The 243,793-nt window shown below is 41.9% G+C and overlaps 2 protein-coding genes and 1 pseudogene across 3 annotated transcripts; 1 reads left to right on the forward strand and 2 right to left on the reverse strand.

Moving 5' to 3' along the window:
* Positions 1 to 16,422: 16,422 nt before the first annotated feature.
* On the forward strand, positions 16,423 to 239,578 carry CTNNA1 (catenin alpha 1). Of its 2 annotated transcripts, none has more exons than XM_066342973.1 (18): positions 16,423 to 16,531; positions 55,697 to 55,803; positions 59,160 to 59,355; positions 88,610 to 88,776; positions 89,286 to 89,405; positions 98,621 to 98,890; positions 103,050 to 103,253; positions 184,445 to 184,525; positions 185,601 to 185,753; positions 205,025 to 205,117; positions 220,155 to 220,311; positions 230,582 to 230,782; positions 231,336 to 231,487; positions 234,816 to 234,926; positions 235,596 to 235,777; positions 235,901 to 236,006; positions 237,274 to 237,408; positions 238,353 to 239,578. In XM_066342973.1, exons 2-18 carry the CDS (start codon positions 55,699 to 55,701, stop codon positions 238,638 to 238,640), a joined length of 2,721 nt encoding a protein of 906 aa, XP_066199070.1. In that variant the 5' UTR covers positions 16,423 to 16,531; positions 55,697 to 55,698; the 3' UTR covers positions 238,641 to 239,578. The 2 variants fall into 2 exon arrangements, with proteins under 2 accessions (XP_066199070.1, XP_066199071.1); XM_066342974.1 differs by lacking the exon at positions 16,423 to 16,531 and adding an exon at positions 17,075 to 17,219.
* Positions 16,837 to 33,512, reverse strand: LOC136377210 (large ribosomal subunit protein uL4-like; annotated as a pseudogene).
* LRRTM2 (leucine rich repeat transmembrane neuronal 2) lies at positions 154,756 to 161,025 on the reverse strand. Its single transcript, XM_066343458.1, has 2 exons — positions 160,619 to 161,025; positions 154,756 to 160,274 (listed from the first exon to the last, which is right to left on the reverse strand). The coding sequence occupies exons 1-2, from the start codon at positions 160,620 to 160,622 to the stop codon at positions 158,728 to 158,730; spliced, it is 1,551 nt and encodes a 516-aa protein (XP_066199555.1). The 5' UTR covers positions 160,623 to 161,025; the 3' UTR covers positions 154,756 to 158,727.
* Positions 239,579 to 243,793: the final 4,215 nt, after the last annotated feature.

Here is a 243,793-nt window from a genome sequence, read left to right on the forward strand (position 1 = left end):
ACGCCAGGCCGACGCTCTACCGCTGAGCCAACCGGCCAGGGCCAACAATTCTTTTTATTTTTTTTTATTATTTTTTATTTATTTATTTATTTTTTTACAGAGGCAGAGATAGACAGGAACAGACAGACAGGAACGGAGAGAGATGAGAAGCATCAATCATCAGTTTCTCCTTGCGCGTTGCAACTTCTTAGTTGTTCATTGATTGCTTTCTCACATGCGCCCTGACCGTGGGCCTTCAGCAGACCCAGTAACTCCTTGCTGGAGCCAGCGACCTTGGGTCCAAGCTGGAGAGCTCTTTGCTCAAGCCAGATGAGCCCGCGCTCAAGCTGGCAACCTCGGGGTCTCGAACCTGGGTCCTTCCGCATCCCAGTCCGACGCTCTATCCACTGTGCCACCACCTGGTCAGGCCAACAATTCTTATTTGATAGTGCTTTTCATACATCTACAAAAATCTAAAAATGCCAGACAAAAGAAGGATTTTTAGAATGGTGACTACAAAGAATCAGGTTTCCATAATAAAGCCCACTGATACTTTCAAGAGAAGAATAAAGTACAACCCCCCTTCCTCCATCCAGCCCATGCCCCATTTAAGATTTCTTTGTAGATATAATTTTGCTTTGTTGTCACAGTCTAACTTTTTTCTTTTCAGGTTCTCTTTCCCCATTGTTATCAACAAAAATATGACCATAAAAGGGGCAGGAAGTGTTTGTTTTTGTGTACATGTCTTGATTATATCAGAGAGGAAAGAATTATGAACAGCTACTGCTGATTGGTTTTAAGAATTAAATGTTGATTTCATTTTCTGCAGGGAATAAATAACATGAATAAAGAGAACCTTACACATTTTTCCTAATTGTCCAAGGCCTACGTTTGATTTTTTTATTTAGAATTTAGCTCACTGGTTAAAGCCAACAGCACTCTATTAGAAGAGGCCTAGAAGGAAAATAAGTGAGTCCCCCCCCAACCCCATTTGACTTCCTATCCCCAAAGCCCTCAACCAGTCCTACTTGACAAACTGCTTAAAGATGTACAAAAAAGATAAAACGTATACAGTATAAACCAGCTCTTATTTATTTATTAATCCCCCCCCCCATTTATTTGAGAGAGAGAGAGATGTATTAACTCATTTTTCCACTTAGTTGTACACTCATTGGTTGCTTCTTGTATGTGCCCTGCCTGGGGATCAAACTGGCAACCAACCTTGGCACGCCTGGAAGACGGTCTAGCTGCTGAGCCACCTGGCCAGGGCTAAACCAGGCATTTTTTAAAATTGATTTGAGGGAGGGAGAGAAGAATTAATTTGTTCCTATTTATGCCTTGACTGGGGACTGAACTGCCAACCTCTGTGCTTCAGGATGATGCTCTAGCTAATCAAGCTATCTGGCCAGGGTTAAACTAGGCATTTAAAGTACCTCAACCATGGTATAGTCTTGACATGGAAGCTAATTTGAATGTGGCTTTTCAACAAAGATTTTTTTAAAAGCCATTGACATTTCAGAGACTAAGTAGGGGTGGTTAAGAGCCTGGTTCTGGATTCTGGCAGATCTAGGTTCTGGAACTGCCACAAACTCCCTGTGTGACCCAAGTTTTCTCATTTATAAGATGAGGAATGCAATAGTGATTACCTTAGAATTATTAAGAGGGTTGGAGAAAATATACAGCTCTTAGCACAGCATCTGACATGTGCAACAGATGCAAGTATGAGCTATTATTACTTTTGGTTATTGAGAGTTAAAATAATTAGTATTGCCCTGCCTGGTGGTACAGTGGCTAGAGTGTTGGCCTAGAGTGCTGAAGTCACCAGTTCGATCCTGGAGCTGCTGGCTCCATCCTGAGGGCACTGTTTCAACTCCTGAAATTGTCGGTTCAAGTCCTGGTCAAGGGCACATATGAAAACCAATCAATGGCCAATTAAATAGAACAACAGGTTGATGCCTCTCTTTCTCTCCTGCTCTCTCCTTTTCTCGCTCTCTCAAAAAAATTACTATTATTGTATGAACAAATAATTAATAAATGAGTTTTAAGTATACTTTACTTTGTTTTCAGCTCAAGCTTAGACTAGGTATCAGCCCTGGCCTGGTAGCTCAGTTGGTTAGAGCATTATCCCAAAATGCCAAGGTTGTGCATTTGATCCCAGGTCAGGGTACATATAGATATAAGCATCAACCAATGAATGCATCATTAAGTGGAACAACAGGTCAATGTTTCTCTCTTTCTCTCTCTCAAATCAATTTTAAAAATAACTAAAACAGACTAGGTACCAATGATTCTCATCTCTGGCTGCACATTAGAATCACCCAGGGAGATTTTTTAAATGCTTAGTCCTGCATCATCTGATAAGTAAAGGTTGCAGGACCCTGGTCAGGGAATATACAGGAACAAATCAAAGTTTCTGTCTGTGTCTCTCTCCTTTACTCTCTCTAAAATCAATCAATAAATTGAAAAAACAAAAAAAATGCTTAGTCCCTATCTAAGAACAATAGAATTTGAACTTCTGGGGGTAGTCTCTGGGCATCATATTTTTTAAAAGCTCTCAAGGTGATTCTAATGTACAGCCAGAGTTGTGCATTACTGAGCTATACAGAAACAAGGAAAATACCTGATGTTAGTTAAGCTAATAAGTAAAACTGCCAGGGTGGGCAGGGCTTCAGTGCTTCACCCCTGCCCATCTGAAAAGGAAGTGAAAGGCAACCAGGGCCACCAGGCATTCTATTGCCTCTGACCATGAAGTGGTCCCATACGTTGATTCTACCTTTAGTTTTTATTGACTTGTCCAAATCTGACCTCCTTTGTTGGCTTTCCCAAGGCTAAGCCAAGAGACTCTTTGATTTCTTCTTTGGGACTTAAGGGGGAAGGGTGCTTATCATTTCATGGCCATAAGAAGAGGTAAAGATTTTTCAATCTTTCATTCTAAAGCTGCAAACTCACTTCTCATCTTCATCATTTTTGGATCTTCATTCATTTTGGTACTACCTTCTTGAGGATTGTTCCTCAAATGAGGTCATATTTAGGAAAGTGCTTTGTAAACTGTAAAGCTATTTAACAGCACAATATATATGAATAATAATGAAGCCCTTGTAATGTAGAGACTATCTAAAGTGATCTATTATAGTTCATCTTTATTGATATTTGGACATTAGAATAGTCCATAAAGTCTTGCTGATTTTTTTTTATTTTTTAGTGAGAGACAGAAACAGACACAAAGACACACAAGAAGGGAGAGAGATGAGAAGCATCAACTCATAGTTGTGACACTTTAGTTGTTTATTGATTGCTTCTCATATGTGCCTTGACTGGAGGGCCCCAGCTGAGCCAGTGACCTCTTGCTCAAGCCAGTGACCTTGGGCTAAAACCAGTGACCTTTGGCTCAAGCCAGCGATCATGGGATCGTGTCTATGATCTCACTCTCAAGCCGGTGACCTTGAGCTCAAGCTGGTGAGACTGCGCTCAAGGGGCTGATTGATTTTTTTTTTATTACAGAAACAGAGAGAAAGTCAGAGAGAGGGATAGACAGGGACAGACAGACAAGAATGGAGAGAGATGAGAAGCATCAATCATCAGTTTTTCGTTGCGACACCTTAGTTTTTCATTGATTGATTTCTCATATGTGCCTTGACCATGGGCCTTCAGCAGACCGAATAACCCCTTGCTCGAGCCAGCGACCTTGGGTCCAAGCTGGTGAGCTTTGCTCAAACCAGATGAGCCCTCGCTCAAGCTGGCGACCTCGGGGTCTCAAACCTGGGTCCTCCACCTCCCAGTCCGACGTTCCATCCACTGTGCCACCGCCTGGTCAGGCTGATTGACTTTTTTTGATTGTTTTTTTCTTCTTAACATTCTTGGTGCAGCTTAACTCCTGATTATGTGTACTATGTTCAGCAACCTTAAATAAGTTGAAACCTGAAGTTTAAACCCAGATGTCATCAACTGATAATAGTAACCAAGACTTTGGTTTCAATGACACTTAATTTTTTCCTCCTATATTTATGGCCATTTATTTTTTTTAATTTATTTTTAAAGAGAGGAAGAAGAGAGAGAGAAACATTGATTTGTTGTTCTACTTATTTATATTCATTGGTTGATTCTTGTATGTACCCTGACTAGGGATCAAACCCACAACCTTGGTGTCTCAGGATGATGCTCTAACCAACTGAGCTACTCAACTGGGGCTCTGCAAATATTTTTAAAGTACATTTTATATTCCAGGCACTATACTAAATTATAGAAGTAGAGAAGTGAAAAATTAAGACAAGATTCTTGTCTTCATGGAACTTCTATGCTAATGTAGGAGACAATCAATAGATAAATAAGACAATTCTAGAAGGGGATGAATGCTATAAAGAATGCAGTAATGGCCTGACCAGGTGGTGGCGCAGTGGATAGAGCGTTGGACTGGGATGCAGAGGACCCAGGTTCGAGACCCCGAGGTCATCAGCTTAAGAGCAGGCTCATCCGGCTTGAGCAAAAAAAAAGCTCACCACCTTGGACCCAAGGTCGTTGGCTCGAGCAAGGGGTTACTGGGTCTGCTGAAGGCCCGCAGTCAAGGCACATATGAGAAAGCAATCAATGAACAACTAAGGCAGGGGTCTCAAACTCGCGGCCCGCCCACCAATTTTGTGCAGCCCGCAGACTGGCCCGCAGACTAATCTACGAAGTTTGATTAGTCTGCGGGCCGCACAAAATTGGTGGGAGGGCCGCGAGTTTGAGACCCCTGAACTAAGGTGTCGAAATGAAAAACTGATGATTGATGCTTCTCATCTCTCTCTGTCCCTGTAAAAAAAAAAAAAAAAGCCCTCAAGAATGAGAAGTGGGCCTGACCAAGCGGTGGCGCAGTGGATAGAGCATCGGACTGGGATGTCGAGGACCCAGGTTCAAGACCCCGAGGTTGCCAGCTTGAGCGCGGGCTCATCTGGTTTGAACAAAAGCTCACCAGCTTGACCCAAGGTCACTGGCTCGAGCAAGGGGTTACTCGGTCTGCTGAAGGCCCGCGGTCAGGGCACATATGAGAAAGCAATCAAATGAACAACTAGGGTATCGCAATGCGCAACGAAAAACTAATGATTGATGCTTCTCATCTCTCCATTCCTGTCTGTCTGTCCCTGTCTATCCCTCTGTCTCTGTAAAAAAAAAAAAAAAAAAAATGAGAAGTGGGGCCCTGGCTGGTAGCTCAGTAGATAGAGCCTTGGCCTGGCATATAGACATCCTGGGTTTGATTTACTGGTTAGGGCTCACAGGAGAAACAACCATCTGTTTCTTCCCCTTTCCTTCTTTTCTCTCTCTTCCCCTCCCACAGCCAGTGGCTCGATTGATTTGAGCATGGCCCCAGGTGCTGAGGATATTCTTGTTCGTGTGAGCGCACCAGCCTCAGTACTTGAACATAGGCCCCAGATGGGTTTGCTGGGGGGATCCTGGTTGGGCCAGATGCAGGAATCAGCCTCATTATCTCCCCTCCTTTCACCTTAAAAAAAAAAGAAGAAGAAAAGAGAGAGAGACAAGTGGTGGGGAAGAATAAATAGGCAGAGCACAGAGGATTTTCAGGGCAGTGAAAATACTTTGTATACTATAATGGTGAGTATATGTTATTACACATTTGTCCAAATCCATAGAATACACTGAATCTTTTTCTTTCTTTTCTTTTCTTTTCTTTTTTTCTTTTTTTACAGAGAGAGAGTCAGAGAAAGGGATAGATAGGGACAGACAGACAAGAATGGAGAGATGAGAAGCATCAATCATTAGTTTTTCGTTGCGCATCGCGACACCTTAGTTGTTCATTGATTGCTTTCTCATATGTGCCTTGACCACGGGCCTTCAGCAGACTGAGCAACCCCTTACTCGAGCCAGTGACCTTGGGTCCAAGCTGGTGAGCTTTTTTTTTTTTGCTCAAACCAGACGGGCCCGCGCTCAAGCTGGTGACCTCGGGATCTCGAACCTGGGTCCTCGGCATCCCGGTCAGATGCTCAATCCACTGCGCCACTGCCTGGTCAGGCTCTTTTTACTTTTTTTGACAGAGAAGAGTCAGAGAGAGGGACAGATAGGGACAGACAGACAGAAAGGGAGATGAGAAGCATCAATTCTTGGTTGTGGCACCTTAGTTGTTCATTGATTGCTTTCTCATATGTGCCTTGACTGAGGGGCTACAGCAGAGTGAGTGACCCCTTGCTCAAGCCATCGACCTTTGGGCTCAAGCCAGTGACCATGGGGTCATATCTATGATCCCATGCTCAAGCCAGTGACCCCGCACTCAAGCTGGTGAGCCTGCACTAAAGCTGGATGAACCCATGATCAAGCCAGCGACCTCAAGGTTTTGAATCTGGGTCCTCTGTATCCCAATCCAACACTCTATCCACTGCGTCACTGCCTGGTCAGGCACAACAGTGAATCTTTTTTTTTTTTTTTTTACAGAGACAGAGAGAGAGAGTCAGAGAGAGGAATAGACAGACAGACAGACAGGAACGAAGAGATGAGAAGCATCAATCATTAGTTTTTTGTTGCGTGTTGTGACACCTTAGTTGTTCATTAATTGCTTTCTCATATGTGCCTTGACTGTGGGCCTTCAGCAGACTGAGTAACCCCTTGCTCGAACCAGTGACCTTGGGTCCAAGCTGGTGAGCTTTGCTCAAACCAGATGAACCTGTGCTCAAGCTGTTGACCTCGGGGTCTTGAATCTGGGTCCTAGGCATCCCAGTCTGATGCTCTATCCACTGCCTGGTCAGGCACAACAGTGAATCTTAATGTAAACTATGGACTTTGGATGATTATGATGTGTTAATGTACATTTATCAGCTTTAACAAATGTACTACTCTGTTGGTGGATACTGATAGTTGGGGAGGCTATGCATGTGTGGGGGACAAGAAGCATATGGGAAATCTCTGTATCTTCCTCTCAATTTTGCTGCATACTGCCTGACCAGGCAGTGGCGCAGTGGATAGAGCATCGGACTGGGATGCAGAGGACCCAGGTTTGAAACCCTGAGGTTGCCAGCTTGAGCACGGGCTCATCTGGTTTGAGCAAGGCTCACCAGCTGGAGCCTAAGGTTGCTGGCTTGAGCAAGGGGTCACTCAGTCTGTTGTAGCCCCTTGGTCAAGGCACAAATGAGAAAAGCAATCAATGAACAACAAAGGTGCTGCCATGAAGAACTGATGCTTTTCATCTCTCTCCCTTCCTGTCTGTCTATCCCTCTCTCTGACTCTCTGTCAAAAAAAAAAAAAAAATTGCTGCATACCTAAAACTGCTCTAAAAAATAAAAGTCTTTAAAAATGGCTTATAGGTTGGAAAAAAACAATATAAATGATCTCAGATCCAATACAGCGGTCCTCAGGTTACGAGATAGTTCTATTCCTACAACACTGACGTAACCCAAATTTTTTTTTTCAAATATTTTATTTATTGATATTTTAGAGAGAGAGTAGTGAGAGAGAGAGAGACAGAGAGAGAAAGAAGGGGGAGGAGCAGGAAGCTTCGACTCCCATATGTGCCTTGACCGGGCAAGCCCAAGGTTTTGAACCGGCGACCTCAGTGTTCCAGGTCGATGCTTTATCCCACTGCGCCACCACAGATCAGGCACCCAAATTTTGGTATAAGTCAAAACACACACCTTAGTCTGAGTCACTTACCTATCCTAACACAGTTATAAAATCATAATCTAGAACAGGGGTAGTCAACCTTTTTATACCTACTGCCCACTTTTGTATTTCTGTTAGTAGTAAAATTTTCTAACCGCCCACCGGTTCCACAGTAATGGTGATTTATAAAGTAGGGAAGTAACTTTACTTTATAAAATTTATAAAGCAGAGTTACAGTAAGTTAAAGCATATAATAGTAATTACTTACCAAGTACTTTATGTCGGATTTTCGCTAAGTTTGGCAGAATAAATCTTTTTTTTTTTTTCTGAAGCTGGAAATGGGGAGAGACAGTCAGACAGACTTCCGCATGCACCCGACCGGGATCCACCCGGCACGCCCACCAGGGGCGACACTCTGCCCACCAGGGGGCGATGCTCTGCCCCTCCGGGGCGTCGCTCTGCTGCGACCAGAGCCACTCTAGTGCCTGGGGCAGAGGCCAAGGAGCCATCCCCAGCGCCCGGGCCATCTTTGCTCCAATGGAGCCTCGCTGCGGGAGGGGAAGACAAAGACAGAGAGGAAGGAGGGGGGGGGGTGAGAAGCAAATGGGTGCTTCTCCTATGTGCCCTGGCCGGGAATTGAACCCAGGTCCCCCGCACGCCAGGCTGACGCTCTACCGCTGAGCCAACCAGCCAGGGCCCAGAATAAATCTTTATAAAACAACTTACTATAGTTAAATCTATCTTTTTATTTATATTTTGGTTGCTCCACTACCGCCCAGCATGAAAGCTGGAACACCCACTAGTGGGCGGTAGGGACCAGGTTGACTACCACTAATCTAGAACATAAAAACACATCTAAGCCACAGAAAAAGGAAAAGGACATAAATACACTGTATTGTATACTACTGTACTGTGTATTTTTCTGCCACGCACAGCCAAACTACTATAGTTAGCCCATGCAGTCTGTAAGTGTGACAGCAAGGGCATAAGCCGAAACACTCATGTCTTAATTTTTTAAAGTTTTTATTGAAGTGAGTGTCGTAAACTCAAGATGTCATATGTCAAGACTGTTGTAACCTGATGACACCCTGTATATAAGTAGACAGTAAATAAAATATTTAGTTTAAAAAAAAGAGAGAGAGAATAAGAAGCCAACCTAAAGAGTTAGAGCGAAGAGATTTCCCAGTCGCGGGCACAGTAAGTGTCAAGACCCTGGTGTAGGAAAGATATGTTTTAGGAAAGGTGCGTTTTAGGAAAGGAAAGGAGGGCTCTAGGTTGCAGAGGGAAACTCAGTCTCCTGTCCTGGCTGCTCCTCGTCTTTAATGTTGGTCCTGGGCTTCCACTTCTTTTCATCGTATACTCCCCAGGTACAGATGACTACCACAATTCCAGCTCTGCTTGGGGCCTTTCCTGAGTTCAGGTTTGGTTACACTCGTTTGCAGGATAGCTCCTCTCAGATGTTTGGAAGGCACTAAAACTAAACATGACCAAAAATAGTCCTTGGTCTGCATTGTTTTCCCCCCCTACCCCTCCGTGCTTTACTTCCAAGGCTTCTTCTGGGTAAATGGCATCACTGTTTCCTCAGCTGATCAAGTCTGAAACCTTTCTGTCCAATCCACTGGCAAGACCTTTGCATAATCCCCAAATCTCCCCACTTATTTCCATCCCACTGCACTTAATATATTATATACTATCCTATATACAGTAAACTGAAAAGTCCCTCCGTCCTCCTCCCTGCGTTTAACCACTGGAATGCTTTGCTGGGTGTCCTTACAGACCTGTAACTGTTTATTCATTCAATTGAGTACCTGTTAGTGGCAGGCATATCCGCTTTAATGACACCACATTCCACTGGGGAAAACAGGCAGTAAATAAATAAATAAGCATATAATGTGTTAGGTGGTGACAAATGCTATGAAATACAGTAGGGTAAAGAAATAAAATGGAGCCTGACCAGGTGGTGGCTCAGTGGATAGAGTGTCGGCCTGGGATGTGGAAAGACCCAGGTTCGAGACCCCGAGGTCACCAGCTTGAGCACGGGCTCATCTGGTTCGAGCAGGGCTCACCAGCGGACCCAAGGTCGCTGGCTCAAGCAAGGGGTTACTCGGTCTGCTGAAGGCCCATGGTTGGGGCACATGTGAGAAAGCAATCAATGAACAGCTAAGGTGTCTCAACGAAAAACTGATGATTGATGCTTCTCATCTCTCTCTGTTCCTGTCTTTCTCTGACTCTCTCTGTCCCTGTTAAAAAAAAAAAAAAAAAAAAAGAAATAAAATGGAGAAGGGAGGGAAGGGAAGTGGGTGCTAGTGTTATTTTACAAAAGGTGGTTAGGGAAAGGTGACAAAAGGTGGTTAAGGGTGAGGTGACATTTGAGCAGAGGTCTGAGAGAAGCTGTGGAATGAGCTAAGGGTGTTCTGGGGAAAGAGCATTCCAAGCAAAGGGAGCTAGAAATATAAAGGCCTGAGACAGGAAAGTGCTTGATGTGTCACGGGAATATCTAGGACCGTAGTGTGGGCTGGAGTGGAGTGATGAAGGGAAAAGCCAAGGAAGGTGTGAGGTTGCTGGGAAAGATCATGCCAATTTTATTCAGAGTGAGATGGGAAGAACTGGAGGGTTTTGAACAGATGATCTTTTTTAAATGGCTCAGCTGCTATGAGAAGAAAGCATTAAAACAAATATGTATTCATTGTTTAAACATAAAAGGGATATTATGTGTGTTGCTTTACAATCTGCTTTTTTCCAAAATGAATTTTTAAAAAACAAATATGGTCATGTTATCTCTTTGTTTAAAATTCTTTGTGGTTCCCTATTCCCTCACAATAAAGTCTAAAGCCTTACAAAGCCCTGTCTAGTCTGGCCTCTGCCTACCTCACCAGCTCCCAAATCACAGAACTTGCTTTCCCAGAATGGGACTCAGGGCCTTCAAATGTACTACAATCCAACGCTTTCCTTCCCTCCCTATCCACCTTGGCAATGTCTTTTCTAGATCTTGCTTAGTCATTCTTTCATTTATTTAACTGATATTTATCGAGAGACCTGCTATGTGCCAGGCACTATTTAGGCACCAGGGACATAGCATTGAAGAAAACAGACAAAAATTCTAGCTCTTATGGGGCTTAAATTCTAGTGGGAGGAAGACAAGAGAAAACAATTAGTTAAAAATATGAATATATACATATTCATATAATGACTATAAATATATATATGACTTTATATGTCAGATGGTATTACGCCCTAAAGAGAAAAATAAAGCAAGTAAGGAGGGATGGGATGTGGGGGAATAGGTTACAATTTTAGATAGGGTGGCCAAGAGGAAGCCTCACTGAGAAAGTGACAGATGAGCAAAGATTTGGGGGAGGTGAGAGAGTGAGTCAGGCAGCTATTTGGAGGAGAGCATTCCAAGCCAAAAGCAAAGGCCCTCAGGTAAGAGCCTGCCTGATGTGTTCCAAGAGTGGTAAAGAGGCCACTGTGTCAGAGAACTCTGTGTGTGTGTGTGTGTGTGTGTGTGTGTGTGCGCGTGTGTGTGTGTGTGTGTGTGTGTGTGTGTGGTGGTGGTGGGGTAGTTGAATTCTGGAGGCCCTTAGAAAGACCTCGCCTTTTACTGACTGAAACAGGAGAGATTGGAGAGTTTTGGGCAGAGTGACAGTGACAGGATCTAATTTACATTTTAATAGAATCACTCCAACCACTGAATTGAGATTAGATTGAGGGAAGCAAGGGCTGAAGTAGAGAGACCAGTTAGGAGGCTCCGTAAAGTTCAAGTAAAGTGACCAATGATGGCTGACTCAGGATGGTAACAGCAGAGATGGTAAAAAGTTGGTGGATACTGAATATATATATATAAATATTATTTTAAAATTAAAAAAATTTTTAAATTTATTTATTTTTTACAGAGACAGAGAGTGAGTCATAGAGAGGGATAGACAGACAGGAACGGAGAGAGATGAGAAGCATCAATCATTAGTTTTTCATTGCGCATTGCAACACCTTAGTTGTTCATTGATTGCTTTCTCACATGTGCCTTGACCGCGGGCCTTCAGCAGACCGAGCAACCCCTTGCTGGAGCCAGCGACCTTGGGTTCAAGCTGGTGGGCTTTTTGCTCAAACCAGATGAGCCCGCGCTCAAGCTGGTGACCTTAGGGTCTCGAACCCCGGGCCCTCTGCATCCCAGTCTGACGCTCTATCCACGGCACCACCGCCTGGTCAGGCCTGAATATATTTTGAAGGTAGAAGCACAGCATGTTCTGAGAAATTAGTCATTAAATGCGTGAGAGAAAGGAAATAGCCAAGGATGACTCTAAAGTTTCTGGCATCAACAAGTAGAAGAATGGAGTTGCCATTGAATAAATGAAGGAAACTGTGGGATTAGCATGTTTGCACAAATTCTTTGTGGTTCCCTATTCCCTCACAATAAAGTCTAAAGCCTTACAAAGCCCTGTCTAGTCTGGCCTCTGCCTACCTCACCAGCTCCCAAATCACAGAACTTGCTTTCCCAGAATGGGACTCAGGGCCTTCAAATGTACTACAATCCAACGCTTTCCTTCCCTCCCTATCCACCTTGGCAATGTCTTTTCTAGATCTTGCTTAGTCATTCTTTCATTTATTTAACTGATATTTATCGAGAGACCTGCTATGTGCCAGGCACTATTTAGGCACCAGGGACATAGCATTGAAGAAAACAGACAAAAATTCTAGCTCTTATGGGGCTTAAATTCTAGTGGGAGGAAGACAAGAGAAAACAATTAGTTAAAAATATGAATATATACATATTCATATAATGACTATAAATATATATATGACTTTATATGTCAGATGGTATTACGCCCTAAAGAGAAAAATAAAGCAAGTAAGGAGGGATGGGATGTGGGGGAATAGGTTACAATTTTAGATAGGGTGGCCAAGAGGAAGCCTCACTGAGAAAGTGACAGATGAGCAAAGATTGGGAAAGCTGATTTCAGGAAATCAGCTTTGGACATATAGACATATAAAGTGTGAGATGTCTAGATGCCTACTGAATATCTAAGTGGAGGCATCAAGTCAGAAGCTGGATGTAGAAGTTCAGAATTCAGGGAAAAAGGTCATGTTGAGTTATATAAACCTGGAGTTGTCAGCATATTCAAAACCAAAACACTGGATTGATCACCAATGTGTTGATGACAGACAGAAAAAGAAGTTCAAGGATGGGCACTCTAACAGTAGTTTTTAGATTTTTGATCTCAAGATCCTTTTATACTATTAAAAATTTTGGAGGATCTCAAAGAGCTTTTGTTATATAGGTTTATCTATCAATGTTTATGACAATATTATTACATGTTATCATGAATAGTACAAAAGAAAAATGTTTTTAAAATAAAAGAAAATTAAGGGGTGTCACTGTTTTGCATTTTTGTGAATCTCTAATGTCTCGCTTAATAAAAGGTAGTTGGATTCTCATATTTGCTTTTGCATTCTGTGATAACAGATCATATATACATCATATAGCCTGTGGAACACTCTACTGTACACCAGGAGAGATTTGGAATGAAAAAGGCAACTTATATTTTATTATTATTAAGAAAATAGTTTTTACCTTACTAACAGACTGTATTTTGAGAACTGATGCTCTAACAGTGACAGGTTGGGAGGATTAAGAAAGAATCATCAAAGGAGACTAGATGTTGCCAGGTAGGTTGGAGGATGATCAGAAAAGCCTCATGTCTTGGAGGCCCACTGAAGACAGTGTTTCAAGGAAGAGAATGATCAGCCTGACCAGGCGGTGGCACAGTGGATAGAGCGTCAACCTGGGACACTGAGGACCCAGGTTCAAAACCCTGATGTCATCGGCTTGAGCGCGGGGTCATCTGGCTTCAGTATGGGATCATAGATATGACCCCATGGCCAATGGCTTGAGCCCAGAGGTTGCTGGCTTGAGCAAGGGGTCACTGGCTTGGCTAGAGCCCGCAGTCAAGGCACATATGAGAAGCAATCAATGAACAACTAAAGTGCTGCAACAAAGAATTGATGCTTCTTATCATCTCTCTCCCTTCCTGTCTGTCCATCCCTGTCTGTCCCTCTCTCTAAATAAAAATAAAAAAAATTAAAAAAAAAGGAAGAGAGTGATTAAATGAAGTCAACTGTGGACAGAGACTGACCACTAGATTTGGCATCATGGAGGTCATCAGGGACGTTTATAAAAGCAGGTTTTTTTTTGTTTTTTTTTACAGAGACAGAGAATGAGTCAGAGAGAGGGATAGACAGGGATAGAGAGAGATGAGAAGTATCAATCATTAGTTTTTCATTGCGCGTTGCAACACCTTAGTTGTTCATTGATTGCTCTCTCATATGTGCCTTGACCGTGGGCCTTCAGCAGACCGAGCAGCCCCTTGTTGGAGCCAGCGACCTTGGGTTCAAGCTGGTGGGCTCTTGCTCAAACTAGATGAGCCCGCGCTCAAGCTGGCGACCTCGGGGTCTCGAACCTGGGTCTTCTGCATCCCAGTCCGATGCTCTATCCACTGTGCCACCACCTGGTTAGGCTATAAAAGCAGTTTTGGTAGAGAGATGAGTGCTAACATCTGACTAGAGTGGGTCAGAGCATAAAGGTCCCTTCCTCAGGCCAATGAACCCCAGAGTAGGTTAATTTCCCCCTAAATCTATTTGTGTCTCTCCCTTATCTTCACCTTGACCTTCTTTTTCAATATTTGTTCAATACCTATCTCCTATCTCTTCCATGTTGTGAGAATAGGGATCAAGTCAGTTTTACTTACTCTCTAGTACAGTGACATATGAATACTTAAGACTTTTTTTTTTTTTAAGAGACAGAGAGACAGGAAGGGAGAGAGATGAGAAGCATCAACTTGTTGCGTCAACTCAGTTGTTCATTGATTGCTTTCTCATATGTGCCTTGACTGAAGGCAGGGACACTCCAGCCTAACCAGTGACCTCTTGTTCAAGCCAGTGACCTTGGACTCAAGTCAGTGACATTGGGGTCATGTCTATGATCCCACGTTCAAGCTGGTGACCTCGGGGTTTGGAACCTAGGTGTTCAGCATCCCAGGCCAACACTCTATCCACTGCGTCGCCACCTGGCCAGGCACTCAAGTCTTTCTTAGCTGATGGGGTATATTGCAAGTCTCTCATCATATTCTTTCTGTCACCTAATCCTCTTTTCCCCAAATAAACCTTGCACTTTAATTTTTAGAGCCTTAGTTCATTTGGGTTGCTATAACAAAAATACCACAGACTGGGTAGTTTATAAACAGGAATTTATTTCTAACAGTTCTGAAGGCTGGAAATTTCAAGTCCAGTATGGTTGTATTTTGGTGAGAACTTTCTTGTTCATAGAGCCTTCTTGCTGTGTCCTCACATGGCAGAAAGGGCAGGGGATCTCTCTGGGGCTTTTTTTTTTTTTTTTTTTTTTTTTTTTAGTGAGAGAACTGAACCTTCATTACCTAATCACCCCCAATCTTCTAATATCTTCACCTTTGCCAGTAGATTTTCAACATAAAAATTTTGGAGGGAACCAAACATTCAATCTATATAGCAGGGCCCCATGCTTGGTTTAATGCTCTGCTGTTGGTGTCTTGAAATTGTTAATTATTTTTGAACAAGGGGCCTCACAGATTAAGTAGCTGGTCCTGAGAGAAATGATGGATATACAAAGTTATGAAGCATAATCCTTTAATTCAGTCTTTTGTTAGTTTAAGCAAATATTTACTGATTGACTACTATATTTTTAGGTAGCCAGGTATAGTGGGGAGAAGCCATGGCCATTCCAGGGGAGGCCCAAGAAGCAAAGATTCTGAAGCCAGAAACAGAATAGGTTAGAGCTGGATAAGAATGGCCTTGTTAAGGTTTTGAGCACATTCACCCACAGATGTTAACTGGCCCTGCTTAGGGGATGAGCATTGTGCTGAGTGTTGTAGAGGATACAGCTCCTGTCTTGCTGAGTTTGCATTTCCTGGGGGAGAGTGAAGTGTGAATTGTAACGGATGAACATGTTGAAGGCAGGTCTTCCTAGCACCCTGCTCAGTACTCAGCACTAAGTCTGCAATGGATATTGTCATGCATTATTTTGGATTTATAGTCTAATACTGAAATCAACCTTGTTCATCATTCTGTGATGGAGGAAAAATATCATTGGGGCTGATTGAAATAGATTTTGTATTTTATTTTATTTTATTTTATTTTATTTTTTAGCACTTACCAGGAAGGTAAGAGTGGAGATAAAAGTCCCTAAATGGCCGGAAACTAGGGACAGAAACCAAGTCCTTTTAGCTTCCTCATCTGTCAAGTGAGGAGGTGATTTCTAGAAGGGTTTCCACCTTATATTACAGTCTGATTCTAGTGCTACTCTGTTTCAAGCTGTGAGGACTCAGTTTCTCTTGTAAAACTGAAGTGAGCCTAGAATACTTTTCTGGAGACCTGTAACTCGGTAACACCTGTGGCACTCCTCAGAGTAGTGTGCCCAGGTCCTTGGGGCACCAGCAAGGGATGAGACCGGCACCTGAGGGCCGCGCCCTGAGACTCACCTGTGCGCTTTGCTGTGACTCACCTGCCCTTCCTCCCACTCCGGCTGTTCCAGGAATAACCTCTCCTCCTTCCTCTCGGGAGTCATTTCTGGCTCGAGAGCCCAGTGGGGGCCTGGGATGAGGTAACTATGGGGTGAAGGGTGGCAAGGATGGGGTGCAAGAGGTCCTTCTGGTGGTTCCGGCCCGTTGTCGCCAAGCTTTCTTGGGTAGGGGCTCGCCCCCAAAGCGAGGGCCGGGAAAGCAGGGCAGCGGCGGGAGGCTCCAGGAAGAGCATGCCGGAGGGAGGTGCCGGGAAGAGCGGGCGGCGCCCAGGCCGCAGGGCGGGGGCCACGGCTAGGGGCGGGCCGGGGGCGGGGGCGGGGGGCGTCCCATTTCCTCCTAGGAGCTAGACCGGAGGAAGACAAAGCGGTGTCCGTCGGCTTCGGGCCTCGGGAATCTTCCTGCGCTCGCCCCTTTCGCCGCAGGTAACTCTCTTTGCGCGGTCGTGGGCTCCCCGGTCGGGCTGAGGGGCTCCTCGGGTGGGCAGGCGGGCGGGGCGCCGTCTTTCCGCCACCCCGCGAGCATCGGGCTCCAGGAGGGCGCGGTTGTAGCGGCCGGTCCGCTTCCCTGCGGGGCTCGGGGCCTGGGTCCTGGCCGGCCTGGTGGGGCCGGCCTTTTCTGTAGCTCGCAAAGTTCAGGGGCCATGGCGGCGGGGGCCCAGCGAACCTCAGGCCCCGCTCGGCCGCCGCGTTTCCTCTCGGGAAAGTTTCTCCCGGTTTCTAAACTTTGTTCAAGTGGCCGCCGTGCGCGCGCCGGCCCGCGCTGGGCCCCCGGCAGCCTCTCGGTGGAGAGGAGTCTGCGCGTTGTTCTCGGTGCGGAAACGTTCGGGAACTGAGTTTTCCAGGGAAGTGATCGCGGTTTGTGGTTTCGGTGGCATCACTCCCTCGTCCCCGCCATCGAAACTTCTCAGTCTGCGGGGCAGGACGTCGCCTGGCCCGCACACCGGCACTCCCGGCGCCAGCGAATGCGAAAGTTTGTGCGCTCGCTTTCTCTTGACTTTCGGCGCCGGGAGGTGCGCCACACCCGTGTGGACTTTTGGCGTGTACCAACTTAACCTTTGTTGTGAAATTACTCAGACTTCTTGTGCTGGTTACCTGGAGGCTCCTAACTCTGGTGAGTCCTAGTTCTTGCGAGTTGCGTTAGACTCTTTTTTTGTTGGCTTTTAAAGGAACGTGCGTGTGTGTGAAGCACTTGTTGGAAAACATGTTGACTGAATGCCTAACCTTGACCTGGCAGGAATGGCTTCCCAGTAATGCAGGCAGCAGTTGGCTCAAATCCAGGATTGACACCCTCTTTTGTTCGCTTGCGTCTTTGTAACGTTTTTGTTTGTTTTTTTTTGTACATAATTTACAATAATTTAGAAAAGAATATGTTGTTTCCAACTAAATTAAGGATATTTCATATTTATGTTGAAGGAAATGATTACGTCATTGTGTTGCAACAGGATAGGCATTTCGACGAGTGGGGTCTTTTGTTGAGCAGTGATATTTAAAAGATTATACAGGTGTTTGTTACTTTAAGAAATTGAAAAAACAAATTTGTAAATCAAATTAATTAGGATGTGTTATTTTATTTTACCAGAGGAGGGAGCGGAGAAATTATCTATGACCTCTGCCCACTTATTTACCCTTCTTGACTTTTATTAAGTTAAAAAATAATTTTTGGAGCCCTTTCATAAGGCCCCACAGATGGTTAAGATATGGTTTCTGCCACTAAGAGCTCATAGTGTTACAGGCAAGGCACCCACCCAGGTGTAGTATAAGGCAGGTAGATTGCGTTAAGTGCCATAAACAGTGCTGATGAGAAACTTGTGTGTGGGTTAAATCTTATAATAGTAGTGATAAGAGAAACTTCTAGAGGCATGGTGTGAAGGCTAGTTTTATTTGGATAAGGCCAGAAAGGCCACCATAAGGGGATGGCATTTGAACTGTATGAAAAAGAGTAGGGTTTTGTCGAGAGGAAGCATAAAACTGCATGGGAGTTTCTGAAATTGTGATGTAACCGTCTCCTGTGACTCTTGCTCCTCATCTGCCTTATCCTCAACCACTCTTAGCCAAGATTCTATCCAGTATATCTCAGTCCTTCACACCACTGATGTGGAATTACCCTCCCTCCCATCAGTAACATCTCATTCCATACATTGACGTAGAGATCAGGGTATCTTCTTTGTCCAAGTTGAGGATCACTTCTCTGCGCAGTCTTCCTGTCATCGAACTTACGTGCTCAAGTCCAAGCTTTTATTTTAAGTGCAAGTCTTCTCAGACCCCATGGTCACCTGTGTGCCAGAGAGCTAATTGTGTGTTCCAGGGGCTTTTCATACTCAACATGCCCCAAATGAGATTGGAAACCTAAATCAGAGGTGGTGATCAGCAGTAACTGCCAGGGCCCTGGAATTTGTTTGAGAAAGTAACGAGTACAAGAGTATGAGACTGACAGATCTGGTTGTTAGGGGTGGTAGTATGTGTGTGACTAGACAGACGGAACAGGTCCTCTGCTTTGTAAAAGTCCTTAGACAGGAGAGAACTCCATGTGCTTAGAGAGCTAAGACCTGTGTAGCTTGAATACTTTTGGAGTGGGGAGAGGCTTCACATGAGATTGTCAGGAAATGCTGGGTCACATGTTTTGGATTTTGTTCTAAGAGCTCTAAGAAGCCATTGTAGGAGTTTCAGGATCTGATTTCCTTTTTAAGATGATCACTTTGTTAGTACTTGAGGGCCTGTGTTTGTGTACAAGTAGAAGTAGGGAGTTGAGTTAGGAAGATGAGTATGTTGCAGATGAAAGAGCTGTAATTTGGAGAAATGAGACAGGGCTTAAATATGGATTGGATAGGTTTATCTGTAACCTCAGTGATGCTCCCAGCAGGAATACAGCCCCTCTCCCATTTATATTCTATCGCCTCAAGTGAGAGATGGGATGGTGTGGTAGACTTTGGCATGCACCCCAACAATCCCCAACTGGAGCAGATGCTTGAATCAATTGAGCTATCCTCAGTGCCCAGGGCTGAGGCTTGAACCAGTCGAGCCATTGGCTGCGGAAGGGGAAGAGGGAGAAAAAGGGAAAAAAGAGAGGAGAGGAGCAGATGATCGCTTCTCATGTGTGTCCTGATTGGGAATTGAACCCAGGACCTCCATACACTGGGCTCATGTGCTATCCACTGAGTCACCTGGCCAGGGCTTCATTGCTGTCACGGTCAGCTCTTAGTCACATCTCAGGACTCAGATTAGCACCTGACTTTCCAGTAGCAAACCTCTTCTTACTGGATGGTGTATTCCATTGTACTATACTATTATTATTATTATTTTTATTTTTTCTGAAGTTGGAAACGGGGAGGCAGTCAGACAGACTTCCGCATGCGCCCGACCGGGATCCACCCGGCACGCCCACCAGGGGGCGATGCTCTGCCCTTCCGGGGATTCGCTCTGTTGCGACCAGAGCCATTCTAGCGCCTGAGGCAGAGGCCATGGAGCCATCCCCAGCACCCGGGCCATCTTTTGCTCCAATGGAGCCCTGGCTGCTGGAGGGGAAGAGAGAGACAGAGAGGAAGGAGAGGGGGAGGGGTGGAGAAACAAATGGGTGCCTCTCCTGTGTGCCCTGGCCGGGAATCGAACCCGGGACTTCCGCACGCCAGGCCGATGCTCTACCACTGAGCCAACTGGCCAGGGCTGTACTATACTATTATTGATGTTCCTGTTTGCTTTTTCTGGTACAAAGTGAAACTGCGAACTTCTTAAAGACAGGGATGGATAGTCTTAGCATTTGACATGGTACCTGGTGTGGAGGGCAAATTACAGTAGATGCTTTGTTGAGTAGAAGAGGAAAGGGTCTTTTCTGTTTGGAGTCTAGCTTGTTGGTGGAACTGTTACATATGAGGAAACAAATTATGTAGGACCTTGGATACCAAATCTATTTTATTCTTTCATCTTTTTTATATTAAAAAATATCTTTAAAATTAATTATTACTATATTTTGTGACAGAGAGAGACAGAGGGAGAGACAGGAAGGGAGAGAGATGTGAAGCATCAAGTCTTCGTTGCATCACCTTAGTTGTTCATTGATTGCTTCTCAAATTAATTATTACTATATTTTGTGACAGAGAGACAGAGGGACAGACAGGAAGGGAGAGAGATGTGAAGCATCAAGTCTTCATCACCTTAGTTGTTCATTGATTGCTTCACTTCTTGACGTGGGTGGGATGGGGGGCTACAGCAGAGGGGCTACAGAGAGTGACCCCTTGCTTAAGCCACTGACCTTGGGCTCAAGCCAGCGACCTGGGGCTTCAAGCCAGAGACCTTTAGGCTCAAGCTAGCAACCATGGGGTCATGTCTATGATCCCACACTCAAGCCAGAGACTTTGCACTCAAGTTGGCGACCTTGGGATTTTGAACCTGAGTCCTCTGTATCCCAGTCTGATGCTCTATCCACTACGCCACTGCCTGGTCAGGCCAAATTTTTAATTGATTTTGGAGAGAGAGTAAGGAGAGAGAAAGCGAAGAGAGAAACTGAGTTATTGTTGTTTCACTTATTTATGCATTCATTTGTTGTTTCTTGTATGTGCTCTGACCAGGGATTACATTCACAGTGGGATGACTCTCTAACTAGGTGATTATGCAAATGTATGCAATGCCAGCTTTTTATTTCATTGATGAAAATACACTATACAAAAAGGCTTAAAGTACTGGAGTAGCTGCATGTTCCTTGATCTTGAAAGTGTGCATCCTGCAATTTCCCAGCCCTTGCAATGCCCCTGCAACAGGATTTGCCCGAATGTGAAGCCTGGAGAGCCATAGGACGCCTTGACGCTAGTCAAACACAGACAACAGTGGCAACAGCACTTGGAACATCCCACAGTGTGATTAGCAGACTGTGGAATCACTTTCAGGAGACTGGCACAGTACGAAGAAGATGAGGGCAGTGTCGCCCATGGGCCATAACAGAAAGATGACTGCTTCCTGACCTTATTGGCAAAGAGGAACAGGCACAGCAATGCAACAGAGCTGCAGGGACTGTTTCTTGATGCCACTAGACAACCAGTATGCACCCAAACCGTACGAAATCAGCTCCATTGTGTTGGACTGCATGCCCAGCGACCAGTGGTGTGCATTCCATTGTAGGCTGAACACTGTAGAACAGGGGTCCCCAAACTACGGCCTGCAGGCCGCATGCGGGCCCCAGCCGCACTTCCGGAAGGGGCACCTCTTTTATTGGTGATCAGTGAGAGGAGCATAGTTCCCATTGAAATACTGGTCAGTTTGTTGATTTAAATTTACTTGTTCTTTATTTTAAATGTTGTATTTGTTCCCGTTTTGTTTTTTTACTTTAAAATAAGATATATGCAGTGTGCATAGGGATTTGTTCATAGTTTTTTTTATAGTCCGGCCCTCCAACGGTCTGAGGGACAGTGAACTGGCCCCCTGTTTAAAAAGTTTGAGGACCCCTGCCATAGAAGGTGGGCTGATGAACATCATCATTGGACCCGTGATGAGTGGTCAACTGTCCTCTTCTCTGATGAGTCACGGTTCAGTCTGTAGCCTGACAATCATCATGTCCTGATTTGACCTGAACGAGTTACACTGGAGAATACATGTTTAATGCAAGAAAAGGACTCCTTCAGTGGTGGTACAATCATGGTGTGGGCTGGCGTCAGCATTGGTGGTTGTACTGACCACCATATCAGAAACAGATCGCTGACTGCTGTCAGATATTGAGGTCAGGCTCCCTATAGTGATAACCCTATGCTGGAGCAGTTGGAAACAATTTTCTTTTCATGGATGATAAATAATACAAGGCCCCACTGTGCGTATCTCATCAACAACATGCTTCAGGAGGCAGGAATCGAATGCAAGAACTGGCCTCCACGTTCTCCAGACCTGAATCCCACTGAACATGCTTGGGATGCACTGGGAAGACATCTGGCAAACTGTTCGATGCCTCCCACAACACTTCTTGAGCTGGAAGTTGCCCTGGAGCAAGAGTGGCAGAGGATCCCACAAGAACTGCTGGACCATCTGATCCTGTCTATGCCCCCCTGCTGTCAGTGTGTTTTGGCAGTCTTGGGTGACCATATACCCTACTGAACAGTCAACGTGTGGCACTCTCGTCCAGTTCAACATGCTTCTGTTAACCCCCACCAATATGTCACTTACTACTCAATCACGATAATTGAGTTTGCATCTCATTTGCATAAGTGAACAACTTTCTTTGACTTGTCATTTGCTTTTCTGATGTTTAATAAAAAAAGTCGAATGCTTTTTTTATTGCTTCATATTCATTTTGAAATATCCCCTAATTTTTGTGGGCAGTGCACAAGGCCAGAGTTCATTCTTACTTTCTACTCAGATCTCATCAGAGGTGAAATCTTCTCTCTCTGGTCTGTATCTTATGTATACATTAATTCTTTTATTCTATTCTCTATACTTTTACTATAGATTAGTCTCTTATCTTTGAACCCTGAAACTATTATCTGGATATATTGTTCTGATTGTATAGTTGCCTTTTCCATATTGTTTTCTTTGGAGCACTCTTCTCTCATTTGACAACCTTATTCTTTAAAATTTACCTTAGACATCACTGCCTCTGGGTTTTTCCTTGGATTTCAGTGCTTCTTGGGTACCTTGTACAAATTCTGTGGTTACGTCTTTTTTTTAAACGAGAGAAAGAGGAACAAATAGGGACATACAGGCAGGAAGGAAGAGAGATGAGAAGCATCAGTTCTTCATTGCGGCACCTTAGTTCTTCATTGATTGCTTTCTCATATGTGCCTTGATGGGGGTGGGGACTACAGCAGAGCGAGTGACCCCTTGCTCAAGCCAGTGACCTTTAGGCTCAAGCCAGCGACCATGGGGTCATATCTATGATCCCACGCTCAAGCCCGCGACCCTCTGCTTAAGCCTGTGCTCAAGCCAGTGACCTCGGTTTCAAACCTGGGTCCTCTGTGTCCCCGTCCGACTCTCTATCCACTGTGCCACCCCCTGGTCAAGCCAACACTTACTTTTTGAAATAAAAATCTTAATGGATGTGAGGTGGTAGTTCATTGTGTTTTTTTATTTTTATTATTATTTTTTTTTGTATTTTTCTGAAGCTGGAAACGGGGAGAGACAGTCAGACAGACTCCTGCATGCGCCCGACCGGGATCCACTCGGCACGTCCACCAGGGGCGACGCTCTGCCCACCAGGGGGCGATGCTCTGCCCTGCCCCTCCGGGGGGTCGCTCTGCCACGACCAGAGCCACTCTAGTGCCTGGGGCAGAGGCCAAGGAGCCATCCCCAGCGCCTGGGCCATCTTTTGCTCCAATGGAGCCTTGGTTGCGGGAGGGGAAGAGAGAGACAGAGAGGAAGGGGGGTGGGGTGGAGAAGCAAATGGGTGCTTCTCCTGTGTGCCCTGGCCGGGATCGAACCCGGGTCCCCCGCACGCCAGGCCGACGCTCTACCGCTGAGCCAACCGGCTAGGGCCTCATTGTGGTTTTGATTTACCTTTCTCTAATGATTAGTGATGTTGAGCATCATTATTTCTTTTTAACAAAAAAGTTTTTTTTCAAAAAAATTTTATTTTTTAGCGAGAGACAGGGAGGCAGAGACAGACTCCCGCTTGTGTCCCCACCAGGATCCACCTGGCGAGCCCACTAGAGGGCGATGATGTGCCCATCTGTGCCAAGTTTTCTTTTTCTTTTTTTTTTTTTTTATAAATAAATTTTTATTTTAATGGGGTGACATCAATAAATCAGTGTACATATATTCAAAGAAAACATGTCCAGGTTATCTTGTCATTCAGTTCTGTTGCATACCCATCACCCAAAGCCAGCTTGTCCCCTGTCACCTTCTATCTAGTTTTCTTTGTGCCCCTCCCTCACCCCCTCCCTTCTTCCCTCCCCCCGCCCCCTGTAACCACCACACTTGTCCATGTCTCTTAGTCTCGTTTTTATGTCCCACCAATGTATGGAATCCAGCAGTTCTTTTTTTTTCTGATTTACTTATTTCACTCTGAATAATGTTATCAAGATCTCACCATTTTGTTGTAAGTCAGCGGTTCTCAACCTGTGGCTCCCGACCCCGGCGGGGGTCGAATGACCAAAACGGACCCCTGTGTTTTGGTCGTTCGACCCCCGCCGGGGTCGCGAGCCACAGGTTGAGAACCGCTGTTGTAAGTGATCCGATGTCAACATTTCTTATGGCTGAATAGTATACCATGGTGTATATGTGCCACATATTCTTTATCTAGTCTTCTATTTTTTTAAAATTTTATTTATTTATTTATTTATTTATTTTTTACAGTGATTAAAGCCTTTAAGCAAACTCTTGGCCAGTACAGCAAGAATCCATAAAAAAGTAGTGTCCTTCACATGCTCACCAAGTCCAAGTTGGCCCCAACACCATGCCAAATCCCTGAAAAATGCAACCCAACCCCAGTTCAGTCTGTTAGGAGTTGTCACAAGGAGCAGGAGGAGTCCAGGAAAAGTCCACATCCAGGAAAAGTCCGCACGGCGCTGGAATTGTTGTCACAATTCTATACTTTGCAGCTCACGTCCAAGTCCCAATGACCACTGCTGGTAATGATTCAGGTAGACTGGAAAAGCCATCTGCAGCATGTGTGGAGATGGATCTTCTGTTCTCCTCTGCCTGGAGAGATGAGACCAGGTTGCTTTTCCCTGGAGCTCTGCGACTGTGGCATGGTAAAGAGAACCTTAGGATACACTAAGCTGGTTGGCAAAGGTAGATTAATAATAGAAGTTGGCAAAAAGGGAGAAAGAGAGCTCTTAAATTAGGAGTAGGTCCCAGCCTGATATATGAGTGGGGCATTGAGGTAGGAGGAATAAAGGAAACACTATATATTAAACAAAGCAGCAGAAAATAGGACTATCAACACCCACAACAGAGATCTTCGAAGGAAGAATAAAAAACCTGACTATTCAGGCAAGACATAGTTAAGTGGCCCTTGTGCAAATGAGATCAGTTTACCTGCTTCTTGGAAGAAATACCCTAGGCTCGTCCACAGTGTCGTAGATGGGGCCGATGGCCCTGGGCACCTTCAGCCTTCCGTGGCAAACCCCAGCATTCTGGACAAGGTTAGGTCATAGGTGGCTGGAGCAGGGCTGGAAGAGACTGAACCCTCCCTTAGAGGAGCAAGGGGGAAGCCTACCTTCCAGTGTCCCTGTTTCCTCACAGCAGAGGCAATGTAAGTCTGGCAGGCTTTAGCTCAATGACTTTCCTTTTCATTATTGAAGCAGGACCCAGATGGCATCCTATGAGACCCCTTTGGGGCATTGGAGCCTTTAAGGGCGTATCCTAAAAGCTAGTAGTTCCCCTGATCTCTGTTGGGCTTTTTCTGCCTCTTGGTATCTTAAAAGCCATGCTCAGAAGATCTTGCTGAGGGGTTTGAGGATCCCCATCCGCCTATATAAATCTTTTCCATATATCTGGAGCTATTTGGAAAAAGACAAAACAGTATTATTAGCTGGATCAAATAAAGAAGGTAGTAGTTTACAGGAGAAAAAGATTTGGCATCTCCTGTTCATCAGCATTCAAGAGAAATTTAAAATTTTTTAAAGTAAAAAGCCTGATATGATAGACCCGTAGGAGTTCCAGGATATGACTACCCCCTTTTAAATTTTTTTAAATTGACCTTAAAATATTTGCTGGGTACACTTTAATAATACCTTAACTTTAAGGATTGTAAGAATGATAAAATACAGTAAATGCTTTTGCTCCATATGTAGGAGCATTTTCAGTTTAACCAGTTTAGGAAATCTGATAATAGAACAATGCATTCAGACAATGAGCTATAACATGCTTACAGCCTTTCCTGTTCTGACAGAGGTTACTGTAAATCCAGAATATGTTATCCACTGTAACATGGACATAGGACCGTTTGCCAAATGAAGGTATATGAGTAACATCCATTTGCCAAAGTTGTCCTGGTAGGGGTCCTTGAGGGCTAACTCCAAATGAAGGGGCAGATTGTAGTATAGGACCCCTTGGACAGGATTTCCCAATCTGCCGTGCTGCTTCCCGAGAAAGTTGAAACTGTTTACACAGGGCTGCAGCGTTCTGGTGATGAATAGTATGAGACTGAATTGCTCGATCTGTCATGGTTGCTCCAAATAATTTTATTTTGGGTAGCTTGATCAACAAGGGCATTCCTAGGCCCTGGCCGGTTGGCTCAGTGGTAGAGCGTCGGCCTGGCGTGCAGGAGTCCTGGGTTCGATTCCCGGCCAGAGCACACAGAAGAAGCGCCCATCTGCCTCTCCACCCCTCCCCCTCCCCTTCCTCTCTCTCTCTCTCCCCTCCCCTCCCGCAGCCGAGGCTCCCCCAGAGCAGAGTCAGCCCGGTGCTAAGGATGGCCCTGTGGCCTCTGCCTCAGGTGCTAGAATGGCTCTGGTTGCAACAGAGCAACACCCCAGATGGGCAGAGCATTCCCCCCTGGGAGGGGTGCTGGGTGGATCCCGGTTGGGAGCATGTGGGAGTCTGTCTGACTGCCTCCCCGTTTCCAACTTCAGAAAAACACACACACACACACACACACACACACACACACACACACACACAAAGAAACAAAAAAAAGGGCATTCCCTTTGCTAAAGCTCCAGGGAGCATGGAGTGAGCTCATGTATGTCCTATAAAACATGGAGCTCTATGTTGACATACAAGTCTTTGAAGAAGGTCAGGAACTGCTGAAATAGTTCATCAGCATTTGTCCCTAAGACAGCAGTCTTTATTGTGGAAACACCATAAGTAAATATTTGCTGTCTGTATATAGATTAAAGGGGGAATATGGCAAATGCTGAAAAGCCATGACAATGGCATATAACTCTAGACTTTGAGCTGATTTTAAGTTGACAGTTTCAGTATAAAGTCCATTGATTTGCAAGAGCGATTTGCCATTTAATGGGAGTTTCCCAGAGCCATTGTTGTTGATCCTTTGAAAAAAGGAACAACAATAATTTTGAGGCTCAAAACCTATAAACTGTAAGGGTCGCCTATGCCCCTTGATAATCCAGGAGGCAACAAGATCAAAATATGGAAGTGTTTTCCATGGGCAATTAGATGGTTCAATGTGCTCAAGCTGTAGCTGCTCTTGTACCAATTCAATTGAACAGCTGCCCTAAGTTTCTCCTGAGAAAGGGGCCATTGGCCTACCCATACAGGATTATCTGATTTACAAGTAATTGGGTCTGCACAATGCATTATTGAGGTAGCAGGAGCTACCAAGGCCCCTATGCTAAATTTTGATATCCTAATCCACACCTTCTGGTATTGGGTGCCACTTCTATGGGGGTGAGAATTCTTCGCTGTTCTTTCCCTCATCCCTTGGTGGGCAAAAATCCCTGATCAAGTATCTGAGTACTGACTAAACCATTAGGACTGACAAGCAATGCTCCCATATTTTTCAAAACATCTCTACCCCACAAATTAACTGGCCATCCAGGGAGCACATAAGGCTTAAAAAATCCAGAATGACCTTCTTAATCTTCCCAATGTAGAAAACTAGAACTTTGTTGAGGGGTTTACTCTGCCCTATACCTTGTAATTCTGTGGTTGCTGCATGAGTGGGCCAGGAAGGAGGCCAATGTAGCTTAGCAATAACAGATACATCAGCTCCACTATCTAAAAGTCCTTTAAATTTATGCTCATGTGTTGTTAGTTCCATTTCAGGGCGTTCCTGACCTATTTTTTTTTTTTAAATCCAATTGGCAAAATCAGAGGAGCCAAGTCACCAATTTGCTTGGGGCCCCTTTTGCAGGATGTGGCCTGAGAAGCAGAATTAGCATCCTTATACTATTCTTCTAACTGCCTGAATTAGCCTTGAGACACACAAATTTTCTTTTTAATTGATTAATTTTACAGAGACAGGGGGAGAGAGAAGCATTTATTTATCTATCTATCTATCTATCTATCTATTTATTTATTTATTTTAGGCAGCAAAGGAGAGATAGGAGAAGCATTAACTCATAGTTGTGCCACCTTAGTTGCTCACTGATTTCTTTCTTATATGTACCTTGATTGGGCGGCTCCAGCCAAGCCAGTGACCCGTTGCTCGAGCCAGCTACTTTGAGCCTCAAGCCAGCGACCATGGGTCATGTCTGTGAGCCCTTGTTCAATCTCGGGGATTCAAACTTGGGTCCTCAGCGGCCCAGGCCAACAATCTCTCCATTGTGCCACTGCCTGGTCAGGCAGTATTTATTTGTTGTTCCACTTAGATAGGTGTTCATTGATCACATCTCATTTGTGCCTTGACCAGAGATCAAACCTACAACCTCTATGTTTTGGGATAATGTTTTAACTGCCTTAGCCAATCGGCCAGGGCAAACATCTTTTAATTTGATTATTGGTCATTTGTATATTTTCTTTAAGAAATCTCTGTTTTAAAGTCTTTTCCCTAATTTATTTTGTTTTATTTTTTAGAGAGAGCAAGGGAGAAGCAGGAAGGGAGAGAGAGAGGGAGGTGAGAGAGTGAGAAGCATCAACTCATAGTTGCTTCATTTTAGTTTTTCATTGATTGCTTCTCATACATGCCTTGACTGGGGTGGGCTCTAGCCGAACCAGTGATCCCTGCTCAAGCCAGTGACCTTGGGATCATGTAAGTGATTCTGCTCTCAAGCAGGTGACTTTGGGGTTTCGTACCTGGGTGGGACCTCATTTTTCCAGATCAATGTTCTATCTATTGTGCCACCGCAGGTCAGGCTCCTTTGCCTATTTTAATCAGGTGGTTTTTTGTGTGTGTGTTTTATTTTATTTTATTTTATTATTTTTTTACAGAGAGAGAGAGAGGGATAGATAGGGACAGACAGACAGGAATGGAGAGAGAGAGAGAGAGAGAGAGAGATGAGAAGCATCAATTATCAGTGTTTCATTGCAACACCTTAGTTGTTCATTGATTGCTTTCTCATATGTGCCTTGACTGTGGGTCTTCAGCAGACCGAGGAACCCCTTACTCAAGCCAGCGACCTTGGGTCCAAGCTGGTGAGCTTTGCTCAAACCAGATGAGCCCGCGCTCAAGCTGGCGACCTCGGGGTCTCGAACCTGGGTCCTCCGCATCCCAGTCGACACTCTATCCACTGCGCGCCACCACCTGGTCAGGCTGTGTGTGTGTGTGTGTGTGTGTTAGAAAGGAAGAGAGATAGTAGGGGGGAGAGATGAAAAGCATCAACTTGTAGTTGTGGCACTTTAGTTGTTTACTGGTTGCTTCTCAGATGTGCCTTGATGAGGGGTTGGGGAGGTGGTGAGGCCTCTAGCTAAGTCAGTGACACCTTGCTCAAGCCAGCAACCATAGCGGTCATGTTGACCCAAGCCGGTGGCCTTGGGGTTTTGAACTTGCTACCTCAGTGAGGCTCTATCCACTGTGCTACTACTCTTGGCCAGGCTTTTTTTGTGTTTTCTCAGAGTTCTTTAAATAGCCTGGATATCAATCCCTTATCATATATGATTTGCAAATACTTTCCCCCATTTATATAGGTTGTTTTTTTTACCCTGTCGATAATGTTCTTTGATGCATAAAAGTTTTACATTTTGATAAGTCCAGTTTATCTATTTTTTCCTTTCTTGCTTGTGTTTTTGGTGTTATAGCTAAGAAAACATTGCCATATTCAATATTGTAGAGCTTTTCTCCTGTATTTTTCCCTTCTCAGCTGAACCGTGGATACCTTGTGAGAGGGAATTAGGTTCCTTTTTGGCCACATTACCCTCCAGCACAGTGAACATATGGGTGAGCAAGGAAGACTTGGGGAGAGAACTTTTAAAAAATGAAATTCTTAAAAAAAAAAAATCTTAACAGGTCATAATAAACAATAAAGAGTTGTGTGGTAGGATGACTTCTGCTATTGCTAATTTGTCATTGATTATATGTCTATTATATATGGAATGGTGATAATGGGCTTTATAGAGTTTTAAAAATTTTAAGTCCCAGCCCAAGAGTTTGAATCTGTGTAATGAATTAGATGATAAAGGAGGTTTTTTTTTTTAGCCTCTAATGTGATAAAATGCTAGGTTATTTTTAGTTATGGAGTATTGGACAGGACAAGTTTTTATCAATATTAAGTGGGTTGGCCCTGGCCAGATAGCTTGATTGGTTAGAGTATTCTCCTGATATGCAGAGGTTACTACTGGTTTGTTTCTGGGTTAGGGCTTGAGTACTGAGCTATGTTAGCTGTTTGAGGCCGATGTGCTCCGACCAGCTGAGCTATCCTCAGCACTCGGGACAAGTCTTTTTGTTTTAAAGTTCATTTACATTACCTAGAGATTAAATACTGTTAACATTTTGGTGTATCTCCTCTAATCTTTTTTTTTCTGGGCGTGTATACTGATTATACATAACTTTTGTAAAAACTAGATTTTACCTTATATGCTCTTTTGTAATCTACTGTTCACTGATCATAACTTTAACATTTTCCCCATTAGTAGTATAAGATTAACCTTTATGTACCACCGAGAAAAAAGAAACACTGCCAATAAACTAAGAAATGCCACCAATTATAAGACATATCCAGGAATGCCTATGCTTTAGAATTGATGAAATATGATTAATTGCACAATGCTAACATAGCTTTCTTTTTTTTCTTTTGATCAGGTTTTTTTTTTTTTTTTTTTTCCTTCCAGAATTAGCAGTCCAAAGTGATTTGACCGTTATGGACAAAACAAATTTAAGTTTATGTCACAGGCATCTTCTGTGGTGGATTTCTTTTCTGTGGGCTTCTTCTCAGCTGTTGGTTTCTTGATAGCTGCAGCCTTTATATTTATTTTCTTTTAAGCGAAACAGACAGAGATGGAAAGGGAGAGAGATAGTTGTTTATTGATTGCTTTCTCACACATTCCTTGACTGAGTTGAGTGGGGACTCCAGCTGAGCCAGTGACCTTGGGTTTAAGTCAGCGACCTTGGGTTTCAGACCTTTTTACCAGGTTGATCCACTGCACCACCACCTGGTCAGGCTGCTGCAGCCTTTTATCCCACCAAAGGCTGCTTCGTAATGCCAACAGCTTTCTTTTCTTTCTTCTTTACCACAGGCTCTTTGCCTGGAACCCCCTTGTCATCTGGGTTGGTTTCTAGCACTGCTGCTGCTTTATCCTCCCAGAGCTTGTGGTTCTTCGTCTGGCCAAGAACAGTGTTCTGTCACATGGTCTTTGCATATACATGTAGTTCAACAAAAATCTCAGGTTTTCCAGTGGATTCTTCTTCAGGACTGATGAATTCTTCTTGCGTGGTTCTTGTGGTGCTCTTTGAATCTCTGGGCTTTTCAAGATTCTGCTGAGGTCTGTACTGAGCATCTTGTGCATGGGAAGGTTGTGGTTGCTCTTGAGGGAAGCAACTTTATACCAGGTGCCATTATAGATCATCTAACTTGCAGAAAGCACTTTCAGTCTAAATGCAGAAGTGACCCACATGCCCACTAGGAGCTAGTTTCAAAATGTTGTTTGCTTACATTAAGCAGAGTAATTCCAAGGATGTTTCTAAAGGCTTTGATACTGTTGTCCTCATTATAGATGATGCAAGGTCCCTTACAACTACGATGGTTTGCCCTCGGTAGCTTTCATTCACTGAGAGGCATAAACCTTTTTGCTATCATTTCAGGCCTTGGGTTTTTTTACTTTCTTTTTTTTAAATTTGATTTTGAGAGTACTTTAATTAAAGCTGGGGACATTGAAACAGGGAAGGGCTTAGGATAAAAGAAGCAACAGGAGAGAGCCTAGGCAGTGCCCTACTTTTTGCTCTGTAGAAATGTTAGAGGAAAGTAGCCTCAGTGGGGCTACTGTAAGCTCACTGGAGAGAAAGGGTTTTTGGAGAGAGGTTCATGGTTTAAGCCTGCGACGAGCTGCTGCTGCCTGTTGCTCCACTGTTGTCAAGTCTCCTGGAGACCCTTTGAGTTTGGGAAAGAAAAGTAAAGAGGCATGCCTGAGAATGAAGGAAGGTGTGCACGTGCTCCAGAGAGTGCCTGCCTCCAGGCCTTAAGTTTCCTTCTCTTTTTATTTTTCAATTTTACTGATTTTAGAGAGGGGATTGGAGAGACAGAGAACAGAAGAACATCGATCTGTTTCTGTCTGTGCCCTGACTGGGGATTGAACCGGCAACCTCTGCACATCGGGGCAATACTCTAACCAACTCAATTGTTTGTCAGGGGTCAGGCCTTACATTTCTTTTCTTTTTTTTTTTTTTTAAGAGATGGGGCACAGACAGAAGGGAAGGGAATGAGATGAGAAGCATCAGTTCTTAGTTGTGGCACCTTAGTTGTTCATTGAATGCATTCTCATATTTGCCTTGATGGTGGGTGGTGGTCTCTAGCTGAGCCAGTGACCCCTTGCTCAAGCCAGTGACTATTGGCTGATGTCTGTGATCCCATGCTCAAACCAGCGACCCAGCGTTCAAGCTGGTGAGCCCGCTCTCAAGCCCGTGACCTCTGGGTTTCAAACATGGGTCTTCTATGTCCCAGGCTGACTCTCTACCCACTATGCCACCGCTTGGTGAGGTGGCCTTATGTTTCTTAAGGAGTAAAGGAGCCCCCTTGGTTTTATTGTAGCCTTCAACTTTATCTTTAACCACCAAAGGAACTTCCTCAATATGATGACCTTTATTTTATTTTATTTTTCCTAGAGAAACCTTTTTTTAAAAAAAGAATATTTATTGATTCTGCAGAGAGAGGAAAGAGAGAGGTGGGGGAACGAGAGGTATCAATTAGTTGCTTCACTTTAGTTGTTCACTGATTGCTTGTCATATATGACTTAACTGGGCAAGTCCAGGGTTTCAAACTGACAACCTCAGCCTTCCTGGTCAGTACTTCAGCCACTGCGCCACCAAAGGCCAGGCAAGAGAAACTTAAAAAAATTATTTAAAAAAATTTAAATTGATTTGAGAGAGAGAGAGAGAAACACTGACTTATTATACTTATATATGCATTCATTGGTTGATTCTTGTGGGTGCCCTGACTGAGGGCTGAACCTGCAATCTTGACTAGTTGGGACAATGCTCTAACCAAGTGAGCTACCTGGCCAAGGCTAATATGATGACCTTTAGACGTGACCAGTACTGGTAAGGCCAAGACAGCCAGAGTAGAGCAGATGGCATATTGCTTCTGTGTTGTGTTCACTCTGCTATGCCAATGGTGCCAGGTTTTGGTTGGTGCAAACATGTGGCCTCTATGACACATATTTCCAAAAGCATCCTGGCCAGACGATGAGTTTCACCAGTTTGAAATCTGGGAATTCAAGCTATAGCTCAGCCAGTACCCCGAGACTCAACATTGGTTTGATGACCTGCCAATTCACTGATAGCATAGGGCTGTTTGTTGTTTCTGTGCAAATTGGTGTGAAAAAAATTCACAACATCTGGTCGAACGGAAGACTTGAATGCAACAGGCAAAGTGACAATTTTGCCAGATGATTTTCCTTTTTTGGAGTAGATGGATATTAGTGGATGAGCACATGCCATGGTGTGGAGAGGAGAAGATCACACTCCTCTCAACCTGGTGGCGCCCACAGAAAAGGTAACAGTATATCAGTGACTCCCCTCCTATTCCATTATGTAGATTCTTTAATCAGTTGGACATTTATTTTGCTTCCAGAGCTGCTTTAGTTTATTACTAAATCTTTTGTCTATCCTTGATTATTTCTTTCTTTATTTTTTTTTTTAACAGAGAGAGAGAGGAAGAGAGGGACAGATAGGGACACACAGACAGATAGGAAGGGAGAGAGATGAGAAACATCAATTCTTCGTTGTGGCACCTTAGTTGTTCATTGATTGCTTTCTCATGTGCCTTCACCTAGGGGCTTCAGCAGAACGAGTGACCCCTTGCTCAAGCAAGCGACCTTTGGGCTCAAGCCAGTGACCATAGGGTCATGTCTATGATCTCACGCTCCAGCCAGAGACCCTGTGCTCAATGCTCAAGTTGTGAGCCTGCGCTTGGGTTGATGAGCCCGCGTTTAAGCTGGCAACCTGGGTCCTCTGTGTCCCAGATTGACGCTTTATCTACTGTGCCACCACTTGGCCAGGCTTTTGGTTTTTTGATTGTTCAATTTTAGGAGTTCTCTATTCTGGATATTAATCTCTTACCACATATATGATTTTCCCATAACCCATACTGTGGTTGCCTTTTCACTTTGTTGATGTCCTTTGATACTCAAATGTTTCTATTTTGATCAAGTCAAAAAACAGATATTTTGATATCTGTTTTTCTTTGGTTACCTATTTGAGCCTATGGTATTATAGTCAAGAAGTCATTGCCAAGACTGACCTGTGGTGGCACAGTGGATAAAGTGTTGGCCTGGAATGCTGAAGTCGCTGGTTCCAAAACTCCTACTTGCCCAGTTGAGGTTCCTGGTTCGAAACCCTGGGCTTGCCCGGTCAAGGCACATACAAGAACTATGAGTTGATGCTTCCCACCCCACTGCTCCAACCCCTTCTGCTCTAAAATCAATAAATTAAAAAAAAAAAATCATTGCCAAATCCAATGTCATGAACCTTTTGCCCTGTGTTTTTTCCCAAGTGTTTCATTGTTTCATCTTTTAGTGATCTTTGATCCATTTTGAGTTGCCTTTTGTATATACTAGGTAATGGTTCAACTTCATCCTTTTACATGTGCATTTAGTTTTCTCAGCACCATTTGTTGAAAAGTCTACCCTTTCCTCATTGAATAATCTTAACACCCTTATCAAAAGTCATTTGACTGTGTATATACCTACAAGTTGGTTTCTGGGTTCTCTTCTATTGTGTTGGTCTCTTTTTCTCTGTGGCATTACCCCACTGCAATTTTTATGTATTGATTCTTAGAGAGAGAGAAATACCAGCTTGTTGCTCCACTATTCATGCCATCATTGGTTAATTCTTGTATGTGCCCTGACCAAGGATTGAATCCGCAACCTCAGCATGTCGAGATGATGCTCCAACCAACTGAGTTACTCAGCCAGGGCCCACACTGATTTGATTATTGTAGTTTATAGTAAGTTGATTAGTAGGCCAAATTAGTATTTGAAGCTGGTATATATTTTGTGTACACCTGTATTTAAATTCATTTGTTTAGTTGTATGTACATGCTATTGTGAAAATAAAACCCTTTACATTTTCTATAACGTGGAGGTGCTTGATTGTGGAGGTGCTTACGCACAACTGTTTGATTTTGTTAAAACTGAGAGTAGTACATCAGATTGAATTTAGCTGCATGTCAAAAGTGAAAAAAATAGTTAAAAATTAAATTCATTCAAAATGTATATTCTTTGTTAGTGTCTGTAAATAAACAAATAGTGAAAAAAGTGGATTCAATTATCCTTTCTGCTTTCCCTGCCCAAATAATTTTTTCCTCATGAGTGACTATGAAGCTACACCCTTAAAAAGACTTAGAGGAATTTTGATTGTACTGTATATATTGGAGGCTTTAAGTCTTAGTACCTTCTGTTTTCTCTTAAGTTAAACATATCAGGCATGAGTTTCAGCAGTTCTGAAAATTTGCCAAGGTGCCGGTGTGCTTGCTTCCAGACTTGGAAAGAGTTGCTTGTGCAGCTTGGTGGCCTGCTCAGCCCCCCGATGTGGACGTGGGTTGAGTGGGCCCAACACTGGTGAAATGGACAGTCTGGCTTGACTTGCCCAGTGTCATGCTGTTTGCTCACTTGCAAGAGCACTATACTAAATTTATCCATTATTGAAAGTTCAAAGTGTGCAGAAATAACCATGCTTCAAAATAAAACTTCAATATTGCCCTTTCTCTTTTGGAGCCTCTAAGTGTTCATTATTATTATTATTTTTTTAGTTTTTTTTTATAACTATCAAACTTTTCTTCTCCATGTACAAGCATGCCCCAACCCTATTTCTAATGGAGCTTGAAATTAGCATGCATTTCTATTTATTTGTTAATGGACTGTCATCTATCAACCCCACTTTTTGATTGGGATTTAATTTGTACTTTTTCACTAGCTGCAAATTTAGAGTAATACATATAATGTAAATACATTGAGAAAGGCAACTTCAAGTGTTATTCTAAATGTCTGTAGCAAAGATTTGATCATTTGGAACAAGTATTATATCGGTAAGTGTGATTTGATTTTTAAAATATTTTGTTGTATGTTCCCATTATAGTAAAAAAGGAGGGAATTATGGAAGTTATAGTTTTCATCTGTAAGATTTTTAAGACTTCGAAGGCTTTACAGAAAAAAACCTCATTTGCATTAAAGTTCTGTAATGATTAATCCAGTTTAATCTCAGTGTTAAATAGCTATCTTATTCATTAGTTGATAATTTATTTTAATTTTTTTTGTTGTTGTATTTTTGTGAAGTGAGTAGCGGGGCGGGGGGGGGGGAGGCAGACAGACTCCTGCATACGTCTGACCAGGATCCACCAGCATGCCCACCATGGGGCGATGTTCTATCCATCTGGGGCGATGCTCTGTTGCAACTGGAGCAATTCTAGCACCTGAGGTGGAGACCATGGAGCCATCCTCAGCACCTGGGCCAACTTTGCTCCAATGGAGCCTTGGCTGCAGGAGGGGAAGAGATAGAGAGAAAGGAGAGGGGGAAGGGGGCAGAAGCAGATGGGCCCCTCTCCTGTGTGCCCTGGCCGGGAATCTAACCTGGGACTTCCACATGCCAGGCTGATGCTCTACCCCACTTGAGCCAACCAGCTAGGGCTTAGTTGATAATTTAAAGGCTAATTCTTTCCTGGATTGTTTTGGCTATTCTATTTCATTATATTGAGCTGTGGATTTCCCTCATTTTCTTGTTCTGAGATTTTATTGTTAACTACTGTTACAAATAAGTAGATCATCAGTTGTAGTTTGAAAATGTTTTATTGCTATGGTTTATTTTATTTTGTTAGTATTTGACATTATGAGTTGAAAGTGTGGGTTTGAAGCCTGGTTAATGATCAAGTTACATAATTCTGTACTGGTTTATTAACCAGGTTAGACTGCAGACTGTTCTTGAAACAAAGTGTTGTCATAACTCAGAAAAATGCATTTGTTGTGGCCCATTTTTAGTGACATGAAGGATAGGAGTCTTTGTTAATTGTCCATTTGGCCTGTGCAGCTCCGATACCTGCTTTCTTTCCTAGCAAAGATGCATTGTTACTGTTCTCTCATGGTATATTGAGTATTTCATAATATTAAATATTTCAGTATTAATCAAGACTCTTAATCATGGTTTGTGATTAAACAATAGTGCAATGAATAAGGCAGAAACTGAAAGGGTAAGTTACTCTTACTGATAGTCAGTGTTCATGGAGATTTTCTATTCTGGGAATCTCTAAATCGGAAAAGGTTTCTTACAGTCATCCCTTATCATTTTCTTGCTTCCTTGGACCTGGGGTCATCATGTTCTCAGAAAAGCTCTGGACTGACTTTGAAGTGGATCTTTATAAACCTGTCATTTTACAGAGAAGTCACTAAGTGAAATGTGAGCTTGATAGCTTGGAAGAAGGGGGAGATCCAGGGAAATGAAAGATGGCAGTCCTTGAGAGAAATTTAAGCTTCTTTAGGGTTAAGACAAGTGGAAGATGTAATGCTTTTTGGGTATCTTTATTGAGTCAGGGTCTAAGGGAGTCCTTATTTGTTTATTTATTTATTTATTTGAGAGGTAGGGAGAGAGAGAGACAGGAACATTAATCTATCTGTTCCTGTATGTGCCCTGCCTGGGGATCGAACCAGCAACCTCTGTGCTTCAGGATGATGCTCCAGTCAACTGAGCTATCTGACAGGGCTTCATTTTTTAATTTGATTGATTTTTAGAGAGACAGAGAGGAAGGGAGAGAAACGGAAGGAGGAAGGGAAACATTCATTTGTTGTTCTACTCAGTCATGCATTCATTAGTTGCTTCCTGTGTGTGCCCTGTCTGGGGATCGAACCCGCAACTTTGTCATTTCGGGATGATGTTCTTAACCGACTGAGCTAACTGTCCAGGGCTAGGGTCTAAGGGAGTATTTAGTTTGCTGTATCTCAATTACAGTGGGAAGGGTTCAGTTGAATTCTATACATTTATTATAAGTCTCCATTTCAAAGCAGATGCAGGGTGGGGTGGGGGGCAATGTTAAGTATATACAAGTCGGCCCTGGCTGGTCAGATCAGTGGTAGAGCATTGGCCTGGTGTGTGGAAGTCCCAGGTTCAATTCCGATTAGGGCACACAGGAGAAGCAACCATCTGCTTCCCTACCCATTCCCCCCTCCTTTTCCCCTTCCCCCTCCCCTTCCCCCTTCTCTCTCTCTTTCTCTCTTCTCTTCCAGTAGCCTTAGCTGGATTGATTTGAGCGCGTTGTCCCTGGATGCTGAGAAAGGCTCCGTGGAGCATCCACCTCAGGAGATAAAAGTAGCTCGGTTGCCAGCATTGGGGATGGGCAAGGCATTGGTCTTGGGGGGGATTCTGGTCAGGGCACATGCAGGAGTCTGTCTCTGTATCTCCCCTACTCTCACTTAAAAAAACAGACAAAAAAAGTAAAAAAAGACTATGCAGGTCATCATCACTGACCTTGAGGGATTTACAAACTAATGAGATTATTAGCCTTAGTAATATCACTGATAGGTAAGAATTAGCGATCTATATCTATTCTTGCTAATCTATAGTAAGTGAGAGACATTTCTTATTGCTTTCTATATGCTAGATGAAACCTAAAAGAGTCTAGTCAATTCAGTTAGTAGTTTATAGAATGTTATTAGATGAAAGTTACCATGCTCAAAAAAGCCGTGGTCCCTGTGCTCAAAGAGCTCTCAGTTTCATGGGAGATAGACACACTGATAGTGTTCTGTGGCAAGTGCTGTAAGAGAGATGAGATGCTTATAAAGTGCTTTTTTGACTGGGGAACCCAGAAAAGAGGGAACAGCTTTATCTGTGGGAGAAGAGGACACTTGTGACTCTTGAAGGAAGACAAAAAGTTGGGGAGGTTGCTTTGAGCAGGGGAAAGGGAGCTCTGGAGACAGGCACGTGCACTGGAGAAGAGTTTTATGGAGTGAAGGCAGGTGATGAGGCTGACAGGCTAGTGCGGATCAGGTTTGTTTGGAGGAGTTTGGCTTCATTCTATCCGTGGAAACAATCCCAAGTTATTTTTCAGAGGGTAGTTGACTCTACGGTGATGGTAACTAGGACTGTTAAGAGAACTGGTAGGAGAAGACTCCTAGGTAATCTAAACCAGGACCAAGGCCAGAGCCTTGATCGCGGGAAGGGTTTGTAGAGTTACTTACTGAGGCACAGAGGAAGGGGAGGGAAGAGGAGGAAAGGGGGTTCAAGACTTTTTTTTTTTATTAGAGACACAGGAAGGGAGAGAGAGAGGGTGAGAAGTATCAACTCGTAGTTGCTTTCACTTTACTGTTGTGCATTGATTGCTTCTCATACATACTTTGACCAGGGCTAAGCCAGTGTCCTCTTGGGTCACGCCAGTAACCCTGGGCATTTCAAGCCCTTTGGGCTCAAGCTGGTGAGCATTGGTATTGTGTGGATGGTTCTCCTGCTCAAGCCAGTGACCCTGCGCTGATGAGCCCACTCTCAGAGCTGTCGACTTAAAGGCTTTGAATCTGTAACCCCAGAGTTCTGCGTTGACGCGTCATCCACTGTACCGCCACCACTGGTCAGGCTAGGGTTTCTTTCTGTGGGACCTGCTTTGTTGGTGTTTTGGTCAGTGTAAGTGGGGAAGGCCACAGGGGAATAGATTGGAAGGGAGATGCTTGGTTTGGGGCCTGTGGAGTTTTGAGGAACTTAGCTCTGCAGTTGTGTGTGTGAAGTCCTTCAAGATTGGGGAAATGCCATTCTGGCTAGGAAGGCGGTTGTTTTTTTTTTAGCCTTCACTATGGTAAGTGTAAGAGGTGGGTTTTATTTCTTTTTTGAGCTATGTGTGGCGGTGGTGATTCAGGATTTTTTAAGTAACTAGTATAAATTGTAAGAATAGAATGGGTCAAAAGTATTATTTTCTTTTTTTAAGAACAAGCATTGTTTGATTTTTTTTTTTTTTTTTTTTTTTTTTTGAGAGGAAGGGGTGATAGACTTCTATATGTACCCTGACCAGGATCCACCTCGCAAGCCCGGTCTGGGGCTGGTGATCAAATCAGCTGAGCCGCTGGCTGTGAGAGGGGAAGAGAGCGAGAAAGGGGTGAGGGAGGGAAAGAGAAGCAGATGGTCACTACTCATGTGTGTCCTGACTGGGGATTGAACCCAGGACATCTGCATGCCAGACCAACGCTGTATCCACTGAGCCAACCAGCCAGGGCCTGTTTGATTAAAAAAATTTTTTTTAATTGCTCTTTAGAGAGAGAGAGAGAGAGAGAGAGAGAGAGAGAGAGAAACTGATTTGTTGTTCCACCTATTCATGCACTCATCGGTTGACTCTTGTCTATGCCCTGATTGGGGGTTGAACCCACAACCTTGACATGTCTGGATGATACTTGAACCAACTGAGCTAACCAGACAGGGAGGGTCCAAAGTTAGGAAGGATAAAAGTCTAAACCTATAATGCTTTCTTCTTTGCTTATCTTTCAGTCTTTTTCATTTCACTCATCTTTTTTCATTCATATTTGTGGTTCTTGGAATGTGCCAAAGTTCTCTGGTGCCATTGTCCTTTTGCAGAACCTGAAGCCACTGCTTCCCACTCCCTTCTAGTACTTTGACTCCTCGGTGAGGACTCCCTGGCAAGTTGGGGACTCTTACCTGGGTGCTCTTCTTTTGCACTGATGGAGCAATTTACAACTTTGTAATTTTTGTTGTAACTATTTTTTTTTATCTAGACTGTGAGCATTTCCCCCCAAGTTTGAAAAAATCTTTAACTACAGTATATAGAAAAGTTAGAAGGGTAATAATACAGTGAACACTTAATTCATCAATTTGTTACCAGAAAGGGGACCTGGCCCTTTGGGTCCGCTTAGGGCTAGCCGGTAGTGTGTGGGTTCTTGAGTTTGTGCAGGAAAAATGTCACAGTGAGTCCAAGTGATTTTGAGAGTATGTTTATTAAAGTTGGAGACAGTGAATAGGAAGGGCCTAGAATAGAAGAAGCAACAGTAGAGCCTAGGCCGGCTGCTGTGGCTCTCTGGAAATGATACAGGAAAGAAATAAGCCTAGTAGGGCTGCTTTGGCTCACTGAGAAGTCAGAGAAAAGGGGGCTTCAGAGATAGTTTCAGGGGATTAGCCTGGGGTGGACTGCCGCTGCTCATTGCTTCCCTCGTTGCAAATCTGTTGGGGACCCTTAAAGTTTAGGAGATAAACACCTATAGGGGAAGAAAAAGAGGAGGAGGAGGAAGGGAAAGGGAGGTGTGCTTCCTGGAGGGAGAGAGTGCTGGGATCTTTGTTTTGAGGGCTTTTAAAGACTGGGAGTTTAGGAAAGGATTTCAATAGAATATTCATCAGCTTTTCCAGATGTGCCCGTTCAGGGTTGTGCTCTCTATTAATTGGTCAGCCCCATGATAGGGGGTCATTAGTCATTGCTGCTTGTCCTGGTTTTGCTGCTTTTCTGGGCCTAAAGCTAAAATACAACTGAGGCCTAGATGTTATATTTAGAGATGTGACCTTCAATATCTGGCCAGTTTGTTCAGCTGTTTATCTCAGTTTCCCCATTCTACTTGGCAAGGAATTTTCCTAGCTTCACACTATCCTGTCTCAAATTCTCCTAGATTCACCAATTACTAACATTTTTAAATTTGTTCAATTTTTCTATATAAACATTTTTCTGAGGCATTTGAAAGTAAACTCTAGATATTGGGTAAACCTTTAGGTTCTTCAGCTTGTAACTCCTAAGGAAAATGACATTGACCATATATAACTACAATATCACACAGGAAACTTTACATTGATAAACATTAGTCAGTTCCTTTTAAAAAGTGGTTGTCTCTGCCTGGGCACTTGTGGTAAATACAGATTTTTACATCCTACCCTATACTTGCTGAATCAGAATATGCCTTTTAACAGATTTCAGAGGTATTATTCTCATGCAGCCCATATTCATATTAAATTACACCAGTTGTCCTAGCGATGTACTTTATAGTTTTGTTTTTTTTTTAAATACAGGAATCAGTAAAGATTACATACTGCATTTAGTTGTGAGGTCTCTTTGGTTTTTATTTCCAGTCCCCCCCACCCCCTGATTACATTGATACTTTGGAGAGTTTAGGCCAGTTTTGTATATGTCCTATAGTTTGGATTTGTCTAATTGTTTCTACTCTTGGCAAGAATACTACCTAGGCCCTGGCCAGTTGGCTCAGTGGTAGAGCATCGGCCCAATGTGTGGATGTCCCGGGTTCGATTCCCGGTAAGGCCACACAGGAGAAGCGCCCATCTGCTTCTCCATCTCTCCCCCTCTCGCTTCTCTCTCTTCTCCTCCCCTCCTGCAGCCGTGGCTCAGTTGGAACGAGTTGGCCCCGGACGCTGAGGATGGCTCCATGGCTTCTGCCTCAGCTGCTAAAAAATGGCTCCAGTTGCAAGGAGCAAGGGCTCTAGATGGGCAGATCATTGCCCCTCTACTGGGCTTGCTGGGTGGATCCTGGTCAGAGCACGTGCAATAGTCTGTCTCTGCCTCCCCTCCTCTCATTAAAAAAAAAAAAAAAAAGAATACTACCTATGTGAAGATGATTTTTTTCCAAGGCATTGTAGTTGTCAGGTAGTTTCACTGGTGGTGACTTGAGCAGTATAAACACTTGATTAAGGGGCATCTACCAGATTTCTCCATTGTAAAGGCACCTGTTTCCTTTTGTCATTAATTGCTGGGATGATCTGGTAGGGGTTTCTAATTAGTCTTTGTGTCCCTAGCAGGATCCTGGGACATGGTAATTGGTCAGTCATTGATGAATTAATGAATAACAAAATAGGTCATCAAAAGTACATATTCTACACAAGTTTTAGAGACAATTCTTTCTTGTTTTCTCAGTCTGGTTAACTTCCTAGACTCTAGTCAAGTGCAGGCATCCTTTCTCCTGGCTATTCAAGAAAACTACAGTCCTTTTTCTGTGGGCTTCTCCTCAGCTGTGTTCAAGATTCTCTGCCTAGTAGTCCCATTGTTCTAAAACAAATGCCTCTTTTTTGCCTCCAGTCCAGATGCTGGTTTCATCTTCTTTGCTTCTCTTTTCAGAATAGAATTATCCAATTTCTTTTGGAAACAGGGACCTCCTGTGCATCTATAATCAGTTGTGGCTTAGTGCAGCTTTCTATTGAACACTTATATTATTAATTATCTCAATTATATGATATGGAAGCTAAAGTTAATAAACATGGATATCCTATTCTTACTACAAATGGTCACTTAAGCAGCTCTGGAACTTTTATTTTATCTCATTTTATCTCTCACATGTTCTTGCTCTGTGCTCCAGCCACATTGTTTTGGGGGGAAAACATGGAAAATATATATATATATATAAATAATTTTTTTTTGTATTTTTCTGAAGTTGGAAACGGGGAGGCAGTCAGACAGACTCCCGCATGCACCCGACTGGGATCCACCCGGCATGCCCACCAGGGGGCGATGCTCTGCTCATCTGGGGCGTTGCTCTGTTGCAACCAGAGCCATTCTAGTGCCTGAGGCAGAGGCCACAGAGCCATCCTTGGTGCTCGGGCCAACTTTGCTCCAATGGAGCCTCGGCTGCGGGAGGGGAAGAGAGAGACACAGAGAGGAAGGAGAGGGGGAAGGGTGGAGAAGCAGATGGGCACTTCTCCTGTGTGCCCTGGCCGGGAATCGAACCCGGGACTCCCGCACGCCAGGCCGACGCTCTACCACTGAGCCAACCGGCCAGGGCGGAACATATATTTTTATACCTCTTATTTTGTTACCCCTCTTTCTCCCTTCCTCCCTCAATCCCCAAACAGTTTCCATTTTAGACAGTGATGGGCTTGGGGGAGGATTTAGTAAAAGGCAAGTGTCAGGGTGAGTCTTAATTATAAGTGTTACCTTTTTATTTTTGTTTTAATTTTTTCATTGATATAAGAGAGAGAGAGAGAGAGATGGAGGATGGGGGAAGGAAATAGAGAACAAAAGAGAGAAGCATCGACTCATTCCGCTTAATTGTTCCATTTAGTAGTTAATGATTGGTTCTTTTTTTTTTTGTATTTTTCTGAAGCTGGAAACAGGGAGAGATAGTCAGACAGACTCCCGCATGCGCCTGACCGGGATCCACCCGGCACGCCCACCAGGGGCGAAGCTCTGCCCAACAGGGGGCGATGCTCTGCCCCTCCGGGGCGTCGCTCTTTTGCGACCAGAGCCACTCCAGCGCCTGGGGCAGAGGCCAAGGAGCCATCCCCAGCACCCGGGCCATCCCTGCTCCAATGGAGCCTGGCTGCGGGAGGGGAAGAGAGAGACAGAGAGGAAGGAGAGGGGGAGGGGTGGAGAAGCAGATGGGTGCTTCTCCTGTGTTCCCCTGGACGGGAATTGAACCCGGGACCTCTGCACGCCAGGCCGACGCTCTACCACTGAGCCAACGGCCAGGGCATTGATTGGTTCTTGTATGTGCCCTGACCAGGGATTGAACCCATGACCAAGGTGTACTGGGGCTTTTTTTTTTTTTTGACAATTACTGGGAGATTTGAGAGTTGAAATTCCAATACCTGTGTTAACTCTGTTTAATGCAGAAGCAGCCTGGCATACTTGTGACTACACTAGTAATCCACAATCCTATATCTTGTACAGTGTGACAGTTAATGTTACTGTGGGTACTTTTAATTTATAAATTTTCTGATTTGCATGTAAATGAACCGACCTAACATTGCATTACCTTAACCTTGCTGTTAGAAAAAAATTGGCATTGAGTAGTATGCTTAGGATATTTTAAAGGTTTGAAGCAGACATGTTTTAAGAATAATATGGCCATTCTGTTGGGAATAAACATTTATTGTCTTTGAAAAAGGTATGTAGCTCTTTGCTTGAAAGAGGCAGTGTGCCGAAATCAGCCTCCTTAGTTCTGATGTAGCTATGCTTTTATTTTCTGCTTGCTTCTTCTTTTCTCTTTCCATCATAACTGTTGCTGATCAAATGCCTACATCTCTGCCCCTTTCTGAATTTATAGCTAACTTTTGTTTTATAGCCAGGATTGCTGATTATAAGGTAATGAAGACTGAATAACTACAGTTTAACTTTTTATTTAGTTCCACTAAGTAAGCTTGATCCCTCCTGGAAAAACCTAAGGTTGCTGTAATTCATTAAGGTTGGCTAGCTCTAGTAGGTTTTGTAATAGATCTTTTGAAGGAGTGCTCTGTAAGTTAATTGGAAAACTTAGAAACTGCCAAGAGTTTAAAACTTATTTGTTTAGCTACTCTAAACAGTATCATTAATTGTAGAGAAGTAGTAGAAGATATGAGTAAGATTAAGGCAGAAGCTTTGTCTTGATAGGCTTGTAAATATTTTAAAATCAGGTTGCATAAATTCAGTTCAGCTAATGTTGTGTCTGCTCTGCTTCAAGCACTTTCCTTGCCCAGCAACTTAAGAAATATAAAGAAGCATAAACATAGTTATCAGCCTTAAACTTAAAATATAGCTAGGAAGACCACAGGCTGAGCCTGACAGTTAATTACATTTAATAAAACAATACGGAGGCTTTAAAGAGAAAGTATAAATGAAAGGAATACTAGAATTTCAGAGCTGGAAGGACTTGGGAGTTTAGAATTCAACCTCTTTCATTGTGTAGATGAGTACAAGGATCCAGTGAGGTGAAGTGATTGCCCAAGATGAGATTATAAGTCAGTGAGAAAGCTGGTACCAGAAGCTATGTTCTTTTCAGAGAATATATTCTTATTAGATTTTAAAAATTCTACTTCTGCTTTTTGAAATTCTTTTAAGTAAGGGGTAACCAAAAGCATAATTTGGCTGTGTAGTATAGGTTAATACTGTTCAGTGTCACTCTTGGTAGGGCTTTTTTGTTTGTTTTTTGTTTTTTGTATTTTTCCGAAGCTAGAAACGGGGAGAGACAGACAGACTCCCGCATGCGCCCAACCGGGATCCACCCGGCACTCCCACCAGGGGGCGATGCTCTGCCCACCAGGGGGCGATGCTCTGCCCCTCCGGGGCTTTGCTCTGCCGTGACCAGAGCCACTCCTAGCGCCTGGGGCAGAGGCCAAGGAGCCATTCCCAGCGCCCGGGCCATCTTTGCTCCAATGGAGCCTCGGCTGCTGGAGGGGAAGAGAGAGACAGAGAGGAAGGAGAGGTGGGGGGAGGGGTGGAGAAGCAGATGGGCGCCTCTCCTGTGTGCCCTGGCCGGGAATCGAACCCGGGACTTATGCACGCCAGGCTGACGCTCTACCACTGAGCCGGCCAGGGCCTTGGCAGGGCTTTTGATTCAAGATGCCCTACAAGGCAGTCTGCTTTCCATCATGGTTATTGAAAAACAAATACACACTGCATGGGTTCCCAGTTTTTAAGTGTCAGTATACGTATTTTAAGTTTCTCAGTGTTAGTGCATGATTGAGTCCTTTCCCTTAACACCTTCAGTGGGAGCCTGCATCTGGTGAATTTTTTATGGGGAATGCTAGAGACCTCCTCAGAGACATTAATTACTTCAGAGGTTGTAGAGTTCTGGAATGTAGAATTGGAAGGGATTTTAGGGGAGAATCTTGTTCAGTTTGTACAAAGTGTTGACAAACAGGGCAAACCTAGTACTCAAACACCTTTACTTGTCCCACACAATAATAAAATTTTTTGGAACTGGTTGCTAGCATTAAAGTTGGGAGATTTTACATAAAAATCTGCATCTCTGGATCTCTTGTAAAATCAGATGACTTGCTAACTATATATAGGTCTGCATGATCTAGATTGCTAGAGCTGATGATTAACCAGTTCTGGCTCCTCCTAGCAGTCTCCCATGGAGTCAGGTGTGATTGACAATTCATCATTGTGCTTATACTCTGCGTTTGAGTTAAGAAAGTGAAATTATTTTGTACCCCAAAGTATCAAAATTAGGAAAATGGAAGATCAAGGAGGCGATTTTTTTCTGAGAAGTTTCTTAAAAAAATTATGAACATTTGTACAAACCTGCAGGTGATTCTTGTTCTTTCTCTAAGACAAACCTACTTTTATTCCAAGTGTCAGAAGCCGTTTTCCCCCTTGACTGGGCTGGCCTAGTCTTTGCACGCTCACCTTAAGCAGCTTCCTCCCTCTTTCTACCTTCTTTCAGAAATTTTCAAGCAGCCCTCCTTCTCCTCACAGCTTCCCTTGCCCTGAAACGCTGTTAGACCAGTATTCTCATCTTTGTTCCCATTTTCCTTATGTGGGAAAAGTGAACCTGAGATGTGGGTGATAAAGCAATAGAAATGCATGTGTGTGCTCCTTGAACCTTGATTTGCTGATTTTCAAAAAAAAAAAAGTCCTCAGGCCTAGTGCTAACCCCAGTCAGGTTGGGCTAACTGCCCTTCCCTGGGCTCCTGCTTTTTTTTTTTTTTTTTTTTTTTTTAATTTTTTAAAGATTTTGTTCATTTTAGAGAGGAGAGAGATAGAGAGAGAGAGAGAGAGAAGGAGGGAGGAGCAGGAAGCATCAACTCCCATATGTGTCTTGGCTGGGCAAGCCCAGGGTTTTTGGACCTGAGACCTCAGCATTCCAGGTTGACGCTTTATCCACTGCGCCACCACAGGTCAGGCAGCTCCTTCTGCTTTTTAAGGAGGCTTTTTATTTCAAGAAAAAAAGAATGGAAAAGTGTATTTCTTTGGAAAAATGAATTGTTGTATGTTGTACTTGTTTAATAATTAAAACAAATGTGACCACATGACTACTTCAGCCGGTTTCATTTATCTCTTGACTCCCTCGCTGTACAACCCTTGAAAGGTTTCCTGTTACATTTGTGTTGATGCAGTGACTGGAATGCTAGGATACAGGAATGCAGAATCCGTGGGGCAAATCGTTCTTTCTGAAATGTTTTATCTATGGCATTAGATGACATTTACTTGAACTGCTGTTAGCCCTTTAGCAATAGAGCACACCATTTTCTCAAGTTGACTGATTTGGGCTGGTCAGTTGAATGGACAAATACAGGTCTGAGAGAATGAGTATAGATAGCTTGTTTGCCCACTTGGAATGAAGTGAATTCCCAGAAACTGGCATTCTCTATTGCCAGATTAAGCAAGTCGAAATTATTTCTGGTACACCATCTCCAGTGATTCTAGAATTTTTTGATGTTTAGCTAAGTCTTGGTGAAATGTTAGATTTATACCAGTGCTGATATTTTCAGCACTATCTAAAGGGGTTCACCTGTTCGGTGTCACTCAAGTATGCACTTATGGGAGTTGATACAAACACATATTTATTATTAAAGTTGTTAGGAGTGGTCTAGTCACAGACATATGCTTTTCCATCTTGCCATTGTTTTATAACCCTTTTTTCCCTGGGTTAACAATTAAAATGAAATAAAATTAAAGAACAGTCCCTCAGCTCCCTCAGCTACATTAGCCACATTTCAAGACATCTCTCTCCTCTCCCTTCCTTCTCTTTGTTCTCCTCCTTTTACCTTTGATTTCTTCTCTATCCTTTCTCTCTTCTTATCCCTCTTACTCTCTACATCTCTTCTCCCTTTATCTTTTTTCCCCATTTTCCCATTTTTCTCTTTTCCTTGTCATTTTCTTCCCTCCCTCCCTTCTCTCTCTTCAACTCTCCTCCCCACTTTCCATTCCTCTCTGTGTCTATATGTATTTAATACATTATTTTTCTGAACTATATGAAAATTGCAGAAATCATGCCCATTTTGTGAAACAGGTACATAACTGCAATATAATGATGATAATCCTTTTTCAAATTTTATCAATTGTCTCAGTTTTTTTCTTGTACAATTACTGCATTTAGTTGTCATGTCAGCCTCCTTTAATCTGAAAGAATATTTCAATCTTTTTTTTTTAACCTGGACATTCTTGAAGACAGTTATTTTGTGGTATATTCCTCACTTTGAGTTTGATATTTCCTCATAATGAGATTGAGATTATATAATTTTGGTGGGCAGAACCACTGAAAGTGATGTTGTATCCTTTCTCAGAGTGCATCAGATTAGGAGGGACATGATGTCAGTTTGTCCCATTATTGGAGATACTAATTTGTGTGTGTGTGTGTGACGGAGACAGAGAGAGAGAGAGAGGGACAGATAGGGACAGACAGTCAGGAAGAGAGAGATGAGAAGTATCAATTCTTCGTTGCTGCTCCTTAGTCTCCTTAGTTGTTCATTGATTGCTTTCTCATACGTGCCTTGACCGAGGGGCTACAGCAGACTGAGTGACCCCTTGCTCAAGCCAGCGACCTTGGGTTCAAGCTGGTGAGCCTTGCTCCAACCTGATGAGCCCATGCTCAAGCTGGCGAACTCGAGTCTCGAACCTGGGTCTTGAACCTGGGTCCTCCGCGTTTCAGTCCAGCGCTTTATCCACCGCACCACCACCTGGTCAGGCTGGAGATGCTAATTTTGATCACTTGATTACTGTGGTATATGCTAGGTTTCTCTATGAAGTTTTTATATTTTTTGCCCTTTGCAATCAATAAATGGTCTCTTGGGAGTTACCATGAGACTATGCAGTTTCTTTCTCTTTCTCTCTCTCTTTTTTTTTTTTTTTGGTGAGAAAGAGAAAGGGATAGGACAGACAGTGAGGGAGAGAGATGAGAAGCATCAGTTCTTCATTGTGGCACCTTAGTTGTTCATTGACTGCTTTCTCATATGTGCCTTGACGAGGAGGGGTTGGCTACAGCAGAGTGAGTGACCCCTTGCTCAAGCCAGTGACCTTGGGCTTCAAGCAGTGACTTTTGGGCTCAACCCAGTGACTATGGGGTCATGTCTATGATCCCACACTTGAGCCAGTGATTCCACTCTCAAGCTAGTGAGCCCACGCTCAAGCCGGTGACCTCGGGGTTTGAAATCTAGGTCCTTTGCATCCCAGTCCGATGCTCTATTCATTTTACCACCACCTGGTCAGGCGAAATACTCAGTTTCTTAGTAAACTTTTACCCACTTGAATTAGCCTTCTTTTATGATTCTTGCTTAAATCAATTATTATTATGATGGTTCCTAAGTGAAGACTTTTTCTAAACACATTATTTCTTCTTCTATTAGTTGATATGTTTATTATATGAAAGAACTTTTCTTTATTCACATTACTATGGATTCATGGATTCTCATTTTTTCAGTGGATTATAACCTATTTTAATTTAATCTTCACAAAAGCCCTCTGAAGATAATGTCTTATAAATGAGGAAACAAGTTTAGAGTGGTTAAGTGATGATCAAGCATACCTTTTGATTGTATTAGCCTTCTTACATCTTATAAAAAAAAGACTCTACTGTTTTACTTTTTAAATTGATTTTTAGAGAGGGAGAAGAAGGGAGGGAGAGAGAGCGAGAGAGAGAGAGAGAAATTGGGTATGCTGTTCCATTTATTTATACATTCATTGGTTGTACGTTCCCTAGCCCAGGATTGAACCTGCAACCTTGGCATATTGAGATTATGCTTTAACCAACTGAGCTACCGGGCCAAGGCAAGATTCTACTTTTTTATTGCAAAAATAACTTTCTTAATACCTGTATAATTTTATTTTATTTTATTTAAAATGTTGATTGTATTGATTTTAGAGAGATAGGAAAGGAGAGAGGAAGAGAGAGGAACATCAATCCGCTCCTTTATGTGACCTGACTGGGGATCAAACCAGCAACCTTTGCACTTCAGGACAACGCTCCTACCAACTGAACTGTTTGGCCAGGGCAATATCTGTATAATTATATAATACCAGAAAATACAGTTAAGCAAAACACCATGTTAATATCACCCATAATCCCCAATTCTTAGGGATAACATCATTGTTAATATTTTTTTTCATATACACAGATATCTTCCCCTCCCTGCAGTTATACTTTATATTTTATATTGTATATGAAATATATACATTTTCAGTAGTATGTGTTTTGAACATTTACTCAAAGTTAACAATTCTGAGTTTTTTTCGTAATTTCCCCCATATCTGTTTTTTTATTTATATACAGTAAAGTTTACTCTTTGTGTGGTACAGTTCTACAAGTTTTGATAAATTCAGAGTTGTGTAACCACCATTTTTCTTTTTTCTTTTTTTGTAAGAAAGAGGGACAGAGAGAGACAGACAGACAGTAAAGGAGAGGAGATGAGAAGCATCAATTCTTTGTTGCAACATGTTAGTTGTTCAGTGATTGCTTTCTCATATGTGCAGTGATGGGGGGGGGCTACAGCTGAGCCAGCAGCCTTTGGCCTCAAGCCAGCAACCATGGGGTCATATCCATGATCCCATGCTCAAGCTGGTGACCTCAGGCTTTCGAATCTGGATCCTCTGCATCCCAGGCCAGCACTCTGTCACTCATACATAGTTCAACATAATCTCCTAAAAACAGTCATTTTTCTACACAGCTACAATTTCATTATCACACCTACGAAATTGAGCAGTGATTCCATAATATCACCTGCTATTTAATAAATATTAAAAATTTACCAATATTCTTATAAATGTGTTTATAGCTGTTTGTTTCAAACTCATCTCCAAAGTAGGTGTATGTATTGCATTAGATTCTTATGTCTCCTGGTTTTTTTTTTAGTCTAGATAGAATATCCTCCCATTTCCTCGTCTCAAATATTGACTGAAGAGTTAAGAAATCTCTTTGCCTTTATAGAATGCCACACATTCTGTATTTATGTTTCCTTATGATGTTCTTTTATTCCCCCACCATACATCTGTATTCACTACAAACAGCCCCTATAAACTTAAAATTCAGTCTAGGTTAGGGTTTCTTGCAGTTGAGTTTGCATTAGAAAAATTTTGTCTTTGTTTTTACCAGTAAGGAGTTAGCATTTTCTTCTATATTAATGTAGACAATAAATGAGTTTTCATTTGAATTGGTAACTTTGTCATCAGTGGGAATCTCGGTGCTTTTCATATCTGCAATGATTATGTCTTTAAAAATGTGCATGTTTATTACTTTGAAGTAGTTATCAGAGTTCTTGCCAGATTTTATTTACTGTTAATAATGAAGCACATATATTGCTGTATTGTCCATTGGTTTTTAAAGTTTTTTCTTTTTTCAGTGAGAGACAGGAAGGGAGAGAGATGAGAAACATCAACTCAGTAGTGTGGCACTTTAATTGTTCATTGATTGCTTCTTATACGTGCCTTGACCAGGTGGATTCAGCTGAGCCAGTGACCCTCTTGTTCAAGTTAATGAGTGACCTTTGGGCTCAAGCCAGTAACCATGGTGACCCTTTGCTCAAGCCGGTGACCCTTCACTTAAGCTAGTGGGCCTTTGCTCAAGCTGGTGACCTTGGAGTTTTGAACCTGGGACCTCAGCATCCCAGGTCGATGCTCTATCCACTGTGCCACCACTGGTCAGGCTATAAAGTATTTTTTTTTTTTTTCCCATTTTTCTGAAGCTGGAAACAGGGAGAGACAGTCAGACAGACTCCTGCATGCGCCCGACCGGGATCCACCCGGCACGCCCACCATGGGGCGACGCTCTGCCCACCAGGGGGCGATGCTCTGCCCATCCTGGGCGTCGCCATGTTGCGACCAGAGCCACTCTAGCGCCTGAGGCAGCGGCCACAGAGCCATCCCCAGCGCCCGGGCCATCTTTGCTCCAATGGAGCCTTGGCTGCGGGAGGGGAAGAGAGAGACAGAGAGGAAAGCGCGGCAGAGGGGTGGAGAAGCAAATGGGCGCTTCTCCTGTGTGCCCTGGCCGGGAGTCGAACCCGGGTCCTCCGCACGCTAGGCCGACGCTCTACCGCTGAGCCAACCGGCCAGGGCTATAAAGTATTTTGATAACTAAATTTTAATATATATGTTCCCTTTATAATTCCTTGAATTGTATTGTATGCATTTTAAAAATATTCCAAGGAAGGGTCTATAGCTACGCTGTCCATTACAGAAGTTACTAGCCACATGTGGCTATTGAGCACTTGATGTGGCCTGTTTGAATTTAAATGTGCCCTAAGTGTAAACGATATTCTGGATTTTGAACACTTAGCACTTACATAAAGTATCTCTAATAATTTTTTTAAAGTATTCATTATTGAAATGATAATATTTTAGATATATTGTATTAATTAAAATATGTTGAAATTAAATTTGTCCATTTCTTTTTACTTTTGTTTTTTACTTTATTTTTTTGAGCAAGCTGGTCTATAGGCTGTAGTCAACTTCAAAGGGATTCATGGTATTGGAAAAGGTATAGAATCCCTACAGAGAAGCGTCATTAGACTCAGATTAAACATTTAATTTTGCTGTTGCACAACTGTCTTGTTCAGTTTATAGTAACTCTGAGGCTCTTGAAAATCATTTAAACTTTTTCCATCAAGAATTGTTTAAAAATATTTTTAAAATTTATTATTTTTTTAGTGCGTGTGGGTATGAGAGAGACAGGAAAGGAACGAGATGAGAAGTATCAGCTCATAATTGTGGCACATGTAGTTGTTCATTGATTGCTTCTTATATGTGCTGTGACCAGGGGGGCTCCATCCAGCCAAACCAATGACCCATTGCTCAAACCAGTGACCTTGGGTTTCAAGCCAGCAACCTTGGGATCATGTTGATCCACCACTGGTCAGGCTCATCAAGAACTCTATATAAGTAATATAGGATGCTTTATATTTTATCATTTTAGGGAGCATATAATATCAGGTCTTTCATTATTAGCAAGGCTAAATTTACTTAATTTGTTTAAGGGCATGACTGTTAGATTTCAGCATTATAAAGGTATGTTTTACCCCCTTTGCAATTAGTAGGTAACCTGTCAGGTGATACTTTGGTGCCTTACAAATATCCTGTTCCCCAATATCCTTTCACCTAATTGTGTTAACATATCAATACATCAATAATCCTTACTTGAGTCACTTATTGCACTAGTGTTTGCAAAATGGTCATTTTCTAACCCTGGTGTACATTTTTGATAAAGAAATTTCCTCCCTACTTTATTTCTTTTTGAGGATCCCTGTGGTCATAGGCTCTGTCGGTCAGTCAATCAGTAGTTACAAACATTGTTCTTGACATTCAACTTGTCCTGAATTTGGGCAATAGAGCATTTGGTTCCTGTCTATTATTGATACAATCCTGTTAGTCTTTGTGCCGTTTCTTGTTCTCTACACAATAGAGTATGTCAGACCTGGAATACACCTATTAATTAATTATTATTTTGAGGAGTATTGATTCCCTTTAATTAGAAATGGTATTTAATAGACATATAGACTTGGGCAGTGCTACCATTGTTTTTTCCTAAATTTTTACAACATTGTTTTTTTTTGTTTGTTTGTTTTTTGTATTTTTCTGAAGCTGGAAACGGGGAGGCAGTCAGACAGACTCCCGCATGCGCCTGACCGGGATCCACCAGGCACGCCCACCAGGGGGCGATGCTCTGCCCATCCGGGGCGTCGCTCTGCCGCTACCAGAGCCATTCTAGCGCCTGAGGCAGAAGCCACAGAGCCATTCTCAGCGCCCGGGCAACCTTTGCTCCAATGGGAGCCTTGGCTGCGGGAGGGAAAGAGAGAGACAGAGAGGAAGGAGAGGGGGAGGGGTGGAGAAGCAGATGGGTGCTTCTCCTGTGTTCCCCTGGCCGGGAATCGAACCTGGGACTTCTGCACGCCAGGCCGACGCTCTACTACTGAGCCAGCTGGCCAGGGCCAACATTGTTTTTTAAGAGCAGCAGTTTCCTATTGTTTGGTTGGTTGAGATTTAGTGACCTGTTTGAAATTTAGGTAGTTTCCAATATTTAATTATTATATACTATATGGTTGTGAACATCATTGTATCTAGGTTTTTAACATATACCTGAATATTTTATTTAGAATAAAATAATAGAAGTTGAATTTTTGAGTCATAGGAATGCACACTTTAATGGTTTATATTAGTGTTTACCTCACCTGTATACCTCTCCTCTCTTTTTTTCTTTAATCTTTAAGTCACTAATTTTAGAAACAAACACTTAACTGTGATATTTTCCTTGAAGTCTTTTCTCTCTAGTCTTAAAGCCTCTGTCTAATGAAATAGATACTGGTACACTGATTTTTAAAAATTTTTTCATTTATTGATTTTAGAGAGTGAGGAAGAGGGAGAGAGATGGAAACATTGATCTCTTTCTGTTTGTGCACTGACCAGGATTGACTGACAGCCTTTGTGGATCGGGACGATGCGCAAACAACTGAGCTATTTGGGCCAGGGCAATACATTGATTTTTCACTAAATGTGACTTTCAGTTTCTTCTGGCTATGAGTGATAATAGCTATACGTATAGAGGGCAGCAGACATAAGCATTATTCTTTGAATCTATTAAAAAATGAAGTAAGTTGTACTGTTTAGATAATACTGTACTAGACTGCTCACAAAAATTAGGGAATATTTTATCACTTCATATTCATTTTGAAATATCCCCTAATTTTTGTGAGCAGTATATAAATGTTTGAGTAAGAAAAATAAGAATTTTTTGTACTAGCCTTCATTTACTTTAGCTTTTTATCCTGGAAGTAGAAATGTCTTGGTGCCAGAGAAGCTCAAAAGGAAAAGTTCTGTGTTTGGGAATGCCCTCTTGTAGTATCCCTCATGTTCATAAACTTGAAATTTTGAGATTCTAAAAGTTACTGGGCCCTCAATGCCCAGGCTAGTAAGAGTTTCTTTCATCTTGTGAATGTAGCTATCCTGATATACAAGCCCTTTAATAGGAGATTTGTTACATATTTTTATATTTGTGTTTGAGTTTGCCTGACTTTGGCTTTTGTTTCTCTTTCAGAAATGTCTGCTGTCCATGCAGGCAACATAAACTTCAAATGGGACCCCAAAAGTCTAGAGATCAGGACTCTGGCAGTTGAAAGACTGTTGGAACCTCTTGTTACACAGGTAAGAATCTGAAAACAAATACATACATTGTTGTTATAACATGGTTCCATAGTAGTAAGTCTAGATAACAAACATAGGGCATGGTTATTTAGTTCAAAGCTTAATGTAAGTGCTCGAGTTTAAGTTGATATACTTAGATAATTTGTCTCTACTAATAATTAAATATTGATGTATGGGTTCATTTAACTCTATTTACAAACAACTTTTTAGTTGCTGCCATTTTTTTCAGTCTTATTGGCAATAGTATGGGCTAGTAGTATGTAGGGCAACTTGCCAGTTGTTTGCATTTTGCAGACATTTTCTTGATATCACTCTTTTCTTGGAACAAATATCCAAGGAAGCTGGGATATGGAACCTTTACTGTTAAGTCTTCTTTACCCGATTTAACACCTTTCATTGTCTATTAGTAGGTAATTTACTTTGAGTATGTAGGTTTGGTATGTTCTGTTACAAATGCAAATATCACAATGTGCTTACATTTCATTAACTGTTAGCAAGTAGCTATGCACTTCTGGTGTTCTGGCACAGTTTACTAGTGTGCATGTGTGTGAGAGAGTGAGAGAGAGGCAAATGTAGTGAGTGGCATGTGCTATCTTTAAAAACAAACTCCATTACAACTGGTAAATATAAACTAGTATTATAAATAATATAGCTACACATACATATATGTGTGTACATATATAATTTTAAAACTATGAAGGAGCGTGTGGCAACACTCAGGTATATGTACTTTCTTGAAGCCCACCTACTATAGCTCTCAGTAGGTTTGTTGTGTGACAAATTATGCTAATAACAAATCTTTAGTCTTTTTCATCCTATAGATTGTTATACATATGTGTATATATATGTATGTATATTTATGATGGTTAATGTTCTGGGACTTAAAAACACCATCATGGTAGGCTACTTTGCACAGTTTTTTTTTCTTTCTTAAGGGCCTTCACTAGTTAGTTGCAGAGATCTGTGTGACTAAATTGTGAAAAGATTTCAGAAATAAGTTACCTTAAAACATTTTACACAGGTTGGAAATAGAAAACTGTGACCTCTAGATAAAGCCAAGGTTCATTGTTGACCTATTTCTGGATCCTTTTTTGTTTTTAAATTGAATTTGTTGGGTGGCATTGTTTAATAAAATTATAGAAGTTTCAGGTGCACAGTTTTACAATACATCATCTGTATATTGCATTGTGTATTCACCACCCCAAGTCGTCTCCTTCCATCACCATTTATCCCCCATGCCCTCATCTACCTTTCCCCACCCTTGAAACTTCTTGATGACATATACTAGAGATGTTTATAACTTGTTTCTAATTAGTTTTTATCTTATAAAGTAAAACAAAAAACCTAATGCTCATATTTGAGGAATTAAAATATTATACACTGCTCACAAAAATTAGGGGATCTGGGAATGGGCAGATACTCTAGTACAGTGGTCCCCAACCCCTGGGCTGCGGACCGGTAATGGTCCATGGGCCATTTGGTACCAGTCCACAGAGAAAGAATAAATAACTTACATTATTTTTGTTTTATTTATATTTAAGTCTGAATGATGTTTTATTTTTAAAAAATGACCAGATTCCCTCTGTTACATCCGTCTAAGACTCACTCTTGATGCTTGTCTCGTTAGTTCGACAATTATATTTAAAAAGACCAGTTTTTACGCCGGTCGCATAATTTTATTTTGTGCATTTATCCATCCTACCCTAAAGGCTAGTCCGTGAAAATATTTTCTGACATGAAACCAGTCTGTGACCCAAAAAAGGTTGGGGACCACTGCTCTAGTACTTTCAGCCTTTTTTTTTTTTTTTTTTTTTTTTTTTGTGGCAGAGACAGAGAGTCAGAGAGAGTAAGAGACAGACAGGAAGGGAGAGAGAGATGAGAAACATCAATTCTTCATTGCGGCTCCTTAGTTGTTCATTGATTGATTTCTCATATGTGCCTTGGCCGGAGGGCTACAGCAGACTGAGTGACCCCTTGCTCAAGCCAGCGACCTTGGGCTCAAGCTGGTGAGCCTTGCTCAAACCCGATGAGCCTGCGCTCAAGCTGGTGACCTTGGGGTCTTGAACCTGGGTCCTCCACATCCCAGTCCGACGCTCTATCCACTGCGCCACTGCCTGGTCAGACCTTTTAGCCTTTTAGTGCATTTTCACCAATGAAATAAAAGTTGGTTTTGCATCTTATTTGCATAATCGAACAACTTTCTTTGACTTGGTTGCTTTTCTGATGTTCTTGTTTAATTAAAAAAACAAAAGCGGCCCTGGCCGGTTGGCTCAGTGGTAGAGCGTCGGCCTGGCGTGCAGAAGTCCCGGGTTCGATTCCCGGCCAGGGCACACAGGAGAGGCGCCCATCTGCTTCTCCACCCCTCCCCCTCTCCTTCCTCTCTGTCTCTCTCTTCCCCTCCCGCAGCCTAGGCTCCATTGGAGGGAAGATGGCCCGGGTGCTGGGGATGGCTCCTTGGCCTCTGCCCCAGGCGCTAGAGTGGCTCTGGTCGCAACAGAGCGACGCCCCGGAGGGGCAGAGCATCGCCCCCTGGTGGGCAGAGCATCGCCCCTGGTGGGTGTGCCGGGTGGATCCCGGTCGGGCGCATGCGGGAGTCTGTCTGACTGTCTCTCCCCATTTCCAGCTTCAGAAAAATACAAAAAAAAACAACAAAAAAAAACAAAAACTTTTTTTTATTGCTTCATATTTATTTTGAAATATTTCCTAATTTTTGTGAGATGTATAGGTTTTACACATTTAGAACTAAATTATTTTGGAAACTAGAGTATCATTGCTGTGTATTTCTTTTTAAAATTATTCATTTATTTATTAATTGCTTATATATAGAAAGAGGAACACTGAATTGTTGTTCCACTTATTTGTGCATTCATTGGTTGACTCTTGTATGTGCCCTAACCAGGGATAGAACTCAGCATTGATGATTGGGATAATGTTCTAACCCAGTGGTCGGCAAACTCATTAGTCAGCAGAGCCAAATATCAACAGTACAACAACTGAAATTTCTTTAGAGAGCCAAATTTTTTAAACTTAAACTAGGTAGGTCATTCCTTATTGAGGTAGCGCCGGCACGTGGTGTTTGGTGAAGAGCCACACTCAAGGGGCCAAAGAGCCACATGTGGCTCGTGAGCTGCAGTTTGCCGACCACTGCTCTAACCAACTGAGCTACCTGGCCAGGGCTTGCTGTGTATTTTAAATATGGAGAGAGTTGTACATTATTTGTTAATCCTTGATGCAATCTCATAAAGTTGATGTTTCTTTTTTGTTTTGAACAATCTTGGTACCTTTAAGAATGTTAGTCTTTCTGTTATTTTCATTTTAATCAACTGCAGTTTAATTTTTAAAAATGAAACTTTTAGGTTACGACTCTGGTCAACACCAATAGTAAGGGGCCCTCTAATAAGAAGAGAGGTCGTTCTAAGAAGGCCCATGTTTTGGCTGCATCTGTTGAACAAGCAACTGAGAATTTCTTGGAGAAGGGGGATAAGATTGCAAAGGAGAGTCAGTTTCTCAAGGAAGAGCTTGTGGCTGCAGTAGAAGATGTTCGAAAACAAGGTAGGTTAATACTGCTTTTTATATAGAGATAAGCAGGTGTTTATAGAGAATCCTTGAAGGTGACTTTTTGTGGTCAGTATTCTTATTTTTATGCTTGCCAATTGCTCAGTAACTAATAAAATCAGTTATTGGAGATATATTGAGTTATACTGGCTTAAATTTTAATCAGGAAATATAATAAAGGAACTTTTTTTTTGTTTTTGAGAATCTGAATCCACTTCCCTTGTGTCAAAGTTGTAACACAACTTGATAGAAAATAAAGTGGGGGCCCTGGCCGGTTGGCTCAGTGGTAGAGCGTCGGCCTGGCGTGCAGAAGTCCCGGGTTCGATTCCCGGCCAGGGCACACAGGCGAAGCGCCCCTCCCCCTCTCCTTCCTCTCTGTCTCTCTCTTCCCCTCCCGCAGCCGAGGCTCCATTGGAGCAAAGATGGCCCGGGCACTGGGGATGGCTCCTTGCCTCTGCCCCAGGCGCTAGAGTGGCTCTGGTCACGGCAGAGCAACGCCCCGGAGGGGCAGAGCATCGCCCCCTGGTGGGCAGAGCATCGCCCCTGCTGGGCGTGCCGGGTGGATCCCGGTCGGGCGCATGCGGGAGTCTGTCTGACTGTCTCTCCCCGTTTCTAGCTTCACAAAAATATAAAAAAACAAACAAACAAACAAACAAATAAATAAATAAAGTGGGGCAGAAGTTTATCTTTTATCCTATGTGATACCTCTTTTTAATTTAGGTTGAAAATATAGAGTTGATAAAATGGAAAAATGTCCAGCATTTCTGAAAATATTATATAAATTGCCCTGTTCTGTCAGAGTGGTATAACAATCATCATATCTTTTAAACTGGTTTGAGTTTGAAACAAGTTGAATCTGGGCTTGAAAGAATTATGTTTTGGGAAACTCAGGATTAATAGAAGGTCAAATTGTAACCCACAGTTATATAATACAGTAGTTACTATTAGAAAAAACTGTCATCACTGTGGTGCTACAAGTATGATAAGAGGTTTTTAAATGTGAAAGATTAACTTATTGTAACCTGTAGTTTTGTGATAAACTTGTGGTCCAACAGGATCCGGACTTCCACAAAGACCTAGCTTTCTGTGGGGTCGTTAGGTATCAATTAAGGTGAACTGAGCCCCTACTCTGTGCAGGTGCTTTACTGGCCTTTGGGAGAACCTCAGTGGATCTCTGAGGGCTGACAGCAGTGTGTACGTGTAGTCCATGGAGTCTTATGTCAAACGCATCCCTGTGACAGTACCCTGAAAGGAGCAGTGCATTAAATGGGAGATCCTATCTTTAATTCTAAATTTGTGAACTAAAAACCTTGCATGGTAAATATTTTTCTTAGTTTTCAGGCTAAAGATAAATATTTTTCATACTGTAAATGATGAGATTATTTAAATTCCATAATACTGCCTAAGTGTATGTATGAGTTTCCTAGGGCTGCCCTAACATTAGTTACTACAGTTGGTGGCTTAGAACAACAAAAATTTATTCTCACATATCTGGTGGCCAGATATCTCAAATCATGGTGTCAGGTTTGATTCTTTCTTGGGGGCTCAGAGGAACAATCTCTTACATGCTTTTTCCTAGTTTCTGTTGGTTGCCAGCGTCCTTGGTGTTCCTTAGCTTGTAGACATCACTTCAGTCTCTGCCTTTGTTGTAACATGGCATTCTCCCTGTGAGTCTCTTTTCAGAGTTCCCTTTGATAAGACATCATTATTGAATTAGGGTCTCCCCTGATCCAGTATGACCTAATCTTAACTTGAGTATATCTGCAAAGACCCTATTTCCAAATAAGGCCATTTTTACAGCTGCTGGGTGGACATGAATTTTGGAAGATACTATTCATTCCAGTAGAGGAGTTTTTGATTAATTTGTTTTAAAGCTGTTTAGTCCAGTGTATGGCCACTGGCCGCTGCCATCGTGGTCATGCAGGTGCAGGTTCCCATTAGATTCAGGCAGACAGACGGTAAAGAAACATTGGAGCCAAAAAATGGTGGACCATTCCTTTATTCTAGCCTTGCAACTGGCTGTGTAAACACACAGCGGGAAAACACTTTCCTTTCCATTCATGGCTCCTAAAGCCACTGACTTAATCGGTTTTTCCTAGAATCAAAGGCCTCCACCAGTCTCAGTCACTTCTGGTTCCCCATCTCTGCACCTCTCTCTCTGTACAACTTGCTTCTTCCTTAGCACCCTGCCATCTTGGCTTCTTTCTAAAAAAAAAAAAAGGCTTCCTCCTTCTCTCCTGCTCCTTCCTTTTAAAAACTTCTGTGGCGCCAAAAACCTCTCCTCCAGCCAACATTAGCATAACAATGGCCCTTTCCAAGCCAGAAGGTAATTAGCAGTTTCACTGGCAGCACCATTCATATGGGCAGCACCATTTTTAACAATAAAAGTGAGCAGACTCAAAAATCATATTTTACAAACTCATTTGCCCAATGTAAAGCCAGCAGCCGTGGCCAGGGCCACCATCAGAGCAGCCCGGCCCATGTAGGTTCGCATTGGATTCGGACAGTCGGTAAAGAAACAGCGGAGCCAAAAACTGATGGGCCATAGCCTTTAATCCTACCTTGCACCCGGCGGGCAAGTAAAAATACACACTGGGCTCCAAAACCCAGTCACACTCAGTGCTCACAAAGCCACTGACTTATCCGAGTTTCCTAGAATCAAAGGTTTCTAGCTCACCAGCCTTCTTCTCCTCAGTTCCCCATCTCCTTCCTTCTCCCAGATACAAACTCTACACAAACTGGCATCTCACTCAGCACTCCGCCATCTTGGCTGCTTCTCCTGGCCTCCTCCACGTGGCCTCCTTTAGCTGCTGGCTCTACTTTCTCCGCTCTCTCATGCTAACCTCAGGAGCCAAGAGCGCAAACTCTCGTTCCGTCCCCATTTTATAGTGTAGCTTCACAACCTTTAATCCAATATACAAAACAGGGAAGTCTCTAATACAAAGTCACTTCTCTGAGGCATGATAGGATTGTACCACCTTACACCAAATAGGGTAGGAAAGGCTTAATCCCAAAACCAAGCCCCGGGCTACAAGGATTCTGCCTGCCTTTAGCCCACCCCAACACACATTAATACCACCTGGGCAACGGCCTCTTTAACAAAGTGAGCATAATACATTTTATCTGCCCAACACCCAACATCCAGTTTGAGCCCATTTTTGAGCTTCTTATTGAGAAAATCAGGTTAGCTATTGCTTTGCTGTCCCCTGTGTGAAGGTCTTACTCCCCAGGTATTCTTCTCTCCTGTAATGAAACTTACATTTATATTAACAGAGGAATTTGGGTCTAGTGACTAAGACATTTATTTTTAAAATGCATTTAATTGTTGCAGTTAACTTTTTCAGTCTATTAAGTGTTCCTTGTTTCAGAAGTTTCTGTGCTGCAAATCTGTAGCAATCAGAGTAACAATACATGCACCCTCCTGCCCCCCCAGTTTTGAATACATATCTAAATTTGTTTTCTTGTTATTTTTGTTTTATGTCTGAGAAAATCTTGTATGTGATTCTGAATCATAAGTACTTGTCTGTCCAGTCCAACTTTGCAATTAGTCCTGATCATGATGTAGTCATCATAGATTGCCTTCTCCTTTAAAAAAAAATTGAGAATATAACTGCTTCCCATCATCATTACAGCATCAGATAAGAAAAGGTGAAGTGCCTTGCTTTTTTCTGTTGGTTTTTTCCTTTGGAGACTCCTAACAAATGGTGTTGAAACCTCTTTCCTATCATAAATAGAAGAATACATGTTATGATAATGCTTAAGTTCAGGTTCTTTAATCAAACAAGCCTTGCTGGTTATGTTTGAAAGATGGAAGACTCCTATATGTCGCCAATGTGCGAATGAGCAAAAGACCAATCAGCCGAAATAAACAGAATCAGGCTTTATTGGGAGCTCCGGGCGAGTTCACTGACCCTAGGACGCAGGTCTGTGAAGGCGCGCCCGGGTTAGGACTTTTGGGTTTTTTATATTTGCAGGAGGGGGTTGGTAACGGCAAGCGGGATGGGGGTTTGGTGAAGCGTGCAGTTCCGGAACAACCTCAGGGATGATTCCGAGGACTTGGGCGTGTGCAGTTTCGGTGAGATTAGCACTTGCCGGAAAATTCAGGGCAAAGGAGGGTTTCACAACCCAACCCCAAGGCAACTACCGGACAATGTTGTTGAAGGTGTTTTACCCATCATTTGGAACCCTGTAGTGGTGTTACTATGTCTGCAGACTTTTTTGGCATCCATCCCTTAAAAAGGGTATCTAAAACTTTGATTTCTTTTAGATGTGTGTTGGACTTCGAGACTCTCACTTTTATAAAGGATAAAAATGTGGTGGAAGTGGAACATGCAAAGTCATAAAATAAAAAGAGTATAGTATTCGCCTGGCTCTTTCTTATGGATTATTCACTCTGAGGGAAGCTGGCTGCTCTGTTATGAGGACACTCAGGAGGCCCCATGGCGCCAGCACCAGTTTGCTAAGCATGTGAATAAGCCACTTTAAAAGCAGATCCTCCAGCTCCAGTCAAGTTTCAGATGATGGCAGCTCCAATCAACCCCAAATTCCTGACCAAAGAATTTGGGGAAACAATAAATGTTTTAAGCTTTTAAACAAATTTGGGGGTAATTTGTTAGGCTCCAAAAGATAATTACTACAAACACCTTTCCCAGGCCTGGTTTCAGTGGCCCTGAGCAAAGGCAGAACTGACTTAACTGCTCTGAATAACAGTGGTGTATAAAACACAGAGCTTCATAGCAGATTGACTAATGAAGTAGTTAGAATTATTTGCATTTCAAGTCTGTTGCTTTTCCACTGGAACACTTAATTGCTAAAGGATATATAAGAAAAGTTCTTTGTTCTGAATCAAGGCGGACTACTTTTGTCTATAGCACAAGCTGGCAAATTTTTTTCTGTGAAGGGCTAGGTGGGAAATATTTTAGATCGTCCTAGCTATAAGGTCTCTGTTGATGCTATTCAGTTCTGCAGTTGTGTTGGGAAAGCATCTGTGAAAATACATAAACAAATGGGCTAGTTGTATTCCAGTAAAACTTATTTACCAAATGTTGTGGGTCAGATTTAACCCACAGGCTATAGTTAGCTGACCTCTGATCTAGGGTTTTCCCTGATGTTAAAGATATGAGCTTACTGTTTTCAAAAAAGTATATATTGCCTGCCTATGGTGGCGCAGTGGATAAAGCATCAACATGGAACGCCAAGGTCGCTAGTTGGAACCCCCGGGCTTGCCCGGTCAAGGCACATACAAGAAGCAGCTACTATGAGTTGATGCTTCCTGTTTCTCCCCTTCTTACCCCTCTTTCTATCTTTCTCTCTCTCCTCCCTCTTTCTCTTTCCTTTCCCTCTCCTTCCTTTCTCTCTTCCCTCTCCATTTCCTCCTCTCCCCATCTTCCTCTCTTCCTCTCCCCTCTCCCCTCTTGCTTCTTAAAAATCAATAAAAAAATTTATGATTCTTTTGAGCAGAAAATTAGACCTTCCTTATTTTTGAGTTTGTCTAGTCCTGTGCTTTATGTGCAATCATGATTAATAACCAGAGTTGAATGTACTATATCTAGTTTTCAGCGTAACTTAATTTTCTTTTTGTATGTTTCTGATTATATGAATAATAAACAAACATTGATGAGCACACTAAAACCTTATCATTATCAATTGTCCGTGGGTGAAAGATTCACATACATAAGTGCATGGTCACTTTACCTCAAGACCAGTGAAATGGCCAAGTGAGTTTCTGTGTGGATTGGAGCCAGGTATTGATTGCATGGGATCCGCATCCCTGTGATCTAGGAATTTCATTGTATTGTCAGTCAGTCCAAACTAATTGTTGTAACTACCTAACATGGGCTGAGGCATACATATGCCTCTTAGATGTGCTTGTTTCTCTTTTGGTGACCCTTCCCCCAACCCCCTGATTAAATCATTTGTACGTTATACTTTTTATTTTTAGCTCTTCTCACAATGAGAATTAAATAATTTGTTGTTTTCCCCTCTTTGGGCTCCAGCAAGACAGGTTCTTGCTGGTCTGGTGACCGTTCTTTGTGGCACCTATTATGGTGCCCAGTTCATGATATGCATTTAAATGCTTTAGGAAGATAATTGACTGTTCTCAAAGAAGTGTGTGAGTAAAGGCACTTGTCTCAAAAATTAAATGTTTCCCTCCCCAGTGCCAAATGTAAGTACAGGGTGTAAGGGTGGCAAATTTTACCTGTTAAAAAAGATAATTTATGTAACGTAAAATTCACTCTTTTAAAGTGTATAACTTAGTTGTTTTTACTATATTCACAGTTTTGCAGCTATTACCATTGCCTAATTCTAGAACATTTTCATTACCCCAAAAAAGAAATCTCGTACTCATTAGTAGTCTCTCTGCATATGTATTTTAATAATATGTAGAAAATTTATTAATTCTTAAATAGGGCTTTGATGAGAAAATGAGGTCCTTAGCGGTATAGGAGGCATCCAAGGGAAAAAGATGGGAAGGCCTAAATGAAATTTGTTTGAAAAAGTAGAGACATTAAAAGAACAGGGCCAGGGATGGTATTGGAGGGGAAGTAATGAAGAGTAGCTTCTGCTAGAACAGGGTTTTAGTAATCCATTAGTTACATTTCACAGTTGCATCTCGAAGGCCAAGATCAGAGGTTGGCTCCTTGTCTATAGTAGCTCACAGGCATTTTGGGTGAATGAAGGTGAAGAAGGGCCAAAGAAGCTGTGGTACACCTTTGTGTATTCCTGCACTTGCTTGAATGACATTCTGCTCAGTAAAGGAGCCAAATAGATGATTGACGCACTGGGTAACAATGGATTTCCTGGGAGAGAGTTAGGTCAGAGAAACCAGGATGGGGAAAAGGCTAGGTGACAGTGTGATCTCTGATGAAGAGAGACTCTCTTCATGCAGACAGAAGGTAGTTTTTTCTGTTTTGTCCCAGTGCTTATAATCGGCATGTACGGATATGAAAAGTAAATTAATAGCCTGAGTGGCATGCAAGGAATGGAATGGGATGGGAAATAAGCATGGGATTGGAAAAGTTTCCTGCAGATTCACTGGACCTTGAAAGGTGGAAGAAGGTATGGGAATAGTCATCTAGGCCAGAAGGACAGCAGATGTAAGATGTGCATGAGACAGTGAGGGCCCTGACTTGACAGTGGTCCTGGGAAGAGAGTTTAGAGCTAGATTTAGAGGATGGTGTGGAATGCCGGGTGAAGAAAGGAGGATTACAGGGAAATGATACAGAGTCATAGAATTCTGTGGTCTCACAGGTTCAGATTCCGATAAACTTGAACTCTAATGATACAGAACTTGATACCTCTGGAAGTAGCTTTTTCTAGCATTACTTTGTGTTTATTTTTAAAGGTTTTTTTCCTTCTTAAACTAAACTGAAATATGTCTTAACTTTCTTCCTTTTTAAAGAAGTTCTGCTATCTGGGCAACACAGAATATGAGGAAAGTAGCGTTTTGGGGAGATTAGTCTCTCAGCTATGTTCAGGAAGAGTTGCAGGGTTTGGGAGCGAACCTGGAAGCAGAACCAATAGTCAGGAGAGATGGGTAAGATAGGGTGAGGTGGAGCTGTTAAGGAAAGGAAGAATTGGTTAGTTGGCAAGCAGGTTGACTGACAGCTTGGCCTGTACAAATGTCTGATTTTTTTTTTTTTTTTTACAGACAGATAGAAACCTCAATCTGTTCTTCTGTGTGCCCTGACTAGGGATCAAACCCATAACAACCAACCAAATCATTTGGCTCAGAGGTTTTCAACCTCTGGTCCACCAGAAATTTTGTGCCAGTCATGAATGAAGATTAGAGACCCAGTGATTACAGATTCTATAATTTTTTCTTTTTTTTATTCAGTGAGAGGAGGGGAGGCAGAGACAAACTCCCTCATGCACCCTGACCAGGATACACTTGGCAAGCCCACTAGGGGGCGATGCTCTACCCATCTGGGGTGTTGTTCCGTTGCTCAGCAATGGAGCTCTTCTTAGGGCCTGAGGTGAAGGCCATAGAGCCATCTTCAGTGCCTGGGGCCAATTTGCTCCAATTGAGCAGATGGGTGCTTCTCCTGTGTGCCCTGACCAGGAATTGAACTGGGAATATCCACATACTGGGCTGACACTCTACCACTGAGCCAACCAACCAGGGCGAGACTCTATAATCTTTATTCAGCATCAGAGTGGTTAACTTTTTCGTGGACTGGCCGTTGAAAACTACTGATTTAGGGAATGTATGGAGGCAGTGCATGCTATTAAAATAACTTTAGGTGAATTACTTCTAATTAGCATATTCTCAGTTTATAGCCATTAAGATTTTGCTGTGTCAGTTTTTAGTTAACTCTATTATAGTATTTGCTTCAGTGTTTATTTACATTAATAAGTCAACAGGTTATTTCATTTTTTCTTGACTTATGATTTTGATTCCTAGGAAGTTGTAACAATAATACAGAGAGGTACAGAGTGGTTCAGTGTACCCTTTGCCTAGTTTCCCGCAGTGGTTACATGTTATAGAACAGTGTCAACACCAGAAAATTGACATGGGCACAATATGTGTGTATAATTCTGGTTTTATCACATATATAGGTTTATGTACCACTACTGAAATCAAGATACCTATTGAATCGCCACAAATCTCTTCCTCTTGCTACCCAAACTTTATAGTCACATCCATTCTGCTCACACTCCCTACCATCCCTAGACCTTAGTAACTAATGTCTCCATTTCTAATTATGTCATTTCAAGAATACTGTATAAATGGAATTATACAGCATATGACCTTTTCAGTAGGCTTTTTATTTCTCTCTGTTTATACGAAGTCCTTGAGCCTTGCAAAGTGATGTGTGGTGTGTATAGCAGTAGTGTATAACTTTTTTTGTTTTGTTTTGTTTTTTGTATTTTTCCGAAGCTGGAAACGGGGAGAGACAGTCAGACTCCTGCATGCGCCCGACCGGGATCCACCTGGCACGCCCACCAGGGGGCGACGCTCTGCCCCTCCAGGGCAGACCAGAGCCACTCTAGCGCCTGGGGCAGAGGCCAAGGAGCCATCCCCAGCGCCCGGGCCATCTTTGCTCCAATGGAGCCTCGCTGTGGTAGGGGAAGAGAGAGACAGAGAGGAAGGAGAGGGGGAGGGGTGGAGAAGCAGATGGGCGCTTCTCCTGTGTGCCCTGGCCGCGAATTGAACCCGGGACCCCTTGCACGCCAGGCTGACGCTCTACCACTGAGCCAACCGGCCAGGGCCAGTAGTGTATAACTTTTTATTGCTAGGTAATAAATATTCCATGGGACTCAGTGGATGTGGCTTGTCTTTTGATCCTCTTAACAGGTCTCTTAAATATTGATGAACTTCAATTTTATTGATGACCCCCCCATATATGGATTATGCTTTTGGTATCATGACTTAAAATTCTTCACCAAGCTATAGCTTTTTAAGATTGTCTTCAGTTTCCTTTAAGTTTTTTTTTTAATTTTTATTATTATTATTTTTTTAGAGACAGAGCGAGAGTCAGAGAGAGGGATAGATAGGGACAGACAGACAGGAACAGAGAGAGATGAGAAGCATCAATTTTTCATTGCGACACCTTAGTTGTTCATTGATTGCTTTCTCATATGTGCCTTAACTGTGGGGCTATAGCAGACTGAGTGACCCCTTGCTCGAGCCAGCGACCTGGGTCCTCGCATTCCAGTCCAACACTCTATCCACTGCGCCACTGCCCGGTCAGGCTCCTTTAAGTTTTATAGTTTCATGTTTTACATTTAATTCTGTGACTAATTTTGAGTTTTTTTTGTATAACTTGAGGTTTAGGTCAAGTTCTTTTTTTTTTCCCCCTCAGTGGACATTCAGTTATTACAGTACCATTTGTTGGGAAAACTGTCCTTTTTCCGTTGAATTGCTTAACACCCTGTTAAAAATCAATTAGCTATACCTGTGTGGGATTTTTTTTCTGGGTTCTTTATTTTGTTTCATTGATGTATTTGTTTTTCCCTCTGCAATACCACACAGTCTTTATTGTTGCATTATGAGCATTAGAATTGGATAGAGTGATTTTACCTAATTTATTTTTTTAGCTATTCTAAATTCTTTTATTTTTCCATTTGAATTTAGATAATTTTGCATGTATCTATAAAAACTGGGATTTTGATAGGAATTACGTTAAACTTGTAATTAATTTGATGAAGAAAATATGTTTCCATCTGTTTAGATCTTTGATTTCTTTCATCAGTGTTTAACATACAGGATGGGGCAAAAGTAGATTTATCGTTTTGAGTACATGAACCACAGTTAATTCTTATATTATTATTTTTAAATTGTATTATTTTTCATATGAACAACGTAAACCTACTTTTGCCCAACCCTGTATAAGTCCTCTGTGTGGTTTCTTAGATTTACACTATTTCATTTTTGAACCATTATAAATAGTTTTTGTTGTTTTTTTTTAAATGTTTTATTTATTTATTTATTTATTTATTTTACAGAGACAGAGAGTGAGTCAGAGAGAGGGATAGACAGGGACAGACAGACAGGAACAGAGAGATGAGAAGCATCAATCATTAGTTTTTCATTGCGCGTTGCAACACCTTAGTTGTTCGTTGATTGCTTTCTCATATGTGCCTTGACTGCGGGCCTTCAGCAGACCGAGTAACCCCTTGTTGGACCCAGTGACCTTGGGTTCAAGCTGGTAGGCTTTTTGCTCAAACCAGATGAGCCTGCGCTCAAGCTGGCAACCTTGGGGTCTTGAACCTGGGTCCTCTGCATCCCAGTCCAACACTCTATCCACTGCGCCACCGCCTGGTCAGGCGTAAATAGTTTTTTATATATATTTAGTTCTGTATTACTTCTTAAGTCCTTGGCTACATACATATGCATTTTGCCCTTGTTTTAATTCTAGCTTTGATATAATTTTATTTATTTATTTATATTTTATTGTATTGTATTATTATTACTTTTTTTGAGAGGCAGGGAGAGAGAGAGACAGGAACATCATGCTGCTCCTATTCAATGTATGTGACCGGGGAATCGAACTGGCAACTTTTGTGCTCTGGGATGATCCTCCAACCAACTGAGCTATCCAGCCAGGGTTTAATTTTTATTAACTTTTAGAGAGACAGAGTTGGGAAGAGTGAGAGAGGGGAGGGAAGGGAAGCATTCATTTGTTGTTCCACTAGTTGTACATTCTTTGGTTGCTTCCTGTGTTTGCCCTGATTGGGGATCAAACATGCAACCTTGTCATTTCAGGATGATGCTCTTAATCAACTGAGCTAACTGGCCAGGGCCATTTTGCTATCATTTTATTATTTTCTTTTAAAAAATTTAATACTAGGGGAGGGGCGTAAAAAGTTTAACCCTAATTTCAGACTTTTTTTTTTTGACAGAGATAGAGAGTTAGAGAGAGGGATAGATAGGGTTAGAGAGAAGGAGAGAGATGAGAAGAATCAATTCTTCATTGCGGCACTTCAGTTGTTCATTGATTGCTTTCTCAGATGTGCCTTGACGAGGAGGGGTTGGCTATAGCAGAGTGAGTGACCCCTTGCTGAAGCCAGTGACCTTGGACTAAAGCTGGTGAGCCTTGCTCAAACCAGATGAGCCTGCATTCAAGCCGGTGACCTTGGGGTTTTGAACCTGGGTCCTCCATATCCCAGTCCGACACTCTGTTCATTGTGTTACCGCCTGGTCAGGCTAATTTCAGGCATTTTAAAGCAATTTAGTATAACCTGGGAATTTATAATCTTTAAAATTATACACTTTCTATTGCATCATCTCTTTGTTATTGGACTTAAAAGTTATTTTTATGTTTTTGATATAAATTACTAATGCTATAGTGAGTGAATACTGTATAATATGCCTTCCTTTCTTTAAAAATATATTACAGGCCCTGGCTGATTGGCTCTGTGGATAGAGTGTCAGCCTGGTATATGGGCATCCCAGGTTCGATTCCTGGTCAGGGCTCACAGGAGAAGCTACCATCTACTTCTACCCCCCCCCCCTTTCCCTCCTGCAGCCATTGGCTCCATTGGTTTGAGCGTTGGCCCTGGGTGCTGATGATAGCTTGGTTGGTCTAAGCCTTGGCCTTGGGCACTAAAAATGACTCAGTTGATTCATCTGGGCATTCGCCCCAGATGTGTGTTGCCAGGTGAATCCTGGTAAGGGTGTATGCAGGAGTCTGTCTCACTGTCTTCCTTCCTCTTTCTTTAAAAAAAAAAAAAAAAGAAATATATATATATATATATATATATATTTATATATGATATATTTTCAGGAATAAGAATATAGGGGCACAAATCTTTTTTCAAATTAAATGCACTTATAACTGTACAAATCAGTGTACAGTTTGAAGTTTTACATTCATGTCTATCTGTATAATTATTTAGAAAATTTCAAGGACAAAAGTTTTAAGGCTTTTAAAATGTATTAATAAATGTACTCTAGTAGGGTTATATTTTCAGTTTGCTAATGTTCACTTATTAGCAATTATAAGTTACAGGAATTCAACTTGTTTATGAGGCTTCGTAATTGGGAATTCTTGGTACAGTAAGTTCTCACTTAACATCATTGATAGGTTCTTGGAAACTGATACTAAATGAAACAACATGTAATAAAATCAGTTTTACTACAGGCTAATTAATATAAACGAGTTAAGTTCATATGGCATATTTCTGGTCACAAAAGCTCCATCAAACATCTAAGTAAAGACACAAAACACTTCTAATATTAAACATTGAAATAACTGAGCTGAAAATTAGGTACATTTAAGAAAGATTAATAAAATTATTTTCCAGATTGCTTATTTCAGTTCAGGTGTGTGGATGACTGGAGCCTCTCCTGGCAGCTCAGGATACAAGGTGGGACCCCCTGCACAGGATGCCCTTCTGTTGCAGGGCCACTCACATCCACACTCGCACTCACTCAGACTGCGACAGTGCAGATGCACTAATTCATCTCATGTGCACATTGCTGAGATGTGGGAGAAAGCCGGAATACTCAGAGAAAACCCATGGAGACATGGGGAGACGTGCAAACGCCACACAGAAGTGGGCCTGGGCTGGGGATAAAAAAAAAAAAAATCAATGTTATAATGAAATAACATTGAACAAAATGACATTTTTGAGGCCCTGTAGATCTTGAGTTCAGGCGTCACTGTATTCAGAGGAATTGAGGCTTTCTTCATCACTTGCCTCCGTGTGTTTCAGCTCACTTCTATTCTCATATGTACATATGGACAAGATGCTGACCTCTAGTTTTAGGTGGTCATCATAGTTTTTTTTACAGAGACAGAGAGAGAGTCAGAGAGAGGGACAGATAAGAACAGACAGACAGGAACGGAGAGAGATGAGAAGCATCAATCATTAGTTTTTTGTTCTGACACTTTAGTTGTTCATTGATTGCTTTCTCATATGTGCCTTTACCGTGGGCCTTCAGCAGACCGAGTAACCCCTTGCTCAAGCCAACTACCTTGGGTCCAAGCTGGTGAGCTTTGCTCAAAACAGATGAGCCTGCGCTCAAGCTGGCGACCTCGAGGTCTCGGACCTGGATCCTCCGCATCCCAGTCCAACACTCTATCCACTGTGCCACTGCCTGGTCAGGCTGGTCATCATAGTTTTGTCATCCCGGCAGAAAAAGAACTTTTCTCCTTCATTTTCTATATCTTAGTCATAGAGGGGGCTGGTTAGCTTTGCTTGGGTTTTGCTCAGCACCAAACTAGTTTATATTGCTAGAGGAGGCTGATTAACCAGAAGTGGGGCTGAGGAGATGGTTCTCTAAAGAAGAAACAGGTGATCAAGTAAAAATGAGAGCACTTAGTCTAAAGCAGTGATAGGTACCTATAAATAGTAGTGCTCCTATCTTGATTTGTTGAAGCCTTGTTATTTTTCTTATTGGTAAGAATTCTACCATTTTTTCTTTTTTTTTATATACTTTAAAAAATTTTATTCATTTTTAGGGAGGGAGGGGGAGAGAGAGAGAGAGAGAGAGAAGGAGGGAGGAGCAGGAAGCATCAACTCCTATATATGCCTTGACCAGGCAAGCCTGGGGTTTCCAGCCGGGGACATCAGTGTTCCCGGTTGATGCTTTATCCACTGCCTCAACACAGGTCAGGCCCAGTTTTTCAAAAATTGAGACAAGGCCTATTGGGCCAGAGGTGCTAGTTTTTTAAGATTTCCCATCACCAATCTATTGGTATCGCAAAGGTAGAATTAACTTGATGTTGAAAATCAAGGCATGATTGTATGTGTCTGTAATTTTTTAAGTTTTAATTTTTTAAGTTTATTGATTTTAGAGAGTGAGCGCAAAACATAGATTATTGGTTCATTCATTTATGCTTTCATTGATTGATTCTTGTGTGTTCCCTGACTGGGAATTAAATCTGCAGCATTGGGGTATCGGGACGATGCTCAAACCATCTGAGCTAACTGGCCAGGACTGTAATGGTTTTAATGGTGGGACCAGATTTATAGTAGTCCTGGAAAAGGTGGTAGAGTTCTGTTGAACAGAGCAAGGATTCTAGCTAATGCCAGTAACTTTACTGCCTTTCAGCTTGATTTTTCTTCCATGATTGCCATACCACAAACCATAGCGAGTCACCTTTCATATCTGTGCTGTTATTCACATGGTAGACAACATGAAAACATCTGGATAATTCACCGCAGCCTCTTCTCTAAAGTGGAATAAACATTTTTAGGTGACAGCTACATATACCTTCTCTCCAAATGGCTAGAGCGTGAAAATAGACTAAATTCTTTGTCCAGTAAATATCCTTGTCTCTAATAAATAGAAAGCAAACACTTTAATATTTGGATTGTAGTTTACCCCCTTTTGTGTTTGTTTATGTTTAGGCACTATTTGTCTTAAGATATTTGTTAGAGGCCTTTTTTTCAAGTCCTCGTTTTCAGATCGTTATTTCATTTCAGGAAAACTTAGGTTATTGTCAAAGTGCATTGTTTTTTAGTAGTGGAAGAAGGACTTCAACATCTTGAGAACAATCAGTGTTGTTCACTACTAAGCCTCAATTGTTACAAGACCGTATTTTTTCTGAGAAAAGTATTTTGTAATTTTAGAGCAAGAAAGCAGTATTAATTGGCTTACTTAAACAACAGAGTTAAAATTATTGAGTTTGCATCTTAGCAGCTGTAGTTGATTGTTGAGCATAATCTTTAATGGTGTTGTTACACAGATAACTTCTTAGCTTTTTAAATCTTGGAAGCCCAGACTGACCAAGTCAGCCTGACCAGGTGGTGGCACAGTGGATAGAGGAGCTTCAACCTGGGATGTTGAGGACCCAGGTTTGAAACCCTGAGGTCACTGGTTTGAGCCCAGGCTCACCAGCTTGAGTGCAGGATCACTGGCTTGAACGTGGGATCATCAAACTGAACCCATGGTCAATGGCTTGAGCCCAAAAATCACTGTCTTGAGTGAGGGGTCACTGGCTTGTCCGGACCCCCCCCCCCCCATCAAAGCATGTGTGAGGGACAATGAACAACTAAAAGTGCGGCAACTATGAGTTGATGCTTTTCATCTCTCTCCTTTCCTGTCTCTGTCTCTGTCTCTCTCTGGGGGGGGTGGAGGGGAGATCCATTCAGATGAAACTGATGATCTCTTAGAACATTATGGTAAAGAATGGACAGGCAATGAGAGTTTTTAATTGCTATTAAGAGATATTTGTTTATATATCTCAGTAATTGTGTACTGAAATTGAAGACAGATGCCATTTTCCTTGGAAGAACTTGAATGATTTCTGTATGGGGGGGAAGCCCACACTCAAGGAGAAGGGTGTATGTGTGTACTCACATATATAAGTATGTGTGTATGTATATGTTTGTGTGTATATGTATATTTTCATTATGAATCTTGGCAAGGCGGTGTTTTTTTTTTTAATTTTTATTTTTTACAGAGACAGAGAGAGTCAGAGAGAGGGATAGACAGGGACAGACAGACAGGAATGGCGAGAGATGAGAAGCATCAATCATCAGTTTTTCATTGCGACACCTTAGTTCATTGATTGCTTTCTCATACATGCCTTGACTGTGGGGCTACAGCAGACCTAGTAACTCCTTGCTCAAGCCAGTGACCTTGGGTGCAAGCTGGTGAGCCTCACTCGAACCAGTTGAGTCCACACTCCAGCTGGTAACCTCAGGGTCTCGAACCTGGGTCCTCCGCATCCCAGTCTGATGCTCTATCCACTGCGCCACCACTCGGTCAGGCTCAAGGCAGTTTTAGTGAAAATGATATATTTTATCCCCGACTAAAGGATGGATATTGAGCACAAGCTGTCAGGCTCTGGAGTCATAATTTTCACCCTGGCAGCTGACGAGAGTCAGATTGAAAGAGGTGAAAATTGGTATCCTGTCCATTGCAGATGTTGACAGCTTCAGACTGACATATCCACATCAAATAATAGGCAGCCTGGAACATAGATGTTAAAACAGCTGTCAGTGACTGTTTTAAAAGTAGATAGGAGACAGAGTAGACCCTGGGTTTGCTAAGTTTATGATATAAAGACTTGAAATATAGCTTTGAGGAACTTTGTGTGGGTCTGTGAGAGAGAGATAGCATTTTAATTTGTCTGGTTTTGTTAGTGTGGTTTTAATCAGGTTGGAGTCATGAGCTTGATCTTCTATATGGGCTCTTGAATATTTCACAGGAGAAAAATGACAACATTCCTACCCTAGAATGTTGAGTATGGACTTTAAAAAGTGTTAATAATGATGCTCTGGAAGAGCAGTAGCAGAAGAACATTTAACATTTTGAAAAAGATTAAAGTTAATTAGGATTTCAAATTAGTGTAATCACTTTCTTCACAAGAAATTAAACCTCACAAGAAATCTGCTGGTGTTTCTCATGCTCTTGCCTTGAGTTCTGGTTTCTCATTTGTTATCCGGCCTTTTCCCCTTGTCATCTTGGTAGATTTTTCATCCTGTTTTCTCCTCTTACTTTTGTGGATATCTCTTTTCGTGTGATACCCTGATGGCTGGGTCTGTTGTTAGAAGTGCTCCCACTCCAAGTCCTCCCCTTCATGTTGAAGTCTGTGATTAATTTAAAACTTGTTCATTATTGACCCCATCCTTCCACACTCACAATTTAATCCACTTTCTTTTGCTCTTCATTTCTCTTGAGCAGGAAAAGCAAAATATAAATTCCAAAAAATCATTAACTGGTTGCCTTTCGGGTGTGTTATGTCTTAAACTTGTGTGTCTGACTTAAACTGTAAGTCTCTAGGGTGGAGGCTCTATTTTCTTTGACTTGGGATGAGTCAAGGATGCTATCTGTTTCTGGATCACTACCCTTGTGTGAGCATATGCTGCTCTGCAGACACTTGGGTTCTGGTGTAGTTGGCTTGAGAGTGAGAGAAGGAAAATGAACTTATTAAATTTTAATGTTTTCTGTGATTTTGAAATTGCCCCCCTCCTGTTTTTCTGTCTTGTTAAACTCACAAAAATAAATAACACTAACCAGGATAATAATACTTTTAAGTTACAGTGGGTAATATTATTGCCTTAATGTATTTGTCCAATGTAGCCGAGGAAGTCAGGTATTACAGTTTTGACTTTGGCATGACTTCAACCATGATGTTGCAGTAACGTGGTTTCTACTAGTTAATTTCTTAAGAAAGTGACTCCAAGTTGAAATGCATGTTATGCATTTATTTGAATGTGTAATCAGGAAGTAAGTGCCTCTCTTTGGAGTGTTTCTGAATAGCAGCAGGGCACACTTGAATTAGTAAGGAAAATGAGAACATGAATAAGTGTGGTACTCTAGTTTAACTTTAAAAAAAATAATAAAATCCATTCTGTTGACTGTTAAAAGTAGCAATTTCAAAGCTCTGTTCCTTACCCACATGGGATGGGGAAGGATGTAGGTTAAGAGTTTTTCTGGGTATACTCTGAACTGATTCTGATGGGCTTTTACTATTTAAATAACATATTAAATGTTTATTTCCTGGATTAATTTTCAAAAGATAAGCATTTTTATGGATTAAAAATGGCAGCCCAGCAAAGTTCTCTTAAAACATCTATCAGGAATTCTTTGAATCAGTTTTTCCATAATTGTGGAGGTATCATTGAGGGGTCTGTGGTTTGGCCATCTGCCCTTCATTGATGAATAGAAAAGTGAAGGTGGGAAGGATTGTATTTTATGCAGATTCATCCCCCTGTCACAGGGCATGTGGGTTATGACAGATACATACCACCATTTGGTTCCCTCCCATAGGACTATGTTAGGAAATCTGTTATTTTTTGCAACTATATTGCAGTTTATCTTTATTGACAAGTATGGAAAATGTTTTATTTTATTTAGGGGTGGTGGAGTGGGGAATGGAGTGGGATTGCTTGAGAATTAGATATTCTTTTATTTTTATTATTTTTATTTTAATCAAGTGAGAGGCAGAGACCACATGCACTGCAACTGGGATTCACTCATCAAGCCCCTACCAAGCGATATTCCGCCTATTTGGGCCGCAGCTCCGTTGCTCGGCAGCTGAGCTGTTTTAGCACCTGAGGCTGAGGCCCTGGGGCTAGCTTTGCTTGAACCATTTGAAACTTGGCTACAAAAGAGTGAGAGAGAAAGGAAGAGAGAGAGGTGGGGGGGCGGGGGGGGGGGGAGAAGCAGATGGTCACTTCTCCTGTGTGCCCTGACTGGAATTGAACCTGGCACTTCCACATGCCAGGCTGATGCTCTACTGTTGAGCCAACTGGCTTGGGCCATTAATTCTTGATTACATTGAAGTTAGCAAGTAAATTTGTGAATTCTTGCTCTTGTCAGTTTATTACTTTGTAAAATTAAAGTTGGTGGAATGATAAAGAAATGATAACAGTTATGTAACTTTCTGCTGAGATCCCTTAATTAGATGTATTGAAGAGAATTTGGTATAAAGTAGTTTTTATCAGTGGAGATAAATCACTAAAAAAGTAATTTTCAAGAATTAGCAGTCCTGCCTGACCTGTGGTGTTGCAGTGGATAAAGCGTTGACCTGGAATGCTAAGGTCGCTGGTTTGAAACCTGCACTTGTCTGGTCATGGCACAAATGGGAGTTGATGCTTCCTGCTCCTCCCTTCTTTCTCTCTCTCTCTCTCTTCTCTCTCTCTCTCTCCTCTCTAAAGTGAATCAATCAAAAAAAAAAAAAAAAAAAAAAAAGAATTAGCAGTCCTGCCCTGGCCGGATAGCTCGATTGGTTAGAGCAGTGGTAGTCAACCTAGTTCCTACCACCCACTAGTGGGTGTTCCAGCTTTCATGGTGGGTGGTAGCGGAGCAACCAAAGTATAAATAAAAAGATAGATTTAACTATAGTAAGTTGTTTTATAAATATTTATTCTGCCAAACTTAGCGAAAATCCGACATAAAGTACTTGGTAAGTAATTATTATTATGTTTTAACTTGCTGTAACTCTGCTTTATAAATTTTATAAAGTTACTTCCCTACTTTATAAATCACTATTACTGTGGAACCGGTGGGCAGTTAGAAAATTTTACTACTAACAGAGATACAAAAGCGGGCGGTAGGTATAAAAACGTTGACTACCCCTGGGTTAGAGCCTTGTCCTGAGGTACTGAGATTGCTGGTTTGATCCCCGGTAGGGACACCTGCAGGAACAGATTGATGTACCTGTGTCTCTCTCTCCCTTCCTATCTTGCTAAAATCAATCAATAAATTAAAAAAAAAAAAAAAAAGGAATCCCATGATAGGGAAATTTTAGGTATTCAAAATGCAAGGTGGATTTTTTTTATTTTCTGCTATGTAAAAAGATGCCAACCTGTTAAATACAAGGGATATTATAACAGACTCACCTGTGGTGTTGCTTGTTTACTTGCTCTTTTTTTTTTTTTTCTTTCCTCTGGTTAATTCCCTGGGTAGAACTGGAAACTTTTAAAAGAAAAAGTAGCTTTCTGCAGTATACATGCTTTTGATAGTAAGAGCAAAAAGAATAAAATACAAATCAGCTATAATTCTGTTACCTAGAGGTGAAACCAATGTTTAACATTTTGGTCTCTGTAGACCCTTCCAGTTTGTTTTTTAATAACATATTCATGTGGCTAGAAATATGTTTTGCTCAATTTTATCATTTTTTCTACTTGATGGATCCAGAATATTTTTTAGTATCTTTAAGTACTTTCCTACAACATAATTTTTAATGGCTGAAAAATATCTTCTACAAAGTAATATGACTTAAGGAGACTATTTTGAACCAGAAAATTAGAGACTTAATGTCATGGCCAGAGTTTTACTCATTTTTCAAATATTTTAAAGGAATATGTTAAATAAGGCAGTTTGTATTTTGAAGACTGAAGGCTGTCATTGATAACAAGTGTAATATGAAATATTTGAGAAGAAAAAATTTTTAGACATTTTAAAAACATTTTGAGGTAAAGAGATCAAAGTGACTTGAACAAGGGCATCTGGGGAGTTAGAGGGGGAAAGAGGGAAGTCAGAATTCCATTTATGGCCCTGAATATTTAAATATGTTTAAGAGGGTAAAATGTCTTTTTAACTCTTCTCCTGGAAGCTTCTGTCATTTTCACAGAGGACTGTTTTTGCTGGTCCTCAAAAGCAAATTCAGGTGGATATCTAAAAATATCTTTTTCTCTGTTGGATTTGGCAGTTGATAACAAATAATGTGCTCTCATAAAATGTCTTATATAAGAACTGTCTGCTTAAGGTCTGTATAGTAGTTGAACTTACGCAGCAAGGAAACAAAAAACGACAGTGTGATTGGGGCTGCATATGGCCCCCCATATTGTACCACTTATCCGTCAATTTGGATAAGTTTCTCAAGATAGCTGATTCACAAATGTTTCATATTTCATAATGTATACTAATTCCACTTTTTCTTTTTGCAATGACACTAATAGCCATGAGTTGTTTATACTTTAGAGAAAAGAAATTTTGTATATAGACTTTTGAGTGCTATAGATTATTCCTTTCTAGGAAACGTTGAGTTTTGTGTATCATAGATGGGAATTTAAAATATTTTATATATTTTTTATCATAAAACCTTTTTTTTTAAAAGTATATACCTTATAGAAATTTAAAACACACACACACAAACAGCAGAGAAATATTTACACACTAGGCTATATCATCTTGTGATATCCCCTCTGTTAGTATTTTTGTGTATATGGTATGGTGTTCCTCATACCACCCTTCATAAATACATTGTGTTCTCCATTCTCTTTGTACAGTATAAATTGTTCTGTATCTGCTGTTTAAGGTGGAAATTAACCCCCCCCCCCATTAATAAAGATATCTGGAGTGGGTGGATTATGTAATTTACAGAAGATAAGCATATTCCTTTGCTGGGCTGGCAAAATTTTTATCCTTCTCTGGATTTCAAGGTAGAAAGGAACATATTAGAAGTATCCTTAGTATTATTGTGCTTTATATATTGGGTCTCCTTTGAGTACTTTTGAAGGCTGTAGAGATGTTCTGAGGACCTGGCACTCTCTGCTTTGGTATTGTGGGTGGGAGCTGTTCTTATAGTATGACATGAGCTTTTTTGTACGTGAAGTTATAAATGGGATAGGTGAGGGACATGACAAGTTCCTAAAAACAGGAAGGAACCTCAGGTTGACTTAATTCCTTAAAAAAAATACTGATAGAAAAACTAATGCTGAGCAAGTAGAACTAAGTCAGGCTTTGTTTGTAGCTGTTACTACAAAAGGACCAGTTTTGACTACTCTCTGCACTATGGAGAATGGAATGGAAGAGGCTCCCTCTTTCTTGCTTCAACATTACAAGTTAAAAGCCAGTTTTTCCTCCACCCTTTAGGAAAATTGCTAGCATGACTTTATTTCTAAAAATGTATAAACAGCTGGTGTATGAGCAATGACCGCATTTTGAATAGATTTAAGAATTGAAGAAAGTAGATGGTAATGCGGAAGCAGCGTGGAAGTTTTTGTTGAGTTTTTATTACCTCATTTAATTTTCAAAACAACCCAGTGAGGTGAGAGATGATATTCTCATTTTATGGAAGAGAAAAAAGGTAGAGATAAAGCAACCCAAAGTCACACAGCTGCTGAATAACCAAGTTGGAATTCAGACCCAGCTCCAATAACTTATTTTATCTATATGAGACAGTGTTCTGGGAGAATAATGTACCGTTGACTGTTCAGTAACATGGGAAACAGGGACACTGACACCCACTCATTCAGATCTGAGTCAAACATTTGACTCCCCCAAAACTTAGTTGTCTCTTGTTATCTGTGGGGTATTGTTTCCAAGACCCCCGTACAGATAGCAAAATGCAAGGATGCTCAAATACCCTATATAAAATGGTATAGATCAGTGCATACAGTTTCCCCTCCTCATCAGTAGACTCCCAACTGCAGATTGGAACAGTATAAGTATTTATTGAAAAAAATTCTCCATTTATGTGGACCTGTGTAAACTGGTGTTCAAGGGTCAACTGTATATTCATTAACATTAGTTTGTAATATTTTTTGTTTTGAAGGAGCAGCATAACAGAATATCTCATGTTTCCTAGGCTCATGTTATAAAAGAAAAACCAAGCTTTTAAAATTTTATTTATTTTTATTTTTACTCATACACACTCCCACATGGTTTTCAGGCTTGTCCTTTCCTTATAATTTTATAAAAAGTTGGAATGCTTTGGCCTGACTAGGTGGTGGTGGATAGAGCGTCAGACATGGGATACAGAGAAGTTTGAAACCCCAAGGATGCTGGCTTGAACATGGGCTCACCAGCTTGAGCGCAGGGTCACTGGCTTGAAATGGGGTACCTGGCTTGAGCATGGGATCACAGACATGACCCCATGGTCGCTGGCTTAAGCAAGGGGTTACTCGCTCCACTGTACACCCCCCCACCCCATCAAGGCACTTATGAGAAAGCTATCAATGAATAACTAAGGAGCCGCAACAAAGATAGTTCCCTTCCTGTTTCCTTTTCTGTCTGCCTGTCCCTGTCTCTCTCTCTGTCACCAAAAAAAAAAAAAAAAAAAAAAAAAAAAATTGCTTTGAAGAGAATTTACTCAAGATATTTGATGCTTCTAAAGGTCTTGCTCTGGCCCTGGCCGGTTGGCTCAGCGGTAGAGCGTCGGCCTGGCGTGCGGGGGACCCGGGTTCGATTCCCGGCCAGGGCACATAGGAGAAGCGCCCATTTGCTTCTCCATGCCCCGCCCCCCCCCCTTCCTCTCTGTCTCTCTCTCCTCCTCCCGCAGCCAAGGCTCCATTGGAGCAAAGATGGCCCGGGCCCTGGGGATGGCTCCTTGGCCTCTGCCTCAGGCGCTAGAGTGGCTCTGGTCGCTGCAGAGCGACGCCCCGGAGGGGCAGAGCATCGCCCCCTGGTGGGCAGAGCATCGCCCCTGGTGGGCGTGCCGGGTGGATCCCGGTCGGGCGCATGCGGGAGTCTGTCTGACTGTCTCTCCCTGTTTCCAGCTTCAGAAAAATACAAAAAAAAAAAAGTTGCTCTTGTCCTGTTCTAATGTAGAACTCTGCGTTTTTTGGTTTCTCCCTTTGTCCTTGTTTTAAGAAGAGCTTAACTTTTATCCCCAGCTTAATTAGGGGAGAATGCCAGCAGATGGGCATGTTGACGAATTTGATTTCTGACAGAACAGTTGTAGTGGGGTCTCTTAAGTTTCATCTTCTTTATATCTTTTATACATTAATACAAAATGTAGTATAGTTGATTGGAGACAATTGAGACAAGGCCAGAAGACCCAGTTATATTCTCAGCCTTTATTGATGATCATGTGATCTTGGACAGCTCAATTACCTGTCTGCCTGAGTTTTGCCAGTTTGCCTTTTTGTATGAGGAAAGACTACTTCGGATTATTCTTACAATTATGCTTTGAACTAATTGATAGTTATATTTTATTTTTAAAGAATTCTTGATTTTTAAAAGTGATTTCTTGATTTTTTTGGTATATATATTTTTAATTTATTAAATATCTCAAGTCAATCTTGTTCTCTTTGTTTTTCTTTTTTTTTTTCGTTTTTCCGAAACTGGAAACGGGGAGGCAGTCATACAGACTCCCGCATGCGCCCGACCGGGATCCACCCGGCATGCCCACCAGGGGGTGATGTTCTGCCCCTCTGGGGTGTCACTCTGTTGCATCCTGAGCCATTCTAGCGCCTGAGGCAGAGGCCACAGAGCCATCCCCAGTGCCCTGGCCATCTTTGCTCCAATGGAGCCTCGGCTGCGGGAGGGGAAGAGAGAGACAGAGAGGAAGGAGAGGGGGAGGGGTGGAGAAGCAGATGGGTGCTTCTCCTGTGTGCCCTGGCCGGGAATCAAACCCGGGACTCCTGTACGCCAGGCCGACGCTCTACCGCTGAGCCAACCGGCCAGGGCCTGTTTTTCTTTTCAGAGTACTCCTCCTCTTACTCCTAAATCCAGTTTCAAGGGCTCTAGCTTTCTAAAAAAAATTCTCCAATTTATGTGCACTCACCCAGTGTCTGGCCTTCGTTTCTGTCTCAGGACAACCCTAGGTTGAAATTTTTAATCTTTGATGCTTTCTTTTCTCTCACTCTTCATAATCAAAGGCTATCATATTATTTGACCTGTGCCTTTCTAATTTACTATTTTTCTTTCTTGGGCTCTCTTTGTGGCTGTCTGACCTGTATTTCTGGTCAGGTTTATTGTATGTATTTTTGTTAGGTGAATCCTGTGTATCTATAACTTTGAATTTGCTCTTTGGTTCAGGGATTCTTTTTATTTTGTATTTTTCTGAAGCTGGAAACGGGGAGAGACAGTCAGACAGACTCCTGCATGCGCGCGACCGGGATCCACCCGGCACGCCCACCAGGGGCAAAGCTCTGCCCACCAGGGGGCGATGCTCTGCCCCTCCAGGGCGTCGCTCTGCCGCGACCAGAGCCACTCCAGCGCCTGGGGCAGAGGCCAAGGAGCCATCCCCAGGGCCCGGGCCATCTTTGCTCCAATGGAGCCTCGGCTGCGGGAGGGGAAGAGAGAGACAGAGAGGAAGGGGGGGGGGTGGAGAAGCAAATGGGCGCTTCTCCTATGTGTCCTGGCCGGGAATCGAACCCGGGTCCCCCGCACGCCAGGCCGACGCTCTACCACTGTGCCAACCGGCCAGGGCCGGTTCAGGGATTCTTATTTGTACTGTCTGTGGTCTTTCTATACCTGTCTTCCATACTTTGAGAACTCAGCCCCCAGACACGCCTTCTTTTTGTATACCTCATCTTTATTAGTGGTTATAAGAACATAAGCACTGGCATTACAAAAAAGCTAAAGCTGCCTACTTTTTGGTGGTTGATAGGATTAAATAAAATATGTTAGTGCCATATTGTGGACAATTAACGAGTGTTCAGTATTACTGTGTTGCTTTTTTTGTTCAGGTGCCCAAAGTCTTTCCTATCTTAGGAAGGTAGAATTTCAGAATACTGTGTCTTCCATAAAACTTACTGGTCCTTAATACATCCTCCTTTGAAACGGTATGGTACTTGGTGTCTTTCTTATAGCTTGTATGTTAAAATGCCACATGATTTCTGTAAGATCACATTCTTCTTTTCTGGATTATAAACCCACTTAAAAGCAAAGATAGTCTTGTTCAGCTTTGTATCTCTGGTAGTGGATAGTATACAATAGGATTTTAATAAATAGGTGAAATTTTGTTTATTTTATCTCTTATTTAATATTATTGTTGCCTAAGGCAGAGAACTCTTTCTTCAAGTCTTTGAGACAACTTCTCTCATGAGTAAATAGCTTTTCCTACTCTTTTCTCATAACACCTTGTCCACAGGGCTATTGTAATTCTTTATTATATTTTATTTTTTTAAGCGAGAGAGATACACAGAGAGGGACATAGGGACAGACAGACAGGAAGGGAGAGATGTAAACCATCAATTCCTTTTTGAGGCACCTTAGTTGTTCATTGACTACTTTCTCACATGTGCCTTGACCAAGGGGCTCCAAATGAGCCAATGACCCCTTTATCAAGCCAGCGACCTTTGGGTTCAAGCCAGCAACCATGGGGTTATGTCTAGGATCCTACACTCAAGCCAGCGGCCTCACGCTCAAGCTGGATAAGCCTGTGCTCAAGTTGGATGAGGCTGTGCTCAAGCTGACCTTGGGGCTTCAAACCTGGGTCCTCAGCATCCCAGGCTGATGCTCTATCCACTGTTTCACTGCCTGGTCAGGCGTGATTGCATTGTATAGGTCCTAATTTGTGAGCCCTTTGAGTACAAGTTCTTTGTCTTTTTCTTTTTTTAAGTTGGGTTTGGGGGAGACAGGGAGGAAGAGGGGGAGAAAGAAATGGGAAGAGGCAGGAAGGAAGGGAGAGAGATGAGAAGCATCAACGTGTAGTTGCGGCACTTTAGTCGTTCGTTGATTTCCTCTCATATGTGCCTTGATGGGGGCAAGAGGGGTGCCTCAAGTTGAGCCAGTGATCTCTTGCTCCAGCCAGCAACCTTTGGGATCAAGCCAGTAATGGGATCATGTCCATAATCCCACACGCAAGCTGATGAGCCTTCACTCAAGCCAGTGACTTTGAAGCTTTGAACCTGGAACCTTAGCGTCACAGGTCAACACTCTATTCATTGGTCAGGCAGCCTTGTCTTAATTAGCTTTTGTTTAGTTATCTGTCCTCTCCCCTCCATCGAGCTCCATGAGGACATGGGCTGTTTCTTGTGCCCTGTATTCCTGGCACATCATACAGTCTTTGATGTATCATGGTGCTCAAATATTTGTTGAATAAATACATTAACAAATGAAATGGACTATCTTTTTAATACCACAAGATAACATTTTTAATGTCATGTATCCACATAATAATTGTGCCTTATGTCTGTATCTTCCTATGTCTGTATCTTATATACAGAAAAAGTGTTTTAACTGAAAAAAAAATTTTTTTTTTTCTGAAGCTGGAAACGGGGAGAGACAGTCAGACAGACTCCCGCATGCACCCGACCGGGATCCACCCGGCACGCCCACCAAGGGCTACGCTCTGCCCACCAGGGGGCGATGCTCTGCCCCTCCGGGGCGTCACTCTGCCGCGACCAGAGCCACTCTAGCGCCTGGGGCAGAGGCCAAGGAGCCATCCCCAGCACCTGGGCCATCCATGCTCCAATGGAGCCCCGGCTGCGGGAGGGGAAGAGAGAGACAGAGAGGAAGGATGGGTGGGGGGTGGAGAAGCAAATGGGCGCCTCCCCTATGTGCCCTGGCCGGGAATCGAACCTGGGTCCCCCGCACGCCAGGCCGACGCTCTACTGCTGAGCCAACTGGCCAGGGCTTGAAATTTTTTATTGTCTAAGTTATTTCTGACCTGACAAATATGCAGAGTCGGAGCTTGGCTTGATTCTTAGCATATATGATGCTTCTAAACCTAATTAATATGTGAATCTAAGGGTGAATTTAACCTCCCCCCAACTCAGATTATGCAAGTAAGTTTGATGGCCAGAAGAAATTTGGTAGTTGTTTTTGGAAGTAGCTAGAGTTTTTTAGAATGTAGTTTTTTTTACATTTGTGGAAGAGATGAAAGATTGAGTGTTCTTTAAGCTTTAATCTGGACACATTCAGCCAAGGGAGGGAAGATACATTTTTTCAGGTATCTAAAGGTAGTCACCATACGGTACTTGTAAGTATAACTGGTGGAACAGACATGGCCCTGGTCCTCTTTATGCTTCCAATAAAAGAGGGACATTATAGGCACCTTATAGGATTCTTATTTTTTATTTATTTATTTATTTATTTATTTAGTATTTTTCCAAAGTGAGAAGCAGGGGGGGGGAAAGGCAGACAGACTCCCGCATGCGCCCAACCAGGATCCACTCGACATGCCCACCAGGGGGCGATGCTCGGTACATCTGGGCCATTGCTCTGCTGGAGTTGGAGCCATTCTAGTGCCTGAGGTGGAGGCCATGGAGCCATCCTCAGCGCCCAGGCCAGCCTTGCTCCAGTGGAGCCTTGGCTGCGAGAGGGGAAGAGTGATAGAGAGAAAGGAGAGGGGGAAGGGTGGAGAAGCAGATGGGCGCTTCTCCTGTGTGCTCTGGCCGGCAATCAAACCCAGGACTTCTACATGCGGGGCTGATGCTTTACTGCTGAGTCAACTGGCCAGGGCCATATATATGTTGAGCTATTTTTAGCGCCTGAGGCAGAGGCTCAATGGAGCTCTCCTCAGTGCCCCAAGGCTGACACGCTAGACCGAATCAATTGAACCGTGGCTGTGGGAGAGGAAGAAAGATAAGGAGGGGACCAAGAAGCAGATGGTCGCCTCTCTTGTGTGTCTTAACTGGGAATTGACCTGGGACTCCCACATTCTGGTTGACACCCCTACTGCTGAGCCAGCCAGCTAGGGCCCTTATATGATTATTAATAGAAATGAATGACAAAAACTTTGTTATTGACAAGTTTCTAGGAAATGTAATAAATATTTATAAATTCTTAGCATTGTTGAACTCAGGATTGTATAAACTGGATATTCCTAATAAGTATAGTAAAATGTATGTTTTTAGCTTAATTTTCTTTATTATAGATATAATACCTGTTATAGAAAAAAAATTTTTAAGTATAGAATAATGTAAAGGATCATATTGCAACCTAGAAAAACTATTCTTTGCCCCTAGACTTCAGTCTTTTCTTTTTGTACAACAGATTATATGCGTTTATCATTTTTTCATTTTTTCTTTTTAAGGTTCCATCATATGTCTTAACATATTTTCATATAATGTTAATATTTGCAGAGTAGTCATAGGTTAGACCACAGTGTATTTAACTAAATGCTTATTGTTGAGCATTTGAGCTGTTGACAGTGTTTTACTATGAGTGAGTCAGTGACTGAACTCTGTCTTCCACATATCATGGAGTCTCTTACTGTTTGAGCTGTACACATTAGACAGTTGGGATGGTTAATGAAGTGTGGTGGTTCTACATGATGGTCCTGTATTTCTGTATAATTCTGTGACTGTGAGGATAGATAACATTAGATCCATTTTCTCATTCAAATCTTGGATTTAGGTTTATTAGGATAATAAATGTTCCTTTTTTAAAAGTAATATTGTTAGGTCATTGGAAAGAAGTATTTTATTTTTAAGACTCTTGATATTTAGTACCAAATTATTTTCTAGATATTGTGCTTTTACCAAGAACATAATGAGGGTGCTTTTCTTAGTAACAAGTTCTAAAACAAAAGATAAAGACAAACCCCCCCCACAAAACCTTAAACTAAATTTCACGCATAAAATATACAAAGTTTAAACTATTTTTATTTTTTTAAATGTAGACCAGCTATTGGGCTCGTTTCTGCTGTTTTGTTTTCTCTGTGCTTGACCTTAGTCACAGGGCTGAGAGTGATCTGCTATTTGTTTTCTTCATTCTGTAAAACAGGTGATTTGATGAAGAGTGCTGCGGGAGAGTTTGCAGATGATCCCTGCTCTTCTGTGAAGCGTGGCAACATGGTTCGGGCAGCTCGAGCTTTGCTCTCTGCTGTTACCCGGCTGCTTATTTTGGCTGACATGGCAGATGTCTACAAATTGCTTGTTCAGCTGAAAGTTGTAAGTACAGGCCCATGTCTGTATAATTTGTTTTCTCAATCACAGTGAGACTGCTGCTGGCCATACTTAGTTCAGCATTCCTTGGAATTTGGATTGGTTTTGAACTTGGGTTACCTAAGTGGACCAGGAATGTGGTTAATTTCCACTTCTTTATTCGAAGTGTACATCATACTGGTTCTACTGTGTTGTCTTGGTTCTAATGAAGAGCTTGTAGCAAATGTATTGTTTTGACTCCTTCCTTTTTTGTGGTAGTGATTAAACATTTCTATCAGTAGTTCCAGAGTTGAGAAACCAAGACATGTTAAATTTGTATTCTTTAACTAGAAGTCAGTAATACTGTCCTTTCCACCTCCCATGAAGCTCCCATGGAGGAGCCGCTCAAATGTTTCAGTACCATGTACACTAAAGAGAAAGTTTGGCTTGCTGAGTTGCTGTTAAAAGGCATAAAAAATTCTTTATACACACTTACATTGTTTAAAGTTTTTCTTCTTTGTGGGTATGTTTAATAGGTGGAAGATGGTATTTTGAAACTGAGGAATGCTGGCACTGAACAAGATTTAGGAATACAGTATAAAGCCCTGAAACCTGAAGTGGATAAACTGAACATTATGGCAGCTAAAAGGCAGCAGGTACAGTCATGATTTGGGGATATATTAAAGTTGTTTATATTATTACCTAGTGGGAAAATTTTATTTTACCAAGGTTTTCTGAAGGTACCAATACCTCCCTCTGTCAGAATAGTTTCATTAAAACATTTAATTTACAAGGTATTTTTTTCAGTATTTTAAAAAATTTAGCTGTATTTATGTTGCGTTCCTACTCTAATCATGTAAAAGTTTCGCTTTATGTAACTGGGCGATTTGCGATAGTGTAGGAGAGGCAATAGTTAAGTATATTCAAGGATTACCTTGAGGTGATAATAGAGTTTAAGTTGGTTTTTAAAAAACCTTACACCAGTTAAAACATACTGAAATTACTTCTGTATCAGAAAATAGCTCTCCTCTCTCCTCACATTTTTTCACTTTTTAAGTATATTTTAGATCCATGGGTTTGTGGAAGTGGAGGGCCAGCTAGTTAGACGCAGAATTTTGGACGGGGATAGAGGGGTGGTCCACACTTTTAAGTCCCTGCGTTGTTCAAGGCTCACTGTGTTTTTTATTAATCATTATTAGTAGTTTCCACAGTGTTAGGAATTTGTGTTGTGTGGCATGTGGATCATGTTATTATTTCCAAGCTCTTTGGCGTTTTTTTGCTGTTGGGTGCTTTGCAGTCTTCTGTGAGCCCTTCTTGTTGGATGCTGAGTGTTAGATGTGTGTTCTGCTGGGGAGATGCATATGTCACTGTTCAGCTTCTTAAATTTACATAGTCGTGATCAAGCTTTCAATTCTTATTTTTAAAGAAGCCCTGAAAATATGAATTATTATTGTTAAGTCAATACCTATATCAGGATAATTTATGCTGCAGTTCACAGAAAAGCTAGCTCCAAAACGACTTAACAATGGGGATTTATTTTCTCAGTAATTATTAAGTCCCAAGTTATGTTTTTGACTTTAGGGTTGTTAAATTTAAAGATTTTGCATTATCATCAAAGATCCAGGTTCTTGACATTTTCCAGCACTGCCATCTCCAGGGTGTCTGGCACCGGATGGCTGCTGAAGCTGTAGCACGCAGTCACACACATCAGTATGGCTGGGGGAGAGGGGCTGTTCCGAATGTCTTTATAAGCAAATGATGCAGAAGCCCCTAACACATTTGCTCTAAATCTGAATTGGGTCACATCTCTATTCCTCACTAATTATTGTTAAAGAGTAAAGCAGTTACTATGTCTGACTCAGAGTAATGAAGATCTGCCTGATGGTCTGAGATGGGGGTGGCCTTCTTGAGGACACTCTTAAGAGCTCAGACAAGCATGAGGAAAATGAGGTTGGTACTCTAAATGTCCAGTAAATAAGTCTCAGCTTTGAAGACTTCTTGGTAACTTTCACTTGGTTATTACATTAGTGTAAAAACTGTACCCTACATGGTTGAGAGGATTTTTAAAATTTGGCAGTTTTAAAAAAATTTTACTGATTTTTTTTGTTTGTTTGTTTAAGAGAGAGAGAGAGAGAGAGAAAAACAGAGATAGAAAGAAATATCGATCTATTTGATCTATTTCTGTATGTGCCCTGACAAGGAATCGAACCTGCAATCTTTGTGTATTGGGACGACGCTCTAACCAACAGAGCTATCCAACCAGGGCTAGGGTTGAGGATGCCATTAAACAATATATGTCAAGTATTTAATACAGTGCCAGGCACTAATGGGCACTCAGCAATGGGTAGTTGGTGAAGAATATTTAGTTATTACTCATTTTAAGCTATAAGATTTGATCATACTTAATCCACACATATAAGATCCTTTTACATTTCCAGTACTTAATTTTACAGACAATATAACTAGATTTGGTGTACTGTCTGAGTAATATAGTAGTTAGTTGTACTCAATGTACTTTTAGCATTTGTCCTACTATTAGCTTTTGTCTCTATCACATAAATCTCAAATAATTTTTTCCTTTAGCTGAGGCTGATTGGTCCTTAGAACTTATTGTATCTAATAGCGTGCTAAGTCTATAAATATGGCAAGCTAGCCAATTTATGTCTATAGTTTATTTTACTTAATGTTTTTGATACAGATTCTTATTTGAATACCTGAAATAAATGTTAGTTGTATTTATTGACAAATAGTTGCATTCTTAAAACCTAGTCAGATCTTGGTTATGAAGACTTAATATTATATGAGGAAAGTGAGAACGTTTAGACTGACATTATTGCATATTTTTGTAAAATGGTGAAATAAGTAAATTGATGATGATCTTGAGATAAAACATAATAATAGTCCAGAATTTTGTATGCTACTTACTGGAAATGCTGCCCAGGTGTTTTTGTTGTTTTCTTTAAAATTTTCCATTGATTTGAGAGAGGGGAGAGGGAGGGTGAGGGGGGGAGGGGGAAAGAGAGAGAGAGAGAGAGAGAGAGATCAACTCATTGTTGTACTTAGTTTTTTCACTTTAGTTGTGCACTCATTGATTGGTTCTTGTATGTGCCCTGACTGGGGATTGAACCTGCAACCTCAGTGTGCTGGGATGACACTCTTCCACTGAGATACCCAGCCAGGGCCACTGCTTGAGTTTTAATTATGTGTGCCATGCCCTGGCCGGTTGGCTCAGCGGTAGAGCATCGGCCTGGCGTGCGGGGGATCCGGGTTTGATTCCCAGCCAGGGCACATAGGAGAAGCGCCCATTTGCTTCTCCACGCCCCCCCTCCTTCCTCTCTGTCTCTCTCTTCCCCTCCCGCAGCGAGGCTCCATTGGAGCGAAGATGGCCCAGGCGCTGGGGATGGCTCCTTGGCCTCTGCCTCAGGCGCTAGAGTGGCTCTGGGTGCGGCAGAGCGATGCCCTGGAGGGGCAGAGCATCGCCCCCTGGTGGGCAGAGCTTCACCCGTGGTGGGCGTGCCGGATGGATCCCGGTCTGGCGCATGCGGGAGTCTGTCTGACTGTCTCTCCCCGTTTCCAGCTTCAGGGAAAAAAAAAAAAATTATGTGTGCCATGCATACATGAAGAGTTTTTAAAACATAATCTCTGATGTATTAAAGGAAAAAAAGTAGTAAATTTCAAACACTTCCAAAATAAGATGTCATAAAAATCTTGAAGTTATTAGTTAACATGCCAGATGATCTTCTGTTTGCCCCTCCCGATCTCTTTTCTGCCTGGTTCACCCTGCTTTCTGCCTCAGAAGCCTTATCTATCTGGACTGCATCCTGGGGCTCCTTTGCCCTCTGGCTCTTGGTTGCTTTGGCCAGTAGGATATCAGAGGACATAGGAGAGTGAGGCTGGGATTTTATTCCCCTCCCTGCCAGTTGCTGTGGGTGGCTTAAAATTATATCCTGTGTCTGGTGGTATTCTCTACACCTTGCTCCCTGGATTTAGGTAACTGCTTCCTCCTCTTGTTTCTTCAAGCCTAAGTGCTGTAACAACCTTGCGGTTTCCCTGTATTTGCCTATACTTTTGTAGCATAGTCCTTAAACCATCTTTGAATTACTTTGCTTTTACTCTCTGTTTACTGCTGGTATCTTAGTGATTTTATCTGGTCTCTTAGTTCTGATTTTAAAGCTTATCTTGAGTTTGTAATATGTCGTGCTCATTTATAGTTTTCCGTGGGCCTAATACTTTAATCTTTAGTCTTAGTCTCCCACAGTAAAATCCATTGAATTGGCTGGCGATAGGCTCCCATGTGCCTCCTGTTCATAAAATTGCCTTTTATAGGATCTGGGCCTTGGGGTAAAGTAGTGCTTCTCTTGGGAATTAGGCTGCTATTCATTTTATCCTAAGGTCCCAGCCTGAAGGAAATGTCATTCTGTCTTTTGAATATTACCCACTGGCCTCCTTCAGTAACTTGTCCATTTTTCTACACTGTGTTTTCTGGCAGAATTCCTCTATTGCTATATGCTTAAGCCTCCTGGTGTGTTGTCACCTTTGACTTTTTCTTCTGTGCCCAGGCATGGTATATAATAATTTACTTCCACATTGAGCTCCTTATCTTTGCAGGCAGCCCTAGTCCAGAAAAGGATTATTTCCTCATGAGCAGTATTTGGGTTCACTGTATGTACAGGCTCCCTTAGCCTCCCTTGTGTCATTTGAACAGCAGCTATCTATTGAGGAAATAATAAACCTCATAAAGTCTACAAGCTTTCTGGAATTTACTTATTTGTTCTTAAGGTTTTTCTGAGCACAGATATATAAAAGAGTTTCTCCAGGGGCAGGGGATATGATTCCTTCTATTTATCCATCCATTGGTTTGTCTGGCCAGCTGGCCACCCACCTAACCATTTATTCATCCACTCATTCTGCCCTCCCTCCCATCCTCCCTCCTCTCATCCTCCTTCCCATCCTCTCATCCTCCCATCCTCCCTTCCATCCTTTCATCCTCCCTCCCATCCTCTCATCCTCCCTCCCTCCCATGTCCTCTCCCTCCCATCTTCCCTCCCTCCTGTCCCTCCTCCCTCTACCCTCCCTCTCTTCCTCCTTCTCATCCTCCCATCCTCCCTCCCATCGTCCCTCCCATCCTTTCATCCTCCCTCCCATCCTCTCATCCTCCCTCCCATCCTCTCATCCTCCCTCCCATCTTCTCATCCTCCCTCCCTCCCATGTCCCCTCCCTCCCATCTTCCCTTCCTCCCATCTTCCCTCCCTCCTGTCCCTCCTCCCTCTACCCTCCCTCTATCCTCCCTCTCTCCTATCCTCCCTCCCTCATATCTTCCCATCCTCCCTCCCTTATATCCTCCCATCCTCCCTTCCTCCCTTCCTCCCTTCTTCCCTTCTTCCCTTCGATCCTCCCTTCTGTCCTCCCATCCTCCTAGCCTCCTAGCCTCCTGTAAACCATCTTTAGTCATATAAAGCCTGGGTCCAAGGCAAGCTGTCTTTTAAAAATAGGCAGGTAACCTGCTACAGCTTTTGTCAGTCTTCCACTTGTAACATACATTGTTACACATCCTCTCTCTTCAGCATTTTTGGGATTCCATGGGGGTTCACTCATAGGACCTGGCTGAACTACCATCTGGGTGAGGAATGTTTAGAGACCAGAGTCCACAAAACCCAGAGCTCCCTCCTAGTGAGGAATGTTGCTAAAAATTATGAATAACTCTAAAATGTTGTTTACTGTGTACTAAACACTATTACAAGCCCTTTTAAAACATACACTCATTTAATCTTCATCAAGCCCTTTTAAAACATACACTCATTTAATCTTCATAAAATAGTGTAAGGTAGATACTCCAATTGGTCAGGTAGCAATTTCTATAGATGAAGGAACTGTATGTAGCACAGAGAGGTTAAATAATTAGGCAAGGTCATTAATAAGTGGTTGAACCAGGTTTTGAATTGGGGCTCTCTGGCTTCAGAAGACAGAGATTTTGTCTGTTTAAACTGCTACTATAATCCCTAGTGCTTAGAACATTGCCTGGATATAGTAGTGCTCAATAATATTTATTTAACGAACACGCTAATAAGCCACTTCACTAACACATCCATTTTGGAGTGGAATTCTGAGTGTGGCTAGAATTACTTTCTTGGGCTAGAATATTATTGGCTCACTGGAAGTGTTGACTTCCCATTTGGCTGCAGGCTCTTCTTTGATGATAAGGGTAAAATATATAGGACAGAGGTTAAGATGGGCCAGCATCAGTTGTGGTTCCTGTAAAGAGGACTGCCTCTGCCTCACGCTGTCAATGCTATACAGCTCATTAAGGTATTTGTAAAATTGTAATTTTTACCTAGACTACGAACTATGATTTCCATGATTATTTTTCTGAAAACCTTAACAGCATCTGTTGGTATTGGATAGTACTGCTAGTGTTGTATGTGTAAATTACCTGGACTAGCTGGGTTTGACCATGGGCCATTTCATTAAGTCATTTGAGTCCAAGAGAAGACATCTGATCAAGTATATTTATGGAAATGAGAGAAAATTTCTACTTGAATTTCCAGTTCTGGGTAAGGGTGAGTGTTATAGATTGTTTCAAAGTTAGTTTCTATTTCTTGGTCACTACATGTGATAGTTCAGATTACACTGAAAGCAGTAATTTCTTTCTTAAGTTTTCTGTTTGTTCTTGAATCTGCCTGAAACCTAACCGAATTGGTGAGTCATAAAGGTTAAAGTAGACCAAGGGACTTTAATTTCATAAGTAATGTATTATATTGCTTAATAGCTCACTTTTCTTCACTAATCTGGATTACTTATAAGCACTATATATTTTGAATATTTGTGATTGATCATTATTATAGTAAATAGTGCTGCCTTGTGATGGTGTCCATTTTTTTATCTGTACTTAACAAAATCTAGTTTCTTTGTTAGCACTAAGGAGAAAGTAGAACATTTAGCAGTTAGGACAAATGATATTTAGCTGTCTTTTTTTTTTTTTTTTTTTTTTTACAGAGACAGATTCAGAGAGAGGGATAGACAGGGACAGACAGACAGGAACGGAGAGATGAGAAGCATCTATCATCAGTTTTTCGTTGCATGTTGCAACACCTTAGTTGCTCATCGATTGCTTTCTCACATGTGCCTTGACCGCGGGCCTTCAGTAGACCGAGTGACCCCTTGCTGGAGCCAGCAACCCTGGGCTCAAGCTGGCGAGCTTTTGCTCAAACCAGATGAGCCCGCGCTCGAGCCGGCGACCTCAGGGTCTCGAACCTGGGTCTTCCGCATCCCAGTCAGACGCTCCATCCACTGCGCCACCGCCTGGTCACGCTAGCTGTCATTTTTATCATAGCTTAAAATATATTTCCCAATACTTAATAAATGGAAATCTATCCAGAGATACATTGTGGTGAGAGCAAGACGTTTAGAAAAAGCCATATAGAACACATGCACCAGCTACTTAAGCATAACGGTTAGCCCAAGCTGCATGTCATAGCTTCAGTCTTGAGATGATCATCAATTCTTGAAATCCACAGGATTCTATTTCTGAATATTTAACCTAATGTAGTCTTTGGAAAGGTAGAAGTTTATTAGACTAGGCCAGGCAGTGAGTGGCTTTAGGTAGGCCAAGCATTCAATAGTAATTCCGACACTATTAACTTGAGGTAACCACAAGTTTGTCTGGTGATCTTTATAAGAGGCTGCACTGATCTAGATTATAAGTACTTGGAGAGAATGCCAAAACCAATTGCAAAACTTTTACAAAACAGAGGGGAATACAAGTGGTTAAAGGCAAATGCCTCCCTAGCAGACTTCACATCCTTGAGGTTGTGGTAAGGGCAGGACATTTTGAAAATGCTACACAGAATTTATACACTAGCTGTTTAAGCATAATGGTAAGTTTCAGCTCCCTTCATAGCTTGAGACTTGAAATGATCACTGATTCTCAAAATCCACAGCATTCTGTTTCTGAATTTTTAGCCTAAAGTGTTGTGCTATAGGGCATTTGGAGTGCTGTGAGCAAATTTGTGAATCGCAAATTCAGATTCCAAATGAGAAAAGAACTATAGGAGTAAAAGAAAGCTGTCACATTACACAACTTTTGAATAAAGATGCAAACAAAATATATAGTGAGTTGAAATTTCAGATAAGGAAACCACTTTGATGTCTCTAATGCTTAATTAGGAGCTCATCTTGAAAGATGAGCTATTGAGAATTGACTTTGACCTTTGTAGGTTAGTCAATTTTCTCTTACATGTTTACACATGTAATACTCACTTTTAACACATTTAAATTTGTACTCTAGGATTCATTTGGTGACATTAACATTGAAATTTTATAATTACATAATAAAATAAGAGTTGGAACAGCTCTGGTGGTCACATATTTCTCTTCTGTGGTGGTGCTCCACATTTACTAAAGACTTAAATTTTTTTTCCTTTGAGTAATTTCAGTATCAGTGGGATATCAGAAGTACCCCTTTTCATCTTGCTTATTGTTGGTATTATTTACTTGTCACCTAGCACATCCACCCTGTCTACCAAGTCGATGCTAGTAGTGGAAATCAGGAAATCCAGGAACCACAAATCCTTTTAACTGTGGGTTATAATTATGGGGTAGAAATTAAAAAAGGACAGTTTCACTTAAAACCATGTATGTACATAGAGTATTACAATGAAATACAAACCTTTTGATTTATAGTCAGGGAGCACATGAGCCTCAGTTTTGTGCCTAATGACGTGTGTCCTAAGGTAGTCTTTGGGGTTGGGGAAGGGAGGGGAGGCAGGACTTGTGTACTTGGAAGAACACCTGGCTGTTTTGCATAGTTTTGATACACCTGTGGTATACTATCCTAAATTTCACAAAATTCTTGTAATGAATTTTTAAAACTTAACTTAAAAATCCTCATAATAAATCTTACTTTGTTTAAGTATGTCTCTGAATGATTTTTCTATTTTGGTTGGAATAGGTACATCTTTATATAGTTGTAATCAAGGTGCTAATCAGTTTCATGTGTTGCTTTTTATTTAGCACTATGGTAGGTAACTTACATGCATTACCCCATTTAATTTTCAATACAAGAAGGTACTATTATTGTTCCTATTTTACAGAAAGTGAAACTGACCATGGAGAGTTAAAATAAGATCACAATAGCCAGGAAAAAGTAGAGCTAGAGATTGAAATTCAGGTGTATGTGGTTTGGAAAAGTTTGAACTCTACCTACTAGCCATACTGCCTCCTTTTTTTTTTTTTTTTTTTTTTTTTGTCCCGGAGGACAGCTGTGATTGGCTCCAGCCACCCGCAACCATGTACATGAGTGGGAGGAAATGAGTGGATTGTAATACATGAGAATGTTTTCTTTTTTTTTTTTTTTTCTTTTTGTATTTTTCTGAAGCTGGAAACAGGGAGAGACAGTCAGACAGACTCCCGCATGCGCCCGAACAGGATCCACCTGGCACGCCCACTAGGGGGCGACGCTCTGCCCCTCCGGGGCGTAGCCCCGCCTCGACCAGAGCCACTCCAGCGCCTGGGGCAGAGGCCAAGGAGCCATCCCCAGTGCACGGGCCATCCCTGCTCCAATGGAGCCCTGGCTGCGGGAGGGGAAGAGAGAGACAGAGAGGAAGGGGGGGGGGGTGGAGAAGCAAATGGGCGCTTCTCCTATGTGCCCTGGCCGGGAATCGAACCCTGGTCCCCCGCATGCCAGGCCGACGCTCTACCGCTGAGCCAACCGGCCAGGGCCACTGCCTCCTTTTTGATGAACTTTCAAGCTAGACTTAATGAAAATATTGTGTCTAATTAGTAGAATTTCTAACTTTTTAGTATTTACTGACAAAGTTATATATGAATAGAACCCATATAGAGACTGCTCCAATTTCTTGTTTTACTCTTGTAGGAACTAAAAGATGTGGGCCATCGTGATCAGATGGCTGCAGCCAGAGGAATCCTGCAGAAGAATGTTCCGATTCTCTATACTGCATCCCAGGCTTGTCTACAGCATCCTGATGTTGCAGCCTATAAGGCCAACAGAGACCTGATCTATAAGCAGCTGCAGCAGGCAGTCACAGGCATTTCCAATGCAGCCCAGGCCACCGCATCAGATGATGCCTCCCAGCACCAGGGTGGAGGAGGAGGAGAACTGGCATATGCTCTCAATAACTTTGATGTAAGTTATGCTTGCGAGGAAACTTCAGGCTCTTGACCATCTTGCAAAGTTAACAGATTTCTGGGAAAATGTGATCAAGGTTTCTAATGAAAGCTCAATTTTTACTTAGATTTGCAATCTAAGTTGAAAGAAATTTTATGACTCATCAGTCTACTTATCTTGACTTGGCTGAAAGCATTTATCTTTCACTTTCTTCTTTCTTTCTTTCTTTTTTTTTTTTTTTGTGGCAGAGACAGAGAGCGTCAGAGAGAGGGACAGACAGGAAGGGAGAGAGACGAGAAACATCAATTCTTCGTTGTGGCTCCTTAGTTGCTCATTGATTGATTTCTCATATGTGCCTTGACCAGGGGGCTACAGCAGACCGAGTGACCCCTTGCTAGAGCCAGTGACCTTGGGCTCAAACTGGTGAGCTTTTTGCTCAAACCAGATGAGCCCGTGCTCAAGTTGGCGACCTCGGGGTCTCGAACCTGAGTCCTCTCTGCATCCTAGTCCGATGCTCTATCCACTACACCACCACCTGGTCAGGCTCTTTCTTCCTTTTTTGTTTGAGTTAAACTTCTGAATTCTTCTACGCATCTTGTATTTTCTATGAGGTTATTCTTTATTGAGAATATGAGTTCAGTTAATTTCAACCAAGATTTTAACCTTTTGTCAGATGTGAAGCTCTGGGGATACAAAGACAAAATGTACAGTCTGGTGGGCTCAGTCTGTTGGGAAATACACATCATAAATGACTAAAACAGAAATGCCATAATAAGCTTACTTTTCTGCCTAGATATACTTTTCTTCTCAATGACTAAATTGTAATAATAAATAAAATTTAATTAAGTGGAAGCAAATTTGGGGTTAAAATACTTTTGTAGCATAATCCTATGCAATTACCTTTTATAGATGATGTCTGTATATTCTTTGTACACACTGTCCGATGTAGCTAATCCTAATTTTTTGGGGTAGGTTTTGTATTTTTAAAATTTTTACCCACAATGCCTCTTGCCTTCCAGTAGATGGCAGCAGTTTAAGATTTTTTTTTTTAATTATTTTTATTTATTCATTCATTTTAGAGGGGAGAGAGAGAGAGAGAGAGAGAGGAGGGGGGAGGAGCAGGAAGCTTCAACTCCCATGTGTGCCTTGACCGGGCAAGGCCAGGGTTTTTTGAACTGGCAACCTCAGCATTCCAGGTCGACGCTTTATCCACTGCGCCACCACAGGTCAGGCCTTAAGATTTTTTTTAAAAGTGGTTTTTAATTTTTTTAAACCAACTGTTGGGTTAATTTTTAAAATTTTATTAACATAAGGGAAAACTGCTTTCCAGGTGGGCAGCATCTTTTCATATGTTAGAATGCTTTATAGAATCAATACAGTAGAGTGCATTTTATTTTATTTTTTTTTTACATTCTTTCTTTTTTTTTTAAAATAATTTTATTTTTTTAATGGGGTGACATCAATAAATCAGGATACATATATTCCAAGATAACAAGTCCAGGTTATCTTGTCGTTCAATTATGTTGCATACCCATCACCCAAAGTCAGATTGTCTTCTGTCACCTTCTATCTAGTTTTCTTTGTGCCCCTCCCCCTCCCCCTTTCCCTCTGCCTTTTTCCCCCCCTCCCCCCCCCCCCCCCCCCCCCCGTAACCACCACACTCTTATCAATGTCTCTTAGTTTTACTTTTATGTCCCACCTATGTATGGAATAAGTGCATTTTATTTTTAACATTTTTTCCCTTTACCATTTCTTTCCTTTGTCTCAGCACTTTACTTTGGCTTGGGTAACGATCCTTGCTGATATGAATGGCTGATTTTATGCTTTTCATAAGTTATAAAAACATGATGTTAGAACTGAAATTTTACTCTGGAACCTTAAGCATTAAATGGCCTTATAGCAAACTCTTATGATGCATCTTATAATTTACTGGCACTATTGTTTTTCCCACTCAAATTTGGCAGTATTGGGTATTGGTCTCTTTTAAAGCAGTGAGGGTTACATTTTGCCCCAAGTAGAATAATATCAGAGGCTACTTAATTCATAAGTGAAGGATTTGGACTGAATGATCACAGGCTGTAGCTCTATGACTCTGTTTAAGTTCTGTGACCATTCATTTCTTATTTCTGATGGTCAGAATGAATTTTGTGTTCAGTTTTGACCAGAGAAATCCTGCAGTAACTTAATCTGGTAAGAAAAATGACGAGTTAACATGTAGGTTAATAATGAACTCAAGGCCCTGGCCGGTTGGCTCAGTGGTAGAGCGTCGGCCTGGCGTGCATGAATCCCAGGTTCGATTCCCGGCCAGGGCACACAGGAAAAGCGCCCATCTGCTTCTCTACCCCTCCCCCTCTCCTTCCTCTCTGTCTCTCTTTTCCTCTCCCGCAGCCAAGGCTCCATTGGAGCAAAGTTGGCCTGGGCACTGAGGATGGCTCTGTGGCCTCTGCCTCAGGCGCTAGAATGGCTCTGGTTGCAATAGAGCGACACCCCAGATGAGCAGAGCATCGCCCCCTGGTGGGCATGCCGGGTGAATCCCGGTTGGGCGCATGCGGGAGGAGTCTGTCGGACTGCCTTCCCGTTTCCAGCTTCGGAAAAATACAAACAAAAAAAATAATAATAATGAACTCAAGGTATTACATGTTAAATTTCAAAACTGAGGGTTCTTTGGAAGGAAAAGAAGAAATGTACACTTACTGGAAAAGAGTGAACTTTTTTTTTTAAAGGAAATCTTTGGTATTTAAGTTAAAATCAGTAAGAACATAGTCCCCATAAAGGAAAATTAAAGGCAAATACTTGCATAAGGATAAATTAAAGGCAAATACCAGTGTAAGGATAAATTGTACCAAGTAGAAAAGCTGGAGGGAGACCAGCCAGTAGCTGTTGTCCTGGGGGTGTTGATATTTGACTTTGTACCTACAGCTTGTGACCTGTTCTCACTCATCATTGGTAACACTGGATTTAAATGGAGTCAGGGAGTGAAGGGAAGACAGAGGAAGGATTTATTCTTCTCAGGGCAGTTAAGTCACAGAGTGGCTTTGTTCAAACAGATTGCTACCATCTTTTACAGAATTCCTGGAGGTCTTTGAGGAAAAGTTTTGAATTTAGACATAATAGGATAAATTTGAGACTCAAATGTTCCTAACATTCGATGAGATGTGTAAGGTGAGGAAAATAATCGATATTGATTAAAAATGCATTATTGCCTGACCTGTGGTGGCGCAGTGGATAAACCGTCGACCTGGAAATGCTGAGGTCGCCAGTTCGAAACCCTGGGCTTGCCTGGTCAAGGCACATATGGGAGTTGATGCTTCCTGCTCCTCTCCCCCTTCTCTCTCTCTGTCTCTCCTCTCTAAAATGAATAATAAAAAAAAAATGCATTATTGTCTGAAACTTTGAGGACAGATATCAGTATTATCTTTTTATGGTGAAACAGTGTCAGGTAGCAGTTTTATACTCTGTACATAGAAAAGAGAAAGAGAGCTAACTTTTATTTTCCCTGTAATTCCCATCTGGTAACTTCCTAATACTATATAGGCTGGCCTTTAGATGTTCAGATTAAGTAGTTTGAAATGATTCTTTTTTTTTTTTTTTTTTTTTTTTTTGGTGAGAGACCGACAGAGGAAGGGAGAGAGATGAGAAGCACCAATTCTTTGTTGCAACTCCTTAGTTTATTGATTGCTTTCTCATATATGCCTTGGCCAAGGGGCTACAGCAGAGCTAGTGACCCCTTGCTCAAGCCAGCGACCATGAGGTCATGTCTGTGATCCCACACTCAAACCAGCAACCCTGCGCTCAAGCCAGATAAGCCCATACTCGGGAAGGTGACTTTAGAGATTTGAACCTGGGTCCTCAGCATGCCAGGCCAACACTCTATCCATTGTGCTACTGCCTGGTCAGGCTGAAATGATTTTTATGCTGACATACTTTTGTTTACCATTTGTGGTATGCCTTATCCAGGCACCATTCAGCTGGATAGTACTGCTTCTAGTGCCTTTTTTGAGAAGTGATCCATACGCCAATTTCTGTGGAATAGCCCCTCATCTGCCAAGGAGTATAACTTTTAGGCATTATAATTTTTGTGTTATATCTTGATGTTTCTAATTAGCACTTCCTCACCTTCTTGAATAATGGAAGGAACAGAGAGTAGCAGTAACATTCAATAATGGTTCCTTTGCAGAAACAAATCATTGTGGACCCCTTGAGCTTCAGCGAGGAGCGCTTTAGGCCTTCTCTGGAAGAGCGCCTGGAAAGCATTATTAGTGGGGCTGCCCTGATGGCCGACTCGTCCTGCACTCGTGATGACCGACGGGAGAGAATCGTGGCCGAGTGTAATGCTGTCCGCCAGGCCCTGCAGGACCTGCTCTCGGAGTACATGGGCAATGTGAGTATCAGAACTTTTCTTTAAAATAAGAGGAGTTTCCATAACAGATTTTGAATCTGAGATAAATGTCAAATATGTACTTGGTTCCTGGAGTCTTTGGTTGAGGCAGAATTTTCAAGGAATAGATGGCTTTCTATGTGTTCCTTTCTTCCCAACCTTTATTTTGAAAATTTTTAAACTTATAAAAATAATACGAGGGCCCATCAGTCCTTATCTAGATTTACTGCATAACACTTAAAAATGTGTGCCTGGCCCTGGCCGGTTGCTCAGCGGTAGAGCGTCGGCCTAGCGTGCGGAGGACCCGGGTTCGATTCCCGGCCAGGGCACACAGGAGAAGCGCCCATTTGCTTCTCCACCCCTCCGCCGCACTTTCCTCTCTGTCTCTCTCTTCCCCTCCCACAGCCAAGGCTCCATTGGAGCAAAGATGGCCCGGGCGCTGGGGATGGCTCTGAGGCCTCTGCCTCAGGCGCTAGAGTGGCTCTGGTCGCAACATGGCGACGCCCAGGATGGGCAGAGCATCGCCCCCTGGTGGGCAGAGCTTCGCCCCTGGTGGCGTGCCGGGTGGATCCCTGTCGGGCGCATGCGGGAGTCTGTCTGACTGTCTCTCCCTGTTTCCAGCTTCAGAAAAATGAAAAAAAAAAAAAAAAAAAAAAAGTGTGCCTGTTTGTGTGAGTAAACGTATGTGTTTATATATACAACCTATTTTTTTATTTTTATTTTTTTTAGCAAGAGAGACAGAGAGAGGGACTGATAGGGACAGACAGGAAGGGAGAGAGATGAGAAACATCAATTCTTCATTGCATCACCTTAGTTATTTATTGATTACTTTCTCATATGTGCCTTGATGGGGGGCTCCAGCTGAGCCAATGACACTTGCTCAAGCCAGTGACCTTGGGCTCAAGCCAACGACCGTAGAGTCATGTCTATGATCCCACTGTCAAGCCCGTGACCCCTCACTCAAGCTGGTGAACCTGAGCTCAAGCTGGTGACCTCAGTGTTTTGAACTTGGGTCCTCTGAGTCCCAGGTCAACACTACCCACTGTGCCACCGCCTGGTCAGGTTTACACAACCTTTTATTAATGAAACATTTGAAAGCGAGTTGCAGACATTGTGTTGCTTTACCTCTAAATATTTCAACATGCATCTCCTAAGGATAATGATCTTTAATACCCTTAAAATTCTATTATCACTTCTAGGTGGCCATTTAATATTCAGCAAAATATAATGCTGAAAATATAGTTGGTGAACTTCTTTTCATGAACCATATGGTAATTGCCAAGTAGATCTGTATTAAGCAGGCTGAGTAGTGTCTCTGAAGTTATGAAGTTTGGGTTTATAAACCAGTGCTGTGAAAGTTGACAGATGATTTTTTTGCATAGAAAATACCATATTTATTGATTTTTTTCCATTGTTAATGCCTTTTATTTTCATTCTCTAATCCTTCTTCCATTCCAGTTATGTAATGCTAATTTAGGGTTACTGTAGTTTAGACCTTGTACCCAATATTTTATTGTAGCAAAGAAGGAATAAATGAAATAAAATAGTACAGTGGTACCTTGAAATACGAATTTAACTTGTTCTGTAACCAAGCCTGTAAGTCAGTCAACTTGTATATGAAACTGCTGATACTGGACCCGTGTGCCAACGTGCCAATTAGTGGCAGCTTCCCGAATCACAACTCGTATATCAAAATTTTGCTCGGATCTTGAACAAAAGTACAGACTGAGTCGGAGCTCATATCTTAAAAATTCGTCTGTTTGTATCTCAAGGTACCACTGTACATAAAATTATTTTACAGGAAAGAAGGACAATAGAAATTATTTCTCACTAGTGATTTTTGCCTATTTCTTTCAAGAAAAGATCTTTGTATTTTCTCATTTATTTGCCATATATCTTCTTTGTTTACTTATATGCCTATATAAGTGAACAGATAATAGTGATGCATGATGCAATTCTTAGGGTGAAGATGAATACCTTCCTGTGTTTATCTTATTTCTACCATATTGTGAAATTAGTGAAGCATATTGAATTTTTTAAGCCATTGCCATGTCTTGATTGTATGCAGTCTACCTCAGAAAAATGAGATTAGAGGCTTAGTTAAACCAAATGGAAAAAATGGTTGATAAGTCACAGTGAAAATGTAGTACATTTATAAATCCATACCTAAGCTTGAAAATCAGAAAATACAGCCTGACCAGGCAGTGGCACAGTGGATAGAGTGTCGGACTGGGATGCAGAGGACCCAGGTTCGAGACCCTGAGGTCACCAGCTTGAGCACGGGCTCATCTGGTTTGAGCAAGGCTCACCAGCTTGAGCTCAAGGTCACTGGCTCGAGCAAGGGGTTACTCCATCTGCTGAAGGCCCACGGTCAAGTCACATATGAGAAAGAAATCAATGAACAACTAAGGTGTCGCAGCGAAAAACTAATGATTGATGCTTCTCATCTCTCTCCGTTTCTGTCTGTCCCTATCTATCCCTCTCTCTGACACTCTCTCTGTAAAAAAAGAAAAAAAAATCAGAAAATAAAAAATAGGTAATTTGATGATGACTGACTCACAATGTTAGAGATTTATACATGAAAACAAGGTACTTGTTTGTGGTCTGTATGTGGATCAGTTATTTGCTCTCACATGTAGGGATGAAGTGATGCTAAAGTGTCCAGTGTAGTAATAATTAGGAAATCACTTTAAAAAACAGCCTTTTGAGAGGGAGATTATTTGGTAAATCTGTTCTCATTGCTCCATACTAGAGCTTCCTATCCTAACCAGTCTACAAGATATCCCTTGAGCCTTGTGGTTGGTGAGATTTCAGGCTAGTCATCCCGGTCATGAAGACCAGAAACCTCTGGTTGCTCCAGAGTGTCAGACAAATAGTACTTACTATTTGTGCTATGGATGTAAATAAAGGTAGGAATCACTCATTTATACTGAAGACATGGAGACCATAACAGTACACTTATTTTAACATTTTATTGTGCAAGTGAAAACTAGAACAATGATCGATGTTTGGTTGAAATACTAGGATTATGGCCCTGGCCGGTTGGCTCAGCGGTAGAGCATCGGCCTGGCGTGCGGGGGACCCGGGTTCGATTCCCGGCCAGGGCACATAGGAGAAGCGCCCATTTGCTTCTCCACCCCCACCCCCTCCTTCCTCTCTGTCTCTCTCTTCCCCTCCCGCAGCCAAGGCTCCATTGGAGCAAAGATGGCCCGGGCGCTGGGGATGGCTCCTTGGCCTCTACCCCAGGCGCTGGAGTGGCTCTGGTCGCGGCAGAGCGACGCCCCGGAGGGGCAGAGCATCGCCCCCTGGTGGGCAGAGCATCGCCCCTGGTGGGCAGAGCATCGCCCCTGGTGGGCATGCCGGGTGAATCCTGGTCGGGCGCATGCGGGAGTCTGTCTGACTGTTTCTCCCTGGTTCCAGCTTCAGAAAAGTACAAAAAAAAAAAAAAAAGAAATATTAGGATTATGGTGCGGATTTTAAAAGAAATTACCTTGATTTAGAAATACATTGTAGAAGATGGTCTCTGGCCATGTTTCTTCTAAAGGTAAACATACTTAATTTTCTTGCATTAACTTTTGTAGCAGTGCGCAGGCTAGGTCCTGTTGAGAAGTGATGGAGTAAGAATAAAAGGGAGGGCAGTGATCACACTTGAAAGCTTCGAACAGTAGAAGGTCTGCAAGAGGCAGAAGCAACTGGGGATATATTTTTGCTTATTTATGAAGCATTCAAAAGCATTTAGAACCTCTAGTGACAACCAGAACTTAACTGGCAATGTCTGCCTGTTGAGTAAGTGTCACGTGCAAAGTATTACGATGAGTGCTGAGTAAAAGGAGGAATGAGGAATAGATTCCTCCCTTCTGAGAGGAACGAGGGCTCTACAGGGCGTTTATTGAGAATACTATTCCAGTACTGCTAAAATTGCAAAGAGGAGGAGATTATTTCTAGCTGGGAAACTCAAGAGAATTTTATGGAGAATTTATTTTATTTTCTTTAGATTGAGCTCTACCTTGATTGTGTGTGTGTGTGTGTGTGTGTGTGTGTAAGAGACAGAGAGAGGGACAGATAGGGACAGAAAGACAGGAAGGGAGAGAGATGAGAAACATCAATTCTTCGTTGCGGCTCCTTAGTTGTCCATTGATTTCTCATATGTGCTTTGATGGGGGGGGGGGGCTACAGCAGATCCAGTAACCCCTTGCTCAAGCAGCGGCCTTGGGTCCAAGCTGGTGAGCTTTGCTCAAACCAGATGATCTCGCACTCAAGCTGGTGACCTCGGGGTCTTGAACCTGGGTCATCCACATACTAGTCCGACGCTCTATCCACTGCGCCACCGCCTGGTCAGGCTACTTTGATTTTTAAAAGATGGTTCACTTTAAGTTTTGATTATTTCTGTTGAAAAATATTAGGCAAATAATTATGGTATGTGGAGAATTGAGATAATATGGATTAATTAAAACTGGTTCACTACGAGCCCTGACAGGTTGGCTCAGTGGTAGAGCATCGGCCCGATGTGTGGAAGTCTGCGATTTGATCGGGCACACAGCGCCCATCTGCTTCTCCACTCTTCCTCCTCTCCTTTCTCTCTATCTCTCTCTTCCCCTCCCGCAGCCAAGGCTCCACTGGAGCAAAATTGGCCGGGGCGCGGAGGACAGCTCCATGGCCTCCACCTCAGGGGCTAGAATGGCTCTGGCCGTAACAGAGCAACAGCCCAGATGGGCAGAGCATCGCCCCCTGGTGGCCATGTTGGATGGATCCCAGTCGGGCACATGCTGGAGTCTGTCTGACTGCCTCCCTGCTTCTAACTTCAGAAAAATACAAAACAAACAAACAAAAAAAACCCAAAACTGGTTCACTACGTGGAACTTGTAGACAGAGTATGGTAAAGTCTAGAAGAGCTCACATATTTTTACTTTTTTTATTTCTTGGATTATCTCAATAATGTCATTTTTTAATAGCTATATACCCTCAAAATCTTTTCATAATCTCCTGAGTCTTTTTTTCCTTATTCTGTGTTGTCACATAACAAGTTACATTGGTTTTCTCCTGTAAGGCAATGATTCTTAACTTTGGGTACACATTAGAACCCCAAGAACTTTCAAAAATCCAGATGTTTAGGTCTACAATTAAGTCAAAATCACTGGTTTGCAGTGTAGGTTTCAGTATTTTTAAAGTTCTTTTAAGTGATTCCAGTGTACAAATAAGGTGGAGAAACTGCTCTGTTTCCACCGCTCATTGTCTTGTTCTAGGCTCTTCATTTTCTCTATTTTTCAGTCTGTACCAGCTGCTCAGGCTAGTCTGAGCTTATGCCTTTGGTAAGACATAGTTCAATATGTTTTTGAAATTCCCTTTCCACCTGTTTAATCCTAACCTGTTCTTCCAAGGCCCACATTCCTCCCCCCATCTCCCCTCTGTCATTTCTTTGCTGAAGGCCATTTTAAACTGTACCTTTCTACATTATTTTTTGCTGCTTGAAGTTGTGCACATAATTGTTTACTCTCCTGAATTGTTGCTTAATTGTATTTCCTTTATCTATGTAACATTATTTATTTTTGTGACAGAGACAGAGAGAGGGACATACAGGAACAGACAGACAAGGAAAGGAGAGAGATGAGAAGCATCAGTTCTTTGTTGTGGTACCTTCGTTGTTCATTGATTGCTTTCTTATATGTGCTTTGACTGGGGGGCTACAGCCGGGCCAATGACCCCTTGCTCAAGCCAGTGACATTGGGCTTCAAACCAGTGACCTTTGGGCTCGAGCTAGTGACCATGGAGTCATGTCTAAGATCCCATGTTCAAGCCAGCAACCTCACGCTCAAGCTGGTGAGCCCACCCTCAAGCCATGATGAGCTGGCGACCTTGGGGTTTCGAACCTGAGTCCTCTGTGTCCCAGTTTGATGCTCTGTCCACTGCGCCACCATCTGGTCAGGCTATCTGAATAACTTTTGCAACTAAGTTTTAAGCATTTGAAAGATGGGAACTATTTTTAAAATATTCTTTCAGGGTCTAGTATAATGCTAGAAAGAGGTACTTAGTGCTTGCTTAATGAGCTCATGCTGACTTGGGAAAATGCATGAAATGAACAATTTTGGTTATTCTTAATGCTAAGGGTATATTAACAAAGGTTCTTGCTCTTATTACCGTACATTTTAGAAGGTTATGGGAGAGGTGGCCATGGATGGTTAAAGATCTACTTTCTGTAGATCTTTCAGTGTACAGATGCCGTTTGTAGGAAAACATTAAACCAAATATGCCGAAATAAGTATTGAGTGAAAGTGATATTTTAGATCATAGTGGATTTAAATTTAATTCTAACATCAGATGAGGGTCAAACTCCCTTTTAAAAGCTTCAAGGGCTGCCTGGAGTCTAGCAGCCCTAATGGCCCTGCTTGAATTGCGGTTTGAAGAGTTGGAGGATATTCTTGGCTCTATTGCTAACTTGCTTTAGGATTCTCTAAGAGATTATTGATGTTAAAACTAATGCATTTGACCCCTACTTACTTAACATGGAAATTCCTCAGAATATTCAGTAGATCTTTGTAGTTCCAAAAATGACTTTCAGGTTTCCTTGAAATGAAATGCGGTTATTGTGGTTAAGTTTAATTTGTTTCTGCTCTATCAGCCTAAGGTTACTCTGCCTGTGAGGGTTCTGGAGAAGGAAAAATAATTTGGATGGTGTCCTAATCTTAAAAGGTTTAGAAGTGAATGGATTGAATTAAAAGGAAATGTAATTGAATTTGAAAAAAGTTATTGCCACATTGTTTATTTTTTTATAATTGAAAGTCATACATGTGTAAATTACTGAACCACCATTAGAGTACTATTAATATTTAAGGATGTGTATTTCCAGTTCTTTTTCCTTTCTTCTGTGTAGGTGTTTTTAAATTTTAAAATAGTTTGATCTTAATGTTCTTGCATAAAAACAAATATTCATATAACTGGGGTTCAGACTATTAGGTTAATGAGTTAAAATAGACTACTGGGTTTGTTCCTTAAATATGTAGGGGAATTTGTTCCTTAAATTTGTTCCTTAAATATGTAGGGGAATTTGGAGTACAGTTGTATGTTACAATGTTCGAGGAAGTTATCTCAATGTGGGTGAAAAATCTCCTTCTGAAGAGCCCTGTACTTCATACAGCTGAATTCTTAACACTTTTTATTCTGCTGTGGGATGTTCCAGTTTTAAGTGAGAGGAAGGAGATCCTGCATGTATCCCAACCGGGATCCACCAGCAACCCCCATCAGGGCCGATGCTCCAATCAACCCAGCTACTCTTAGTTGTGGGCGGACGCTGGAACCAGTCTCGAACCACTGGCTTCGGGACGGGGAGAGAGAGAGAAATGAGAAAGAGAGGAGAAGAGAAGCAAATGGTTGTTTCTTATGTGTGCCCTGACCAGGAATCAAACCTGGGACGTCCAGATGCTGAGGCAGTGCTCTATCCACTGAGCCAGCTGGCCAGGGCCGTGCTGATTCTTAATAACGTTCCTTTCTCTCTTTCTTAGGGCATTTGCTTTGAGTTGTCTTTCCAGTAGTAGAATTTATTGGGACCAAACTTACTTCTTTTTTCTTGTATTTTTCTGAACTGAGAAGTGGGGAGGCAAAGAGACAGACTCTCACATGTGCCTGACTGGGATCCACCTGGCATGCTCACCAGGGGGCGATGCTCTTCCCATCTGGACCCTTGCTTCATTGCAACTGGAGCCATCTAGCGCCTGAGGCAGAGGCCATGGAGCCATCCTTAGCTCCCGGGCCAACTTTGCTTTAGTGGAGCCTTGGCTGCAGGAGAGTTAGACAGGAAGGAGAGGGGGAAGGGTGGAGAAGCAGATGGGCACTTCTCCTGTGTGCCCTGACTGGGAATTGAACCCGGGACTTTCACATGCCAGGCCAGCGCTCTACCACTGAGCCAACTGGCCAGGGCTTACTTGTTTCTTACCACATCCATCTTCAACTCCTGACTCCCCCATAAAAGAAACCAAACTGAAAACACTTAACACAGCATCTGAAACGTAGAAGGTCTTCAGTCTTTAAATGAATTTCATTTGGTTTTGGCCTGAGCAGTTTTGCCCAGCAGTTCATGGTCATGTGTAGAATGATTGGAGTTAGGATTTAATAATTGGCAAGAAGCACATACCTTGGGCTTGAGTAGCTCTAGCTTGGAGTCATCCACCATGGTAGCCAGTATCCATACATGGCTACTCAGCACTTGTAATATGACTAGTCTAAATTAAGTGGTGCTATAAGTACTGACTACACAGCAGTCTTCAAAGACTTAGTACATAGAAAAGGATATAAAATGTCTCACTAATATCTCATTGATAATATTTTGGATATATTGGTTAAATAATATCTGTTCTTAAATTTACCTTTTTTTTTTTTTTTTTTTTTTTTTTTACTTATGGCTACTAGAATTTTAAATTGTATATGTAGTTTTATGTTTCTTGCTTGCATTATATGTTTCTTGGATAGAGTAGATAAGATTTTAAGTTCAACTTCTTCATTGAATGTCCTGAATGACACAGTAGTCTATACATACAGGTATTACAGCTTATATATTTTATATTTAGGCAGGAGAAATTGGAACAGTTTAGGACCTGGTGGAGATGCTGCTCCTTAAGTTTACATTTTTATCTTTGTTCTTGGCAAAACAATGGATACAGTGGCTATAGAATCAATCCTGGAAGAGGAATGTATATAGTAACTGAACAGATTTTGTATTGGACTGGACATGTATTTGAGAGGGGGAGTTCATTATGTTAATACTATATATCAAGTATAAAATTTTTATTTGATTTGGATAATAGCTTGATATGGAATATATGAATAGGGAGCAGTTAATGTTCAATTTCAAAGGTATGTTTTTTCTGTAGTGAAGGAAGCACTTAATTTAGATGCTAATCTCTTCTCAGCTTTTGCAAATGACTTCCTGGAATCACTTCAGCATAGCCAAAGTTTCCCAGCCTTTGAAGGACTCTATGAAGAGCTTGTTACTGCATTATTTTATGGCTGCATTTTTTTCTCTTAAGAATTAGAATAGCATGATATTTTTCTGATTACAGTTGTAATTCTACTACATCGTATTTCCCCACGTATAAGATGATCCCATGCATATGACGCACCTAAATTTTGGGGCCCGAAATTTGAAAATAAATGTATTACCTAAAGTTATTGAACTCAAGTTTTATAGGAGGCACTGTATAGGAGGCACCCAGTTTTTAGACCCCGAATATTTTGAAAAAAGGTGTGTCTTATACATGGAGAAATACGGTATTTTTGGTATATAGCAGGGGTAGTCAACCTTTTTATACCTACCGTCCACTTTTGTATCTCTGTTAGTAGTAAAATTTTCTAACCACCCACCGGTTCCACAGTAATGGTGATTTATAAAGTAGGGAAGTAACTTTACTTTATAAAATTTATAAAGCAGAGTTACAGTAAGTTAAAACATATAATAATAATTACTTACCAAGTACTTTGTGTCGGATTTTTGCTAAGTTTGGCAGGATAAATCTTCATAAAACAACTTGCTATATAGTTAAATCTCTTTTCATTTATACTTTGGTTGCTCCTCTACCGCCCACCATGAAAGCTGGAACGCCCACTAGTGGGCGGTAGGGACCAGGTTGACTACCACTGGTGTATAGCATTCAAGACTTTATTCTGGGCATGTGTATATATACACATATGTGTTATTTTCTTACCATTTCTTCTTTTTTAACAATAAAAATAAGGATTATTTGTACTGTTATACTGCTTACCATATGCTAGTCATTGTGTTAAGAGACATACATTATTGCCTATTTTACTCCGATAATAACCCTTGTTGAGTTATTTGCTTAAAAACACACATACATACAGCTGACATTTTTTTTAAAGATTTTATTTATTGATTTTACAGAGAAAGAATAGAGGGGGTAGCCGAAAAATAGTTGCTTCACTCTTTTTTTTTTTTTTTTTTTTGTATTTCTGAAGCTGGAAACGGGGAGAGACAGTCAGACAGACTTCCACATGCGCCCGACTGGGATCCACCCTGCACGCCCACCTGGGGCGAAGCTCTGCCCACCAGGGGACGATGCTCTGCCCCTCCGGGGCGTCGCTCTGCCGCGACCAGAGCCACTCTAGCGCCTGGGGCAGAGGCCAAAGGAGCCATCCCCAGGGCCTGGGCCATCTTTGCTCCAATGGAGCCTTGGCTGCGGGAGGGGAAGAGAGAGACAGAGAGGAAGGAGGGGGTGGGGGTGGAGAAGCAAATGGGCGCTTCTCCTATGTGCCCTGGCCGGAAATCGAACCCGGGTCCCCCGCACGCCAGGCCGACGCTCTACCGCTGAGCCAATTGGCCAGGGCCAGTTGCTTCACTCTTACTGTTTATTGGTTGCTTATCGTATGTGCCTTGACCAGGCAAGTTCATGGTTTCAAACCAGCGACCTCAGTAGTGCTCCAGGTTGGTGCTCTGACCGCTGCGCCACCACAGGGCAGGAAGCTGACATTTGAACTTAGATTTCTCTGACCTGAAAGTCTGAGCTGTTAATATACATATATACTTTTATTATTGTACATCTTTGAAAGTCAACAATACAATTTTAATCTTACATCATCATCTTTATTGGTTGGTGGCATTTCCCATTGTAGGACTTTATAAGTGACTGTTCTGAAATTAAATACTCCACATTAAATAAGATAGACATGTATCTGTAGGCTGCTTAAAGTGAACAGCACAAGAAAAGTTTTTAGCATATCCTCTCATTCTAGGCTCTGGCGTTAACTTGAGTATCATAGATGTTTCCAGTGGCTCTGATGTGCGGCTATAGAGGCTGAATTTTGTTATATAGTATGCTATGATTTCTAGCTTTGTTTGAACCCTTGGGTTTACTGCAATAGACCTCACTTGTGTGCCCTAGTTCTGTATTCTGTAGCTTTGTATGCCTGTGATTTTAGTGATTGTTAGTGTAAGCTTTTCTGTGAGCTGCCTAGCATATGTGGGAGAATTTAGATATAAATAGAGGTTGCATTGAATGCAGAATTTGAGCATATGTAGGACTTGCTTCTCTTGACAGCAGCATTTAATTAACCTTATTTGTCAAAAATTAATGGACCTGTGGTGACGCAGTGGATAAAGTGTCGACCTGGAATGCTGAGGTCACTGGTTCAAAACCCTGCACTTGTCTGGTCAAGGCACATATGGGAGTTGACGCTACCTGCTCCTCCCACCTTTCTCTCTTTCTCTCTCCCACTCTCTCTCCTTTCCAAAATGAATAAATAAATTAAAAAAAGTTAACGTGTGATTTTTTTTTGATGGATGAGGAGTTTAAAAGACTTTAATTCTGAGGAAGACATCTCACCCAGTTATATTTTATATTGCTTTCTAAGTGGTTTGAGGTACTTCCAATGTATGCTACTTTGGCGATATGAATTGCAATTTTTTAAAAAAAGGTATTTATTTATTTATTTATTTACAGAGAGAGGGATAGATAGGGACAGACAGACAGGAACGGAGAGAGACGAGAAGCATGAATCATCAGTTTTTTGTTGCGACACCTTAGTTGTTCATTGATTGCTTTCTCATATGTGCCTTGACCGTGGGGCTACAGCAGACCGAGTAACCCCTTGCTCAAACCAGCGACCTTGGGTCCAAGCTGGTGAGCTTTTGTTCAAACCAGATGAGCCGGCACTCAAGTTGGTGACCTCGGGTCTCGAACCAGAGTCTTTCTCATCCCAGTCCGACGCTCTATCTACTGAGCCACCACCTGGTCAGGCATGAATTGCAATATTTAACAAGCAAGTTCTTAACCTTTTACATACAAAAAGAAGCATGTTTACGTATTGGATGAAATACTTAATGGAGTAATAATAGTGGTCTCGAAATCAGAATGATGGAACAGACATGGAAATCTACCCAGTTTGGGCTGCAGATGGATAGAGTTTCAGCCTCCACAAGGTTGTTATTCGATTGTCCTTGGTATTACATTTTGCTCTTTAGATGCCAGGGGGCAAACTTGAGAAGATTTCATATATAAAAAATGTTTCTGGATTATAAGGGAAACTATAAACATATCAGAATATTAGTAATTGTCACTAGGTGGTGGGATGATAGGCAATATAAAAAATTTTAATCTATATTTCAGCCCACATTTTATTTATTATTTATTTCTGTTTTTAAGAGAGAGAGAGACATAAAGACCGAAGGGAGAGAGATGAGAAGCATCAACTCATAGTTGCAGCTTCTTAGTTGTTCATTGATTGTTTTCTCTTATGTTTCTTGCTGGAGGTGGGGTGGGAGCAGTGGCTACAGCCGAGCCAGTGACCCCTGGCTCAAGCCAGCGACCATGAGGGGGTCATGTCTATGATACTGTGCTCAAGCCAGTGACCCTGGAGTCTTGAACCTGGATCCTCAGCATCCCAGGCTGACGCTCTATCTACTGCACTACCACCTGGTCAGGCTTAGCCCATATTTTTGATAATTTCTTATGGCTACAATGACACAATATTAAGTTAGAGCCTTGGTTTTATGTGTCTTGGCTATTTAGGTTTTGTTTATGATCATGTACTGTATTTTTAAAGCATGTTAATAGGGAGAATTGAAGATTTTTTTCAACTTAAGAAGGTCCTGATTTATCTTTTTTTTTTTTTTTTTTTTGTATTTTTCTGAAGCTGGAAACGGGGAGAGACAGTCAGACAGACTTCCTCATGCGCCCGACTGGGATCCACCCTGCACGCCACCAGGGGGCGATGCTCTGCCCACCAAGGGGCGATGCTCTGCCCCTCCGGGGCCTGGGGCAGAGGCCAAGGAGCCATCCCCAGCGCCCAGGCCATCCTTGCTCCAATGGAGCCTCGGCTGCAGGAGGGGAAGAGAGAGACAGAGAGGAAGGAAAGGGGGAGGGGTGGAGAAGCAGATGGGCGCTTCTCCTGTGTGCCCTGGCCGGGAATCGAACCCGGGACTTCTGCACGCCAGGCCGATGCTCTACCATTGAGCCAAACGGCCAGGGCCTGATTTATCTTTTTGAGGTAACGATTCGTTCAAGACTAGATTGACTGAATTTTGGTGAGTTGTGTTTTTTGTTTTGTTTGTTTACTATAATATACATTTTTAACAAGTCTTGGTCAAAACAGAGTCACTTGTCCCTGTGTGATAGTATTTATCTTTTTCTTGAACTATATATCAGATTGGTTTTTTTTTTGTTTTGTTTTGTTTTTACTATGGAAGTATAGAATTGTAAAGTTTAGGATCTGGAAGTGACATTAGTTATCTTCTAGTGCAGGGGTTGACAAATTATCGTGCTCAGGTCAAGTTTGGGTTGCCACTTATTCTTGTAAATGAAAGTTTTATTGGAACACAGCCATGCCCATTTGTGGACTTGTCATCCATGACTGCAACGGCATAGTTGAATAGTTGTGATGGGCAGAATGGCTCCCAAAGCCTGAAATATTTGCTGTCGGGTCCTATGGAGAAATTTTCAGAACCTCAATCTAGTCCAGCTAACAGATTTTTTGGCTTTAAATTACAAATTCAATTTCTTTAATGGATTGTAAGATTGTTTAGGTTATCTATTTTTTCTTGGATAAATTTTAGAAGTTTTTGCTGTTTAAGGAAGTGTTTCATTTATCTAGTTAGTCAAATTTTATATACAAAGAGTTGTTTGTAACATTCTCTTACTATCTTTTTAATGTTTGTGGGGAATATGTTGGCATATTCTCATATTTATTCCTAATGTTAGTAATTTATGCCAGCTCTTTTTTTTTTCTTTGTCATTCTGGCTACAAAAGTATCACTTCTATTTATTTATTTATTTATTTATTTATTTATTTATTTATTTATTAAAATGTGAGCGGAGGGGAGATAGTGAGGTAGACTCCTGCATACGCCCCAACTGGAATCCACCTGGCAACTTCATCTGGGGGTCAGTGCTCAAGTACTGAGCTGTTTTTAGTGCCTGAGGCTGACCGACCAACCAAGCTATCCTCAGCGCCCGGGGCCACGCTAGAACCAATTGAGCACTGGCTGCAGGAGGGGAAGAGGGAGAGAAGGGTGAGAGAGGGGGAGGAGGAGCAGGAGAGACGCAGATGGTTGCTTCTCCTGTGTGCCCTGACCAAGGACCAAACCCACATGTCAGGCTGGTATTTTACCCACTGAACCACCGGCCAGGGCCCTGTTGATCTTTTTTAAGAATCGATTTTAGTTTCATCAATTTTCTCTATTATTTTCAGTTTTACTGATTTCTGCCCTTTATCCATCCATCCTCCCTCCCTCCCTTCTTCCCTTCCTTCCTCCCATCCTTCCCCTTCCTCCCTCTTTCCATTCCTTCCTTCCCTCCCTCCTCCTTTTTTGGAGAGAGAGAAGGGAGAAGAGAGAAGGAAAGAAGCATCAACTCGTTCCACTTAGTTGTGCCATTGATTGCTTCTCATATGTTTCCTGACCAGGCTTAAACTGGTGTCTTCGGGTTGAGCCGGAGACCTGGGATCAGTGACCGTCAGATTGAACTGGCTATCTCTGTGCTTGGGACAGCACTCCATCCACTGCACCACCAGCCAGGGGCCCTTTATTATTTCTTTTTTTTTGTTTTCCTTGGGTTAATTTTGTTCTTCCTTTTCTAGTTTCTTGAGGTAGGCTAGGTTATTGGTTTGAGACCTTTCTTCTTAAATGTGGAGATTTAGTGCTGTTTCCATATAAGTTCTACTTGGTCTGCACCTGTAAATTTTGATATATTGTATTTTCATTAATATTTTTTTGAGTCTTCCTCTTTGACTAGTGGATTTTTTTTAAGAAGTATGTTGTTTAATTTCCAAGTATTTGGAGATTTTTTTAATGTTTCTGTTATTAATTTTCTAATTTAACTCAAATTCAGTATGGTCAGAGAACATATTTTGCATGGTTTTAATTCTTTAAATTGTTTATTGAGATTTGCTTTACAGACCTGTGATGGCGCAGTGGATAAAGCGTCGACCTGGAATGCGGAGGTCGCTGGTTCAAAACCCTGGGCTTGCCTGGTCAAGGCACATATGGGAGTTGATGTTTCCTGCTCCTCCCCCTGTTCTCTCTCTATCTCTCCCTCTCTAATAAAAATAAATAAATAAAATCTAAAAAAGTAAATAAATAAATTAGTTAATTTAAAAAAAAGATTTGCTTTACAACTCAGTTCTACCTTTGTGAATGTTTTGTCTGCACTTGAAAAGAAGATGTATTTTGCTGTTGATGGATGGAGTTTTTCTGGAGTGTAGGTAGGTATGTATGTATTGTTCTGAGAGGACTGTTGCAGTCTCCAAATATAATTGTGGATGTGTCCCCTTCTCATTTCCATTCTGCCCAGGGTTTTTAGTTGCATTCAGTGGTATAGGCAGGGAGGAATGTATTTACTTTATCTTAACCAGAACTGAAACCCGATCACCCATTTTGTAAACAGCCTGGAACTAGAAAGTAACTTGGCTATGATAGTACCCAGTTAAAACCAGAACTGAGGTTTTTCATTTATGTCCAGAGCTGCTCCAGGGGGTGCTCTCACATGTGATGCCATAGAAGGTGGACAGTAAGCTGATGCTTCATAGGACTCATTAAAGCTTGATCAAGTAACCACCCCAGTGCTTTCTCAGCTGCAAAATGGGGTCAATAATAACTGCCCCTCTCTACCTGATCTTGTTAGAAGGGGCAGTTGCAGAGAACCACTCAAACAAGACCAAGTAAAATGATGAGGTTGGAATAATGGGTAAAAGTTTTGCAGAAATATCAAAATGCCTTGAAACGAAAGAGCAGAAAATGTAGCCAAGAACAGAATGAAAAGAGGTCTGGATTGGTGGAGATTGAGGCTGCTTTCCTGTCTCTTGTGGCAGGTCCTTTTTGGCTTTGCATGACAGCTCCGTTCTTTGTCTGTGCCTGTAGCAAAGAGCCAAAGAGGTAGTCCCATCACCAGTGTGCATGATCTTGTACTTCAAGTGTCTGATCACAGCTGATAGAAAGGGTGTTTTTTAAAAAAAAGAAAATAAAAATTTTCTTAATTTTACAGGGAGAGGCGTGAGGGGTGGCAGTGAGAATCAACTCATAGTTGCTTCACTTTAGTTGTTCATTGATTGCTTGTCATATGTACCTTGACCTGGCAAGACCAGAGTTTCGAACTGTCGCTCTCAGCATTCCAGGTAAACACTTGATCCACTGCACCAACACGGGTCAGCAGGAGTGGTCTCTTTTTCTTTCCCATTTGAAGCGGAGGGGAGATACCATATTTGATGTGAATAGAAGAGTAAAGTGCTGTACATGTACAAGTTGGTATTATTTTAGGAAATTAAAATACATTTTTTCCTCATTTATTCTTTTTCCGCCCAAAAGGTAGGCTTTACCACAAAGTTGTCTTGTGTTGATACAAAATTCATTCATTTAAAATATTGTGATTGTTTAAATGTAGCAAACTAGGAGTTTCTGGAAGTTAACTGTTTATCTTAGAATGTGCATGTGAGACATGTAAAAGTTTACCAATCATAACATTTTGCCCTAATATTATATGTCCATTAATCCTGATTTTTTTAAAATTAGGTGTTTTAAAGGACTTAATGGTAGTTAATAACAACACTCCTTTAGTTGCCGAACTGTCCTTTCCAGAGGCAGGTGTATAAGCCCTGTCTGCCAGTAAATTTCCTCTTCTCTAATTTCAGTCCTGCTCTTTTGAAAGTAACTTTGGTTTTCATATTTCTTAGTCATAATATAAAAATAGAAGGGTGAAAGTCTGTGGAATGTGATGTTTTTCTTCTCTGAGTGAATGTCCTTATTCTTTCTGTTTATTTTGGGGTTGAATCTGTGTTCACATCTGATGACTGCTAAGTAAGTACTTGACAGTCACCAAATAGCCCATTTATTTAAAGTGGAATGTTGGATATTTAGAACCAAAGACTGCTGAGAACTGATTTTGTTTTGTTAGTTTCTACAAATGGCATTAGGACCTTTTCATAATGTCATACTTTGGAGACATACTATATAGGCAAGGTACTTCCTTAGAATTGCTTTATGTTGAAACATCTGGGCAGTAAATTGTCTTACATGTATTATTTTCAGATGTGTTGAAATGGTTGTCTTCCTTTCCTGGTTTTACTCTGGTTACAGATATTCTAATTTTTGGTTTTTATAATTTGCTGTTTGTAATACTGTGCCAAATAGAATGCATCTCATTTCAAGACTGCCTTGCTAATTGTCCTTTACGTTGAAATGCAGAGCATACTTCTCCCTGCTTCTAGGAAGAATTATTGGTTTTGTAGATTCAAATGTAAAACTCATCTTCTAGGAATGAAAAGATGTATGTTTTAATTTGCCCTTGTTCTTGTGTCTGTATGAACATTGCTTTATTCCCTAATGTAAAATAACTTCAAATATTTTATAGGAAAAATCATAAATATTTGACCAGTAATATCCAGTTATAACCTTTAAAGTTCATAATAATAAAATGCACTTGTTGCTGGGAAGCAGAACTTATTTGTTTATGTTGCATTTATGATTCTGTATTATTGGTGAAAAATAGATAAAAGCCACTATGTATGTGGGAGAACTGTTTGGTTTTTAGAAGTTGATCATTTATATATATACCTTTATTTTTGTGATTTCTGTTGTGATCCAGGATCCCCTCCCCCCCTCACCTTTTTTAGACTACTAAAATTCTCAATTGTGAAAATAGACTCAAGGATTTAGGAAGACATTTGTTAGATGGTTTGTGTTTTTTTTTGCAAAACAGTATTAAATTTTGTATCATTCAGAAAAAAAACAATTCAGTTTTAAAACTGAAATTTCTAGTCACAGTATTTTTAAAAGCTTACTTCATTCACGAGCTCTTATTTGCTGTTGATAGCTCTTTCATTTTGGCAAACTCTAGATGCTAGAGTCAAACTATTCTTTTTTTTTTTATTTATCCACATCTTTTTTTTTTTTTAAACAGAGAGAGTCAGAGAGAGGGATAGACAGACAGGAAAGGAGAAATGAGAAGCATCAATCATCAGTTTTTTATTGTGACACCTTAGTTGTTCATTGATTGCTTTCTCATATGGGCCTTGACCGTGGGGCTACAGCAGACTGAGTAACCCCTTGCTCAAGCCAGCGACCTTGGGCTCATGCTGGTGAGCTCTGGTCAAACCAGATGAACCTGCGCTCAAGCCGGTGATCTCGGGGTCTCGAACCTGGGTCCTCCACATCCCAGTCCGACGCTCCATCCACTGCGCCACCGCCTGGTCAGGCAAACTATTCTTTTTGACTAGGTTTTCCCAGCCAATGCAAAATTAGCCATTTTCTTAAAACTACTTTGATTCAAGCAGACCTGTGGTGGCGCAGTGGATAAAAGCGTCGACCTGGAAATGCTGAGGTCGCCGGTTCGAAACCCTGGGCTTGCCTGGTCAAGGCACATATGGGAGTTGATGCTTCCAGCTCCTCCCCCCTTCTCTCTATCTCTCCTCTCTCTCTCCCTCTGTCTCTCCCTTTCCTCTCTAAAATGACTAAATAAATAAATAAAATTAAAAAAAAAACAAAACTACTTTGATTCAAGAATTACATTAATTTTAGAGTTACAGTGATGACTCAACTATGTTTTTGATGTGAAGTTTTGGTTAAGTGGCATTTTTTTTTTAACTCTCAAGATTTGACAAGCTTTGAACATCCAGATATGAACATAGGTTTATGCGGAATGGTACATAGAAGAGAATTCCTTATGAAATGACACAGTCTTAGATTTGTTTTAAAATAGTCCAGCAAAAAAGTAAAGAAAGAAACAATAAAATAGAAAGTTGATGGTTGTTAAAGTTTGGTAATGTTGCATAAAGAAGTTCATTTACTATTCTCAATCATTTTGGATATGTTTGGAAAACCCCATAATAAAAAATTTAAAAAGACAAATCTTGTCATCATTATGGTTATTTGAATATGTGTCAGTATATTAGATATTTAAGGGCATAGTTCTTGCCATGTTTACAGCCCTTTGAAGACTTTTGTCTGTCCTGCAACCTCAGGAAGGCCTTGTTTTATCTTACCCACCTCCCTTCTTAATCCTGTGTCTCTTAGATTCTTTTGGGAACTTGTATGGAAAATGATGCAGTTAGTAAATGAGTACTGTAGTAGGAAATTATGCTATTAAGTGGAATCAGTCTTTGAGGGGTCATGACAGAGTGGATTTGTGGGTGAGCAGCAGCTATGAATTAGATAGACAGCAAGAGTGTAAGAATGGGCTAGGTATTTGAGATTGGAGAAGGGTGCACCCAGCTAGGAGGACCCTAGGCAGCCCATTTGGCGGTTCTTAAGGCCCAGCTGTACCTTCAGTTATAGTGCACGTGTGCCCTCGAAGTAAGCCCTTTGTCACTAGATTGGATTTGAGTTCCTTGTTTCTCCAAAAGGAATATAATTAATATAATCATTGGTTGATGCAGTTTTCTTGGCTAAATTCTTAGTAATCATATTTTTAGAAGGCCAAAATGGTCATTGTTTAATCATCTAGGCATTCCCATTCCATAGTCCAGTTCCTCAATCATTACCAGAGCCATTGCCCTCCTGAGTCCTTTTTTTTTTTTTTTCTGAAGCTGGAAACCGGGAGAGACAGTCAGACAGACTCCCGCATGTGCCCGACCAGGATCCACCCGGCACGCCCACCAGGGGCGATGCTCTGCCCCTCCGGGGCGTCGCCTGGGGCAGAGGCCAAGGAGCCATCCCCAGCGCCCGGGCCATCTTTGCTCCAATGGAGCCTTGGCTGCGGGAGGGGAAGAGAGAGACAGAGAGGAAGGAGGGGGTGGGGGTGGAGAAGCAAATGGGCGCTTCTCCTATGTGCCCTGGCCGGGAATTAAACCCAGGTCCCCCGCACGCCAGGCCGATGCTTTACTGCTGAGCCAACCGGCCAGGGCCCTGAGTCCTATTTTTTTTTTTTTTAATTTATTTATTCATTTTAGAGAGGAGAGAGAGTGAGAGAGAGAGAGAAAGTGGGGAGGAGCAGGAAGCATCAACTCCCATATGTGCCTTGACCAGGCAAGCGTAGGGTTTAGAACCGGCGACCTCAGCATCCCAGGTCGACGATTTATCCACTGCGCCACCACAGGTCAGGCCTGAGTCCTATTTTTAAAGCTGTCATGTATAAAATAAGAAATCCTTTGTTATCTACTTAACTATTCATGTAATTTAGTACTGATGTTCACATTGTTCACTAGACCTTGATTAGTAGATGGATAAATGGTAGTATTCAGAGCTTTTTTGCTGGGGGAGGGCATGACTTATTTACAAGTTTTCTATTATTGAGAAGTTGACTCAACACAGTTTTAGGTTAAACACTATTTTGTTGGCCAGCATGATTTCAGATTCCTTGCTTTTGCTGTTGATTATTAAAAGACATGGCCTCTAACTAGAGAAAACCTATTTGAATATAAACATCCTACCCACTATTGTCTTTCTCTGTTTTTCCTTTTTGGTGCTGTTTTTGTAGGCAAAAATAAGAATGAGGAGATCTGGCTTAGAAGAGATAATGTTACAGTGGAGGTAAAAAAAACACACACAAATGAAATTGTTTTTTTTTATTATGAAGCACCGGAGCAAGGTTAAAACTATATATATTAAATAGGCTGTGCAAAGCAGAAAGATAAGGTTGGCATTGATTGGCATTGAGGAGTGGGCTAAAGGAGAAACAATAATAGATTTAGAATCAGGAATTAATGAGTGTGCAGGAGATGGCAAACCTCTTGAAGACCAGTTAAAGAACTATTTTGTAAGCAAGACTGGCTGGAGGCAGTCCTCTTTTCCTCTATTGGGAGGTGGTTCACTGACATTGCCAGAGGTCTTGGGAAATGTTAGCTTTCTTTCCCTTTAATTTGCTCACCTGTAGAAAGTTACTGCTCGGGCTTTAGTGATAAGAAGCTTATGGAGAGAGGTGTTTTGATCATATTATTTTTATAGTATAACTTCTTTGATAGGTGGCTTTCTTGTAGGGTGGGTTTAGCCTTTGATACAGTTTTTCAGGCCCAAGAAAAGGATCTGCTAAAGTAGAAAAGGAATGAAACTATTTCGTTTAGCCTCTAGACAGTGATACATTAAGGACTAATGACTGCCAAAAGGAAATGTCAAACACTAAGCTTGTCTACTTTCTTTGGCAGTTGAGAATCCGGTGAATCAACAGTTTTAGGGAGTGTATATTTAATGTGGGTGGAGGAAGAAAGTGCCTAACATTCTTTAAGGTCCTGTTAAATAAATTGGGCACAGTTGGACGTTGGGGCCTGTTTCTACTTTTCTAAACCCAAGAAAGCCATGTACCATAGAATAAAGGTAGTTATTTGTCATGTATGCAGCATTTTAAAACACATTAAAAATGTGTTTATGGGCTTTGTTTTTATGTATTTTTGTTTAATTTTTGGTAGGTGGTAAGAAGGTGGCAAATTCTTATGGTCAAAGGGCATGTATTTATGAGTTTGATTGCCTTGGTACCCCCTTTCACAAACAGGAGTTACCTAATGAATCTTTTAGAAGAATGAGTAAATTTGTGACACTGGAGGTATATTTTATTCATTCATTTTTAGAGAGAGAGAGAGAGAGAAAGGGAGAGAGAAGGGGGGAGGAGCAGGAAGCATCAACTCCCTTATGTGCCTTGACCAGGCAACCCCAGGGTTTTGAACTAGCGACCTCAGCGTTCCAGGTTGACGCTTTATCCACTGTGCCACCACAGGTCAGGCTCAACACTGGAGGTATAAGGAGAAAATTTAGACTGAATACTAAAAATTCCTTTTTAGGAAAGGACAACAAATTTTGAGATTTTATTTTATTTTTTGTATTTTTCTGAAGTTGGAAACAGGGAGGCAGTCAGACAGACTCCTGCATGTGCCCAACCAGGATCCACCCGGCACGCCCATCAGGAGGCGATGCTCTGCCCCTCTGGGGCGTCGCTCTGTTGCAACCAGAGCCATTCTAGTGCCTGAGGCAGAGGCCATAGAGCCATCCTCAGCGCCCGGGCCAACTTTGCTCCCATGGAGCCTTGGCTGTGGGAGGGGAAGAGAGAGACAGAGAGGAAGGAGAGGGGGAGGGGTGGAGAAGCAGATGGGCGCTTCTCCTGTGTGCCCTGGCTGGGAATCATACCTGGGACTCCTGCACACCAGGCTGACGCTCTACCACTGAGCCAACCGTCCAGGGCCAAATTTTGAGCTTTTAAACTTAAAATCAAGTGTGTTTACTCTGTCCTGGATATTTCAAATTTAGCACTGAAATATTCACATGCAACGATTTGATAGCTAAAGAGTACAGGGTTTCTTTTTGAGGTGAGGAAAATGTTCTAATGGTAATAAATATCTACGAATATACTAAAAATTAGTACACTTTATTGTGTGAATTTTATATGAATTATATCTTAATACATTGCATATCTTAATAAAGCTACTTAAAAATAGTCACATCCTGCTCTGGCTGGATAGCTCTGTTGTTTAGAGTGTCGTCCTGATACACAAAGATTGTGGGTTCAATCCCTAGTCAGGGCACATACAGGAACATATTGATGTTTCTTGAGACTTGTTTGGAGGTTCTAGCAGGGGAGCGCAGCTACTCGTATACCCTTGACCGAAGAACAGTCCTCTCCTCTAGCGGGGAAGGTCGTCCTCTTCGACCGAGCGCGCAGCTTCGGGAGGGACGCACATGGAGCGGTGAGGGAGGAAGGGGACACCCGCCTAGCCAGCCAGATCAGCCGAATCAACCCTGGCGATCAATGGGGTGACAGATGTCGCAGCCAGATCGCCCTCACATCCCATATTGATGTTTCTATCTCTCACTCTCTCTCCCTTCCTCTCTCTCTAAAAATAAATAAATAAAGTAAATGGTTAAAGTGGTAAATTAAAAAATATATTCATATCCTTTTCACATGAATGTATGCTGTGTATTTGTATTTTAAATTTTAAATGATGTGATGTGTATTTTAAATTATATTTCCTGTAGGGGTCAAGGCCACTTGTTTATCCTATATGAGTAGTGTTCTCCGCATTTTGAAATGAGGCTCCTGTCTCTTATTGCCCTGAGAATTACATCGGCTACATTAAAAACCTACATTGTGCACAAAGTTGGCCTCTTTGATCTCTTGGCTTTGTATCAAACAGACTAATGGCCTGCAATTTTCTGTGGCTATTTTGTTTAAATTATGAATATGTCACCTGACCTGTGATGGCGCAGTGGATAAAGCGTCAACCTGGAACACTGAGGTTGCCGGTTCAAATCCCTGGGCTTGCCTGGTCAAGGCACATAGGGGAGTTGATGCTTCCTGCTCCTCCCCCCTTCTCTCTCTCTCTCTCCTCTCTTTCTAGAAATGAATAAATAAAATCTAAAAAAATATATTAAAAAAATTATGAATATGTCATGTTAAGGGTTAAATAAAAAATAATTCAAAAACTCAAATCAGGTATAGAACATGTATTATTTCAAGCTATTTTTCATTTTTATTTTGTTTTTATGAAAAGGTGGTGGGTCTATACAATATACATATTGTTTGCCCTTAATTTATCACATTTTAAAATCACCTAATTTGATTATACAACTCTGAAAAGGAATCAGTTTCTATATTAATTATTTAGCCTTTTTAGATTTTTTTGTGGTTAGAGGCATGTAGTGGATTGCAATAATGGTGTTAATAAATATATAGTAGTATCTCATGGCTGTATTCTAAACCCACTTGAAGGAATTGCACAAATGATGTAGCAGAGGTTGTAACTTAAGTAGCTTGTTTTAAGCAACATTAATTACTTTGTTTACCTGCAATAGATGTTTGCTCTTTTCACTTTGAAAACTTGCAATTTAACAACATGGATTTTCTTTTTAACATTTTTTTTATTATTTACTGATTTTAGAGAGGGGGAGAGAGAGAGAGAGCGCGTGAGTGCATGAGGAACATCCATTTGTTTCTGTATGTGGCCCCACTGGCAATCAAATCGGCAACCTATGCACTTCTGGATGATGCTGTGACCAAGTGAGCTATCCGGCCGGGGCCAGCGTGGACTTTCAGTTCATGTTACAACAGATTTTCCTGTGGTACACCTGCCAGACCAGTGGAGCTAATCTACCAATTTAGGTGAATCGAAGGGGCTGGCCTTTTCTATGATGAAGTGTAGGCCAAAGTTGGCAGCCTCCTCACAGCTTTCAGTGGTTCTGAGGTTTATCACAGAAGTTTGTTCAATTCTATCATAAAGCCAGCAACAACTTTCCAAGCAGAAAATAAATCTCACTCTCCTCTGTGTATGTAATATTTTAAGTTACAGCTACAACCTCATGGTCAGATTAACCACAAAGAATTCATTCTAGGGTTTTTCCATTAATGTTAGCTTGCTATGTAGTTAGTTCCTTTTACCTACCAGCCCAGATTGTAACGGGCACCAAAGTTGAATTCATGTAAGAGAAGGAATTTCTGAAAAATCTTCTTCTTTAATTTTAATTTTTTTCCACTGGTTTAAGGGAGAGAAAGAAGCATCAACACCCCGTTCCATAGTTGTTCCATTTAGTTGTGCGCTCATTGCTTGCTTTTGTATGTGTCCTGACTGGGGACGGAACCCACAACCTCAGTGTGCTGGGATGACATTCTGTCCACTGAACCACTTGGCCAGGGTCCTCAACTGGGGAAAACTAAAAATATTGTTTTTTAGCTTTCATAATTTCTTAGTCAAAGTGTCAGTTGAGGAAGTCAAATGTTACTCCTTTCCCCCACTTTTTACTATTGTTTTATTTAGAGAATACTTGAATTTTTTGTTTTTGTTTTTTGTTATTTTCTTAAAGAGGAGCCTGATGGTGGAGTTCCAGATACTAAAGTAAGGGAGATGTGTTTTGGTAGAGACAGTTACCCACAGATCAGTGTGGGCAAGTGCTTATGAAGCCTATTTGAGGGGAGGGACTCTCTCTCTAAATCGATATTCTGAGAGATGGAGCATATCTTTGCTGTCCCAGGTAAGTTTTCAATGAATTATAGAAATGAAATACTTGGGTAGCTCTATTGCTGTCCAGTTCTGTTGCTGTTGCTTGGAGCTTGGTACTAATGAAGTTGGGCTTCTTTATCTGAGACTGAGGAATTGAAGGTATAAGCTGAAAATAACAGATTGTGCAGGATAGAATATCTCCCATTAGTTGTAACATTATCAGGAATGGTTACTGTTACTTGTATTTCTGGAGTTAAATCAAATGGCTCCTCTATATCTTTAGTTCTCTTTGCTTAGCTGGGATTTTGTGGTCCCATTTTTGAGGTGGTGATATGTAGCTTTTTTTTTTAGATTTTATTTATTGAGTTTTGGAGAGAGGGGACAGAGAGAGAAAGAGAGGGAGAATGGAAGAGAATGGGGGGGGGGGAGAAGCAGGAAGCATCTACTCGTAGTAGTTGCTTCCTGTATGTGTCTTGACTGGACAAGCCCAGGGATTCTAACCAGTGACCTCAGTGTTCCAGGTTGATGCTTTATTTACTGCACCTCCATAGGTCAGGTGATATGTATCTAATTTGAGGCTTTGTTTTCTTTCCAGAGATGTTTGAATTACATGTTTTCTAATATGTATAAATTGTTGGCATTAAGATAAATTTCTCCTCCAAGGGATTTCCTATGCAGTGACATTGTTTAGTTCTTAACAGCTGCAATAAGCATGAAGCATTACCTGAATTTCCCCAAGTTTCAGTTGCGTCAACATTGAGTTGAGGATGATGATAGTGTGTGATTGTACACAACATAGTTGGGAAAGTGTAAAACAGTCCCTGTTAAAATAGTACTGCTACTATTACCATTACTATTACTAATACATTTTAGTATTTTGAATGGTTTAAAACTTCAGGTTCTCTGTTTTTTAAAAATTTTATTTAACCTGTTCTGCATTCCAGTGATTTCTTAGAGTATGAGTAGTTGCATTTCTCATTCTACTGAGTGAAATTTTCAAGTTTAATTCCCTCTCTCCCTTCCTTACCTCTCCCCTTCTCTTTCAGCAATAGTTAAATACATATGGAGAATTTTCCCTTTTTTATGTGCATTCTGGTAATAATGTCTAGAGACTGTATATTTTTTAGCAAGTGTGTCCCTACTGACTGTGTTGCAGAGGTTATTTTCTTGCTCTCCATTTGTCTTAACTGTCTTTCCTGAAGTTGGTGGCCTTATTCCTAGATTTGTAATATGTCTCTTTACTATTAAAATGTACCTTTTCCTTGGGTCTGGCTTACTTCTTCATAGTTAATTGTGAGGTATCTGGCACAGAGTGGGGAGGCTCTGATTGTCAGTGTTCATTCTCTGAATTGTAAAGTCTTCATTATTCTTTCCCAACCATTTTGGATTTATTTGGTCATTGCATTTGAAATAGATTTTTTTCATTTGAACACTATGTTCATATAGTTTCTTTTGTTTATTTTCTACAAGTTATATTTGTCTTTTCTCTCTAGTTCATTAGAACATTTTTCTGGCACCAGCGGAAATTGCTGTCATGAGTAAGACTTTTTCTGATCTTATTAATAAACCTACTAGCTCATTGTGAGAGAATTTACATTCCCTCAAGCTGGTTAAACAATAAGTTTAGGCATTGCCTATGTAGTATAAAAAGATACTGGAATAGGTAATATAAGATCTAGAAATTTTCTTTCTCTTTCATGTTATAACCTTTGTCTGTCTTTAGAGCTGTGAAATAGCTGAAGAGAAAAATCTTATTAGGAAAAGTCTTTATATCAATATATAATTAAGCCAGGCTGACTTGGAAGGAAGGTATGGGGACTGACTGGAAGCATCACTCTCTACCTAGGAGATATGAACAGTTGCCTTCAGATGTTATCTGTGACTTGTTCATTGGATTAATGGTTAGTTGCTTCAGAAATGATACTAAAGCTAAGAGTAATGGGAAAGCATTTCATTTGCTGGCTTCATAGGTTTGTTCTGAAAAAGGTAGTTCTCTGTTGAGCTGAGATCCTTATGGCTGCATTATATCTTAATACCTAATAAAAATTTTCTTTTAAAATTCTTAAAATAGGTAATATATTTATATGTTTTGAAATTAAGGGAATATAAAAAATACATAGTGAGTGTATATGAAGTTCTCTCTCATTCTTATTCTCTAGCCATCTATGCAGATTCTCTCCTTATAGTTTCTTGTATCTCCTTCCAGAAATATTTTATTTAGATGCAGTAAAGCACACGCATGATAAAGATTACATAAGCGTTGGCCTTGGCCAGTTGGCTGAGTGGTAGAGCGTCGGCCTGGCGTGCAGAGGTCCCGGGTTCGATTCCCGGCCAGGGCACACAGGAGAAGCACCCATCTGCTTCTCTACCCCTCCCCCTCTCCTTCCTCTCTGTCTCTCTCTTCCCCTCCTGTAGCCGAGGCTCCATTGGAGCAAGGATGGCCCGGGCGCTGGGGATGGCTCTTTGGCCACTGCCCCAGGTGCTAGAGTGGCTCTGGTCGCAACGGAGCGACGCCCCGGAGGGGCAGAGCATCACCCCCTGGTGGGCAGAGCCTCGCCCCCTGGTGGGCGTGCCGAGTGGATCCCGGTCGGGCACATGCGGGAGTCTGTCTGACTGTCTCTCCCCATTTCCAGCTTCAGAAAAATACAAAAAAAAAAAAAAAAATTACATAAGTGTCTGTATTGAGTTAAATTATTTGATTATAAAATAGGCTTTAGCCTGACCAGGCGGTTGCGCAATGGATAGCGCGTTGGACTGGGATGCGGAGGACCCAGGTTTGAGACCCTGAGGTCGCCAGTTTGAGTGCGGGCTTATCTGGCTTGAGCAAAAAAAAGCTTGCCAGCCTTGGACCCAAGGTCTCTGGCTCGAACAAGGGGTTACTCGGTCTGCTGAAGGCCCGCGGTCAAGGCACATATGAGAAAGCAATCAATGAACAACTAAGTTGTCGCAACAAAAAACTGATGATTGATGCTTCTCATCTCTCTCCGTTCCTGTCTGTCCCTATCTATCCCTCTCTCTGACTCTCTGTCCCTGTAAAAATAATAAATAATAAAAAAGGCTTTACTATGATAATTTGCTGACCTCTTATTTTGTTTTCTTTGTAAAAAATGTTTTCCTTAATATTGTATATACTTTGCTCCTATGCTCATTGAATATAATTCCACATCATCCTCTTTAGCCCAAACTTTCTGCACTTTTTTTACTCCTCAGAAAGCTGTTCCTGGCTGTCTTTGCTTTCCTGCTTCTTTCTTAGATATTTAATCTCAGAGGCCTCTGTTCCTGTTCTCTCTACTGTGGCATCAGCTTATGGTTCCTAATTGCAGTGAAGCCCTCACATGTCTGGAATATAATCATTGTGTCTTTTCAGTGTTTGAATTTTTTCTCAATCAAGTCAGATGTAGTGATCTTATTATATTAGGTGCTTTGTTAGTGACTGTTCTGTATAACATGGAGGTTGCTTCTATTTAAAAATAATTACTGTTAATGATTGCACATCTTAGTGTGTTATCTACATCAGTGGTCCCCAGCCCCCGGGCCGCGGACCCGTACTGGTCCGTGGGCCATTTGGTACCGGTCCGCAGAGAAAGAATAAATAACTTACATTATTTCCGTTTTATTTATATTTCAGTCTGAACGATGTTTTATCTTTTAAAAATGACCAGATTCCCTCTGTTACATCCGTCTAAGACTCACTCTTGATACTTGTTTCGGTCACTTGATACATTTATCCGTCCCACCCTAAAGGCCGGTCTGTGAAAATATTTTCTGACATTAAACCGGTCCGTGGCCCAAAAAAGGTTGGGGACCACTGATCTACATAATAGGCATTAACCATCTTCTTTGAAATATTTTTTTCTGAGTGTCGGTTCTCTTTACACTTTATAATTTATTACCTTTACTCATTACAGATGGTTTAAAGTAGTCTTTGTTCACCATAATAAGTTTGAAGGTTTTATCATTTACTGTAGTCTCTTGCTTTTGCATATCTGACAGTTCCCATGATCTTGAACTCCTAACCCTGGTTCTTGTCCAGAAAAGTTTCTCTTTTTTTCTTAACTTTGATAGATGCTTTCTGGTTTTGGAATCTCAAAGGTGATACCTTGACAGATTTAAAATTTGTACCCACTATAAAAAAGTTAAGACAGCTCCATCAAATCACGTCTTATAAGTCCTTTTTGGTGGGTTATAGTAGTTTCTGCTTTCTAATATTGGACCTTTAACTTTAGCTGTTCACAAAGAGGTTTTACCTTCAGTTTAGGGGATATTGAGCATCACCTAAAGCCATGGTGAAAACTGGCATGCTAGGCTCTAGGAAAAAAGAAGACTGTTTAATAAATAAACAAAAAGTATTCTTGCCTTGTGCCAGTAGAAAACATGCAATGTAATGTTACTGTGATATATGCCTTGAAAGTGCAGGTTCAGGATAATCATACAAACTACCCTCTCTAGAGCATGTCATAGATAATAAACCGGAGAGGAGAACCCACATTCCCTTCTTTTGTTTTCTTTATTGGGCTCCTGTCCCATGGAACCTTTCTTCCTATCCTGCTAGTAACTGACCCCAGGGCTTCTGGGGCCCTTGGACTCGCATAGAGGTTGTCTAGTTGACCATGGGAGCTGGTCATTATGGGAGGACATGCTACATTGCCTGTGAGTAAAGGTGGACTAGGTGGTGTCATTGTGGGGACAGATGATTAGTGCATATAAGCAGGGGAGATCAGTCAGTACGTGCACATGTGGCTAGTGTGGGTGCTCACCATTTAGTAGGGCTAGAGTTCTGGATCAGGTCTGGAGACCTCTAGCAGGCCTGGCATTATGTGTGCGTGTTATTTCAGTATTTTTAACAGTGCCTTAGTGTGCTCTGAGGCATGAATATAACCCTTGCTTGTGAGGTTGTGGGCCAATAGCCAGATTCCTGCCACCCTTATTAACACTTCTGCTTCCAGGCTCAGCTCAGGGAGGTACTTTTTTCACCTCTTTCTTGGGCATTGTCCAGGACAGTGATTTCAGCCTCTTCACCACTGTACAACTTCTTTACACTGCTTTCATTCTTCTTCCATTTTCTGCCTTTTCCCCCCTTTTTACATGGTTGTCACTTCCTTTCTAGGATCCAGTGAAGCTAATGACCACTATAGATCAATTATAGTTCCTTCCCACAGCCTAAATTGCCTTTTAAAATATTAAAATCTCAAGAAATTAGGCTTTACTTGTAACAAGTGCTGCAACTATACAATACAAAAATGTATAAAGGCAAAGATAATCCTCTTTTTAAATTCATACGCTCTCCCGCCCACATATAGCTTCTCCATAAATGCTGTCTGTATACCATGCTGGGTCGTCTTATTTCCCCCTTTTCCAGCCCCTTTCTTCTTCCAGTCAGGTTTCTCCCCCACCCACACCTTCCTCTCCCAGAGAAGCAGTGTTAGCAGTCTGGTATGAATATCTCCATTTTCTCTGCCTGTATGATAGATCGCTAAGCCCCTCCCCTGCCCATAGATTTTGTTTGTTTGCATAGGTGTTTGCTTGATCAAAGTGGGATTATTGTTAACAAACCTGCATTTTGTTGTTCAGCAATACCTCATTAAAATTATTTCAGGTCTCCTGGTTTACCTCTAATTCATTATTTTAATTGCTGAATAATACTTCTTGGTGTGTATATACTATCAATTATTTGACAACTCCCCTGTTCTTGTAAGCATTTGCTTTTAAAAAAATACTTTTTGACCACCATGAACAATGTTACTGTACCTGGTGCTTGTGCTTTAGTTCTGTGAGATAGGTTCTGGGTTTTGGAATTGCTGGGTTGAATGGTACATACATATTTTTATTTGAATGGATCTTGGTAGATTTTCCAAAAAAGACCAAACTAGGTGTAGTTCTACCAGCAATGTAAGAAAATAGCCTTTTCTTCATATACTATCTAACAATAGATGTTTTAATTTTTCTAATCTGATGAGTATGAATAGGTCATTATTACTTTAATTTGCATTTCCCTTACCACTTTTGAATTCAAATAATATTTATATGCTTACCTGAGCAGGTGGTGGCATAGTGTATATAGTGTTGGCCAGGGACTCTAAGGGCCCAGGTTTGAAATCTCAAGGTCGTCGTGAGCTTGAGTGCGAGCTTATCTGGTTTGAGCACAGGCTTACCAGCTTCAGAGCCAGGTCGCCGGCTTGAGTGTAGGATAATAGACGTGACCCAGTGGTCTCTGTCTTGAGCCCAAAGGTTGCTGGCTTGAAGCCCAAGGTTGCTGGCTTTAGCAAGGGGTCACTGGCTCAGCTGGAGCCCCCTGGTCAAGGCACATACGAGAAAGCAATCAATGAACAATTTAGGAGCCACAACTATGAGTTAATGCTTCTCATCTCTCTCCCTTACTATCCCTTGCTCTCTCTTTCTTAAAAAAAAAAAAATTAGCCTGACCAGGCGGTGGCGCAGTGGATAGAGCATTGGACTGGGATGCGGAGGACCCAGGTTCGAGACCCCGAGGTTGCCAGCTTGAGCGCAGGCTCATCTGGTTTGAGCAAAAGCCCACCAGCTTGAACCCAAGGTTGCTGGCTCCAGCAGGGGGTTACGCAGTCTGCTGAAGGCCCGCGGTCAAGGCACATATGAGAAAGCAATCAATGGACAACTAAGGTGTTGCAACACGCAATGAAAAACTAATGATTGATGCTTCTCATCTCTCCCCGTTCCTGTCTGTCTGTCCCTGTTTATCCCTCTCTCTGACTCACTCTCTGTCTCTGTAATAAATAAATAAATAAATAAATAAATAAATAAATAAATAAATAAATAAATAAAATTATATACTTGTCTGTTCATTGAATTTACCTCTCTGCAAATTTCCTATTCATACCTGTGCTCATTTTTCTAATGGCTTGAGTATCTTTATTTTTTCCTGGAGCTCTTTGTATATATATTATAGCTATTAATCTAATATTTGCCATTTGTGTGGCATGTACCATATTTCCCTATGTATGAGATGCACCCTTTTCCAAAAAATTTGGGGTATACAAACTGGGTGTGTCTTATACAGTGGTTGTAGATTTATTTTACTTGTATTTCCTGCTTTTTCGCGCTTCTTTATTTACTCATTGTTGAAGACAGTGATGAGGAGGTGTATGAATTTTATGATGAATAAAACTTGAGTTCAATAACTTTATGTAATACTTTTTTTTTTTTAATTTCAGGCCCCAAAATTAAGGTGCATCTTATACATGGGGAAATATGGTAGTTTTTCTAATTCTATCATTTGTCCTTTGATATTGCACATGGCTTCTTTTTACCATATCACAGTTTTGTTTTTATTTTCATGAATATATGTTTTATCTTTTGTTTTATGGCTAGAGGATTTCCTCTTTGGAATTAAAATTCCTTGCCCATCTTAGATTTCTCTCTCTCTCTCTCTCTCTCTCTCACACACACACACACACACACACACACACACACACCCCTTTTGTGCCACTCAGGGTCCAATTACAGAAGAAGCAATTATGAAAAAATATATAAGGAATTTATTATAGGGGTTTGATGTTATGCAATCATAGGAACAGATTAACCAGTTTATGTGAGGTTGTTGGTTTGTGTCTGTTGCTGGAGCCAAAAGTTAGCAGGGCGTGCATTCAGTAATAGAAAATATACTACGTGTGAAACAGGGTTAACAGTGCTCGGCAAACGCATTAGTCAACAGAGCCAAATATCAACAGTACAATGATTGAAATTTCTTTTGAGAGCCAAGTTTTTAAACTTAAACTATAGGTAGGTACATTCCTTATCGAGGTAGCGCCCGCACGTGGTATTTTGTGGAACAGCCACACTCAAGGGGCCAAAGAGCCGCATGTGGCTCATGACTCGCAGTTTGCCGACCAGGGCCTGGAACATGAACTGGATCCCATGAGCACAGCCTGCAACTCATATTGGCCTTTTATTATATCCAAGCCTCCAACTCTGATGATAGAGGTGTTTCATGGAAGAAGATCACTTTATTACTGATTTAAATATGTACCTGATCCAGAAGTCAAAAAAGCTGAAGGAGAAAAATACTGTTGGAGTTGTGGTCTTTGTTGCTGCCCCATGCTATCAAAGTGATCCAGCATAAAAGCAGCAGTGTGTGTGACCTGCTGTAGTACCTTGTATCTATACCTGCCTTCCAGCACAAAAAAAATGGTTACTTTTTTATTTCTACCTTCCACATGTCAGGCAAGGATGTCTCATGTGGTCCAGGCTAACCTGAAATTGTGCAGGCAAGGGAATTCTGGGAAATGTAGTTTCAGATGAGCTAAACTGACATAATACAAATCCATCACAATCTTTCATCTTGCTGGTGTGTGAGATAAGTTCCCCAAGGTAATATTTTTTCCATTTGGATAGTGACTTAACGCCTGCACTGTTTATTAATAAACTTAATTGTTTTTTCCCTACTGAATTGAAATAGTACTTTGTCACATACAAAGTTATACTAGCAGATATCTGCTTTGGGTTAAAATTGAGAAATTGGTCTAACCTTATCTGCATTTCAACACTAACAGATTTTACTATTATTATTATTATTTTATTTTATTTTTTTACCGAGAGAGAGTCAGAGAGAGGGATAGACAGACAGGAACGGAGAGATGAGAAGCATCAATCATTAGTTTTATGTTGAATGTTGCAACACCTTAGTTGTTCATTGATTGCTTTTTTACATGTGCCTTGACCACGGGCCTTCAGCAGACCAAGTAACCCCTTGCTTGAGCCAGCGACCTTGGATCCAGGCTGGTGAGCTTTTTGCTCAAGCCAGATGAGCCAGCGCTCAAGCTGGCGACCTCGGGGTCTCGAACCTGGGTCCTCTGCATCCCAGTTCGACACTCTATCCACTGCAGCACCACCTGGTCAGGCCTATTATTATTATTATTGACCTTAGAAATGCTTATGTAGAAGCCCTGGCTGGTTTTCTCAGTGAATAGAGCATCGGCCGGGTGTGCAGATGCCCTGGGTTCAATTCCCGGTGCAGGCATTCATGAGAAGCACCATCTGCTTCTCTTCCCCTCACTCTCCCCCTTCTCTCTTCTCTCACAGCCAGTGGCTCAACTGGTTCAAGTGTTAGCCCGACACTGAGGATGGCTTGGATGGTGTGAGTGTCGACCTTGGGTGTTGAGGATAGCATGGTTGATTTGAGTGTCAGCCCCAGATGGGGGTTGCTGGGTGGATCTTGGTCCGGTACATGCGGGAGTCTGTCTCTGTCTCTCCTCCTCTTACTTAAGGGAAAGGAAAAAGGGAAGAAAAGGAAAAAAAGAAATGCTTATGTAGAGAATCTTAGAAATGTAAAGAATAACATTTTCAGCATTCACTGTGTGCTCAGTTTTATTAATCAAGAATTACAGTAATAAAAGGCAGTAAAAGCAAGTATTTGAGTCTTTTGTGTGTGTGTGTGTGTGTGTGTGTGTGTGACAGAGAGAGAGAGAGACGGAGACAGAGACAGAGAAAGAGAAAGGGACAGACCAGACAGGAAAGGAGAGAGATGAGAAGCATCAATTCTTCGTTGTGGCACCTTCGTTGTTTATTGATTGCTCTCTCTCATATATTCCTTGACCGGGGGCTCCAGTGACTTCTTGCTCAAACCAGCAACTTTTGGCTCAAGCCAGTGATGATGGAGTCATATCTGTGATCCCACGCTCAAGTTAGCGACCCTGCACTCAAACTGGTGAGCCCATGCTCAAGTCGAATGAGCCTGCACTCAAGCTGGTGACCTCAGGGTTTCGAACCTGGGTCTTCTGCGTCCCACTCCAATGCTCTATCCACTCTGCCACTGCCTGGTCACACAGCAAGTATAATATTTGAATCTTAAAAGCCTCCATCAGTTGGTTACTCTTTAGAAGGGAAATCTTAACTCTGCCATACTGGTACAACACCTATACAAGGAAAGCATACTTCCTAGTTGTTGCTTAACAAAAAATATTCAAAAGGAACATGCTGTGGTTGAGTGGATGAAACACATGTAAAAGTAGTACCCCCAAAAGAGAAAAGACTAGGTGGATGTAGGGAAGAATTTTCACATTCCAAATGAGAGTTTTCTTATGAAATGGCATATTCCAAATACAAATTTCTTTGCAAAAATTCGGTGGTTGATCGAGTACACGGTAGTAATTAATTGCCTGACTTTGATATTTTAAGTTTTATAAAAATTCTGTTCAAGCAGGCTATTTTAATTGCTTCGGATCAAAATTTACTTGACCTAGATGGATAGAGGAAGGAGCCCAGTCACAGAGCTAGTTTTATGAAGGTTTTCAGAGCCTTTCCTTCTATAATATTCTATAACAAACTTTCTTTCACAATTCTCATTGATATCACATCGCAGAAATCTTATACTCATAAATATTTTATTTTTACTCATAAATATTTTTAAGAATATTAAAAAAATTTATTCACATCTGCAAATTTTGTGGATATTTGCAATTTATTTATGGCTGTATAAGTTCCTGAATGCAAACATTGACTGTAAGCCTATACATATTCAAGTGAGAAGTTCTTTTTCTAATCATGTACAAATGGCCAGTACAAACCAGCTTTTATAGATTCTATATAAAAGTATTATATATGTGGATGCAGTAAATTAATAGATTTATCCATAGAAGTCCTTTAATAGCAGTGACAGAAAATCCAGTTTCCTAAAAATTTGTACCTTGTTGATCTTTTCACCTTCTTTTTTTTTAGTGAAGCTTGGAATGCTGTTTTACTCGTGGTTCTGGGTTGTGGACACTTGCCTAGAGGTGTGGGGAGGGCCTACACTTCCATACCCTGTTTGGTGGGTGAGACAAGGTCTCCAGTCTGTCACTGTCTTAGCACAGGGGAAAGCATGCCCCTTTTCTTGTAAAAAGAGCTGGAAAAAGCAACAAGAGTTGATTCCCAGTGGGTTCTCTTTATTTTTTCCCCCCTACTTTGGTTAAATAAAAATTAATGTAGAATTCTTAAGTCTGTGAAAAAAGCCTAGACATCTGACAGTTTTGGTGGTTTGCCTGCCTAAGTGGAGGAATTTATCAGCTAGTCTTGATTGTAATGAAAATGTGGAAAGAAAAGAAATGTGTGTTTTTATTTGAGACATTGGAGAGCTCTTAGGATTTCTGAAAGAGTCTAAAGAAAAGATAGTATTTGATTTTGGAGCAGGAACTAAAGATATAATAGAGTTATATTCAGGTAGAGAATGAAGGGATTCTAGAATTCTGAAACTTGTAAATATAACCCTTAAGATGTCATTTTTCATCTTCAATTTCTGTCATTAAGATGAGAGGTAGATAACGGTTTAGGTCTTTTATTAAAATTGTATTGGCAGCCTTGCCACATATTTTTAACAAAATAAGCAGGTCCACTGAGGTTTCTAACAGTGAAGCCATTAATGAACCTCTTAAATATGAAAGTAACAAATTAAACTTTATAATAAGATTCTTTTGTAGTGTGTGAGGGAGTAAAATTAACAGGTAATTACTATGTGTTCCTGAATTTCTGTTTATATTTGTGCTACATTAGGGAGTCAGAAATTATTGTTTTAAAGTTTAAAACTTTTAAATATAAGAGTTTTAGACTATCCTTCCTGGTCTTGCAAAATCTTTAAAAGTACATGATTACAAACAAAAAAATAAAAGTACATGATTACAATCGGAAAAAGGGATAAAATGTACTAGAGTAAACGTGACACAAGCAAGAGCATTGCCACATACTTTAGGAACTGGTTCTGTCTTTTCTGTGTCTAATTCATGAAGGGAAGTCTTTATTGACATTTGAAAAGAAAGCTCTAAATATAGGAGCATGGATATACTATATATGTATTTTTTTCCTCCAGAAAATAGTTTTAGATCAGAGATGAATCATGAAAACTTGAAATTTAACATGGGCACTTGGAGGCTTATTTTATTTAGTACATCTAGATTAGGGGTAGTCAACCTTTTTATACCTACCACCCACTTTTGTATCTCTATTAGTAGTAAAATTTTCTAACCGCCCACCGGTTCCACAGTAATGGTGATTTATAAAGTAGGGAAGTAACTTTACTTTATAAAATTTATAAAGCAGAGTTACAGCAAATTAAAGCATATAATAATAATTATTTACCAAGTACTTTATGTCGGATTTTCGCTGTTTGGCAGAATAAATCTTTATAAAACAACTTACTATAGTTAAATCTGTCTTTTTATGTATACTTTGGTTGCTCCGCTACTGCCCACCATGAAAGCTGGAACGCCCACTAGTGGGCGGTAGGGACCAGGTTGACTACTAGCATTGATTTAGATAAATGAATGATTTTTTGTTGTTGTTGTTGCTTTTTTCCTTATGCCCCAGCCTGCTGCCCATTTCTCTTGAGCAAAGCTGTTGGAGAGAAGCATTTATTCTGTCTCAACTGACTGTTGGTTCTTACCCTTTGCCTATCCTTTAGATAAACCCCTTTCCCTTATCTGTCTTCCTTAGCAACACTTTTCTGATAGCTGAAGTGGTGGGTTTTGCTTTTCTAAGCAAAACAAGAAAAATTGCCAGAATATATTTTCCAGAAGCACTGTTTTTATCATCATATCCCAGCCATCTCCAGAAATCTGGTTGGCTGTTCTTGTTGACCAATTTAAATCTAAGCACCTTTCCTGGTCGTAGAGGGCCCTTGGTCCTACCTTGATCAAGCTGTGAATATTATCTGTCAGATTGGTGGCCCTAGCTACCCCTGATCCCAGCCATATTGAAATCCTGCTGGTACTTTTGTACCAAGCTTAAAGTTTATTTCTCCATTTCATTCTTTAGTGCCTTCTGTGTTCTCAGTGTCAATAATCTAGATAGTATTATCCAATTCACATTTTTGGGCTTATTCTTTTTTATTAGGTATTTATTGAATTTTGTATGTTTTATTTCCAGCTAAATTATAAACTCCTGAGGGCACCATAGCATCTTGTATAGTTGAAGTTAAAGTAGTCTTGTTGAATTATTTAAAAATTTTAATACTACTAATAATAAAAGAGCTCATAGTTTAGTGCTTAATATGTGCCAGGAGATGTTCTAAATGCTTTATACACATTTCCATTTTATCTTTAGAGCATTAGTTTGGTACTGTTAAGGCATACTTGTTTAAGACTTTATAGTCAATAGATGGAATCACACTTTGAACCCAGCCTGGCTCCATAGTCCAAAGTCTTAACCACCATGCAACACTGCAGGTCTAGTTGAGAGGAGTAGTGTGTTAGATTGTTAATACCATAAGTTACAATTGTAATTATATTTTTCTTTCCTCCCAATATTTTTATTATGAAAATTTTCATGCAGAGATGCTGAAAGAATTGTACAATGAACACTCATATAGATACCCATTTCCTAGACTCTGTGATGAACATTTTGTTATACAGTGGTACCTTGAGATACAAGTTTAATTTGTTCTGTAACCGAGCTTGTAAGTCAGTCAACTCGTGTATCAAACAAATTTCTCCCGTTTAAAATAACTGAAATAGGTTTAATTCGTTCCATCCCTGTGAAACATCCCCAAACCATCCTAAATTATGAAAAAAGATGTTTTTAATTAAGAAACACACATGTATACTTTACCAATGCATAACAAAATATATGAAATAAAAGAAAAAAGTGTTGTTTAGTACTATATTCTTACCTTGGAGACAGATGAGTGCGGCTAACGGAGGTGAATGGCGGAGGAGGGGGGGGGAAGGGATGCAGGCACTGTAGACACGTAAACTAAAACTGCACTTTCTTAACACTAAATGTAAACTAAAATTGCATTTTCTTTACTTTAAACAAAACTAAAACTGCACTTTCTTTACTTAAAATGAAACCACAAAAACAATTATAAAAAAAATGCACTTTCTTAACTTTAAACTTAACCTAAGCTTAACATTATGTATTTTCCATTCAATCATCACCTGTTTTTGCCTTTTTGGCTGCACTTTTGGCACTTTCACTTGCAGGACTTTTGAATAAAAACCTATCCATAAAAAAATAAAATATAAAAATTAAAAAAAAAAAACCTATCCAAAGAGGTTTGCTTTTGCCTGCCTTTTAAAATGTTATGGAAATGTGACAAACAAGTCATTAAAAGTGCTGAAGCATGACCAGTTGAAACTTTTTCTGGGTGTTTCTTTTCAATGAAACTTGAAAACTTCTCCCACATTGCCAGCATGTCTTTAATTTCACTTGTAGAAATCACTTACTCCAACTCTGCCTGCTCCTCACTAATAATCTCTTGCAGAAGCTCTGTATGTTGCATCATCTGTAGCTCCTTCAACTCCTTAGTTGAGAGTTCCTCCTCATGTTCCTTGACAAGCTCGTTTATGTCACCCTCATCTACCTCCAGACCCATCGACTTTCCAAGGGACACAATCTCCTCCAATGCTTCTACCTTGATCTTGGTCTCTGGTTCAAATCCTTCAAAGTCCCTGTCTGCAACAACATCAGGCCATAACTTTTTCCATGCTGAGTTCAAGGTTCTTCTTGTAACCTCTTGCCATGCCAAGTCAATAATGCATAAACATATCACGATGTTGTAGTGATCTTTCCAAAACTCTCGAAGGGTTAGAATTGTATTCTCAGTCATGTCAAAGCAGTGGTAGAACAAGTGCTTTGTGTAAAGCTTTTTAAAGTTGGAAATGACCTGCTGATCCATAGGTTGCAAGATTGAAGTCGTGTTGGGTGGGAGGTAGAGGACTTTCACGAATTTGAACTCATGGAAAATGTCATCTTCAAGACCAGGTGGGTGGGCTGGAGCATCATCAAGGATTAGTAATGCTTTCATTGGGAGTTTATTTTCTTGAAGATATTTCTTCATTGCAGGACCAAAGATGAGATTTACCCATCCAATAAAAAACTGCCATGTAACCTACGCCCTAGCATTGGCACGCCACATAACGTGCAGTTTTTCTTTAAGAATCTTGTGAGTCTTAAGGGCTTGAGGATTTTTGGAATGAAAGCCACTAGCAGTGGCTTTACTTTACTTACAGTCACCGCTAGCTAGTATTTGCACACAATGCAAGGGTCAGACGGTCCTTCATGGGTTTATGGCCTGGCAACTTCTTCTCCTCTGTGGTGATGAAAATCTTCCCAGGTGTTTTTTTCCAAAACAATCCTGTTTCATCACAGTTGAACACTTGTTGGGGGGATGTAGCCTTACTTTGCGATAAGCGCAGCAAAACGTGTGATGTACTCCTCAGCTGCCTTAACATCAGCACTCGCAGCTTCACCATGCCTCACCTCAGAGTAGATGCCAGATCTCTTCTTGAAATTTTCAAACCAGCCATGACTTGCCTTAAATCAGGGGTCTCAAACTCAACTCAGCATGTGGGCCGCAGAGCAAGATCACAGCCATTTGGCGGGCCGCACTAGGTCTACAAAAGGCAACTGTTACGCAACACTTTTCAGTGTCACAAAACGACCAGAAACTGTAGTTCGTGGATTAGTCTGCAGGCCGCACAAAATTGTTTGGCGGGCCGTGAGTTTGAGACCCCTACCTTAAATGTATCTTCTGCCTCTTTTGAGGTTGATGGTTCTTTCTTCTTCAAGTCGCCTTAAATAATACGTGCCTTTTCGCATATTACAGTCTCTGTCACTGTATCTCCTGCCAGTTCTTTCTCTTTCACCCACACCAGCACAAGCTTTTCATTTCTTCATGGATATTTGTCCTTAATTGGGACAGAATTGTAGTTCCTTTTGCTGGATTTGTGCTTTTGATGGCATCCTTTTGTTTAAGGATGGTACAAACTGTAGATGTATTGCGGTCGTACAGCCTTGCCAGTTCAATCACTCGTACACCATGCTCATATTTTTCTATTTCTTGCTTTACCTCTATCGACATCATTCTCTTCCTCTTCTCACCACTGTCCTTTACACTCACTTTCTTCGGCTCTATGATAGCAATCCTGTTTTACTAACCAAAAAAGTTAGTAAAAAATGCAAAAATGATGCAAGAACGAGTACAGCGCCCAAGATTCAACTTGATTTTGTGGGTAAAATGTGAGGAAGAACGAGATGAGGGTATTGTGCTGCCGATACTGGACCCATGTGCCAACGCGCCAAGGCGCCAACTAGCTGCAGCTTCTGAATCACGACTCGTATCTTGGAATTTCGCTCAGATCTCGAACAAAAATACAGACCACGTCGCAGCTCATATCTTAAAAAAATTAATATGTTGGTCTGCTCATATCTCAAGGTACCACTGTATTTGCTATATCACATATTAATTCATCCCTCTATCCATGTTGTTTTGATGAATTTCAAAGTCATTTGCAGATACTTGTATACTATACCTCTAAACATTGCAGCATACATGTCATTAACTACAGTTTTAATGGTACGTTTTATGTACAGTTAACCCTTTGAGTAGTATGAATGTTCATGTATGTCTTCATGCCTCCTGACCATCCAGAGTACGATTGTACAAAAGTTTTTATTTTTAAAATGTGTAAGGCAACATTAAAAAAAGGCAAATGTACGTTCTTCTTGTTTCCATAAATTGGTTATCAAACAAACAATGTTTTAAGTTAATAAAACTGGAGCTGGAACTAATTTCATTTTTTGAAAAAAAATCTCACTCTTGGGGATTAGTGATCATGAAACAATCTCACTACTCAAAGGGTTAAATGTACAAATTTTAAGTGTAGTAACTGAGGAGTTTTGATATGTATGCACTTTGTGGTTTTTTATTTATTTTTTTCATTTTAGAGAGAGGGGAGAGGGAGAAGTGGGGGAAGGAGCAGGAAGCATCAATTTCCATATGTGCCTTGACCAGGCAAGTCTGGGGTTTTGAACCAGTGACCTCCACATTCCAGGTTGATGCTTTACCTACTGCGCTACCCCTGGTCAGGCGATGTATATATACTTTGTAACCCAAATCTCTATCAAGATTGAGAAAATTGGCCCCCACCGATGGGCTCAGTGGATAGAGCATCAGCCTGGCATATGGACCTCTTGGGTTTGATTCCCAGTCAAGACACACAAGGGAAGTGACCATCTGCTTTTCTCTCCCTCTTTTCCTCCTACAGTCAGCAGCTCATTTGGTTCAAGCATGGGCCCCAGGAGCTGAAGATAGCTCAGTTGGTCAGAGTGTGTCAGCCTCAGGCACTGAGGATAGTTTGGTTGATTTGAGCATTGGCCCCAGACAGGGGTTGCCAGGTGGATGCTGGTCAAGGTGCATGTGGGAATCTGTCTCACTATTTCCCCTCCTCTCATAAAAAAAAATTTAAAAAAATTATTTGCTTACTGTTTTATTAAATATTAGGCTGTTTTATAGTTCAAGTACGTGAGCTGTACATTTCCAGCTAAATAAAAATCTGCTTTTCTGATTGTCCCATGATCTCTCATTGGTTCTTTAGTTTATTTACCTCATTGAGGATAAGGTTGTCTCCAGCACCTACTTGACATGGAGAACATACTCAGAAATGTGATGAGGGATTGGCTCAAGTTATGTGTGCAGATCTTTAATTGGTAATAATTCCTTTGATATGTAATGTTTCAGGTTATTTTGGTGAATTAAGTTGGCCTACTCATTAGTTTTCTGATAAAACATGTTTTGCTTAAGTCCTCTTGATGTTGAGGGGATGCTGACCTTGAAAATCCCTCCCTTATTTTGTTGGCTGCCATTTGAGTGATTCCTCAAAGCTGGTGTAGGAGGGAGGTGTGGTTCTGGAGTTTCTTCTCCATCTACCCTCATTTCCTCGGTGATCTCATTCAGTCTCATAACTTTAAATACTTGTATTCACTAATACTGACTTCAAAATTTCTATTTCCAGTCTAGATTTTTACCTTGGAATGGTCATCTCTACTTGAATGGCTAACAAACATTTCAACTTTAACATGGTAAAAACTGAATCTTAATCTTTCCCATCCTTCCCTTCTCAATTTGTGCCATCCTTAGTGTGCTTAATCTCAGTTGATAGCGGTCTTGAAATTCAGTTTGTTTAAATCAGGGGTCTCAAACTCAACTCAGCATGTGGGCCGCAGAGCAAGATCACAGCCGTTCGGCGGGTCGCATTAGGTCTACAAAAGGCAACTGTTACGCAACACTTTTCTCACTGCAGTTGAAAACAAAAAAAAAATCAGTACAACATTGTTCGGCGGGCTGCGAGTTTGAGACCCCTGGTTTAAATGCTAATTAATAACATCAGAATAAAGAGGGGCTTTTCCCTGCTTCCCAGTTTAAACTGAGGGATTTAACATAAAATACTTTAATGGTGAGATCTTTAGAATACTGACTATTGTTTTAGGGAGCCAGTAGATTTGTGTTTTTAACAGAAACACCTGTTTAGCCTGACTGACGGTGGCACAGTGAAGAGTGACAACTCAGTGTTGATGTCGTCTTTTCGAAATCCCAAGGTCATTGGCTTGAGCATGGGGTTGTTGGCTTGAAGGAGGGATCATTGACATGATCCCAGTCGTCTGTCTACAGCTTGATCCCGAAGATTGCTGGCCCAAGATCACTAGCTTGAACATCCTCTGTCACTCCCTTTCCTGTCTCGTTCTCAAAAAGAGAAGGGAGGGAGAAAGGGAAGGAAGGAAGGAGGGGACCTGTTCAATAATTTTGTAATAATGGTGGTGATATATTTGGTAGGAATGTCAACTGGATTAAGTAAACCCTTCTACACTTTGTCCAGTTCTTCATAGTCTATCTGTAATTCATCTCACATCTCATTCTAAGTGAGTACAATTTGGGTGTCTGGATGAAGATACCGTTTATGCACTATAACGTTTCTGACATTTCAGGAATGCTGTATCGAAAGAAAGAAAATTCCTGAGCATCTGCTATTAGGTTGTCATATAGAGTAGTAGATAAATCTTAGACTGGCAGTTTTAACACAGTAATAAAATGGGTTCTAGTTGAGGGAAGATGGTGCAAGCGTCAGAGAGGAATTTTGCACACACTGGCCTGAAGGGATTGTCAGGAGAAAAGAGGGAGAGGGGGTAGTGTGGCACTGTCCCAGATACCTGCAGGAATGTGCTGAGGGCAGCAGATTCTTTTTCCTTTCTTTCTCACTGCCATTATTTTCTCCTGGTGAATTTCAAGGGAAAGTTAGAGAGAGAGGTTGATCAGAAAGAAGTAGTACTGTCAGTGTCACTTCTGAACTCAGTTCTTTGTGCCACATGCAGGTCTTGTAATGATGATAGTGTCTTCCTTAATGTGGAGCAAAAACTGTTGCAGAACATACTTTCACGTGAAAGGTTGGTGTTTTTGTGGTCAGTTCTATGGAATGCTGACCAAACTAGTATGAAATTTTAAATCAGTGATAAGGGTTACTGCTTGTCATTACTTCAGACTTCTTTTTTAAAGAAAATTAAATGTAATGGGGTGACAATCAATGAGAATACATAGGTTTCGGATAAACATTTCTATAGCATTTGAACTGTTGATTGTGTTGACATTTCTGAGATTTTCACAATCATGTCTTCTATTCCCATGTCCTCTATGCCACAAGGCAGTTTTCTAACCCCCAAATAAAACCAGGAAAATAACTATTTATATTAAGGATTTGAAGGGTGTTAGGATTTTATTTGGTCAGAGAGCTGGAATGAGTGCTAATTATTAAAAGCAAAAGGTGTTTTTTTTTTAAGATTTTACGTATTGATTTTAGAGAAGAGAGACCGGGAGGAGCAGGAAGCATTGACTCACAGTAGTTGCATCTCCTTTGTGCCTTGACCAGGCAAGCCTGGGGATTTTAACCAGCGACCTCAGCATTCCAGGTCAACACTCTATCACTGTGCCACCACAAGTCAGGCAGGATGTTATTTGTAAATGACTTGTATTTCTGGTCTTTTGAAAGTAAAAGCAAAGAGAATAAACATTATTTGATACTTGAATCTATACAAAGGGAACGGTAGACTGAGAAGACAATGCAGATGAGTGATTGTGTTTCTAGTAGTATTTCCTAATTTGTATGGTTCAGTTTGCAGCTTACAGACATTCAGTTTTGTGGAGTTGAGTATTTTTTAAATTAGAGATATTTCCTAGAAGGTAACTCAGCAGTGGATAAACTGCAACTGAATGATTGAATGGTTTTTATTTTATTTTATTATTATTATTTTGTTTTGTATTTTTCTGAAGTAGGAAATAGGGAGGCAGTCAGACAGACTCCCGCATGCACCCAACCGGGATCCACCCGGCACGCCCACCAGGGGATGATGCTCTGCCCATCTGGGGCGTTGCTCTGTTGCAACCAGAGCCATTCTAGCGCCTGAGGCAGAGGTCACAGAGCCATCCTCAGCGCCCGGGCCAACTTTTGCTCCAATGGAGCCTTGGCTGCGGGAGGGGAAGAGAGAGACAGAGAGGAAGGAGAGGGGGAGGGGTGGAGAAGCAGATGGGCGCTTCTCCTGTGTTCCCTGGCCGGGAATCGAACCCGGGACTCCTGCACGCCAGGCTGATGCTCTACCACTGAGCCAACCGGCCAGGGCCTTGAATGGTTTTTATTTAGTAGGGTGATTATATTTGTTATTTTGGGAGTCATGAGAAGAAGCAGGTATGTGAAAAGCGTGTTCATGTGTTGGTAAATAAGGTATGAGGACAAGCCCAGGATGAAAATATATAAGAAAGTGGAGAAAGTTGTGGGTGAAGGAGGGAATAAAGTGATTTTCCTTGTTGAATAAACTGGATCATGATCTTGGAAAGACAATACCAAGAAAGAATTCTTAATTTGAAAAGTCTGGGCCATATGATCTGCAGGTTCTGATAAAGCTCAATGTGTGTATTCATTCAGATAGTTTAATTCTGAGCAAGGTTTGTATTTAATAGAGGTTTTGATAATAATGGAGGATCACTATCCAGCAACCACAAAATATAGCCTCCTGTGTGCAGTGGACTGATGGGTTATCTTTGTGTTTTTAAATTCTCAATCTTCCCTACTCATACCCCTCAGTAATTGTGGCAAATTTGCTTAGGAATCAGATCGGTCACAATTGGACGGGCTGCTTCCTAAATTAGACGTGGTAGACTTGAAATCATTTTTTCTAAGCAAAGAAGGAACATCATAGTGATTTTCTTTTTTGACAGACAGGGGGACAGATAGGGACAGACAGGCAACAATGGAGAGAGATGAGAAGCATCAGTTCTTCATTGTGGCTCTTTTAGTTGTTCATTGATTGCTTTCTCATATGTGCCTTGACCAGGGGGCTCTTGCAGAGCGAGTGACTCCTTGCTCAAGCCAGTGACCTTGGGCTCAAGCCAGCGACCTTCGGGCTCAAGCCAGTGACCATGGGGTCATGTCTATGATTCCACGCTCAAGCCATTGACCCTGTGCTCAAGCTGAATGAGCCCGTGCTCAAGCCGGCAACCTCAGGGTTTTGAACCTGGGTCTTCCACGTCCCAGTCTGATTCTCTATCCACTGTTCTGCCACCCAGTCAGGCCATCATAGTGATCCGTAATTCTCAGTCATATATTTTGTTCTAAAATAAAATTGTCAGAAGCTGTGATATCAATGAGATGATTTCTTTTGAAAAATAGTATTTATTTTTTATAATAGTATATGTTGTCCTATATGTTTTTATTGAACAAGGAAAAGAGACATTACTTGATTTTAAGGGACTACACTACCCAGAAGGAATTTTAGAATTAGGGATTTTAAACTTTTGAAATTTAGCTTTGATTCATAAAGCCAAGCCAGAGAAATGTCATGCCTAATATTATAATACATTTTATAAAGCATGATATTTGACTGTGAGATAATGTGGTCAGGTTTATATAATATTATATATAAAAAGTATATCCAAGCCATTGGCTTATTAAAAGCTCTCAGTAATTAGGCCTGACCTGTGGTGGCGCAGTGGATAAAGCATTGACCTGGAAATGCTGAGGTCGCCGGTTCGAAACCCTGGGCTTGCCTGGTCAAGACACATATGGGAGTTGATGCTTCCAGCTCCTCCCCCCCGTCTCGCGCTCTCCTCTCTCTCTCTCTCTCTCTCTCTCTCTCTCTCTCTCCTCTCTAAAATGAATAAATAAAATAAAAATTAAAAAAAAAAGCTCTCAGTAATTATTGGTCTTTAGAGACTATACATTAACTTAGTGAGGGGAGTAAGACTAGAAAGTAGAGAGTTTGGGGGAACAATACAGAGGTCTAACATGTCTTGAATGGGATTACATTCTCTATGTGATGAATCTGTCGCATCTAATTCTACACACATTGCTATTAAAAGAACAAACATTTGGCCCTGGCTCGTTGGCTCAGTGGTAGAGCATTGGCCCAGTGTATGGAAGTCCTGGGTTTGATTCCCGGCCAAGGCACACAGGAGAGATGCCCATCTGCCTCTCCACCCTTCCCTCTCTCCTTCCTCTCTATCTCTCTCTTCCCTTCCTGCAGCCAAGGCTCCATTGGAGCAAAGTTGCCTGGGCGCTGAGGACGGCTCCATGTCCTCAGCCTCAGGCGCTAGAATGGCTCAGGTTGCAATGGAGCAATGCCCCAGATGGGCAGAGCATCACCCCCTAGTGAGCATGCCAGGTGGATCCCGGTCGGGCGCATGTGGGAGTCTGTCTCTCTGCCTCCTTGCTTCTCACTTCAGAAAAATACAAAAAAATAAAATAAAAGGAACAAATACTTATTGAATGTTTATGTCAGCAAGTGTTCAGGACTTGACATATATTAAATGCCTCTTTTGTTGTTACTGCTATTAATTTCCTGTTAGGAATGAGAGGCCCAAGGAACAGTGAGGTTGCAAGACTCTTAATCACTGTGCTATTTGTTCCTGTTGAAATAATAGGTGGTTTTTCTTTGTTTGTTTTATTTCCACATTTTATTTATTGATTTTTAGAGGAGAGAGAGAAGGAGGGAGAAGCAGGATACATCAACTCATAGTAGTTGCTTCCTGTATGTGCCTTGACCCGGCAAGCCTGGGGTTTTGAACCCACAACCTCAGCATTCCAGGTTGATGCATTATCTACTGTGCCACCACAGATCAGGCGGCAGGTGGTTTATCTAATACTGTGTGGAATGTGTTAAATTTTAAAGAGACAGTTAAAATTCTGACAGCTATTCAGATTATGAATGCTTTATCTTTTTTAATGTGTTCCTATTTAGGAAATTAGTTATCATCTTATAGAGTCTTTCCCACAGAGCACATTTATGATTATCACCAGCACTAGAGATGATGCATGAAATTTACTTCTCTGTGTTCATGATGTAGTAGAACATTTTAAAGTTTTAAATTGTATTTCTAGTCTAGATCTGTAATGTAATAGAAGAGGCATTTATTGCATGTCCCTTATGTGATGGAACACTATAGTTTGAGTCCCAGGGATGTGATAAGGAGGAAATGTGAACTGCTCTAAGTAGGTGCATGTTCATTCTTGCTGACTTTATAGGTTATAGCTTTGGATCATCACAAAGGTTAGATCACAACCAAGCATGCAACATGGTGTGTTAGATTTCTTACACGTAGCTTTTTGAAGGGTTGACATGAAGTGCAAATCTGTCTGTTCTCTGAAACCTCCTAGGAGATCCTGACTGGCATGTTTCCTTATTGTTCCTGTAGCTGGCTTTGTTTTATAAATAATTCATGGACTTCTGCACTTAAGTGTCTCTCCCCCCAAATGAACTAGTGTGTTTCCTTTAGTCTACAAAAGAAGCATCATCCCCCCCCCCCCCCCCCCCCCCCGCCTCCCAATAAACCAGTTTGCTTCTTGGATCAGATGAAAGCTGTTGGTTTTGTTCTTTGCCTTGGCCACCAGGAAGATCAAGGCCAAATTAGTGTATACTAGAAATAACTAGTTATTGTTCTGCTAGGGTTTCAGGATGACATTCCAACTGACTGAGCTATCTGGCTAGAGCTTAATTTTTACTGGTTTTTCTAGAAAGACAGAGACAAGGGAGAGAGGGGAGGGGGAATGGACACATTCATTTTATTGTTCTGCGCAGCCTTTCATTTTTGGTTGCTTCCTGTGTGTGTGCTGACTGGGGATTGAACCTGCAATCTTGTTGTTTGAGGATGACGCTCTTATGCTTTTAACTGACTGAGCTAACTGGCCAGGGCTCTGCTAGGGCTTTTATTTGTGTTATCAAAACCCTTAGAATCTGGTGAAATTTCTAGACTCACACAGTGTTTGTATTAAACTTTTTTTTTTTTTGTGATAGAGTCAGAGAGAGGGAACAGACAGGAAGAGAAAGAGATGAGAAGCATCAATTCTTTGTTGTGGCTTTTTAGTTGTTCATTGATTGCTTTCTCATATGTGCCTTGACCAGGGGGCTACAGCAGAGTGAGTGAGCTCAAGCCAGCGGCCTTTGGGCTCAAGCCAGTGACCATGGGTCATGTCTATGATCCCACACTCAAGCCAAGGACTGCAACCTCAAGCTGGTGAGCCCTCACTCAAGCTAGATGAGCCCATGCTCAAGCCGGTGACCTCGGGATTTCGAACCTGGGTCCTCTGCATCCCAGTCGACACTATCTCCACTGTGCCACCGCCTGGTCAGGCTGTACTTTCTAGAGGTTCTCATATCCTGTGAATCATATCCTGGACTGTTAGAGCTAAGAATCCCTGCTTTTGATCTTTTTACATTCTTATTTCAACCATTTTTTACTTATGAATGTATTTTGCTAAGTTTACATGGCTTTGTAGACAAATATTAAATATAAATGATATGTTGTTTTCAGGGGCTTAGCAGTTGAGCAGTTGCCCTCTATGTATTTGCCAGCTAGGCACTAGGAAATGGTTTATTTATCACAAGAGAAACTTTTTCGTTGGGCTAATATAAATGGCTGTAATACAAGTATCTGTCTGATGATTTTCCAGAAAATGCAACCTGGAGGTTGTGTGTGTATATTCTTATGCACTGGGCACAAATTTTGAATGGGTAGTTCTTGGTAAAGTTTCTTGATGAAAGTTACAAAAAGGCCTTGGGAATTATCTTGGGCTTGCAGTTTTAAATTTTAGTACCAAAGTATGGGAAGAGCCTTCTTTCTTTGGGTGATAATGGAGCTATTGGCCCCTGCTATCAGATGCTCCTTCATGTGGGGTTTCCAGCGGGAGGTCCTGAGTTGGAGGCCATGGGCTAGGCTTTGCTCTTGGGCCTCCATGTATAAAGGGATGCCACATTCAGTTTGTGGGCTTTGTGAGATAGGATGCCTCACAGTACTTGCCTGTGGAGATTTCTTGCTCATTAATATCTTCTTTGGATAGGGGAAGGGAAGCTCAACATCTGTCTGTCAGGAATGTTCCCAAAACATTGGTTAATGAGGAGAAACTCATGCTAAGAAAAGATACTTAGAAATTAGCTATGCTTTTCACCTCTTTTTCCCTTCTTTCTTTGTGAAAGACAATTTGTAGTACATTTTGTCTCTCTAAAGGAGACTTGAGTACCCAGCTGGTTAGATATATTTAAAGAAAAAAATATCTCTTTAAACAGACCTTGAAGAAATCTATTATAAATTTGAGTGGGAACCTGAGAAGGCTGTGGCATACAGGCAAAACTAATTAAAATAACTGATAAAGAAATCAGATGTAGGTTTACATGGGATTTTCAAGGTTAAATGTACGAGAATTATGTTAATAAGCTCTCCTTTTAACTCTATAAAGTATAGGAATTTGTTCTTTTGTACAATTTGAAAACACCATCACCTGTGCCCTCTGGTGAATACTGGATAGTTTGACAGTAAAATTTTGTGCTGTGCTTCCTGCTTCTCCTCTAGTTACTGCTGAGATTTTTGGTGCAAGAGCTCTCTTAACCTCTCTGATTCCCTTATCCCTGGGTGATGGGGAAGGGGATAGCCTTGTTTCTTCCCACCTGTCTGGTCCTTCGTAGTGCTCTAGGCCTGGAGAAGCAGCAAGTGCATCCTGATAAGTAGGCAGACTCCTGACAGTCAACTCCTTAAGGCCAGGGCAGTTTCTGCCCACACTGCTGCCCAGGCATAGCATCCTGTCCTAGGGATATTTACCTTTGCCAGTTGAGGGACTCTAGTTAAAAATCTTGCCTTCCTTTCCCCTAATCATACTCAGTGGCCTGGCGTCTAGGGTAGAGGAGGTCATGTCGGGATCCTCGAGGTCACGACATGTTTAGCACCTATAGTATTTCCTCTCAGGAGTGTTGTGCAGGGTGCTGCTGGGATGTAACCAATTGGACCCCCAAGGTAGAGGCCACCTTGCTGTTTGCTGGGTATAGGGATTGAATGCCTTTACGGAGCCCCAGGCTGTGGCAGTGTGTGCTGTTAAGGAGGTTGAGGAACAGCGGCCAGCCCTCAGCCCTGTGGGCTCCATGGACAGCTTGTTTATCCACTGGTCAGACTTGTGACAGAGCAGCTTCTTCCTGCATGCCTGTTGTTTATTGGCATGCTAGCTTTTTAGTTAGCTCCCTTTTGCCCCCTTACCTTTATTTTCTGCCTAGCCTCGTTTTGCCCTTCTCTGAATGAAGTCAAGTGATGGTAACTGCCCTTTTTTCAAGTGGTCCTTTTTTTTTTTTTTTTTTTTTTACAACTGGTCCATTTGGCATTATAGAGTACATAGTGCGAAACAACTGTTCATTTAAAGTTTCTTGTTTCTTTATCTGTCACAAGTGATATTTCAGGTTAAACATGTCAAAATTGATATGTTACCAAGGAAAACTAAAAAAAAGACATTCACTTTTTCCAGTATACACAATTTTAATAACAAAATTTCCTGTACACTGCACTTTGTTAACCATCTCCCCCCAGACCCCAGTATAATAGTATTTTCTTCCCACCCCCAACCCATTTGCACCTCTCCCCTTCAAAATGGCTCTTAAGGTGACTGAATACAATGTGTTTGGACTGTACTTTTGGTTTCCAGTCTGTGTTGATAGCAAGGTTCAACAAACATTTCATAGATGAAACTTTTTTTAAAAATTGCCAAGAAAGAATAGGTTAGTTGAAGGAGTAGCATGTGTTGCCAGATGTTTGCAATCACAGTATGAAAGCTTAAACCATTATTTTCTATTTGTTTTTTGACTTAAATTATTCAAGTTTGCCTTAGCTAAGGAACAGAAGTATTATTTATGGATGGCCTTATCACCTTTGCCTTTTTCTGGTTGAAGCACTTTAACCAATAAGATATCAAAAGCATGTCTCAAAACAGACTTTTGTTACTGTATTGCTGTATTAGGAAAATGATCATATAAGTCAGCTTCCAATAATATTCTTTCAAATTTCATATTTATATTCACACTTTCAGGGGAGAACAGGGCATTTATAGTTTCTCCCACCAATAAATCTGTAGGAAGTGTGCCTTAAGAAAAGGATATGCCTTTTTTTTTTTTTTTTTAGGATCCAGACATAGAGCTACATTGGGCTCATTTTTATTGGAAAGATGGAGTCTAGCTCTTGGTGACTAGCATCAGAATAAGCAGGTGGATTTTAATCATTAGTGGAGTTGGGAAGTTCAGTCAATTCCATTCATTAAATTGGTACAGAAATTAACTTAGGCACACTAAGAAATTACGTATGTTAGTACAGATTTTTAGCTTAAAAAATTAGTATCTTTGCTATTTGATGTTGGCAGTGGGTATTCTTTCTGAGTTGAGTGTGGATTTGCAAATTTATCAGCCCACTCTCATTTTAGAAAGGTGATGGAAATCCCTGGCAGGCTACAGGAATGAATAGAAATGATTCCAAACTACCTCTTGGTTACTAAGTGGGTACAGTATCATAATTTTCTTTAGGGTCCCTTTTTTCAGAGAGATTTAATTACTTTTCTGGGTCTTGATAAGTGGTCATTTTTCTCTAACTTTGCAAATGGGAAAACAGATAAACAAACAGACTAAAAAAACGGTGTTGGGAGTTGGGGAGAGAGGAGGCTGACGAAGATAAAACTAAACTGAAAAACAAAAGCCCTAACTAACATTGTGTTAGCAGGATCTGCAGTGGAGCCGCGAGGCTTCTCTACCCGAGCCAGTTGGTAAAGAAGAGAGCACGTATGACCAACAGTCTCATCTTCAAGCCTGTGTTGGTACCAAAATACATAACGACCAAAAATAAATGAAATCCTGCCTTCTTTAGGCAATTCAGAGGGGAAGTTTGTGCTTAATTGAAAAGGAACATGCTATTTGGCATTGTTGCTTATTTTTCTCAGAGAGCATTACCAAAAAATATGCAGGGCAAAAAAATCAGTTATTTTTCAACTTGAAAGTATGCCATGGTGGCCTTGGCTCTCCTGTTCCCCTGATTTACTAAATGGCTTGCTTTTCCAATGTACTTTTCTACATACATTAAGGATTTTGCTGATTGATGGTCCATTTTGCTAACTATAATCTTTAGAATTAATGTGGGGATTCCCAGCCAATTCTTCTCACCCTTCTACTCACAGTTTTAATTAATTCTAGTTGCAGTTGAAATGATAGAAAATACTCCTTTGCCATCCTTCTGGGGCCAGTGGAATCTTGGGGGTTCAGGGCACAGTTGTATTGTGACAAAGCTTTTCTCTGACAAATGGCCGTGGTTTCTCTGATAAATGAGTTGGTAAATTTTACCTTGTGGAGCTCTCATTTGTAATGGGAGTTTCAGATCCAGCCCTTCTGTAGGGAAGCAGTGAGCAGTGAGCTGTGCTCCGTGCCATAAAATCAGCTTTTGTCCCTGCCCAGGCAGTTCCAGGGTCTGGTTTAACAAGAAATCAAATGCTCACTGCTCAAGATCAGCTGAACTCGACTGGGCTGAAACTTTACCAAATTAATTTGTCCACCTTAAAAAATATAGAGAGTAAATTTTTACCATAATATTTGATCTTGTCTGCTTTTTACTGAGACATTTTCTTTGAAATGCAGATAGGCACCCATCTCTTAGTATTAAAAAGTGAAAATTAGAATTAAACCTCATAGATTCAACTGTAGTCTTACATGTTTTCAACTCAGTCCAGGGAAGAAAATGTGCCTTGAATTAAGGCTATCATGTTAATGGCCATGTTAAAGAAAAGATAACTTTTTTCTTTTAGGGTAGTAGTTTTCTCTAAGGATTTATGCCTTTTTCAAATACAATGAATGTCAGTTGTAAAAATTCTCATTCTTGTAAAAATCAAATCAGTAGTCTAATGTCTTGGTTTTTGCTCCTACTAACATGGAACTTTGTGTATGGAAAAATTCTCTGTGAATTGGTGACTTGCATCTGAATCCCAAATATGTTACAGATTCTCCATAGAAATCATAATTGAAGAAACAATACTTGTGGCTCTTTTCTACATGAAAAGTGTGGTATCAATGATCATTTGTTAATTCTGGAATGTTTATATTAACACTGGAGAACCTCTTCCTTTTCCCCTTTTCAGCTGTAGGTCCTGGGGCCTTGCCCTGTAGGTCATATACAGCTACCTGTTTGCCTCACTCTTGGCTGCCTCACTCTTGGCTGCCTCACTCTTGGCTGCCTCTTAACTTCAGCTGCCTGTTCCTGTGAGTCAGATTTCAAAATGCTGCCTTTCCTTTGCATCCCCTCCCTCCTTGCACCTTTCAGTCACCACTGTGCGGCTGCATGAGCATGTGGAGTATTCCCCCACGGAAAGGTTTGCCTCAGTGATAATGCTGTTCCCTTCATTTAGAAGGAACTGTTCTTATGAATATGTATCTATTAAAAGGTCAAATTTTAGCTTATGATATTTAAAAAGTGATTTTTAAATGTGTCCTTTATAATATATTCTAATAAGAATCATTGTTGTGCCTGTTGCTAGCCAATTATTTTTTATTTGGCTTTGAGGTTTGAGGATGAGGAAAAGGCAGAAGAAAGAGGTTTAGTTTAAACCCCCATTTCAAGGCAGCTTGATAATCACAATTGAGAGAATTTTGTTTGTGCTTTAAAACTAAAGGAAGCAGGTCATGGCATTAAGTTGACTCAGTTTCTCTTCTGTCCAGAATAATTTCCAAATTCTTTTTACATATAAATGTAAATATAGGATTTAGTAAACTAATTAGTAAAATGGTAATGTAATACTACTTTAAAATAATTATCTAAATGCCACAAAAATCATGTTCCATTATAAAAGTAGAGATGTATGATACAAAGTCAATGTAATTATTTAGTATCAATTCATTGTAATGAGACCTTTTCCACAATCACTTGGATTCATTGTTTAAATATATTAAAGAATCACTCAGCTTATTAGAATTACATAAAGGGTTCTGATTTCATGATGTGAACTTGATAACATCTATTAACCCAGGCAAAAACTCTGGAAGAACAGTGTTTAATATTTACCAGTCTTCAGCATACATGAAATTCTACTTCCCATACTGGCGATAAATTGTAGATTTGAGTAAATACCAAATTATCATACAAGAGAACTTTGCTAAGTCTCCTTTAAAGCAGCAAGCCAGTGGTGGTACTTGGGATGGAAAGCAATGATCAAACAAGTATTGATCCATATCTTTTTCTGCTCAGTAGCTTCATACCAAACTGTTTTCAGTAGAAAAAAATAGCATTGGAGACCTTAGTGTAAATGTTTACACTCAATAATTTATAATCATATATATGAAATGTCTTATTTTGAAGTAAGCATTTTTAGACTTTCCAACAAGAGTGCAAATTAATATGAGCATTGCTTCATTTAACACTTAAAATATGGTTTCATTTAAAAAAATTAAAAACACTTTAACACTTCAAAAACTTAAGTCTCCACTTGGTTTTGAAAATTAGGCTTAATGTCACTGTTAAAAATTAGATATTTATCCCCTACTATGTAAAATAGGTTACTTATCTGATGTAATTTTTGATGATGAGTAGATATTATACTTCACATTCTTTGTATGGCAGCTGCTGACACTTGCACTGTCCGTAGCCATTAATGATGATGAAGGGTCCTTCATGGGTAGCTTCATATTCACTATATGGTCCTTGGTCTGACATGTTTGACATATGGAGTCGTGTTTGGGATCGAAGCTGCCTGTGGTTCTGAATCATTGAGCACTGCCTAATTCTTCTTAAAGTGGGAGGGCAGCACTTCCTGGAGATGAACACTATAAAAATAATAAAAAAGAAAGAAAACAATAAAGCCATTGTTCCTGTAATTACCCGCTGAGTGAAGATGGCATTGTCTGGTTCCGGAAAGTGTTCCTCAGTAGTAACTGCTATGCCTGCAGTAGTTGGGATTTCTTTGTCTCCCACATGGTAACTTGATGAGCTTATTCTTTTTGTATATTCAGTGGTTGGATCTCTATCAGTTGTCGCCATGGCTGTGACAGTGGTTGATAAATTCCAGCAGAGCTGAAATCCATGGACTGCATCCAGTATATCCTCTCCTTGGGTGTGGTCAGGACTGTGGCATAAGATAGAATGCTCCCACCGACCTTGGAAACTGCCCAGCCAGGAGGCCAAAGCACATATTCTAGGGCTGCATTCCCACAGATTGCCAGAGAGGCCAACAGTTGTGAGAGATCTCAGGGAATTTAAGATCTTGGAATCAAGGCTGTTTAACTTGTTGTTATCCATTAGGAGTATTTTAAGATTAGGCATTGTTACAAACACTGTCAGGTCGATGGTTTTGATTTCATTTCCAGTCAGGTCTAGCTTTTCTAAAGTGCCCCAGGTCCACTCCATTCCACATGTCAGGTTGCTGATTTTGTTCCATTGTAAGAAGAGTGTGTGCAGACTGCTAAGCCGTAGGAAATGAGCAAAATTAATCTTCGTCAGTTGGTTGTGCTCTAGGTGAAGCTCTCTCAGTTTGATTAATCCCGCAAATCCATTGCGAGCCAAACTTCGTAAACGGTTTGTGCTCAAATCTAGAAACTCCAGACTACGACAGTCCCAGAACAGGCGTACTGGGATAGTCCGCAGGGAGTTGGACCGTAAATGCAAGGTCTGTAGCTTCCGAAGGCCATAGAAGAGCTCTGGGTGCAGAGATGACAGCTGATTAAAAGAGAGGTCCAAATTTTGTAGGTTAATCAGTTGGGTAAAAGTTGTGTTTGGCAAGTAAAATATTTTGTTGGAACTTAATATTAATTCCTTAAGTTTATATAGTCCTTGAAAAGCATCTTCTTTTATTGTTGAAATTTGATTGTGGTCTAAGTGGAGCCAGGTAAGTTGACTGAAGCTGGTAAATTGATCCCTTTCGAGCTCTGTGATGTGATTGTGCCTCAGGGACAGGCCCAGAGAGCCCTTGTCTGTGGCGTTTGGCACTGAGTGGAAGCCCTGAGAGTCGCAGTAGAAGAGCAGCTTCTCGCAGCGGCATTTGGGCGGACACGCCATTCCCAGGGCAGGCAGCATTTTTAAAACCATGCTCATTGCATATATTGCTGCCAGCATAGGGGCCCCTAATGGCCACTTGAAATGTAAGCCTGCAGAATATAATTTAAGGAAAACAAGAAGATAGAATATTTTTCAGCAGAACATATGAGCTATTAAAGAAACATAACATTATGGTGAAAAATTTCACTGCATATAACTTATTTTTTATTTGCTGCAGAAAAACTAACCTTGTTAGTATGACTGGAACAAAACTTAAACCATTAAGAAGGTAAAACATAATCCTGTCATCATCAAAATATGCTTTTACCTAAACCTCAAGAACCAAAAATGTAACAGGGATTCACTTCATAAAATATGAATTCAGTAGTTTATTAAGAAAAAATAAACATGATTCCTTACTGACTGTACAAGACACACAAATACATGGACTTACCCATTCTTCTGAGCACATTGGAGGCTGCATTCAGTCGCGGTTGTTAGACCCAACGCAGTGAGTCTGTAAAAGGCTCTAACATGCAGGAGCCTTTGACCAGTTTCCTGTTTTCTGTGTCCAGGCTTTCTGAGTAAAATTGAATCCACCAGGGTGAATTGTTTTCCTTAGGATTTTCGTGTCAAAAGCATTTGTTTCATTTTCTGTGACCACTCTGATCCCTAAAATCACTTTTGAATATGTTAATAATTTCACCCTCCTCCAACAGCTCAGCTGGTTAATCAAAGCATCAGTCTTTCCTTTCCGCAGCTGTTAGTTCTCTCTGTCTTAACTTGTTGATGGCAGATGGGCGGCTTGTTGCAGGGGAAAGCTCCTGAAGCAGCATGAGTGCATTTACTGAAAAGCTTTTCCGAGAAACAGCACAAGAATGGATTTGCTTATATGCTGCGACCACACAGAACTGTATATAGGCTGACGTCACCCGGTGACGTGTCTTTTGTTTGGGTTTTCCAGAAGCTTTACTGTTATAAAGCACTGTGCTTTGTAACAGTATTGGATGGTTGTCAGACCCCGATTGCAATAAAGCAAGAAAGAAGAACTCCTGACTTAAAAACACGGTATTCCGTCAGTGTAGGAAGCAGCAGTGAGGTTGTAATAAAGGCTGCATTCAAGAAGACCCATCTGAACAGTGAGTTGGGTTAGCAGAGTGATGATTTTTAGTGCCTGTGAGAGCCAGTGTTAGACTGCTGATTCCGCATAGAGAGAGAGAGATCATTTTAAATGGTCAGGAGCCTGCAGGATTTATGAAGTGCTGCTCTAACGTCAGTCTCTGCAAATTAGTGCCCACTGCTTCTGGTAGTTTGGGAAGCTACTCAATTGCCTTGTTGTCATGCTTGGTTAAAATAGAAGTATGACTCCGATTTTCTTTCAGTGTGTTGGTAAACCAGGTAAGTGGGTTTAGCTTGTCACTAAGAGCTTAACATCACTAACCAAAAATAAAGTGGGGAGGGGAGAGCTTGCACAACAAAGCATTTGGTTATTTTGCTCTTACAGAATTTTAGTCAAACTCTAATTTAAAAGATCTCTCGGCCCTGGCCGGTTGGCTCAGTGGTAGAGCGTCGGCCTGGCGTGCAGAAGTCCCGGGTTCGATTCCTGGCCAGGGCACACAGGAGAAGCGCCCATTTGCTTCTCCACTCCTCCCCCTCTCCTTCCTCTCTGTCTCTCTCTTCCCCTCCCGCAGTGAGACTCCATTGGAGCAAAGATGGCCCAGGCAGGCACTGGGGATGGCTCCTGGGTCTCTGCCCCAGGCTCTAGAGTGGCTCTGGTCTCAACAGAGCAACACCCCAGAGGGGCAGAGTATCGCCCCCTGGTGGGCAGAGCGTCACCCCCTAGTGGGCGTGCCGGGTGGATCCCGGTCGGGCACATGCGGGAGTCTGTCTGACTGTCTATCCCCGTTTCCAGCTTCAGAAAAATACAAAAAAAAAAAAAAGATTTCTCCTTCCTGTCCTATTTTACAATTTTTTATCACAGGAGAAAAGGGTAGATTGATAGTCATTTAATACTGCATGCCCTAAGCCTTAATAGGGGGACAGAAATGATTTAGGGCAAGTGATACAGCATGGCTTGATTCTGACATAGTCCCTTATACACTGCTCACAAAAATGAGGGGATGTTTCAAAATGAATATGAAGCTATAAAATATCTCCTAGTTTTTTTTTTTAATATCTCTCCTAATTTTTGTGAGCAGTATATTTACCTCAGAATCTCACCTCCTCCTCCAACTGAAAACCTCAACTGATGCCGGGATTGGTGCATTATGCCACCCAACTAATAGAGCGTTATTTCGTGCACTTAATAGTTCCTACTGCATACTTAAGAACTGACTTTGAGTCTCGTAGTGTTGTTGGACTTTGTCTAGTAAATATAAAAGGTCTCTTACACTTTGGAATATGATTTTTGCTTTAGCTGTTTTTACTTGACCTAACTCTATCTTCTCCCTGTTAAGTAGTTTCATCACTTTTCAGAGTTTGGTTATAAATGTACAGTTCCATGTTTACTGTTGTAAAAGATATTTCTAGTATGAGTCAGGGTCATGTTTTCAAGCCTGGCAAAGGTGAGGCCTCTTAAACATCTTACCTTACTGATTTGGCCTTCCATGTCAATTTCTCTTATACCATTGGTACTTAATCTTTAGTGGGTCTTGTCACACACCTGAAGGCAGAAATCTCAAAACTACCTATGGTGTCTGTGAAACCTCATTGGCCTGTTGGCTTCCAGGGCCTTCATCCTACTGTGCTATTCTAAGAAGTCATTGTCTTAAGGAGTGCAGTAGATGAGTAAGGACTGGAAAAATTCAAGGTCTGTTCTTACGGGCCCGGTGTAAAGGTGCTGTGAAAACTGCAGCAACTGAAGGTGTGTAGTTTGAGTCTTTTCTGGAAGCAGACCCCAGGACAGGATTAGAAGTATGAGTTTCATTGGTGAAAATGCCTAGGAAATATAAGGGAAGAGAGAAGACAGCAGGGATACTTTGAGGGCTGGTAGAGTCTTTCAGACCACAGGACAGATCTGACATTCTGAGAGAAGAGGGGAAGGAAAGATTTTACGGGCAGGGTCTTGGATTATAGCACAGTTCTAAGACAGTTTCCCCAGGCCAAAGAGAATTCCTAAACCAAAGTTGCCTATGAGTGGAACCCCACATACTCAGGAATGAGCCCTCATTAGTACTTTCATCATTTTTATGCTTCCAGGTTAAGAAAGGGAGGGAGAGGTCTTTCTTAGACTTCTGCTACTATCTTGAGCCTTTCCATAGTCTATCTCTCTATAGGCCAGAAATTCTTAACCTGAGTTTATAGACTGGCTTGTGTAATTTTGTTGATTGTTTTTCTGTGAATAAGGTTTAATCAGATTCCTAGAGGGTCTGTGACCCTGTTTTGCAGGAACTTGCTTCCAAAAATTCCAAAGGGTGAATCTGATAAAGGTGGTCTCTGTAATTTAATTTAATTTTTTTTAAAAGGAAAAGTAGTCCTTGGGAGACTGTAAATGCTTTCATTGAAGTCTACCACCCTTTTGATGAAAAAAAATAAACCCTTGCCAGGCAGAAGGAGCTGGATTAAATTCTTCCCTGAAGTAACCACTTTAATTCCATGTGGAGAAAAGCATTAGAGTCAATTGGATTAGTACAGCAATCATGATTAGGAATGAGTTGTATGTGAAAAGTTGGAAGGAAAACCTCTCCTTTCTTTTAGAGTCTTAGTTCCTTTCTGCTCACTAGGTCACTTGGCCTACCTCTCATATACTAACAAATGGGAAATGCTTCAATTATCCCAGTACCATTATAACAGATTTGGAGGCAAGAAAAATTGCCCAGAAAAGCACCAATGCAATCAAAAGTAATTATTTTTGATGTATCTGGAAAAGAGGGCAGTAATGCAGTGTCACAATACCCGGAGCGCACGTTCCTTCTAGGTCACCGGCCGCCTTGCTCACTTCCCCCGTCTTTGGGTTCAAAAGGTTCAAGTATTGCAACCAAAGAAGATATTGGTGTTTGTCTTAAAATGGGCAGAGCACACAGTTCCTGTTGATGGGATTTTTGTATCACTTTTTTATCTTTATCTTTCTTTAGCTAAGAAGACTGAACAGAAATCTATGTTCTTTCTGAATTCAGCTTTTTCTTGGTTTCATTTTAGAACAGCTTTATTCTGCATACATATATGCCTTTGATTTAAAGTGGCAGTACAACCTCTGGGAGGTACTATCCATATCGTCTGTTTAAATTTTCGTTGCTGTAGTTGTTCATGACAAGGCAAAGGAGCAGTAAAATCTAACCCGACCATTTCTCCTCTCTGTAAATGGCTTTAAGCAGATTCGGTGACTAAAGCAGCAGGGCTTAGGTGCTGTAGTTACCTGCATTGCTCTGCACGAAAGTTTGCTTTTAATGTGTGTTGCTAATTCGAGAATTATTTCTTCTCTTGGAGAAGCACCAACACAGTAATATACATGAATTTTCCTATTCTTTTGTGGTAGAGACAGAACTTGATTTTTGCTTTATATTTATACTAAAAGGCCAAGTATTTCGTCAGTCATGCCCAACTCTAAAAATTGTCATGCCCAACTTCATAGATGTTGCATAGAGGCACTCTGGGGAAGTATATTAAAGTAAACCTTGCTGCTCTCAGTCTTGATCACTACTTGGACAGTATCCTCACATTTATCATAAAGTGATAGTTTTTAGGGTGGTGGCCCTAGATTCTATGGATCTGAGTACATCCTTTGTTAAAAAACCTTTTGAGATTCTTTTTTTTTTTTTTTTTACACAGACAGAGAGAGTCAGAGAGAGGGATAGATAGGGACAGACAGACAGGAACGAAGAGAGATGAGAAGCATCAAAGCATCAATCATTAGTTTTTCGTTGTGACACCTTAGTTGTTCATTGATTGCTTTCTCATATGTGCCCTGACCAGGGGGCTACAGCAGACAGAGTAACCCCTTGCTCAAGCCAGCGACCTTGGGTTCAAGCTGGTGAGCTGTTTTTGCTCAAACCAGATGAGCCCACGCTCAAGCTGGTGACCTCGGGATCTTGAATCTGGGTCCTCTGCATCCCAGTTCGATGCTCTATCCACTGCGCCAATGCCTGGTCAGGCAAAACCTTTTGAGATTCTTAATTGGCAGTCTCTTACTTGGGCCTATAGCATCAAGACCTGTATTAGAATAAGTGGGTTTTACTAGTCTTTTTTTGGAGGGAGGAGGGAAAGAATGGGAGATTATAGTAAACCTTGGAGTTGTTTACTGCTTTCAAATATGCATGCATTTGGAGGCAAACATAACTTATTTAAAATTTTTGATTTGCTCTTTGAAAATAGGAAACATTACTGAGGTTTGGTGCTAAACATTAGCTTGTTATCTTTGAAAGAAATGGAACCTGTATAACTGAGGGAGATAGACTATGCAAGGGTTGATGGCTTTGCCAATCTGTCATGTTGGAGGTGACCTAAAGAGTAGTTGGTAGTCCCAGGTAGAGCCAGAGAATCTGAGAGCACTCAGAATTCTAGGCTCCTAAAATCTTGTTGCCATCATAGGGGACCACTGTTGGGTGTAAATAAGTGTAGTGTACCTGTATTGCTAGGAATCCTTTCTTTCAAAAGCCTTTAAAAAGAAGAGTCCCCACATTAACCTCCCAGAATCCTCTTTTTTTATTTTATTTTTTTATTGTTTTTTAGCGAGACAGAGGGACAGATAGGGACAGGCAGGAAGGGAGAGAGATGGGGAAGCATCAGTTCTTCGTTGCGGCACCTTAGTTATTCATTGATTGCTTTTTCATATGTGCCTTGACCTGGGGGCTTCAGCTTAAAATGACTCCTTGCTCAAGCCAGCAACCTTGGGCTCCAAGCCAGCGACCTTGGGATTTCTAATCTAGGACTTCAGCCTCCCAAGTCTATGCTCTATCCTCTGCGCCACCACCAGTCAGGCAGGGAATTTCTTATTCTAATTTTGGAGGCATGTGCTTCTGCTAGTTCTTGCTACTATGGGATGGCAGGGCTAGGATCATGTGACGGCTTAATTCTCTTGTGGTAGCCTTGTATTCTGTGCCCATGGGTAGGGAATTTGTCATTTCATCTTATGGTGATGCACCTAAGTTGGACATTAGGCGAGTGAAAATCTTCCACAAACATTTGGGCAGAGGTACATTTAAACCAGGGGTCGGGAACCTATGGCTCGCAAGCCAGATGTGGCTCTTTTGATAGCTACATCTGGCTCGCAGACAAATCTTTAATAACAAAAATAATAACGTTAAAAATATAAAACATTCTCATGTATTACAATCCATTCATTTCCTACCACTCATGTTCACGATTTATTGTTCTACTTATTTATGCATTCATTGGTTGATTCTTTTTTTTTTGTATTTTTTCAAAGCTGGAAACGGGGAGGCAGTCAGACAGACTCCCGCATGTGCCCGACCGGGATCCACCCGGCATGCCCACCAGGGGGTGATGCTCTGCCCATCTTGAGGTGTCGCTCTGCTGCAATCAGAGCCATTCTAGCGCCTGAGGCAGAGGCCACAGAGCCATCCTCAGCGCCCGGGCAAACTTTGCTCCAGTGGAGCCTCGGCTGTGGAAGGGGAAGAGAGAGACAGAGAGGAAGGAGAGGGGAAGGGGTGGAGAAGCAGATGGGCACTTCTCCTGTGTGCCCTGGCTGGGAATCGAACCCAGGACTCCTGCACGCCAGGCCGACACTCTACCACTGAGCCAACCGGCCAGGGCTTCTTTTCTTTTTTTTGGTTGATTCTTTTATGTACCCTTATCTTGGGGATCAAACTTTCAACCTAGGCTATCAGGATGACACTCGAACCAACTGAGCTACATGGCCAGGGCTACCATGAAAAATCTTTTCTTCCACTGTACTCGATCATACCTTTGCGTTTAGTGTGGAACTGCTGGAGGCTCCAAGGATAGATTTTTCTGTCTCTGGTTGAAGATCTTGTTGAATTTGGGGGGAGATTTATCGATATCGCTCCTTACGGTGCCATTTCTCTGACGTCACTCCTCTTCCACTGTAGACATCAAACCAAACCAAACAGAACTATACCCTGAAGTCTTGATTAATGCACAGACTGATCAAAATTTATAGTGCCAGCCCTTTTCTTACTCTTATTGCCAATGGCTTCATCATTTTCATGTTTTTCTCTTCCTTTGTGTGAGGCAGGCTTCTTTTTTTAAATTCTGAAATACAGCCAAGTTTGGATTTGTCCTTTCTGCTTTTCCCTCTCTACATTTCGAGTGCTTTCTATTTAGATGTGTTTCTCCTGCCTACATAGATGGCCACAGGCTGTATACAAAGCCATTTGCACAGGATAGAATTAAGAGTAAGATACACATTCATATTTTCTTGAAGACTCCTTTTCGATTTTAGAGGGCTCTTTGACCCAATTGGCTAAATTTAAAAGGGTGAATTTGCATGTATATTGGCTAGATGCTAGCAAGCCTTGGTTGCTGAAGCTTGGGAATGTCATTTCCTGAGAACCCTCTTAATGTGCTCTGGGGCAGAGGAACTGCAGCATGTGCTAAGGTAAGCAGAAAATATTGAACATGTGATGTCATCAATGCAGAGAAAGTCAGTAACAAAAATTTGGCCCAAAGAGAGAAAGATGATTTCTTATTATGAAAGGATATAGCAGCATGTAACATTATAGCTGCAATTGAGATGTTGATCTTCATATTGCTGAAATGTGGCTTGCTGAGGCTTGAGCTCCTGTGGGAGCTGATCCTGTCCTGCTGCTTGTTCTGTGTGGGGGAACAGACAGGGGGGTCTGCTCTCTATCTAACAGCTTTATAGTTTTTCCCCATGTGTGTTTGAGGATGTGAGTGCGTATCCAATGGCTGCATGGTTTTCCCCTTATATGGCTATAGTATAATTTATGGACATGTAGTTTGTTTTGAGACTTTTAGCTTTTGCAGGCAGTGTAAAATGAATATCTTCGCATTCTTTGGCAAGTTTATATTAGCAAATTCCTAACTGTAAAATTGCTGGATTATAGGGTATGAATGTATCTTTAAAATTGATAGACATTGTCTTCCAAAAAGTTTTAAATTATTTTATACTTCCCATAGTAGTCTCTAAATATTCACTAGCCACCCATCCAACCCTGCTCCCCCAAACACCATATTGGAAACCAGCAAACTTTAAGAATATCTGGGAATCTGATTGGTGAAAAATGCTCTCTTTGATTTGTTCTTCAATTATGAGTAAGCTTGGACATCATTTTGTATGTAGGTCTATTGTCATTTTTTTAATATAGACTGTGTATTCATTTGCTCATTCCACAACCTACTCCTAAAATTGGTCCTTTTCTTAAAGATATTTAAGGCATTTTTCTGTAGTAAGTAAATTAACTTTGCTAAGTATTTCATATATATTATATTTATTTCAGTTAGTCATTTGTCTTTCAAAGGTTTTATGATTTTTGCTCTATATACTTAATTTTAATGAATGGCTAAACTGACAAGAAGATTCTTAAATATTAAAACAAACACATACTTGCTGTATTATAGTAAAGGTCGAGCACCAGTTGGTGAATATAAGATGTAAAATCTTCAGTAAACAAGGGTTCCCTGTTTGTTTGTTTTTATTTAGACAATTAAACTTAACAGGATGACATTGGTCAACCAGAGTACATAGATTTAGAGAAAACATCTTTACGTCATTTGATCAGATGATTATGCTGTATACCCATCACCCACAGTCAAATCATCCTCTGTTATCCTATATTTGTTTCTCTTTATGCTCCTCCTTTTCTCCTCTCCCTCCTCCTCCCCCCCCTTTTTTTAAATCAATGTAGAAACCAAAAGAGGTCCCTGGTTTATCACAGATCTTAGCCCACATTTATCAGTTAACTGAGCATTTAAAAGTCCTGAGCCTGACCGGGTGGTGGCGCAGTAGATAGAGCGTCGGACTGGGATGTGGAAGACCCAGGTTCGAGACCCTGAAGTAGCCAGCTTGAGCGTGGGCTCATCTGGTTTGAGCAAAAGCTCACCAGCTTGGTCACAAGGTGGCTGGCTCGAGCAAACGGTTACTCGGTCTGCTGAAGGCCCGCGGTCAAGGCACATATGAGAAAGCAATCAATGAACAACTAAGGTGTCGCAACAAAAAACTGATGATTGATGCTTCTCATCTCTCTCGCCGTTCCTGTCTGTCTATCCCTCTCTCTAACTCTCCCTCTGTCTCTGTAAAAAAAAAAAAATTCCTTCTGAAATATCCCCACAGTTAAACTTTTTAATTTTTTTTCTTTCTGGATTATTAGTGGCTTAAAAATTAAAGTCTTATTCTATGATCTTCATATATTTAGTTGGTATACTTGCTTGCTTTATACACTTGTTTATGCTTCTGAGAACTTCTCAACTTACCATGCACAGCAGCTATATAAACAAGTACATGATCACTGTCTTTTTTTTTTTAATATTTAAAAAAATTTTTTTTTTAATTTATTCATTTTTAGAGAGGAGAGAGAGAGAGAGACAGAGAGGGAGAGAGAGGAGAGAGAGACAGAGAGAGAGAAGGGGGGAGGAGCTGGAAGCATCAACTCCCATATGTGCCTTGACCAGGCAAGCCCAGGGTTTTGAACCGGCGACCTCAGCATTTCCTGGTCGACGCTTTATCCACTGCGCCACCACAGATCAGGCAATCACTGTCTTTTTTAATAAGAAAAAACCTGGTAACATGGATGGACTTTGATAACATTATACGGAGTGAAATAAATAAATCAGAAAAAACTAAGAACTATATGAATCCATACATAGATGGGACATAAAAATGAGACTCAGAGACATGAACAAGAATGTGATGGCGAGATGATGTCAGAGTAATGGCGGGGTAGGAAGCGATACTGATAAATCTCCCCCAAAACTCAACAAGATCTTCAACCAGAAACAGAAAAACCTATCCTTGGAGCCTCCAGATGTTTCGCAATACACCCGAACGTATGGTCGAGCGAAAAATTGGCTAAATATATAACCAAACCCCGAAGGAAATAGGGAGTAAGAAATGCTCCGCCTTCCTCACTAACCTAAACAGGGCGGCTTTCACTGGGAACTGTGAATATAGAAACTGAGGCGGGCAAAGGGGGTGAATAGATCCAGGCCGCGGCACAAACGGCCGAACCAGGCTGTGGCACGGAGATCCAAGCCGAGGAAAAACTGTTCCTGTGACAACACGAGCAATACAAGCTAACACTCACGCCAAATCCAGACAAAGAAAGACAAGCGGGGCAGCCATTTTCCCCGATCTCCGGGTCGGCGTGCGCAGAAAGTGGGCGAGAGATTCCTTCCAAAGCCCCAGGAGTGGGCACCCGTGTTATCCCACAGAGGGGCAGAGTCAGGGGCCTTTGTGTGGGCCGAAAGCAGAATTTCGGGCCGCCCCAGCGCCCTAGGAAAGCCACGCACGGGAGGGAGCGAGAACTAATTCCAACGGTGGAACTTTTCCATGTGGTTGGGGGTTTCACTCAGAGTGTGAGACTGCTGGCCTGATATCCTGGTCTGCGCGTGCAGATAGTGAGCTAGAGTTTCCTCCAAGCGCCCTGGGAGTGGGCGCCCGCCTGTGTTACCGGACAGAGTGGCAGAGCCAGAGGTCTCTGAGTGGGCGGAAGCCCCGCCTGATTATGCTAGCAGCTCTGACTGACTGAGCCTTACCCAGAGCCCTGTGCTGAGTGGAAATAGAGTGGGGAGATGCCAGTTCTTTGAGCCTCTTACTATCCAGGCAGAGGCAGCAGCAACCCCATAGCTGGATTATCAGGCTATTAATTGAGGAAGGAAAGATTAGGAGAAAGGCTCCAGGAACACGAACTCTCTCACTGTCGGAGCCTATAAATGCTAATGAGCCTCGACTGCCAACGAGACTAAAGCACAATACATGACATCGCCATAGAGACTTATCAACAGCAAACCTCTACCTGAGCTTGCCAAAGGGGCAGAACCCGGGGTACAGAGTCACTGACCAGGAAGAGGGAGAGAAAAGAAAAAGTAAGAAGATAACCTCTCAAAATCAAGAATAATCCGCAGACTTTATAACCTATCCCATTTTATTATATTTGTTTGTTTGTTTCTCTTATCTTCATTCTTGATATTTTTTTTTCCTCCTCCAATTTGGTCGATTAATTCTCTGCCGGTATTACTCTCTCCTCTCCTTGAACTACACTACCCATAAGTGTTACATCTCCCATTATCTTTTCTTTCCTCTTCCTTTCTCTCTATGAGGGTTGCACTCCAAAACCCTTAACTCTCTCTCTCTCTCTCTCTCTCTCCTCTTTTTTCTTTTTTCTTCTTTTAGTGGTTCCCTCTTTTTTTCTCTCTCTCTCTTTCTTTTCTCCCTCTATATTAGTTTCTTCCTTTCTCCTTTACATCTCCTCTCATTCAAACCTCAATAACGAACAAATTATCTTATCTGGGACTCAAACTTATGTTTGTGGCATTTTGGGGGGTTTTTACTTCACCTTTTTAACTCACTAGCAGTGCTCCCATCCCTGGCTCTCTATTTTATCTAGTTCTTGTTCCACTAAATACAATAGTAATTTTTTAATTTGTCCCCTCATTTTCCTGTTTCCCTCTTATTCCTCTCATCATAACTCTTAGTCAACCAACACCTAAAAGCAAATCATTTTATTCTTGATCCAAATTTTTTCCTTATTTGCTTTTTGTGAGTCCATACCCCCTTCTTTTTTCTTTTTTTTTTTTTTTTTTTGCCCCTTTTTTTACTTTTCCCCAATTCAGGCCCTCCATTACAGGCATTGTTTGTTATAATTCACAGTTCACCACAAGATAGTCTCAAGAAAGAGGGGAGAAAAGAGGAGAGGAAAAAAGGAGGGGGGGGGATAATTTCCTTTTTAAAAAAAATTTTATTTTTCTTTATTTCATTATTAATTTTTTTAAAAAAACCAACTCTTCGATTTTTTATTTTTTTTAACTTTTTATTCTTTATTAAATCTCATTAATACTATCAACAAAACCACCCTCAGATGCCATTAAGGAAGAGAAAATTGAATATCATGGATACAAAAGAAAGAGAGGTAACACAGCTAGATGAGGAAAAATCTATGGAGAAAAAATTTATTATGTTGGAAACCTTGGAGTTAAATGACAGAGAATTCAAGATAGAAATCCTAAAAATCCTCCGAGATATACAAGAAAACACAGAAAGGCAATTTAGGGAGCTCAGAAAACAACTCAACAAACACAAAGAATATATTTCCAAGGAAATTGAAACTATAAAAACAAATCAAACAGAGATGAAAAACTCAATTCACGAGCTGAAAAACGAGGTAACAAGCTTAGCTAATAGAACAGGCCAGATAGAAGAGAGGGTTAGTGAAATAGAAGACAAGCAACTTGAGGCACAACAGAGAGAAGAAGAAAGAGACTCAAAAATTTAAAAAAATGAGATAGCCCTACAAGAATTATCTGACTCCATCAAAAAGAATAACATAAGAATAATAGGTATATCAGAGGGAGAAGAGAGAGAAAATGGAATGGAGAACATACTCAAGCAAATAATAGATGAGAACTTCCAAAGCCTGTGGAAAGAGTTAAAGCCTCAAATTCAAGAAGCAAACAGAACTCCGAGTTTTCTTAACCCCAACAAACCTACTCCAAGGCATATCATAATGAAATTGGCACAAACCAACGGCAAAGAAAAAATTCTCAAGGCAGCCAGGGAAAAGAAGAATACAACATATAAAGGAAGGCCCATTAGATTATCATTAGATTTCTCAGCAGAAACTCTACAAGCTAGAAGAGAGTGGACCCCAATATTTAAAGTCCTGAAAGAGGAACTTTCAGCCACGAATACTATACCCATCAAAGCTATCCATCAAATATGAAGGAGAAATAAAAACATTCACAGATACAGAAAAGATGAGGGAATTTATCATCAGAAAACCCCCACTCCAGGAATTACTAAAGGGGGTTCTCCAATCAGATACAAAGAACAAAAAAAACAAAAAACAAAGCCACAAGTGAAAGCTCTAAGAACACAATAAAACCAAATTTAAACTGTGACAACAACAAAAAGAAAGGGGGGGAGAGGATGGAGATTAACAGTAGCAAAGGACGATGGAGTGCAAAAGTACTCACAAAATAGTGTGCTACAATGAACAGGGTAGGAACCCTTTTCATTACTTAAAGGTAACCACCATTGAAAAAACCACCACAGAAGCACATGAGATAAAAAAGATAGCAACAGAGGAAAGATGTATGGAATACAACCAAATAAAAACAAAAGATAGCCCTGGCCGGTTGGCTCAGTGGTAGAGCGTCGGCCTGGCGTGCGGGGGACCCGGGTTCGATTCCCGGCCAGGGCACATAGGAGAAGCGCCCATTTGCTTCTCCACCCCCCCCTTCCTCTCTGTCTCTCTCTTCCCCTCCTGTAGCCAAGGCTCCATTGGAGCAGAGATGGCCCGGGTGCTGGGGATGGCTCCCTGGCCTCTGCCCCAGGCGCTACAGGGGCTCTGGTCGCGGCAAAGCGGCGCCCTGGAGGGGCAGAGCATCGCCCCTGGTGGGCGTGCCGGGTGGATCCCGGTCGGGCACATGCGGGAGTCTGTCTGACTGTCTCTCCCCGTTTCCAGCTTCAGAAAAATACAAAAAAATAAAAATAAAAGAAGATAGAAAAACGAAAGAGAAGGATCAAACAAGACACAAAACTAACAGAAAGCAATCTATAAAATGGTAATAGGGAACTCACAAGTGTCAATAATTACACTAAATGTAAACAAATTAAACTCACCAATAAAAAGGCACAGAGTAGCAGAATGGATTAAAAAAGAAAATCCAACTGTATGCTGCCTACAGGAAACTCATCTAAGTAACAAGGATAAAAAAAAACTCAAAGTGAAAGTCCGGAAAACAATACTCCAAGCAAATAACATCCAAAAAAATGCAGGCGTAGCAATATTCATATCTGATAATGCTGACTACAAGACAGCAAAAGTACTCAGAGACAAAAATGGCCATTTCATAATGGCTAAGGGGACACTGAATCAAGAAGACATAACAATTCTTAATATATATGCACCAAACCAAGGAGCACCAAAATATATAAGACAGCTACTTATTGACCTTAAAACAAAAACTGACAAAAATACAATCATACTTGGAGACCTCAATACACCGCTGACGGCTCTAGATCGGGCATCCAAACAGAGAATCAACAAAGATATAGTGGCCTTAAACAAAACACTAGAGCACCTGGATATGATAGACATCTACAGGACATTTCATCCCAAAGTGACTGAGTGTACTTTTTTCTCCAATGTACATGGATCATTCTCATGAATTGACCATATGTTGGGCCACAAAAACAACATCAGCAAATTCAGAAAAATCGAAGTTGTACCAAGCATATTTTCTGATCATAAAGCCTTGAAACTAGAATTCAACTGCAAAAAAGAGGAAAAAAATCCCACAAAGATGTGGAAACTAAACAACATACTTTTAAAAAATGAATGGGTCAAAGAAGAAATAAGTGCAGAGATCAAAAGATATATACAGACAAATGAAAATGACAATACAACATATCAGAATCTATGGGATGCAGCAAAAGCAGCGATAAGAGGGAAGTTCATATCACTTCAGGCATATATGAACAAACAAGAGAGAGCCCAAGTGAACCACTTAACTTCACACCTTAAGGAACTAGAAAAAGAAGAACAAAGACAACCCAAAACCAGCCGAAGAAAGGAGATAATAAAAGTCAGAGCAGAAATAAACGAAATAGAGAACAGAAAAACTATAGAAAAAATTAATAGAACAAGGAGCTGGTTCTTTGAAAAGATCAAGAAAATTGACAAACCCTTGGCAAGACTTACCGAGGAAAAAAGAGAAAGAACTCATATAAACAAAATCCAAAATGAAAGAGGAGAAATCACCACGGACACCGTAGATAAACAAAGAATTATTGTAGAATACTATGAAAAACTTTATGCCACTAAATTCAACAACCTAGAAGAAATGGATAAATTCCTATAACAATACAACCTTCCTAGACTGAGTCAAGAAGAAGCAGAAAGCCTAAACAGACCTATTAGTAGAGAAGAAATAGAAAAAACCATTAAAATCCTCCCCAAAAATAAAAGTCCAGGCCCTCATGGCTATACCAGCGAATTTTATCAAACATTCAAAGAAGACTTGGTTCCTATTCTACTGAAAGTCTTCCAAAAAATTGAAGAAGCAATACTTCCAAACACATTTTATGAGGCCAACATAACCCTCATACCAAAACCAGGCAAGGACTGCACAAAAAAAGAAAACTACAGACCAATATCTCTAATGAATACAGATGCTAAAATACTAAACAAAATACTAGCAAATCGAATACAACAACATATTAAAAAGATAATACATCATGATCAAGTGGGATTTATCCCAGAATCTCAAGGATGGTTCAACATACGTAAAACGGTTAACGTAATACACCATATCAACAAAACAAAGAACAAAAACCACATGATCTTATCAATAGACGCAGGAAAGGCCTTTGTAAAAATACAACACAATTTTATGTTTAAGACTCTCAACAAAATGGGTATAGAAGGAAAATATCTCAACATGATAAAGGCTATATATGATAAACCATCAGCTAGCATCATATTAAATGGCACAAAACTGAAGGCTTTCCCCCTTAAATCAGGAACAAGACAGGGTTGTCCACTCTCTCCACTCTTATTTAATGTGGTACTAGAGGTTCTAGCCAGAGCAATCAGACAAGACAAAGAAATAAAAGGCATCCATATCAGAAAAGAAGAAGTAGAGGTATCACTTTTTGCACATGATATGATCCTATACATCGAAAACCCCAAAGAATCCACAAATAGACTCCTAGAAACAATAAGCCAGTACAGTAAGGTGGCAGGATACTAAATTAACATACAGAAGTCAATATCCTTTCTGTATGCCAACAATGAAACAATTGAGAACGAACTCAAAAGAATAATCCCCTTCACGATTGCAACAAAAAAAATAAAATACTTAGGAACAAACATAACAAAGAATGTAAAGGACTTATATAATGAAAACTATAAACCATTGTTAAGGGAAATCGAAAAAGCTATAATGAGATGGAAGAATATACCTTGTTCTTGGGTAGGAAGAATAAATATAATCAAGATGGCCATATTACCCAAGGCAATATACAAATTTAATGCAATTCCCATCAAAATTCCAATGACATTTTTTAAAGAAATAGAGCAAAAAATTATCAGATTTGTATGGAAATATAAAAAACCCTGAATAGCCAAAGCAAACCTAAAGAAAAAGAATGAAGCTGGGGGCATTACAATACCTGACTTCAAACTATATTATAGGGCCACGACAATCAAAACAGCATGGTATTGGCAGAAAAATAGACACTCAGACCAATGGAACAGAATAGAAAGTCCAGAAATAAAACCACATATATATAGTCAAATAATTTTTGATAAAGGGGCCAACAGCACACAATGGAGAAAAGAAAGCCTCTTCAATAAATGGTGCTGGGAAAACTGGAAAGCCACATGCAAAAGAATGAAACTGGACTACAGTTTGTCCCCCTGTACTAAAATTAACTCAAAATGGATCAAAGATCTAACAAATAACAAAATAAACAGAAAGCCAACTAAATGGGAAATGATATTTTCAAACAACAGCTCAGATAAAGGCCTAATATCCAAAATATACAAAGAACTCATAAAACTCAACAACAAACAAACAAACAATCCAATAAAAAAATGGGAAGAGGACGTGAACAGACACTTCTCCCAGGAAGAAATACAAATGGCCAACAGATATATGAAAAGGTCCTCATCTCCTTTAGCTATTAGAGAAATGCAAATCAAAACTGCAATGAGATACCACCTCACACCTGTTAGATTAGCTATTATTAACAAGACAGGTAATAGCAAATGTTGGAGAGGCTGTGGAGAAAAAGGAACCCTCATCCACTGTTGGTGGGAATGTAAAGTAGTACAACCATTATGGAAGAAAGTATGGTGGTTCCTCAAAAAACTGAAAATAGAACTACCTTATGACCCAGCAATCCCTCTACTGGGTATATACCCCCAAAACTCAGAATCATTGATACGTAAAGACACATGCAGCCCCATGTTCATTGCAGCAGTGTTCACAGTGGCCAGGACATGGAAACAACCAAAAAGCCCGTCAATAGATGACTAGATAAAGAAGATGTGGCACATATACAATATGGAATACTACTCAGCCATAAGAAATGATGACATCGGATCATTTACAGCAAAATGGTGGGATCTTGATAACATTATACGAAGTGAAATAAGTAAATCAGAAAAAACCAGGAACTGCATTATTCCATATGTAGGTGGGACATAAACGTGAAACTAAGAGACATTTATAAGAGTGTGGTCATTACATGGGGAGGGGGGAAAAGGAGAGGGAAAGGGGGAGGGGCAGGGGCACAAAGAAAACTAGATAGAAGGTGACAGGACAATCTGACTTTGGGTGATGGGTATGCAACATAATTGAACGACAAGATAACCTGGACTTGTTATCTTTGAATATATGTATCCTGATTTACTGATGTCACCCCATTAAAAAAATAAAATTATTAAAAAAAAAAAAAGAATGTGGTGGCAATGGGGGTGGGGGGAGGGGGGCGAGGAAGGAGAGAGTGGGTGGGGGAGGGGAGGGGCACAAAGAAAACCAGGTAGAAGGTGACAGAAGACAATTTGACTTTGGAGGAGCGGTATACAGCACAATCAAATGTCAAAATCTGGAGATGTTTTCTCTCAACATATGTACTCTGATTTATCCATGTCACTGCATTAAATTTAATAAAAATAAAAAAAAACACCTGGAAAGAGATTGGAATATCTCAGCTACATACTTCAATTTGTGCCAGGAACCTCTTAGTATTGGCTAACTTTTCTCCATCATAGGTTTGTCATTTTTTCCCCCCAGAAAGAGAAAGTAATAGTTCACATGCTTATTCTGATCTAGGATTTGGTGCAAAGGTACCACAGATGCATTGTGGTGCAGTTACTGGTAGTTCTGTGCTATAGCAGCCATAGTGGAATACCGCAAAAGCCACATTCTGGCATGTGTCTATGGCTAGAGTTGAAATACCTGTATTATAATTGATAGGACATGTAGTCGGATGCCTGGGCATATTTTCAGTTATAATGCAGCATTGAGCTGAGAAAAATCTAAAGGTGGTGTGCAAGGCTGTCTGTCTGAGAAGATACCCAGGCAAACCAGTAAAGCTCGTCTAAGCTTCTGCTCTCCATAAGGGGTAGAGAACCAAAGTGTGGCAATATTTCTGTAACATTAGAGGTCCCTACCAATTATTTTTAAAACTTACAGGGTGAAAAAGGTAACATTAGGCAAACTAGAAACTTTTGTTCTTTGCAACCGAAGGAGGAGAGAGTATTCTTTGAAAGAAATTTGGGGAGGCAGGTAGGTATATATAACCATTATATTCTAATGTTGAGCTACCTAGTCTTGGCTCCCAGTGACTCTTGTCACATACTCAGCTTATGCAGAGCCCATCAGCCATCTGTGGGACAGGTAGAACAACCAGAGTCAAATTGCTTCTTATGTTATTCACCAAATGTTTATTGCATGATAATGTGTTGTCCAGTCCACAGCAAACCTTTTATTTTAGTCATATTCATGAAGACATGAATGAACTCTCTTATAGATGCTAGTCTCCATTGGCTTCAAACATTTTTCTTGCGTGTATCCTTAATATTATAGCTCCCCATTCTTCTCTGAAGCCTTCCAGCAGCACCTTCGATACCACTTCCTCACTCTCTGCTTTATAAGGCCTCTGCTCTGTGGATGACAGTCTTACTTTTCCCCTTTTGTACCTGAAGGTTATGATGCTTCATTCTTTTTTCTAATTGTCGGGAGGGGGGGCTTCAGGTGCCCACTCTGACTTGGGTGTTATGGAATGCCATGGTTCTTAGTTTTTCCATTTTGTTAAATTTGTGGTGGCCGGAGACATATGTAATTAGACTTTCCTGTTGAATTAATAACACCTTGTTTTCTTTTAAATAGTCCTTAAATGTTTCATGGTTAAAACATTGAATTTTGCCCTCCTCTAGTACTTTTTTCAGACTTACTCTAGATCAGGGGTCCCCAAACTTTTTTCACAGGGGGCCAGTTCACTGTCCCTCAGACCGTTGGAGGGCCAGACTTTAAAAAAAACTATGAACAAATCCCTATGCACATTGCACATATCTTATTTTAAAGTAAAAAAACAAAATGGGAACAAATACAATATTTAAAATAAAGAACAAGTAAATTTAAATCAACAAACTGACCAGTATTTCAATGGGAACTATGCTCCTCTCGCTGACCACCAATGAAAGAGGTGCCCCTTCCGGAAGTGCGGCAGGGGCCGGATAAATGGCCTCAGGGGGCCGCATGCGGCCTGTGGGCCGTAGTTTGGGGACCCTTGCTCTAGATTAAAATGAAGACAAAAAGCAATATTTGGGATTATTTGAAAGGCCTTATATTTGTATTAATAACATGAAAGCAAGAGACTGATAATTTGCCACATAGATCACATGTTAAATCCTATGACTTCTACCATATCACTAATTGATCACTGGTTTCTCATTTCATTCATGTCCAGTGGCAGAGAGGCAGGTGTGATTTGAAAATGGCTGTGAGGGAAAGTTTCAGGTGCTGTGGGAGCACTCCAGAGGGGCATCTAACCTGAACGCAGAGTTGAAGGTGGTTAGGGGAGGCGTGTTGTCTCATCTAAAGGGTGGGAGAAATGGGGAAGAATATCCAGGTTGGTGAGAGAGAGTGTGGCATGTCTGAAGAATTAAAATGCAGGTGGGTAGATCATAGCCTATAAGATGGCAGAGCGACCACAGTCACTGAAGTAATGGTAATGGCTGGGCTCTAACAGGAGAGTACAGAATAAGAGAAGGAGTCCTCTGACAGAAGAGCTCTCCCTGGAGACACCGTGTAGATCTTCATTCAGCCCATAGCACGGTTTTTCCTTGGAAGCGCTGAGTTTATATTGTGCCATTACCTTTTAGGTTGACTAGGCTCACATGGGAACCTTTGTCACATTGTTTCTAGGGACTAAAGTGTATCTTGAGGTGCCACCAGTGAGGTCAGGGACATATTTAATCCCTTCCTCATTTTATCTGTTCTCTGTTGCTCATTTTATCCATTTCCAAAGAGCAAGGTTGGTGTGGAGTCAGGAACTTCAGAGGTGGGTTGGGTTATAGGTGAGGAGTTGCTGGACCTATGTCCCAGCCACAGCAGTGAGACGTGGTATTACCTGTGGCAGGAGTAGGAGGGTTGGAAAAGTTGTAAATTTGTCATAGGAGCATGCTTACTCTTTCTGAGGTGGGAATCAGTTCTTTGGAAGAAAAAAAAAAATGCTTGTTTTTTCAGAGTTTACTCCAAAATAAGTTAAAATTTTCCATAAAATTTTAGTTCTTAATATTTTTAAAAAATAAATGCCTAGCATAAATATGACCTTTTGCGTAACTTTTAACTACTTTGACCCATTATTATGTCATGCAGAACTCCGGTGAGGCCCAGTATGATACAGGGTATTGTTGAATTAGGTGTTACTCTGAATAATTTTATCTGAGAAAACGATTATGGCTAGTCCTGCCCACTCCAATGGATGCAGAGTAGGTGCTCAATAAAGAGTGTGTTCAGATAAATAGATGTCTGTCCACACAGGACGAAGGAAGGTGGAGGAGCTTCTTCCAGCTTCTGTAAAGATGGGTTTTGAATGCGCTTTACAATCCCAGCCAGAACTGGGTTGCTAGATGATGTCCCAACTACGTGGCCTCTCTTCAGCTCAGCTGGTATTTACTGCTTGCTGAAGAGAAGCTTTGTGTTAAAACCCCGAACATGCTGTATCTCTTTCTTAGCAAGCCCTTTTGTCACTGCTTAGCAGGGCCACACATGTCCAAATTGAGTGAACCTCAGTAGTCTCTCTGCTGAGAAACAGTCTTAATTAGGTAGAAGCTAAGAGTCACTTATTTTAAAGATTCATTGAGCAACTTGACTTTGGCCTACCTAAAACTAGAAATAAAAATCTTAACAGGTGTAATTTCAGGGCAGAGTAAAATTTTATTTTATAGGTCAACATCCTTTTTACTTTCATCAGGTTTATCATTAACATTTTAAATGTATGTATGTGTATATAGTCATCCTGATTGTATTTTAAATGATTGGAACTCTGAATTTGCTATTTGGAGTGTATATTTTAAAGGGATGCTATGATTTAAAAGGTGGTGTGTCTAGTCTAACCTAAAAGTGACAGTAAATAACTGCTTCTGAACTACCCCCTCCTGAATTCATGAGGCACAAACCTCTTACTTCCTAAAGTAACAAGAAAGACAAATTGATTTTTTTTTTTTTTTTTTTTTTTGTATTTTTCTGAAGCTGGAAACGGGGAGAGACAGTCAGACAGACTCCCGCATGCGCCCGACCGGGATCCACCCGGCTCACCCACCAGGGGGCGACGCTCTGCCCCTCCGGGGCGTCGCTCCGTCATGACCAGAGCCACTCTAGTGCCTGGGGCAGAGGCCAAGGAGCCATCCCCAGCGCTGGGGCCATCTCTGCTCCAGTGGAGCCTCGCTGCAGGAGGGGAAGAGAGAGGCAGAGAGGAAGGAGAGGGGGAGGGGTGGAGAAGCAGATGGGCGCCTCTCCCGTGTGCCCTGGCCAGGAATCGAACCCAGGACTTCTGCATGCCAGGCCGACGCTCCACCACTGAGTCAACCGGCCAGGGCCGAAAGACAAATTGATTTTTAGGGTAGTTTTGCAAAGAATTAACAGGTTAATGGTGTATGTTACACTTAAAGTGAATTTTGTTGTGTGACTAAGGATTTGCTTTTAAATAACTTTTTTTTCTGTGTAACATAGAGAGAGGGACAGACAGACAGGAAGGGAGAGAGATGAGAAGCATCAGTTCCTTGTTGTGGCACCTTAGTTGTTCATTGCTTGTTTTCTCATGTGCCTTGACCCGGGGGGCTCCAGCAGAGCTAGTGACCCCTTGCTCAAGCCAACAACATTGGGCTCAAGCTGGTGAGCCTGTGCTCAAGCTGGTGACCTCAGGATTTCGAACCTGGGTCCTCCACATCCCAGTCCAATGCTCGATCCACTGTGCCTCCACTTGGTCAGGCTATATAACTTTTGAAGTAAATCCTTCCACCCAAACTGAGGAAATTTCTGGACATTGGAGGTTACAGGGAATTGTGCTCTCATGAAGTCATTGAACACACTCAGCCTTTGAATTTCTGATAATAGATGTTTTCTAGAATAAGTGATCTACTAGAAATACCCAGAAAATCATAGCTAGGAACAATGACAAACTTTACTGGGTTTATATAGAGAAATTTTCTTGGAATGCTTGTGTCTAAGGAATGTACTAAGACTTTCTCTATTTAAAGCATTTATTATGAGGTCAATTTGATTTTTAATTTCAGGCACCTTTGCCTTAGATCCTGGCATTTTGATCTTTGAGATTGTCAGTAACTAATTATACTTGTCACATTCTCTTCTGACTGATGGCTATGAATAAATTACAGATTATTCCTGCAGGTAGAAAGTCTCATATCTGAACCAGTTTTGTTGAGACATTTTATTTTTTTACCCATTAATATTAGACTACTTAATTTTATTGGCAGTATTGGAGTATTGAGGGGAAAGGTAAGGAATGTGACCCTGACCAGATTTGATAGTGACCATATCAATTTATCAGTTATATTTTAATTTTTACAATTTATAAGTCCTCTCTTGTCTTTTTTTTTTTGTCTGCTGCTATCCTATATCCCTCATTCCTTCTCTTTTCTCCTGTAACAGTTCATAGAAATGGGGGCAGAGGGATTATCATTGCCCCACTTAACAGATGGGGGATAAGAGAGAAAGTAAGTAACAGATGCACATAAAAAAGCACTTAGAAAACTTAACCATGTCTCCCCATTCCCAGACAGTCATCTGCTGTGCTGGCTTATGTACTGAAGACATATCCATACCAGAATGTGTGGAGGACACTCAGGGGTAGCCAACCCTGGGTCAAACTCCTTTGTCTATTTGTATCTCTCCTGTTGATGTTTTACAGAAAGAGCCACATTTGTTGACTAGGTATTTTATAGGTAAAAATGTGTTTTTGTGTGTGGGGTTTTTTTGTTTGTTTGTTTGTTTGTTGTTTTTTTGTGACAGAGAGGAGGATAGACAGAGATAGACAAGAAGGGAGAGAAATGAGAAGCATCAATTCCTTGCTGCGGCACCTTAGTTGTTCATTGATTGCTTTCTCGTATGTGCCTTGACTGGGGGGCTACAGCAGATTGAGCAACCCCTCACTTAAGCCAGCGACCTTGGGCTCAAGCTGGCGAGCCTTGTTCAAACCAGATGAGCCTGTGCTCAAGCCGGCGACCCCTGGGCTTCGAAACTGGGTTTTTCGCTTCTCAGTCTGACGCTCCATCCACTGTGCCTCCACCTGGTCAGGTGATAAAAACTTTTAATATACTTCATAGTTTAACCTAGCCTGTGTCTTACTAGTTACTTCCAAGCACATGGCTCTTCCTATCCAGGATAACTGCCTTTGTCTCCTTTCTTTCTACTTATCTATCTTGATTTTGTTTAGAATTTCTCTGGAGTAAATATCAACTCAACCCACTCTCTGCCCTCATACCCATCTCCACCTCTGAAGAAAGGCTGATTTACATACCTGAGTAGCTAAAATGTTCTTTGGCAATACAATTGTATTAAGCTTAGCCTAAGAATTTTTTTAAATAGGGCTAAGTAATCTCACAGAGCATTCTTATTCAAGCTGAATTATATTCACTATTAATTTAGCCCCATCATGGTACATCTTAGTTTTAAAATTCATTTTTCACATTGTTTTAGTGCCAGGTGCCAACTTTCATATTTTGACATTCTTCAAATCTCAGAGTTCATCAAAATTAGATGTAACCTGTTCTAGCTTGCAGTTCAAGAAGAGCTAGTCTGTTAATGAAACTTGTATATGCTGAACCTTGAATTAAAATGAAAAATTAATTTTTCAAGTGGAACTTGAAGTGACAGTCTTATTCCTTGGCTTCTTTTACTTTGATAAAGCTCCTTCAGTTCCCATCACCAGATGATGTGGAGCCTAAGTCCTGTAAGGTTATGTTTTTATGAACAGAGCCGCATCGTCCTCTTATTCCACTGTACCCCCTCCCACTAGTGTATTTTCCAGCTTTGGGCTTAAAAAAAAAAGATTTGTGTTTTTCAATGTTAATTTGAATATAAATAACTGTTGGCTGTCATTACAATTTTTTGTAAGTCACTGAAAGGTGTCTTTATCCTTGTTTTCCAGGCTGGACGAAAGGAGAGAAGTGATGCACTCAATTCTGCAATCGATAAAATGACCAAGAAGACCAGGGACCTGCGTAGACAGGTGAGCTCAAGACAGTGCCAACTGATTTCCCACGGTTTGCTTAAAATCTCAATAAATACTGGGCCCTCACACATTTTATTTAGGGTAAGGGTTGATTTCCACAGGAAACTATCTCTGTCTGTTTTGTTGCTAATAAGCTTCTGTATGGTAATACAATCTCTTGGGGGCCTGCACTAATACGGTCCCACCTGGAGTGGACTGAATAAATTAACTCTAGTGTGAAAAGGATGTACAGGTAAGAAAATCCATTTAAAATGACTTGGGGACCTGTGAAAATACCCTGAAGGATCTCATGATACTATTAGTAGAGACAGAGATTGCAGTGATTTGTCTGATTTGTCCCATTCTGATGACACACTCAGCTTCCTTAGATCCTTGGTGAAAATGTATTACAGCGGGTATTAGAGATATTTGGAATGCTCAGTTTTCCAAGTTAGTAAACACAGAGGAAAGAAGCTCTTCATTTAATGTTAAATAATTCCCTTAACATTTTAGAATCAAATTGAGTTTTAGTCTTTAAAAAAGGTAGGGTTGAATTTATAAAATAATGTATTAAGACTTAAAAAAGAAGGTGTAATCGTGCAAATCCACACTTAGTGGAGAGACATTTTATTTCATGTCTGTTGTAAAGCAGGATGATTGTATCCTTATCCTCCTTTTAGTGAAGTAGTATAAGAAGTGGTTATAAAGATGTCCTTTCAGTTTTAAGGCTCATATTATGTACCAGTATAACTCAGAGCTGCTTTCTGTTTAATTTTCTATTATTCCTTTAAGACTTAAGCTTTGTTATTCCCAAGAAAGTTTTGTAAATCCCAAGGAAAAAAAGGCTATAATGTTGAAAACTGATTCTGTTGCTGCAGTGCTGTAACTGTAGTGTAAACAATTTGTCTCCACAATCATGCTTCTTACGTTACAGATTATAACCACATGGATTACATGGGAGGAGGGGTGGGGGTGTCCTCGTATAGTGCAGCCAAGCTATCATACGCTTCCATTAGCTTTAAAAGTACAAGAGGAAAAAGCAGTCTAGCTTTTTGTTAGAAATAAAATGAAATTTTTACAATTTAATTATTAGCTTCGCAAAGCTGTCATGGACCACGTGTCTGATTCATTCCTGGAAACCAACGTTCCACTTTTAGTATTGATTGAAGCTGCAAAGAATGGAAATGAGAAAGAAGTTAAAGAGTATGCCCAAGTTTTCCGTGAACACGCCAACAAATTGATTGAGGTAAGTGTATTAGCAGTTTTGTTAACTGTAGATAACTTGATGGAGTATGGTGATTTTTAGTCACATCATTTAATCAGCTAAAAGTTTTAGGGAGCTCATCTAATATATAATATGTGTAAGATGAAAGCCTTTCATTATTTCTTACCCTCTATTTAAAACTACCATTTTGGTCACTTTATATTAATTATGTACATGATTAAATTTAGGTATAAATCCCTGTCCTGGAAATTTACTGTCTCTGTGTAATGTTAATGCTAATAAAAATAGATTATGACATGACTGAACTCAATAAGACACGGTAGAGGGCATAGTGGCTAGAAGATGGAGCTCAAGAGCCAACTGCCTGGACTTGCGTCCTGGCAAATTATTTAACCCCCCTACGTTATTTCTTGTCTGTAAACTGAGAGTGCTAATCATACCTATCTTGGAATTATTTCTTTTTATTTTATTTTTATTTTTATTTATTTTTAACAGACAAGGAGAGAGATAGACAGGGACAGACAGACAGGAATGGAGAGATGAGAAGCATCAATCATTAGTTTTTCGTTGCAATTTGCAAAACCTTAGTTGTTCATTGATTGCTTTCTCATATGTGCCTTGACTGTGGGCCTTCAGCAGACCGAGTAACCCCTTGCTTGAGCCAGCGACCTTTAGTCCAAGCTGGTGAGCTTTTGCTCAAACCAGATGAGCCTGCGCTCAAGCTGGTGACCTCGGGGTCTCGAACCTGGGTCCTCTGCATCCCAGTCTGACGCTCTATCCACCACGCCACCGCCTGGTCAGGCTATCTTGGAATTATTTTAAGTCTAAACAAGATGATATATGTCAGCTGCCTAAGCACTTTGTCTGAGACACAGTCTCAGCCCAAACATTTTGTTTTAAAATCAGAAGTACTGGAGCCCTAACATGCTGTTAATTTGATATGTTTGAATACTAGAAATCTGTATGTAAGTGGTTGGTTTGTAAGGTGATAAAAAGAGGAGTGAATTGTTATTTAATTTCTAGGTAAGTTAAACTTGCTCTTTTAATAACTGAAATTATGTTATTGTTTATTTCCAAAATTTGACACATAGTAAACACATACCCAAGTTACTTGATTTTGTAACCCTTATGTAAAATGTCTAATATTTGGAAAGGTATTTCATAGACTATTTGGTACATTAGTCATTATGTTAGAAGAGAAAATGGAGCTTTTATGTAAAAATCTATGTCTTGTACATTTGCATTTATAGTGACATTAGGCCAGGTTAATACCATAAAAACATCCCAAGGAAAACATTAGTAATCACATTAAATGCATTATTAATTTTACCTTTAGTTTTCTTTGAACATTATAAATTATGTACATAATACGTAGGTCATCTGCTATTCATGTTAATGCTTCTGGCATTTGGAATTAAAATTGGAAGACTCTCATTTTCTGTCTCCATTAAGCATAATCTTTTTCACAGTAGTTACATGACAGCATGAGGCGTAACCTCCAAATGTATCATACAAAGATTGTCTACATAAAGCTATCCTCTGTAAGTAACCTACATATTAGAAAGTGTGCCAGAGAGGCAGGAAGCAAGGATGCTACCAGCCCTAGGCCTTGAGTAACGGGTACCAGTACTGGCACGGGAAGGGCTCAGTGGGAAGCCCCGGTCTGTACTGCAGCTTGAGTGCCCCTTGTGATTGCCTGTCATCCTTAGCCTCTCTAGCCAGCAGAGCTGGCACTTGCTGAGTGCCTCTTGGGTACCATGTATATGCAGATACAGTGTCCTTGCCCCAAGAGCTTTGTCTACGCTTACCTAATTTCTTATTTCATTCTGAGTATTAGTAACCAAGGGCCCTTAGAGTTTATAGTTTGGCATTCCCCCTCACAAGTTAGTTCTGACCCCTCTCTCCACTCTCGCTCCTCTCGGTGTCCTCTACCCCGCATCCTTCACACAGATGTATGGATTAAATGGCTTTTCATTGCTTGAATCATAATCAAAGGCTTTGTAGCACTGCTCTGCAAACAGTTAATTACATTTATGGTAATAGAGCTACTCAGTTATATAATTACATATGTTCATGAAAAGGAAATGAATGTTTAAAGTGTTGTAGAAGCTTCAAATTCTTGACTCAGGGCAGAACTTTATTCTTAGGTGACAAGGCTTCTCCTTCCCACACTACTTTTTTTTTTTTTTTTTTTTTTTTTTTACAGAGACAGAGTCAGAGAGAGGGATAGATAGGGACAGACAGACAGGAACGGAGAGAGATGAGAAGCATCAATCATCAGTTTTTCGTTGCAACACCTTAGTTGTTCATGGATTGCTTTCTCATATGTGCCTTGACCGTGGGCCTTCAGCAGACCGAGTGACCCCTTGCTCGAGCCAGCAACCTTGGGTCCAAGCTGGTGAGCTTTGCTCAAACCAGATGAGCCCGCGCTCAAGCTGGCAACCTCGGGGTCTCGAATCTGGGTCCTCTGCATCCCAGTCCGACGCTCTATCCACTGCACCACCGCCTGGTCAGGCCCCACACTACTTTTGTATTATAATGAAACACCAAACTAGGGAGAGACTTGTTTTAAGCAAAGGTAAAATACTTTGTTGTGATTGTTTTTATTAATCTCTTGGCTCCTTTCTTTCTTTTCATTTGTTTCCTCTTACATGAAGTAAATGTCTTCAGCCAACTTGCCATTTTCCCTGGAGGTTTAGGGGGAAGTGAGAGTGCTATATGGGAGTTGACTAGGACTGATGATGGTAGGCCTCCTACAAGAAAGGAAGGCTTCAGATTCTGCAGCCACTGAGAATTCTTTCAGAAATGCTTGTCCTCCTAAAATACTGCAGTACAGTTCTGTTGCTAACCACCTGGAGTTACCAGAGCTGCAAGTTTGGGGGTCCCCAGGCCACTCTTATTTCTGACTAAGCAGCTACAAACTTTGAGGTTTCCCATGGCCCACTTTCAGTTTCAGTAATTTGCTAGAACAACTCATAGAACTCAGAATAGTTCTATATATTACTTATGATTACATTGTATTGTAAAGGATACAAATTAGGATCAGCCAAATGAGGAGATATACAGGGTGAAGTGTGAAAAGGCCTTGTTAAAAAAACAAAATTCAACCAAGTAATTTGAGAATCTAATGGCTTTATTAAGCAATTCATGAGTCAGGCAGCATTCTGTCTAATGCAGCGGTTCTCAATCTGTGGGTCGCGACCCCGGCAGGGGTCAAACGACCAAAACACAGGGGTCGCCTAAAGCCATCGGAAATACATATTTAAAATGAAAAACCAATCCTGAAGGTACATATGTGGAATGCCTGGCTTGTCAGGTAGCTTGCTATGCAGCCATAAACCCTGTGGAAGAAATGAGACAGGGCAGGCTTGCTTGTTGCAGCTTTATGTAGATCCCGTTTGCGGCCATTTACCCAGTAACTTACCACTTTTCTCTTCTGGTACTCCTTGCATAGTTTGAGTTTTACCTTTCCTCGGAGATTCTCCCTGTTGGAAGCCAGGTTTTCTGTCCTTTACAGGGAATTGGATCCATCTCTTGCCACTGCAGTGGGTGATCCTTTCCCTCATAGAATCTATGATTCACACTCTGGGTGTGTAAATCCCCTTCTGTAGGATATCTCTGAATTATCCCTTTTCTTAAACTCTTTCGGTAGTGAGAAACTTCCTCTCTCTAGATATTGTGGATGCGGTATGGAAAAAGAATATAAAGCTTTCACTAACTTTGTATAACTGATTACATGTTGAAATGTAGTTATCTTGAGATTAAAATATTATTTTTGCTAATCTTCACCTTTTATAAAAAATGTGGCTACTGAAAAATTTTTTAATTCTTTTGTGGCTCACATTATATTTCTATTGGACAGTGCTGGCCTAGACGATTTCCTCAGGCCTTGCATAGGCTCTCCGTCCTGTCTCTTCCCGAATGCTGACCACTCAGCCAGCCCTTATTGCACACCTGCTCCAGGGGCTGGCAGACGGGTACAGTGTCAAGGCCTCCATCATTCTGGAAGGAGACTCTGACCAGTGTATTTAGGATGGCTTTAGCATTTAGGACATGACTGTAAGGTCGGTGGATAATGGGGGATGGCCACGTGGGGAACCCAGACCTGAGAACTTTGGCTAGAACTGCCCACAACCAAGCGCGGCAAAAGAAAATTCCCAGGAGCCCTTTGTAAAAGAGCTACACCTCCATCAGCCACAGTGAGATTTCACCACGTTATATTAGCTCGACCACCCTAGGGACCCTTTAAATATCCCCCACACTGGTCACCCCTTGCGACTTGCCTAGCCTCTGTCCCCGGGGCTAGGGATTCTTGTAGGGCGGGATGCGCTCTGTATTCAATAAAGCCTTCTATTATTCCACACTTCGTGGCTCTGGCCCCTTCCTTCTTTCTCTGGGGAAAAATACCTTACAATGACCTTAGTTTGTGATTCCACTGAGGTCACAGTCAGTCAGCCTAGGTTTTCCTTCCTGAGGTGCTGCTGCTCAGTCCCACCTGCTCCATCCGTGTCTGTGTGGGTGCGGTGTCTTTTGGCTCTCTGTGGCTTTGACAATTACCCATTATAAATTCCTAATTCAGTGTAATGTTCTGTCCTGTCAGGATTGTTGCTGTCATTGCTCTTAATATTATTGATGACCACTTCCAAACTATATCATTTCTTTCTTTCTTTTTTTCTAAAAAAATAAGTGTCTCTTTTCTCCTTTATTCAGTCTGATGTTTATAAAATTGTCTAAGACAAAGCATAGGATAGAGCCTTTCAGCTTGTTACTAGAAATCATTCTCTTGATTGAACAATTCTTTGTATATAGTGGGCCTTTCAGGCAGTTAAGAATCCTTTTATTTTTGTCTTGCTCTCTAAGTTATATAGATAAAGCATCCCTATACTACTTACCCACATGTCCTTTGCAGTATCCTCCATGATCATACCATTAAAATTGGGTTGACTATGGGAAGCATAATTTCTGTATGCTATTCTATGGTATATTCTAGCAAATTCTTTATGGATTCTAGCTGCCTCTCTGCTTTCCCAGAGCAGGTTCTGTTTATGTGCTGTCCAGTAATTTCTTCTCCTTTCTATTCCCCCTCAATTTTCTCTGTGAATACTTGGATGCTGCTGTCTATCAGAGAGCTGCTCCTTGGGGTTAGATGAATTCTCCTCACAGCTGATTCCTAAAGGACATAGCCTGATTTATTGGGTGTTAGAAAATGTGCTCTTCAACACTGAAGTGAAGCCAGGCTTCTTCCTAGAACTGTTTGGGGATGCTGTGTGATGACTGCAGTAGGGAATCTGACACACAAAACTTTCACCAGCCAGTTTGCCCAGGTTGCTCTGTGGCAACACTGCTAGGCTCATTTACCCAACTTCTTTATTAGAGATAAGCACCTCTGAAAACATCCCTGTACAGCAGGTGCCCGGAGAGAAAAGATGAAAGTGCCCATTTAGGTGCAGTTTTGAGACACTGCCATTTAAACATATAGCTTTAAAAATCAAAAGAAATACAAGCTCATTTTAGACAATTTGGAAAATAAAGAAAAATCACAAAGAAAAGGGAGTAGTAAAATCTTGGATTCACAGTGATTTTTATCTATATGTGGGTTGGTTCTTTTTTTGTTTAAACAATATACAAAATTGATACCATACTGATGTGGTTTTGAGTCAAGTGGTATCATAATATGTTATGATATAATGTGTTTTTGCCCTGCTTGTCATATGGTGTCCATTTCATTGTGTATGATGTACTCATTTGTAGAATTTAAGGTTATTTAGGTTGTTTTCATCTTTTACTACTACATGTAACAGTCTGATAAACATTCTTACACTTTTTTATGTGCCATTGTTCCATGTACTTGTTCAAGCCAAACATCTAGGAGTCATCCTTCATTTTTCTTTTTCACTGTTTATTCTTCATGTTTCATATTTAATTCAAAAGTTGCCATATCATTCTTTATTTCCATGGCCACCTTCCTAGTCCGAGCCATCATCTCCCACTGGACTTCTGCAATAGCCTCCTGACTGTTTTGTTTGCTCTCCTGTCTCTTTCTAGTCTCTCTCTTTTAAAGCATAATCTGATACCTTTAAATTACATCCTGTCATTCCTTTGCTTCAGGACCCATCAGCATTACCCTCGCCATCACCACTCTCTGTGGCTTATAGTCACAGTTGGGATAAAAGCCTAAAATCCAGATTCTTAACCATGTTCAATAAAGTGTCCTGCCTACCTCTCCAACTACTTATTGTCCTGTGTCTCCCTTACCTTCTAGCCCCTCCCATGCTAGATTACTTCTTTCTCTTTGACCATGCTATACCCAAATATGTTACTGCCTCATGTCCTTTGCACTCCCTGGGCCATCTGCCTGGAATGCTTTGCCCACACTCATCATACAGGCCTCTGTCCAGATATTATGTCTACAGAGAGGCTTTCCTATATTCCTCATCCCCTCCATTCCACCCTCTACCATTTTCTATCCCAGGGGTTGGGAACCTTTTTGGCTGAGAGAGCCATGAATGCCACATATTTTAAAATGTAATTCCGTGAGAGCCATACAACGACCCGTGTACGTTATGCATTATCCAATAAAAATTTGGTGGTGTCCCGGAGGACAGCTGTGATTGGTTTCAGCCACCCACAACCATGAATATGAGCAGTAGAAAATGAATGGATTGTAATAGATGAGAATGTTTTATATATATATATTTAATTTTTTAATGTTTTATATTTTTAACGTTATTTTTATTAAACTATTTGTCTGCGAGCCAGATGCAGCCACCAAAAGAGCCACATCTGGCTCGTGAGCCATAGGTTCCCAACCCCTGTCACCTGATTTATATCTCTCATAACACTTTTAATTGTCTGAAATTATTGGGTTTATTTCATTTTTTTCTCTCTGTTCTCATACCGTATTCCAATAAAAAGTAGGTTCTTTGAACATGGGCCTAGAACAGTGCCTGGAATATCGTAGGTGCTCAATAGCTAATAGAGGAATGAACCTATTGGTTCTCAAAGGTAATAATTAACATCATTAGTGTTACCTAGGTGTTCAGCATTCAGGTTCCTGGACCACTTTCCCTAAAGGTTTTTTTGGGGAGGGGTTTTTATGGTTTTTGGGTTTTTTTTGGTGAGAGGGACAGATAGGTACAGAAAGGGAGAGAGATGAGAAGCATTGATGCTTCGATGCAGCACCTTAGTTGTTCATTGATTACTTTCTCATAGGTGTCTTGACGGGGGGGGGGGGGGGACTCCAACAGAGCAAATGACCCCTTACTCAAGCCAGAGACCATGGGGTCATGTCAATGATCACTCGCTCAAGCCAGCCACTCTGCGTGCAAGCTGGTGAGTCCGTGCTCAAGCTGGTGACTTTGAGGTTTCGAACCTGGATGCTCTACATCCCAGTCTAATGCTCTATCCACTATACCACTGCCTGATCAGGCTCCCTAAAGATTCTTGATTCAGTGATCTGAGGACTGTACTTTGAGAAATGTAGAGCTCTACCTTATGACTGAACGTCATTGTTAGTGAGCTTTGGCATCTTAAGTATTTGTAATGTTTATTCAAAAGAGCATCATTTGCCAGACCTGTGGTAGTGCAGTGGATTTAATGTCGACTTGGAATGCTGAGGTCGCCGGTTCAAAACCCTGGGCTTGCCTGGTCAAGGCACATATGGGAGTTGATGCTTCCTGCTCCTCCCTCTGTCTGTCTCTCTCTCTCCCCTCTAAAATGAATAAGTAAAAATATTTTTTAAAAAATAGCATCATTCTGTATAATGTGTACACGAGAGGTTGAATTGTCATCTTTTGGGATGTAGAGATGAGAAAATTTTGGAAAATTTTAAAGGTCAGGTGACAATGATTCGAGCAAATTTTTGGTTTTTGTTGTTTGTTTTTTGTTTGTTTTGCCAGAATAATGCTTTCAGATTTTGAACCTATAGCAGCCTGACTGGTGATGGGACAGTATATAGAGTGTTGACCTGGGACACTGAGGACCAGGTTTGAAATCCCAAGGTTGCTGGCTTGAGCCCAAGAGGTTACTAGCTTGAGCTAGGGATTACTGGTTTGGCTTGAGTCCCCCAGTCAAGGCACATATGAGATACAATCAATGAACAACTGAAGTGACACAACTATGAGTTGATGCTTCTCATCTCTCTCCCAGCCTACCTGCCCCCCGCAGAGAAAACACACACACACACACACACACACACACACACACACACACCCTATAGCAAATTTTCTGTGGTTGAGGGAGAAAAATTATAGTAGATTTTTATAGTGTTCCTAATATGGCTAGTCACTGTTCTGGGCACTTACTGTTTAGCAGTGAATGAGACAAAAATCACTACTATATGAAGATTATCTTATACTAGAGAAAGAGAAACAATCAAAAGGAATTCTTATAGCATATATATTTTATATAATGTGGTGTAAATGGTGCTGGGATTATATATGAAGAAAGTTATCCATTTTATCAGTGCTTGAAAGGGAAGCTGAGCAAAAGCTGTTTTTTAGCAGCATTTTAATACGTGACCAAAATAAAATTGGAGCAGATGTGTTGGCAGTGCTAACTTGGTTTTTTAAAATCTTATTTATTGCTTTAATAAAAAGACTTCCCCCTCAGACCAGATGATATCGTATAAAAAGGTTATGCTTAATTTGGGGTGTCATAAAGTTGCTTCAAATGTATTAATAGTTTTTGAGTAGTATTAGGGATAACACCCACTTAGAATTGGAAACCTTTTGTGGTGTCTTCTTTGTATATCACATTATAGAAATAGAGGGCTGGTTAAGAATAAAAACCACATACTGACTCTTGATGTTTTATGAGCAGAGTGAATTTCTCCAGTTCCTCTATGTCAGGGGTCGGGAACCTATGGCTCGTGAGCCAAATGTGGCTCTTTTGATGGCTGCATCTGGCTCGCAGACAAATCTTTAATAAAAAAAAATAATAACGTTAAAAATATAAAACATTCTCATGTATTACAATCCATTCATTTCCTACCGCTCATGTTCGTGGTTGTGGGTGGCTGGAGCCAATCACAGCTGTCCTCCAGGACAACACTAAATTTTTATTGGATAATGCGTAAGGTACATGGGTCATTGTATGGCACTCACGGAATTACATTTTAAAATATGTGGCGTTCATGGCTCTCTCATCCAGAAAGGTTCCTGACTCCTGCTCTGTGTACACAGTGTTTGGAAGACTGTATTGTACTGGCTGCCTATTGGATTCTTAAGAGACTTGTGATTTTACTTGAAAAAGCAAATAACTGTTTGCTGTGAGGTTGCTCTTAACTTTTTTCTGAGTCTGGCTAAGCCCTCTACCTACCTTACATGTCAGCTGTCAGTGAAATCCAGTACCTCCCTATGTATGGAAGGTATTGAAGCCCCTTTTCATATGTGAAGAGTGTGTGGAGGCTCTGTTGTCCAGGGCCAGTAAATAGGGGAGCAGGAGCTGAGGGTCATTTTTGACAATCTGGGTGACACTTCCCTTCACCATCTCCTTCGGTTCTGGAGTGTAGAGCACTGAGGGCTTTGCTTTTATCTGTTCATGGAAGGGCATGGCTGTGCTTCAGGAAACACCTTTTATACTTGACTTTCTTATATATCAAGTTAATGACTTCTTTATGTTGCTTTTCAATTTAAAGTATATTGAGGTGAAAGTTTATTTTCTGTCAGAAATATTGTCAATATTTGTCTTTTTGTCAATAGTGCAGCACCGACATATCCTTTTTAATTACTTCATTCTTTGCCCACCTCCTTTGCCTGTGAGCAGCTCAATAGCTAGACAGCCATCAGTTTTCCCTTTTAATTTTGCTTTCTTCTGAGTCCTTTTTCAGTTTCATGAATTGAGAGTGAAATAGGAAAAATGCCACTCAGTAACTCTTGCCTGTAGAAACGATGTATCATATAGCATCCCTTTAGCCCAGACATTGTATGAAAATGGGCCTCTTGTTTTAATGAACTTGCTATAATAAGACGGTATTTTGCTTATTGACTTGTGAGTTAACCAAAATGAAAATGTAACTGGTATAGTGTGGAGCTGCATTATCATTACTTGTGGGGCTCCTCCCCCCAGTATCCCATTACCCAGGACTTCATAGGGTATGGCTTTATTGGCCTGAAATGTGTTTTAACTGCAAATTGAATGATCTGCATTTTAACTTTTATCCTGTGGTGTGCTGATAATGTGTAGTAAAGTGGCCTTGAAGAAGGCTCTGTAAGGAGCATTTGAATTAAACACTGACCTTACACAATCTACCTAATACATCTTGGGTGTTTTCCCAGAGCCTCTGCATAATACTGTAGGATGAACTTCTTGCAAATAGCAAATTAAATGAAGCTTTAACTTTTTAGGACTGTAGGACATTTGCATGAAAGCAGTCAGGTGTTCTTAGGAGGAAATGATGACCTTGGCTTGGTCTTCTCATGTTTTCAAAGGTCTCTTAAGTTCAGATTAATGGGGCCCTGTGAGACAAAAGTGTCTGGCATGTACTATTTTAATGCCTTACCTCCTAACAAGCAGTTTTGGCTGAACTTACCCACCTATTCAAATTTGGGGATGGCCAAGTGAAGGCAGTGAATGAATCTTTTTTTTTTTTTAATTTATTGATTGATTTTTAGAGATAGGGGAGGGGAGGAGAGCGAGAGGGAGAGAAGGGGGCAGAGGAACGGGAAACATCAACTCGTAGTAGCTTCTCGCATGTGCCTTGCCCTGGCAAGCCTGGGGTTTCAAACTGGTGACCCCAGCATTCCAGGTCAATGCTCTATCCACTGCGCCACTACAGGTCAGGCAAGTGAATGAATCTTGTTCTCAGGGAGCATGAACATTCTTTTCTCTTGGAATGATTAAGGAACACTCTGCCCAGCCTTGGCCTGGCTTCAGAAAAGAGTGTAGATCTATTTTCTCATCAGTAGAGCTGATGGACTAATGTTTAGACAGGTACCTGTTCTAGTTTTACTGATAGATTATGCAGGTTGTTAAATAGAAATAGGGATATGATACCCTAAAATGGCATATGATACCACATAAATGGAAATGATTAATTATAGTATCATCTGGGTGGTGATTTACAAATGAAAGCTTTTAAAAATATATCAATAGCCAAATTGTTTAAAACAGTTTATGATGTTTTAGTAAGTTCACTATTTCTAATCTTGTTGCTAGAGATCCTTTACATTTTGCTTCTCCCTAAAATTAGATTTAACATAGCTTATTTAGAACAAAACATATAAAGTAAGGTAGATTTAGAAAATTAGAACCTAGGAAAAGAGTACTAGACAATTATGAATTATAATTGCCACGCTTGAGTTTGGATTTGACACTGCACTTCCTATTTTCAAGAGGAAAAGATGAAACACAATTAGTTGTGTAGTTCTGGTCTTTAGAAGGGAGGAAGGACTCCCCCTTTTTTTCCATGGAAAATAAGCCTATTCTGAAAAGAAATTGTAGAAAGAATCCTTACATGGGGCTTTTCTTTGAGACAGTGAATGATTAAATATACAAGATCCTCAACATATTAACATAATGACGGATTCCACATAATTTCCTTTTTTCTTACAAGTTCTTTCTAAAAAGTCAAGGACTTCCACATGCCAGGCTAATGCTCTACCACTGAGCCAACCGGCCAGGGCCTGTTTTAGTTTTAGATTTGACCTAATGTCTTTTTTTTGCTCTAATTACTTAAACTATAATATCATTGTATTTATAGTCCTAGAATGGATGATCCCCCCCAACCCCCTGCTGTGATTTGAAGATATTCTTTCCCTATCTCTGGTTTCCATGGTTGCTGTTGAAAAGTCAGCAATCGGCCCTGGCTGGTTGGCTCAGCGGTAGAGCATCAGCCGGTGTGTGGAAGTCCTGGGTTTGATTCCCGGTCAGGGCACACAGGAGAAGCACCAGTCTGCTTCTATACCCTTCCCCCTTTACTTTCTCTGTCTCTCTGTTCCCTTCCCGCAGCCAAGGCTCCATTAGAGCAAAGTTGGCCCCAGGCACTGAGGATGGCTCCATGGCCTCCGCCTCAGGTACTAGAATGGTTCCACTTGCAACAGGGCAACAGCCCAGATGGGCAGAGCATCGCCCCCTAGTGGGCATGCCAGGTGGATCCCAGTTGGGCACATGCGGGAGTCTGTCTCTCAGCCTTCTCACTTCTCACTTAAGAAAAATACAACAAACAAAAAAGTCAGCAGTCAATCTTACAACACTTTTTTTATTTTTTAAAGTGAGAGGAGGGGAGATAGTGAGACAGACTCCCCACCCTGACCGGGATCCACCTGGCAACCCCCCTCCCTCCAATCTTGGGCTGATGCTTGAATCAATCGAGCAAGCGCCTGAGGCTTAAGTACCCAGACCAACTGAGCTATCCTGAGCGTCTGGGGCCCATGATCGAACCAGTCGAGCTACTGGCTGCGAGAAGGAAAGAGAGAAAGGAGAAGAGGGAGGTCAAGAGAAGCAGATCGTCACTTCTTTTGTGTGCCCTGACCGGGGATCGAACCCAGGTCATCCATATGTCAGGTCAATGCTTTATCCACTGAACAAACAGCCAGGGCCTTACAGCGCTTTCTTTATAGATAATTTGTATTTACTTTCTGGCTGTTTAAAAGTCTTGTCTTTGTTGTTCTAAAGCTTCACTACATACAGTGTGCTGGGGTATGGATTTCTTTTTATTTACCCTGCTTAGAATTTGTCTTCCCAAATCTAAAATTTAAATTTCATTCACCATGAAATTTTTTTAGCTATCATTTCTTTCAGTGTTGCCTCTCTTCCGTTCTCTCTCTCTCTTTCCTTCTGATATTCCTCATAGTTGAATAGTTGGCCTTCTCACTTTATCTTGCATGTCCCTTAATTTTTTTATGACTTCCATATTATGAAAATTTCTTAGTTTTAAGAAAATAATTCTTAAGTTTTACTTTACAGGTTAGTGATTCTCTTTTCAACAGCGTTTAGTCAAGATTAATTTAAATTTCCAGGAGTGTCAAGAGTTACTACTTTTCTCTCAAAGTGCTATTTGATCCTTTTCAAATCTGGTTGGAATTTTTGTTTGTTTGTTTGTTTTTAAGTGAGAGGAGGGGAGATAGACTCCTGCATGCGCCCCGACCAGGATCCGCACAGCAACCCCCATCTTGAGCTGATGCTCAAATCAACCAAGCTATCCTCAGTTCCAGGCCAACGCTCAAACCAGTTGAGCCACTGGCTGCGAGAGGGGAGGATAAATAGAAGGGGAAGAGAAGTATTTGGTCGCTTCTCATGTGTGCTCTGACCAGGGATCGAACCTGGGATGTCTGCACACTGGGTCGACATTCTCTCCACTGAGCAAACCGGCCAGGGCTGCCTGGTCATTTATGAGTGTGTTTTTTCCTTGTCTCTACTTTGTATACTTTTTAAATTTTTGTTAACATAAGAAACATTTTTTAATATTCCATTTTTGGTTGAGTATCTGTAGATATTGTAAGTCTGATTACTCAGTTCTTTTGATTGCTCTTGCCCAAGATGGCTATTTCCTTATGGACTTTCCACATTTTTTATTGTGAGTTCACATCCTGGTATTTTTTTGCATATGGGAATTCTTTGAGGCCTGGGATTCAATTACCTTTCATCAAAGAAGATTTCCATTTATATCTGCTCTGCCAGTTGTTTAGGGATACCACTAACACATGACCTCCTAAGCCTAAAAGTATTTTGGGTCAACTAACGTAATTTCTGTACCTACACTCCTGTGGAGGGCCAGCTTTTTGTTAGAATTCAGGGAACAGGGAGATCTTTCCTTTTTTCCTTGATGGAGTGCTTAGAACTTTCATGGGCAAGTATTTCTTCTTCATGGTGACTTCTCTCCTAATGCACACTATCACTAAGGATGTTGGCTTTCGGCTGTCCCAGCTCTCTGCGGAGCCTCTGATCTGAAGTGAAGGTCGTGGCATTGGACTGTTAAAAACCCAAGTTCTGATCACAGAATGGTATGTACCTCATTTTCCCCTACCGCCACTCCAAGTAAACACTGTTTTAAGACTTGCTTACCTCTCTGAATTTTCACTTTCTCGTTTCTAGTTTACAATACTTTCTCTTACTCGTTTGCTTAAGCCCTACCTTAAAAAAAACCCACAAAACCATTAAGATACAATTTTATGTAACATAAAATTTACCCATTTTAAGTATACAATTCAGTGATATTTACTAAATTTATAGAACTGTGCTACCATCACCATAATCTATTGTGGAGTTTTTCTATCACCCATGCATGCTTCATTTTTTGGAAAGATACTTGTTCCTCCTAATAAGATAGTGAGCATCCTTCCCAGGAAATCAGGAAGATGGAGGCTTAACCTATGTTCCGTCGTCATTTCTCCTGAGGGCTTGGGAGTAACTGTTAGACATTTCTTGAGTGGTTTTGAAATTTATATGACATGTAGTTTGGACTTCTCAAATAATATGACACGTTTGAAAAAGTTGAGTTACTATTATTTTGGAGCTTTTTGAGAGTTTAGACTCACTCGTTTTAAAGAAGAAAACTCGGGTGGAACTTGACCCAAGGCCACCTGGCAAGTGATGTAGGTTTTGAGTTTCAACTTTTATGGCTTATTACTTAGGTTGTGATGTCACCACTTAGACTTAAAAGCTTCCTTTTCCACAGTTCTGCTTGTTTTACTCCACAGAAGGGGTATGAGTTGTTATGAAAGTATGTCACTAATTTATCACCAAGAACAAAAGAAATGTTTGTCTTCCTGCTGAGATTCCCAAAGAAGGGGCCATGTCATCCTCTGCCAAGTGTGAAAACACGAGCAGTTTCTGAGGGCAGTGGGAATGTGTGTGACTTAAACACACCTGCACTTTATTTAAAGTCAGCAGCACATGTATAATAGAGGAAAAGAGTCATAATGGGATGTCATTCTACTATAGAACTTTGTTTTATAAATTTTATTTAAGTAAAGAAAATTAGTGTAAAGGTAGAGCTTTTCTAAATGTCTGGAAAGCTGTCTTTCTGTCATGTACAGATGTCATATTTATGGATCTGACACTTCCTGGCCGTGACAGCCTCTTCCACAGCAGATTGTTACTAGGCTACTCCTGAAACCAGCAAAAATCCAGGGCTTTTTTTTTTTATCAGGCAGTTGCAACTTTTCTGAAAGGTTCTGCTCACTAACAAGGTCCAGATCGACATGGGTAAGGCAGCAGTGGTACCAAAGAGGGCTTCATGATTTCAAAGCATTGTGTCAGTCTTAGCCTACCTCTTGGATTAGCGGGACTCAAAGATGTTAAATTGTTAATACCACAAGTTACTGTGATAGTGAAGATACAATAATTCATTCCCAGAACAAATGTGGAGATGCTGCACATTGCACCAAAAGTTTCAGACCTGCTAGGTTCTCTGGAATTTGGCTTCTCTGAGTATATGTATGTATGTATTTATTTTTATTGTTTAATGTGCACATCCCATGTGAGAGAGAGGGAGAGAAGAGAAGCATTAACTCATAGTTGTGTTATGTTGTTCATTGATTGCTTTTCATAAGTGCCTTGGCTGGGGGTTCAGTGGTTCAGGCTGAGCCAGTGACCCCTTGCTCAAGCCAGCAATCTTGGGCTTCAAGCCAGCAATCTTGGAATCGTATCTATGATACCATGCTCAAGTAGGCAACCTTGGGGTTTTAACCTGGGTCCTCAGCATCCCAGGTCAACACTATCCACTGTACCACCACCTGTCAGGGTTTTTTTTTTCCTTCAGATTTTATTGATTGATTTTAGAGAAAGGGGGGGGGGGGTAAGGGTTGGGTAGAGGAGCAGGAAGCATCAACTTACAGTAGTTGCTTCTTATATGTACCTTAAACCGGGCAAGCCAGAGTTTCCAGCTGGTGAACTCGGCTTTCCAGGTCAACGCTTCATGCACTGCACCACCGCAGGTTAGACCATGTATTTTTAGATCAAACTTCAGAACCTTCTTCAGTCTCAGCAGTAACTGCCATCCCAGATTCCTAGAGCCTCAGAAGGAGGTGTTCAGCAAGCCCTTCCCTTCTGCCCAGCTTTCACTGTAGTCTGGCACAGTATATGAGGTTAGCCTCTCAGAGAACTCTGGCTGAGACACTGCATTTGCACGTTTGTCATTGTTAGAAGTGAGCAGCCTTGTCCCTGGAGGGTGAATTGAGCATTCATCTGGAGAAGATTGTCAGTGACAGGTACTCGCTGCCTTCTCCTGGGCCAGGCAGGGTGGCTTCCTGAGACAGGCAGTGTGGTCTTGTTGAGCGTTACTGCTTCAATAGTATATTAGAAATGTGGTTTTTTGTTTGTTTGTTTGTGGGTTTTTTTGCATTTTTCTGAAGCTGGAAACAGGGAGAGACAGTCAGACGGACTCCCGCATGCGCCCGACCGGGATCCACCCGGCACGCCCACCATGGGGCAATGCTCTGCCCATCCTGGGTGTCGCCATGTTGTGACCAGAGCCTCTCTAGCGCCTGGGGCAGAGGCCAAGGAGCCATCCCCAGCGCCCGGGCCATCTTTGCTCCAATGGAGCCTTGGCTGTGGGAGGGGAAGAGAGAGACAGAGAGGAAGGTGCGGCAGAGGGGTGGAGAAGCAAATGGGCGCTTCTCCTGTGTGCCCTGGCCGGGAATCGAACCCGGGTCCTCCGCACGCTAGGCTGACACTCTACCGCTGAGCCAACCGGCCAGGGCTAGAAGTGGTTTTTTTAAGTAATGTTTTCAAATAAAGAACAAGTCTTCTATGACCTTTGTTTTGTTAGGATTTGTATCAGGAAACAGGAAAGATCTCATAGAAGCAGTCGTTACAGCCTCAGCTACACGCCCTTCTCATGTGTCTGATCTATAGTAGATAATACTTTATATAATCTTCTGCTTAATTTAAATATTTGTTCTGGGTTATTCAGATCTATAAAATTGGGAGAATATAAATTGATAAGAAATTGTATGGGTAGTGCCTTAAAGTGTAGAAAGCAGAAGCACAGTGACAGACCAGTCTCCTCAGTGCGGGAGTTGGTGGAGGTGCTGGGTATTGGTGCACTCACCTCACCAGGGGCATCTGTTAGTCCTAGACTACTAGTTCAGTGATCACCCTCACATATTTGTTTTTCAAAATTCCTTCTTAAAACAGTGAAGCAATAGGAGTTGTAGATTCATGAAAACATCTAATTTAAACTTTCTCCTTCATTATGGCATCATAAATGTGCAATTGATAGTGTTTATAAAAAGTTTTATGTCCCTATAAAACTTAGCTTAGGTCATATTTTATAGTAATTTTTAAACAAATAGGAATCTTCAGCCAGCTCTGTAGATCATCATTATGAAAAGTGCCTCTTGGCTTGGGGTCAGTTGACACCAGAAGGTAGAATTATAGTCTTCAGGGGGCATAAATGTTACTTTTCTATGTGAATTTGAAAGCCACTAAACAAACATCGAAGACCTGACTTAATTTTCAATTTCCTTACATTTTATTTTTAAATTGCATGTTCATTCTTTAGTTTCTTGGTGTGATTAGGCATTACAGGATTCTGACAGCACTCTTTCAGAAAGCTGAAAAGCTGATAATCCCTAACTGTAATACAGACGGCAGCCATAATAGTATATAATTTTTCTTGTGCCTTTGTGTGCCTAAGTTGGGTGGAGGAGTGAAAATCAAAGTTTATTGCCATTGCCATCATTTACTCTGGCATTTTAATTTCCAGAAAGTGTCTTTGATATTCAGTTGCCTACACCTCTATCATTCATAACTCAATTTGCAACTGGGGGAAAGAGGTGTCTCAGCACCATGTGTTCAGTTGAGCTGTGGCATTCTTAATGGAATTGTCAAGCTTATTCATTTAGAAACACGGATAGGTGCTCACAATCCTGACAGTCACTACAGAGCAACATTCTCAGCATAGCCAGAGCTTCAGCAGAGAAAGGATGACACGACTTGGAAGACTGTTTCTGGCTACGTGAGCAATGCCATTGAGACAGTTGGATGGGAAAGTAAAGCTTTTAGTTCAAAGAAAGCAGCATTGTTCAGGAAAGTGTGCCGCTGTTGGTGCTTTTGAGAACCCAGTTGGAAATAGTTTTGCTCTAACAGTGGGATATCATCCCTGATTCATTTCCTTTTCTGGTGAGGATGGCCTTGTGTCCATCTTGATGTTGTCTTTTTCTTTTTTTGGACAGAGAGTCAGAGAGAGGGACAGATAGGGACAGACAGACAGGAAGAGAGCAAGATGAGAAGCATCAATTCCTTGTTGTAGCTCCTTAGTTCATTGATTGCTTTCTCATATGTGCCTTGACCAGGGGGCCACAGCAAAGCGAGGGACCCCTTGCTCAAGTCAGTGACCATGGAGTTATGTCTATGATCCCATGCTCAAGCCAGCGACCTCGGGGTTTTGAACCTGGGTCCTCTACGTCCCAGTCTGAAGCTCTACCCACTGTGCCACTGCCTGGTCAGGCTTGATGTTGTCTTAATGCTATTTTTTTTATTTGAAAAATAGCCCTTATGTTCAAATAAAGTTCATTTTGGCTTAAAGTAAGCATCCATTCACCTGTCAGATGAGAACGGTAACTTAGAATTTCTGTTTTCTTTAAGAAGAGCTGCAGAGTACATTTTTATTTGAGAATACCAACAGCTCTTTCTTTTTTTTTTTTTTCTTTTTTTTTTTTTTTGTATTTTTCTGAAGCTGGAAACGGGGAGAGACAGACAGACTCCCGCATGCGCCCGACCGGGATCCACCCGGCACGCCCACCAGGGGGCGATGCTCTGCCCCTCCGGGGCGTCGCTCTGCCGCGACCAGAGCTATTTAGCGCCTGGGGCAGAGGCCAAGGAGCCATCCCCAGTGCCCGGGCCATCTTTGCTCCAATGGAGCCTTGGCTGCGGGAGGGGAAGAGAGAGACAGAGAGGAAGGATGGGGGAGCGGGGGTGGAGAAGCAAATGGGCGCTTCGCCTATGTGCCCTGGCCGGGAATCGAATCCGGGTCCCCCGCATGCCAGTCCGACGCTCTACCGCTGAGCCAACCGGCCAGGGCCCAACAGCTCTTTCTTGATGCCCTGGGTTGCTTAGCTTTTCTCATGTTATCGCCCTCACTTGGAGAACCTCTTTCTGAAGTTACTGTTCAGGCAGGTCAGAAACCATATAAAGTCTGTGAGTTACAGGCTGTGGGATCTTTCCAGCTTCTGCAACCAATTTACAGTATGACCAGTGTCATGAATCTGTAATTTCCTTGGCACAGAGCTAAGGGAAAAAAAAAAGTTTCCTTATAAGCTGTGAGGTCAGGGGTGGGGTAAGTATGTGTTTTCCTTTGCAGTCTGAGAGAAAAGTCTTCAAAGATCTCATGGTGTTCCTTCTTCTAGGTCGCCAACTTGGCCTGTTCCATTTCAAACAATGAAGAAGGTGTAAAGCTTGTTCGAATGTCTGCAAGCCAGCTGGAAGCCCTCTGTCCTCAGGTAAAGTATGACCAGCAATGTGTAAGGTACCACCAAATTGGATTTTGGTTAGAGTGAAGGTGAGGTTTATTTTGTTAGTGTGTTTTTAGAATCTTAGATAGACGTCTTGGAGATAAAACACTGATTCAGAGTCAGCAAAGCTTGGAGAAATTTATGTTTAACTTAAAGTGACATTTCCTCAGGGCCTCACATGTTACGATCCCCTTGCCCTTCATTAAAAATACATAGTGTCCTCCACTGCTGGCACCTGGAGGGTGGGCAGTAACCACACTGTTCACTCTACACCCTTCTTGAACTAGGGCCATCTGCAACATCTGGCAGTCCTGGAATCACAGTGGTTACCCCAAAACCTAAAACTTTTAACAGCTACCCACCTGCCCTCCTTTTTTTTTTTTTTTAAGATTTTATTTATTGCATTTTGGAGGGGGGGGGAGAGAGAGAGAGAGAGAGAAAGCGTGCAGAGGAGCAGGAAGCATCAACTCATAGTAGGTGCTTGTTGTATGTGCCTTAACCAGGCAAGGCTGGGATTTCAGCCTGGAAACCTCAGCATTCCTGGTCGACGCTTTATCTGCTGCGCCACCACAGGTCAGGCCTACTTGCCCTCTTTTTTTTTTTTTTTTTTTTTTTTAAGCGAGAAAGACAGACTGGGACAGACAGACAGGAAGGGAGAGAGATGAGAAGCACCAGTTCTTTGTTGCAGCACCTTAGTTGTTTATTGGTTGCTTTCTCATATGTGTCTTGACCTGGGGGCTACAGCAGAGTGAGTGACTCCTTACTCAAGCCAGCGACATTGAGCTTCAAACCAAGGTGACCTTTGGGCTCAAGCCAGCGACCATGGGGTCATGTCTGTGATCCCACGCTCAAGCCAATGAGCCTGTGCGCAAACTGGCAATCTCGGGGCTTTGAACCTGGGTCTTCAGTATCCCAGGTCAATGTTCTATTCACTGCACCACCACCTGATCAGGCCCTGCCCTCCATCTTAATGGCTGGTATTTGGGTTTCTGTGTTGGGGAGGGTGAGAAAATTCAAGAGCTGGAACCCTTACTCTCTAATGACACAGATACTGACAAGTAATTCAGCCAGCCGCCAAAGTAAAAACTTGATTACGTTTTTCTGTTTCTAATGGCATATTGGAAACACTGGTGATGAGGCTAGGTTAAGCATCCGGGACACTGGAAGGAAGAAGGGTGCTCTGCTAAGTGCCCAGTGTACTGCATGCATCCCATGAGGGAACTGATCCTGTTTGTGTGGCCTGCTGGTCCTTGCCACTCACAGGGATTTCTGAGCAGTGTAAATGCTGTTTCAGTGGCAGAGACTGTCTCTCCAGGTTCCCAGGTAGAGAATGCTCATGTGCGTACTTTGAGGGTTTACATTTACCTCTGTCTAAGAGGCCTGCCAGATGGCAGTGGCCACCAATAAAGGGGAAATAAGCAAGGGAACCGGAGTAAGAAAATAGAGGTCACAGAAATGAAGTTCCTGTGTTTTGCCTGCAACCAGTGTTAAAATATACTGTGACCAGTACTTGGGCTCTTTCATATAAACAATTCCTGACACTTAAGATAGGCAATTAAAATAAGTAAAGCCTGGTTACTAATATGAGATCCTAACTGGAATATACAGATTAGTGAGGACATTTGTTCTCATTCTCAACCCTGTGGATAGTTTCCCGGTGAGAGCTACTTTGTCAGAATATTAGTGTGATGGGGCAACTGTGAATACTCCTTACGGATGGACGTTTCATCAGCTGTAACCCTGTCGTGAGACAGATCTTCTAGTGATTGCTCGCTAGATAATAAGCACAATGGATTGAATCACTTCCAGAAAGTTAGTGTATGACCAAGTTGTATGAAATAAATTGAGAGCATATTTCTAAAGGTTTGGCATTCTTTCCTTAAGTTTGCCATTTTACTTTTATCAGTATTTGTTTTTAATGTTTTTGGTTCTCTATTTGGTTTTTAAATGCTTGAAAAGCAACAGTGCTTTCACATATCGATGGAAGCAGATGGTAACATACACTGATCACACCTACCAAGAGTATTTTTATAAATGATCTTAGAGCCGAGGGGGAAAATCTAGTAGATAGATCCTAATGAAAATGACGGTGTGCTTAAATCATGTGTGTTGAGCCATGTTGCACAGGTTTGAGTTTGCCATCTGAAAACATTCTTTTTCCTCCTCTGTAATTTTATTTTTCTTACTAGAACAGACCTCAAGGTTTAGACAGACCATACCCAGGCCACAGTTGGTATTGGGTGTATGTCCTGAATGAAGAAGTGTCTCTCCAGGTGTGAATATTCTCCCAGACTCTGCCTTGGGCTCACTCCTGTCCTTGTTCAGACACAGGACTGGCCAGGTGCAGGGATGGCAGACACAGGAGCCACTTGCAGGCGTGGGAATGACATCTGCATTGCCATGTTCCATTTCTAGACAAGGCAGCTGTGACCTCACTCCTGTTCACTATGCCAGGTCCTTTCATTATTTTTACAGAGAAGTTAGCAGTCCAGATTTTTCTTTCAAGTTTCAATTTTAAGTGATTGGTAACAAATTTTTAAGGTATTAAAATTCTTTGAGGAGGGTAAACCAGTCCTTCAGGGAGCTGTGTCTGGCCTGCCCTGCTCCAGTGTTTCGTGCTCAGAGGACATCCCCTTCAAGGTTGCTGTCGCTTTGGGGAATAGGATGTGAGTGTAGCTCTCTCCTTTCTCTGGTCCAGATGGAGACAGTGAGTTTAGGCTCGTGGGGTGGGGGCTCTAGCCCTGAGGTGTTTTCTTCTGCAGTCAATGGCTTCTTTGATAAACAGACTCCAGGCAAGTTAATTAACTAAACTAAACTAGATTAGTTAATTTGATAGGAGTTTAAGGTGGTATTTAAGATGCTGTAACGTGTAGACAAAAAGTTACATTCAAGTGTCTGTTTCTTTATTGCGATTCTGCTGTCAGCAGATACCCAGGGATGGAATGATGCTAGGCTTTCTGTAGGTGTCTCTGCTTCACGCCCAGGCAGCCCTGGCCCCTCTGCAGGCGGCTCCCTAGGGGCTGCCTTGCGGTGGCCCCTCCCACAGATCAGAGGTGGCTCCTGGTCCTCATTGTTTCTTTCTGGAGGGGAGAGAGGACAGATGAACTTCTAGAGGGGTTTTAATCCCCATTTTTCAGGTTGCCCTGTACCAAGATTAACTTTTGGAAGTGGGAAATTCTGTTCTAGAGTACCAACTTTTTAGTAGTAAAATGACTTAAGTCTAAATATTGGAGATTAAAGTTGAGGAAGTAAACCAAAAGTGGCTTTATTTTGTTGCTTGGGGAAAGAAAGCATCCACTTTTGGGGGGATAATTTCATGTTATTGAGAACAAGAAACAAGTCAGTCAGTTCCCTCTCTTCCTGCGTTGGCTTCTACTTTGTGGCTGCGTTCTCTCTCTGTGTGTTCATTTGAAAGGGGTCCTGCCCCATCTGCATAGAGAGCCCCAGCTTTATCCACTTTCACAAGGAGAACCCTGTTTTGGGAAAGACCTGAATCTGTATTCCCATATAGCCCCAACATTGTCTTGCTTGTGGATAAGCCCAAGTCTTAGTCCATGGTAGCTGCTTCAAGTATTTCAATTTTTCAATTCATTTGGTTCTGGCTAGGGAAGAAAAAGAAAAAACTGTCAACAACAGGTTCCTGCCTGATGCTTGAGTCTTTAAAATTTGAGGAGAGGGCATTTTAGAAATACTATCTCTCTCTCTTTCTCTCTCTCAACCCTTTTTCCCTCTCTCCCTCCCTCCCTATTTTTCTTTTAATTGAATTTATTGGGGTTACATTGGTTAATGAAATCATACAGGTTTCAAGTGTACAGTTCAGTGACACATTGTCAGCATACTGCGTTTTGTGCTCATTACCCAAAGTAGTCTCTATTTTCCACCATTTATCATCCCTTTGCTCTTTTCTACCTCTCCCTACCCTCTGACAGCTGTCAATCTATTCTCTGTACCTCTGATTCTGTTTCTGTTTTGATTATTTTGTTCATTAGATTCCACATATAAGTGAAAACACAGTATTTGTCTTTCTCTGACTGCCTTATTTTACTTAGCATAATAGTCTCCACTTCTGTCCATGGGGTTGCAAAAGGTAAGATTTTCTCCTTTTTGACCACCAAGTTGTATATTCTATTGTGTAAATCTACCACAGCATTTTTATCCACTTGTCTACTGATGGGCACTTGAGCTGTTTCCAGATCTTGGCTATTATAGATAACACTGCAGTATATATAGGGGTGCGTATTTTCTTTCAAATTAGTGTTTCAGATTTTTTTGGAGATAGTCCCGGAAGTGGAATCGCTGGGTCATAAGGCAGTTCCATTTTTAATTTTGGGAGGAAACTCCATGCTGTTTTCCACAGTGACTGCACCAGTCTGCACTCCCACCAACAGTGTAGGAGGGTTCCCTTTCTCCACATCCTCACCACTTGTTGTTTATTAAGTTATTGATGATAGCCATTCTGACAGGCACAAGGTGATATTTCATTGTGGTTTTAATTTGCATTTCTCTAATTAGTGACGTTGGTCATCTTTTCATATGTCTGTTCACCATCTGTATATTCTCTCTGGAGAAGTGTCTGTTCAAATCTTTTTCCATTTTTATTGGATTGTTTGTTTTCTTGGTGTCTAGTTGTATAAGTTCTTTATAAATTTTGGAAATTACCCCTTATCAAATGTAGCATTGGCAAATATTTTCTCCCATTCAGTGGTTTGAGTTTCATTTTGTTTTCTTCGCTGTGCAAAAAGCTTTTTAGTTTGATGTAGTCCCATCTTTTTTTTTTGTTTGTTTCCCTTGCTCAAGGAGAGAAATCATAAAAAAATATTGCTATGAGAAATGTCTGAGATTTTACTGCCTGTGTTTTCTTCTGGGATTTTTTCTTCTTCTTCTAGAATTTTTATGGTTTTGTGGCTTATGTTTATTTATTTATGTGTTTATTTATATGTTTATTATATGAGAGAGAGAGAGAGTGAGAGGCATCAACTCATAGTTGCTTCACTTTAGTTGTTCATTGATTGGTTCTCATATGTGCCTTGACTGGGGGCACAAGCCGAGCCAGTGACACCTTGCTCAAGCCGGCGACCTTGAGGTTTTGAAACTGGGGCCTTAGCGTTTCAAGTTGACACTCTATCCACTGTACCACCACCAGTCAGGCTTGTGACTTACATTTAAGTCTTTAATCCATTTTGAGTTTATTCTTTTGTGTGGTATAAGGAGGTGGTCTTGTTTTTTTTCTTTGCATGTATCAGTCCTATTTTCCCAGCACAATTTATTGAATAGACTGTCTTTACCCCATTGTATGTTCTTGCCTCCTTTGTCAAATATTGACCATAAAGGTGTGGGTTTACTTCTGGGTTCTCTATTCTGTTCCATTGGACTATATGCTTTTTTAATGCCTGTACCATGCTGTTTTGATTTACTCTAGCCTTGTGGTATAGTTTGATACCAGATAGTGTGACACCTCCAACTTTGTTCTTCTTTCTCAAGGTTGCTGATACTATTTGTGGTCTTTTTTGGTTCCATGTAAATTTTTGGAACATTTGTTCTAGATCTCTGAAATGTGCAGTTAGTATTTTAATAGGAATTGTGTTGAATCTGTAAATTGCTTTGGGTAGTATGGACATTTTAATTATGTTAATTCTTCCTATCTATGAACATGGTATATGCTTCCATTTATTTGTATCTTCCTCAATTTCTTTCTTAAGTATTCTATAATTTTCTGAGTACACGTATTTTACTTCCTTGTTTAAATTATTTCTAGGTACCTTTTTTTCTTTTGGGGGGGTTTGTTTTCTTAGTTTCTGTAATAGTTCATTATAGGTATATACAGTGTGTCTGTAAAGTCATGGTGCACTTTTGACCAGTCACAGGAAAGTAACAAAAGAAGATAGAAATGTGAAATCCGCACCAAATAAAAGGAAAACTCTCCCAGTTTCATATCTATTCAGTGCAGTTCGATGTGGGCTCACACACAGATTTTTTAGGGCTCCATAGGTAGCTATCCCGTATAGCCTCTACAGACTCATCACTGACTGATGGCCTACCAGAACGGGGTTTCTCCACCAAACTGCTGGTTTCCTTCAACTGCTTATCCCATCGAATAATGTTATTCCTTTGTGGTGGCGCTTTGTTATAAACGCACCAATATTCACGTTGCACTTTGGTCATGGATTCGAATTTAATGAGCCAGAGAACACCCTGAACTTTCCTCTGTACCATCCACACCTCGACTGGCATGGCCATGGGCTGCTCCGCTGTATACACGGTGTTACGTCATCATCTGTGCATGCGCACATGCTGCCACATCATCCTACAGAAACTGGGAGGGTTTTCCTTTCGTTTGGTGCAGATTTCACATTTCTATCATCTTTTGTTGCTTTCCTGTGACCGGTCAGAAATGCACCATAACTTTACGGACATACTGTAGACTGATCTTCAAAGACCATCCGAGGCACGTGCCCCGGGGCAGCTGGGGCCTCAGCTCTCACTCCTCTGATTTCACAATTATAGGGCTATCTGCCTTTGAATCATCTCACTTTTGCACTTTGGATATTCTCTAATCTTCTCTTACAAAGTAATTTCACAGAAGAGCTCAAACGAGATGCTTCTGACCCAAAGTTTGTCTCAGTATTTTCTGTATCTCCCCCGCCTGCACTTGCGTGAGTGTGTGCACACACAGAGCATCTGTAGGTAACAGTTCTCAAGAGACACTGCCGTCTCCTTATCAGGCTTGCTTATTTGTATTGGTCTTGTTTCCTTCTTTTTTTGTAACGTTGGGTTTTAATATCATAAAAGTTGTAAAATGTGCTTCCTTGTGTTTTTTCTTGAAAAGTCTGTATAATTGGTATTTGTCCTTTTTTAAATGTTTGGGAGAATTTACCAAAGAAGCCATCTGGCCTGGGGTTTTCTCATTTTCTTCCTTCTGCTTGCTTTGGATCATTAATTTGAGACCTTTTTTTAATGTTTATTTTATTGATTTTAGAAGAAGGGAGGAGGGGAGAGAGAGAGACAGAGACAGGAACATTGATCTATTCCTGTGTGTGCCCTGACCAGGGATGGAACTGGCAACCTCTGCACTTCAGGATGATACTCTAACCATCTGAGTTATCTGACCCAGGGCTGAGATCTTTTCTAATGAATACTTAATGCTATAAATCTTTCTCAAAGCACCACTTTAACTACATCCCACAAATGATGTAGGATGGCCAAGAAAGATCTCACTGAGAAAGTGCTGTAGATGTAGTCCTCATGAGTTAGGGGTGGGTGCTATTATCTGTATTTTGCAAGTGAATACAGGAAGTTCTAGAGCAGATGGCATTTCAGAGTTGGTCTTAGAACCTACTAGGTTCATCAAGCCCTCTAGTCACATTTCTTTGTGAGACTCCATTTTTTGCCTTTGTTGTTTCCTAGTCATTTGGTTCATGAGCTAAGATTTTTCCCTATTTTCTACTGCTATTTTGGTGTTCTTACTGATCTACCTAACACAGTATATATATGCTCTTAAATACAGAGGCAATATAGTCCAATTTATAAATTGACTTCTGCCTGACCTGTGGTGATGCAGGGGATAAAGCATTGACCTGGAACGCTGGTTTGAAACCCTGGGCTTGCCTGGTCAAGGCACATATGAGAAACAACTACTTATTTCTTCCCCCCTTTCTTTCTCTCTGTCTCTCTCTCCCTCTTTCCCATTCCTCTCTCCCTAAAATCAATGTCTTAAAAAAAAAAAAAGAAGCCTGACCAGTGGTGGTGCAGTGGATAGAATGTCAATTTGGGATGCTGAGGTCCTAGGTTTGAAACCTTGAGGTCACCAGTTTGAGCCCAAGGTCGCAGCTTGAGCAAGGGGTCACTGGCTCAGCTGGAGCCCCCTGGTCAAGGCACGTATGAGAAGCAATCAATGAACAACTAAAGTGATGCAACTCTGAGTTGATGCTTCTCATCTCTCTCCCTTCCTTTCTCTCATTAAAAAAAATTTTTTTAAAAAGTTGTACTTCTCATTGTTATTTGGAAATAGAGGAAGATTTTTGCTTAGATTCTAAGACATAAGAAATGGTGACATAGATACACAGAACAAACCGACAGCTGTCAGAGGGAAGGGGGTTGGGGGCTGGATGACACAGTGAAGGGATTAAGCTAAAAGAAAAACATGTAACACATAGACACAGGCAACAGCGTGGGGATAGCCAGAGGGGAGTGGGGTACGGGTAGGTGGAGGTGGGCACAGGGAAAATGGGGACAGAAGGAGACTTGCTTGGGGCAGTGGGCACATGATACAGAGTGCAGATGATGTTTTATTGAGTTACACACCTGAAATCTGTATTCTGATCAATTCAATGAATAAAAAAAGACATTCTATTTAAGTTTTGTTTAGGAAATGCATAAATAAATGCCACAAACCAGCACAGCTAGTAATCCCAGGTCCCCGAGGGAAAATGATGCGGAATGAAGAAAATAACCTTAAAGAGAAAAAGGATGGGATCGGGAAGCCTCTGCAAGCTGATGGCAAGTCAGAGCAAAACAGTCCCCGTTTGCTTCATTATATAGCCATATGCAAATAAGGAAGTCTCCCATACAGAGTCACACATCTGAGGCAAAAACAGGAATTCTCCTAAGGCATAAACAGGAATCCATTTAAGGCGTAGAAGGTAATCCCCCCACCATGCTTAAGTGAAATCAACCAACATCTGAACAAACAAAGGATGAGGGGAAAGGCATGTAAATTGCTTCTAGCAAGTGAAGTGGGGAGTTGGGATAAGTTCAGATACTCAGCCTTATAGTCAATATTGTAAGTGTGGGGGGGAGAACTTAGCCTTTTGCCAAGCCTCGAACTTACAAAGGCTTTGCCGCTTGCAGTCTCCCACAAATAAATATAAATTTAATTTACCTATTTGGACACAGTCTTAGCACATAAATAGTGAGGCTATAACCTTTTCTCAAAATAGCCCATCAAATGTAAAAATAATGTGCCTGCCCTGGCCTGGTAGCTCAGTTGGTTAGAGAATTGTCCTGATATGCCAAGGTTGTGGGATTGACCCCAGTCAGGAAACATACAAGAATCAATCAGTGAATTCATAAATAAGTGGAACACCAAATCCCCCCCCCCCCCCCGCCTCTCTCCCTTCCTCCCTCCTTTCCTCTCTCTTTAAAAAATCATTTTTTAAAAATCCTTAAAAATACTGTGCCTTTCATCATTGATATGTTATGTCATGGATCATACACTGAATCTTGTTCTATGATAAGGACCGTTTTTAGACTTTTATGTTCTAATTATAGTACATTAGCTTTAATGATTTTTTTTTTTTTTTGTATATTTCTGAAGCTGGAAACGGGGAGAGACAGTCAGACAGACTCCCGCATGCGCCCGACCGGGATCCACCCGGCACGCCCACCAGGGGCAATGCTCTGCTCACCAGGGGGGCGATGCTCTGCCCCTCCGGGGTGTCGCTCTTCCGCGACCAGAGCCACTCTAGCACCTGGGGCAGAGGCCAAGGAGCCATCCCCAGCGCCCGGGCCATCTTTGCTCCAATGGAGCCTTGGCTGCTGGAGGGGAAGAGAGAGAGAGAAAGGAGGGGTGGGGGGTGGAGAAGCAAATGGGCGCTTCTCCTATATGGAATTGAACCCGGGTCCCCCGCACGCCAGGCCGATGCTCTACCGCTGAGCCAACCGGCCAGGGCCTTATAGTATATTAGCTTTATATTATACAATAATTATCTCTCTTCCTTATTTTTACTCTCTAGCCCCAAGGTTTTTTGGCTGTTTTCGGCTAATTATTGCTTCATGTTAATTTCTGATTATATAAGTCAGTCTTTCTACCCCTAAATGTGGAATGTAGTTTTATTAACTCAGTTTTTGTTTTTTTTTGTTTGTTTTTTTTAATATTATTATTATTTTTTAATTTTATTTATTTATTTTTTACAGAGACAGAGAGTGAATCAGAGAGAGGGATAGACAGGGACAGACAGACAGGAATGAAGAGAGATGAGAAGCATCAATCATTAGTTTTTCATTGCGGGTTGCAACACCTAGTTGTTCATTGATTGCTTTCTCATACGTGCCTTGACCGTGGGCCTTCAGCAGAACCGAGTAACCCCTTGCTTGAGCCAGCGACCTTGGGTTCAAGCTGGTGGGCTTTTGCTCAAACCAGATGAGCCCGCACTCAAGCTGGTGACCTCAGGGTCTCGAACCTGGGTCTTCTGCATCCCAGTCCGATGCTCTATCCACTGCGCCACCGCCTGGTCAGGCGGTTTTTGTTTGTTTTTTTAATATGGCTCAAAAGTTTAGTCACTTTGGGGTTTCTTTACAAATTTAAACCCATATATTTCCTATTAATTGCTTTCATGAAAATCTGTCACTTCCCTCATTTTATAATCTAACTTTTTCTGGCATTTATAGAAATAAGTAATTTTTATATATTTATATTGTCTCTAACTACCCTAATGAACTCTTATTAATTCTAAGAGTTATTTCAGTTTACTCTCTTCAGTTCTGTAGATAAACAAAAAATCATTTGCATTTTTGCAATGATCCCCCCCCCCCCTTTTTTTTTTTTTTTACAGAGACAGAGCGAGAGTCAGAGAGAGGGATAGACAGACAGGAACGCAGAGAGATGAGAAGCATCAATCATCAATTTTTCGTTGTGGCACTTTAGTTGTCCATTGATTGCTTTCTCATATGTGCCTTGACCAGGGGGCTACAGCAGATCGAGTAACCCCTTGCTCAAGCCAATGACCTTGGGTCCAAGCTGGTGAGCTTTGCTCAAACCATATGAGCCTGCGCTTAAGCTGGCGACCTCGGGGTCTCGAACCTGGGTCCTCCACATCCCAGTCGGACGCTCTATCCACTGTACCACCGCCTGGTCAGACTGTTTTTTCCTTTCTGACAGCTTTTTCTATTTCATTTTCCCATTTTACTTCATTAACTACAATAGAAAGGCCATTATACATATATTATTATTTAGCTAGTGGTGAGAGTAGGTATTCCAACCAGTAACCTTTTTCTTTTTTTTTAATTTCCAACCAGTAACCAGTAATCTTTTTCTTTTTTTTTAATTCAGTGAGAGGAGGGGAGGCAGAGTCAGACTCCCACATGCTCCCCAACCAGGATCCACCTGACCAGCCCACTATACGGTGATGCTCTACCTATCTAGGGCATTGCTACATTGCTCAGCAACTGAGCTCTTCTTAGTGCCTAAGGTGGAGACCATGGAGCCATCCTCAGCACCAAGGGCCAACTCGCTCCAATCGAGCTATGGCTGCAGGAGGAGAAGAGAGAGAAGCAAGAGGGGGAGAAGGTGGAGAAGCAGATGGTTGCTTCTCCTGTGTGCCCTAACCAGGAATTGAACCCAGGACATCCACACACTGGGCCGATGCTCTACCCACTGAGCCAGCTTGCCTGAACCCCAAACAATAACATCTTGATTTTTTAAGATAAATGATTCTGGATTTTCTCTACAAAGTGTTATCTTGGATGACTATTTAAAGTAGTATGTTAAACCTGACCAGGCAGTGGTGCAGTGGATAAAGCATCAGACTGGGACATGAAAGACTCAGGTTTTAAACCCCAAGGTCACGGGCTTGAGTGCAGGCTCATCCAGCTTCAGCATGGGCTCACCAGTTGAGTGTGGGGTCACTAGCTTGAGCCCAAGGTCGCAGACTTGAGCAAGGGGTCACTTGCTCTGCTTTGGCCCCCAGGTCAAGGCACATATGAGAAAGCAATCATTGAACAACAAAGGTGCTACAACAAAGAATTGATGCTTCTCATCTCTCTCCCTTCCTGTCTGTCTATCCCTATCTGTCCCTCTCTCTGACTCTATTTCTGTCAAAAAAAATTTTTTTTAAAGTAGGGTTAAATTTCTATTTTTAATGTGCTAAGAGTCATCAACAATGAGTGTCAGGTGTCCTTTCTAAACAATGTTATATTCAAAATGAGAACAGTGACCTTAGGCAAGGCGCTGTTCCTCCATTATACTGTATGAAATAAAATGTATTATAGAATAAAGTAAGCAATTTCTTCCTTGTAATGGAAAATTATCTTAGGATTTAAAACATATAATTAAGTCCCTGCCCATGTTTGCTTGGCTCTCTTTGGAAACATTTTCATTCTTCAACCAAATATTCACTCTGATTCATTGATACAGAAATTAATCAACAAATTAATTAATGAAGTGAGTAGTCCACAGTGGTGAAGCACCCATTGGAAAGAATGGCAAGAAGGAAGAAAGTCAAAGAATAAGCTTGAAGTGATGAAACGATAGGAGCCACAGCGTAACACAAGAAAGAAAGGATGTCTCTTCTTCCAAATAATTTATTGTCCAAACCTATACACTTTTGTTTGTTTACTTATTTATTTTGAGAAAGGGAGAGAGAAGCAGGGGGAGAGAAACATCAACTCTCCTCCATTTAGTTGTGTATGATTGCTTCTCTTATGTGCCTTGAGTGGGAATCAGACTGGAAACCTTGGGTTCAGCTGAGCCAGCAACCTCAGGATCCTGTTGATGACCCTGTGCTCAAGCAGGTGACCTCAGGTTTTGAATCAGGAGCCTCATTGTTCCTGATTGCTGCTGTATCCACTGTGCCACTGCTAGTCAGGCTAAACCAGAGGCGGATTTAACAGTGGGTACACTGGGCACACACCCTGGGCCCCAACTTATGAAGGGCCCCACAAAACCCCACCCTTAACACTTTTTTATAATGATAGGGGGCCCAATATTTTCTTCTGCACCTGGGACCTCAACCGACCTTAATCCACCTCTGGGCCAAACCTGTATACTTTTGAAAGTAGTGAGCTATTAGTAATTAATAACTGGGATGGTATAGTCCCCTTATGCCTAGGACTCTTTCATCCCTGATTGTCACTTTCAGTTGTTTAAGGAGGAAGAGTAACAGTTGCACCAGCCTAGTGAGTCTAATTCTTCAGTTTATTAAAACCACAGTCTTTGGGGGCTAACTCTTTGGAATATCTCTCCAGTCTGTTGGGAGTTATACACATGACCTGACGGCATGTGTATTATGTCACCTAAAAAAATACCACCCACTCTTCCCTTCAAGTTTGTATGCCCAAATGTCTCTATGTACCTATTTTTCTGCCTCATCCAGATCACCAGTTTCCTCTTCTTTGCTTCCCTCCCAAGTTGCATTATTAGAAACACATTTATTTTTAATAACCCATAAGCATCATGTACTCACAAATTTTAATTCTCTTAGCTCAGTTTCATGCTACTTTCATTACTCATTCAACAAATACCAAGAATCTGAGTAGATATTTCTCTAAAGAATTTACACTATGCCCTGCTGATTGGTTAAGTGGATAGAGTGTCAGCCCGGCATGTGGACATCCTGGGTTCGATCCCCAGTTAGGGCACACATGAGAAGCGACCATCTGCTTCTCTTCCCCTGCCTCTCTCCCTTCTCTCCCCCTCTCGCAGCCAGTCGCTCAATTGGTTCAAGCATCGCCCCCCCCCCAAGAATTTATACTAATGGGCTGTAAGTACATAAAAAGAAGTGCACCTCTAGTTATCAGGAAAATGAAAATCAAAACCACAATGAGATACCACTCCACATCCACTAGGATGGCAATAATTTTATTTTTATAAAAAAGGAAAAATAGGTAGTTTCCAAAACATTAAACATAAAGTTAACCATATAAACACTCCTAGTTATATGCCCAGAAATAATGAAAACACAGAAACATGTATATGAGTATTCACAGCAGCATTTCATTGTTCATAATAGCCAAAAAGTGAAAACAATTTAAATATCTGTCAACTGATGAATGGATACATAAAATATGGTACAGCCATATAGTGGCACAGTATTCATTAATGCAAAGGAAGGAAATACTGATACATTTCACAGCATGGGGATGAACCTCAAAGACATGACGTTAAGTGAAAGAAGCTAGTTACAAAATCCACATATGAGTGTGATCCCATTTACATTAAATGTCCAGAATAGGCAAATCCATAGAGACAAAGTTAAGTTAATGGTTGCAGGAGACAGGGTTCAGGAATATAGAGGGAGATGGGAAATGACTACTGACAGGTACAGGGTTTCTTTTGGGGGTGATGAAATGATGATCATGCAGGTGGTTGTACAGCTGTGAATATACTAAAATTCATTGAATTGCACAATTTAAATGGGTGAATTGTTTGGTATGTGAATTATATCTCAGCAAAGCTTTTTTTTTTTAAAGAAATAACTTAAAATTTAACCAATTTTATATATGTGTGTATATATATATTTTTTAAGCAAGAGCTCCAGAGAAAAGTACAGATAGGGACAGACAGGCAGGAAGGGAGAGAGATGAGAAGCATCAACTCTGTTGTGGCTCCTTAGTTCATTGATTGCTTTCTCATATGTGACTTGTGGGGGGGGCAGCTGAGCAAGTGACTCTTCACTCAAGCCAGCGACTATGGCGTCATGTCTGTGATCCCATGCTCAACCAATGACCCCACGCTCAAGCTGGTGACCCTCGGGGACTTGAACCTGGGTCCTTTACATCCCAGTCTAACACTCTGTCCACTGCGCCACCGCCTGATCAGGCTATACTTTTAGTTATTATATGTCAAATATGCCTATTAGAAAAATGTTTTGAATTTAGAATACAGTGTATTATTCACAAATGTAAGAAGAAACAAGATAGTTTTATATAGCACATAATTCTAATTGTGTATTTTTTGGCATGCATACATACATACATACGTACATATTATATGAGAAAAAACCTGAAACATGATGTCAAAAATTATAGAGTTGCTGTTACAGAGTGGAAAGATTAGATATTTTTGTTTGTAATTGTCCACTGTTTCAATGTATCAGTATATTTTTCTATTTCAAATGTGTCGCTCCGACACACCCATATAAAAACCTATTGTTTAACACACTTCTCTGCTCCATTTTGAGTTATGGTGAAATGTGGTATCACGTGTCCTGTGAAGTGCACATTAAAGCCATGGCCACTCTCCTCATTGTATCCTACCTGTTGTATTCTCATGACTCAGAAAGGTAAACTGTGAACTTGACTGTCTTTGCAGGTCATCAATGCTGCGTTGGCTTTAGCAGCAAAACCACAGAGTAAGCTGGCCCAAGAGAACATGGATCTTTTTAAAGAACAATGGGAAAAACAAGTCCGTGTTCTCACAGATGCTGTCGATGACATTACTTCCATTGATGACTTCTTGGCTGTCTCAGGTAATGAGCTGGTTACCCAGAGAAGCGTGTGAGGATGTTCCTAATTACTTTTGCTTAAGTTACAATAATGGACAATCAAAACGTCCCCAAGTTTGAGCAGGTAAATTATTCTAGCAATAATACTGTGTTGGTTTTCATTTTCTTTAAAAGCAGAAAACATGAACAGTTACCACAGATTCCTGAGCAGTGGGAGGGGGCACTGGCGTCGTTTGCCTCATGCTAGGGCTGCTCTCAGTCTCAGAAGCATGAATTAGAAAGCTGGCTGGCAGAGTTTTTTCCCTCCCTGTGCAGGGTTGGATTTGCAACTGTAACTTGTACGGCCCCATAACCATCCACCCCTCTTTCTGCTGTTGTGTTTAGAAGAAAGTCTAGGTCCTAGTAGAAGCTCTGGTTATTTTTATGAGCCAGTGAAACTTGGGAGAAGAGAATCCGAACATCATCACCTTTAGTTCCTTTGTGAAATACATTTTTCACTGCTTCGAAATCTCTCTTCCTCACAAATGATCCTAGTTGAACTGCCTACTTTTCAGAAGACTGTCTGCATGATGATGCTCAGACAGAAAACAGAGAGGAAATATTTAAGTGCCATTTAATTATGAATTTGCAAAAAATAAATCTGGGTAATTCACCTCACAAAAACAGTTGATTTCATTATATCAACATAAACTGGTAATGACATAGTAAATTGCATTCATATAGAAAATGTCTGTCAACTGCAACTCACTGTTTATCACACAGATAAATTTCAATCCATCTCCTTAGAGTTGAGCAAGTATAAATGCATTCTCCATTTAACAGGGCCTCTGCTGCCCTTGGCTGCACTGCTTGCTATCTGGAGGCCAGACTTCCTGAGAACAGTGGTTGTGGGCAGAGTCAGTGGCTGGATACTTGTAGGGCTGAAACTACCTGTCACCGCAGGGAACCACAGGCTGGAGCGTAGGAGATGCAAGTGCCAGTGGGGCTTGAAGCAGAAGTGGGCCTAAGTACGCGCACCGCACAGTCCTCCAGCAATGACCTATATAAGGCGACAGTGTGTTCCGCATACCAATGTTCCTGTCTCTGCCTGCTTTCCTCGGGCTTGGTGGCTCTACATGATAGAATGAGGAGCAGGCAGCTGGTACCTGCAGAGAAAGGGGCTAACCACACTGCTGCAGGACCGCCATGGTACAGGTGCTGGTACTTCAGAACAGAAAACCCATTTGCAAGCACATTTTTCCAGGTGCCAAAAATGCAGCAATGGCTTTTTTGGGAAATCTTGGCTTTCGTTCTTTTCCCAATGAAGTACTGAATTATTCTTTTTCGTATGTTTGAGAAAAACATTCCATATCACAGCACACAGTTGTAAGCAAACGACAGATTCTGAACTCTCAGCGCAAAGCGCCCCCTGGAGATAGCTGTGCCATTCCTGAACGTTCTTCTTGTGATTAGGGTGGGTATAACTCAGGCTTGGTCTCAAGGGATTTTCAGTTTACAGCAAGTGTAAGAGAATCCAGTGTCCCTCATGCATTGTTCTTCAAATCAGAGAACAGAAGGGATTCTGCAGTCATGGTGAGTGGGATCCAGGCAGTGTCTTTAGGGTATGTGACATAAAACAGAAGAATGGGAAAGAGAAATCAAATTCTTGAATAGGCACACTTTTGTCTAATATGTTCCATTTTTATGCAAATGTGAAATGTATAAGGGTTGACTTAATGGAAAGGAGTTTAGACAGTTTCTATGTAGCATATAAAACACAGAACAATTTTTTTTTTTTTTTTTTTGTATTTTTCTGAAGCTGGAAACGGGGAGAGACAGTCAGACAGACTCCCGCATGCGCCCGACCGGGATCCACCCGGCACTCCCACCAGGGGGCGACGCTCTGCCCCTCCGGGGCGTCGCTCTGTCGCGACCAGAGCCACTCTAGCACCTGGGGCAGAGGCCAAGGAGCCATCCCCAGCGCCCGGGCCATTTCCGCTCCAATGGAGCCCTGGCTGCGGCCGGCTGCGGGAGGGGAAGAGAGAGACAGAGAGGAAGGAGGGGGAGGAGTAGAGAAGCAGATGGGCGCTTCTCCTGTGTGCCCTGGCCGGGAATTGAACCCGGGACCTCTGCACGCCAGACTGACGCTCTACCACTGAGCCAACCGACCAGGGCGAACAATTTTTTTTAATTTTTATTTTTATTTTTTTTCTGAAGCTGGAAACGGGGAGAGACAGTCAGACAGACTCCGGCATGCACCCGACCAGGATCCACCCGGCACGCCCACCAGGGGCAATGCTCTGCCCCTCCGGGTGTCACTCTGCCATGACCAGAGCCACTCTAGCGCCTGGGGCAGAGGCCAAGGAGCCATCCCCAGCACCCGGGCCATCTTTGCTCCAATGGAGCCTTGGCTGCGGGAGGGGAAGAGAGAGACAGGAAGGAGGGGGGGGTGGAGAAGCAAATGGGCGCTTCTCCCATGTGCCCTGGCCGGGAATCGAACCCGGGTCCCCCGCACGCCAGGCCGACGCTCTACCACTGAGCCAACCGGCCAGGGCCCGAACAATTTTTTTTAAGTGAGAGGAGGGGAGATAGACTCCCGCATGTGCCCTGACATGGATAAACCCAGCAACCCCCATCTGGGGCTGATGATTGAATCAACCGGGCCACTGGCTATGGGAGGTAAAGAGAGAGAGAAGGGGTAGAGGGAGGGGGGGGAGAAGCAGATGGTCACTTTTCATCTGTGCCCCGACTGGGAATTGAACCCGGCATGTCTGTACACCAGGCTGACACTCTACCCACTGAGCCAACCAGCCAGGGCTCACAGAACAATTCTTTTAGTCAAAGTGATGGTTTCAGAGCATTTGACTTTTAGAGGTCTATCCTGGTGTGTTCCTTTAATGTTTTGCCACAGATTTAACAATTCCTCTGATTTTTATGATGTGCTTTTTAGGTGCCTAGGATGAAGGGAGGAGACAACCAAATACCTGTGCAGAATTCTGCATTAACCAGTTAATTTTTAGCGTTCAGATTCCTTTATACCTTCATGTCCTTACCTCACCATGGAAGCTGTAGCACTTTTTTTTTGGGGGGGGGGGGCTAGAGATGTCTCTCCATCTCATGGGACACACAGCCTCAGAGCCTCAGTAGGGAAGCTGACTCTCGAGAGGAACCTCACTTTTAACTGGGCAGGTCCCCACTGGTCCCCAGTTCTTGGTCCTTGTGCAACTCGGCATCTTTAGGTGTGCACTGTGGAGAGAGCAGGTGTCACCTGCAGCAGGCAGGGGCAGTCTTTAGATAAGATGCCACGTGTTGGCCTCACCCTCATCTGCCCCCGGCCAGTGTCCTCTTGCTCTTCCACACCCTGGTGCCTCCGTAGTCCCATCAGGGAGGTGTGTTTCTTAGAGGTGCCACCGAGCAGTGCCCAGCACGAGGTCTGGCTTCAGGTCGGTGGTCTTCAGAAATGTTGCCGAGTGAGTGAGAATGCTGCCTGACTCCTTGGAGTGGGGGTTCTTTACTGTGTTCTGGGGCCTTGGGCCCTTTGGCAGTGTGAGAGTTTTTGTGGACTTTTTCAATAATGATTTTTTTTTGAGAGAGAGAGAGAAACTGGAAGGGAGAAAGGGGATGAGAGAGGGTGAGAATCAACTTATAGTCACTTTCACTTTAGTTGTACATTGAGCTTCTCATACGTGCCTTGACTGGGGTCTTGCAGTGTCCCCTTGCTCAAGCCAGAGACCTTCTGGGCTCAAGCTGACGAGCCTTGGGATCATGTGGACCATTCCCCTGCTCAAGCCAGTGAGCTCATGCTGACAAGCCAGTGACCTCGGGGTTTTGAACCAGTCACCTCAGTGTTTCATCCAGGTCAACACTATCGACTGCACCACCACAAGCCGGACTCCACTAACGACTTTCCAACACTGGAATCCATGGGGCCTGGCTGTTTGCTGTAGCCTGTCCAAAGGGAGGCCATTTAGGGAACAGGATTGAGAGGACCAGGACCCTGTGCTGCTGTCTTTCTGTTCCTGGATGTTCTGTTCCATTGGTTACAGAAGTTCCCTCATGCTTATTACAAGGCATATCCTAAATTTGTAGCTCAGAAAGTAGTGGTCGTCTTGTGTATAATCTGGTGAAGCTACCAAGACCCTGTTGCCAGTGTTTTCTGAATCCTCAGGGCAGGGGGAACTTGAGTCACTGCATAGCAAATATGAGACAGTGGCACTAGAAAATAGAGGTACATGTATGCCACCCCAAGAAGAGGGAGTGAGGACTTCTTTTCCCCAAGCTGTTCTATTCATATAATGTTGCCTTGCAAATATTGGCGACGGACTAGAAGGCTAGAGAGCATTCAGCAAACCATGGATATAATTACACTGGCTGATCACTTAAGGATGTGGTCTGAAATTTATCCAAGTGATAAAGACTGCTTGGATTTCATTTGAATATTATATGACAAACATTTTCCATGGAAATGCAGTTTACTTTCTCATTTGTTTACTCTGCTTATATGTGGAAGTTTTGGTTCCTTATTTAATTTTAAAGATGCGAGTGGTTCTAATTGGTGTATTGCATTTCCTCACCACGTGCTCTTAGAAACATAATAATATATTGCACTAGGTGCTTTGGGGCAACATAGAAGAGTGGTTATGTGTACTCTTCTTCGTTATGTATCAGTGTGCCCAAAGAAGTTGGTCTGATTTGGAGGACATTAAAATGATTATTGTACCTAACTTTTGTTTTTGTGTTTAATAGCAGAAATGCAAAACTGAAGCTTTTCTGTCTTTTGAGGAGGTGGTCCTAGGTGGTGGTGAACTGATTTTTGACTCCCCTGCCCCTTAGCTGGGTGACCACAGGCGAGTCACTCAACACTTCTCTGCCCCAGTTTCCTTGTGAATTAATAGTGATTTTTTTAAAAAAAAGAAATGCTAACATTTAATTAATTGAAACTGTTAAGCTCTTAGAATATTTCCTGTTCTATGTTAAGCCCTTTATATAACCTTTGAATGTTTTTTTCTCTGTGTGTATAAGATTGCAGCAATAAAGATGCAGAGCAAAGGGCATGCAGAACGGCCCCGTCATACATTGTGGCTGGAGTATAAGTTTGTGCATCCTTTTCGGAGAATGCCAGTTGGCTTGGTTCCTGGATGTCAATTAGGCACCAAACATCTACTTCAAACATAAATGCCTTTGATTTAATAATCCCATTGCTAGAAACTTTCCCTGGGGACATGTACACAAATGTTTACCAAAATACTTGTACAAGGATGTTCACTTAACCAAAATGTGTAAGAGAAGGCTGGATAAATGAATTACGGCCCTTCCATCGATTCACTAGGGTACTACTACACAGCCATTAAAATAGATGAGCTAGATCTATAGAGACAGACCAAGAAAAGTTTCCGAATGAAAAACAAACATAATACTGTCCATAATATGATCCCTTTGTAGACAGACTATTATATGTGTATGATATTTTTTCCCTTTTAGAAGCTCCTACAAGGAAAGACAGCCTGTATTGAACAGAGTCTTGAATGGATATTAATGGTATGTCTATTCATAATGGACACATGCTGAGTTTCCTGGGAATTTCAGTTAAAGCTTAAGTAGTTTATGGTTTAAGTTCGTGCAGGTGCCTCCAACCCTCCGGTGTTTGCACACGTCCAGCGGAAACTCACTTCTCCCGTAGGGCTCCAGTGCAGAGAGCAGAGCCAATGCTGTGGTCCGGTTGTGGTAGACTTTCCTAGACACAGCTAGCTGTTCAGTGAGGGCAGAGGACACTACTTGAGTTAGCTTCCTGAAACTGACAGCTTCCTTTGTTGCTGCAGAATAACAAACCTTACCCTGGTTTGGGTTGATCTGGAAGAAAAGCAGTATGAATTCAAGGTCTAAATTGATTTTTAAAAACATTGGTATTTAGATGAAGGCTAACAAATCCTTGGTGGGAGTTTAGGCCACTTTGTTTTGTGAACAAAAGAATGCATTCTTCACTGATTCTAAGATGTGCTCCCCCCCCCAGAGGGGCAGAGCATCGCCCCCTGGTGGGCAGAGTGTCGCCCCCTGGTGGGCGTGCCAGGTGGATCCCGGTCGGGCGCATGTGGGAGTCTGATTGTCTCTCCCCGTTTCCAGCTTCAGAAAAATACAAAAAAAAAAAAAAAAAATGGCGTTGAAATATGCTTTCTCCTTTCTCTCATCTCTCACTCTGTGTAGAGATCATTGTTTTATTTATTTTGCTAATGCAGTAAAATGAATGAGAATGGGAAGACTTGTAAAGCATTTGTGTGGGCTAGCAAATTGAGACATTTGTTTTATGCAGAGAACGTTTAGAAACCACTGGATTTACCATCATGGATTTTCCAAACTCTGTCTCTATTTGTTTGAGTCCATTCAACAGAGATTTATAAGCATTTACGATAGGCCAGAACTGGGGACTCAACAATAAAACGCAAGAAAGAACCCTGCCCCCTGTGCTCACAAAACACAGGACAGCAGCTCCCAGATGTATATTTGGAATGCTGGGGGAAAGTGAGTAAAATGCTCTGCAGGACATCAGTTTAATTAATATAATTAAAGCATAATGAAACTAATTGTAGCGTGTAAATATTGCCAATTAACCCCCAAATGTCTGATTGATTTTCCCACAAATTTAAATATCACAGCTTTTCTCCATTATTAAAGGAGGGCCAAGGCAGTATTAACAACAAAGACCAGTTTTTTTCCATGCTTTTTTAAGGGAAAGTCAAAAGCTATCCCTGTCCCTAAAAATACCCATCTGAGTTAGACACTAGATTTCAAAGCAAGGTAACAAAGTCTCCCCATTTATGTGCAGAGTAACATCCAACCCGAAAGTTAAAATGGCCTCTTGCTCCTGTCACTGATCACTGGTTAGAAGTGAAGTTTCATTACAATCAGAAGTGTGTCTATAAGGAAATTATAGTATACCAAAATTTAAATTTCTTCTTCTAACAACTCCCACCAGGACCTAGATTAAGTCAAGTTTTTATGCAATAGTTAACACATGACCCTACCACTCATTTTTACATTGTTTGGATGTTTTTTTTAGCATCTCCCTGATCATCAAAATGACCAGGAACGAAGCTAGATAGGATGTAACCAGTCCCAAAACCCTTGCGATAAATACGGGTCAGGAAAGAAGAGTAGAAGGCTGAATGACAGGTTGGGCCAGATCCTGAAAGTCAACTGTCCTTGAAGATGAAGAATAGTTATGATCACTGGATAATCTCAACCTGAAGTACATTAAAACTTGAAAATGTCCACTTATGTGGGTAAGAATTTGTGAGGCAAGAATGTCACAGAAGTACAGGTTCTTGGAAGGCAGAGGCCACATCTTATGAATCTTAATACCTTCTCAGAGAGTGGAACTCCTTCTTAGCATGGTACCTTATAGATAGCAAACAGTAAATAAATGTTGAATTATGTTACTCACTAAAAAAAAAAAAAAAGATGTGCTCCCCCCATCACACCCCCATATTAATAATCCTGAAACAGGGATGGATCTTTAACAACCAGTGATATGAGAAAACATCAGTTCATTAGTTATATTTTATTTCCTTTTTATTCCTTTTCTTAGTGACATACAAGTGTAAAATGTTAGATTTGGTAAAATAAAAAAGATTTTAACTCAAGGTCTAGTAAGGTGGGCAGGCACAGTACCATTATGTTTAGTTAAAATTAATATGCAGAGTGTTGCATTTATTATGATTGGTTCAAATATCCCCCCCCTAAAATTTGTTTATGTGAGAAATTTAGTAAGTGTTCTCTTTCAATACCTCAACAGTTTAAACCCTAATAAATCTAATATTTGATTTAATAGATGCAAAATTATGGTCTTCTTAGCTATATTGTGGTCATTCATTTTTCTTCTCTTTTGTAATAGGAATTCTTAACTATATTCTGACTTTCCTAGGAGAGATATTTTATTATATTAATATTTAAAGACAGAGCAATTTTAGGTTCACAGCAAAATTAAAATGAAGGTAGAGATTTCCCATCTAATCCCTGCTTCCACACATTACACAGCCTTCCTGTTTTCAACATCCCCCACATAGTGGCACATTTGTTAGAACTGAATAACCCAAATCCCATAACATACATTGTTTTTCACTCTTGGTGGTTTACAGTGTATGGTTTTGAACAAATGGACTCATCCTGTAGTATCATATAGAGAATTCACTCCCCTAAAAAAATCTGTGCTCTGCCTATTCATCCCTCCTCCCTCCAACCCCTGGCAACCCAGATCTTTTTTACTTATCTCCATAGTTTCGCCTCTTTTAGAAGGTCATATACTGTAGTAGGAATAACGTAGTATGTGTAGCCTTTCAGACTGGCTTCTTTCACTTAGAATATGCATTTGAGGTTCCTCCACTGTCTTTTCAATGGATTGGTAACTCATTTCCTTTGAGTGCTAGATAATATCCCATCGTCTAGCTGTACCACAGTTTATCTGGATTTCTTGGTTGCTTTCAAGTTTGGAGAATTATGAATAAAGCTGCTATAAACATCTATGTGCAGGTTTTTATGTGGACATAAGTTTCATCTTCTTTGGATAAATACCAAGGAGTATGATTGCTGGATCATATGGTAAGAATATGTTTAGTTTTGTAGCAGAGATGTTTTTACCAAATCTCACGTTATTGTTTTTCTCATGATTTTTTTTTCATCTTATTCCATTATACTTCTGGTTTTAGAACAAAGCGATCCTTGTAGAGTCCCTGCCTGCAGTCTCTCGGGAACTCCAAAAAGGAGAGCCTTGAGGCCAACAGGGGATCCGGAAGCCCAGAGGCAGAGCATCATGGCGACTCTGTTCTTTGCTAGGTCCACTAAGTATTTGAGATAAAAGGAAATATTGTAGCATCTCTTGACCACTTTCTCAAGAGTTTGGGGTATTTAAAAGGTGTTCAGGCGCTGTCATATATAGTGTAACTGTGTTAGCAGGGGCTGAGGAGGGGGAGGACTGGCTTTGGAAGAGGAGTCACTCAGGAACTAGTTCTGGATGACATGTCAAAGCATAAGGCAGGCAGAGCTGGCAGAGAAATGACCAGATGTATTTCTTAAACAGATGACATTTGTACCAATTGTTCTGGCTCTTCCAGCACTGGGAGCAAGTGTCTCACCTGTTGCACCAGGTACTCTCTTGGTAAGGGGTGAGCATGTCTTTGACACTGTTTCTGAGCGTTCTCACATGTCTTAAGGAAAGCTGCTTTCCCAGAAGAAAGGAAATGGCCAGGTGAATGCTGGGGCCCTTTTGTGTTCCTTGCCCACCAACACCCATGGAGTCAGGCGACCCTATCGTTCCGGCTCTCTGTTCGTGGTCTCTAGGAGAGGGAGAGCAGCCCCATTCCCATCCTGAGTCTGCCCATACAGATCGAGCATGTCCATTTTAACAGATGCTTAGTGCCCGTAATTTATTACCCATTCTGCTCTTGAACATTTGGATCGTCTCCTCTGTGCTATTATCGGTGAGGCTGGAGTGAACTCCATGCTCTGAGGTTCTCAGGATCCAGTGTCAAGCTTTTTGCTTTGAGGAAAAAAGTTTTGGTGGTTCTTCCAATTCCAGCTCTATGAGTGGTAAAAGCCACTTGTCAGTTTAACAGAATTCAAGGATTTCCACAAATATCACAACAGCCCACAGGGAGTCACAGTGTTGCCCCTCAGGTAGGCTCCCTGGCGCCCTCTCCTGTCCGGGGGCGGTGTGGCTTCCCAGGACGTATTCTGACTGCTGTCAGCATCTGCTGGATGGAGGCCTGAGGGATGGAGAGTCAAGTCTTGCAGTGAACCTTTTCTTCTAGTTTAGACTTTTTTGGATGTAAAGTCAGTGAAATTATTTAAGGGAAAGAGAAGTTCTTGATGTTTCTGTTACGTGAATTGTCCACTTTGCTTATGGGACAACTGTTCCTTAAAGATGGGCCTTGTTTTTTTAAACCTGGAATGAAGATTGTTACTCTTGGAGGTAATTACAGGTTGTTTCTGTGGGACAGTTAATCTGTTCTCTCTGTGAAGTGACACCAGTAAAACTCTTGGCCCTGCATTGGCACAAAGCAAGCACTCAGTGAATGATGCCACCCACACGGATTGTCCTCCTCTCAGAGGGCAGTCAGCATTGTCATGACTGTGGTACCAGATGGGCACGAGACTTTTTTGGGATCATCACTTTGTGAGTTACATAAACATCTAATCACTATGTTATACACCCAAAACTAATATTTATTGTATATTCAGTATAATTGAAAAAAATTTTTTAGGCAGAACGTCCCCTTCTTGTGGAAGGCCTCCTCCCTCATTCAGCCTTTTGCTTGTTCCTCAGAGAATCACATCCTGGAAGATGTGAACAAATGTGTCATTGCTCTCCAAGAGAAAGATGTGGACGGGCTGGACCGCACAGCTGGTGCGATCCGAGGCCGGGCAGCCCGGGTCATTCATGTAGTCACCTCGGAGATGGACAACTATGAGCCAGGGGTCTACACAGAGAAGGTGCTGGAAGCTACTAAGCTTCTCTCCAACACAGGTATGGGAGCTCCCTGCCTTCCTGGTGGTCCTCACACAGAGACAGCCAGGGGGCTAGGCCCGAGGTCGGCAGGGACTCTGTTAGTCCAGGCCTGTGGTTGGGAAGTGGCCACCGGAAGTCGGGTCTCTAAGAATTATTCTTGGTGGTACGTCCGGCCTGTGAGAAGTGGGTCAGCCAGATTAAGACCCCACAAACATATCTCCTTCATGTGGGTTCCACGATTAATGATGGGAATAATTCTGAACACACTGTTTAATACGAACTTTTTAAGTCTTCTGTTAGTGATTAAATACACAATTAATGAGGGTCCCATTCATGACCTCAAATTAATCTCACCTTAGGTCCTCAACCATTCAAATCCTATATTGTAGAATCTGGTCAGAGACGAAGATGGTAATTCAAGTCTTTATAAAATACGGCATTTAAGTTTTTTCAACCATAAGTACTTCTCACAAAGGTAGAAGCAGAGGCTCTTCTTCGTGCACCTGGCCTCTGTCTAAGGGAGGGTCGGCTGGGCCAACAGGGTCTGCCATACGTGCTCTTTCCTCTACAGTGATGCCGCGTTTTACTGAGCAAGTAGAAGCGGCCGTTGAGGCCCTCAGCTCAGACCCCGCCCAGCCCATGGATGAGAATGAGTTTATCGATGCCTCCCGCCTGGTGTACGACGGCATCCGGGACATCCGGAAAGCGGTGTTGATGATAAGGGTGAGTAACTGCATTTCAGATGTTTTAACAGCTCTTTCTTATCCTTCGCTAAACTTGAGCAATGCATCATTCTGGAACTCAGCAGATGCGTCGGCAGTATATTAAAACCATGAATCTAAAAGCTGTTAGAGCCCTGGCCGGTTGGCTCAGTGGTAGAGCATCGGCCTGGTGTGCAGAAGTCCTGGATTCGATTCCCGGCCAGGGCACACAGGAGACGCGCCCATCTGCTTCTCCACCCCTCCCCCTCTCCTTCCTTTTTGTCTGTCTCTTCCCCTCCCGCAGCCGAGGCTCCATTGGAGCAAAGATGGCCTGGGCGCTGGGGATGGCTCCTTGGCCTCTGCCCCAGGCACTAGAGTGGCTCTGGTCTCAACAGAGCGACGCCCCGGAGGGGCAGAGCGTCGCCCCCTGGTGGGCGTGCCGGATGGATCCCGGTCGGGCGCATGCGGGAGTCTGTCTGTCTCTCCCCGTTTCCGGCTTCAGAAAAATACAGAAAAAAATAAAATAAAATAAAATAAAATAAAAGCTGTTAGAATGAGATATATTTAATTACATTGTCTAAAATGACTTTTAGTTGCAAGTTAAAGCCCAAACTCAGGCTGAGAACAGTAGCTAGTATGAGTTGGCCTTGATTTAAGTTAGGGCAGTCACCACAAACATGAAATTTCCATTTGAGTTAAGAGGAAAACTACAGAAAATAAAGGCTTTTCCGTGAATTTCAGAGAAGAGAGTATTTCCTTAATGCAGATAGAAGTTATTCTTCATGGAGTGGCCCACTCTTTGGCGGGGCAGCCAGCAGCATGCTAGAACCCCGGTGTGTTCAGGGTGAGGATGAGGGACTATGGCAACCCCTGGTCATGTTCCCTGGGTCATGACCCTCTGACCCATCTTCTCTCAGACAGCAGCAGTTCCCACATTCGGACAGAAAGTCCAGGTTCCCCTGAGTTGGCATAAACAGGTTTTGAAAAGCTACCAACCCCTGTACAGTGCACCCCCGGGCGCTCGGTCTGGGTCTCACAGCTACCTTTCCAGCAGGGACTTCCCTCCCACGCAGTTCTGAGCACAATGGTTGCCAAATCCATGAGCCACATGGGGCCTGCGCGGCCACGCCCCGGACCGGGCCCTGCCCGCAGCACAGGTGGCTGCTTTGCTATGCTGTCGGTCTAGTTGGGACAGAGGAGTTTCGTTAATACCTTCATGGTTGGCTAGACAGACCTCCCAGGGTAGGTGGGGACTCTGTCCCTCCTTTTACTCCTCAGCCTGCACAATCTGGATTGTCAGTTGGAAACTAGAGGCCGTTTCTAAGGCAGCTGCATTAAGCTAGATCTGTTTTCTATGCAGCATAGAAAATCCTGGGCAAGACTGTACTGCTCTGAGGTGAGGAGGAACTGAACTGCTTAGAGGACTGCCTGGTTGGCTGCAGGTCACCTGGACGTTTTGGGGGTGGGGTCAGGGAGCTGGAGGAGCCTTTTGCTTTCTTCTGTCCTGCTGCTGCTAAAGAAGAACCCATGTTCTGCAGAGGCCTGGCCGAATGCAGAGTTAAACCTCGTGGCCACATCCCCGGGTCACGTATACCATTGATAGTGAGTTCTTTCCATGCTGACAGACACCTAGAAATAGAGTAAAAGAAACCTTAATGATAAAGATGAGGTTAATGCCTCTAGGGATCTAAGTGGCTGAAACTGCAAACTCCAGAGCCCCATTCTGGGGAGCAGGTAGGGCTGTGGGAAACCACCCCTTGGGGGCAGACAGGCGGCTTCGATTTCTCTTCCAGCTCTGTAAGGATTAAAGTGGGCAAGGAGTGTTTTGCACTCCCTAGTCAGAGACTCCAGGATCTTGCATTGGCATGCTTTCTGTGGCTCGCTGGTGTCTCATGTGACCCCTGCTGTTCTCACCTTATCTCACTGGGGGACAGACCCGGCCGCTGCGTGTGTACAGACTCATGCGGCCTCAGATGCTTTCTCCACGTCCTCTCATCTGAGCCTCACAGCGAGTCCTGGGGCAGGTGGGGCTTGCTTCCTGCCCTCCCGTCACAGGCAGGCCGGGCCCAGAGCCAGTCCCAGCTATTCTGCCTGCTGCTATTACTGATAAATTCCAGAAGACGACATTATGTTTCAAGTCAGGAGCTAATCATGTGAAGCTAGAGGTTGTGCAAAATAAGAATTGTATTTCATAATTAAAGCCAAGAGCTAGGACCACTAATCAGTTCCTTTGGTATTTATTCAGACCTTACTTGCCACATTCTCATTCTCTCTTTTCCTTTTATCAAGGGGAGGGGAACCCATAAAAATAATTGTCTATTTTTATTCCTTATAGCAGCCTTTGGTACCCTAAGAGAAGGCCCAGTATCATTTTTCTTTTTGTCATCAAGTGGGAAAGTTACAAGAGTAAGAATCTGCCCTGGCCAGATAGCTTCGTTGGTTAGAGCATCGGCATGAAACATAGGTTGCTGGTTCAATCCCTGGTCAGGGCACATACAGGAGCAGATAGATGTTCCTGTCTGTCTCTCTCTTTCCCTCTCCCTTCCTCTCTGGCTAAAATCAATAAATAAATTTTTTTAAAAAGTAAGAATCTGCTTAATGTTGTTATAAAATGTCTCTGTTTTTAATACAGTAGCTTTTCTACCAGGACACTTCTCACCTTTGTCTTTAGATGCAGCTGTTAAAAAAGTACATTTGTGTGTGTGTGTGACAGAGACAGCGAGAAAGCCAGAGAGAGGGCCAGACAGGAAGGGAGAGAGATAAGCATCAACTCTTTATTGCAGCACCTTAGTTGCTTATTGATTGCTTTCTCATGTGTGCCTTGACCAGGGGGCTATAGCAGAGCAAGTGACCCTTTGCTTAAGCCAGCAACCTTGGGCTTCAAGCCAACAACCATGGGGTCATGCCTATGATCCCGTGCTCAAGCCAGGGACCTTGAGGTTTCAAACCTGGGTCAGCCACATCCCAATCCAGTGCTCTATAAACTGCGCCAGCACCTAATCAGGCTGGAAAAGTACGTTAAGAAGTAAAAATCTTATGTCAAAGAGAGCGTCTTGACTCATTGGTGCAAGTTGAAGCCCTAACCCCCAGAAAGAACCCCTAGGCTCTTTGGGAAGTGTGGAGCCATTCCCTGTGTTTGTTGGGCAAGCTGTCCACGTGTACATCAGTGAGGCAGGGGCTCAGACGGATAGTGAGTGATTTTAGCTTATTACCTACACCTGTTTGGAATACTGCACATGAAAATCCAGAATTGTGGGTGTTCATACATCAGGCCCAGGAGTGTAGGCCAAGAGGCTTGGGCCAGCTGAAGGCCCAGGTTGTGTCTGACTCATGGTCTGTGTTGGTGGCAGACTCCTGAGGAGCTGGATGATTCTGACTTCGAGACAGAAGACTTCGATGTCCGAAGTAGGACAAGTGTCCAGACAGAAGATGATCAGCTGATAGCTGGCCAGAGTGCCCGGGTAAGGAGTCAGTTACATTGGCTCGTTTTCATGTCTCAGAAATCACTGAACAGCGCGTGCATCCCTGCTTCAGGCCCACCTAGGAGCACTTCGGGAAGCCGAGTGGGGAGGAACCCGGGGTGGAGGTGGGCAACAGGCCTCCAGATGTTGCTCTGATAATATTTAAATGTCATTGAAATACACAAAATGTCTATTCCTCAGCAGGTTCTCTGCCTGCCTTTCATATTTACGTTCTAAACCACTTCCAATGCACCTTGAAAAATTGGGAGCTACAATGCGACCACAGGAAGTACCTGTTCAGGGCCAGCTGGGGAAAGGGCTGTGAGCATTAGCCCTCTCTCACCTCCGCTCTCCACAGCAGGAGACAGGCGGAGAACTTTGCAGGTCCTGTTCTCGTGCAAGTGTGAGCATGAAGCTTCCACATGAGCCTTCTACCCCTCACACTCTTGTTTTCTTCCACATTAAAACTTGTTCTTGAAAGTGGGTCGGGAACTCAGGCTGCGTAAACTTCTAGGCAAACGAGAAGAAATGGCCCTTCAGGCCAAATGAAATCTATTAAAGCATTATCCTACCTTGCCTTAGATTGCTCAGTGGAAATGTTTCTGGCTAATGCACTATGAGAATGTCATAGTCTCTTCGTGTAAGAGCTTTCTGTGCTTCTGATTTTAGGCCATCATGGCTCAGCTTCCCCAAGAGCAGAAAGCAAAGATTGCAGAACAGGTGGCCAGCTTCCAGGAAGAAAAGAGCAAGCTGGATGCTGAAGTGTCCAAATGGGACGACAGTGGTAACGACATCATCGTGCTGGCCAAGCAGATGTGCATGATCATGATGGAAATGACTGACTTCACCCGGTGAGCAGCGCCCAGCCCACCCACTGCACGGCGGCCGGCAGGGCAGCTGCTCTGTCGCCTTCTCTTCCACCCACCGCCAGCTGTGAAGGGCTTCACATACAATGATCTTTGTTCTTTTTTCAGAGGCAAAGGACCGCTCAAAAATACATCAGATGTGATCAGTGCTGCCAAGAAAATTGCTGAGGCAGGATCCAGGATGGACAAGCTGGGCCGTACCATCGCAGACCACGTAAGTGACGGGCTGGCCAGGGGTCTTCAGGTTCGTCCTGGGACTGCCTAGTCCATTTCTGAGGCGGCAGTAACAGTCATTTTCATGGGACACAACACTCCTCATCTCAAAAACTGTTCTTAACTCGCTGTAGCCCAGAGGTCTCAAACTCGCGGCCCGCGGGCCGCATGCGGAACAATTTTTTGCGGCCCGCAGACTAATCCATGAACTACAGTTTCTGGTCGTTTTGTGACACTGAAAAGTGTTGCGTAACAGTTGCCTTTTGTAGACCTAGTGCGGCCCGCCGAACAGCTGTGATCTTGCTCTGCGGCCCACATGCTGAGTTGAGTTTGAGACCCCTGCATAGATTTCTAAGGATTTCTGAATTCCTGCTGCTTTTTGGTAAGTCTAAAGGGGCAGGCCCATTTTGCATTAGAGTACATCTCTGGAGCAGGTGTGTCTGTCCTGAAATCTTAAGAGCTAAAAACCAGCCTTTCCTGGAGACCTGTGTATTCTCTCTCAGTTCTCTTCTGCCAGCCTAATGCTGACACCAGGTGTGTGAGTCCCTCTTGTGGATTTTCTTCATTCAAGAGTCGGGCTGATGTGCCCAGTCGGGCCTGCTCAGCACTGCAGGCTCTCAGCTCCCTGGCTCACACACCCTCGTCCCCTGTATTGATATCTCAGAAAATGCAGTTCCTACCTCTTGGAAGGTCTAAACTTTTCTTAATGCTCTAGGACTTTATGGGAGACACAGTTTCTCAGTCCTGCTGCTCTGTAGTGGTAAGCCCTTCTCTCCCTGAGGTATCCAGCCTCTCAGCCCACATCCAGGCTGAGTGACAGCAGTGACTCACCACTCAAGCCAAAGATTCAGAAGTCACCCTCCTGCCCCATCTTTCACAGAACTCAGTGCTGAGTCCCGGCTCTTCTACTGGCCAACAAGTGCTTTTTTTTGCTTTGATTTATTTACCCTCCATTTTTGCTGTAAGTGAGCCTCTCCTTTCATCAGGTTTTTACAGCAGTGTGTATCATAATTGAGCAGAAGAGCTACTGGGATGGTTATTTCATAGCTAAGAGCACTCTTGACCAAGCTCTTGCTTGCTGAGGCTTTTTCTCACCTCCAGGGGCCTGGGCCCAAGAAGAGGGTGGCCTAGAGCTCTGACTGCCCCAGGTAACTGGGTAACTCATCCGTCTGGCCTTTTGCTCCAGCGGAGAGGATCAGAGACAGCCCGTGGAGTGGTGTGCTGAGTCAGGTCTGGGATGCTCTATTCTGACTCTGCTCTCCCCTCAGTGTCCAGACTCGGCCTGCAAGCAGGACCTGCTGGCCTACCTGCAGCGCATCGCCCTCTACTGCCACCAGCTCAACATCTGCAGCAAAGTCAAGGCCGAGGTGCAGAACCTTGGTGGGGAGCTCGTGGTCTCCGGGGTAAGTTTCATCTGTGGAAAGTAGTGGTTGGTAGGAATATGCTGGCCCTGGTCCACATCCACGTCGTACCTGCCCTGAACTGAGAAGGGGCACCGTGGAAATCCCCGAAATGCGTTGTGAACCCTCAGAGGCCGCGGCCGCCCCTCAGGCGCTCCATGCTGAATGAGCTGCAGCTGTATAGCGTGGGGTGGCGGGTGACGGCAGGGGGCCACTGCAGTGCTGCCTCCTCTCTCTTGCTGGCCACCTGCTGGGAAAAGATACTTCATCTTCCTGGGCGTCTTCCCTCACAGAAGAATTCAGCCTGTCCAAAAAATGCCAAGAGGACATAGCAAGGCCGCCTCAGATCTGAGGGCCTCTCTGAGGGCCTGAGCAGTATACCCCCGCCCCCCGTGTCTCCTTCCCCGTCTCAGATCTGAGGGCCTGAGCAGTATATCCCCGCCCCCCGTGTCTCCTTCCCCTTCTCAGTTCTGGGCTGCTTGTCACCTGGGGCAGGGCAAAGAGGTGGTCTCACTCAGTGTGCTGGGCTCTAATTCCCTGTGGCTTCTGCTAATCCCATAGCATATCCTTTCAGAGAAACTGCAGGTTGTATTGATACATTCTGATCCCGGTTCTCACCTGCTCCCGCAGTGCCCTGGGCGGGACTGAAAGCGGAGCGTCTGTCTCGGACGGCAGGGCAGGCCTCCTCCAGCCTGTTAGTAGGGCTGGGGGCAGGTAAGGTGAGGATGCCTTACATTTTTGTTACTGCCCCGTTTCCTTCAAAAGACCTGAAACAGGCAGTGTCAGGGTACTTGGACAAGAGCAGCCAGCCGTTGGGAGAGCGCTCGTTAGTAACGGGGCTGCCGCTCGGCCCTGTCCTGGAGTGTGAGTGTGGGCTCCCCTCGTGCCCAGCCATGGGGTTGGCGGTCAGGCTGATGCTCCTCACTGCCCATGTTTGTGTCTTTTAGGTGGACAGTGCCATGTCCCTGATCCAGGCTGCCAAGAACTTGATGAATGCTGTGGTGCAGACGGTGAAGGCATCCTATGTGGCCTCTACCAAATACCAGAAGTCTCAGGGCATGGCTTCCCTCAACCTGCCAGCTGTGTCCTGGAAGATGAAGGCACCCGAGAAAAAGCCCTTGGTGAAGAGAGAGAAGCAGGACGAGACACAGACCAAGATTAAACGGGCATCTCAGAAGAAGCATGTGAACCCTGTGCAGGCCCTCAGCGAGTTCAGAGCCATGGACAGCATCTAGGGCTGTCCTAGCCAGCTGCCCTCTCCCCTCGGGGCTCTTAAGATCAGTCACTAGTCTTCACTCAAATGTTTTTGCTAAACAGAACACTGATGTTAGATTCCACAGGGAAATAGGCAGATTTTAAACTGGCCAGGTGGTGAATTTTGCAAAGACATACTTGCGTTTAAGTCAGTCACAAATACTTTTAGGATTCAGGAACATTTCTAGCTATATTTTTTATAAGCTCAAATAAAAATAAAAAAACTCCATAACCAAAGAGAAGCCCACATTAACTTCCTAGTGATACTGTTGACCAAGTTGTGACACCATTCTTTTAATGTGGCATTAGGGCTTGAGGGAAGGGAAGATCCCACTCACCCTCAATCAGGGCGGGCCCTTCCACCAGCCTGGGGTCCCAGCAGGTCAGCTGGTATTAAATGACCAAAGATGACCCAGGGTAAGCAGACTGGGTGTCTTAGGAGGCTGCACTTGGAGGATTGTCCCTAGAAGGGACCTGAGAGGGAGAAACCACATGAAACTCATTAAAACAATTATTCTCTTTATGGCATAAGATGAGAATTTTAAGGCATGGTTACAATTACTAATGTACTCTACTGCAGGACATATTAATAAAGTTGCTTTTTTTCAGGTTAGATGTTGTGATACCATAATCAGAACATGTTTTTTTTTGTTTTGTTTTTTTGCCTTTCTTCGTCTTCAAATGCAAATACATCATTGGGCTCACTTCTAATAATTGCAGTGTTGCCTGCCTTGGGCTTGCAACAGAAGCCTAACAAAATAGTGTTTGCTTAGGCAATAATTTAGACTTTACCTTATTTGTGATTAATATAGCAATTATTATAGCTACAAGGTATAATTTTACTGTCTTATTTAAATTTTATGAATTCGATGTTTTTTTCACTAACTTCTCCCAGTAATAAAGTCCACCATGAAACCAAGTCCAACAAGCCAGAGTTGTTTTTCTTTGCTTTCCAGCAGCGTTAGGTTTCAATGAAACATCTCCTGGACTTTTCCCACATCTGCAGTGCTCTAAGCCCTTCGGTGCCCAGCAGGGAGACTAGCTCTAGGCCAAGGGCCTGACCTTGTAGCTTCTATGTCAGCCCACCAAGGAGGGCCTTGCCCACATCACATTCATGTGTCCACCCGTCAAGAGGAAGGTCACAGCCTTGGAGGTGTCCATGGATATCACTCCCTCTGAGTGGTTCCCATCAGTGTATACCCATACCAGTATAATAGCTGCCCCCCCCCAAGTAAAAACCCTCCCTCCGTGTCCCTTCCCAGCAGACATCCCCATGGGGGTGTAGTCATCCCTTCCTCACGTCCATCCTGCCGCCCCGGTCAGCTCTTCTCCTGGCCACTCTACCCACCCCCCGTTAAGGGGGCTGTCCACTCCATCAGACTGATGGACTCTCTTCCTCTTACCATCCTCACTGTCCAAGTTCCCAGGTGAACTCCCTCCCTCCTGGAAGTGCCTCACTTGACTTCCAGAACACCCCACACTGGATTTTTGTCTTCCTTACGGGTGCTCCTTCATCTTTTCCTAGTCACTGAAAGCTGTACTGCCCCAGGGCTCACTACCTGGGCCTCTTCTCTAGCTGTACTCCCTTCTCCCAGTCTTAACCTGGCTTTATAAATACAGTCCAAATGCCGACTTCTGGAATTGGACTTTTATAACTGCCTGCCCCTAAACTCTCTCTACATGGATATCTTAAACCTCTCAAGGTTCACCTGTCCAAATTCTTATCTTTAACACATATGCTGGGTCCAACTACTTCTCATCATTTCTATTTACTGTCACCTGGTTGTCATCATATTAGTTACCTATTGTACAATGAATTACTCTAAAACTTAGCAGCTAAAACAAATACTCATTAACCACAGTTTCTGAAGGTCAGGAATCCAGGAACAGGTTATGAGGTTCTGACTTGCGCTCTCTTGAGGCGGCTGTCTCAAGGCTGGACGGGTTAGTTAGAGGATCTGCTTCCAGGCTCCGTCACATGGCTCTTGGCAGAGGCATCAGTTCCATACATGTGGGCCCTCTCACAACATGGTCACTGGCTTCCCTCAGAGTGAGTGATCCAAGAGAACAGTATCCAGATGGGAACCAGAAGTTGTTTTTAAAACCTGACCTTGCAAGCACTATACCATCACTGCGGCCACATTGTTGGTCACAGAGACCATCACTGGTACACTGGGAGGGGAGCGGACTCCCAGTCATCTGAACCTCCCAATCAGCCTTCCCTGATCATCCTGTTCCCCACACCCCACGGCAGTCAATAATCCCTATAAAACAAGTTGGACTGTGTCATTCTGAGCTCAAACCTTGCAGTGGTTTCTGTCTCCCACCAAAGCCCAAGTCCTAAAGGGTGGTTTCGTCTCTTGGCTCTCTCTGGCCTCTCCCCTCACCGTTTTGTTCCTCATCCTTCGCACTTGTGGTTCCACTGCCTGGAATGCACTTTCCCCAGAGATAACCTTAAGCTTTCCTAAGATCTTCAAGTTGTCTTTTTTTTGGGGGGGGGGGGGGAGTTGAGAAGCATCAACTCCTAGTTGCAGCACTTTAGTTGTTCATTGATTACTTTCTCATATATGCCTTGACTGGAGGTCTCCAGCCAAACCAGTGACCCCTTGATCAAGCCAGTGACCTTTGGGGTTCAAGCCAGTGGTGACTATAGGATCATGTCCATGAGCCCATGTTCAAGCAGGTGACCTTGGGGTTTCAAACTTGGGACCTCAGCATCCCAGGTCAATGCTCTCCACTGCGCCACCACCAGTCAGGCACCTTCAATTGTCTTGAGTTTGTTCACTGCTGACTCTCCAAGGTCTCAGGACACTGAACCCTGGGAAACTCCAGTGGGGCTTGGCCCAGAAGGCTCTACTAGCCTCCCAACGCGACTCAGGATCCATGCGGACTCTGGCATATTCTCACAGCTTTTGCTGCCATCAGTCTGTCACATTCCAAAACTGTCCTCCAGGCTTGAGCTCCAGATCCATGTCTGTCCGCAGCTGCTTCAGCTGGTCTGCTGGGTGTGCCAGGGCCCAGCTCCCCAGCAGTCCCCAGCTCCCATCCTCTGCCTCCTCTCAGCCCACCCACTTCCGTCCAGCAGAGGCCAAGGCCCCAGCCTCATCTCAACTACTGCAAAGGTTCCTAAACCAGCCTGTATCCGTCCCCAGCATCCATTGTCCACTCTACTAGTACCAAAGGAATCTTCCAGAAACACCTCTTGAAGAGTCAAGCCTCTCTCTGTGTGAAGCCCTCCGGGCTGCCCGCTGCCCACTGCCCGCGTGACTTGCTGGCAGCCCTGTGCCTCCTTGCAGTGGATCTGGCATTGTGACCCTGCCCTCTGCATCCACACTGCCCCCTGGAGGTGGTTTCTGGGACCCTGTGCTCTCCCTGTAAGTCCACCCATCACTTGATATCGTCATTACCTCTGCCATATCATCATCCCAAACTTAATCCCATTATAGACTTAAAATGACTAACTTCTGTTTAACTGCACCTCCTCCTAAGCAATATCAGTAAAATCATGTAAAGTCATCCAAGTACCAGTGCTGGAAACACTGGCCTGCAGATGTCATTGCTGGCCTGGCCCTCGGCCATGGCACATGGTATCACAGTGCCAGCCGTCACACGACCGACCCACATCCTTTCCGGGAACAGACAGCATTGGTCGTGCTCACGTCGTCATCCAGCAAAGGGCCTGGTACGTGCTTAAGAAATAGTTGTTGAACCATTCGAACCGCTCTTTGATTTAAACCAATCTATCAAAAGATACTGGAAGGCAAAAAGGCAACTTAGGAGGCTCGAGGCCCTGCCCAGAAATCCTGAAGTCCTCCAGCCTCAGAGACAACAATCCAAAGCAGCGCGCCTGGCTGAGCACCAGGGAGACTTGCCTCGCCCTGACCTTGGGGTGTTCAATCCCACTCCTGTGCTACCTACTAAGAAAACGGTCTCCCCTTGGCATCCTAAGGGTTCCCACTTCCCAGCAGGGCATACACAACCCTCAGCGATACCTCCACCTGCCATAGCACCTCCTGTCACACCTGCTCTGGCCACCACCTGCACATAGGACAGCCAAGCCCAGCCCTCCTCTCCTCCCTGGCAGCAGCCTCCTTGCCCTGCTAACCACACAGCACCGCCTCCGGGGCCCTGAGCAGATACTTCAAAGGTCCCGCCTCCTCTCTGCAGCCTTTATTCTCACAGCTCCAACCTCTACCCAGGTCAGGGCCACCTCTCCACAACCTCCAACTCGTCTTTATAACCTGTGAGGTGTTAGCAGTACCCCCCTCCCCCCGCAAATCACACAGCTAGCAAGCAGCCAACATCCCCTCCCAGCTTCAAGATCCAGTCCCTTCAAAACCTCCTGGGTCTGATCACCCTTTCTGGACTCTTTCCCCACCCTAACCTTCCTCCCAAAAGGCTGACTAGCTGGGACCCCCTCACGCTCCCACCCACCACAACTGCCTGTCCCTGTACCTAGTTCTCAGGACTATGCCTGTTAAGATGCAAGAACTGGGGAAAGAGGAGGGGTGGGAGGAAGGGTGTAAAAAGGGACAAATACGAGGTGATGGAAAATGATTTGACTTTGGGTGATGGGCACACAACATAATCAACAGTTCAAATGCTATAGAAATGTTTACCTGAAACCTCTGTACTCAACATCACTGTGTTCAATATCTAAATAATAATTTTTAAATACCTAAAATTAATTTCTCACACTCATCTTGTTTTATTTTTATAATAAATTAATATTTAAAACAAAAATGAAAAGATGCAAGAACTTCCCAGGACCCTGGCTAAGGCCGCACTGGCGCGTCACTGGATCTCGGCCACTCAAGTTTTGCCCCACAGTTCTGCCCCTTTCCCGCATTGCCAAGGCTTCCTCACTCCTGAACCCCACTCGTCAGCACACCAAGCATGTTCTGCTGGGCCCCACAGTTCACAGCAAGAAAGATGATACAAATAGCTGCCCGAGTCCGTGTCGCCCTCCCTCCTCTCCCACAGAACAGCCTAGATGACTGCTCAGAGCCTGTCTCCACTCCCCTCCTCCCCTCACACTTCCTGTCTCTCCTCTGCTAAGGAGCATGGAAGTCAGCGGCCACCCCTTCTCTCCCTGTTGCACCTTTTGTCCAGCTCCACATTCCCCTCCCCTCAC

This window comes from Saccopteryx leptura, chromosome 6 (genome assembly GCF_036850995.1).
Source record: "Saccopteryx leptura isolate mSacLep1 chromosome 6, mSacLep1_pri_phased_curated, whole genome shotgun sequence".
NCBI classification, from domain to species: Eukaryota; Metazoa; Chordata; class Mammalia; order Chiroptera; family Emballonuridae; genus Saccopteryx; species Saccopteryx leptura.

Coding starts and splice junctions, on each gene's coding strand:
- CTNNA1 (XM_066342973.1), top strand. CDS start 55,699: ATGTCTGCTGTCCATGCAGGCAACATAAACTTCAAATGGGACCCCAAA. Junction 55,804..59,159: donor TGGAACCTCTTGTTACACAG/GTAAGAATCTGA, acceptor TGAAACTTTTAG/GTTACGACTCTGGTCAACAC. Junction 235,778..235,900: donor GAAATGACTGACTTCACCCG/GTGAGCAGCGCC, acceptor TTCTTTTTTCAG/AGGCAAAGGACCGCTCAAAA.